Source organism: Sus scrofa, chromosome 14 (assembly GCF_054392235.1).
Source record: "Sus scrofa isolate SSC_HxYL_T2T_F1_AM1 chromosome 14, Sscrofa_HxYL_maternal_Yorkshire_Landrace_v2.0, whole genome shotgun sequence".
NCBI classification, from domain to species: Eukaryota; Metazoa; Chordata; class Mammalia; order Artiodactyla; family Suidae; genus Sus; species Sus scrofa.
Window position 1 is genome coordinate 70,320,801 of NC_139396.1, and position 280,753 is coordinate 70,601,553.

The 280,753-nt window shown below is 52.1% G+C and overlaps 5 protein-coding genes and 3 long non-coding RNA genes across 48 annotated transcripts in view; 5 read left to right on the forward strand and 3 right to left on the reverse strand.

Moving 5' to 3' along the window:
- The first annotated feature begins 4,840 nt into the window (after positions 1-4,840).
- Positions 4,841-16,652, forward strand: LOC110256698 (uncharacterized). Of its 2 annotated transcripts, XR_014825983.1 has the most exons (4): positions 4,856-5,026; positions 6,983-7,124; positions 12,408-12,552; positions 14,081-16,652. It is a non-coding gene; the product is annotated as an uncharacterized LOC110256698 (long non-coding RNA). The 2 variants fall into 2 exon arrangements; XR_002338580.2 differs by lacking the exon at positions 6,983-7,124 and having other exon boundaries at positions 4,841-5,026.
- A 2,782-nt stretch (positions 16,653-19,434) lies between these two features.
- Positions 19,435-89,007, forward strand: LOC102159834 (sodium/glucose cotransporter 1). 22 transcript variants are annotated; one of them, XM_084993870.1, is made up of 16 exons: positions 19,435-19,640; positions 24,484-24,555; positions 28,639-28,743; positions 34,307-34,366; positions 42,060-42,164; positions 43,935-44,040; positions 45,804-45,884; positions 51,439-51,659; positions 63,535-63,670; positions 66,228-66,335; positions 67,512-67,662; positions 79,483-79,651; positions 80,799-80,945; positions 81,949-82,164; positions 84,899-84,998; positions 87,069-89,007. In XM_084993870.1, the coding sequence occupies exons 1-16, from the start codon at positions 19,524-19,526 to the stop codon at positions 87,362-87,364; spliced, it is 2,190 nt and encodes a 729-aa protein (XP_084849996.1). In that variant the 5' UTR covers positions 19,435-19,523; the 3' UTR covers positions 87,365-89,007. The 22 variants fall into 22 exon arrangements, 20 of the variants coding, with proteins under 20 accessions (XP_084849996.1, XP_020927949.1, XP_084850012.1 ...); XR_014825987.1 differs by lacking the exons at positions 80,799-80,945; positions 81,949-82,164 and having other exon boundaries at positions 87,069-88,360; positions 88,626-89,007; XM_021072290.2 differs by lacking the exon at positions 80,799-80,945.
- A 1,677-nt stretch (positions 89,008-90,684) lies between these two features.
- On the reverse strand, positions 90,685-151,535 carry RSPH14 (radial spoke head 14 homolog). Of its 4 annotated transcripts, none has more exons than XM_021072295.2 (7): positions 151,496-151,535; positions 149,871-150,131; positions 148,613-148,715; positions 146,159-146,277; positions 93,245-93,470; positions 92,505-92,641; positions 90,685-90,982 (listed from the first exon to the last, which is right to left on the reverse strand). In XM_021072295.2, exons 2-7 carry the CDS (start codon positions 150,067-150,069, stop codon positions 90,744-90,746), a joined length of 1,023 nt encoding a protein of 340 aa, XP_020927954.1. In that variant the 5' UTR covers positions 150,070-150,131; positions 151,496-151,535; the 3' UTR covers positions 90,685-90,743. The 4 variants fall into 4 exon arrangements, with proteins under 4 accessions (XP_020927954.1, XP_084850014.1, XP_020927955.1 ...); XM_084993888.1 differs by having other exon boundaries at positions 92,505-92,812; XM_021072296.2 differs by having other exon boundaries at positions 151,487-151,535.
- Positions 98,693-140,913, forward strand: GNAZ (G protein subunit alpha z). Of its 2 annotated transcripts, none has more exons than XM_021072293.2 (3): positions 98,693-98,981; positions 116,688-117,833; positions 139,286-140,913. In XM_021072293.2, the coding sequence occupies exons 2-3, from the start codon at positions 117,111-117,113 to the stop codon at positions 139,628-139,630; spliced, it is 1,068 nt and encodes a 355-aa protein (XP_020927952.1). In that variant the 5' UTR covers positions 98,693-98,981; positions 116,688-117,110; the 3' UTR covers positions 139,631-140,913. The 2 variants fall into 2 exon arrangements, with proteins under 2 accessions (XP_020927952.1, XP_020927953.1); XM_021072294.2 differs by having other exon boundaries at positions 140,327-140,913.
- Positions 151,536-155,081: 3,546 nt separating the features above from the next.
- RAB36 (RAB36, member RAS oncogene family) lies at positions 155,082-169,063 on the forward strand. 13 transcript variants are annotated; one of them, XR_014825989.1, is made up of 11 exons: positions 155,082-155,220; positions 156,059-156,141; positions 158,875-158,966; positions 160,766-160,831; positions 161,265-161,366; positions 163,295-163,359; positions 164,300-164,449; positions 164,723-164,804; positions 165,051-165,141; positions 166,826-166,945; positions 167,146-169,063. XR_014825989.1 is itself a non-coding variant. In XM_084993890.1 (11 exons), the coding sequence occupies exons 2-11, from the start codon at positions 156,073-156,075 to the stop codon at positions 167,208-167,210; spliced, it is 804 nt and encodes a 267-aa protein (XP_084850016.1). In that variant the 5' UTR covers positions 155,082-155,220; positions 156,059-156,072; the 3' UTR covers positions 167,211-169,063. The 13 variants fall into 13 exon arrangements, 8 of the variants coding, with proteins under 8 accessions (XP_084850016.1, XP_020927956.1, XP_084850020.1 ...); XM_084993890.1 differs by having other exon boundaries at positions 164,300-164,355; positions 164,727-164,804; XM_021072297.2 differs by having other exon boundaries at positions 164,300-164,351.
- Positions 169,064-175,108: 6,045 nt separating this feature from the next.
- Positions 175,109-280,753, forward strand: part of BCR (BCR activator of RhoGEF and GTPase) — a 113,894-nt gene continuing 8,249 nt past the window's right edge. For 2 of the 3 annotated variants that reach the window (XM_021074056.2, XM_084993868.1), the window contains exons 1-16: positions 175,109-176,865; positions 229,468-229,631; positions 235,426-235,530; positions 235,992-236,177; positions 241,434-241,541; positions 245,125-245,185; positions 246,303-246,355; positions 248,843-248,983; positions 254,537-254,658; positions 255,956-256,124; positions 257,240-257,359; positions 257,891-257,966; positions 259,097-259,201; positions 259,786-259,860; positions 269,684-269,781; positions 271,483-271,614. In XM_021074056.2, coding sequence (XP_020929715.1) covers positions 175,560-176,865; positions 229,468-229,631; positions 235,426-235,530; positions 235,992-236,177; positions 241,434-241,541; positions 245,125-245,185; positions 246,303-246,355; positions 248,843-248,983; positions 254,537-254,658; positions 255,956-256,124; positions 257,240-257,359; positions 257,891-257,966; positions 259,097-259,201; positions 259,786-259,860; positions 269,684-269,781; positions 271,483-271,614 — 3,021 coding nt within the window. In that variant the 5' untranslated portion in view covers positions 175,109-175,559. Of the gene's footprint in view, positions 176,866-229,467; positions 229,632-235,425; positions 235,531-235,991; positions 236,178-241,433; positions 241,542-242,238; positions 242,568-244,158; positions 245,186-246,302; positions 246,356-248,842; positions 248,984-254,536; positions 254,659-255,955; positions 256,125-257,239; positions 257,360-257,890; positions 257,967-259,096; positions 259,202-259,785; positions 259,861-269,683; positions 269,782-271,482; positions 271,615-280,753 lie in introns of those variants that run through there. The other variant, XM_084993869.1, reaches the window with a different exon arrangement.
- LOC146396669 (uncharacterized) lies at positions 189,754-201,347 on the reverse strand. The gene is made up of 2 exons (XR_014825997.1): positions 199,534-201,347; positions 189,754-192,181 (listed from the first exon to the last, which is right to left on the reverse strand). It is a non-coding gene; the product is annotated as an uncharacterized LOC146396669 (long non-coding RNA).
- On the reverse strand, positions 217,717-226,569 carry LOC146396670 (uncharacterized). The gene is made up of 3 exons (XR_014825996.1): positions 225,329-226,569; positions 220,596-223,378; positions 217,717-220,436 (listed from the first exon to the last, which is right to left on the reverse strand). It is a non-coding gene; the product is annotated as an uncharacterized LOC146396670 (long non-coding RNA).

Genomic DNA, 280,753 nt, shown 5'->3' on the forward strand with positions numbered 1-280,753 from the left:
TAAAGTCGAGGGAGAAAGAGGTAGTGGCTGGTGGCAAAACATCTCCCCCACACTCCCAAGGGACCTGTAGTTCATGAGCCTGTGCTAAAAACAATCAACCCAAGGAGAGGCCCAAAGAGGGGAAGAAAGTTAATCAAACACGAGTATGACTGGATGGGATAATCCAGGGAGGGAACTGCAGGGCCTGGGACAGATCTGTGTTCCATCTCAGAGCTATCTTAGCAGAGAGGTGCAGGGGCCTCCAGGGCCACCAAAGTCCAGGCTCAGCCAGAGGCAATGGGGTGTCGATGAGCTACAGGACACAGGCGTCAGCCCAGTGTCAGGGAGAATCACCTTGTTTGTTTTCTGAGTTCCTCTTAAAATAGAGTTAATTGGTCTTGGCCTTACGGTTTACAATAACAACTGCACCCTGTAAACAACGTGAAGAGTACAGAACAACAAATGGGGGAAAACATATTTCACCTGAAAGAGCCACCGCTCATATTTTGATGGATTTCCTTCTAGTTTAATCCTGTTTTAATTGTAAACTGTTAAAACAAACATAAATAAAGAAAATGCATCTGTAAAGTTTAAAAGTCATATCTATGGTGATGGTTGCAAAACACTGTGAATGTTCACTTTGAAATCGTGAACTCTACGTGATATGCATGTCCCGTTAATTAACCTCACAGGCTCAGAATGTGGTTCATTATTTCTTTAATTTTCCTTTAGTTTTATGTCCTCTGTGTGTGCCCTTAAACCAACTACTTTTCAGCTCTGCCTGTTTTTGACCTTCACATAGATGACATTTGTGAGTGTTTTCTTTCTCAACACTGGGTCTGATACCCACCCACGCTGTCTGCTGTCACTGCGGACGTGGAGGGCCACCACCCAGCTATGGCCCCAGCCAGGCCAACACTGGATGAATCTGCCCCCAGAGCAGGGCCACCAACACTGGAGGTGCAGAGAGGGTTTCTTCAGGGCCATCATTATCCAAGGCATTGTTTCTACTGGTTAAGCTTTCAAAAATGCTTCCCCTGATTATTAAAAGAAATAATAAGATGGGGGGAAAAGTACAAAGAAGGGAAGTTTCCAGCACAGCCTGAAGATCGTGCTGGTTGTATCTGGAGTCTGTCCTTCCAGACAGGCCTCATATTTCACAGAGATAACAGAGAGATGACAGACAGATGACAGAGAGATGATTGATAGATAGATAGATAGGAGATAGATATCTTCCTTTTGTCACTGAACAGCACACCATGCAGGTGTGGTGACCTGGGCATGCATCACACTTGTGAACCTGTGGCTCTCACGACACCCAGTGTGTCCTGCCAGGCATCACTGTTCCACACAGGACGCAGCTCACGCTCTGGCCTCCTTCCCAACCCCACACTGACTTGGGGTTGACCCTACCCCAGGGATCAGAGGTCATGCCTGTTCAAGGCTTTGAGAGCATGTTTTAGACTGACTTCCGGAAAGGCAGGGCACACTGCCCCCACCGCTGAGAGCCCCCTGGATCCTAGGGAAGGGAGGGCGGGGGCCTGGACAAAGGGGGCCTAAAGGACATTCTCACCTATCCCACTGGACCCCTGCTGTGCTCTGAGGGAGGGAGCAGAGAGGGGGTCTGAGGCCTTTTCCCAGCTCCTCTGAGTCCCTCCTCCGAGCACCTGGCCGGAAGCCCCTCCTCAGGGAGTCCTCAGACCCCTCCCCTCCAGCCAGGTTGGCCTGTGTGGAGTCCCCAGTAAGAATAGAATGCTCAGGGCTTCGAGCTGAGCCCTGGCTACTTGGGGGGGTGCTGGGGATTGGGGGTGCTGGGCGGGGAGCTGGGGTGTCACTAGATGCCAGTAGGCTGTGGGCTCGGGTCTGGGGGGTCTGCACATGTGCAGCTGTGGGCTTGGGTCTGGGGGGTCTGAACATGTGCAGCTGTGGGAAGGCCCTATTGGTGGTCCCCTCAGACACATATGGCCCCTCAATTTCTGAGGCCAGAGACCCCAGTCTGGCCTTCCCAGAGCAGCTGCCCCTGGTGGGGGAGATGTAGGGGGGCCTTCAGCCCAGGACCCCCAACGGCAGGGCCTGAGGCCCCCATCCCCTTGTCCTGGGCCCAGAGCCTCAGCTATCAGGCCTATCAGAGATCCTGGCTGCCCAGCTCAGGTTCCCCAGGAGCCAGAGGGAGGCCAGGGGTTACTAGGAAATCCGGAAAGGGTCTTTGAGGCTGGGCCCCACCCTCTCAGCTTTCACAGGAGAAACAGAGGCCCACAGGGGGCAAAGGACTTGCCAGACTCACAATGAGCCCAGCAGCTGGACTCAAGGCCCAGTGTTCTCCCCACAACAGCACTCACGTGCCCTTGATCGTGAGGGGCCCCCTCTCAGCCAGGCATCAGACCTGTGACCTGCATCTAAGACTCAGCATCAGCCATTCTGAGCTGAAGAGCCCTCAGGGTCTGCAGTCAAGGCCACAGGGCCAGACCTCCAACGGCCAGACATCCCAGCCAGATTCCTTTCTGGTCAATGGGCCCCAGTCTGGCTTGGCTCCTGCAGGCCCAGTGCCGCCTTCTTCCCCTGGGCCTGTGGAGTCCAGCCTTTCAGTTTCCCACCCACATCCTCAGCCACAATCCAGGCTCAGAGGCAATGTCCGTGGGCAGCCCCTGTGTGACCCCTCTGTGGGTGATCCTCAGTCCTACCCTTAGCAGACAGCGCATGAGGGGCCCTCTTGAACCTGAGGGATACTCCATGTCGGAGGGGAGAAGCTGGCCTTCCCCACCCCCACTTCCAGGCCTTGGGGAGCAGAGAAAGACCCCAGACCTGGGTCCCTTCTAACAGGCCAGGCCCCAGCCCAGCTCTCCACCAGCCCCAGGGGCCTCGGGTCCACGCCTGGGGACTGGAGGGTGGGCCTGTCAGGCGCTGACCCAGAGGCAGGACAGCCAAGTTCAGGATCCCAGCCAGGTGGTCCCCGTGCACCATGCAGGGGTGTCACCCACACAGGGGTGTTGCCACCCTCACCTGACTGTCCTCATGGGCCACATGGAGGTATCCTGGGTTCATTACTGGTCAACATACCCGTGTCCCTGCAGTGCCCCCTCTGGCGCACGCGTGCACGCGCACACACACACACTCATACAGAGGCTCCAGCCAACAGTGCCCTCTAGTAGCCACTGCTGTCACTTCTCTAAAAGGTCGCAATCATACTTGTGAAGACCCAAGATTGTTCAGAAATCCCAGATGGATAAGTCTGGAAAGATCTTTTTCTCCTTTCACGGGCTGGGGAAATGTGACCTGGCCAAGGTCACACAGCAAGTGGTGGAACCCTGGCCCCTGATTCCAGCTCATTCCAGTTCCCAAGGCCCTGCCAGAGCCCAGAGGCTGGGCCCTCTGGGGCAGAGGAGCTGGGGTCCTCCCCCCTACACAGAGCACACAGCCCCGCAAGAGAGAAGAGACACCTTGGGGAGAGGAATCTCCAGACCAGAGATCCCAGTATGGGTCTCCTCTATGCTGACGGGATGGGATGTCAAGAGGGGAGGGGGCTGGGCTTTAGGGAAACACACAAAAATCGCTGAGAACACTGACAGGTGCGACACACCCACCCCTAATGCTAACCTGTGGCCCATTACTCAGATCTTCTCCTAAGAGAAGGAAAACTGGTCATACCAGGTCCACTTGTCCCCTGTGGCCATTGTCCCTCCTTCCCCAGAAGAAACAAGCACTTTCCACTCCACAAGTAGCTCCTGATCAGCTTGGAAGCCCGGTGCTGCTCTGGGCCCTGGGGACACGGCAGGGGCATCAGAGACCAAATCCTGGAACAAAGTTCCAGTGGGTGAGGCAGGCCGGACAAGCAACACGTTATACCATAATATGAGGCAAAATATAATGTGAGTTCTTTATGAAAGGAAGGGGTTGCAGGTGCCACTGTTGGCTTAGGTGGATGGTCACCCCTGAATGGAGGAAGGGGTTCCCAGGGCATGTGCCTGGGGAGAAGGGCTCCTGGCAGGAGGGACAGCAAGTGCAAGGGCCCTGTGATCAAATGTGCCTGGCAAGTTGCAGGAACAGCTAGAAGGCCAGCAAGGTTGGAACCAAGGAAGGGGTCAGGGGAGGGGCAGGCCCTCAGGGCCTTGCCCAGCAGCCTGAGCATCTGGAGATTTGTCCAAAGTTTCAAATGTACCTGGGCAACCTCATGCCCATATACCATTCCTAACTTCTGCACTTAACATCTCTAGGACTGGGACCCAGCCAGTCAAGCGGGGGGACCCAGAGAGCTCCGGTGTGAACACCGAGGTGCTGGTGGGTCTGCGTGTGTGGACATAGGGCAGTCCCGGTCCTTCCTTCACTAACACGGCCCGGGAAGCCCTGTGCCTCCCCGGTGCGCGGGTCGGCGCTTCCGGAGGGTACAGGCCCACCTGGAGCCCGGGCACAGTGCATGCAAGTCGGGTTCACGGCAACCTGCAGCTGGCTCTGCAGGGCAGTGGGACTCACAGCCAGGGGTACAGGGCAGACCGGTCCTGCCTCTGCGCCCCTCCCTGGCCTGTGGCCCCTGGACGTGATCCCCAACAGTTAGCATGCCCCGCCGGTGCTGAGAACCTGGACGAGGTCCGCAGGTGTCACTGGGCGGTCACTGAGCCCGCCCCAGGCCCCCTCTGCCCCTTCCTGGGGTGACCGTGGACTCCTGGATGACCCTGGACCCTAGACTTCCCAGGGTGTCTCGCGGAGGTTCCTCAGCCAGGATCTCTGCGTCTCCTCCTTCCATAGAGGGGACGGCGCCCCCTTGTGGCCAAGGAGGGGACGGTGGGTCCCGGAGCTGGGGCGGAGAACACAGGGAGCCCCTCCCAGACCCCGCTCTGGGCAGAACCTGGGAAGGGATGTGGCCATCGGGGGATCCCTCCAGGCCATCTCCTCAGATGGGGGCTGGTCGACTAGCTTCTGAGTCCTCCAAGGAACCGGGTCCTTCTAGTCATGACTCTGCCCAGATGAAGAAGGAGAGCACTTCTCTCCATCAGGAGGATCTGAGCTTCTCTTAATTAGAATCAGCTCCTTGGCTTCTACCCCTTAAAAAAAGGTACAGAAACTTTGCACCTTGAACCAGTTATCAGGGGAATTTATCAATCAATGTGGGAGAAATTGGCATCTTTACCACACTGAATCTTTCAATCCATGAATATCCTCTCTCTCTTCCATGCATAGGTTTTAATAATTCTCAATGGAGTTTAATGTAAGTTTTCCTCATAGACAATTGCCTTTGGACATCTCTTTAGACTCATCTCTAGTAAACTGATATTCTTAATGCAATTATAAAATGTATCCTGCTTAATGTTATTTTCTATTCATTTGCTGTTATATAGAGATACAATGAGTTTCCACATTTGAAACTGGATCTGGTAAATTGGCTACCCTTTTTTTATAGATTCTATTAATTTTTATACATTCTGTGGGACTTGCTACATACTTAATCATGTCACCTGTGAAGAATGACAATTTGGTTGCTACCCTCCCAATTCTTATATGTCTCATTTCTTTCCCTCTGCTGGTACTCTGGCAGCAGCAGGGAAGATAATGGGCCTCCTTATCTTGTCACAAAAGGATGTTTTTAAAGATTTCATTATAAAACATAACGCTTTCTGGTTTTCTTTAAAGATTCTCTCACCAGCTTAAGAAAATTTTCTTATACTCTGTATGATAAATGGGTTTTTGACAATCATTTGTTGCATTTTACCTAGTGTTTTCTCTGCATCTTTATATGCTTTTTCTCCTTTAATCCTGAAAATTGTTTCGATTTTTCTAACATTGAACCAATCTTACATTCCTGGAATGGATGGACCAGACTAGTCCACATGTTTATTCTGCCCAATGGCTAGATTTTGTGTTCAATATTTTGTTCAGAATGTTTGCATCTATATTCTTGAGTGAGACAGAGCTGCCCTTGTTAGGTTTCACAACCGAGGTTGTGTTAGCTTCATAAAATGAGACGTTTATTCTCTAAAAGAATTGTTTCCTTCTCTGGATGAATTTGTGTAAGGTTAGAATTGCTTACCAGTGAAGATCTCGGGGCCAGTTTTCTTTAGGGGAAGATTTTCAACAATTAAGCTCAATGCCTTTAGAAGAACTGAGAGTTTCTATTATTTCTTGAGTTAAATATATGTATTTAATTAGACTTTCTAGGAATAGTCTCATTTCATCTCAAATAATTGACATATGCTATTAAAGCAGATTCTCATGAACCATTGTAGGTATTCCAGGTCTAGAAAAATGTTCCCCTTTGCATCCCTAATGTGTTTAATTTTCACCTTCTTTCTTTTGTTCTTGAGAAATTCACCAAATCATTTTCAATTTCAGTCATATCCTAAAGCAACCAACTCTCTACCTTCTTGTTTTATCATCCCTGCTGGATTTTTGTTATCTACTTCTTCAGTATTTGTTCTTCCCTTTCTTCTATTCCTCATTCCATTTTTCCCTTGTTTTCTAACTTTCTGAGATATATGCTTAGTTCCTTCATTTGAAGCCTTTTTATTTTCTTTTTTTTTTTTGGTCTTTTTGTCTTTGTTGTTGTTGTTGTTGCTATTTCTTGGGCCGCTCCTGCGGCATATGGAGGTTCCCAGGCTAGGAGTCGAATCGGAGCTGTAGCCACCGGCCTACGCCAGAGCCACAGCAATGCGGGATCCGAGCCGCGTCTGCAACCTACACCACAGCTCATGGCAACGCCGGATCGTTAACCCACTGAGCAAGGGCAGGGACCGAACCCGCAACCTCATGGTTCCTAGTCGGATTCGTTAACCACTGTGCCACAACAGGAACTCCGCCTTTTTATTTTCTATAAAAATTTCTATGTACATTTTAAGGTTATAGGTTTCCTTCTATGTACCCCATTGGCTGTATCCTCAGGGTTCTGTGGAGTGATTTCATTATTGTTCAAGTTCAGTATGTCTTCTGATTTTCCAATTTGAATACCTCTCTAAATCAGTAGGTGAATATTTCTTTTTCTTTTTCTTTTCTTTTCTTCTTTTTTTTTTTCTTTCAGCCAGGTCCATGGCATGCAGAAATTCCCAGGCCAGGAATCAAACTCTCACCATGGCAGTGACAATGTCAGATCCTTTACCCACTAGGCCACCAGGGAACTCTGGGAGCATATGTTTTTATTTCCCGACATCTGAGGATGCCTAGTATGTCTTCATTATTGATTTCTAGTTTGCCACTGATTTCTAGTATTTTGCTCATAGAGTGTATGCTCAATGGTTTTGGTCATTTGAAATGTATTTAGTCCTGCTTTATGACCCAGTATGTGGTCAGTTTTGTCAATGTTCCTTTTCTGCTTGAAGAGAACCTACATGCTGTAACTCTGGGTGCATGTTCTGTATATAAGTCTATAGGCTGAGCCGGGGGAGCCTTCTAATCTGCCGTTATCTTCTTCGAGTTATTCTAGGTACTATTTCTTAGCCATAAACCTTTAAATTCTGATATCAATATAATGACCCCAGCCCTCTTAGGGTCGGCACTTCATGTTATCTTTTTCCATCCATTTAATCCCTCCCCCTTTTTGGCCACACCCGTGGGATATGGGAGTTCCTGGGCCAAGGATCAGATCTGAGCCGCAGCTGCCACCTATGCCACAGCAGCAGCAACGATGGATCTTTAACCCACTGCACCACACTGGGGATTGAACCCAAGCCTCAGCAGCAACCCAAGCTACTGCAGAGACAACACCAGATCCTTAACCTGCTGTGCCATAGCGGGAATTTCCATCCATTTACTTTCAAGCCAGCTGAATAACCTAGCCCACCATGCCTGGACATGGGTGCTCTGCTTCAAATGATTTTGTTCAGTCAGTATCCATCTCTGAAATGTGTGCCAAGCATTTATATGCATGCAAGAGTCATGTTGGCACTTCTATCATTTCCAACAGTTCAGTAGCCTTTGTATCATGACATTTCTTGGCCTTTTCTCTACAATATTTGAGGCTGAGCAGACTGGCCGTGCCCCTGTCCATGCTTCCAGAGCCTGTGTGCAGACTTCTGCTCTAGACAGAGACAGCTAACCATCCTGCAGTGCCCAGAAAACCCAACTCAAAGACCCTCAAGTAAGGAAGGATTTATTGGCTCACGTAATCTGGAATCCAGGCATGGGGTATTCAGGGCCACCTGAACCAGAGGCCCTGGCCCTGTTCTCTAAGCTTCTTCCTGCCCTGCCCTCGTTCTGGAAGTGACCCTGAAGGACAGCAATGAAGGGCAGCTCCCCCAGGGACAGATGACTGAGAGGTCCATTTCAAGTCCAACTTGGCCTAGATTGAGAGGCAGCAAGAAATATGGACCTACAGTGAGTCACAGGATTTACCAGTGGTTTGGCTGGGTTGTCAGTGTTACAGGCTAAACATTTGGGTCCCTCCAAAATTAACATGTTGCCACTCTAACCACCAAAATCATGGTATTTGGGGGTGGGGCCCTTGGAGGTAATTAGGTTTAGAAAAGATGAAGAGGGGGCCCTTGTGATGGGACTAGTGCCTTTATAAGAAGGGAAAGGGAGGGGGTGCCCCCCCTTTCCCCATGCAGGTCCTAGGAAAGGCCATGGAGGAGCACACTGAGAAGGCAGGAGTCTGCAAGCCAGAGGGTCCACAGCAGGAACCCAGTCTGCCGGCACCCTGATCGCAGGCTTCCCAGCTTCAGAATTGTGAGAAACAAAGGTCTGTTGTTTAAGCCACCCTGTCCACAGTGCCTCAGAAGGATCAAGGGCCATTATCGGGAAATTAATGACAAGGACCATGGGAAGAGGCTTAGGGACAGGGTCCTTGGAATGGATTGCATGTGATGTTCCCATCCTGTATCCCCACAGGGCTTGAATGCTCCCAGGAGAAGCAGGCTCAAAAATCCGCTGGACAGAACATCACACCCCACAATGTCAGCCCACCTCATCCCCAACCACCTGGCTGGTGGCAAGTGGCAGGCTGAGAGGCTGCATATGAGCTCATCAAGAGGGTCCCCACCCCACAGAGGCTGACCCAGCTGCCACTGCCACCTAGTGGCTGATCGGCCAAGAGCAGGAGCCCCAGGGGCAGCTCCATTCCCTGGGGCGGCCAGGGAACCACCTGGTGGTAGGACAATTCCATTGCACCTCATCCATCAGGGAAAAGGTTTGCCTTCCCTGGCAGTAATGCATCTTCCCATAACATGGTCCCTGGCCTCTTGGAATGGCTTGGCCACCGTCATGGCCTCACCCACAAAGCCTTGTGTCTCAGCAAGGAACTTATTCCACAGCAAAGGACGTGCAGCCTGGAATGAACTGGTCTGACTACATACCCCATTGCCCAGAAGTAGGTGGTCTATTGCAAAGTGGAGTGGCTTACCCAAGACTCAGTTGTGCCCAAGTTGAGAGATAGCATCCTAAAATATGGGCTTATGTCTCACTGGCTGAGGTTTATTCTTTGAATCAAAGACAATTATATGGTGTGGTCCCCCCAGAGATAGAATACATGAGTCTGGGAATCAAGGGATAGAAGTAAGAAGAGATTTTGTCACCATTAATCCCAATAACTCGCCCAAAGAATATTTGCTTTCTGTCCTGGCAGCTCTGCTGCTTTGGCAATAACTTCCTAGAATATAATGTCTCCACCAGGGGACTCCACAACGGTTCCATTGATTTGAAGCCAATGGGCAGAGGAGGGGCTGCCTTACTGGTCGGACTGGTCAGCCCTGATTACTAAGGAGAAATCAGGCAACTTCAACAAAACTAAGGCAGGGGGGACTTTGTCTAGAACCCAAAGCACTAAGCATCTTAGTACTTTTTAGTTCTCAGAGCCTCCAAGAACAAAGATTTAGCCCCTCAGCACCACCAGGTAAAGAACAGGTAAATCCAGCTGAGGACAAGAGAAATATTGAATGGATAGAGGAAGAAAGAAATTATAGATATGAACTATGGCCTCATGACTAGAGTCTCCAGATTTAGCAAATAAAAATACAGATGATTAGATCTGAACATCAGGTAAACAACGAACAACAGTTTAAGTGCGACCTAGGCAATATTTGGGACATACTTATACTAAAATTTTTTCGCTATTTGAGCATCCTGTATTTTATCTGGCAACTTTATTCATCCCTAGCGAAAAAGGAACTGTGGTAACTTAGTGTATTTTTACTTTGCTCATTATTGTGTATATACCTACTTGTATTTATCAATCATATTTACTCTGTTCTCAGTATTACTTTATATAGCAGTTGGTGGTGATGGTTAGCAACATATTCAGTGGAACTGTGACTGAATTTGAGGAGAAATTAACAGAGTTGGCTGTGGCTACAATAACCCTTCGGGACATGTGTCCCCTCATTTTGGGGAGATGGTTAGATCTCTGGGTAAATGTTAGGGCATCTGAGCCAGAAACCAAGATTTTGCCAGCTGGTGCAATGTCAGATTTTACCAGCAGAGGGTGCCAGAGGAATGCGGCAAAACCCGAGTGCCAGAAAGCACCTCCCTGTTTTCCAGCTTTTCTTCCTTTTTATTGGGCCCAGGAGTCCGTAATAGCGCTGAGGATGGCCCAGGCTCTTCTCAGCAGCCCTGACTGACTAGTTCAGCAATGCGCTCAGGCCCCATCTGGCCACCGGGCAGCCTCTTCTGTGGTAGCTCCAGCCTCAGCCAGTGCAAAAGGCTACCCTACACTGGCGCCACTTCTACAATCAGCACTGGCCACACCCTCCACGCCATCCGGCACGGAGCCAGGTGATCTGCCGGCCAGATTGCAGTTCGTGCTGCCTGAGTCCAGGTGATTACACTGGCTGCATCTTTTCTTTCTGGACCATTCATTCATTTTTTTTTAAGCTTTTATTTTTATTTATTTATTTTTGCTTTTTAGGGCCTCACCCGTGGCATATGGATGTTCCCAGGCCAGGGGGTGGAATCAGAGCTACAGCCGTGAGCCTACACCACAGGTCACAGCAGTGCCAGATCTCTGACCCACTGAGTGAGGCCAAGGAATCAAACCTGCAACTTCATGATTCCTAGTCGGATTTGTTAACCACTGAGCCACGACGGGAACTCCCCCAATTTTTTTCAACTACTACTAAGGCAGCCGTTAGCAAACAATGCCATTAATAATACCCAGAAGAGAGGATGTCGGGTCTAAAGGAAAGCACTTTTTTTTCTGCGCCCTCTTGTGGCTACCGTGCTAAATCACACCAGGTCCTGTCTTTCTAAGTCTTTTCAACACTGGAGAGCCTCGGGCTTTTCCTTTTCCGCCCAGATGCTCCTACTACAGTCCTTCCTCACCGCTGTCAGTACTGCCAGACAAACTCCACGTCTATGCCAGGCGCCAGGAAGGGTAGAGTCTCCTTCTTTGTCCTGAGCAGGGGAGAGGGGCTTTCTGGGCACCTAGCGCAGTGCTTCGTGCACAGTGTTCCTTCCCAGCTCTGCCGCTATTTCAATAAACTCTGGAGCCTCAGTTTCCCAGTCGGTGTCCCTGAATGGTCCCCAAGCCCAGTGGTGTGTGACTAAAAGATGAACAGCCAACGCGGAGTTGGAGCGTCAGGGGGAGACCCTTATGTGTAGCGTAGCGTTTGCCAGTTTCCGTGACCTACTCCACCGCGCCGCTTCCAGGCTGATGAGGTACATCGCTGAACACAGAGCTGGGAGGAGACGCGTTCCATCCACAGTTCCTGGGAGCGGGGCCACCCGCCCAGCACCAGCTCACGCCTGGCAGCCGCCCTCTTCCTAGTCCTGCTGGCTGGAGAGGCAGGAGCCCTGCCCTGGGCTTCTGTACAAGTAGATGGTGGCCCCTAGTGGCAAAGCCAAGCCAATCCCAGACCAGGTGCGGAAGGGCCTAGAACTCAAGAAAAGGAGCAGGAATCCCTCCCCACCAACCCACCAGGCAGTTTCTCTCCTCTTACTCAGCGCTGAGGGCCTGTCATCTCTAGGAAAGACTCCACACCTGGGGTACGCAAGGGGGACCCCTGAGAGTCTTCCTCTGTGTTGGGGCTGGAATGGGGTGTCTGGCTTTCAAGCCTGGGTGGGGGACAAGGGGAAGAAGTGACCCCATGGGCAGTAAATTCCCACATCCAGTGGGCAGGTCACTGTTGCAGACCGTCAGCACACCCCCTGATGCAGAATTACCAGAGGAGCACACCCACCCCAAGCAGCCCCCACAGCTTCCCTAGAACAAGTCCCTAGGCTGGCACTCCCAAAGCATTTGCTCCTGAGGACTCTTTCTTGGGGCCCTGGACCCCAGAGCTTCTATCTGGCCCAAGACGCCTCTCTAATTTTCTGGGTCATCCCCAGATCTCAGCGCCCTGTGCCCCTGCCCCCATGGTAAGCTAGGATTGGGGGAAGGAGGGTAGTCCCTGTGATGGTGAAACTGTGGATAATGCTGAGTCAAACCCACTCCACCTGCCTTCATTAATCAAGCTCATTTTAAGACCTGCCTGTCCTTCAAGCTGCACGTAGCCTAATCAATACAAACATTTGCCCAGGTTATTTTCCAGAATCTTGGAATCAGCTGGGTCTGGTTTGAGCGGCGCCTAAGACTGACTCTCCGTCTGGGCATGTGCCGGCATCTACCCTGTGAAAACTCCACCTCCAGGTCGGTGCTGTGGACCTGCAGAAGCCAGCAGGCAGGTTGGTTACACCAGCACAGAACCACAGGGCCTGCACCTTTTCCCTGTCACCTTTCCCTGTGTTCCCCATGCCCCAGACCGCCCTGTTGCTTTATTACTCATCCAAAATATCCCTGCCCCTTGCTTTCCAGGAGGCATATTCAAGAGTTCTCCTGTCCCCTCGCTTTGCTACCTTCAGATAACCCTCTCCTTGCTGCAAGAACTGCCTCCGCTGCATCCCACTGGGGAGCTGCCCCTGAACACCTGCCCAGCCCCCCACGCCTTCAGCAGTGGTGGCCCAGCTCTGGTCACTCCCAGTGGCACGTGTCTTTGCCTCTGGTTGGCTGTACATCCCTGCAAATATTCGCCCTCTTGACCCAGAAATCCAATCCAGGCTCAAGGGGCTGCATACCAAAAGTGTCCACCAGGCGGCGCGAGAGCTGGAGGAGGGCCGGTGCCTCTAGGTTCTCCTTGTGCTGTGATGGGGCAGAGAGGGATGCAAGCCCAAGAGGACGGTCTTAGGACCCAGCCAAGTTACCAGTGCTCTTTACCCCCAAAGGCTCAGAAAACTAAAATTCAGGGCAACAAGTGTTTTAGTCCATGAATTAGCGTATGAGCAGAAAAAAAAATTATTTTAGAGAAGGTAGAAGAGGAGTTCCTGTCATGGTGCAGCGGAAACGAATCCAACTAGGAACCATGAGGTTTCGGGTTCGATCCCTGGACTCACTCAGTGGGTTAAGGATCTGGCGTTGCCATGAGTTGTGGTGTAGGTCGCAGAGGTGGCTCGGATCTAGCATTGCTGTGGCTGTGGCGTAGGCTGGCAGCTACAGCTCTGATTAGACCACTAGCCTGGGAATCTCCACATGCCGCGCGGATGTGGCCCTAAAAAGACAAAAGACCAAAAAAAAAAAAAAAGGTAGAAGATTTTTAGGACCTTCCAGTGGGTGTCCACTTTCGAGTTTCAGAAACCAGTTGGGGAGGGGAAGCGTTCCACCTCTGGCTTGGCAACGAAGCGTCCACAGACCCACTTGTCAGCAAAAGTGGAGGAAATTACTTTTTAATTTATATTTAAATATACCTAGTCATGTATTTATATATATAGTATATTTGATAAGCATGTTCTTATAAAAATACATGAATATATTTGTTTAAATTGTATACTCAATAATGTTATATATTCATATTTATCATTTATTTATGTTTATGAATGTGTATTTATAGTAATATATATGTATAAATTTTAACAAACATCTTTATATATAAATATTTAAAGTTCCTGATAACTGACCTAAGGGCTTACAAAAATGAAATATTTATTCAAGAAAATCTACTTCTTAGCAAGAGCAGTGAGAATGTGTGTAGCACTTTAACCATGACCTGTTTTCTTCCTCTTTCTGAGTCCAGGTAGGGTCACCTCCCCACCCAGCTCCAAGTCAGGGTGTCAGCTTCCTCACATTATCCCCGGGGAAACTGGATGCCTGTTTACACGCATGCAGACTGATTGCTCTGGCCCCTCCGCTAACGAGCTCCTCATCTGCTTCCTTGTGAAGGATGATCATGGTCACCTGGCCACACAGCAGCACACAGAAAATGCCGCTCAACTATCCCGAGAGTGAGGTTGCGACATTTCAACACTGGAGAGCGCCAGAGACCGCGAAATCCAATCCAGGCTCGAAGGGCTGCAGCACCAAATGTGTCCACCAGGCGGCGCGAGAGCTGGAGGAGGGCCGGCACCTCTAGGTTCTCCCTGTGCTGTGATGGGGCAGAGAGGGATGCAAGCCCAAGAGGACGGTCTTAGGACCCAGCCAGGTTACCAGTGCTCTTTACCCCAAACGGTTGGGGAAACTAAAGCTTTAGTCTATGAGCTAATATGTGACCAGAAAAAAAATTTTTTTTTGTTTTTTTTTGTCTTTTTGCTATTTCTTGGGCTGATCCCGCGGCATATGGAGGTTCCCAGGCTAGGGGTCCAATAAGAGCTGTAGCCACCGGCCTACTCCAGAGCCGCAGCAACGCGGGATCCGAGCCGCGTCTGCAACCTACACCACAGCTCACAGCTGTGGATCCTTAACCCACTGAGCAAGGGCAGGGACCGAACCCGCAACCTCATGGTTCACTAGTCGGATTCGTGAACCACTGCGCCACGACGGGAACTCCAAAAAAAATTTTTTTAACAAGAAAGTAGGTTTGACCCACTAGGAGCATCTATTCTCGTCTTCCTGCAGTGAGTTCCTCAAACCACATGCAAAAATTGATTCAAAATAGGTCTAAGGAGTTCCCCTAGTGGCTCAGCAGAAGTGAATCCTACTAGGACATGAGGTTGAGGGTTCGATCCCTGCCTCGCTCAGTGGGTTAATGATCTGGCGTTGCCGTGAGCTGTGGTGTAGGCTTACAGATACAGCTCTGATTAGACCCCTAGCCTGGGAATCTCCACATGTTGTGGGTGCAGCAGTCAAAAGACAAAAGAAAAATAGATCAAAGATCTAGATGTAAGATCTAACTCTACAACACTCTTTTTTTTTTTTTTTTTTTTTTTTTGTCTTTTTGCCATTTCTTGGGCCGCTCCCACGGCGTATGGAGGTTCCCAGACTAGGGGTTGAATCGGAGCTGTAGCCACAGCAATGCAGGATTCGAGCCATGTCTGCTACCTACACCACAGCTCACAGCAACGCCGGATCCTCAACCCACTGAGCAAGGCCAGGGGTCAAACTCACAACCTCATGGTTCCTAGTCGGATTCTCTAACCACTGAGCCACGATGGGAACTCCTCTACAACACTCTTAAAAGAAAACATACAAATAATCTTCATCATCTTGGATTAAGCAATGATATTTTAGGACACCAAAAGTACAAATAACAGAAGAAAAAATACATAATCTGAACTTCATCAAAACCAAAACCTAATAAGCCGGTGAAGAAGATGAAATGAAATCACACACACACAGGCACACACATCAATTAATGCAAAAAAACAGGAAGAGAATATGGGACAAGCAGAAAACAAATAGCATGATGGTATATTTAAACACCACCACATCAATACTCACATTAAATGTAAGTGGTCTAGATATGCCAATTAAAGGTAGAGATTATCTGATTAAATGAAACGCAAGACTCAACTATACACTTGCTACAAGAAATCAACTTTTTTATGGCCACACCTACAGCATATGAAAGTTCCCAGGCCAGGGATCCAACCCACACCTCCTCAGCAGCGACCTAAGCTTCTGCAGTCAGATCCTTAACCCGCTGCACCATAGCAGTAACTTTCAAGAAATCTACTTTTTATTTTATTTTATTTTATTTTATTTTATTTTTAAATTAAATTAAAAATTTTTTAGTGCCGCACCTGTGGCGTATGGAGGTTCCCAGGCTAGGGGTCCAATCGGAGCTACAACTGCCAGCCACAGCCACAGCAAAGCAGGATTTGAGCGACATCTCTGACCTACACCACAGCTCACGGCAACACCAGATCTTTAACCCACTGAGCAAGGCCAGGGATCGAACCTTCGACCTCATGGATACTTGTCGGGTTCATTAACCACTGAGTCACAATAGTAACTCCCCAGGAAATCTACTTTAAATAAAGAGGTACTAACAGGTTAAAAATAAAAGGATAGAAAAAGACATACCACACTAACACTAAATGAAAGCTGAACTGGCTATATTAACATAAAAATTGGAGTTCCCGTCGTGGTGCAGCGGAAACAAATCCAACCAGGAACCATGGGGCTGTGGGTTCAATCCCTGGCCTTGCTCAGCGGGTTAAGGATCCGGTGTTGCCATGAGCTGTGGTGTAGGTCACAAATGCGGCTCGGATCTGGTGTTGCTGTGGCTGTGGTGTAGCCCGGCAGCTACAGCTCCAATTGAACCCTTAGCCTGGGAACCTCCATATGCCAAGGGTGCAGCCCTAAAAGGACAAAAGACAAAAAAAAAAAAACCATAAAAATTGATTTCAGAGCCAAAAATATTGCCAGATACAAAAGGGATCATTTCATAACAACAAAGGAATCAGTTCATCTAAAAGAAATAATATTTATGATACATGGTATGGCAGAGCTATCTGCTAGTGTATAAAAATATTAAAGATAATAAAGAGTGAATAAATTGAGACATTTTCAACAACTATGCAGTGAATCTAATTTCAAAAATGTTTTTTCCAAGTGGTTAAAAAAATTACAAAATTAGTTCCCTGAAAGTAGAAATAAATGTCCAAAACAAATTACGGTGATTTTTAACAGAATTTGAGTTTTGCAGCTTCAGCCCCCTTTAAAACAGCTTGGCTTCTTGAACTAAAAAGAAAAACAGTTTAGATGGAAAGATGACAAGAGGAATTATTTCAGTTACAGAAATTTGTTAGAAAATTATGAGGAAAATGCTATAAAAAGATATTTACAAAAAGTGAAAGAATTTTCACTTAAGCCTCAAAACAATTGCCGATAGAATTCAAGGTCTTTGCAATAATACCAAAAATGAATGGATTTGAAATTTGAAAATTTGCTCTTTACTTGAAATTTGAGACCTGCCCTGTTGCCAACTTGTGACCTAAAAGAGCAAACTGTGGCATAGATCTTTTAAATGTTTTACCTATATCAAAGAAGAATTTCAGCTAAATATGAAATAAAAAGTTTTTATCATGATGGATGCCATTCCATTCATATTAGGTCAAAACTCCAGACGTAATGGAATTATAAGGGAGAAGAGATGGATGTTTCTTTTATTGATTTATTCAACTCTGATACATATTTTTAAATTTTGTACTTAGTTTTTATTTTTTTTATTGCCACACCCATGGCGTATGGAAGTGTCCAGGTTAGGTGTCTAATCAGAGCTGCAGCTGCTGGCCTACGCCACAGCCACAGCAATACAGGATTTGGGCTGCATCTGTGACCTACACCACAGCTTGTGGCAATGCCAGATCTTTAGCCCACTGAGGGAGGCCATGGTGGAACCCACATCCTCAGGGATACTGGTCAGGTTCTGAACCCACTGAGACACTGCAGGAACTCCTATGCTAAGTTTTTATAGCAGACTTTATGAATAGCATCATGGACAGGTACAATTGCTAAAATCATTCAGTGTCCGTGTGCAAATAATACAAATCATCACCATTTTATGGAATTGTTGAAAGAAATAGAAGGCAATGAATTTAATGATGCTGTGTTTTTGCCAGTGCTCATGGATTGAATCTTGGAGATTTTACAATGAATTACTGTTGTTGCGGAAACCGCAAAAACCGTGGCAACGGAAGGAGACAACCAGCACTCGGAGATATGGAAAAGCAAGGTTTATTCAGCACCGGTGTGGGCTCAGAGGAGTCACCTCCAGAGTCTGAGCACCAGGTCTTTGTTCTCAGTAAATTTTATACACTACAAGGTCTTGATTTTCCCACGTAAGCATCCCAGACCTCCCCCATCCCCAAGCAGACAGTGTTCCTCCCTAAGAAACTGAGCAAGCAAGGTTACAGAAGCAGAACTGATAAGCAATGCTGGGTACCTGTTTAGCAGAGCTGCTGGCTTGGACAGAGGGCACACAGTTGTTACATTATTAGAAGAAGTGTGGTGTAGTGATGAGCACAGCTGGAAAGGCTTGCAGCTGCCTTCTTAGCTAAGGGGGGGTTGTTCTTTAGTTAAAACTCCATTTCACTGTAACATCAATTGTAATTCAAGATTTTCTTGCAACAAAAGGAATATTTGTTGAATTCTGAATAATCGAAGACCCAAAAATGGCAGTCTGCACTTATTTTTCTCACTAATATGTTCTGTATATGAATTCTTTCCTTTTTTGGCCGCAGTCGCAGCATAAAAATTCCTGGGCTGGGGGTTGAAGCTGTGCCACAGCAGTGACAATGCTGGATACTTACCTAGCTGAGCCATGAGGGACTCTAATACATTATGTATATGAATGAGCTAAATTTGAATGACTTGGTCAAAAGAGAAAAAAAGCTTATTTGTAACCTAGATACCCACGTATTAAGATTTATGTTGAAACCAAAACTTCATAATACAAATCAACATAAACCAGACACAGAAAAACAAATATTGCCTGATCGCACTTATATGTGAAATCTAACAGCAACAACAAAACTGCTCCAGTAACAGAGAGTTGAAGGGTAGTTACCAGAAGCCAAGAGGTGAAAGAAAAGGAGAGATCAAAGGGTACAAACTTTCAATTATAAGATGAATAAGCTCTAGGGACCTAATTACAGCATAGTGATGATAGTTTTTTGGGTTTTTTTTTTTTTTTTTTTTTTGGCTTTTGTCCTTTTAGGGCCACACCCACGGCATATGGAAGTTCCCAGGCTAGGTAGCTATTATTATCATTTTTAGTACTATTGACCAAGATTCCTAAAAATACAACTCAGCAGAAAAGCGCAAATAGGAGAGTAATGCTCAGCCTGGATTGGAATATTTTTTAAAATTCTTTTTTTTAATTATTATTAAATGATTTTTATTTGTTCCATTATAACTGGTTTACTTTTTTTTTTAGCAATTTTTATTTGGATTGAAAATTCACAGATCACCGTAAAAGATCAAACCGCAAAAAGGTGAAGACACTCTGTGACCAGCTGGTCCAATAAGGACCATGACTAGGGTGAGGCGAGTGAGGCATTCGTCTTCGTGCAAAATGTAAGGAGGGCACCAAAAAAAATTCAGGACTCAAGATACATAATATTTGAATACAATATTTTATTAAACCCGAATCAGTGTCCCAAGCCCGCAATGAACAGAATAGCGAAATGGTAAAAACAGGAAGGGTGTAGCTGGTTTCTCCTGCCCCAGACTCCCCTTGGTTCTGCCTCAGTGGCCTCGAGCCAGCCCCACCTGTGACAGCGGCCAGAGAACACGGGAACTGCGCCTCGCCGGGCCGCCGGAAACTCCCAGGCTGCCCCGCGGCCCTTCCCAGCATGCCCTGCAGCCCAGCCTCCGGCGCCTCTGCAGAGGCCGTTGCTGCCGCGCTGCAGGTCCCGCTGCAGGCCGCTGTGGTCGCGCCAGCATGGGCTTCCCCTGGTATAGCACCCCCTGGAATGCTCACCTCTCCACCACCAATACTAACCTGGACATCCTGGTGGTGGTTTTCTACTTCCTGTTGGTCCTGGGCATCGGACTGTGGGTACGTGGGGCCCAAGGTGGGGGCGGGGCCCTGGACACCAGTTGGCTTTGACCCCCCCCTGCCTGTCACCTGGTCCCCACCTCGCACGCCTTTCATCCCTACCCCTGCATGTGCACAGCCCTCAGCTGGGATTGCTCCACCCTCACTGTGCCTGCTACTCCCCACCTTACTTCCCCACCCCCCAAGTAAACAGGTCAGGTCGCCTGGAGTCCAAGGCCTGGAACCCAAGCTGTGTGTAAATGGAGTCATTCTGCTTGTCGTGATAGTGGTGGCAATAGTGACAGCTACCTGCGCCTGTTCTGTACTGAGCACTTTAAGTGTGACAGGGACTCACAACCAGGCTGTGGATCATAGATGAGGAAACAGGTTCAAGGAGGTTAAGTCACCACCAGGGACTAGAGCTGCCAATCTAGAGCTGCCTGATCTGACACATAAGCTTAACCACTCTGCCTTGCTAGCAAGACCTCAAAGGTCACATGCAATTTAGGGCCCTAAATGTTCCCTTTGAACTTGAATTGAGAGCTTATATATTCTTCTCTAGTTAAGGTTCTCTTAACAGAGTGGAGACCAAGTCTCCTTTACTGCCATCTACCTGCTGGAGCTAAACATGTAAGCACTCACAACAGTGTTGCATTGCCTTATTCCCCAGGGCCAGACCCTGCCCAGGAGGAGCCTGCCTGTGTTGCAGTGGGCAGGTAGGAAGGCTTTGGCTGGTGTCGTGGTATTGCCCCTTTGCTAATTTGCTAAATCAGAAGCCTCTCCCTGGCCTACTTCACCAAGCAGGAATATTTGGTGACAATGCCACCATTCACTAACCAGTGGGAGAGTTCATTCTTGGTGGCCCCCACCCAACTGAAGCTTTCATGCCCATGTGACCTTTACTTTGGGGTGCTTCACCAGATCAGGAGCAGGATCTTAGGGTGCAGAATCTGGCCCTTCAAAGAAAGATCACTGGACAGTCTTTTGAGGGCTTACCATGCTGTGACTGGGCAGAGAAAATAGAGGTATGGTCTCCATCCTCTTAATTTTGTGTTAGAAGAGTGGGATGGAGGAATCAGATATTTATCCAGCTATTCAAATGCTTTCTTTTTTTTTTTTTTCCAAATTGGCCTCAATTATGAGAAATATCTTTCTAGGTGGCCCAGGCAGGGCTCTGGGTAGTGGAAACTTGTTTTGGAATCCTTCCCCTAGTTGTTTTTATTGAAATAGGAAGCCCCAACCCAGCTTTTTTCCAGGCCCACTTGGGGCCTGGGTCTGGCCAAGGTCAGAGGACCAGTAAGCCATCTGGACACTTCCAAAGGAAGCCTGCTGTTCCTTCTGTTCTTCTTGGAGCCATAAAACATGCATTGTTATCCAGAATGCCCTGATCTTTCCTCTTCTCTGTATCGTTATTTTTCCTTTGGTTGTTTTTTTAAAAATCATATATGGTTTTTAAGCACATGTTCATTGTAAGAAGTAAAGAGATGCATCATGGTCTGAGGAGTTACTGTTCTTCCCCCATCCATTCCCATCTCTCTGAATGCTGTGTGTCCCCCCTCCCCTTTCTCAGTGTTTACACAGACACGTATGTAGGGGGTTTGCATTTTATCTTCACAAGATACCTGATTGCAGCTTGCTTTTGTAAACTTACTATGTGATGTAGAGTCCTACAGGTCGATGGAGAGAGATCTAGCTCATGTTCTTAGTTGCCCAACAATCGCACACGTGTATGATTCGGCTCTCCCCTGCTCATCGACACTTAGGTGGTTGCCAGGTGCTTGTTTTTAATGTGATGGTGCTTTCAATCTGTGCAGCTTAGATTCCCACAATTGGAGTTGCTGGGTTAGAAGGGTGTGTTTACTTGAAATTTTACCAGATATTACTAAATGGCAATTTCCAAAGGTTGTTGAGATTGGCATTTCTCACAAGCAGCATATGAGCACACTCCTCCCCAGGCCCTCACCAGCCTTGTTCACTACTTCGAATTAAAAAAATTTTTTTGGCCAGGCTGATGAGTGAATACTAGTATATCATTGTAGCTTTGATTTGCACTCTCTAGACTCAACCTCCTCCAAGGTTGAACATCTTGAGCTTGTCGTCCCTTGATTTTCCTCTTCTCTGAATAGTTAATTTGCCCATGTTGGACTTTGCTTTTATCGAGTTATCTGTCAAGTTGCTCATATGTTTTCCCCAAACCATCCTTGTCCAGACCAGTAGTTCTCAGCATCAGCACTACTGATATTTGGACCAGTTAATTCCTTGTTGTGGGAGCCTGTCCAGTGTATTATAGGATGTTAGAAGCATCCCGAAACCCTACCCCGTCACAACCAAAAATGTCTCCAAACATCGCCAAATGTCCCCTGGAAGAATGGAGCAAACTCACCTCTGGTTGAGAACTACTGGTCTAGACTCTGTTGATGGTATCTTTCTATCATTTGAAGTTTTTCTTTATTTTGAAGAGGTCTATCTTTTCTTTTAACCTAGATTTCCTGGCTTGCTTAGGAAAGTTTTTCTCCTTCTGGTTGTACAGATATCCTTCTAAATATTTTCCAATATTTCTAATATTTTATAGGTTTTTAAATATTTAAATCTCTAGAACATCTGGAATTTCCTTTAGTATGCAATGTGATGGGGGACTCTAGCTTTATTTTATTCCTGTTCTTTTTTTTTTTATTTTTATTTTATTTTATTTTATTTTATTTTTTTTTTTTTTTTTTTTTTTGTCTTTTTGGCATTTCTTGGGCCACTCCCGAGGCATATGGAGGTTCCCAGGCTAGGGGTCTAATCGGAGCTGTAGCTGCCAGTCTACGCCACAGCCACAGCAATGTGGGATCCGAGCTGCATCTGCAACCTGCACCACAGCTCACAGCAACGCCGGATCGTTAACCCACTGAGCAAGGGCAGGGATCGAACCCGCAACCTCATGGTTCCTAGTCGGATTCGTTAACCACTGCGCCATGACAGGAACTCCTTATTCCTGTTCTTAAGCAAACAACCCTTTTCTCACTGAACAGCATTGCCCATGTCTGCACAGACGGGGCTCCTTTCTTAAAGCATTCATCAGCTTCTGTCCTTTGAGCCCCCACAGGGGAATCTTGGTCTTTGTTGGTGGTGCCTTGGCTCCTACAGAATGTTAAAGTGGAAGGAACTTCTCCTTGTTTGTTTGTTTGTTTTTTCTGTTATCAGTCTCAGCCCAGAGATCTTTGAGAAAGTGGTGGATGCATCTTCCAGCCCAGCAGCCTGGCTGCTGTGGTTGGTGGATTGCTCCAGAAGGAGAGCAGGAGGAAGAAGGAGGCAGGGATACATGCTCAGCCACCTTCTTCCGGGACCTCCTCTCCTTGTCTCCTCGTGGAAAGAGAGGATGATTTTATTCATCTTAGAATATTTTATAAATTCCTCTTTAGAGTTCTAATGTATCTATCCCTACATACTGCTGATTCTCTCCTTAGGAAAGGTCAGCTCTGTACATAATAGGCTCTTAATAAATATTTAGTAAATGGATGAAAGAACACTAACTTAATGTGTCTGATTTAGAGAGTTGTTCTTTGGTTGAAGGCTTTAGGAATTCCCTGGTGGCATAGCTAGTGCTGTGGCTCTGGTTACAGCTGTGGTGAGGGTTTGATTCCTGGCCTGGGCACTTCCACATGCCAAAGGCGTGGCCAAAAAAAAAAAAAAAAGAAAAGAAAAGAAACTTTTTCAAATAAGTCTTTTTTGGAGTTCCTGTCGTGGCTCAGTGGTTAACAAATCCGACTGAGAACCATAAGGTTGCCGATTCAATCCCTGGCCTCTCTCAGTGGGTTAAGGATCCGGCATTGCCATGAGCTGTGGTGTAGGTCGCAGACATGGCTCAGATTTGGCATTGCTGTGGCTGTGGTGCAGGCTGGCGGCTACAGCTCCGATTGGACCCCTAGCCTGGGAAGCTCCATGTGCCATGGATGCAGCCCTAGAAAAGACAATAAATAAATAAATAAAGCTTTTTAAAATATATATATATTTTTATAGCCACACCTGTGGCATATGGAAGTTCCCTGGCTAGGGGTGGAATCAGAGCTCTAGCTGCCACCCTACACCTCAACCATGACAATGCTGCTATGAGCCACATCTGCAACCTGCACCGCAGCTTATGGCAATGCTGGAAGCTTAACCCACTGACCAATGCCAGGAATGGAACCTGCATCCTCATGGATACTAGTCAGGTTCTTAACCGGTTGAGCCACAACAGGAACTGCAAAAAAAAATTAGGCTTTATGATGTGAAGGGACTGCATTGTATGGTAGATACCCCAGATGGCGGAAATGAGTTCATGCCTCCCACAGAAAGACATTTCTGTCAACTAGCGGTCATCCTTGGGTCATGCCAGTCCCAGGCCTTCTAGGAAACCCCCAGGATTGTCTTGTCTTTTGACCATACCAGGGTATGGGAATCAGAGCTGAGAACTGAGTCATGAGCCCTGGGGTGCATTGGGTGGACACCATAATAATGGCAGCGTGACTGCTGCCCTGGGAGAAGCCAGGCTGGTGTTCAGCTTTGCCATTCCCGATCAGTTGATCACTAAACCATTCATCTCCCAGAGTCTACAGGGAAACATGGCACTGGCTTACTATTTGGGGGGGGGGGGAATTGAGCAATATTACTCTCACAAGAGTGTAGAGAAATGGATGTGTCTGTGCAGTCTTGTAGCTGGGCGAGACCGTGGGCTCTCCTCCAACTCAGCAGAAGGAGGCTTCTATTTCTAAAAAAGGAAGGGGACAATAGGTTTTGGGGTCTCTGTAAAGGACACTTGCCCATATGTGAAAGTCATCTGTTTATGAGACCTGTGTCTTTTGAAGCAGCTTCGTTTCCCCCCACCCTACCCCTTTTCAAGGCTATACTGTCAAGCAGTCGTGGGACAGTAGAAGACTTCTTCCTGGCTGGCCGAAATCTAGCATGGTGGCAGGTGAGTCCGCCTCACGTGTGCAGTCCACTCTGGGGGCTGCATTTTATGTGTGCATTTGTTTATTACTTTAATTTGGATATCTTATATCCCAAATAACTTGAACTTGCTAAATCAGGAAAGTCTTAGGGAGTTTCTTACCTAAATGTCTCCATTCAGTTCAGTTTAGTTCAGTAACCATTACCAGGTGCCTAGTATGTACACGGTGTGTGCATTGTTCTAGGTTCCAGGACCCAGATAAGACATGGTGAGTCGTGTCCTCTGAAGCCCACAGGGTGGAATGGGAGTTGGAAGTGACTTCTTCTTTCATTACTGGATTATTGCTGAGTAAACAAACTCTATTATGGTATTATTGAAGGAAATTGAAATAAAAGAGTAATTTTGCCACTCCACCTTTCTTTCTTTTATACTTTACTCAGTCAGCAGATGTCTTTTGGGTGAGTTGCTCTTGTCTGGGCCCTCCACGTAGCTTTTTCCTGTGGTCAGTGCACAGGCCTCCTCTTACCTGGCTGGGTGGTGGGGAAACTCTGGGACTCAGTCCTCCTTCCCACCCCATTCCATCGCCTGGCTCTCTTCCTTTCTGCTGCTGCACCAGCCACTCAGTTGCTGTCCTCCTGGATGATGATTCTCCAACATTTCCCTGGCTTTTTTTTTTTTTTTTAGCTGCACCTGCAGCATGGGGAAGTTCCTAAGCCAAGGGTTGAACCCACACCACAGCTGTAAATAGAGCCATAACAGTGACGTGCTGGATCCTTAACCTGCTGAGCTACCAGGGAACTCCCTCCCTGGCTTCTTTATGCTGGAGTTCTCCAGGGCCCGATTCTGGCCTCTCCTCTCCAGTTACACTCGTGCCTTCGGTAACCTCCTCTAGTCTCATGGTGTCAAAGACCAGTCACATGCTAGCAAGTCCCAGCTCTCTCTCTTGAACTCCGGTCTTGCATGTCCTGCTGCCCAGTTGACACCTGACTTGAGAGGTCTTTCAGGCTTCCACATGGAAGGTATCCTCTGCAGATCTTCTCCCACCGTCCTCCCCATCCCTGAATGGCAAATTCCTCCTTGTTGCTCAGGTTACAGACATGGAGTCCTGTTAGACTCTTTTTCCTCTCTCACCCCAACATCCAGTCCATTAGGAAATCCAGTGACTCAATTTAAAAAAACACTTTTTTTTTTTTTTTTTTTTTTTGCTGTTTAGAGCCACACCCGTAGCATATGGAAGTTCCCAGGCCAGGGGCGAATTGGAGCTACAGCTGCCAGCCACAGCCACAGCCAGCTGTGTCTGCAACCCTCACCACAGCTCACAGCAGTGCTGGATTCCTGACCCACTAAGTGAGGCCAGGGATCAAACCTGCATCCTAATGGATACTAGTCGGATTCGTTTCCACTGCACCACAACAGGAACTCCAAAAAACATTTGAAGTCTGACACCTTCTCATCAACTCTGCCTCCAGGTCATGCTGCCATCACCCCTCACCTGGATGGATTGTAACAGCCTCTTCTCTTGGGGACTGTGCTTCTCCATATCCAACCTCAGCAAAGCAACTAAAGGGTCAGCCCATGTCACCTTACTGCTTAAAACCCTCTGGAGGCTCCCCTGTCACGCAGAATGAAAGCCCAGCCTATATTAGGCCACAGGTGATCTGCACCCCCTTACCTCTGTGACCTCAGACACTTCAGCCCAGCTCCTGCCTCAGGGCCTTTGCCGCTGCTGCTCCCTCTGCCTGGAAGTGCTCTCCACTCTATGCAGATCCCCTGGCCTGCCTCTCCCCTTTCCTCACTCAGGGACCATCAGCACCCCACCACCCTACTGCTCACACTTCCTGTCTGCTTTCTTACCTTCTTTCTCTATAGAACTTTAGTACTTATCACTGTCTATTGTAATATAAAATCATCCCCGATTTATTTTATTTACCCTCTACTTCCTGAAAGAATGTTAGCTTCATAAGGGGAGAGGTTTTATCTGTTTTACTCACTAATGTATCCCTGGTACCTACAACACTGGCATAGTAGTTAGCAATGGACATTTATTAATAGTTACTGAATTAACGGTGACTTTTTAACCTACCTTTTCATTTAATAATGTACTAATATCTTCCTAGGTCTATGTAAAGATAGGTGGATATGGATATTTTATATTCAGTTGTATAATATTATATTGTACAGACAGTCCACCATTTCTGTACCATATTATTGGGCAACTTAGACTGTATATAACTTTTATTATTATGATAAAGGTAGTGAATGTTCCTAAGGTAAAAATAATTACTTGAGTACTTATTATGTGCCTCTTCTAAGACTTTTTTTGCCTTATATTTGTTGCTGCTAAGATGTTTGGTGCCTGTATGTTCTCAATTGTGTCTTTACTAGTCCATTTTACATTTCATGGTTTTTAAAAAAAAAAAATCTGTCTTATTTAATGTTTTTGGCCTTGAGTGCTACTTTTATTATCAATGCGGGGGGGGGGGGTGTTTTTTATTGTTTTTACCTAAAAGCCCTTGTTATTTTCAAACTCTCTTAATAATTTGGTTTTAAGTGTATCTTTTTTTTGGCCACACTTGTGGTATGTAGAAGTTCCCTGGCCAGGGGTCAAATCTGAGCCACAGCCATGACCTACACCATAGCTGCAGCAGTGCTGGATCCTTAACCCACTGCACTAGGCCATGGATCAAACCCATGCCTCATCAGCATCCTGAGTTGCCACAGAGACAAGGATGGATCCTTAACATACTGCACCATGATGGAAACTCCTCCTTAAGTGTATCTTATGTCAGTAGCACATTATTCGGATTTGGATTTTTGGATGGAGTAGCTATCTCTACTCAATTAGAAAGCTTTTATTGCTTTAGGAGGGGTTTTGTTCTTTTTTTTTTTTTTTTTTTTTTTGCCTTCTCAGGGCTGCACTTGCAGCATACAGAAGTTCCCAGGCTAGTGGTCAAATCAGAGCTGCACAGCTGCCAGCCTTTGCCACAGCCACAGCAATGCAAGATCCCAGACACGTCTGCAGCCTACACCACATCTCATAGCAGCACCGTGTCCTTAACCCACTGAGCAAGTCCAGGGATCAAACCAGCATCCTCATGGATACTAGTCAGGTTCATTAACAATGAGCTGCAGCGGGAACTCCAGTTTTGTTCATTTTAAATGGATCTGGGATTTTTTATTTTGAAAGTAACAGATGTAAAAAAAAATTAAAAAAAAACCAAAAAGTTACAATCCAAGTATAGAACTTGAAATTTTCTCCCCATTCCATTTATATAACCATGATTCTAGTCCCCAGAAGCATTGTGTGTGTATATATATATATATATATATATATATATATATATATATATATATACACTGCTAGAATCAATCCCATCTATATATAAGCATATATGTGCATGTGTAATGTACACACCCAAAACTTTAATGAGATTATATTATAAATACTGTTTACCTTATTTTATAACTTAACAGAACTCCTTTATTCTTTCTGTTTGCTATGTTTTATTTCATCATATTCATGTACCTTAGTATTTTAACCAGTCTCTGATAATCAATTAGATTGTTAATATTTTTAAATTGTTTCAAATAATGATGAAATTACCCTCCTGGTAATATTTCTGCAGTCACAAGTAAGTTGGTAGGGCATGTGGAGGGTGGCTGCTTAAGACTAGCAATAATAGGGGGTTCCCATTGAGATTCAGTGGGTTACAAACCTGACTAGTATCCATGAGAATGTGGGTTTGATCCCTGGCCTTGCTCATTGGGTTAAGGATCCGCATTGCTGTGGCTGTGGTGTATGCCAGCAGCTGCAGCTTTGATTCAACCCCTAGCCTGGGAACTTCCATGTGTTGCAGGTTCGGCTGTAAAAAGCAAAAAAAAAAGTTTAGCAATAATAAATACTTTTTTCACTTTATCCCTTTTTACTTGGCTTCTGACTTATGGTTAGGGTTTGTATAGAAGAAATACAAATGGGAATTCTTCCCAGCATATAATCCCTTTTGAGAAAATATAAAATTCAAATGTAAATTTGAGTTTACATTTGTGGAAATTAGTTTTTGGAGTTGGACTAAGAGTTCTGATCTGAAATTGTCTTTTAATTTTCAGATAGGTGCTTTTCTTTTTGCCTCGAATATTGGCACTGGCCACTTTATGGGCCTGGCTGGAAAAGGAGCATCTTCAGGGATTGCTGTTGGGGCCTTTGAGTGGAATGTGAGTCATACCTTTTGTAGCAACCAACCCTCACCTTTACTGCTGTCCAAGTAAATTCATAAAAACTTGCTTTCAACCTTGAATAAATATTAAAGACTCCTTGAGAAGTCACGGAAGAAAAGAACCGAGTCTTAGATTTCTTTTTTTTTTTTTTTCCTCAGTCTTTTTCTAGGGCCACACCCGAGCACATGGAGGTTCCCAGGCTAGGGGTCTAATCGGAGCTGTAGCTGCTGGCCTACACCACAGCCACAGCAACGTGGGATCCAAGCCGGGTCTGCCGCTTACACCACAGCTCACAGCAACACCGGATCCTTAACCCACTGAGTGAGGCCAGGGATCGAACCCGCAGCCTCATGGTTCCTAGTCAGATTCGTTAACCACTGAGCCACGACGGGAACTCCAAGTCTTATATTTCTCAAAAAGGTTGTGCTAGTTTTCATTCTTCTTAGTAAATTAATGAAGAGATAGAGAATGTTCACATTCCAAGGACCATAGGAATACAGTTAGGAGACTAGTCAGGTAGGGAAAAGATCATACTAACACTTAAATACATACATATATAAATATTTGTGTATATGCATGTACAGATACATGTATGTGTAAATGTGTGTATATAGACATATATATACATACATACGTGTGTGTGTACTCTTCATCTGTAAGTATACATTTGCAGAATACAGTTAACCTTTGAACAACATGGGTTTAAACTGCACAGGTCCACTTACGGCAGATTTTTTTCAATACATATAGTACCTGTATTTTTATTTCACAGACCTTTAAATTCTCTTAAGTGTAAGGAAAATTTGTCTTTGATTCGAGGTCACAATATGTGGAATCAAAAGAACTAGAGTTTGAGTCCTGATTCTGTCCAGACTATTTCAACTTCCTGCCCTTGGGTGAATCATTTATCAGTTCCTTTGTTTTTGAGACAAATGCAGCATTACAGAGATCTCAACTATGTGGAGTCAGTGCCCAACCCCCACATTGTTCAAGGATAGACTTTATATTAAGAATGGGCTCAAGTGAGCTCTTTGAGGTGTTCAGCTAGTTACTACAACCTCCTAATTGACTCCCTGTGAATACCACATTTCAATTATAAAACTTATAATATGGGTTATTTAATCGTGGAATGTATTTGTTGTAGGAGGTAAAATTTGTTCACCTAAATTATAAGTGGATTTATTTATAATCTTGGATTAATTAACCTATCTCTACATAAAACACTTGGGTTTGATTTGGTTTGGTTTTTGATCAATCAGAAAGCTACTTTCTGGATTTCATTTTTTTTCTGGTAGATTACAAAGATAAAGAATACTTCTGTCAACATCTTGTAATACCTATAATGGAAAAGAATCTGAAACAGAATGTATATGTGTAACTGAATCACTTTGCTGTGCACTTGAAACTTGCACAACACTATACATTTACTCTACTTCAATTTTTAAAAAATGTTTAACTTGGGGAAAAAAAAAGAATGCTTCTAACAGAGTCAATTTCAAACCTAGTAAGAAGCCTTGGTCTTTACCATCATTTACCTCGCAGAATTTACTAGCATTTCCTTCTTTTATTCAGTTTACTTACCTCATCTTTGTAAAGAAAGCCAGAGCCAAATGTATTTCTTAATTTCAGTAACTTATATAAATTTTGGTATAGTTTCTCTATCCTTTCTCTGAATGGTTTCTGATTTTTTAAACTATCTCTTTTTTTTAATTTTTCTAAATTAAAGTATAGTTGATTTACAGGGAGTTCCCATTGTGTCAGCGGTTCCTCACAGAACCCAACTAGTGTCCATGAGGATGAAAGTTCGATTCCTGGCCTCCCTCAGTGGGTTAGGGATCTGGTGTTGCTGTGAGCTACGGCGTAGGTCTTGAGGACATGGCTTGGATCCTTTGTTGCTATGACTGTGTTGTAAGCTGGCAGCTGCAGCTCTGATTCAACCCCTAGCCTGGGAACTTCCATGTGCCACACCTGCAGCCCTAAAAGAAAGTATAGTTAATGGTTGATCTACATTGTTGTGCCAATTTCTGCTCTATAGCAAAGTGACTCAGTCATACATATATATACATTCTTTTTTTCATATCATCCCCCATCATGTTCTGTCCCAAGGGATTGGTCACTGTTCCCTGTGCTATAGGATCTCATCACTCATCCATTCTAAATGTAATAGTTTGCATCTACTGATCCCAGACTCTCAGTCTATCCCACTCCCTCCCCCAACCCCTTGGCAATGCATGTTTGTTCTCCATGTCTGTGAGTTTGATTGTGTTCTTTAGATAGGTTCGTCTGTGCCATATTTTAGATTCCACATATAAGTGATATCGTATGGTATTTGTCTTTCTCTTTCTGACTTCTTTCACTTAGTATGAGAATCTTTAGTTGCATATATGTTGCTGCAGATGGTATTATTTTGTTCTTTTTATGGCTGAATAGTATTCCATTGTGTATACGTATCTTCTTAAACTATTCATCTATTGTTGGACATTTAGGTTGTTTCCATGTCTTGGCTGTTGTGAATAGTGCTGCAATGAACATAGGGAGTGCATGTATCTTTTTGAACTGTAGTTTCGTTCAGATATATGCCCAGGAGTGGGATTGCTGGATCACATGATAGTTCTGTATTTAGTTTTCTGAGGTACCTCCATACTGTTTTCCACAGTGGCTGTACCAATTTACATTACCCCAACAGTGTAGGAGGGTTCCCTTTTTTCCACACCCTCTCCATAATTGGTGATTTGTAAACTTTTTAATAATGGCCATTACGACTGGTATAAGGTGGTAATCCATTGTAATTTGGTTTTTGTTGTTGTTGCTTTTTTAGGGCCATACCCTAAAAAAACTTCCATACCCATATAGAAGTTCCCAGGCTAGGGGTCTAATCAGAGCTGCAGTGCCAGCCTGTGCCACAGCCACAGCAACACCAGTTCCAAGCCGTGTCTGAGACCTACACCACAGCTCATGGCAACCTGGATCCTTAACCCACTGAGCAGAGCCAGGGATCAAACCCACATCCTCATGGATACTAGTCAGGTTGATTACCTCTGAGCCATAATGGGAACTACCCTCATTGTAATTTTGATTTGCATTTTTCTAATAATTAGTGGTGTTGAGCATTTTTCATGTGCCTGCTGGGCATCTGTATTCTTCGGAGAAATGTCTGTTTAGGTCTTCTGCCCCCCTGCTTTTTTTTTTCGGGCCATACCCAGAGCCTATGGAAGTTCCCAAGCTAGGGGTCAAATTGGAGCTGTAGCTGCCAGCCTACAGCATAGCCACAGCAACACGAGATCTGAGCCACATCTGTGACCTATACCACAGCTCATGGCAGTGCTGGATCCTTGACCTGCTGAGCAGTCCTCATGGATACTAGTCAGGTTCACTACCACTGAACCATGACAGGTACTCCTTCTGCCCACTTTTTGTTGGATTGTTTGTTTGTTTTTGTTATTGAGTTATATGAGGTGTTTGTATATTTTGGAGATTAAGCCCTTGCGGTTAAATCATTTGCAACTATTTTCTCCCATTCAGTAGATTGTCTTTTTTTTTTTTTTATAGTTTCCTTTGCTGTGCTAAAGCTTGTAAGTTTGATTAGGTCCCACTGGTTTATTTTATTTTATTTTGTTTTATTTTATTTTATCTTATTGTCTTTTGTCTTTTGGGGGCTGCACCCATGGCATATGAGATTCCCATGCTAGGGGTCTAATCGGAGCTGTTGTTGCTGCCAGAGCCACAGCAATGCCAGATCTGAGCCACATCTGCATCCGACACCACAGCTCACAGTAACACCAGATCCTTAACCCACTGAGCAAGGCCAGGGATTGAGTCCGCAACCTCGTGGTTCCTAGTCGGATTTGTTTCCACTGCGCCATCATGGGAACTCCTTTTTTGTTTTTTTTCCCCATTGGTTTATTTTTGTTTTTATTTCTGTTTTTGTTTTTGTTTGTTTGTTTGTTGTCTTTTTAGGGCTGAAGAGGCAGCATACGGAGGTTCACAGGCTAGGGGTCTAATCAGAGCTGTAGCTGCCAGCCTACGCCACAGCCACAGCAGTGCCAGATCTGAGCTGCATCTGTGACTTACACCACATCTCACAGCAACGCCAGATCCTTAGCCACTGAGAGAGGCCAGGGATGGAACCCGCAACCTCATCGTTCCTAGTTGGATTTGTTTCTGCTGCACCATGATGGGAATTCCTATTTTTGTTTCTATTTCTATTGCCTTGGGAGACTGATCTAAAAAAACATCTGTATGGCTTATGTCAGAGAATGTATTGCCTATTCTCTTCTAGGAATTTAATGGTAATTTGTCTTATGTTTAAGTCTTTAAGCTGTTTTGAGTTTATTTTTGTGCATGGTGTGAGGGTGTGTTCTAGTTTCACTGATTTACATGCAACTGTCCAGTTATTCCTGCACCACTTGATGAAGAGACTGTCTTTTTCCCATTTTGTACTCTTGCCTCCTTTGTTGAAGATTAATTGACCATAGGTGTCTGGGTTTATTTCTAGACAAAACTATCTTTTATATTTATTTATAAGCTACCTTCATGTCTAGAAGTAGACAAATAATGAATTAAAAATAAATACCTTAATGTTGTTGAAAGTTGAGTATATTTCAAACATCTTGCCCCTAATTTAAGTAGAAGGGTTTTGGACAGTTCTGATGTCTGAGGTTCTCTTTTTCTCCCTCTTTCTGTTTCACTCCCTCTCTCCTTTCATGTCTTCTCTCAGTTCTTTTGCTCTTGATTTTGCTGGACTGATCCTGCTTTTGTCCTTCCCTGATGAAGTAAGTATCCCTGAGAGATCAACCATTTCTTTACATCATCAACACTTAAAAATTATTTGGCTGTGAAATATAACGAATCTTTACAAAAGTATATAAAATCTACAATCATTCTATATTTTGATGTAAAAATAAATAAATACCTTGAGGAGTTGTGGTACAGCAGAAATGAATCTGACTAGTATCCACGGGAACCTGGAATCAATTCTTGGCCTTGATCAGTGAGTTGGGGACCTGGAATTTCTGTGAGCTGTGGTGTAGGTCATAGTCATGGCTTGGATCTTGCATTTTCTGCAGCTGTGATGTAGGCCAGCAGCTGTAGCTCTGGTTTGACCTGTAGCCTGGAAACTTCCATATGCTGCAGATACGGCCCTAAAAGGCAAAACACATACATATATACATAAATACCTTGAAAATCAACTTAGTTATTCCTCCCCAAATTAAGAATGTACCCTTTTATAGGCAAAGATCAAATACCTATAGGTTAAGTTTGTTGTACCGGTTGTTGTACTGGTTTGTTGTACTGGGTTGTACTCAGTGCCTGGCTGAGAGGGGAGAATGAAGAAGAGACCATCAAGGCCCAATGTCCACAGTGGGGAGGGGGATACTTGGCGTGATGTCACCAACGTAGCAGAATAAGAGCTTTCTGTCTTCCCCTCAACAGCTTGCGATGCCCCCAGTAGTGATATGTTTATTGGGCTTAAAACAGACAGTAACTGAGCTTGCATCTCATTTAGGAACTCAGCTTAGATGTGACCCTGATGTAATTGCTCTTCTTTTTTTGTTTTCAGGCTCCATTTATACTCTGCATTCTTGGTTGGGTATTTTCTCCTATTTACATTAAGGCTGGGGTGAGTATTCATTATCAGTTACTCTATTGACTACAATTTTTTTTTACAAATATTGTATATGTACATAAAAACATCCTAGAGGCAAGTTAAGCTCAGCCTTTTGATCCTTGTACTGACTTCCATAAATCTTAAGAAATGCCTGAAATAACATCACTCTGACTTAGACAGACAGGAGTCAGTAACTGCCTGCTGTTTCACTCTGAACTTTACTGAAGAGTTCACCACCTAAAGCTTGTATAGAAAACATTTTAAAACTTTGTTAAAAAATAAGAATAAATGAAGAGAACAGTGCTGTTAATGACTGGAACACAATAGCTTAAACATGTTAGTTCTCCCCAAATCCAAAAGGGGATTTTTTTAGGAAATTGACAAAATGACTAAAATGTATATAGACTGTAAGGGGAAAAAAACCCATCAGTGCCTGGCTGAGAGAGGAGAACAAAGAAGAGACCCCCCCAGGCCCAATGTCTATGGGGACACTTGGAGTGATGTCACCAACATGGCAGAATAAGAGCTTTCTGTCTTCCCCCCAAAGAAGATCAGTTTAAACAGTCATCCACAGGAGTTCCCTGGGGGTTCAGCAGGTTAAGGATCCAGCATTGTCACTGTTATGGCTTGGGTCATTGCTATGGTGCAGGTTTGATCCCTGGCCTAGGAACTTTTACTTGCCATGGGCTTGGCCAAAAACAAAAAAATAAAAACAGTCATTCACAGTTGAAAGTATATTAGTCATGCTCTTGGAGACTGGACACATTGAAGAGGGTAAGAGGGACAGTTTCACTTTAACCACGTCACCCCTCCAGTACCAAGAGAGATCTTCTTAGCCTGAGATTTCTCCCATGAAGAGTGACAGCCTGTAAGTGCCCAGATGCTCTGGCTTTGCAGGATGCTGCCAAAAAGATCTGCTTCTTCCTCACCCTATCTAGAATACTGAGATGTGCTGTATGGTGTGTGGGGGTGGAGGGGGGTGGAGGGTGGGAATGGCTGAGAAAACAGCACCCTGGGCTCTCAGGTGACATCAAAGGAGTACAAACCCTTTTAACTCCTTTGCAGACTCTATCAGGAAGCCTGCCAGTGAGCTGCCGGGGGTTTCTTCACCTACCTATCTCCCCAGCTGGCCCACAGACACCCCATCATTCCACATACCCTGCCCACATACACCTCCCCTATGCCAGCCCCTTTTGCTTACCCCCAATAGTGGCAGTGTTGAGCTCTAGAAGAGAGCTAGTGAGCACACACAGAAAGACAGCCTGACCCTGTGAAGTTAGGAAGATAGCACAGACTTGAGCATTCAGGCAGGCACATTGGAGGCTGTCAGCATCCAGTCTGGCTTTGTAGAATCAAGGAAAACATATGATTTTAAAAACTCCTCTACAAGAGAACAAGAATTGTGAAACAGATGTCTCCATAGAAAATATCTGAGAAAGCCTCAGATCCCCTGGCAGGACTGATGTAAGGTGTTTCTGTCCAAAAGCCAGCCATTGAAAACTAGAGAAGGTGACTGCTTCATCAAATGCAAAGATACCAACACAAGACTTCAAAGAAACATGACCACTCAAGAACACAGTAATTTTCTAGTAACCAACCCCAAGGAAATGGATATTTGAGATTTGCCTGATAAAGAGTTCAGAATAGTTATTTGAAGGCTGTTCAGTGAGGTGTAGGAAAACACAGAAACACGGTTCAATAAAATCAGGAAAACAGTATGCAAACAAAATGAGAAGTTTGACCAAGAGTTAGAAATTAAAAAAGAGGCGTTCCCATTGTGATGCAGCAGAACCAGTCTGACCAATATCCATGAGGATGCGGGTTTGATCTTGCATCTGGCCTCACTCAGTGGGTTAAGGATCTGGCATAGTAATGAGCTGTGGTGTAGGTCACAGACACAGCTTTGATCCCGTATTGCTGTGGCTATGGTTTTGGCCGGCAGCTGCAGCTCTAATTCAATCCCTAGCCTGGAAACTTCCATATGCTGCAGGTGTGACCAAAAAGAAAAAAAAAAAAAAAGAATAAAAAAAGAAACCAATTCTGGAGCTGCAGATTACAGTGAATGAAATGAAAAGTGAAATAGAGAGCATCAACAACAGACTTGGTAAAGCAAAATAAATATCCTATGAAGTAGAAAACAGTTCATTTGAAATTATCTAGTCAGAGGAGAACAAAGGAAAAAGAATGATAAAGAGTGAAGAAATCCTGTGTGAACTATGGGACACTACTAGGAGAAACAGTCTACACATTACTGGAGTCCCAGAAGGAGAAGAGAGGGAGAAGGGGGCAGAAAATTTATTTAAAGATTGAGAACTTCCCAAATCTGGGGATATCCAAGATCATGAAGCTCATAGCTCTCCCCCAGATTTTAACCCCAAACTGTCTTCTCCAATATATAATAAAACTGTCTAAAAGCAAAAACAAAGAGGAAATAAAATAAATTCCTCACATATAAAGGAATCCCCATAAGGCTGTCAGTGGACTTCTCAACAGAGGGCTTGAAGGCCAGGAGAGAGTGGTATGATTTTAAAAGTGAAAAAATTGCCAACTAAGGATACTTTATCTGGCAAAGTTGTCCTTCAGAAATGAAGGAGAAATAGAGACATTCTCAGACTAACCAAAGCTAATTGGCAGCATGAAAACATAGTAAGTAGATAGTCAAATTCAGAATATGTAAATATGGTAATATGATGGTACACTAATCACTTTGTCTAGTTTAAAGGTTGAAGGACAAAAGTTGTTTTTAAAAACTATAGCTACAATTTTTTGTCAATGGATACATAGTGTAAGTGGGTAAATTGCGACATCAAGAACGTAAAAAGTCAGGGGAGAAGTAAAAGAGTAGAGTTTGCATATGTGTTCCCAGTTATCACCTTGAAATAGACTGTTATATCTATAAGATGTTTTAAGGAAGCCTCATGATAATCACAAAACAAAAAGCAGTGGTAGGTACACAGAAGAGAAAGAGGAGGAAATCAAAGCATACCACTATGGCAAGTCATGTATTCACAAAGGAAGCCAGCGAGAGGAAGACAGTAAAAAGGAGACTACAAAACAGAAAACAACTCACAAGATGGCATCAGTAAGTTCTTACCTATCAACAATTACTTTAAATGTGAATGAATTAAGTTCTCCAATCAAAAGTCATAAAGTGGCTGAATGGATTAAAAATTAGAGTGTGACTATCATTAACAATACTGTATTATACACTTAAAAATTGCTGAGAGAGGAATTGCCGTCGTGGCTCAGTGGTTGACGAACCCAACTAGTATCTGTGGGGATGCAGGTTCAGTCCCTGGCCTTAGTGGGTTGGGGATCCAGTGTTGCCGTGAGCTGTGGTGTAGGTCACAGACACAGCTCAGATTCTGCATTGTTGTGGCTGTGGTGTAGGCCGGCAGCTAGAGCTCCAATTCGATCCCTAGCCTGGGAACCTCCATGTGCCACAGTTACATCCCTAAAAAGACAAAAAAAAAAAAAAAAAAAAATTGCTGAAGGAGTAAATCTTAAATGTTCTCACCACAAAAAAAAAAAAAAAAAAAAAAAAAAAAGAAAGAGCCAGGGATTTGGTTCTGTGTCTTATTTAAAAATCCTTCTATATTTCAAGGACATAAAGAAGATATTCTTTACTTTTTAGAAAAGTTTAAAAAAATGTTTGCCTTTCCTGCTTAAGTTGGAAAGACTTAAGTCTTTCTTTCCTCCCTCCCTTCTCCCTTCCTTCTTTCCCTTCTTACTGCTGAGGCATGTAACAATTTAATGTGGGATCTCAGTTCCCAGACCAGGGACTGAACCCTGGCCACAGTGGTGAAAGCATCAAGTCCTAACCACTAGATCACCAGAGAAGTCCCAGAAAGACTTAAATCTTAAGTTTCCATGTGCTTATCCATAGTAAATTGTCTTAAATACTACAGCTTTATATTAAGTTGTGCTGTTTGGTACAAGTCTTTCTTATTTTTCTTTGATAGGAGTATCTTTGCTATTCTTACACTTTTTCTCTTATACGTACATTTTATTTACTTTTTCCTAGATTTATTGAGCTATAACATATAACATTGTGTAAGTTTAAGGTGTATTATGTGATCTAATACATGTATATATTGCAAAATGATATTAACTTGAATCATAGTAAGATTCAAGTTAATATCTCCATCACCTCATGTAATTGGCACTTTATTGTGTTGAGAACATTTAAGATTTACTTTCTCAGTAACTTTTAAGTCTGTAATACATTATATTATCTATCATTGCCAGTCTTCAACCAAGAATTATTAGATATACAAAGAAATGGGAAAATAAATATGACCCACACTCGGGAAGAAAAAAGCAATAAATAGAAGCTGACTCTGAGCAGGCCAAGATGTTGATTTAACCAAGACTTCAAAGCTGATATTATAAATATGTTCCAGAAAGTAAAGGAAAATGAGATATTAATGAATGAACAAATAGGGCCTCTCAACAGAGAAAATTAAACTGTAAAAAATAACCAGATTTCCAAATGGAAATTATGAAGCTGAAAAGCACAGTAGCCGAAATGAAAACTTTGGGGAACAAAAGCATATTTAAAATGATGAAAGAGAGAATCAGTGAACTTGAAGATAATGAAAATTATCAAGGATAATTTTCCTTGATAATTAGTACAGTGAAAAAATTGAAGAAAAAGGAATGAAGCCCCAGAGACCTGTGATAGAATACCACACACTTGGTCGTACATGTAATTGGAGTTCCAGCAAGAAGAGCAAGAGAAAGAGATAGAAAAAATTTTTTAAGAAAAAACAACTGAAAACATCTCCTTTGGTGGAAAATGTTAACTTATAGATCTAAAAAGCTTAGCAAATACCGAATAGCATAAACACAAAGAAAACTGCATATAGGTTTACATCATAGTCAAACTGCTAAAAAGCAAAGATAAGGAAATTTTGAGGGTGATAAAAGTAATGCACTATATGCAGGGGAGCAGTGATACAGTTAATGGATGACTTTTCATCAGATACAGTGGAGGCCAGAAAACTTCAGAATGACATAGTTAAGTGCTATAAGAAAGAAAAAGCTGTTAACCAAGAATTCTATACCCAGCAAAGGATTATTCAAAAGTGAAGGTGAGGAGTTCCCATCGTGGCTCAGTGGTTAACAAATCCAACTAGGAACCACGAGGTTGCCAGTTCCATCCCTGCCCTTGCTCAGTGGGTTAAGGATCTGGCGTTGCCGTGAGCTGTGGTGTAGGTTGCAGATGTGGCCTGGATCCTGAGTTGCTGTGGCTCTGGTGTAGGCCAGTGGCTACAGCTCCGATTAGACCCCTAGCCTGGGAACCTCCATATGCTGTGGGAGCGGCCCAAGAAAATGGCAAAAAGACAAAAAAAAAAAAAAATGAAGGTGAAATATATACAAATATTAAACACCTGAAATGTTGTATACCTGAAACCAATATATGGTTATATGTCAGTTATACTTCACTTTTTAAAAAAACTTATTGCAAAGAAAAATGAAGGTGATTGGCTAGGTAGAGATTTCTTAGGGTATAGACAGCATAAACCATAAAGGAAGAAATTGGCATACTGAATTTCAAAGTGAAATTTTAAACTTTATGGAGTTCCCGTCATGGCTCAGTGGTTAATGAATCCGACTAGGAACCATGAGGTTGCAGGTTTGATCCCTAGCCTTGCTCAGTGGGTTAGGGATCCGGTGTTGCCGTGAGCTGTGGTGTATTTTGCAGACGCAGCTCAGATCCCGCATCGCTGTGGCTGTGGTGTAGGCCGGCAGCTACAGGTCTGATTAGACCTTTAGCCTGGGAATCTCCATATGCCGTTGGTGCTGCCCTAGGAAAGACAAAAAGACAAAAAGAAATTTTTTTAAACTTTAACTCTTGAAAAAATATTTTTAAGATCATGAAAAGTCAAGCTAGAGATTGAAAAGGAGTATTTGTAAAACATATTTACAATAAAAGACTCATTGAATATACATTTTTAAAAACACTTATAACTTAAGACTATGTTTTCAGAGATCTATAGTTTGTGACTAAAAACTCTTATAACAAGAAGACGATGTTTCACCAAAGAAAATATACAAATGGCAAATAATCACATAAAGGATGTTCACTATCAGTGACTGTTAGGAAAACGCTACCTAGTGGAAGATCCACACACTCACTGGATTGGCAAGATTGAAAGGATTGACACCACAAAGAGCTGGAGAGCTTGTGGGGCAGCTGGCTGCACCTTTGCAGGGACTTTGGAAAACAGGTTGGCAGTTCCCTTCCTAACTATGGCACTTGACCCCCACCCTCAGAGAAATGAAAACACATATCCACACACAAACTGTATAGGAAGCCTTAGTCATAACAGCTGAATCTAGAAATAATCTGAATTGTGCAGAAGATGGACCAGGGGCTTTGAGGGGCATTGGAAATGCCTTATAGTGGTGGTGATCACACACAACTATATACATCTTCCCAAACTCATCAAACTTTACACTTAAAATTGGATAATTTTACTGTGTGTAAACCATGCATTGTACAACTATTAAAAGTTTAAAATATATCTGGAGAGTGTATTAAAATTGTGAAAGGTTTGTTTGCCATGCAGTCTTAACGCTTGTAATTGTGAAGCCATAATCCCAGGAAAATCACCTCAGATTATTATGTATTTTGAGATAAGGTCTTTAAAGAAGTAATTAAGTTAAAATGAGGTCATTAGGGTGAGTCCTAATCCAGTATGACTCCATGAGAAGAGCATATCAGACACAGACATGTACCAAGGGGAGGATGAGCAGATGCAGGGAGAAGACGGCGTCAGCCAGCCAAGGAGAGAGGTTTCCCCCACAGCCCTGGAGGGAACCCACCTTCTGACATTGACACCTTGACTTCCAGCCCCCAGAGCTGCAAGGCAGTTGTTTCAGTTGTGTGAGCTCCTTGGTCAGACTGTCGTACTTTGTGATGGCAGCCCTGCCAAACTAATTCAAGTTGTTGGTGTGAAACAGCTTAGAGCCTGACTGAGAAAGTCAGCCGTGGATGGCAGTGTATGACTAAACCAGCCAAAGTAGAAACCAAAGCCATGAGTGTTTGGGAGCGGGTGTGTGGTCCCCATGCAGCCCCCACTAAAGCTTGCTAGAGCAGAGGACTTTGCATGTGTGAGGTGGTGGGACAGCACAGGAGGCTACTGGGACGGGAGGTGGGATGGAATTCAGTTAACAGTGGTTTATTCACCTCCACGAACTGGTGCTGTGCTGACGGCCAGGCATCTTAGTGAGCAGGAGGGGTGCTCCTGTCCCCAGATGTACCCAGCCTGAGATGGGGGTAAAAATGAACACACAGGGGCATGGGCATCTAGACAAGTGGCATTGGCCACAGAGGACTGGGTTGAGAGCTGTGGAGTCGAGTAATGCTCCCTTGAGCCCTTGGTGTGTTTGTAGTAGGTGATAAAACTTTTGCTTTTGCTCTGCGATTATTTCATGAAAGTGATTTGTCATCATTAGATTTATTCGATTAGCTGGGTTTCCTTCTGCATTCTGAAGACCAAACAGGAAGCTAGATTCCAAGCTTCTTGAAGACAGCGGTATTGCTTCTCCTTTCCTATTTCTCCCATCTTAACAGGTGTCCACGTAATACAAAGCTGGAGTGGGTGACTCTACCACCCACACTGGTAATGTGTCTCCACGGCAGCTTGTGCATTGTGAGCACTCTGTCTGATGATAACTTCTCTTATTGTTCCTGCAGGTAGTGACGACGCCCAGATATTTGAGGAAGAGGTTTGGTGGCTGCCGGATCCAATTCCTCCTTGCTATTCTGTACCTATTCCTCTATATTGTCAGTAAGATTGCGGTGAGTTGTGTGAAAGCCAGCCCAAGGAAGGAAAACAAAAAAATCAGGAGTTCCCATTGTAGCTCAGCGGTAACAAACCCGACTGGTATCCATGAGGATGTGGGTTCAATCCCTGGCCTCACTCAGTGGGTTGGGAATCCAGCGTTACCTTGAGCTGTGGTGTAGGTCGCCGACATTGTTTGGATCTGGCATTGCTATGGCTGTGGCTGTGGTGTAGGCCAGCAGCTGCAGCTCTGATTTGACCTCTAGCCTGGGAACTTCTGTATTCTGTGGGTGTGGCCCTAAAAAAATTAATAAATACAGTTTTAAAAATCCATAGGCAGGACTATGCTAGATTCGTCCCAGCATTTCACTCTGGGGCCCTGTAAGTTACTTGTTGGCCTCTACTGTCTAAGCTAAAGGAGAGAAAAAATAGCTTAATAACACACTAAATAAAAGGCAGAGCCATCTTCTTTGCCTCCCAAGCCTGTGTTACAGGCCCTCCCCTGTATTCCCGGAGAACCTTGGCCTTGTTCTCATTATGTCATTCCCCTGCCTAAAACAATTCAGGTGGCCCCACCACCCTTAGGAGAGAATGGAACCCCTTGTTATGACCTGTGAGGCCTCCCTGTCATGGCCCTGCCTCTGGTCTCGCCTCCTTGTCTCCTCCCACTGCTCTCCCTATTGTTTCTCCAATCCAGCAAGATAAATCCCACTTGAAGCCTTTGATACTTGCTCTCTTCTGAAATGTTCTTCCTCCAGATTTTTCCAAATGTCACCTCCTGGGAGAGGCCTTCTTCAGTGTGCCCAGTCAATCTCCACTCTGTTGCTATTCCTGGTTCCTTTATAATAGGTGCCGCCATGTGAGAGAATTTGTTTCCTTGCTTACCAGCTGTCTTCTCCACTCCGGTGAGCTTCTTGAGCCCTGGGGCCTTGCCTGGCTTGCTCCCTGCATCCCCCTGTGCTGAGAACATGTTCAGCACATAAGGCACTTGAGAAGTGGTTTTTGGTTTTTTTGTTGTTTTTTTTTTTAATTGAGTGAGTGTCACTTGTCTTACTGCATGGAAATTGTCTGGTGGTCTGTCTCCTTTGTTAACACCTTCACCACTTGAGGATGGTGATTGAGTTTTGGCAACCCCTGTGTCTTCTGAACACAGCCAAGTGTCTACTGCATGGCTGGTACTCAGGAGACATTCGGTTTGCAAATGGTTTTGTGGGAGACTGTACCTGTCGTATCCCAGGCTGTGGAAGCCAGGATAATGAAGCGCAAGGTTAGCCAGTAATTGATGTGCAGGTGCCTCCGGATCGTTGGCAGCCAGGCCTAGGATTAATAAAGCCAGCCTGAGAGCTTGCCGGCATAGTGGTCTGCTTTGTACAGTCCTTGAGCGAAGCATGGTTTTTACAGTTTTAAAGGGTCGTAAAAACCAAAAACGATCTGTGTCTCACAAAGCTTACAGCACTCACCATCTGTCCCTTTACAGAAGAAGCTTGTCGGCCCCTGAGAAGCTGTCCCTTCTGCCTTTCCCACTGAGAGCTGCAGGAGTAGCTCACTCTCTGAGCACACACCCCATTCCAAGGCCCCAAGGAGGAAGAGGCTGAGTTGCATTGGCTGGATTAATTGGGAAAACCCAGGCCTTAAAAGTGCTGACCTTGGCTGAACTCTGGGACACCAGCGTGTAGTCCTCACCCAGTGCTCACTGCAAATGACCTTCTCTGAGCTCAGCATCTTCATGAGATTGCAGTTGCACCGGAAGTGAAAATGCAAGCCTGCTGCCTTTGTTCTCATTTCAGGTGGAGATCTGCACGGGTGCCATGTTCATGAAGCTGGTTTTGGGGCTGGATGTTTACCTGGCCACTGTAGTCTTGCTGACTGTTACTGGCATTTATGCCATCACAGGTAAGGTTACTCTAACCACACAGATAGGATTTGTGTTGACACAAAAGCTCTCCTTTTTAGTGGAGTCCTGGAGGACATTGAGAACTCCACAATGAGACAGTCAGGGGTTTCCAGCTTTTGCATTTTCTCTGAGTCTGTAAGTCACATGGCTGAGGCCTAAGAGAGCTGAATATTGAAAATAATTGAGGCAGGGTACCCAAGGGGTGCACTGGGCAGGCAGGGACTTCCAAGAGGACTGCAGAGCCAGCAGTGATGGTGTTTGGGGTGGGGCCTCCAAGGGAAGGAAGGAGTGGGAGCACAGAAAGAAAGTGAAAGGAGGCAGCAGCTTCAGGTCATCCTGGTTACCTGGTAACCAGGTCTGGCCATCACATGGGACCTTTTATGTAGACAGTTCTGTCCTGGACAGCCTCTGCCTAGGTTTAGAGCTAGAGTCGGGGCTCTTGTCCCTGATTTTCCAGCCACAGTGCACATCCTGGGTGCTGGCGGGTGTCCCTGGCAGTTCATCCCAGCGCATGTGTAGAGTCATGGTGGGGAATGGAATGCACTCAGTGCTTCTCAAGACAGGGGAGTGGAGATGGGGTTTTCTGCCAGGGGACATTTTGTAACTTCCACAAACATTTTTTTGGTTGTCACAACTTGGAGGCAGTACTGGCATCTCTCAGTTAAAGCCCAGGTCAGCTGCTGACTGTTACTTGCAAGCTGAGAATTTATGATTAGAGAAATGCATGTTCCCTGATTTACAGTGGTTCAATTTAGGACTTTTCAACTTTATGGTGGCTCAAAAGCCTTCTGTGGAAACCATGCTTGGAATTTTGAATGTTGAGCCTGTCTTGGGCTAACGATACATGGCTTGAAAGTCTTATCATCCTGGGCAGCTGCAGTTCCGCCAGCCACGCAATCACAAGGGTGAACAGCATCTATACCCAGACAGCCATTCTGTTTGTCACTCTCAGTATAGTATTCAGTAAATTACATGAGACGTTCCTGTCATAACTCAGTAGTTAATGAACCCGACTAGCATCCATGAGGACTCAGGTTTGATCCCTCGCCTCATTCAGTGGGTTAAGGATTTGGCATTGCCTTGAGCTGTGGTGTAGGTTACAGACGGGCCTTGCATCTGGCATTGCTGTGGCTCTGGTGTAGGCTGGTGGCTACAGCTCTGATTAGACCCCTAGCCTGGGAACCTCCATATACTGTAGGTACGGCCCTAAAGAGACAAAAAGACATAAAATAAAATAAAAAATAAATTACATGAGATATTCTGCATTATATTATGAAATAGACTTTGCATTAATGATTTTGCTCAACTGTGGGCTCTTGTGAGTGTTCTCAGCATGTGTAAGGTGGGCCAGGCTAAGCTGTATGTTTGGTAGGTGAAGAGTAGTGAACATATTTTTGACTTAATGGTATTTTCAACTAACAATGGGTTTAGCAGGATGTGACCCCTTCCTAAGTCAAGGAAGATCTGTATACTTTTCTGCTTCAGGAAACTACCAAATTTTCATTTTATCAAAAAAAATGGGAAATAAAAGGAAATTGGGATATAGAGGGCAAGATAAGGATCCAATAACAGATTGTGAAGGCTTAAAGAGAGAAAACAAGGTGCACCTCTACCAAGCACAAGCAGTTGTAAGGCCCACTGAATTCAGGACAGAGGTGCGGGTGTGGAATTGGGGCAGACATGTGTGTTTGGAACAGGCATGCAGAGTAACTTCCTGCAGCATTGGGCATGGCTTTGCTTTCTCTTTCTCTTGCCTCTTCAGGTGGTTTTGCAGCTGTGGTTTATACTGATATCTTACATGCCAGCGTTATGGTTCTGGGCTCAGTCTTGTTAACGGCCTGCAGTAAGTAAATCCGAGCACACTGGGCACCGTGGGTGGAATCTTTGAATCTGAGAGCTTCCTAGGGCCATATCAACACCTTTGTCTCTCAGATGAGGAGACACAGGCCCTCAGAACCCGTGAGGGTTTCAGTCTCAGGTCATGATAAAAACTGGGAGGAAATGTCTGCTCATGTCAGGAGAGGAGTTAAGGAGCAGGAGGGGTGACAGCAAGCTCCAGTGCTTTGGAGCAACAGCCAGGAATGGCCTGTCATCCTCACTCTGGCCTCTGTCCACGCTCTTCCTCTCCAGTCAGAAGGCCCCCCTCCCTTTTGCCCACTTAGTTAAATCTATCTGTCAGGGTCAACAGAAGATGCACCCCCAAAGGTGTTATCCCGTGATCGTTCAACCTCTGCATCTTTGTTCTCTGGGCTTTCATCACTGCCACACAACGTGACTCTTCTGATGGCACACACCTTGATTGTTCATTGTGTCACATAAGTCACACCCAACAAGTCCAAAACTTCTAAGAACCATTGTGCGCTTCTAAGAACCATGATGCACATAGCCAGCACCTGGTGAGTAATACGGATGAAGATAATAACTGATATGAATTGAAAATCAGGTACCACGTAGGCTTTTATCTGTATTGCCTTGTTCAGTCATCACAGTCACAGTGAGGAATAACTACCTTTATTATCCCAGTTTTACTGATGAGGAAGCTGAGTTAAGTAACTTGCCCTTAAAACACACCAAGAATTGGAGTTCCCTTGTGGCTCAGTGAGTTAAGAGCCTGACTAGTATCCATGAGGATGTGGGTTCGATCCATGGCCTCACTCAGCGGGTTAAGGATCCAGCATTGCCACAAGCTGGAGCTCAGATCTGGTGATGCTATAGCTGTGGTGTAGGCCTGCAGCTGCAACTCCAATTTGACCCCTGGCCCAGGAACTTCTATATACCACAGTACAGCCATTAAAAGAGGGGGAAAAGAACCTGAAGACCACCCCAATACTTGAGAGTCACATCTAGTTAAATTTTAGGGGCAAGTGGAATATTCCATTCAATGTTAGCAATTATAAATCTCTAAATAATTATTTATTATTTACTCTTACAGACTGAATGTTTGTATTCCCCCACAATTTATAAGTTGAAATCCTAACTTCCAGTGTGATGATATTAGGAGGTGGGGCCTTTAGGAGGTGGTTAGGTCATGAGTGAAGAACCTTCATGAATGGCAATAGTACCCTTATAAACAAGACCTCAGAGAGCTCCCTCACCGCTTCTGCCATGTGAGGAGACAGTGAGAATATAGCCAATCCAGTGGGCCAACACCTTGATCTCGGATTTCCCAGCCTTCAGAACTGTGGGAAGTAAACCACCCAACATGTGATATTTCATTAGAGCAGCTTGAACAGACTAAGACATTTTCTGAGAAATATAATGGGACTTTTAAAATTGATTTGGAGTTCCCATTGTGGTGCAGTGGAAGCAAATCCAGCTGGTATCCATGAGGATGCAGGTTTGATCCCTGGCCTCACTCAGCGGGTTGAGGATCCAGTTCTGCTGTGAGCTGTGGTGTAGCTTGCAGACACAGCTAGGATCCCACATTGCTGGGGCTGTGGTGTAGGCCAGCAGCTGTAGCTCTTATTTGCCCCCTGCCTGGGAACTTACATATGCTGTCGGTATGGCCCTAAAAAGCAAAAATAAAATAAAATTGAGGTATTCATGCTACTTTTGATAAGTAAAGTGTTTGGGGGGAGTCTTTTTTTCTTTTTTTTTCTTTTTTTTTTTTTTTTTGGCTGCACTCATAGCAGAGGTCAAACTTGCATCACAGCAGTGACCCAAGCAGCTGTAGTGACAAAGCCAGATCCTTAACCCACTGCACCAAACAATTCCAAGGGTTGTTTTCTTTTAAAAATGTGTGGGAACCGATACATCCAAATTAGTGTTGTCTTCAAACTAGTCATTGTGGGAACCCATGCATGTATAATTTTTTCTCTCTAATTTTTTGGTAATATATACACAAGGTTAAAGCAAAAGGGCACACAGTAAAATATCACCCTTAGTTTCTCAGGTCAACTCCCCAGAGCCAACGACTGTCATTAAGTTTTATGTATACCTTTTCAGAAACATTCTTCACATGTACAGGCAGACCTTGGAGATATTGTGGGTTTGGTTCCAGAGTACAGCAATGAAGCAAATTTCACACTAAAGCAGGTCACATGGGAGTTCCTGTTACGGTGCAGCGGAAACGAATCCGACTAGGAACCATGAGGTTGCAGGTTCAATCCCTGGCCTCACTCAGTGGGTTAAGGATCTGGTGTTGCCATGAGCTGTGGTGTAGGATGCAGACGTGGCTTGGATCTAGCATTGCTGTGGCTGTGGTGTAGGCAGGCAGCTGTAGCTCCGATTAGACCCCTAGCCTGGGAACCTCCATATGCCATGGTTGTGGCCCTAAAAAGACAAAAGACAGAAAAAAAGGAAAAAAAAAAAAAGCAGGTCACATGAATTTTTTTATTTCTCAGTGCATATAAAAGTTATGTTTGGAGTTCCCTTCATGGCTCAGAGGTTAATGAACCCGACTGGTATCCATGAAGACTCGGGTTCAATCCCTGGCCTCACTCAGTGTGTTAAGGATCCAACATTGCCATGAGCTGTGGTGTAGGTCGCAAACACAGCTTAGATCTGGCATTGCTGTAGCTATGGTATATGCTGGCAGCTGTAGACCCCTAACCTGGGAATCTCCATATGCTGCAGGTGAGTCCCAAAAAAGCAAAATACATAAATAAATATAAACAAGGTATAGACCCTAATTTATTTTTTTTAATTTATCTTTACATTTTGTTATGGCAATGTATGTGATCTATGAAAATTTCTGGGGCATGGATTGAATTCCAGTTGTAGCTACAGCAATGCTGTATCCTTAACCCACTGCACCAGGCCAGGAATTGAAACCACACATCTGTAGTGACCCAAGCTGCTTACATTCGAATTCTTATCCCACTGCGCCACAGCAGGAACTCCCATACTTTGATTTTAAAATCTTGCTTTTAGAAAAATGGCATTGAACGACTTGCTCATTGCACGGTTGCCACAAGACTTCAATTTGTTTTTTCTTTTTTTTTTTTTTTTTTCATTACCCAAATGAACTTATCACATCTGTAGTTGTATAATGATCATAACAATCTGATTTCACAGGATTTCCATACCACAACCCCAGCGCATCCCCCCACCCCCCAAACTGTCTCCTCCGGAGACCGTAAGTTTTTCAAAGTCTGTGAGTCAGCATCTGTTCTGCAAACAAGTTCAGAATGTCCTTTTTTCAGATTCCACGTGTCAGTGAAAGCATTTGATGTTGGTGTCTCATTGTATGGCTGACTTCACTTAGCATGATAGTTTCTAGGTCCATCCGTGTTGCTAAAAATGCTGGTATTTTGATCATTTTAATCCCGTCTCTACAAACCTTAAATTTGTGAGAAAAAACAAAACAAAAACAAAAACCCCACAGTATCTGCAAAGTGCAATAAAGCAAAACACAGTAACTTGAAGTATGCCTGTACAAATATGAAGATAAGTATCTTAATAGAATCAAAACAGAACATTTTGCAGCCTGTTTTTCCACCACTGGACCTATGTCTTAGGCAAATGTCTGTATCAGCAAGCAGAGATCTACTTCATATTTCCTGTTTTTGTATTTGTAATAAACTTTTTCTTGAAAAGTGCACAAGTCAGAGTTCCTGTCATGGTGCAGCAAAAACGAATCCAACTAGGAACCATGAGATTGTGGGTTCACTCCCTGGCCTCGCTCAGTGGGTAAGGATCTGGTGTTGCCGTGAGCTGTGGTATAGGTTGCAGACTCCTCTCAGATTCTGAGTTGCTATGGGCATGGTTTAGGCAGGCAGCTGTAGCTCCGATTAGACCCCTAGCTTGGGAACCTCCATATGCCGCAGCAGCAGCCCTAAAACGAAAAAGAAAAAGAAAGAAAGAAAGAAAAGTGCACACATCAAAATAGGTAGTTAGATGGAGTATCCCAAAGACACTCTGGTAACGAGCACCCAGGGGAAGTTGTTTTTTTGTTTGCTTCCTTTCCAAAGTTTATGCCTCTTGTTTCTTTCTCTTACCTTAGTATACTAAAGGCCAGGGCCAGGGCCTTTAGTATACTATCGAAGATAAGAAGATGCATCAGGCTGCTTTGTCTCATTCTGAATGTACAAGGAAACCTTTGAATATTTCACCAGAACATAAAATATTTGCTGTCAATTTTTTGTAGATACGTTTTGTCATACTATTAGAGTTCCCTTCTGTTCTTAGTTTGTTAAGATGGTTTATCATGAGCAGGTTTTGAATTGTGTCAAATGTTTCTTTTGCATCTATTGAGATGACTATTTTTCTCCTTTTTCTGTTAACACTGTGAATTACATGAACTTGGTTTTGAATGTTAACCTTGCATTCCTGGATTTGTCAAGAAATACCTCAAATTCCTCTCCAAAGTGGCAGTTTTAGTTTAAATTCTCAGAAATGTATGGAATTAACATGATGTTTTAAGACTTTTTAAAAAATATGCCCAATAGGTGAATGGAAAAAAAATTGTCTCATTTTTGTTTTAATTTGAAGTTTCCAGATGCTGGTTGGACCCCTGGCCTGGGAACTTCTGCATGCCATAGGTGCAGCCCTAGAAAAAATTAAATTAAAAAAATAAAGACCTTATGGAATTCATTTTTAGAAGTGTCATGAGGTGTCTTCTTCATTTCATAGTCACTCAGTATCTTTTCATTGACTAGTATTAACTCCAAATGATTCCAAACCCAATTTAAAAATCAAGTCTAGAAGTTCCCATTGTGGTTTAGTATGTTAAGAACCTGACATAGTGTCTGTGAGGATGCAGGTTGGATCCCTGGCCTTGCTCAGTAGGTTAGGATCTAGCATTGCTGCAAACTACAGCATAGGTCACAGATGTGGCTTGGATCTGATATTGCTGTGGCTGCAGCTGCACCTCTGATTTGATCCCTAGCCTGGGAACTTCCATATGCTCAGGTGAGGCTGTAAAAAGAAAAATAAATAAATAAAATTTTTTTAAAAAAAAGATCTTCAAACTGCCACACTCACTTAGAACTCCAAGGTGTGGGAGCAGACATTTTTGGTGCCTTAAGCAGAAGAATCCTGGGACAAGTTGTGATTATCCGAGCTCGGGTCTGAAGTCCTTTCCTAATATATCAGTTCCCCAGGGGACAGGGAACATTGGCCCACCTGGGTCACGTGCCAGATGGGAGTGAGTAGCATATGGTTTGACAAGGCCCACCTAAGCCCTATGGGGTGAAATACAGCTGGAAAGAGGGGTTCTGTCACCAGAAGCAGGAGGAAGGGGTGCTGGGCACGTGAACCACCAGTGTCACTCTACTTTACTTTGGGGGAGATGGTGTCTTTTTCTAAGGCACAGACAGTCTTGGTTGTCTGCCAGTCCCTTGTGCATTATATGTTAGACACAGTCAATCAGACAAGGCCTTACTTTGCAGTCCTCGTTCTTCAGATGAGTGTTATTTACAGTTTAAGGTACTGACCATCCGTGCGGTGTTTTTAAGCCTTTTTGAAGGTAGGAGGATACCACCAGCTACAGAATCAGTACATGGTTGCTGAGCCATCCCTCATCCGGGAAGGAAACTGGACTGCCCAATCGAAATGCTACATCCCTCGCCCAGATTCTTTCCATATCTTCCGAGACCCTATCACTGGAGACCTCCCCTGGCCTGGGATCATCTTTGGCATCTCCACCATCTCCTTGTACTACTGGTGCACCGACCAGGTAATCAGACGCACTGCACTGACAGGCCCAACCTGTGGGTTAGGGGTCCCCACAAACTCTGCAGCCCCAGACAGGCTTCCCTTCCAGTCTCAAATGGGGCACAAGTAACATGGGACTACATTCTGTCTAAAAGGAGTCGCTCCCACAGTCCCGTCTAGAACTTGGCAACTGCTTTCATTTCTTCTTCCCTTTATCTACAAAGCACAATTTCTTGCACATGAAAAATATGTTATTTCTCCCATAATGAGCCTAGAAATTAAATGCCACGAATCAGTATTTTTTTGGTCTTTTTGGGGCCACACCCATGGCATATGCAGGTTCCCGAACTAAGGGTCAAATCAGAGCTGCAGCTGCCAGCCTATACCATGGCCACAGCAGTATGGGATCTGAGCCTCATCTGTGACCTACACCACAGCTCATGTCAATGCTGGATCCTTAACCCACTGAGCAAAGCCAGGAATCGAATCCACACCCCCATGGGTACTAGTCAGGTTTGTTACCCCTGAGCCACAACACGAACTCCTCAGTTGGATTTTTTAAGGAGTCAAGCTTATTCTAAAAATTATATGGCTCTCTTATCAATGGTTGGTCATTAAGTAAACTGAAATATTCATACAGTGGAAAGGCAATATAGAAATAAAAAGGAAGTAGAGCTACTCACCCTATCATGGGTGAATCTACAAAGCATGATGCCAAATAAAAGAAGCTAAACACAGAGGGCTAGGTACTACATGATTACCTTTATATAAAGCTTAACACAGGTAGTGCTGACTTATGTTGTTTAGCTATACACCGTCAAGAGCAAAAATTGTATAGGAAAACAAGAATAGTCATCAAAGTGGTCATTTATTGGATTTCCCTTTGTGGCATCTCTGTTCTGTTTTGGAATAGAATGAAGAGCTCAGAGACATACTCACGTATTTATACAAATTTAATATATACCCAAGGAGGCTCTACAAATCAACAGAGGAGATACTAACTCTTTGATATTATTAGAAAAACCAGCTTGCTATTTGTTTTTTGTTTTTTTTTTCTTTTTTTTTTCATTACGCAAATGAACTTATCACATCTGTAGTTGTATAATGATCATAACAATCTGATTTCACAGGATTTCCATACCACAACCCCAGTGCATCCCCCCACCCCCCAAACTGTCTCCTCCGGAGACCGTAAGTTTTTCAAAGTCTGTGAGTCAGCATCTGTTCTGCAAACAAGTTCAGATTCCACGTGTCAGTGAAAGCATTTGATGTTGGTGTCTCATTGTATGGCTGACTTCACTTAGCATGATAGTTTCTGGGTCCATCCGTGTTGCTAAAAATGCTGGTATTTTGATCATTTTAATGGCTGAGTAATATTCCATTGTGTATACGTACCATATCTTCTTGATCCACTCCTCCATCAATGGACATTTAGGTTGTTTCCATGTCTTAGCTATTGAAAACAGTGCTGCAATGAACATCAGAGTACATGTGTCTTTGCGAGTGGTGGTTTTCTCTGGGTAGATGCCCAGGAGTGGAATTGCTGGATCAAATGGTAGTTCTATCTTTAGTTTTCTGAGGAATCTCCATACTGTTTTCCACAGTGGTTGTACCAACTTACATTCCCACCAACAGTGTACTAGGGTTCCTTTTTCTCCACACCCTCTCTAGCACTTATTGTTTGTAGACTTTTGGATGATGGCCATTCTGGCTGGTGTAAGGTAGTACCTCGTGGTGGTTTTGATTTGCATCTCTCTAATAATGCGTGATGTTGAACATCTTTTCATGTTTTCATTTTTTGGCCATCTGTTGGAGAATTGTCTGTTTAGATCTTCCCATTTTTTGATGGGGTTGTTTGTTTTTTTGGTATGGAGCTGCAGAAGGTGTTTATAAATTTTGGAGATGAATCCCTTGTCAGTCGATTCACTTGCAAAGATTTTCTCCCATTCTGTGGGTTGTCTTTTTGTGTTGTTTAGGGTTTCCTTTGCTGTGCAGAAACTTTGAAGTTTGAGTAGGTCCCATTTGTTTATTCTTGTTTTTGTTGTCAATACTGTAAGAGGTGGATCTGAGAAGATGTTGCTGTGGTTTATGTCAGAGAGTGTTTGGCCTATGTTTTCCTCTAGGAGTTTGATAGTGTCTGGTCTTATATCTAGGTCTTTAATCCATTTTGAGTTTATTTTTGTGTATGGTGTTAGGGGGTGTTCTAATTTCATTCTTTTCCGTGGGGCTGTCCAGTTTTCCCAGCACGACTTATTGAACAAGCTGTCCTTTCTCCATTGTATATTCTTGCCTCCTTTGTCATAGATGAGTTGGCTGTAGGTGCGTGGGTTCAATTCTGGGCTTTCTATCCTGTTCCACTGACCTGTATTTCTGTCTTCGTGCCAGTAGCATGCGGTTTTGATGACTGTTGCTTTGTAGTATAGTCTGAAGTCTGGGAGCCTGATTCCTCCAGCTCCATTTTTCTTTTTCAGGATGTCTTTGGCTAGTCTGGGTCTTTTGTGCTTCCAAACAAACTTGAAAATACTTCGTTCTGTGAGTTCTGTGAAAAATGTCCTTGGTAATTTGATAGGGATTGCATTGAATCTGTAGATTGCCTTAGGTAGTATAGTCATTTTGATAATATTAACTCTTCCAATCCATGAGCATGGTATATCTTTCCATCTATTTGTGTCATCTTTGATTTTTTTCATCATCATCTTATAGTTTTCAGAGTACAGGTCTTTTGTCTCTTTAGGTAGGTTTACTCCTAGATATTTTATTCTTTTGGATGTGATGGTAAACAGGATTGCTTCCCTAATTTCTCTTTCTGCTCTTTCATTGTTAGTATGTAGAAATGCTGTTGATTTCTGTGTATTAATTTTGTATCCTGTGACATTGCCAAATTCATGGATGAGCTCTAACAGTTTTCTGGTAGAATCTTTAGGATTCTCTAGGTATAGTATCATGTCATCTGCAAATAGGGATAGTTTTACTTCTTCCTTTCCGATTTGGATTCCTTTTATTTCTTTTACTTCTCTGATTGCCACGGCTAGGACTTCAAAAACTATGTTGAAGAGTAGTGGTGAGAGCGGACATCCTTGTCTTGTTCCTGCTCTCAGTGGGAATTCTTTCAGCTTTTCACTGTTGAGAATGATGTTTGCTGTGGGTTTGTCATATATGGCCTTTGTCATGTTGAGGTAGGTTCCCGCTATGCCCACTTTCTGAAGGGTTTTTATCAGAAATGGGTGTTTGATTTTGTCAAAGGCTTTTTCCGCGTCTATTGAGAGGATCATGTGGTTTTTATTCTTCAGTTTGTTAATGCAGTGTATCACACTGAATGATTTGCGGATATTGAAGAACCCTTGCATCCCTGGGATAAATCCCACTTGATCATGATGTACAATCCTTTTAATATATTGTTGAATGCGGTTTGCTAGTATTTGGTTGAGGATTTTTGCATCGATGTTCATCAGTGAAATTGACCTGTAGTTTTCTTTTTTGTGTGTGGAATCTTTGTCTGGTTTTGGTACCAGGGTGATGGTGGCCTCATAGAATGAGTTTGGGAGTATCCCTTCCTCTGAAATGTTTTGAAATAGTTTCAGAAGGAGAGGTGTTAGCTCTTCTCTAACTGTTTGATAGAATTCGCTTGTGAAGCCATCTGGTCCTGGACTTTTGTTTGTTGGAAGTTTTTTAATCACAGTTTCAATTTCAGTTCTCGTGATTGGTCCATTCATCTTTTCTATTTCACCTTGGTTTAGTCTTGGAAGATTGTACCTTTCTAATAAGCATTTGTCCATTTCTTCTAGGTTTTCTGTTTTATTGGCGTATAGTTGCATATAGTAGTCTCTTATGAGCCTTTGTATTTCTGTGATGTCTGTTATTTCTCCTTTTTCATTTCTGATTTTATTGATTTGTCTTCTCTCTCTCTCTCTCTCTCTCTTTTTTTTTTTTTTTAATAAGTCTGGCTAAGGGTTTATCAATTTTGTTGATCTTTTCAAGATCCAGCTTTTTGTTTCCTTGATCTTTTCTATGGTTTTCTTTGTTTCTATTTCATTGATTTCTGCTCTGATCTTTATGATTTCTTTCCTTCTACTAACTTTATGTCTTGTCTGTTCTTCTCTCTCGAGCTGCTTTAGATGTAAAGTTAGGTTGTTTATTTGAGCTTTTTCTTGTTTCCTGAGGTGGGCTTGTATTGCTATAAACTTTCCTCTTAGAACGGCTTTTGCTGCATCCCATAGGTTTTGGAGTGTCGTATCTTTGCTGTCATTTGCTTCTAGGTATTTTTTTATTTCCTCTTTGCTGTCTTCAGTGGTCCATTTGTTGTTTAGTAGCATGTTGTTTAGTCTCCACGTGTTTGTGTTTTTTACAGTTTTTTTTCTTGTTGTTGATTTCCAGTCATATAGCCTTGTGGTCAGAAAAGACGCTTGGTATGATTTCAATTTTCTTAAAGTTACTGAGGTTGGATTTGTAGCCCAGGATGTGATCCATCTTAGAGAATGTTCCATGTGCACTAAGGAGAATGTGTATTCTGTTGCTTTTGGGTGGAATGTCCTATAAATATCTATTAAGTCCATCTGGTTTAATGCTTCATTCAGGGCCTGTGTTTCCTTATTGATTTTCTGTCTGGTTGATCTGTCCATTGCTGTAAGTGGGGTGTTAAAGTCCCCCACTATGATTGTGTTATTGTTGGTTTGTCCCTTTAAGGTTGTTAGCAGTTGCCTTATATATTGTGGTGAACCTGTGTTGGGTGCGTTGATATTTAAAATTATTATGTCTTCTTCTTGGATTGATCCTTTGATCATTATGTAATGATCTTCTTTGTCCCTTAAAATATTCTTCATTTTAAAGTCTATTTTGTCCGATATGAGTATTGCTACTCCAGCTTTCTTTTGATCCCCGTTTGCATGAAATGTTTTCTTCCATCCTCTCACTTTCAATTTGTATGTGTCCCTAGAAGTGAAGTGGGTCTCCTGAAGACAGCTTATGTATGGGTCTTGTTTTTGTATCCATTCAGCCAGTCTATGTCTTTTGGTTGGGGCGTTTAGTCCATTAACATTTAAGGTAATTATTGATATGTATGTTCTTATTGCCATATTATTAATTGCTTTGGATTTGTTTTTGTTGCTCTTTTTTCTTCCCTTCCTCTCTTGCTCTCTCCTCTTGTTGTTTGATGACTATCTTTAGTGTATTTGAGTTTATTTTTCTTAGTTGTTTGTCTATAAGTTGTAGATTTTTGGTTTGATTTATTCTGAAGTTTTGATATGAGTCTGTATGTATATGAGATTGTTTTAAGTTGCTGTTCTCTTAATTGCAAATTTATCTCCAGTGTCCTGCATTTGTATCCACCTCTTCTCATGATTTCTGATTTTGGTGGTATAATTGTGCATGGATGATTTCGTGTCTTTACTGGTGAGCCTTGTCATTTGCGGTATTTTTGTTTCCTGTTGCTGTATTTTCTTCTTTTCTGCCTAGAGAAGTTCCTTTAGTATTTGTTGTAAGGCTGGTTGAGTGTTGCTGAATTCTCTCAGCTTTTGCTTATCTGTGAAGGTTTTGATTTCTCCTTCAAATCTGAATGAGAGCCTTGCTGGGTAGAGTAATCTTTGTTGGAGGTTTTTTCCTTTCATCACGTTAAGTATATCATGCCACTCCCTTCTGGCCTGCAGAGTTTCTGCTGAAAAATCTGCCGATAACCTTATTGGGGTTCCCTTGTATGTTATTTGTTTCTTTTCCCTAGCTGCTTTCAAGATTTTCTCTTTGCCTTTAATTTTGGTCAGTTTGATTAGTATGTGTCTCGGGGTGTTCCTCCTTGGGTTTATTTTATGTGGTACTCGTTGCGCTTCCTGGATTTGAGTGAGTGGTTCCTTTCCCATGTTAGGGAAGTTTTTGGCTATTATCTCTTGGAATATTTTTTCTGTCCCCTTCTCTCTCTCTTCTCCTTCTGGCACCCCTATAATACGGATGTTGGTGCGTTTAACATTGTCCCAGAGTTCTCTGAGACTCTCTTCATTTGTTTTCAATCTTTTTTCTCTTTTCCGTTCTGCATCCTTAATTTCCACTAATCTGTCCTCCACCTTGCTTATTCATTCTCCTGCCTCCTGTATTCTGCTGTTAGCTGCTTCTAGTGAATTTTTTTTTTCAGTTATTGTATTTTGCATCTCTTCTTGTTGAACTTTTATATCTTGTATCTCTTTGCTCAGTGTTTCCTGTAAGTTATCCATCTTTGCCTCCAGGTTATTTCCAATGTCTTGCATCATCTTCAGCATCAACAGTCTAAAGTCTTTTTCCTGGAGGCTGAGAATCTCCTCCTCGCTTAGCTGTTTTTCTGGGGTTTTTCCTTTCTCCCTCATCTGAGTTATAGTTCTTGTCTTTTCATTTTTATAAGTTTTTTGGTGTGGTGACTTTTTTACAGATAATAAAAATGTAGCCTCTCTTACTTCTGGTGTCTGCCCCCCTTGTGGCTGATGTCAGTATGGGGGCTTGCTGTAGGCTTCCTGATGAGAGGGGCTGATGCCTGCCCCCTGGTAGGTGGAACCGATTCTAATCCCTCTGGTGGGTTGAGCTTTGTCTTTCGGTGGGATTAGAGGCAGGTGTATGCCTGAGGGGTCTTTAGGTAGCCTGTTTACTGAGGGGCGGGGCTGTGATCCCACCTGGGTTGTTGTTTGCCCTGGGGCTTCTCAGCAGCTGACTGACGGGTGGGGCCAGATTTTCCCAAAATGGCCCCCTCCAGAGAAGGGCACAGCTGTGCTGCTGAATATTCCCGAGAGCTTTGCTTTCAATGCCCTTCCCTCACAACAAGCCACATTCACCCCTGTTTTCCCGGGATGTCCTCCAAGAACTGCGGTCAGGTTTGACCCTGATTCCCTTGGAGACTCTGCTTTGCCCTGGGACTCAGTGCACATGAAAGTCTGTGTGCGCCTTTTAAGAATGGGGTCTCCGTTTCCCCCAGTCCCGTGGAGCTCCTGCGCACAAGCCCCACTGGCCTTCAGTGCCAGATGCTCCGGGGCTCTTTCTCCCCATGCCAGATCCCCACATGTGAGGGTTTGGTGTGTGGCTCAGAACTCTCACTCCTGTAGGTGAGTCTCTGTGAACCAGTTAGTTTTCAGTCTGTGGAGCTTCCCACCCAGGAGGTGTGGGGTTGTTATATATCATGAAATCACCCCTCCTACCTCTTGATGTGGCCTCCTCTTTTTCTTCTGGAGTAGGGTATCCGGTCTATTTGGGTGAAGATTGCTCAGCCTTTAGTTGTGAATTTTGTTGTTTTTAGGAGAGAAGTTGAGCTCCAGTCCTTCTATTCTGTCATCTTAATCCCATCTCTGTCTTCCCAGCTTGGTATTTGGAATAACAAAACTTCAGGCCCACCTAACAGTTACACAGAGGTGGACTTCAGATGAATTAGATTTAAATGTGAAAAGTAAACCTAATCAATTAAGAGAGGGCACCATTGGAGAGTACTTTTTGAATTGGAGGGATTGTAATTGTATTGATTTGATCACATTATGCATAAAGCCTTTTTAAGAACACTGTAGGCAAAGTTGACTGATGACTGGCTAGAGAAGACTTTAGTAATGTTTATAATGAGGGTGTTCCCATTGTGTCTCAGTGGTTAGAAACCCAACTAGTATCCATGAGAATGCAGGTTTTTTCCCTGGCCTTGCTCAATGGGTTAAAGGATCTGGCATTTCCAGGAGCTATGTTGTAGGTTGTAGAAGTGGCTCGGATCCAGTGTGGTTGTGGTGTAGGCCAGCAGCTCAGTTCCCATTCAACCCCTAGCCTGGGAAGTTCCATATACATCGTGTGCAGCCCTAAAAAAAAAAGAAGAAACGAAAGAAAGAAATGTTTATAATGAACAGGAGACTGATAGCAAATCCACAAGAAAAAGGAGCTCCTGGAGCCATGTAGGCAAAAGATAATGACAGGCAACTTATAGAGAAGGAAGTGCAGAGAAACATAAATAACCCAGTTTTATCAGGGAAGTGCAATTTAAAACCACAGTGAGACTGGCAAAAATACGAAAGCTTGATGATGCTAAGTGTTGGAGAGGACGTGGATGCTTCGGAATCCTTGAGCACTTCTAGAGAGAGTGCAGACTGTGCAGTCTGTTCTGGAGGGTGCTCTGGTAATAATGTTTTGATATAGCCAGGTACATCGTGCTCTGTGACCAAGCAGTGATGTTCCTCAGAATCTGTCCAGAAATCTGTATCCTGGTTCATAGGGGACCGTGTATGAGACCTTGATCACAGTGCTGATTGTGCCGGTTACTATGAGGTGGGAAGATGAGTTGGGGGAGGTTAACACTGAGGACTGCTGTACAGCCATGAGAAGCAGAGGAATGGCTATACACAGAGCAGCACTGCTGGAACTTTAAAACCTGCTGAGTGGGGTCATAGGAAACATTTGGGCGTTCTCTGTAACATAGCCACAGGATTCTTATTTGTAGTTCAGTTTCTTCTATAACCGTAACTTTAAACCTTCTCCTGGACTTCCACTTCCAACAGTGGGTAAACTAGGTTTCCTGAACTACCTCCCAACACAGGACTCCTAGGAGTTCTGGATAAAACATAACCTAACTCCTAGGTTCTTTTATAGTCAGAGAGGAGCTCATAAGAAAGGAAGAAAATCTCCAGATGCCAAAAACAAAGCAAAAATTGTAGTCAAGAAGGCTGAGCAGACCCTGACACTGACAGTGCCCTGACAGCATTTACCAAGGCTGGGCTTTCCTGGCCAGGTGAGGACAAGAGAAAGGCCTTGAGTTTATATGTGATGAAGAGTGAACCCTCCCTGTGGAAGCTGGGTTCTGAAAGGTTGTAGCCTCAGTGGAAAGCAGCCTATGGAGAATCTTCCCAGCAGCAAGGAGAAACAGCAGGGAAAAAAGCACCTCAGCCTGGGTTCCAGGAGGAGGAAATAGCCTCCTCTGAGAATTCACAGCAGCAGACCTGCCTTCCTGTAGGGAAGTTTTGGGGGGTTTTAATTTACCTGAACCCCCAGGGGAAGAAATGAACATAAACTCATCTAAGATGTGTTTCCTCAGCCAAGGTTTTGCAGGATTCCCATAAAGACGAGCCTGCTCAGTGTGAGCCCCTACCCAAGATTAGAAAATGGGAGAATCAAACCACCACCAGCGAGAAACCTCCACACTTCAGAAAACTGAGGTATTAGGTACCAAATACAAAATACACATTTAAGGAAGTAAAAGTAGAACTGAAGACACTTAACACAACTCCGTCAAAAATGGTCAGATTTAAAACTCAAACTTTTGGAAATGAAAAATACCCTTACTGGAATGTAAAACTCAGTAACCGTGAAAATAGCAGGTTAAACATAGCTGAAGAAAAAAATTAGTAACCTAGAAGAACTGAAGAAATTGCCCTCAAGGCACAAAAATGGAAAGTGTGAAAGAGAAGTGATTAGAGAAGATAGAGGATGAAAATACATCCTATTGGATTCCAGGAGGAAAGGGGAGAAGCAAGTTATGAGGAGAAAGTGACTGAGGATTTTTACGGCCATTGAAAGAGCAGGACTCATTGGATTTGGGAATCCCGGTGACTCCCAAGCAGACCTATGTAGAGTCACCTCCGGGTGAAGCTTCAGGACATGAAAGACAAGGAGAAGGCCCAGAGCCACCTGAGGAAAGATCCCCTGTGGGAGAGGACAGTCACATCGCAGTGGACCTCCCAGCAGCAGTACAGCCCAAAGGGGGTGGAGCAGACCTTTCGAAGGACTGGGGGAATGTCCAGTTCCACATCCAGCCAAGCGTTACGTAGAAGCAAGGGCAAAAATAAAGCCATAACCTTAGAGACCCAACGAGGTATGTAAAGAAGAAGGAGGTCCTAGAGAGCAGGGGGAACAGTTAGATTCTGACCCCCAAGTCCACAAATATGAAGCACTGGCCAAAAAATCACCATCATTCTGAATACAGGCAGTAAAACATAGGGCAGAACTAAAATACTAGAGCACAGCTGGCGTTCAGAAGGGTGGGGATGCTAGTTTACTTTAGACCTGAAGTTGTATCCATGTTAAACTTTTAAGAGTAATTTTTAAAAGCATAAGTCGAATCTCTAACATCTTAACTAGTGAAGAAAATGACTTAAGAAAAAAATTTAATTAAAAATGAGGCAAATAGGAGTTCCCGTCGTGGCGCAGTGGTTAGCGAATCCGACTAGGAACCATGAGGTTGCGGGTTCGATCCCTGCCCTTGCTCAGTGGGTTAACGATCCGGCGTTGCCGTGAGCTGTGGTGTAGGTTGCAGACGCGGCTCGGATCCCGCGTTGCTGTGGCTCTGGCGTAGGCCGGTGGCTACAGCTCCGATTGGACCCCTAGCCTGGGAACCTCCATATGCCGCGGGAGCGGCCCAAGAAATAGCAACAACAACAACAACAACAACAAAAGACAAAAGACAAAAAAAAAAAAAAAAAAAATGAGGCAAATAAACTGAGGGAAAGAAAATTGGTTTCCTTTGGCCTGTCACCGTTTTTAAACAAGAACTCATTCCTTGCCACACTTTGTAATTTGTGACAACCTACAAAAGTGCTTAAGACTTTGTACATGGAATGATTTCATGCCCCTATCACTGTCCTATCCTTAGAATAAGAGTTGGCTTCTGCCCTGGCCCTGCTCCTTCATCCCCTCCCTTAGAGACCATCTCCTCTGCACAGGGCTGAGCAAAGGCCAGGAAATGCAGCCTAGCCACCCATCTGCCCAGCAGAGGATCCAACACATTGAAAGGCCAGCAGCAGGGTGCCCGCAGGCTGCCGAAGAGCAACGCCTATTCATGAGGCAGGACCACTTTGGGGTTCTTCATCCTATTGTTAAAATAATGAATCTGGGGGAGTTCCCGTTATGGCACAGTGGAAACAAACCCAGGTAGTATCCATGAGGATGGGGGATCGATCCCTGACCTCACTCAGTGGGTCAAGGATCCAGCATTGCCATGAGCTGTGGTGTGGATCGCAGAAATGGCTTGGATCTCACATGGCTGTGGCCTAGGCCGGCAGCTGTAGCTCCAATTCAGCTCCTAGCCTGGGAACTTCCCTATGCTGCTGGTATGGCCCCAAAAAGTACACACACACAAAAAGAAAAATTTTTTAAAGGATGCATTTGGAAAATAAAGCATAAAGAAGAACATAAAAATCCTACTTGTCACTCCTCCTCCCCCAGGATTGACCTATCGTCACATCAGTTTTTTCCTGTGGACTTTTTCTAGGTGGAGAGTCGTGTGTGTGTGTTCTTGCTGTATCCCATGCCTTTTAGTTACCATCACACTGGGAACACTTTTCACATTAAGTGTTCTGGGAGAACGTGGCTTTAGTGTATGTAGATACAGTGTTGTCTTGCTGCACTGAACCATGTCTTCATGTTTTTTCCTAAGTGCTTCTCCATCTGCCGGCTCTACCATTCTCCTCGGGCTGAGGGCACACTGCCTCTTACAGCAGGAGCACCAGAAAACCTGTTGTGAAGCATCTTCCAGGAGACTTCGCATTTTAAGGGCTTCATTAGCTCATTTCCACTTAGATGAGTGGAGTTGGTCCCAGTTCTAAGTGCTCATTTGTTACCAGGGACCCACCTATGCTTGGATTATGTCACAAGGCCAGAGACGATCTGTGGCCTCTAGGAGGGAGGGGACAGCTTGCAAGCACTGCACTGTTCTGATTGTTGTGCAGTGACAGCAATGAGGCCAAGGTCGTGCCCATCCCCTCTGGCAGCTGTGAACTGAGCTGAATGTGCTCATCAGTCACACGTGTCTTCCCTGGCCCTGGGTGCCCCAGAGATGCCTGGGTGATGGGGATGAGCCATCGGCAACCCCCCAGAGGGCTCATCATGCTGCTGCAGGTTGTAGTCATCCTGTCTGTACGAGGCAGCCCAGGCTCCACATGCTCTGAGAAAGCCACCTGCCTCCCTACCAACCTGTGTTTCCTCTGCAGATTTTTGTCCAGGGCTGCCTGGCAGGGAAGAACTTGTCCCACGTGAAAGGTGGCTGCCTCTTGTGTGGATACCTGAAGCTACTGCCTATGTTCAGCATCGTGATGCCAGGGATGATCAGTCGAGTTCTGTACACAGGTGATTCCTCCTCTGACAAGTCAGTGCTGATGGACCCCTTTTTCAGTGTCTAGAGGCCAGGGGGTCATCAGGTCTCCCACCCCCTACTGGGGTTGAGGTGACCAGCATGCTGTCTTGGGAGCTGAAGGGTCCAGATCAGGAGTGGAGCTGAGCATTGGTCTGGCAGGGACCATGGGTATGGGTGGCAAGAGAAGAATTGCAGAGACAAGTTCAAGTGGGAGGAGCTGGCTGCCGCTCCCTGTGACACAGTGTGTGGAAGGGCAGCTGCTGACCCTGCACCCCAGGCATCATCGTGCAGGCATCCTGGTGCCAGACACTGTGCTGAGAAGTGACTGATACTGTCACTGCTGTCATCGCCCAGATGGGGCTCATTGATGAAACCCCCAGAATGGGTCTGGCCCTGAGGCCCATGTTCCTTCCCTTACGTGCTATTAAGACATCCTTGCCTCCCTTAATGAGCTATCGTAATTTCATGGATGTCCCTCATCCCCATTTCAGCCTAGTTTTACTAGCTGTACTGCCTCTCAGTACCGTTTGTTTCTTCTTTAAACCTTCATGTTCTGAGTACTCTGGTGGTGCAGCCAGTGGGGAAACATGGGCAATTTCCATGGCATCTTCTGCCACAGGGCTTGATAAGGCCAAGCAGGGTGTAAAGCCTCTTTCATTAAGAAGTAACATGTCTAGGAGTTCCCGTCGTGGCTCAGTGGTTAACAAGCCCAACTAGTATCCACGAGGACTTGGATTTGATCCCTGGCCTTGCTCAGCAGAATAAGGATCCAGCATTGCCACGAGCTGTGGTGTAGGTCACACACATGGCTCGAATCCTGAGTTCCCATGGCTGTGGTATAGGCTGGCAACTATAGCTCTGATTTGTCCCCTAGCCTGGGACCCTCCATATGCCACAGGTGAGGCCTTAAAAAGACAAAAAAACAAAAAAAGAAGAAGAAGAAGAAGAAGAAGTAACATGTCCAGAAGACATCTCTACCTTAATTCATCCTTCAGTCTTCCCCTGAGACATGCCTCTTTTTTTAATCCTAATTCCTTCTCAGTTTCAACAGAGAAGAGTGAGTGCTCCATTTCAACATCCCACATCTGGTCTTTGACCATCAGGTGGCACTTTTTGGGGTCTCATAGGTGGCTCCTCATAGGTTAGAAAAAAGGCCACTGTGCTCCCTAGGACCCCACAATCCCTGGGCTTGGCAGCCCTGCCTCCCCATCCCCACTTCACAGCACAGCCCGCCCACCCACTGAGGAGGAAGACTAGGCAAAATCATGTATGATTGTCTCTTGGGCTATAGAAGTGGCCAAGGGAGGGGGAAGAAGAGGGGGCCTCAGGAGGCTGCACCCCATTCTCTGATCACCAGGTGAATATAGTTGGTGGACTGCCTTGGGGAGGGCCAGGGGGTGGCATGGGCCTGGAACCACTTGTCTCCAGGCCTCAGGAAAGGCCAGATTCACAGACTGTTTACACATGCCTGTGTATAAAGCCAGAGAGCCATTAGCACAGGAGCTTGGTGCCTGCCCACGTTCCTGGGAGAATATGCCTTTCCAATGACCTGAATGCTTCTAGGCCTTGATGCTGCATCTCTTCCCTGGCCACCCCCAAGGAGTGATTCCATTAGTTTGGTTCTGTGCAGGCCACTGTATGAGTTGGGGCTGTTAACTGAAAATGATGTGCTCTTTGAGCTCCTCTTTCCTCTGAACTGGTGTCCTCGCCATCTGTCCGATGGCAGAATGGCGACCAGCAGCATCAGGCTTCCACTCACCAGCCCAACAGCCCCCAGAAAGAGAGTTTCCTTTTTGCAATCCCAGCAAAAAATCCCAGGGAAGTCTTACTGAGCTCCCTGAGTGACAGGGACCAATCATTATGGCCAAGAAGAGGGAGTTTCCAGAATGGCCAGGCTGGTCCCTGGGCCCCTCCCAAACCACACAAGGGAGACTGAGGTCCTCCTCGTGGGACAGGGAGGGGGAGTGGGTGGAGGACAGGCCACCCCTTAGTTTCCACAATCTTCCTCTGATGTCTCCACAAAACATACTTGCTCTCAGCATAAACCCAAGCAGTACCCTGCCTCTTCCTAGTTTAAGTTAATTCATTGTTGTTGTTGTTGTTGTTGTTTTCTCAGGTGGTAATTTTATATCCCTTGTTTAAGCTCTTGAAGGGTATATCACATTCCCTCCCTTTACTTCCCTTTGTGAGAATTTCATCCCAAGTGGTCTGAAATAACACCCCTGCTAGGGCTAAGGGAGTAAGGCCATGAGTTGCTCACTCATCAGCATGTGGAAGAATAATTGTTTGCTTTCCTGACACCTGACTGGTATCAAGAGGCTTGTGGAGGTCATGGGACTTGCTTTGGGTCAGAAGCACTGACCTACCTGATTCCTGGCTTGACCCCCAGCCTTGACCTCCACCCCAAGCCTGACCCATGTGCATGCGGGGTCACAAAGTGGAGTCCAGGAATCTTGCAGTCACACATTGTTCCTAATTTGCTTCCCTTTCCCTGAGCTCAGATAGCACTCAAGGGCCTTGTGCTGGTGTGACTGCTGTCTCTCTTTGCAGATAAAGTGGCATGTGTCGTGCCTTCAGAGTGTGAAAAGTACTGTGGTGCTAGAACTGGCTGCAGTCCCATTGCCTACCCTGTGCTGGTGGTGGAGCTGCTGCCCATTGGTAAGAACTGGGGCAGTCTGTGCTCCGCGGAAGTGCAGGTCGTGGGAGGGAAGGCCCATCCAAGACCCTTGCAGGCCCCTCCTGTTCTCCCTCACTCCATGCATGTGCTCTCAGGCACTGTCTCTGCTCACTGCTAGCTCTCTTCCCTCCCTGTCAGCCCACATTTCTGCTTCTGGCTTCAGCAGATCATCACTGCACCTCGTTCAAGTCCTCCAAGTCTGTGGAAATACAGCAGTGAGTGAGTCCGAGTCCTGCTGTCAAGTTCAATCCAGTGGGACAGGCAGGGAGACGGCTCCCTTCTCACCTACTTCCCCACATCCACAGAAATGGCCAAATGAATAGTACAGCTTTTTAAAATCCTGCATTAGCTCTGTGGCTCAGTAAGCTAGCAGTGTTGAGACAGTTCCAGCTGAGGGAAACACCAGCCACCCCACAGTTCAGGAAGGAGGTTGTCCAGGTCGCCAGCTGAGCCTGTCTTCAAACACCTGAGACTGCAGCCCCGGGCCCCAGACACTTGAAGCAAGGCCAATTCAAGTACTCTAATAGGCTGATAGGCTGAGTACAGTGGAGCCTTGCCGCAGCGCCTCCAGTGCAGCCCCGTTACCCTCACCTCTCCTACTACACAGGAAAATCTCTCCTCAGAGCAGGGTCCATGCCACTCAGAGGCCTTTCAGGTCAAAACCCTAGACCATTAGGTTTATAGGTAACATTTGTTGTTTGGCTTTGTATTAACCTGTCTTCTTACTATATCTTAATCTTAACAGCAGCCCTATGTAGTAGGTACTTTTATACCCACTTTGCAAATGGGACACTAAGGTACAAGGAGCCACATCACTTGTCTACAGTCTGAACCTTCTCTGAGCCTCTGCTTCTCATCTATAAAAGGGGCGACAATGGTGTCCATCTCACAGAGCTGTAGGGGGATCGTCAGCCTGGTTCCTAAAGAGAGGTTTTAGCCCAAAGTAATCACTCTCGTTGCTAAATAAAGACAGCAGAAAACTAGTAAGGCTCATGACAAAGCAAGGATAGATGGAATACACTGATCAGTCTTAGGTGGACTTCCACCCCGAACAAAATTTAGTATGTGGTAATGTTCCTCAGAAGGCCTAAGGCACCCCCTGGTGTGGCCAGAGAGCTGAAGGCCCAGGAAGTACCTTCTCCTCCTGTCTCTTCCAGGTTTTCGAGGCTTGATGGTGTCTGCACTCTGGGCTGCTCTCATATCCTCCCTGACGTCTGTTTTCAATGGTGCCAGTGCCGTGTTCACAATGGACATCTACACCCAGCTACGGCCTATGGCCACTGAAAAGGAGCTCATGCTAACAGGAAGGTGAAAGATTCCTCTAATCACATGAGTTACGTAAAACAGGCTCTTAAGGATATATGTAGAGTTATCCTGCTTGTGTATAGTATGGTATTATCTTATTTCTGTTTGTTGCAGTTTTGCAATGAAGATGTATTGCTTTTATAATCACAAAGTTGTTTCCATTTGGGAAAAATTAAATAATAATCACAATGATAAAAATAGGCATAATTTATTCATATGCCCCCCAAACTACTCCTTGTGAGGAAGTGTTTATACATTATCTTATAACTTCATTTAGTCCTCATGACAACCTCTAAAGGTAATTTTTAGTTCTTACTCTTACTGTAAAAATGGGGCAAAGTGGCTCAGAGAAGGGAATTGCTCTTCCTGAAGCCACATAGTTAGCATAACCTGTCTATTTCAGGGCCTTGCCATTAACCCGGAGGCCACACATGCTAGGCATAAGATGGGAGATATAAACATGGGCCCTGTCATCATTACATAGGGTTTCACACTGGCTGCCAGTGGACCACTTCCAGGCCAAACATTTTGAACTTGGCCTACCTTATGCCTAAAATGCTTCCTTCATGCAAGGTTCATGTTGCTTATCTGTTTTATCTGTCTAGCCCCTGCAAACTGAGTTTACTGATACAATTTGGTTAGCATTCCATTGTTTAATAAGCACTTTTCTGAGAAACTTTAAGAAACATATACCAGAATATAGGAGGGGAAGGGAAGACTCAAATTCATTTTATAAAGCTCAAGATATTGATGCCCAATCATAACAAATATAGTACAGGGAAAAAAAACCCTAAAGACTGGGAGTTGCTGTCGTGGCTCAGCGAAAACGAATCTAACTAGCATCCGTGAGGACGCAGGTTTGATCCTTGGCCTCGCTTAGTGGGTTAAGGATCCAGTATTGCTGTGAGCTGTGGTATAGGTCGCAGATGCAGCTCTGATCCCAGGTTGCTGTGGCCTTGGTGTAGGCCAGTGGCTACAGCTCTGATTTGACTCCTAGCCTGGGAACCTCCATATGCCGTGTATGGCCCTAAAAATAAATAAATAAATAAAAGCTAAAGACTGCTCTCACTTTTTTTTCTCTTTATGGCTGAACCTACAGCATATGGAAGTTCCCAGGCCAGGGGTCGAATCAGAACTGCAGCTGGGGTCTACACCATAGCCACAGCAACACCAGATCCAAGTGTCATCTGTGACCTATGCTGCAGCTTATGACAACACTGGATCCTTACTCCAATGAGCCAGGTCAGGGATCAGATCCACATCCTCACAGAGACAACATGGGGTCCTTAACCTGCTGAGCCACAACAGGAACTCCAGAACTAACCTCACATACATACATTCATTCATTCATTCATTCATTCATTCATTTATTTATTTTGCTTTTTAGAGCCACACCTGTGACATATGGAAGTTCCCAGGCGAGGGGTCGAATTGGAGCTACACTGCCAGTCTATGCCACAGCCACAGCAATGCAGGCTCCAAGCCATGTCTGTGACCTGGCTCTGATCCCACGTGGATGTGGCTATGGTATAGGCTGGCAGCTATAGCTCCAATTTGACTGATCAGGCAACACCAGATCCCCCACCCGCTGAGCAAGGCCAGAGATCAAACCTGCATCCTCATGGATATTTGTTGGATTCATTTCCACTGCACCACAACAGGAACTCCCCTAATCTCACTTTTAAATATCAATACAAAAATTGTAAATAAAATACCAGACTCAGATCCATGAGTATACTAAAAAATGTTAAAAGAATAACATCTTACTACCAACTGTGATTGTTTTTCAGAAATACAAGGATGGTTCAATATCAGGAAATATAGTAATGTAACTCACCATATTAATAGATCAAAAGATAAAAATCATATATATCTATTCAGATGATGAAAAAGTATTTGGTAAAGTGAGTACCCTTCAGCATGATACAGCATATATGTATCACCCTAAAAGCCAAAATCATCCTAATGGAACTAGAAAGGAACAAAGCAAGAGTTCCCCCCTTCACTGTATTTATACTAATATATATGTAAGATAAAATATATCACATAAGGCTGGCGGCTACAGCTCTGATTAGACCCCTAGCCTGGGAACCTCCATATGCCACAGGAATGGCCCTAGAAAAGGCAAAAAGACAAAAAAAAAAAAATATATATATATATATATACACACACATATACACACATATATATATCTCGTGTGTGTGTGTGTGTGTGTGTGTGTGTGTGTAGACCCATATATACACACACACCCCCACAGGTGAAGTTAGCAAATAAGGACTTTGAAATAACCATTGCTAATATGTATAAGAAAATAGGTGTATAAGATAGATGAAAAGAGGAGTTTCCTAGTTAAAAATCTGGCATTGTCAGAATGGCTCAGTGGTTAACGAATCTGACTAGGAACCATGAGGTTTCAGGTTCAATCCCTGGCCTCGCTCAGTGGTTTAAGGATCTGGCGTTGCCGTGAGCTGTGTTGTAGGTTACAGATGTGGCTTGGATCCCCACGTTGCGGTGGCTACAGCTCCTATTAGACCCCTGGCCTGGGAACCTCCATATGCCATGGGCGTGGCCCTAGAAAAGACCAAAAAAAAAAAAATCTGGCATTGTCACTGCTGTGATGTGGGCTTGTTCCCTGGCCCAGGAACTTCTGCATGCTGTGGGACACAGCCAAAAAAAAAAAAAAAAATCAAAAACTTTAAATAAAATAGATGAAAAGAATTGGGGATTTCTCCAGAGAATTATATTTTATAAAAATGAGATGGTTTGGGAGTTCCCGTCGTGGCTCAGTGGTTAACGAATCTGCCTAGGAACCATGAGGTTGTGGGTTCGATCCCTGGCCTTACTCAGTGGGTTAAGGATCCAGTGTTGCCATGAGATGTGTTGTAGGTCGCAGATGCGGCTTGGATCACATGTTGCTGTGGCTCTGGCGTAGGCTGGTGGCTATAGCTCTGATTCAATCCCTAGCCTGGGAACCTCCATATGCCGTGGGAGTGGCCCAAGAAATGGCAAAAAGACAAAAAAAAAGAGATGGTTTGGGAGCTCTCATCATGGCTTAGTGGTAATGAACCTGACTAGTATCCATGAGGGTGCAGATTCTATCCCTGGCCCTGCTCAGTGGGTTAAGGATCCGGCATTGCTGTGACCTGTGGGGTAGGTCACAGATGTGGCTTGGATCTGGCTTTGCTGTGGCTGTGGCATAGGCCAGCAGCTATAGCTCTGATTGGACCCCTAGCCTGGGAACTTTCATATTCTAGAATTGAAAAATACACATCTGAAATTAAGAACTCATTGGCTGGGAGTTCCTGTTGTGGCATAGCAGAAATGAATCCAACTAGTATCCCTGAGGCTGCAAGTTCGATGAGGATAGCCTTACTCAGTGGGTCAAGGATCTGGTCAGAGTAGGCCGCAGAGGCTGCTCTGATCCCACGTTGCTCTGGATGTGGCCTAGACTGGCAGCTGTAACTCCAGTTTGACTCCTAGCCTGGGAACTTCCATATGCCTGGGGTGTAGCCCTGAAAAGAAACTCATTGGCTAGATTAACAGCTGCTCGGCTATAGCAGAAGATAGAGTTAGTAGCTTGGAAATGAATCTGTCAACAATATACAAACTGAAGCATGCAGGAAAAAAGGAAGATACACAGTCAAAAGAATAGTGTATATGTAGTTGGGGTTATATGTATGTAATTGTAGGAGCAATTTTTTAAAAAGATGAAGGTCAAGAATGTTCCAGATATCTGGACGACTATCCAGAGATTTAAGAAATTTCACTAATTGCAAGCAAGATAAATACAAAGACCACATGATAGTGAAACTGCTGAAGATTGATGATAAAGTGAAGACCCTTAGAGTAGCCAGAAGAAGATAAATCACATTACCTTCAAAAGATCAACAAAGAGACTGACAGCAGAATTTTCAGCAGAAACTGTAAAAGTCAGAAGACAATGGAATGACATCTTCAAGTGCTAGAGAAAAAAGAAAACTGCCCACCTGTAAGTCAATTCCCATCAGAATATCCTCCAAATTAAAGGTGAAACAGATATATTTTCAGATAAATGCAAGTTGATAGCATTTAGTACATTAGAATTTCATGGTAAAAATACTACAAGGCATTCTTTAGGCTGCAGGAAACTAACCCAAATGGTAGAATTGACCTTCACAGGATGAAGAGCACCAGAAAGGGTAAGTATGTGGGAATTAGAAATAAATGAGTGATGACATCAGTAAGAAAAAATGTCGATGGGATTTGCAACATAGGGAAGCAAAATATATGACAATAATCCCAGAGAGAATGAGAAAGGGCCAGATGGAGCTTAAAATATTCTCAGGTTCTGTTGCAATTTGGGACATGGTAAAAGTCAAAATTTGTACCAGACTCTGATATGTCAAGTGTGCATGTAATCTCTAGACTAAACAAAAGAACAGCTTAAGAATGTATAACAAGTTCATAAGAGTAAAATATGGAATAACTAGTAAAATAGCTCATTAGTCCAAAGGAAGTCAAAAGAATAAAAAGAACATGAAAGGTATGTTAAATAGAAAACAAATAAAAGGATGGCACCTAAATGTATCTGTAATTTCATGAAACAGAGGTAGACTAAACAGCTGTGTTAAAAGATTAAAACTATCAGGAGTTCCCATTGTGGTGCAGCGGAAACAAATCCGACTAGGAACCATGAGGTTGTGAGTCCGATCCCTCGCCTCGCTCAGTGGGTTAAGCATCCGGCATTGCTGTGAGCTGTGATGTAGGTCCCAGATGAGGCTTGGATTCTGCGTTGCTGTGGCTGTGGTACAGGCTGACAACTGTTGCTCTGATTCTACCCCTAGCCTGGGAATCTCCATATGCCAAGGGTGCAGCCCTAAAAAGAAAAAAAAAATAAAAGGTTAAGATTATCAGAGATTTTATTTTTAAGCAACTTAATGCTGCACAGAAGAAACTTTCTTTTCCAGTTTCATGGGGATAACAATGACATATAACTTTAGATAAGTTTTGAATGTACAGAATGATTCATTATATGTATATATTGTGAATGTAGCACAATGTTTGACATCTGTCATCTCACATAGTTTTTTTTGTGAAAAGAACTTTTAAGATTTACTCTCTTAGCAACTTTCAAATATACAAAATGCAGAAGCCAATCACCATGCTGTGCATTATATCCCCAGAACTTATTTATCTAATGACTGGAAGCTTATGTTTTTTTGTCCATCTTCACTCAATTCCCCCACACCCATCCCCCACCTCTGGTAGCCACCAATCTGCTCTGTTTCTATAAATCCAAGTGTTTTTTTAGATTCTACATATAAGTGAGACCATGTGGTGTTTACCTTTTTCTGTCAGACTTATTTCACTTGGAATAATGTCCTAAAGATTCATCCATGTTGTCACAAATGGAGCATTTCCTTCTTTACTGTGGCTGAATAATATTCCTTTGTGCATATATACCACATCTTTTTTTTTCTCCTTTTTTGGCTACCCTGTAACATATATAGAGTTCCTGGGCCAGGGTTCAGATCTTAGCCACAGTTGCTACTTATGCCATGGCTGCAGCAATGCTGGATCCTTAACCTACTGTGCCAGGCCAGGGATCAAACCTGCATCCCAGTGCTCCAGTGAGGCCACTGATTCCATTGTGCCACATCAGGAACTCCATATACCACATCTTTATTCGTTCATCTGTTAATGAACAATTAGGTTATTTCTATATCTTTTTTTCATATTTTCAAACTTTAATTTCTTTTTATTTTTATAGTGTACTGTGGCATGTGGAAGTTCCTGGGCTAGGAGTTGAATCAGAGCAGCAACTGGGGCCTAGACCACAGCCACAGCAACACCGGATCTGAACTTCATCTGCAACCTGTGCTGCTGCTTGCAGCAGCATTGGAGTCTTAACCAACTGAGTGAGGCCAGGAATTGAACCTCTTTGTTTTCCTCACAGAGACAACATCAGGTCCTTAACCTGCTAAACCACAACAGTAACTTCTCAAGTTATTTTTTTGAGTGGTGTAGGATAGGGGTCTGGTTTAATTCTTTTGCCTATGGATAGTCTATTTTCCTAACACTATTTTTTAAGAGACTGTCTTTTCTTCATTGAGTATTCTTGGCTCCTTTGTCAAATATTAGTTGACTGTGTATGTGTGGGTTTGTTGCCATTGATTTATGTGTCTGTTTTTATGCCAGTGCTGTGCTGTTTTGATTACTGTAGTTTTGTGATATAGTTTGAAATCAGGATGTGTGATGCTCCCGTTTTGTTCTTTTTTCTCAGGATTGCTTTGGCAATTCAAGGTCTTTTGTGGTTCTAGATGAATTTTCGGATTTTTTTCTAATTCTATAAAAGATTCCTCATTGGAATCTTTTCATAAGTGTTGCCTTGAATCTATAAATGGCTTTGGGTAATGTGGACAATTTAACAATTTTAGTTCATCTAATCCATGAACACAAGATATCTTTCTGTTTATTTATGTCTTCTTCAATATTATATCAATGTCTTATAGTTTTTGGTGTAGTGATTTTTTGTCTCTTTGGTTACGGTTAAATGTATTCCTAAGTATTTTGTTGTTTTTGATACTATTGTGAATGGGATTATTTTCTTTATTTATTTTGCAGGTAATTCATTGTTAGTATATAGAAACATTACTGATTTTTATATGTTAGTTTTGTATCCTGAAACTTTATCAGAGACATCTTCTTTAAGATTGAGAAGGGCTTAAAGAAAACATGGGAAAATGCATGCCATGCAAATATGAACATAGACACAGAAAATTTTAACCAAATATTAGCAGATTAGTGCAGCAGTACATAAAAAGAATAGCACAACATGGCCACCTGGGGTTTATTCCAGAAATACAAGAATAGTTTTTTGTTCAAAAATTAATCACTGTATTTGACCACATTAAATGAAAACAGGAGCAGGAGGAAATGATATAGTCTTCACAGTACGTAAAAAAAAAAAATCATTTAAATTTTTAATATCTATTTTTAATCTTAACAAATTAGAGAATTCAAAGGAACTTCTTTAATCTGACTTTTAAACCTATGTGTTTTTAAAAACCTATTTTGCATTTATCAAAATTCATGTTTGTATGTGAAACTCTTTTCCTCTGAGATTGGGAACTAGACACATAGGTCCAATAGAGCCACTTTTCTTCAATATTCTACTGGAGTTGCTAATGTGCAGAAAGGTGAGAAAAGGAAACAAAAGACATAGGGAAAGAAAGGGAAGAGGTGAAATTGTCATAACAGACTTCATAGATGAAACTTAAATTTTAAAGTGAATTTAACAAAATGGATACAAAATCAAATATAAGAATTAATCAAGGCGTTCCCATCGTGGTGCAGTGGTTAACAAATCCGACTAGGAACCATGAGGTTGCGGGTTCGGTCCCTGCCCTTACTCAGTGGGTTAATGATCCAGTGTTGCCTTGAGCTGTGGTGTAGGTTGCAGATGTGGCTTGGATCCTGCATTGCTGTGGCTCTGGCATAGGCCGGTAGCTATAGCTCTGATTCAACCCCTAGCCTGGAACCTCCATATGCCATGGGAGCGGCCCAAGAAATGGCAAAAAGACAAAAAATAAAATAAAAAGAAAGAAAAAGAAATTAAGTTTTACACATTTTACACATTACCATTTACAGTGTAATTAAACCATATCAGCTACCTAGGAATAAATCTTATAAAAGGCATCAGAAATAAAAGGCATGAGAAAATTACAAAGCATTGTTAAGAGAAAATACTGAGACCTAAGGATAATAGGAACATGCTATATCCATGAATTAGAAGATACAGTATTGACCATCTTTGTTCTCCCCATATTGTTCTGTATATTCAGTAAAATCCCAATCAAAATGCAGTAACTTTCTTGTGTACATGTTAAAAATGACAAACCAGTTCTAAAATTAATACAGAAATGCAAAGTGCTAAGAATATTCAAAGCAGTTACTAAAAATGAACAAAGCTAAAAGATTTATGCTAACAGATACCAATATCTATTGTGAAGTTATACTGATAAGACTGTATAGTTTTAGTGCAAGAGTAGACAAATCAATGGGACAAAATATAGAATACAGAAAAAGACCCACAGGAATATAATCACCTGATTCATGACAAGGATTACAGTACATGGTATGAGGGTGTCGTGGTATATGATCTTTTTTATATGTTGTCAGATTCGGTTGGCTACAATTTTGTTGAGAATTTTTGCATCTATATTCAGCAAAGATATTGGCCTATAATTTTCTTTTTTGGTAGTATCTTTGGCTTTGGTATTAGGGTGTTGGTGGCATCACAGAAAGTCTTTAGGAGTGTTCCTTTTTCTTCAACCTTTTGGGAAAGTTTAAGGAAGATGGATATAAGTTCCTCTTTGTGTGTTTGGCAGAATTCACCTGTGAAGCCATCTGGTCCTGCACTGGAGTGTGTATTTGAATGTGAAACGTAAAACAATAAAACTGTCATAAAAAATGATCACTGTGACTCTGGCTTGCCAATCATGTATCCTCTGAGTCAATAGTGGCTCTCTACATATTTTAAATAAATTTTTGCATCATCTAGAACTGTGTTCACACATCAGAATGTAGATTCCAACCTCTGATTTATAACTTCTGGCTCAAGTTCTGTAAGCCTCATATCCATCAGGATTTGTGCCATCATCTATGCATCTCTTGGCACACTCTTGGGAGACGCCATCTTGCCAGGCTCCATGATAACTGGTAATCAGACTCCTCAAGCTAAATCACCCAATTAATGTATTCCACCTAGCATTAGATGTTAATAACCTATCTTAATCTATTTAGAGTTAATATTGTATCATTTTGTGTAAAATGTAACTAACTTACAACAGTATATGTCCTTTTCTCCTTTCATCTTTCATGTTACAGTTGTCATATATTTTACATCTACATCCATTATTAACCCCAGAATACAGTGATAATGATAACAGTTTTTTGCATTAAGCAGTCAATTGCCTTTTAAAGAAATTAAATAAGGAAAATATATGTAGCAGCTTATATTTACCCATACATTTTACTTTTTTGGTGCTCATCATTTCTTCTTTTAGGTTCAGGTTTCCACCTGTGTGATTTCACTTCATCCTAAAGAACTTTAGTATGTCTTGTACTATAGTCTGCTTGTTACAGTTTCTCTCAGTTTTTGTTTATTGAAAAATCTTTTAATATCATCTTTATTTTTGAAGGATATTTTGTCTGATACAGAATTTTGGGTTGACAGTATGTTTCTTTTACTGCTTTAAAGTATGCTCTTCCATTCTCTTCTGTCCTTTTGTTTCCAATAAGAAATCATCCATAATTCATAGTACTGCTCTCTCTGTGTAATGTATCTTTTTTCCTGGGCTTTTAAGATTTTTCTCTTCATTTTTGGTTTCCAGCAGCTTTGCTATGGTGTGCCAAAGAGTGTGTGTTCAGTAAAACTCCTGATTGAGTTTTGCTGAATTTCTAATTTTTAAGTTAATGGTTTTTATCAAATTTGAGAAATTTTTGACCATTATTTCTCTGCGTATTTTTCTGCTTCATCCCTCATCTCTTTTTTTGTGACTCTACTTACGTATTAGCTCTTTTGATATTGTCCCACAGATGATGGCGGTTCTATTTATTTAAAAAAAATTTTTTTTGGAGTTCCCATCGTGGTGCAGAGGAAACAAATCCAACTAGGAACCATGAGGTTGTGAGTTCGATCCCTGGCCCCGCTCAGTGGGTTAAGGATCTGGCGTTGCCATGAGCTGTGGTGTAGGTCGCAGATGTGGCTTGGATCCTGCATTGCTGTGGCTGTGGTGTAGGCTGGCAGCTACAGCTCTGATTTGACCCCTAGCCTGGGAACCTCCATATGCCGTGGGTGCGGCCCTAAAAGGACAAAAAGACCAAAAAAAATTTTTTTTCTCTGTTTTCTTCAGTTTAGATTTCTAACAATCTCCCTTTAGATTTATTGGCCCTTTCTTCTGCTATTTCCAATCTATTGTTAAGGCCAGCCCATGAATTTTCCTTTTCGCATATTGAACTGGAACTTCAGTTCTGGAATTTCTGTTTGGTTCCTTTTTTGTTTTTTGTTTTTTCCCTTTTTTAGGGCTGAACTTGCAGCATATAGAAATTCCCAGGCCAGGGATTGAATTGGAGCTGCAACTGGAGCCTATGCCACAGCCACAGCAATGCCAGATCCAAGCTGCATCCGTAACCCATGCCACATCTTATGGCATCACCAGATCCTTAACCCACAGAGTGAAGCCAGGGATTGAACCCTATCCTCATGGACTCTAGCTGCATTCTTTTTTTTTTTTTTTGCTATTTCTTGGGCCGCTCCCTCGGCATATGGAGGTTCCCAGGCTAGGGGTCGAATCGGAGCTGCAGCCACCGGCCTACGCCAGAGCCACAGCAACGCTGGATCCGAGCCGCGTCTGCAACCTACACCACAGCTCACGGCAACGCCGGATCGTTAACCCACTGAGCAAGGGCAGGGACCGAACCCGCAACCTCATGGTTCCTAGTCGGATTCGTTAACCACTGCGCCACAACGGGAACTCCCTCTAGCTGCATTCTTAACCTGCTGAGCCACAATGGGAACTCTCATTTGGTTTCTTTTAAAAATTTTTTATAGTATCCAGTTTTTTATCATTATTTCCCATCTGTTCACTCATAACTGTCATTTCCTTTAAGTCCTTTAAGATAACTATAGTAAGTGCTTTGAAGTGCTTGTCTGATGATTTTTTTTTTGTCTTTTTTTTTTTTTTTTTTTTTTTTTGGTATTTCTTGGGCCGCTCCCACGGCATATGGAGGTTCCCAGGCTAGGGGTCGAATTGGAGCTGTGCCACCAGCCTATGCCAGAGGCATAGCAACACAGGATCCGAGCCGTGTCTGCAACCTACACCACAGCTCATGGCAATGCCAGATCCTTAACCCACTGAGCAAGGGCAGGGATCGAACCCGCCACCTCATGGTTCCTAGTCAGATTCGTTAACCACTGCGCCACGACAGGAACTCCTGTCTGATGATTTTAATATCTGCGCTATCTTGGGTTCAGTTTCTGTTGATTGCTTTTTTTAAATTATGGGTTACATTTTCTTACTTTTACACATGCGTAGAAAATTTTATTATATACTGAACATTGTAGATAATACATTAAAAAAATTCTAGATCATATTCCTCTGAAGAATATTGGTTTTTGTTCAAACATACAGGTAAATTACTAATTTATCCCCTTAAACTTGTGGAGGCCTGGTTTTTGTACTTTGCTAGGGTGGCTCTGTTTCAGTTTTGTTCTAGTCTTATAGCAAATTCTTAGCCCTGGGATATAGTCTCTGCTTCTAAGACATGGCCATTCAGAGGTTTTGGTAAAAAATCTGAGGTTGTTACTTAGCTCCTCTAATGTGATGAGATTCACACTCCAAATTCTGTCTCCCCTGCTACAGGCAGGTAATGAAATCTTTGCTCAGCTTTTTCTGTCTTCCAACAGTTGCTAGTTGGTAGACTGTTTGGCAGTTCTTTCCCACTTGCACAGCCAAGGTTTAAGGGGAGTTTATACAAACCTTTAAAATCAAGTGCCTTACTAATCCATCCAAAATTTTTAGAAATGTGTTACCCCTCAAGAAAATAATGTTTCCCATGTATTTTCCATATTTTAAGCATGACTGCCCCAAACACACCCTCCAAATGTGGGGAAAATCTACCCATGATCCAGGAACAGGCAAATGGAACCTCAGATTTATTTGTCCAGAAGTTAAAGGGATTTTAAAACTAGCTAATAGTTTATGGTTTGTAAGTATTTTATCAGCAGATTTAAAAAAAAGAATTCATCAAATTGCCATTGACTTTTGGTTTAACTTACAGGTTTTTTGTTATAATATTACTCGCTATCTCCATCGCCTGGGCCCCTGCTATACACATGGCACACAGGGAACAAATGTTTGAATACATGCAAGCTATCATCAGTTACCTGACACCGCCTGTTGCTGCCATATTCCTGCTTGCCATATTTTGCAAGAGAGTCACTGAGCAGGTAGGTGGGAGTTGGTGTGGCTATGGCATGGCCCACTGCGAGGGCTCACCTTCACACCAAGCCATCTTTGCAAGTGTTGCCTCTAGGGGGTCTCCTGTGCTTCAAGAGTTCACACCATTGCATCATTTGCTTCCTAAGAGATGATTCCTACTGGGCAGCTTTGGTCTGAGCTCCCTTGAGCATGCAGGGGAAAGGCAAGCTCTGATTTGTTTTCCTCCCTTCGCAATGTAATCTACCTGCAGCCATACCATAGATGGTGCAAAGTGTATGGGATCCTCCTGCTCTCTTCCCCAAATATAGGAAAGTAGTCTGCTGCTGCCTCTGGGCATAGAGGTATCCTGCTCAGAGATTTCAGACTGGAGGGTGATATTCAGTCATAGGCTCCTACCACCCTCCCTGCATGAAGACCATCTCTTCCAGCACACTTAAAACAACTAAATATAGATCCCAGTGAATGATTGGATCATTTCATCAGTAAGACTTTGAAAGCACAGTTTGCAAGAGAATTTTTATTTATTGAGTTACAACTTGTTTCCCCTATCAGCACTGTGCAGCTGGGCTTTGCAGGAATTCCTGAAGGGCTCTGTGGTCTGCCTGCATCTTGGCTTGGGCTCTTTCCGTGCAGCCGCTGGGCCCTAGCCTCTCCTAACTACTTGCAGTACTGATTGCCTGTCTTCTTCCTTCTTTGGCCTCTCTTCATTCCCATGGACTGTTTGCTTTGCCATGAATGTCTTTGTCCTCCTCCATCTGGCCGATGCTTCCTCCAGACTCGTGTCAGGTGTTCAGTCCTCCAGACCAACCTGCTAGTGCTTCTTGCTCTGCCCAGCTCACCAGGACTGAATTTAGCACCAAGGATGTGGGGGCAGGGCGACTGGCCTCTGGGGATGCCAGAGCTGCTTCTCTCTGCTCTCTTGGGACAGGCATGAGAATAGGGGTAGCCCATCAGGAGAACCTGCCTCTAACCTGTGGCACCAACCACGAGGTATTGGGGCCTATCACTGAGAAGTACTGGGAATCTTGTCAGTAGCTCTCCCACTACCTCTGGTCCAAGGTTACAGCATATTGTGGGTACCTTCTTTGACCTTGAGAACCTCTCCAGGCCCCCTCCACCACCCTCATCTGGCTACTGCCACCCATTTGTTTCTAGACCCTCCTTTTCTGCATGTCTCCTGCAACCGTGGGTCCTGTGGATTGCTCACCTGGCCTTTGGTTTCAGCTCTTTCTCCAAGATGCTTCCCAAATACTGTATCCTCTACCTCCTCCAACATCCAGCTGCACCCAAGTCTGGCTTCAGGTATGGCACCAGCACCAAGATGATAATGATGTCCTTACTCTTAAAGAGTAGACTGTCTAGTTGGAGGAGACAGTTGATGCCCAGTGAGCGGTAAGAGAAAAAGGGGATCATGGAGGTTGGCGAGGCAGGTGCTGGGGGCAGGGACACACAAGGACATTAGGAAGGTGGTGGAAGATTTCTCCTAAAAAGGTGACCTTGAATCTGAATCCTGGAGCATGAGCCAGAAATACCAAGATCTAGGGAGAGACCAAAGCAGAAAGAGGGCAAGTGAGAAGGCCTGGCCAGGAGCATGGTGGGCAGGCCCCACACACAGGAGGAAGGTGCATGTCGTGGCTGGAGTGGATTGACTGGGGAGAGGGTGGAGCCAGATGAGGTCAACTGGAGCAGGTGAGACCTGCTTCTGAGGGTGGCCATGAGGAGCCACAGAGGGCTTCAGGGGAGGCAGGGTACCCCCTAATCCATGCTTTGAAGAGACTGCTCTGGCTTCTGGGGAGCAGGACACCAGGTAGGCAATCCACCTATGAGAGAAGATGCCAGTTCAAGATTGGGATGGTCACCGTGGAGATGATTGGTATGGTTTGCTCTCGTGGACCAGTGGTAGAGCAGGTTGGGAAGAAAGGAGTCAGGATTGCCACCTGGGGTTTCGGCCTGAGCAATGAGAAATAGACCAATCAGAGGTGGAGATGCCACGTGCAGCAATAGGCAAGACTGAGGTCTTTTTGGACAATTACGTTTGATAGGCCTGTTCATCATCTAACTTAAAAGTATTTCCAATATTCCCTGAGTTCTCTGATTGACCCAAGAGAGTGTGCACACCTCTCAGGTCTTCTTCAGCCCAAGAGGGTGTCATCTCCCTCAGTGCTCCACTCTGCTTCTGCAAGGCATGTGAAGCTGTATCATGGCAAGTATCACTTCAGAACTGGACTGGTCAAGAGGCGAGGCTGAGGTGTTGCTCACCCCCCTGTCTTCCTCCTGGATGACTCTCCGGCTCCTCCTTTGACAGGGTGCCTTCTGGGGGCTGACTGGTGGACTTCTGATTGGCTTCTGTCGAATGGTGTCTGAGTTTGCCTATGGGTCCTGGAGCTGCTCAGCGAACAGCAGCTGCCCTGTGATCATCTGCGGTGTGCATTACCTCTATTTTGCTGTAATCCTCTTCACCATCAGTCTTTTCTTCATTCTGGGGATCTCCTTGTTCACAGACCCGATTCCGGATAAACATGTAAGTGCTGCCGTGTGGGTACACTGAGTCAGCCTGCAGTCCCAGCATCCCTGTGAGAGTGAGTTAGCTCTGACAACTTTGGGGGAAAGTGACTGAATTCCTGCATTCTCTTTGAAAGCAGTAGGGCCAGGGGCTGGGGTGACAAATGGGTCAGAAATAGGCAAATAACACAGAAGGGGCCTCCTTGCCTTAAAAACTAAACTAAACTAACAAGCTTTCCAGGAGTTCCTGTGTGGCCCAGCAGGTTAAGGGTCCAGCATTGTCACTGCTGTGGCTCTGGTTGCAGCTGTGGCACAGGTTCAATCCCTGGCCCGAAACTTCCACATGCCACGAATGCAGCCCAAAAATTAAAATAAAAAGCTTTCCAGGAGTTCCTGTTGTGGCGCAGTGGTTAACAAATCTGACCAGGAACCGGGAGGTTGCGGGTTCGGTCCCTGGCCTTGCTCAGTGGGTTAAGGATCCGGTGTTGCCTTGAGCTGTGGTGTAGGTTGCAGACGTGGCTCGGATCCCAAGTTGCTGTTGCTCTGGCGAAGGCCAGCAGCTACAGCTCCAATTCGACCCCTAGCCTAGGAACCTCCATATGCTGTGGGAGCAGCCCAAGAAATGGTAAAAAGAGGACAAAAAAAAAAAAAAAAAAAAAAAAGGCTTTCTAGTAATCCTCCAATTAAGTATTTACTGAGAATGAGAAGTTTGGCTTTTAAAATGCAAATTTTTCTTGAAGTGTTCAGTTTGCTAACCTCAGTAAGAGTTAAGGTAATCAGGACAGTCCCACCTGCTATCCACCCAGAGGGAATTAAGCCAGCAGGAGCAGGGATAATAATGCTGGCAGTGCTGTGGCTGGCAGCCAGGCGGTCTCATTCTGCTTGCCCTTGCCCGGCTACTTGTCCCCTCCCAAGAAACAGATGTCTATTACCCAAGTTGGAATTTTAAAGCTTGGGCTCAGAGAAGTCAAGGCACTTGTCTGTGATGCCAGAACTAGCCAGTGGCAGGGCTGGGCTCCACCACATCACCTGCTTGGGTGTGGCCAGTAGGCTTAGCAGGACAGGGGTTTGGCTGAGCCAGAAAGCAGCAGGGAGGGTCCTGGGCGTCTGCAGGAGGGAGGAAGGAGCTCAGAAGGGGGGCAGGTCTGTGAGATCTGTGTGCCCTGGGATCTGGGTGAAAGCCGAGAACATGGAAGACACCTTTCTGCTCAGTAGTTCCCACTTGATTCATTCCTCTCCTGCACACAAAGAGGGGTGGAGCAAGTGGGGAGGATGGTCGGGAAGGTCTGGGACAGCTCGCCCACTGTGCATCCCTGACCCTGCTCCCATCTTGGAGCCCCCAGGCTTGGCAGGCCCACCCTTCTCTCACTCAGGGTCTTAATCAGTCAGCTTGTATGACTTCTGCTGCTCTCTTACTCTCAACTTCCAGGCAGCCACGTGCTCGAGTGTTTTTCCTGTCCAGCACATGTTGGTGCTCTGTGGAGGAGGGGAGGGAGGCAAAGGGGGAAAACACACAACCCAGGTTCCTCCTGCCCAGTCTGGTCCATGGGGCCCACAGTGGAATTGGAAAGGCAAGTGTGGACTTCCAGTGTCATCGGGAAGCAACTCAAGGCTAAACCCACTCTATCATTAACACGATTGAGTATTCATTTGTTATATCTTAGAGAGGCAGGGCTGGGAGGGACCCAGCCCCCCTCAGTCACATCCCTTTCATGTTTGGGGGACTTGGGCAGGGGTTACAGAGATTCAGATATACTGAGGCCAGTATAATAGAGGAAAACCTATTCCAGGAGTGACTTGGTGGGAATGTTTACTTAGTTGTGCTTCTGCTGACCCCAACCCTTTAAAAAAAAAAAAAAAAAGCAACAATTGGCTGGATTTTGTTATTTCACAAAGTTTCCATATAGTTCTTGGGAAGAGATAAAAAATAACAGAGCAGGAGTTCCCGTTGTGGCTCAGTGGTTAACAAAGCTGACTAGTATCCATGAGGACGTGGGTTTGATCCCTGGTCTTGCTCAGCAGGTTAAGGATCTGGCACTGTCACGAGCTGTGATGTAGGTCTCAGATACAGCTCAGATGCCACGTTGCTGTGGCTGTGGTGTAGGCCAGCAGCTAGAGCTCCAATTTGATCCCTGGCCTGGGAACCTCAGTATGCCATGGGGTGTGGCCCTAAAAACACAAAAGACAAAAAAAAAAAAAAAAAAAAGCAGAAGGGAAGGGAGGCTCCCTTTCTGCACTTGCAGATGCCCTGTTAAGCCTGGGCGGCTGAACTTGGCCAGGGGCCAGGTAATCCATGTACCCAGTGAACTAGGTAAAGCTTTTCCTGGGCTGCATGAATGCATACCTTGGATGGCCAGGAGGGGATTCTGGAAGGAAAGCAGGTCCTGGGTCTGCCATATGGGCTTACCCACCAGAAGCAGCAGACCAGGGGTGATGGGCAGCTTTGCTCACCCTGAAGGGCACAGGTTCCCAAACCCTCAGCACCAAAAGGAGCCTGAGGGCATTGCCCCCTACCCCTCCCAAACCTACCCAGGACACCAAGGTCACACTTTGAGAGGCCACACAATCACATGGGATCAGAGGTAGAGCCGAAATCCATACTCACCACGCATTCCCTCCATTCCCTCAGTCTCTCGTTAAGAGCCTAACAACCACATCTCTTTTCAGTCCCTTGAGACCCAGCTGCTGGCCATGGCACCGTAAGGCCTGTGTGGCAGGGCCCTCATAGTCACAAGCCCCTGCTCTCTCCCCAGCTGCACCGCCTCTGTTGGAGTTTACGAAACAGCCAAGAGGAGAGGGTAGATCTGGATGAAGAAATACAAGGAAGGAATCCAGAACCCCAGGCACAGCCAGGTGAGAGGGAACATCCAAATCCCGGTGGCATCCACGCTGCCACCTCTCACCCACCCTGCACCCGCCCAGCTGTCTCCACTTCCAGAGTGCTTCCAGGCAACAGCCCCATCTTCCATTTTTCCAAAGATGCCTTGGGGGTGTTTGTCAAGGTTGAGATGCCTCTCAGAGGACATCTGTGTGGCGGTCTGGGCTGGAGAGATCCAGGTGGGGACAGGGAGGGAAGTGTCAGATATGATCTAGAAGCTTTTCAGGTGGGGTGGGAGGGGTCCACTGAGCCACACAGAGATCATATTGTGCCTCAGCAGGAGTGACCTGGTGGCGGGGATGGAGGAGGGAGCAGTGGGTCATACAGCCTCACACATGGGTTCAAACCCAGAGGGCTACTGGGCAGCAGCCCCCTAAGAGGGCTCCAGGGAACCCGCCAAGGACAGTGGGATTTCAGTCTGAGCAAGAACAGAGAATGTTCTGGGAGAGGCTCAGGTCTGGGGGCTCCAGAAGGCCTATAGAAAAACTTTCAGCAGACAGGGTTAGAGAAGGAGCGTGGGGGCCATGGGGAGGGTGACCTGCGCCTGTTGAGGCTCTGACGCAAACAGGGATAAAGGCCTAACAAGATTAGTGCTGAGCCTGGGGCAGAGGGAGCTGAGGAGGCTGTGAGTTTGGGGGGGTGGGGAGGCCTGCCTGGGGAGGAGGCAGCAGTCTGGGGTCCTTCTCCACTCCTGCCATGGACATGCAGGTCCCAGAGGGGCCTGGAACCCTCTCCTGACACCTGCAGGGCAGGGGCAGGGCCTCTCCTGCCAAACCAGGCCACCCCAGCCCATGGAGCATTCAGGGCTCCTGGCATGGGAGGAACTGCCCACTGGGGCCCACAGTGTGTCAGGTGCTTGTTCCTGGGGCAGCTTCTAGCTCCTCCCTCGACCGCCGTTGGGGTGGATGACCATAATGACAGTGGCTAGCATTTACTGTGCATTTGGAATGTGTCAAACACTGTGGAAATTATAGCTGTGTGCAATAGGTACAATTATTATCCCCATTTTAGAGATGGGGAGACTGAGGCACCAAACAGTTTAGTGATCTGCCCCAGGCTCCATAGGTAACCAGGCAGTGGTGGAGCTGGGACTTCAACACAGGCAGTCTGACTCCAAAGCATAGCTCTTGGCCACTGGCCTGTCCCACTCCCTTTCCCATAGCCCTGTGGTCACACAGGCCAGGGTGTGCTGCTCAGGACCTCTCAGCACAGAGAGCAAGTGTCTGTGTCTCTGGGGTCTTCTGGCTGCAGCACCTTCCCCTGGAAGAGAGGCCTCTCTGTCACTGGCTGCCTCAGCCTCAGAACACAGCTGGCATGGTGGCTGCCCAACAGGAATAGACACAGAACAGGGCACAGCACACACCATTCAGAGGAGATGAGCCTGTCTTGTCATCAAGGAGGAAACCGGTCCCAGGCTGGCTGGGCCACATGTGTGTGGAGCTGACCGTGGTGCTGACCCAGTAGCAGCCAGCCTGGGCTGCACTGCCAGACACCAGAGAGACTTTTAAGCCCCAGAGCAAGGTGTTTCACTAATTTGGCCCAGAGAAATGAATGGAAACTTGCCTGTAACTCCTAGACTTACCCTCTTTCCTGGGGAAAACACCAGTTTATCCCCTTTCAAGGGCCTAGAGGGCCTTATTTTGGGCCAGGCAGTGAGACTGGAACCTGCCTGGGGAAGACACTCCTTGAGGTTGCTGAGGAGAGCTGAGCAGTTGGGGCTTCTTCTATCCTCGTAGGAGCAGCCACCTGCCCTATACCTATAGAGCTGTGCTCAGCGTGTCCCTGAGACAGGACAGTGGGGACCTGGGCCAGCTGAAGGCTCTGCCAGTACAAGGCAAGCATGGCCCCAGAAACCCCAAGCATCACTCTCCCTGCCTCTGAGGATGGTGGACAGTGTTCTGCAGCAGGGCTGAGGGTGGTTCTTCATGAGAGGAGCCAGTCTCTTGGTCTTCCTGCTGGACTCACCTCTAAGAATGGAACCCCTAGGAAGAGCTTCTGTGCACTGGCCTGCGCCTCCTGACCTGTACCCATTCCCTCTGTTCCAGATGTATTCCAGAAGGCCAAGAGCTGCCTCTGGAGGGCCTGGGATGTGTTCTGTGGCCTGGAGCCACTGCAGAGCTCCAAACTGGCCCCAGGAGATGTGATGGTGCAGAAGATGGAGTGTGGTGACATGGAAGGGACACAGCACGGTGACACGTTGGAAGGGACAGAGCAGAGGGACACAGTGGAAGGGACAGAGCCCCAAGACATGCCAGAGAAGCCCTGCTGGAGAAAAGTGGCCAACATCTGCGGGTTTCTCTTGGTGTCGCTCACAGTCTTCTGCCACATCTACTTCGGCTAGGCAGCTGACAGAGGCGTCTGGGAGCAGGCAGGCCACTGCCTCTTTCAGATGCCCTCATCATCAAGGGGAAGATGCTACTCCTACTGGGAGGGCCACAGTTGTGGGACCAAGGACCCTCAGCATCACGCAGCACGTGCCACCAGTAGCAGGGCGTGCAGGCTGTCAGGGCAGCAAAGCCCACTAGTGAGAGCAGAGACAGCAGCTGAGCACATCTGTCTCTGTGAGATGAGTCATTCTCTCCAGATGGCTCCACTGTGCAAACCCTGACTTCCACTGACTTCTAGATATATTCAGGGGTTTTGTTTACCCTTTCCTTCCTATACCCACCTCCATTTGCTGTGTTCTCTCCTCCTTTGTAAAGGAACAGCTGCTGGCAAAGATGCCCCACCCCACACCAGTGGTCCCACCCACAGGGGCTGTGCTCCCTGCTGATGACCACACAAGGCCAGCTGGCACCAGGACTGCTTTGGGTGGAAATGTTGACTTCTGCCTGGACTGGTGGTGGGGCTGAGGCAGTTTCTGCCCAAGGACCAGGCATTCCTACAGCTCAGCACTGTCTGGCTACACCCTGGAGGGCGGGTGGAGAGGAAACTCACCAAGCTCTTCCCAGTTCCTTCCAGTCTGCCTGCATCACTGAGTTGGGCCCAGGGGCTGGATTATCTTCAGCTGGCAAGTGTAGGCCACTCCACTTGATCTGTGTTTCTGTAGGGACTCCTTCAGCCACCCCTACTTCCTCCTCCTTCTCAGGCCAAAATAAATGATTTGGGTCTTTAGAAAAAGTTGCAGATGCTGGAAAGTGATTTGGGGGAGGCCCACTCAGCATTGCAGAAATCATGCTCTGAAGGTACAATCAAGGACCAGCCCCTCATCCCTCATTTAGGCCCTCAGCTGACAGTTTTCATGTATAAAATCATGTGATCTGCAGGTAGAGATAGCTTACCTTTTTCTTTCCAGTCTGGATGTCTTTAATTTCATTTTCTTGCCTAAATTGCCCTAGCTAGAACCTCCAATACAATGTCAAGTAGAAGCAGTGAGAGCAGATGTCCTTGTCTTATCCTGATCTTAGGGGGAAAGTATCCAGTCTTTCACTGTTGAGTATGATGTTAGCGGTGAGTTTTTACAGATGTTAACACGTAAAGGAAATATCTCTCTAGTCCTGTCTTACTGAGAGTTTTTTTGTTGTTGTTGTTTTGGTTTGGTTTTGTCTTTTTTTTTTTTTTTTTTTTTCAGGGCTGCACCCATGGCATATGGAAGTTCCCAGGCTAGGGGTCTAATCAGAGCTGCAGCTGCTGGCCTATGCCACAGCCACAGCAAAGGCGGATCTGAGTCTTGCCTGTCACCTACACCACAGCTCGCACAACACCGGATCCTTAACCCACTGAGCTAGGCCAGGGATCGAACCAGGGTCCTCATGGATACTAGTTGGATTTGTTGCTGCTGAGCCACAATGGGAACTCCTGTTTTTATTTTTGTTTTTGTTTTATGAATGGGTGTTGGATTTCATCAAATGCTTTTTCTGCGTCTAATAAGATGATCATGTGGTTTCTGTTCTTTATTCTATTTATATGTTACCTTGATTCATTTTCATATGTTAAACCTACCTTGCATTCCTGGGATAAACTCCAGTTGATCATGGTGTATAATACTTTTTTCATGTGGCTGGATTTGGTTTGCTAATGTCTGGTTGAGTTCTTCTGTCTATAATCAGAAAGTATGTTGGTCTGTAGTTTTCTTTTCTCGTGAGGCCTTTGTCTGGTTTGGGTATCAGGATAACATTAGCCCTCGTGGAGTGAGTTGGGAAGTGTCCCCTCTTGTTTTTTAAAATTAGTTTGCAAAGGATTGGTATTAATTCTTACCTGGAGACATTTAAGCATAGATGTTAAGTCTGATGGAAGGGTCCAGAACACAGCAAAGACTCAGATTGTGGGGAGAGAAGACGGTGGACAGGGCTAGCTAAGAAGGGAACCTGGTAGAGAGTGCCCAAGTCTGGCAGATGAGACGTGCATCAGGTTTAAGAAAGAGGGTTCTTTCTACAAAAGAGACCAAAAGGGCACAGCGAGGGCCCTGGGAAGGGACAAGCCACGGAGGGAGCACTGGCACCTAGGCCACTCCATGAGCCAATCACAAAGAGCATGGGGTCTTGACAGCAAGGAGGCTCCCAAGGGGCAGAGCCAGTGGGCTGTGGGTGAGACAGGATGGGGACACAAGAAAGTGGAGCCCCACAAACACCCGTTTTCCTAAAAAATGAAAGGCTTCCTCTTATGAGGCCTTTATTGAGAATGAGATTCAACCTGAAACCCCACCTGGGCCCAGGAGCCAGTCCCTCCAGGAACAAGAGGGCCTGAGGGGGCTAATCCTGGAACCACAGGAATGCAGATGTCTCCGCGTTTCTTCTAGGAGGGCAAAGGCCCCAGTCCCTGGAAGGACTGCAGGAAGGCACTCACCTCAGGACTTGAGTTCTGCAGAGGTTCTATCCCGCAGGAAGTCTGGCTGCTGGTTGGTGATGGAATGAGGGAAACCTCGTGGGAGGCAAGGAGCTTGGGAAAGCTCACAGGGAAAGAATAAGGTGTGAGTCCAGCCCTAAAGCTGAGCAACGGCTCCTGCAGCTTCTCCAGCAAAGGTCAGAACCCTGCCCGACCACCAGACTGGATGGGTCAGGGAGATCAAGGGGTCCCATGCCTCCTCCTCCCCAGACTCTCCAGTTTCACTGTGGGAGAAGCAAGGTGGAAGGTTCCCCAGAGGGCCACTCTGGGGCCCCGGCAGACATGGGAGGGAGGACTGGGGCGTGGTTGGCCTCAGACCAGCCTGGAGCTCCCTCAGAGGACCTGGCTCTGCGGAGTGCAGCTACTGGGGGGAAGATCTTAAGGAGCTACCCTGTTCCAAGCACTCATCCCTGGGGCAGGGGGAGAGGTCCTCTTATAACTTACCTTCCCCACATGGGGTGGCACCTGTGACCGACCTTCCTTCCTGTCACCCATGAGGGAGGGGGGCAGCACTGGAAGCAAGGCTGCACCCTGCCACACCTCAGGGGCCTGGTCACTCGAGAGTCCAGGTTGGGTGGTGCCTAGTCCAGCTGTATTGCTTCCCCAGCCCAACTCCTGCCCCCTGCCCCCCACTGCCACCTTCTCCCTAGAGGCTTGGTCCTGCTGTCTGCCTTCCCAGGGGACTTGACTGCAGCAGAGAGCAGGGATGCCTCCTGCCTGGCCTGGACCCTGGGATCAGCCTGTGACCCGGTCCTCCTGGGCCGAGCCTTTCCCCTCTGGCAGCAGAGAGAAGGCGTGGCCATGGTCTAGGAACATCAGGTGCCATTCAGACCAAGATAAAGAGATTCACTGCATTTATTCAGGTGTGGGGTCAGCAGGTTGGCCAGAAAAGAGGCTCAGGGTTTCCACTCAATGACTTTGATGGCAATCTGGGCTGCCTGCTTCACGGCTGCACTGGTATCCTTCTCAAGGGCCCGGAAGGTGGGCACGTGGGCCTGCAGGAGCTTGCGGCCCTCAGGGGCCTCGGCCAGCATGGTCAGGGCCTTGATGGCATTCAGGCGCGCCTTGCTCAAGGACGAGCACAGCAGCTGCAGCAGTGGATGAATGGCTTCTGCATTGAGGGCTGCATACTTCCCTGTAGGTCACCAACACCAGGTGTTCTTGGGGGCCCATGCCCATCTCCCTGGCCCCTCAGCCCTCCTCACACAGGCCTCATACCCTCCCTGTCCCCAGCCTGGGCCCTTCCAGCCCCAAACTGGCTTCTCTCCAACCACCCAGGTGCCTGTCCCATAACCCTCACAAGGTAACACAAATGGCCTTTTATAAATTAAAATCAAATTGTTTTTTTATGTGGCAAATATTTCTTGAGCACCTGTGCTGTGCCAGGCACAAAAACACAACATTCTAACCCTGCTGGTGCTTACAGTCTAGTGGGGGACACAAAAGTGAACGGACAAGGAGATACCCCTCCTTAATCCTTGGCTACCGATCCCCTTGCCTGCTGAAAGGCCACATGCCTGTCCCCCATCCCCAATCCCCCTGCTCCAAGCACACTCTTCTCTTTGCTGCTGGACCATCTAGCCTCCTTGGCCCCACCAACTCCCATCCTCCTTTGGGTCAACACTACACCCCTCCCAGAGGATGCTTGGCCGCTGCGCTATGCCCACTCTTCAGGTCTGTCTGCCCCAGGTCACTCTTCACTCTGACACTCCTGCCAAACCACAGACAGCAGAGGCTGAGATGTCTGAGTTCCCTACCCCCACCCCGTGTGCACAGGGCCTGGCACATGGCAAGGGCTCAGGGACCCTCTGCTGGAGTGCCAGCTCAGGGAAAAGTGGCCTCGCATCCCCAGACTCCCGCATTGCCTGACCCCTGCAAGCCTTCTGGCCCTGCAAGTGCTCCCACAGGAAGCCCAGGTAAGACACTGGTGCTGAGGACACCACCAAGGTCACCACTCGGGAGCCCTACCCTGGTGATCAGCATCCTAACCACACAATCAAAAGAGGCTGTGGGCTCTGGGCAGGCCCCAACCTCTCAGATTCCACCCTCAGGGTGAACTAGGACCTGGCTGGGGAGTCCCTAGCTCTGGGGGCGCTTTGCAGCCTGCTGAGAATCAGAGCCCCAGACAGACTCTAGGGTACAGCTCCAGGCACAGGGCTGGTGCAGGCGAGGGAAGGCCAGACAGCTTTCAGAGGTCCTGCAGGAAGGGATGGCCCAGCCCAGCCTCTGGGTAGGAGAACTGGCCCGTCCCTTCCAGTGACCCAGATCGAGTGACTGAGCACAGAGGCCTGGTTGCTGGCTGTCCGGGTGGAGGGGAGGGTAGCCTTCTGTCATATTCAGCCCTCCACATGGAAAACAGTAACGTTGATCAAAAAGCACCACAGAAGCCAGGACTCCAGTGATAGACCTCAGGATAACTGACTAATGGGTGGCAAATGAATCCAGCCCAGAATTTCGGCTCACACAGGGCCTGGGTCAGAGGCAGGAACTCCAAAACCAGGGAACAGAGGGAATGAGTGGGGAGGAGCCCAGGCGGTAGGCCCACTGTGGCTGGAAGAATAGGGAAGGGCAGTACCCAACCTGCTGAGGGCTGCGGTGACCCCATCCCGTGACCCCCTGTACCAGAGGGGGATGCCCCTGCCAGCAGACCACCTCACCCTCTGTAGTCACTGTGGCATTCATGAGGGCCCCCGCCACGTTGGCCTGCACCTCCGCCACCTTGTCTCTCAGCAGGTGCACCAGGATGGGGATGACGTCATGCTTCCACACCTGGTTCTTGCCCTCCAGAGGGATGCTGGACCAGAGAGAAGACAGCTGGGTGGCTTCCCTCAGAGGGAGAGGGGGACAGGACCACCCCAGGAGGATGCCAAGGCACGAGGGTGCAGGGGAGCGCTGGTGTGAGGTCTGGGTCCCACTCCCATGCCCAGATGGCCTGGGTTCACAGAAGGCCAGGCCACTCAGGAACCTGGGGATGGCAGAATGAAGACAGTTGGCCAAAGCTGAAGCACAGCCCCAGGGGCCACAACCCCCTCTGCTGAGAAAGTATCTGTCTGGGATGGCACCCTCCCCACCTCCCTTGCAGCTCTGAGGAACGTTAAGCCTCAGGCTCCATGCCAGGATCTAGACTGTGATCAGGGTGACCCTAGGTTACCAGTGGCTGGACCCCCACAGCTTCATTTCCTGACCTGTAAAGGGAGCCAGTCACCTTCCTTGAGGGGTTGTCTAAAAGTGTGTGAAGATCATGGCACCACTTGCTCTCCTGTGTTTTCCTTCCTCGAGGGAGAAGATGACCAACCCTCTCATTTTGCCAGGAGACGGGGCTTCCTGGGATGCAGGACTGTCAGGGCACGATCAGGCAAGGGGAAGCAGGGCTGCTCCACCCCCAGCTGGGCCTCACCTGATGGCGATGAGTGTGCCGGCGGCCTTGCTGCGGATGTTGCTGTTGGCGCTCAGGAGTTTCTCCTTCAGGAAGGGCACTGCGCGGCTGGCCAGCGCCTCAGTGGCATCCTCCATCAGGCAGGCAGCCAGTGTGTCCAGAAGGAGCTCCTGCACCCCTTCCTCTTCCCGCTGCAGCTTCCACACAAGTGAGGGGATCAGGCCGCTGCTGACAATGCCCTGGGCCCCTGTGGGACAGAAATGGGTACTGAAGAATAGGCAGCTAGCCAACCCCCAACCTGTGCTGGGAGCCAGAGGGATGGGGTTTATCTGACAAGATAAATTGCAAATGCTCCCAACCCCCACTGCTGGGGGTTGGGACAAGCTAGGGTGGGAACCACAAGGCCCTAGAGGACCCCAAAAGGTCCAGCCTTTCTTGGTCACCTGTGGTTGAAATAGTGGCCTTGAGAAGCAGCAGCCACCCCTGCGGGGCCCAGGCACTGGGGGATTCTCCCTGCCCCCACCTCGGTGCATTCAGAGGGGAAGTCTGGGGTGCACAGGGGTCCAGCCAATCCCTTCCTGACCTGCACATCTCTCTGATGCTAGAGCCCCAGGCCAGCCTGGCCAGCCGTGGGGACGGGAAGAGAGCTTTCAGTGGGGTCTGAGGTGGAGGATTTAGTGAACAGGTCAGCATCCTATACAAAGACAGCTGTGCCCCCAGCCACAGTTGGTTGGTAATCCACAGATTCTGGCAGGGTCTAAAGGCACCTGGTGCCCTGCAGGGAGGGGGCTCCACAGGGCATGGCTGGGAGAAAACAACGCAGGGAGTGGCCCTTGCCTTCATTCCTTATGGCCTTTCCTCTCCCCCCAGACAGGACACCGTGAGGGTGCTCGAGAGCTCCCAGAACTGCTGGCAGAGCAGCACCCTGGGAAAGCAAACCTGCACCAGGAAAGGCGTCCCTTCCCCACAGCTCCCAGGTGTCATGACTGCCCCACAGCCCACCCTCTCCTAGCCTCCCCAGCAGCCCCGGCTGCCCACTGCAAAACCATCCACAGCCCCCACGGAGGTGCCACCAGCAGACACCTCTGTCTTCCGCCTCCCCAGCTCAACCCTCTAATTTACTCTTGGGAGACAAATAAACAGGTTAATTAGCCTAAAGGTCTCTGAGTGCCAATTAGCACCAGGGATTTCCTCTTTGAAGACATCACCCAACCTTCCGTCCTCACTCCCTGAGGACATCAAATGGCAGATGCCTGGGGCGAGGGGGTGGAGAGGCAGGGCAGCATGTCTAGTGGCTCCCGGCGCCCCCATCCAACTTCTCCCTGGGGTGTCAGGTGCAGCCACGAGCTCTGTCCATTTGTTCTCAGGGCACTCACAACACGGAAAGGGCAGTTTCTTGCCGTTTCAAGGGTACAGGGCTTTTTAAGATTTAATACACACAGATTTCAAAAAAAGGCTAGGTTGGACTCCTTAATGTCTCCAGCTGTGTGACCTCAGACAAGTTACCCTCTCTGAGCCTGGTTTCCTTATTATGAACACAAGCCCACCTGGCAGGGGGTTGTGCTGTATCAGTGGAGTAGGGATGGAAAAGTGCTCTGTGTAAGGGACTGGCACTGTGCGCCCAGACACACTGGCCTGGCTGGCAAGAGCCTCCCAAATTCCACCAGCACTGAGTCCCAGCTGCAGAGTAAGGGGTGGGATACAGAGACAAAAACTGCCCTGCAGGAACCCCTGTCAGGAGTCCCCAAGCTGCCTCTCCTGAGGGCCTGAGCCTCTCTCCCCCTGGTGCCCTCTGCCCAGACCACCATATGGCCTCCTGCTGTGCTTCTGGCTCAGGCACCCGCCCACAGGCTCACCTGCTTGGCCACAGCCCCTCCCCAGTTCACAGTGCAGAAGTGATGATTTGAACTTCTGAGGATTGTGCTGACTGATGGAGGGACTGGGGGCCACCTGAGCAAAGGAATTTGTGGTCAATTCAGGGTGTATTTTGGCCTCACTTGCATCCTGGTCTGGGCTTCCAGAAGCACAGGGAGCGGTGCAGCTGGAGCAACAGGATGCACGGGCTCGGGGTTGGGCAGAGGGAGGGGTCAAGGCAGGAAGTTGGAGGCGATCATCTCCACTGCCCGTCCCATGAGGAAACTGCAGCCCAGAGAGGCAACTCAAGGGGGCAAGGTTGCACAGCAGATGGGAAGAGACCAGGCCCTCAGCTGCCCTCATTTTGTTCCCTAGGCATTCATCCTGGGCTTCTGCTCCTAGAAATGCTGAGCGCTGGGACCCGGTTCATTTTGAGACAGAGGGAGATTAAAAATAAAACGCGTGCCGGGTGTGCCTCTCTGCTCGTTCACTTTGCTTCTTTTCAGCTAAAAGGAGAGTCGCAGGCCTGGCTATTTATAACTAACCCAAATCTGCAAAGGCTTGTTCTAGTTGGGGGGTGGGTACACAGACCCCAAAAAAACAAATCAGAGAAACCCACCAGGCCCCAAACAGCCTAAGACCTGGGTGGCAGGGTTGGGGTGAGCAATACAGGTGGGGTGCAGAGAAGAGCTGGCCTGGAGGGGTCACCCTTGGGCAGTGGGGAGACCAGTAGGAGAGTCACTGGACATTGCTGCCCAGGTTGACATGTGTAGATAAGGAATTCCAGGATCTCTGGGTGTGCAGGAAGGAAGGCCCAGGGGAGCTGGGCCTCATGGGCAGAAGGGCAAAGAAATGGGACTCAGGTGTTTTGGGAGGCAGCCCAGGTCCAGCATGGCTGCCATGCCAGGATGGGTTGGTTGATGGGCCATAAGGCTCGGCTGGGATGGAGGATCATGTTGCCCATGGCATGGAACCTCTGTGACTGAGGTTTGGCTATTTCCCAGGGGGCCATCTGGAGGGGCTGTCCTTAGCCAGCTGTCCCTGCTGGTTGGTGAGATGCTGGGTGGGCTCATTCACCAGGGCCCCCTTCCTCTTCCTTCCAAAGAGCCCAAGCTCTGGTCTCTGGTTTCTGTTCTCTTGACTCAGCCCTGGGGACCAAGGATCTGTGCCTGGTGCCCTGGCCCCACCAAGCCTCATTTCGACCTGCCTGCCCAGCTTTAGCCATGTGTGGTCCCCACTGACCCCACCCCACCTCAAGGCCTGCCTTCTCTGTCCTCAGCTTACTCGGCCCCTCAATGGCACATGACTCGCTGACCATATCTTCCTCCCAAGATATTCTCTGCAGCTCTGGGACCTCAGCTCCTGTGTCCCCCTCTTCAACTGTTCCTCCACATGCTTAGCATGTGCCACCTCTTCCTCCAGCATCCCCTCTCATGTGGACCCCCTTGGTCCCCACCATGCCCACCTTCCCCCTCTGCCAGGGCCAGCTCCTCTCAGGCTGCAGCCATCACATAGCCATCCCCTGATACACAAGGTCATCGGGCGACCCTTCACTGAACTCCGTCCCACGGGCTAATTTCTCTGCTTTCTTATTTTCTCTGGGCTGACTGGCTGACATTTTTATTTGATTCTGCATATGAGACGAATGCACACTGTGGGACCAGGCGTACTGTAAATCAATGTGAAACAAAACCTTGCCATTTTCATTCTCAAATTTAGAAAGCTAATCCTGAAACTCTCCAGCAGTTCTTAGGCCAATGTCCCCAATCCTACACAAGGGCCACCAACCCACTGCGACTATCCCCAGTCCCACCCCAGCCTGGCTTTGAGGCGTCCTAACCCTCCTGTTAGCTCCAGCCCCACTGGTCCTCTGGGTTCAACTAGGCCTGACGCTCCTTCAGGCCCAGTGTCTGTCTCACCTCCAAGTGTGCTTCCCTCCCACCCTAGGCAGCAGCCGGCCCAGTCAGACCCCTCCACAGGTTGGCTCCTCATCTTATACCTGGACCACCGTGTGGAGTCACCCAACACTTGTGTTTAGCTTTGACCCTGCACACAGGTCACCCAGCATCAGCTGCCCTCACCCATCTCTGAACAGGTGACAACGTGCTTCTCCTCCTAGAATCACCTTCTAGGGCCCATCCAGGTGAAAGAACATTCAAGGATATACAGGTAGAGGCAGCAGACCTGGGCCTGTGCATTACCCCCAGGCTCCTCTGATCCACCCCAGGGCAGGGTCTGTGCCTGTTACCTTCTTGCTATCATGGCCATTGGCAAGGGCCCAGCCTGACCCAGCCTGGTGGTGTGGAGCCCTGTAGTGTCAGCCACTTTCCACCGGTTCTCAGTGGCCCCCTCTAGCAAGCATGTGCCAGGTCTAATGTAGATCCACCTCAGAACACCCACCACCACCATCTGTCCTGTCTATGACCATTTAAGCAGAACCTTCACAGGTGGGCCACATCACTGGGGTATGTAGTGTGATGGGCTCCATTTCACAGCAGAGGAAACACCCCCAGAAAGGTCAGGGGATGACATTGAGATGCCACAGCACCCAGCTGGCAGAGCTGATCCCTCTGTCCCTGACTTCTGACCACAGATCTGGGCTGGGGTCACCACCCCATCTACCTCTAACAACAGCCAGTTCCAGTCCTTCTGCCCAAGTGTGGGCTCCTTGTAATGCCACCATGGAGGTGCAAGGTGATGAGAAGTATTAGCTGAGAGTATCTACATTTTCCTGGATGCTCTGGGAGGCACAGAGCTTCTGCTTACATTGGTGGGCAGGATAGAGAGTGGCACTGTCTTGGTTCTGGCCTGAGCCTTTTAAGCACAGGAGTGAGGGTCTCCTGGACCTGAGACCCAGAGATGGGCTCCCCAGCTGAAAGCAGAAGTTGATAGACCGCACTGGAGTGCATTTTGCTGAGCACCAGTGCCTTCTGTGAACTTCCCAAAGGCGCCCATGGGTCCCTGATCTCATTGAGCTGGCTCCCTCCTACCTCTCTGGTCTGGGGGACCACTCCTGGGCTCCTCTCCCGCCCCCACCCTCCCTTGCAAGGCAACTTTCCATGTCCAGGATTGCCAGGAACCCTGAAGAGCCCCTACACGCTATGTGAGCGAGAAGCAAAGATGACTATTGCCTCCTCTCATCGCTGCAAAACGTCACCACCTTTAGGTCTGCACAACTCTTTCACTAGTCCTAGCCGATTGTCGTGGAAACTCAGGGTAGTAAGGTGCCACCAGCCCCACTTTGCAAACAGGCTCAGAGGGGCCAGTCGGTTGTCTGAGGTCCAGGAGCTCGGAAAAGTCAAACTGGATTCGAATTTGGGCCGCAGAAGGCGGGCAGGGGTGGGGGCTCCACTGCTCTCCCACCAGGTGGGCGCCGGGCCTCGGAAGAGCGGAGTCGCGGATACCAAGGCGCTGGTGTGTGCGGGATTGCGGCGCGCTCAGAGCCGTGGTCCCGCCCCTGCACGTCGCTATTGGGCTGCAGGTGCGTCTTTCACCCGCTCAGGTCCAATGGGCGGCGGGCCGGCGCTCGTGGCGGGGCGGTGGCACCCGGCGCGTGGACTCAGGCGGGTGCGCGGCTCCCCGCCCGCGGTTGGCCCGGCAACGCACTGCGCTCCCGGCTCCGCCCCCTGCCGGCGGCGCGGGGCGGGCGGACCCGCGGGCGGCGGCGCGGGCGGCGGCGCGGGCGGCGGCGCGGGCGGCGGCGCGGGCGGCGCGGGAGAGCGGGCGGAGGGAGCCTGGCCGGCGGAGAGCGTGTGCGCCGCCCGCGGCCCGGTCACGTCCCCGCGCGGGCGCCGCCGCCCGCCTCGTGCGGTACAAGGGCGCCGCGGCCCGCGCTCACCGCCCCGCCCCATCCCGTGCTGCGCCGCTGGAGCAGCTCGGCCACGCACCACGTCGCGGCCCGGAGGTGAGTGAGCGACACCGCGGCCGAGGCGCGCGGCGGACCTAGGGACCAGGAGTGCGGCCGGGGGCCCACCCGCCCGCACCGGGCCCCGCCCAGACGGGGGACGCCGGGCGCGGCGACAGGGATGCGGGCCGGGTGGGGGCGGCGTGGCGGGGGTGCCTGCGCTGTGGGCAGGGGCGCCGCAGGCCAGAAGGTGCTGGGAGGGGCGCCGGGGCCGGGGACGGTGGGCAGGGTCCCCGGGCAGACCCAGCTGCGGGGCCGGGCGACCTGCGAGAGCGGCGCGCGGCGAGGTCTCGCTCCAGGGGGTGAGGGGGAGGCGGGAGCGCCGGCGCGTGGCCTGGGCTGAAACCGAGGCGAGGGCCCCCGAGGCCTGGTCCCGGGGACTGACGGCTTGCAGTTTTCGGTCATCGCGCTTGCAGCGAGCAGGTTCCTTGGAGGCATTTCGAGCGAGAGGCGAGTGTCGACCCACTGCGATTGTGATTTGTTCCCGGCTCGATGTTTTTTCCCTTAAAAGGCGGTGGGGGTTTGGGGGAGGGGTGTCACGGTCCTCTGGCCGGGGATCAGTGTCCTATGGGCTACTAGAGGGGCTTTGCCCTCGGGGCGACGCTGAGCATCCCTGGGCAACAGTGGCAGCCATCCGCCTAGGCCGAGAATTGGGGTTCTCTGTGACAAGAGAAGAGCATGGGAAGGCGGCTCTGAGACTGGGAGTCCGGGTCTGGGATGAAGGGACCCGCCTGGTAGGGAGGTCTGACGGCCAGTGGAGGCATCGGGGCCCCTTACTGGCTCCTTTTTGCCTAAGGATCTCCCTGCCCAGGGGATCTCATCCCTCTGCCTTCTGCTTCATCTGGAGGAGGCTCCTTGGCCAATTCAATTAAGCAAATGTTTACTGAGCATTTGCTCCCCCAGGGCCTGGTGCAGGGGTGGGAGTGGACTGGCCCTGCCCTCCCAGGACTGACTCACCGCCCCACCGGGAGAAGCCTCTCTGCTTAGAGAACCCAGCCCTGAGGGTGGGTGCAGGGCCTCCCCGGGAGGGGCCCAGGTCAGATGGGCCTGTGGGCAAAGTGACATTTGAACTGGAGCTTGAAGGACATGGGCACAGTTGGGGTGGGCATTGCAGGCAGAGGGGAGAACATGGACAGAGGCACAGAGAGGGTTGGGTCTACAGGAGCACAGGAGGCAAGGGGGAAAGAGGATGGATGGGGGCTGCCTGGGGCAGGCGACGCTGGAGGAAGTGGAAGACCTCAGCACCTGTCAGCTGTGGCTGCTTCCGTGGAGGCTGTGGTCTCCTCCCCTGAACAAGGAGCAGCTTCGTAACCCAGCACCTGGTGGGCCTGTAGAAGGGTTGGGAAGACCCCAAGAGCTGCCTGGAACCAACCCCTGGTCATTGTGGAGGAGACTGTTGAGCTGCTGGCTCTATCCCCTTGGGGCGTGGACATCCGTGAGCAGTAACCATGGAGCTATGGGAGTCTCTGTGGTGGGGCTGCTGGCACAGGAGGGCCTGGCCATGCGGGTGCAGTGTGTGTCTTCAGCGTTCCTCCTGCTCCAGAGACACTGGCATTTGGTTTAAAACTCTTGTGTGTTCTTCTACCAGACGCTGACTTTCTGAGACAGGAGGTGAATGAGACATGGTCCCTCTCCTTTGGAAGGCTGGTGTCACCTTCGGCACCAGGTCTGCTTGCTTACCCACTCCCGGGGCTGTTTGTCACTGGCCTGTGTATCCTGCCCCACCCCCAGACGCACACCCGCATTTGGCTTTTGGCTGGGGTGCAGGTTGCTGCAGGGAGGGCAGGGCTGTCTGCCGGCCCCCAGAGAGGTGCGGCCTGTGCTTGAGGGACAGAGCTGCCTTGCTCTGTGCTGTCACCTGGCCCCTTTCCGGGGGCCTGCCCCAAGACTCCAGATTTGGGGCACAGGGAATGAATTCCTGCCCTGTCTGCAGCTTCTCAGCTCTTCTGTCTCCTGGAGTCCCAGGAGGAAAAGCACTCTGTCTGTATCTAGGAGCTTCTAGGGCAATTTCAGGAACTTCTGGGTAACCAGGCCAACTTGGCAAGGCTGCCAGTGGGATGGAGGTCTGGATTGGGGGGAAGGCTGGCCTCGACCCAGCCATGTGGTTGTCTCGAGTGCACTTGCAATGACTGTGTGCCGCGCCTTCCTCCCTGGACATGAGGACCAGGCAGCCTTGACCGCCCCTGTGGTAACCCGCAGAAGACCCAAAATTCTGTGCGGCTATAGGGTGTTGGAACTGCTGCAACTGCGGCTGGACTTGGAGGAACTCTGGAGGAGGCAGATTAGCAGGCTGCAGCCCCCAGGAAGGAAACACGGGTAACTGAGCTCCGGGGCAGTCCCTATGCGCCCTGTGGTTGGCAGGAAGGAGAGCACAGGGAAGTGGACAGCGGGGTCAGGGCAGATGCTCGGGATCAGCCCAGGTGGGAGTCCTGAGTAGTGACCTGACAGCTGTCCAGACTTGGGAGCCCCAGTGAAGGCGGCAGAGCTGGGTCAGGCCTGGCCCCACACCCCTGGCCCAGCCCCATCCTCTCTGAGCCTCCTTGTCCTTACAGAGGCTAAGCAGAGCTGGGAATACCCACATGCCCTTCCAGTCCTCCCCACATCCATGCTGCCAGGGGAGGCACTTTCTGGGAGGGAATTGACAGGCTAACTCACAGGGACCGTCTGACAGATCCTTGGGCTCCAGGGAGGAGCTGAGGAAGCAGAAGCTCTCACACGTTCGTTCATTTGTTTGTTCCTTCAGCTGCTATCTACCAGCACCTGTGAGCACTAGGGCTGTGCCTGGCACAGGGACCTGGCCAGGAGCAGGACACACAGTGTCTGCTCAAGTAGTACTCACATCAGACTGGGAGGACTAGCACAGCACCCGGGTAACTGAATGTCAGGCAGGACAGGTCATGAAGAGAACTAAAGCAGCGGGTCGGGGGGGTGCCTCTGTGTGGAGGGGCCATTGGCACAGCGCCATGGGGAGGCAGTGGGGGGTGAGGTGTGTGACCGACACAGAAAAGCATGTGGGACAGGCGCAAAGACCCTGAGGCCAACACACTTCTACTACTGGAGACCGCCCCCTCCCCAGAAGGCCAAGTGGCTGGAGCCCAGGATGGGGGTGTTGTGGAACAGGTCATGTAGGATCACATTTTTTAAATGACCCATCTGGCAGATGAGCAGGGTGCAAGACCAGAAAGCTGTCAGGGGCCACTGCAGCATTGGGGGTGAAGGGCTGCCAACCCAGTGGAGTAGCAGCAGGGGCAGTAGTGAGAAGTGGTCAGTTATGGCATTTAGTTTGAAGAGGACAAGCTGATGGAGAAGAGGACAGGACAGCTCTGGAAGGATGGAGTTGGCCTTGCTGAGAAGGGAGACTCAGACTGGTGAGAGGCATGGAATTGATGGGTGGGTTAGACCCAGGGGAATGTGGTCACATGTGGCGGTCAGAGGGCAGAGCCAGGCTGGAGCTGCAAACCTGGACTCCTAGGGACCAGTGAGGTCATCCAGGGATCGAAGGCAGGTGGGACCCAAAGAGGCTGGGCTCAGAGCTGAGACACGAGGGGCCACACAGGAGGGTGTTCCTGGGAGGGTGGGTTCCCTTCGGTGGGCCTGGGGAGCATGGGGACCAAGCAGCACGGGGAAGACTGTCCATGCAATATGTGGGGCCCTTGATAAAAATCGTTAAACATTTCAGGACAGCACCCTAGGCTGGCGCCCACTCTGCCCTTCACCTGCTTCCTGTAGACAGGTGGGCTGTGTTGGGCCCTTGGGGTCACTGGGTTCAGTCAGGCCAGCTGCGGGTCTCATCCTGGCCTCCCGTGAGTGGTGCTTCCCCCCGTTCGTCTGTGGCCCCCTGGCAGCAGGATGGTGGAGGGTGGGCAGCCTGTTGGCAGGAGCCAGTGTGCATGCCTCACACACAGTGGCTTCCTTGAGTTCATCTCTGTTCCAAAGGAATCTGCTACATCACAGAGTTGAATTATTTGCTTCTAAATTAAGGTATAACTCTCTTGTAGAGATGTCCCTGGAGAATCCATCCCCAAGCACTAAGAAGTGACTGTTAAAATCCGCGGTGCAGGGAGGGACCCGGTGTTCCTTCTAGCCTCTGCCCTGGAACACGCCCTTTGGTGGGCAGTGCTCAAATCCCAGCTTTAGGAGGAGACCCCTACCCTTCTCCCACCCCCAGCGCCCTGCACCAAGCCCCCTGCTCCGGGGATGGAGGTGGTCAGGTCATGGCATTGGGTGGAGGGGAGCAGACACGTGTGTGGTGTCCCTGAGCCCACACGGACAGTGGGGAGGGCAGTGACCTCTGGATTGCAGCACCAGAAGCTCACTCTCTCTTCCCACAACCAGTTTCACCAAGAAGGGGCCTATTTTTACCTTAGTTTTCTCTCTGTGGAGACAGGGACCCAGGGAGGTAGGGTAGCTTCCAAGTGGGGGCCTGGGCCCCAGGTGGGTATCCAGGAATGCTGAGGGCCTCTCAGCATCCCTCCTTCCTGTAAGCAGCCTGCCTCACTATGCCCATGTGGGTACCTAGGAAGGGGGTCCGGGACGTCTGGCTGGCTGGGCTGCTGTCCTCGGGCCAGTTCCAAGGTTCTGGCCACTGCCCTGTCCTGTCTTATCCTCACGGTTGCTCTTTATTCTCACCAGTAGCTCTTGGGCAGGGTCCACACACACCCTGGTAGGTCAGGAGAAGGCTCTTCATCCTCCTCATTCTGCTGTCACATCAGGGTCCTCTGTCCAGGATAGCGCCTGTGTCCACAGCTGCACAGATTGTGCTCTCCTTCGTGCACGCATTCCCAGGTGACTGCTCCCTGTTCATCGTCTCTCTCCTGGACCCAGTGTAAGCTCTGCGAGGTCAAGGCCTCCATCTGCTGTTTGCCACTGAGAATCTGGCCCCTGGGCCTCAGCAGGGGCCCGGGAAACAGCTGTTGAAGCAGGGTGTGAATGCAGCAGGCAGGCCAACCTCCTGGTGGCTGCAGCCCAGCCCCTGCCTCTGAGAGGTATGCCTTTGGGTTGATAAACACAAACCACCCACAGGTGGACACCACTGGCCAGGCACCTGTCACACCCGACTGGCTCACTCACGAGCCAGAGGCAGGTGGGCTGCCTACCTTCTCACACGGCCATTAAGGCCCTGGGGGTCCCCCCATGGTGGAAGCTCAGGCATGACACAGGCCCCTCAGTGACGCCGTGTGACCTGGTGAGGCCTTCGTCAGACTGGGAGCTTCACGGTCATGATGTTTAGAGGCGCATCCACAGGAAGCCATCCTAGGAAGGTGAGGTGAGTTCCTGGTGGTAAGAAAGGAATGTAGTGCCCGTGGTGATCACATGATGACCAAGTGGCCTTTCCAGACCCTCATGCCCCAAGCTGAGATCAGCAGGGAGCTCAGTGCAGGGAAAAGAGCACTGAACAGGAAGCTGGGAGACCTGGGGCCCAGCCCCAGCTCCACCTGCTGTGCAGACACTGGTGAACCCTCCTCACTCTCTGGACCTCTGTGTCCTCGCCTTCTAATTGGGCTGGGTCGAGGGTGCCAATAGTTTTTGTCTCTCATGCCAGCTCTCAAGGGGCTGCCCCAGCAGTGTTGAAAAGGATTCTGAGGCCGTGCAGGTTCAGGAAAGTGACTGACTGAGCCAACCACCGCACGCTCCCTCATGCCTCGCAGCCTCAGCTCCCCTCCTTCCCGGTGGCCTCTCTGGCCCTGAATAAGTGAAAGCAGGTATTGAGCCTCATGCTCAGCTCTGCTCCCTGCAGCCGGGAAACCAGGTGACCACAGTAGTGTGCTCGCCGGTGTGGTTCCTGCTCTAGGTGTCATAGGAGTGAAGACGGTGCAGGAGGAGGGCCCGGGACGGGGATGGCCATGGTGTGTGAGTCCCAGGCTCTGACCTTGGCCAAGCACAGGTCAGCAGATAACCAGGTACAAAGATGGGAAAAGGCTCCAAGCTGCCAGGAGGGGCCCCTGAAGACTCTCCTTAAGTGAAGGTGGGAGGACTTGATGCCTGCAGCCCTCACCCTAGCTCCAGCAGGCCCTGGTGTCCAAGCTGGTGTCACCCTACCCCCACTTCCCCCGGCCACTATGCCATCATGGCTGTGGGCAGGGAGCAGTCCCCATGTGAGAACCTTTCTAAGGCGTCCACTTCTGTGTTGACCAAGGGCCTGCACTCAAGCCTCTGCCCTCCCCCCTCCCCTGCATGGCACATCCTCTGTGACCCCAGCTGTCCCCGCTGTGTGTGGCCTCTGGCCTGTCCCCTCTGCTTCCCGTGGCCCCATGGAGTGACCCTCAGAACCCAGCCAGCTATCTAGCCCTTGTCGGTGCATCTGGGTGTGGTGGCTCTGTCCCCGAGCTGGGCTTTTCTCTAGCATAGTCACCCCCCTCACCCACTCTGTTACCTCTGATATGCTGTGCAAACACATTTCTCGATAAAATGCTGGGAAGAAAAATAATTAGAGTGTTGCCTCCATTATCCAATTTCTGATTAATCAAACTCTCTTTGTCCTCGGCCAAAATCTGTTCATTTCCCTTAAACACTGGGCCAGTGCCAGGCATTGATTTCCTCTGTGATAACACCATGCACGGATGCACATCCCCAGCCCTGCCCCTGCCCAAGGCAGGAAGGAGGGCATGGAGGCACTGACAGGGCCACCCTGGTGCCCCCAGCACCACCTGCTGCTCCAGGAAGCTCCACCACCTCACTGCACCCACCACCCCTGCTCTGGCTCCCTGGCCAGGCTCTGCCCATGTGCAGCCCCCATTTCCAGGTGCATTGGTGTAGCTGGCTGTTCTGGGCTCTCCTGGGGCAAGAGATGGCGGGGTGGAGGGCCGGTGCTGAATGGGTAGAGGGGTGTGGAAGATGTGGTTGCTGGGAGCTGGGCAGAAGGGTAAGCTGCAGCCCCAGACTCCAGGTAGGCCAGGACTTTGGGAACTATCCCTGTCATTGGGGCAGGAAGGCTGGGGCTTGGCGAAGAGGCTGAGGATGAAGCCCAAGGCTTGTGAGGGGCCTCAGGGTGGTGGTGAGGGCATGCTTTCAGCAGCAGCAGAAACCATCACAGTTAGGTGGATGGACGCCCTGAGCTGGGAGCTCAAAGGCAGGGCAGTGTTAGGGTCGGTCCAGGCCAGGCAGGAGGCAGCTGCGCATCTACCATGTCCAGCTGGGGGAAGGCTGAGGCCTGGCTAGAAGACTTCCAGAAGTCCCCACTGGCCCCTCCTTCACTCAGTACAAAGGGCTGGGACGGTTTATTAGCACCTGCTTCCTGCCAGGTACTTCTGGGCCTTGGGACACTTTAGTGACAGACAGACCACAGCCCTTGCCCTGTGGAGCCAGTGTACTGTAAGCATGATGGGGCGGGAAACATGCTAAACGGGCACGCAGCTGGTTGAAAAGCAACAGTGCTGTGTGTGTTCGGGGCATTGTAAATAGGACAGGCAGGGTCCTCCAAAGAGGGGCCCCCAAGCCACTGGAGGGGATAGAGTGGCTCTCTGGACAAAGGGCATTCCAGGTGGTGGGAACAGACAGTGCAAAGCTCCTGAGCTGAATGGTCTCCCAGGACAGCACAGCAAGAGGGCGGGAGGAGTGGAGGGAGCATGCATGCAGTCAGAGAGTCAGGGCCAGTCACAGTCTTAGGCCAAGAAGAACTTGGACACCAGCTGGCACCCTGTGGGAAGGTTTTACCTTGTGTTTTTACCAGGCTCCCCCGCTGCAGGGTGGACCAGAGCAGAGGGCTAGGCTGGTCACTGTGGCAGAAAGGGGAGGAGCTGGGGACTGAATGGTTGGACTCCGGACACTGGGCTCCCTGAGGCTGGCCAGGCCCAGCCCTGGGCTCTGTTGGAAAGGAAGGGGGAAGGGCAGAGGGAGGTGTGCAGGGCCCATGCTGGCACCACACCCCCAGCCCCCTCCCAGCACCTGCCCCTGGCTCACACTGCACCCCTGGCCAGAGAACTACCTTGTCCTGGAAAGGCCCAGAGTCCCTGCCCCTCCCTCCAGGTGGGACGGCACTGATTTCATTCACTCTCCAGAGCTCCCCACGGGGTCAGACCTAGGCCAGTCGTGGTGGCTGAATCTGCCTTTGCCTGTTTCTCGCCCTGGCCCTGTCCTGTAGTCCCCTTCCTCATCCTGCGCCCTCAACCAGCTATGTGTCCAAGAATCCCCATCTCAGCCTCTGCTTCTCAAGAACCCTGTCCAGACCATCCAGGTTGCCACAGTCCCAGACACTCTGGGGATGGCCCATCTGAGCCACCGGTGTCAGGCACCGAGAGTGACCTGGGGGAGCTTCCAGCGCAAGGACCCCAGGCTGCTGGCCTCAGGAGGACCCACAGTGCCTGACCACATTCAGGTCTGGGGCTGGCCTGGGCATCTGTACTGTTTTGGAGCCCTGCTGCCTGAAGCCCCAGATCCTGCAGCCTGTAGACCTGTGTGTGTTTAGAAGGCTGGGGAAGCAGAGCGTGAGAAGGGCCAAGATGGGAACAGGGCAGACAGGAGGTGGTGCTCACCTTCCAGGTAGGGAAAAACAGGACGGGGGCGGGGGGTGTACCAAGTCCACACCAGAGAGGGTCCTGCCTGGGGGTAGTAGCCAGGGTGGGGGATGGGATCGTGGGATGCCACGCATAGAGGCAGGGGACAGGAGAATCAGTCTCCACCCTGCCTCGGAGCCTGAGGGAAAGTCAGCGGTTACTTTGGCTGTGGAGGCCTGGAGCCAAGCTCTCGGGGGTGCACCTCCTTCCTGCACGTCACCGCCTCCTTCCCCTCCAGTGTGGAACCTTCCGGGTTTATTTATTTCCTCCCGGCCTGGAGAAATCTCTGGCCTGGTTTCCTCCTGAGTCAGTGTTCCTCAGGCGATGCTATCACATCTCGTCTGATCAGCCGTGGTGGCTGGGGGCCGGAAGGCTAGACACGTGGCTAGGGGCACCCAGAGCCACAGGGCAGCGCGGGCCTAGCTAGAGAACGCCATCTTTAGCAGTCCCGAGGCCGAGAGGCTGCCTGGCCAGGGCAGAGCCATCTGCAGCTGGGGGCACTGCTCACCAACCCTGGCCCTTCTCCCGTCCACTTGGACTCTGGCTCCAGAGGAACCAGGGAGCAAAGGAGTAGGCAAAGAAAGAGAGCTGCTTGGAGCGGAGACCCGCCCTAGGCCTGGCACGCGGGCTGGGAGATGGGCAGTGGCTACAGAAACACACACGCATGACTCTGGTGGCCCCAAGCCCCTAGCCAGCCATGTCACATGCATGTGCTATCATCTCCCCCACTGATAAAGGAAATGTACAAGCCTTACAGACTCTTCCCACCCCATCTCAGGCACTCGCTGCACAGGATCCGTCTCCGGCTGTATGTGCTAATGGAGAGTTGGTGGTGCTCTGGGAAGTCTCAGGAAAAGCTACGGTCAGCATGGGGGCAAGACCACTCTGAGGTTGGGGTTGGAGGGCCAGGCAACCTGAGATTCAGTCTGGATCCTTCCACCGCCTCCGCCAGGTAGAGAGTCCCCTGGATATTCCCCCCCACCCACTGCATCTGCACGGCATCTCTGTGAGGGAGCCGTGCTCCTCGAGGGGGTCTTGGCCCACCCCCAGTGTTGGCAGGCGAATGTGCCTGTCTGTTTAAGGTCACTTTCAGTCACTTTCAGGATGACAGCCAGTGGGCGGTCCCCACATGGAGGCAACTCTGGGTCATTGATGGATCCTAGAAATGCATCTATAGTGATGGCAGGATCTGCAAGGTTGGGTTTTGTTGGCTTTTTAGCATTAAAACAAGGAGGGGTAGGGGAGAAGCCCCTTCCTCAGGAACGCCCAGGGAGAGTCAGGGGCAACATGCGGGAGGTGGGGGTGGTGGCATGAGAGCACAGGGAGGCCGGCCAGACTTGGATGGGCGTCAGCCCGGGGTGCACTGGCACTGTAGAATCCACACTGCCCGCCCCCAGGCCCCTGTTTTACATTCAGCTGGATGGGAAGTAGCCAAGATGGGTTTTGGATGGGCAAGGCTGGCTGAGGTGGGGGGCGGGGGGAGGGGGGACTCAGAAGGACACGTGCCACTCAGTGGGGGTGGGAGATAGGCGGTGACGAAGCAGTTTGCCTGCTTAGCTTGGTGTCTTGGGGGCTCAGCCTGCTGTTCCGGGTGGGGTCCAAAGAGGGTGAGATGCCCCCAAGCCTTCAGGGGAGGAGAGGCACAGTCAGAGGCCCCAGAGTCCCAGAGGTGAGCCCATCAGTCAGTGGAGAGGCCCAGCATGAAGCACAGTGGACCCTGCCGCAGGTTCCTGGTCAAGGTTATGTGAGACACACTCAGAAATGGGTGCTGGAAGCTTGGGAGCCTCTCACACTGGACCATCCCTCTGCTCTCACGTCCTCATGCACCTGCTCAGGGGAAGTGCAGCTGGCACTCAGGGGAGGGGGCACGGGAACTGGGCATGGCCAGGGCAAGAGAAGCCAGCGGCCAAGGAAGGCCCACTGTGTGTGAGGTAATCCCACTGCCCAGCAGGGGCACCAGTCACACAGCTCACGGTCACGGGCAGGTGTTAGGTCTAGACACTGCAGTGGTGGGGGCCTCTTGGGGAGGGCAGCTCTCGCCTGGTCTCCAAGGAACAGGTGGGCCGGGAAGGGCACTGTGGGTGGGGATGGGAGGCTGGGACCTGGTTCCTGGGGGCTTAGAAGTCAACTTTCCTCAGAGGGCAGCTCCTGGGGAGTGGCCTGTCCCTGTCCCCCTTCAGTGTTACTGGCATCAAGACAAGCAAGAGTTATCTCCTTGGAGGGGAAGATGTGGCTTTTGAGTTCAAAAGTATATGTTGTATCAAAAACCATCAGAGTGTTTGGGATGCACAGTGGTGCGCCAGGTTCTGCTGTATGTGATGGCCAGGCCCACGCGCCGTAGAGTATGGGGAAGGTATGGCCTACACTTGCTTTGCTGATCCCTCTAAGGAAGCCCATGTCTAGCTTCCCACCTGGGAGGACCAGCAGGCTGCCCTGATGCCTGGATCCAAGTTGGATGATGCACACCCCCCCTACACACACACCCACCACCACCACCAACAGCATCTCCCTGGGATGGTTGCCGGAGGAGGGGCGGGGGCAGTTCCTGCCCTCCAGCCCCTGAGAGTCCCCGCCAGGACAGCCATGACTGAGCTCCCCTGGGAACCAGGAGGGATGCTGCTAGGGTAGACCTGCTCTGAGCTGGACCCAGGCCAGGCAGGCTCCCCCACTGCCCAGCCAAGCCCTTGAGGCAGCATCCCCCCAGCTGTCCCCGCCTTGGCCCCTTCCCCCCACCCCTGCATGACTGGCCATTTCTTGTCATCTGTCTCCTCCCATGTCAACTCCCTCATCTCTCTAATCAGCTCCCCAACACACACCCCTGCTCCCCCTCCATAGCACTGCCCATCAGTAGTCTCCCCATCAGAACACGAGCCCCCTGAAGACTCACCCCCGTGACACAGGCTCAGTTCACAGATGGCACTGTGGTGATCAGAGCCAGCCCAGGGGATTGCCCTTGGCTCTGAGGGTGGGGGCCTCAGGCTGATGGAACAGAGTGGGTGGGAAGGTGGAGATGGTTCTGAGATGAGAGGGCCTGTGGACTGAGTGAGGCTAAGGGGTGCAGCAGTGGCACCACAGCCTAGGGGTCCCAGGGGGGAGGAGCACAGGTCTGGTCACACCCTTTTATATCCCTGGGGTGGGGGGCAGCTGGACGGCCACAGCTGTGGGCAGCACCAACCCTCCCTTGAGGGAGGTTTCCTTTCTTATTTCTCTCTCAGTCCCTTTCCTTCAAGAAGAAAACCCTGGTTTGGAGCCAGTGTGACCAGTGTGGCTTCCCTCCACGGCCCTCACTAATCCTGCTGTTTAACAGGAGTGGGGCCACAGCCTCCCCAGCAGCTGTTTGAACTGTGACTCCGGCTATCCACTCAGAGCAAGAGCACGAGGCTGTTGGTGAAGCACAGTGTCTAAGGGAAAGCGCGAGTCAGTGTAAGGACGACTGCAGAACAAATAATAGCAGGCGACCAGGTCATGCTGTGGGTGAGGTGCCAGGGGTTCTAGGGGTCAGGGGGCCCCTTGGAACCCTGCAAGCAGCCCTAAGAACATAGCTCCCTCTCCCCAAGCCTTAGATTCACATCTGAAAGGCCATGCGCAGCTCTGGGCACCCCAAGAGGGTAAAGGAGGGAGCCACAAGTGGATGGTGGTGGAGCCCCCGAGGGCTCCTGTGGCCAAGGAGGCAGCTATGGACTTGGAAGCTGTAGCCAGGCCCTCTCCCTGACCCACCGTGTCCAGCTCCCCTGATGTCCAAGGACACGTGCAAGCAGCCTCACCAGAGTCTGTGGGCGCAGGCTGGTCAGCAAGGGCCTGTTGAGCCCGGAGGCCGAAGCACCATCCTGGGGCTGCAGCACATGTTCTGGCAGCTGGAGGCGGGGAGTGAAAGGGGAGGAAAGTCGGAACCACAGCCGAAGAATGTGGGTCTGTTGCCACAGACGGGTCCAGGCCTGGCACGGGAAGACAAGCGTTCAGACAGGAGGGAGCATGAAGTGTGCAGAAATGTCCACCCAGAGCAGGACGCTGCACTCTAGCTCGCCAGGTGCACAAGGACCATGGGAAAGGGGTCCTTCTTAAGAGGGGAGGAGACGGGCCAGTGGTGACAGCCGCAGCCACAGGCTTTTCTGGAGGGAGCTGACGCAGGGCTGGTGGTTCCAGGGATACGTGCAGAGGGACCCACTAGTCAGAAGATGGAAACTTGGGTGGGCTCAAGCCCAGGAGGTCAGTGGCAGAGTCATGCAGACAGGACTTGGGTCCTGGGACTCAGGCAGGGGCCCCCCCAGGTCCCCACAGAGGGCTGAAGAGGCCCAGGTGTGGCTGCAGGTGGAAGATGTCTGCACAAGCCAGCTGGAGGGGGCAGTGGGGGAGGACAGCAGTGCTGAGTCACAGCCCCACCCAGCTCCACGGGTCAAGGGGCGGGCACTGGGGGTGGAAAAGCCCAGGACTCAGACATCCCTGGTTCCCGCCCTGGGGCTGGGGGCCCACTGGTGTGTGGTCTCACTGGGCCTTACTGGTCCTGTGACCTGGGCTGTCCTCTGCCTGTAGGTCTCCCCGTTCCCCACAGGGCTGGCCAGCTGAGTGACCTCTGCCTGGGCCTCAAACACCCCCTCCCTAGCTCTCTCCTATCCAGCAGCCCAGGGCTCAACATTGAGGGGACTTTCCTTAGGGTGCAGAGGGGGTTCTGGAGAGTGAAGGCCTGACCTTGTCCCATCTCTTTCTCCCTCCCAGGAGGTAAGGGCCTGTGAGGAGGGCACCCCGCCCGCCGGGTCCAGGCCTTCTCAGCACAGTAAGCCGATAAGCTGTCTTCTGTCCTTGGAGACCCTCTGGCTTAGCCTGGCTTGGGTGTGACACCTTAGGGTGACCTTGGCCCTGGGCTCCCTTCTATGTCAGGGTAGGGAGGCAGAAGGGGCTGTTTAGAGTGATGTGGGAGCTGGAGTTCCACGCCTTTGCTTTGCCCCCTCTCCTGCTTGGCTTTGAGGAGGGTGACAGCGGACCTCCGTGTTATGTGACTAGAGCTCTGGGCCAGGCAGTGGGGGGCATCCAGGGTGCACTGTGTCAGGTGTGCAAAGGCTCTAGGGAGGTGGCAGCAGCATGTCCCTACCCCTGGCTCAGGGTTGTCACCAGATGTTCACAACCTGAGACTTGGGGGAGGGGAAGTATGACATGAGGGCAGATGAGGCCTGCCAGGCGGTGAGCCAGGGACCAGGGTTGGGGGGTCAGGGACAGGGCTTTTGAAGGGAAGTGTCTGCCTTGAGGCCACAGGAAGGAGAGCAGCTTTCAGCTCTGAATGGGCCCTGGGTTTGGGCTCCTGCCCTAGCAGCCTTTGGGCCCACAGTCCCACTCTCCTCACTTCCCGCTCACACTCATCTGTCACCTCAAAGGAGGCCGGCACCCCCACCTTTACAGCCCTATGGCCTTCACCCCAGCACTCCCACCCCTCACCCCACTGTCTGGAGCTGGGTGCCTCCCTTATCATGGTTCTCTTGCTGCCTTTTGGTCTGACACCCACCCTCCCCACAGAAGGGTCTTTGTCTGCTTCATTCGGCAATGTCCCCTAGCTGGCCCAGTAAGTGACTGGTTGACAGAGGGCCCTGACTTCTCCCCTTGTCCTCTCGCACCCTCACACTGTAGACCATGCCTCCTCCCCACATGCCCCTCTGCATCCTGCACACCACGCACAGCTGCACACAGGTGTGCAGGAACCCTACATACACACATACACAGACCTGCACACAGGTGCATGCCTAGACTGTTGCCTGCACATGTGTGCAGTCCTGCACACAGACATAGGCACAGATGTGCATACGTGTGACCACAGTGCAGCACATGTGCACGTATGCAGCCACACAGTCACAGACCTGCACCCACAGGCTCCTCATGGTCGGCCTGCCTCCTCTGTGTCCGGCTGCCCTGCCTCTAGACCCTGAGTCACAGCTGGCACCTCTCCCCTCCCTGCCTCCCCCTCCTTCAGCCGCTCCTCAGTCATTTCCAACCAGACCCATCACACTGTGGCAAGGGGTCCTAGATGTCAGACCCTGGGAACCTGTGAGCAGTTACTGGCCAGGGAATGAAGGGGTTGTCCTGCCCTAGGCCCTGTGCCTCTGGGCTTTCCTTGGGTATCCAGAAAAGCCCAGTCAGACCCAAAGAGGTCAGATTGACAGAAGCCTCAGAGTGGATGGGGCCTCCTGAGGTCCCTATGCTCACAGACAGCCCCCTTACCGCATTCGTGCAGAGCCCCGGCTTCCTGCGCCAAGTCCATGGCATTGAGCACGCACCCCCTGCCCCTGGGGTGGCTGAGCCCCACAGAGCTGCAGGGGGAATTCTGAGTGGGGCCTTCTGCTTGGCTCCAGTGACCTGCAAGAGGGACCCCCCTCAGGTGTCCCTGTCGGTGGCTTCCCCATGCAGGTGGCAGTCAGCTCCAGACTTGGCCCTATGCACACAGTTGCCCCCAGCCACCTTCCCCCTTTATTCTGTGCTTTTCTGTGGCCGTATTGGTCAAGGACTGTGAGGCCAGCCCCAGTTTTTTCAGGAGTGTGGTAAAATACAAATAACAAAATTTACCATTTTAACCACTTTTAAATGGCATTCAGTGGCATTAAGTATATTCATGGTGTTGGGCGGCCATCGCCGCCATCATCCCCAGAGCTCTTTGTGTCCCCAGACTGCCACTCTGTCCCTGTTAAACAGCAGCTCTCCATCCCCCCCCACCTGCACACCACCCTTCTACTTTCTGTCTCTGAATTTGACTCCTTAGGACCTCATATAATTAGAGTCATACAGTATTTGTCCTTTTGTGACAGGCTAACATAATGTCCTCTAGGTTCATCCATGTTGTGGCAGGTATCAGAATTTACTTCCTTTTTTTTTTTTTTTTTTTTTTTTTGGTCTTTTTAGGGCCACACCTGCAGCATATGGAGGTTCCCAGGCGAGGGGTCAAATCAAGGCTGTAGCCACTGGCCTATGCCGCAGCCACAGATACAGCAACACCAGATCTGATCCGGTCTGACCTACACCACAGCTCATGGCAATGCCAGATCCTTAACCCACTGAGCAAGGCCATGGATTGAACCTGCATCCTCATGGATGCTAGTCAGATTCATTTCCGCTAAGCCACCACAGGAACTCCAGAATTTCCTTCCTTTTTAAGGCTGAATAACACTCGTATGTATTTATCCCATTTTTTCCATTCATCTTTCAGTGGACACTTGGATTGCTTCTGCCTCTTGGCTGTTGTGACTATGCTATTAGGAACATGGGTCTACCAAAATCTCTTAGAGACTCTGCTTTCAGTTCTTTGGAGTGTATACCCAGAAGTGGATTTGCTGGAGTGTATGGTAATTCTGTTTGTAATTTTTGAGGAATCTCCATACTGTTTTGCACAGCAGTGGCCACATTTTACTTTCCCACCAACAGTGTACAGGAGGCTCCAGTTTCTTCAGATCTTATCAGTGTTCACTCTTTTCTGGGGTTTTTTCACTAGCTGTCCTTTTAGCTATAAGGTAGTATTTTGTGTGGTTTTGATTTGCATTTCTCAGTTCATGGAGGGAGTATAAGGAACATGGTGAAATTATCAAATCCCTTGTCATCTCACAACCTAGAATTCCCTGATGCTTGGAGAGTAACTTGGCAGACCTCTGCTCACACATGCATGCATGTGTGTGCACACACACGTGTGGGTGCGTGTGCTGCCTGTGTCACATCCACATCATTCTACAATGCACGCTCTGAGAGCGCCCACCCCCTGCCGGGCTGGGGTTATTGCAGGACCTCCATTCTAAGCATGATCGCCAGCCTCACTAAGGCCGTGCTAGCTGGCCGGCCATTTAATCACTGCTCCCAGCAGAGCCGTCTCTGGGGCGTTTCCTGGTCCACTGCTCACCAAAGGCTGTGGGGCTGTGGAGAAGCGGGAGAGACAATCGACGTCCCTCTGTGCTGATGGGGCGCCCGCTGTGTGTCGGGCACTGTGCTGGCCATACCTGGACACACTTTACCAAGTGCTGCCGCAGAAGGCAGGGCGGGGGTAAAGGCTGAGGCATGGAATGGGGGGCCTGGTTGGGTACCAGGCTCAGCCTGGACTCGTTATTTGTCGCAGAGCAGCTCCGGACTGTGACCAGCTCCAGGTGAGCTGTGACCAGGGAGGGACAAGCTCTGGGACGGGGAGTCACATGCCCTGCCACTCAGCCAGGGTGAGACTCACCACCTGAGAGGTCTCTGCAGGGAGAGGGTGCTGGGGGAGGTGGGCCTCTCAGCCCAGGGACAGCTTCAGGGCAGGATGGCTGGGACTGGCAGGCGTGGAGGTGGGGGACACAGACAAGACTCAGGGTCTGTTGGCCTCAGGTCCTTCCTGCCCAGGGCCTGCCGTATGGGGAAGGGGGTGTTAGAGGGGTGAACAATGGCCATGGCAGGTCAAGGGGGCTTCAGGGGGCAGCCCGGCAGGGACAGAGGCTTGTGCGAGCAGGGGCAGATGCTGTCCTGGGGTCCTGGGCTCTCAGTTGGGGCAGAGCCAGAGCTTTGGGGCTGCCCCATGGGAAGGGCCCCTGTGGGCAGGGCCCCTGTAGCTGCTGCAGGTGGTCAGGGGCGGGTCGAGCCCTGGGAAGAGCATGCTGGGTCAACAGGCTGGGCGGGCAGATCCAGGCGGAGGCCGCATGCCAGGTATGAGCACAGCTGCTCCTTATTGACCAGCGGTGGGGGCGGGGATGTGAAAGGCTCCGTCTGGGACTGAGAGCCTCTGGCCTCACTGATTGCTGCTGCCCTTGCACATGCTCTGGCCTAGCCTGCTGCCTGGCCCAGTGGAGAGGGGAATGCCTCCCTCCCAGGAGGCAGTAACAACTGGGAGCACCCTGACCTGGGGACAGCGCAGCAGCTGCAGGAATAGGCACAGAACCTCGTGTGAGGTCCCAAGCATCGCCAGACAAGGGACTGAGGCTCAGGGAGGGTGAGGGCGCCAGGTCCAGGGGGCAGGACAGAGGGGTGGAAGCCCAGGCTCTCTCCCTCTGAAGACCCTCAGGCCTGGTCCTGTCACCATTCTGGGCACTCTTTCCTCAAGCACCAGCTCCAAGCCAGCTGGCCAGCAGGAGGGGTAAGGGTGGCAGCCAGGGGTGTTTTGCTGGGGTTTGAGCTCCATGGGGCTCTGACTTGTTCCCCCGGCCTCTTCCTGCCCACCGTCCAGGGCTCCCTTGCCCACCCAGCCTCGGTTGGGAGAAGGCTCATGCTCTTTTCTTGTTGGCAGGTGAAGGGCGGATGCCCGAGGCAGGGGGACCACAGAGAAAGCCTGAGACATCGTTACTGGTGGCCAGCCATCCAGGAGCACTTGGCAGCATCACCACAGCAACCGGCAACGAGCTGGCTTCCCACCATCAGAAGGACTGGGAATGACTGTGGTGCGCTGGGACCCGTGGTGGCCCTGGGAGGTGGGGTGTTACTGAGGGAGGGCTCAGCTGCCTCCCGCAGTGTGAGCGCCATGCCAGCTGGAGAGGGGGCACTGGGGCAGGGGCTGCAGCAGGGCACGGCCTCATCCCCCTACCCGTGCTGAGTGCGCCAGGGCTCCTGTCCACCGGGCGCACCTGCCCCACGTTTCAGCGTCCCCGCTCAGCAGTGACCGGGAGAGGCGCCCTGTCCTGTGCTCTGCGTCTGGGCCTGCCGCTGTCGGACCATGGGATGTCGGCAAAGCTCAGAAGAGAAAGAGGCGGCGCGGCGGTCCCGGCGAATTGACCGCCACCTGCGCTCGGAGAGCCAGCGGCAGCGCCGTGAAATCAAGCTGCTCCTGCTGGGCACCAGCAACTCAGGCAAGAGCACCATCGTAAAGCAGATGAAGATCATCCACAGCGGTGGCTTCAACCTGGAGGCCTGCAAGGAGTACAAGCCACTCATCATCTACAACGCCATCGACTCGCTGACTCGCATCATCCGCGCCCTGGCCGCGCTCAAGATCGACTTCCACAACCCTGATCGCGCCTATGATGCCGTGCAGCTGTTCGCGCTGACGGGCCCCGCCGAGAGCAAGGGTGAGATCACGCCTGAGCTGCTGGGTGTCATGCGGCGGCTGTGGGCTGACCCTGGGGCGCAGGCCTGCTTCGGCCGCTCCAGCGAGTACCACCTGGAGGACAACGCGGCCTATTACCTGAACGACCTAGAGCGCATCGCCGCGCCCGACTATGTGCCCACCGTGGAGGACATCCTGCGCTCCCGGGACATGACCACGGGCATCGTGGAGAACAAGTTCACCTTCAAGGAGCTCACCTTCAAGATGGTGGACGTGGGCGGGCAGAGGTCAGAGCGCAAAAAGTGGATCCACTGCTTCGAGGGCGTCACCGCCATCATCTTCTGCGTGGAGCTTAGCGGCTACGACCTGAAGCTCTATGAGGACAACCAGACGGTGAGTGGGCCGGGCATTTCTTCTGCTTGGTCCTGCGTGCGGGCTCCTGGGTGTGTCACAGGGCAGGTGGGAGCGGCTATCGTTCATCCAAAAGGGAAATGGCAGGTCCAGCAAGGACCTCAGGGTAGTGCCTACTGTCAGGACGTCTGCCTGGAGGTCAGCTTTCAGTGGCCACCCCAGCCTGGGGTGCCCACTCTGGTTCCATGGAGCACAGATACCCTTGGCCACAGCTGTCCTCTCTGGCTGCAGACAGCACTGCCCACCTGGTGCTTGAAGGCCCCAGTGCCCGGGCAACCAGCACCCCGGTGCCGTGAGCCAGCTGCACACCCCAGTGTGATGCTTTTGGGCGCTGGAACTTGTTGGCCACCTCGGGGTGGGGAGGGCTGGCTGGGGAAGAGGGGAAGCTGGCACCACAAGGGACTTCGCTGCAGGTGAAGTCAGGTTCAGCCAGGTACATGGGGAGTAACTCCTGAGGCAAGAAAGCGGTTGGTTGCTCTGCAGGACCATGGAGGACACGGCTGAGACCAGGTGTCCAGTTGTTGGTCTGTGTAGCAGTTCAGGAAATGCAGTAGCTCCTACCAGTTGGGCACTGCCCTGTGTCCAGGGAACCTTGGCCTCAGCCCCACAACCAGATCCAGGTCCTGAGAGTCTGTTGGCCACGGGGTTAAGAACCAGTTCTGAGGTTGAATCCCCAAAGGTGGGATGTGGGTAGGAGTTCTTTCAGGCCTTCTGCCCAGGCTGAGAACCACCTTGTGGGCTGGGCACTCAGAGTCACATGGCAGGGAGACCCCAGGGGTTGATGCGATGGAGGAGGTGCCGAGGGGCACCCTGAGCCCAGTACTGAGCCAGTGGGGGCTTGAAGAGAGCTGATGGGAGCCATGCCCCTGGCAAGGAGAGAGTGGGCACTGCACCACAGGCCAGCTGAGGCCCAGACACAAGGTGCTGCAGCTTCCCAGGGTGCCCAGGAGTGGTGGTCATGGTGGAGGCCACCGAACAGGGCAGGGATGTGCATGGCTGGAGCTGCCCCACAGCAGAGAGTCTATGCTAGACAGGATAACCAGGCAGAGACCAGGAATCAGCCCTCAAGAAGTCTTTGATCCTTGGGGTCTGGGGCATGGGGGCAAACAGGGCATCTGCAAGGAGCTGTAAGTGGTGTTGGGCTGGGTGCCAGGGCTTGGGAGGTGGTGAGCTGGCCAGAACCTAGAGGAGGGGTGATGATTCCCCTGAGGGGACCTTTCATGCTGGGAAATGGGGCACTAGCCTCTGGGGTCCAGAGGATGGGTCAGTGACAAGGAAGGGGCTTGCTTCCTTGCCTGGTCTCTTTAGGCAGGTGGTGGCTTTATTCTTTGGGTGCAGCTGGGGGTCCTCATTGGGTATGCAGCCCCAGGAAGTCCCTAGGTGCATGAGTGGTTTTCTGGCTAGAGGAGGAGATCTGAAGCTCTCATCAGGTTTACACAGAGGCCTAGCCTGGTGGAGAGGAAGTAGCTGCAGGAGTCCATGGAGAAAGGAGGCAGGTCTCTCTCCTCGCCACCCCTCCTTGTGTCTGGGGGTCTCCCCTGAGCTGTGCTGAGGTGGTGCCAGTGTCTCCAGGGTGGGGCCTTGCCAAAGACTCTGTGTCCCCAGGCAGGGAAGGTTTGTGTCTCCCTGTGGGCCGCCTGCCTTGCTTCCAGCCCTGTGTCCCCTCAAGGCTTCACCCCTCATCCACCTGTCCTCACTGCAGTGGTTCTCGGCGACGGAGGAGTGAGCCAGGCTCCTTGATGAGGCATTGCCATGAGCAGAGGGCTTGGGGCTGACCAGTGAGGAATGAGGCAAAAGAGAGTGCCCAAGCTGGTCTGCGGCCACACACGCAGCTCAGGCGGTTGGCTCTGTGGTCCTTGCAGTTCTGCTGTGTCCAGAGGCTGGTGATGGCCTGTGCTCTGAGGCTGTCCATGGGTCCGGGTCTCTGGGTTGTCTGGTCTGTCATTCCCAGGACAGATTTGATGGATTCCCTTGGCACCTGGCCGGCTCCCAAACTGTCTGTCGGCACGCCCTGCCTGCCAGGCCTGCACCACAGTGTGCCAGGAGGCAGGAGGACACCAGGGCCTGAGTGTGTCCTGTGTTCCATGGAGGGATTTGGCTACATCACTGCTCTGAACCTGTCAACCAAGTGGTGGCCCAAATGTCTTCAAAGATGGGCCCAAAGCCAGAACTTCTGCCTTAGGCCTCCCCAGCTCTGTCCCGCCTCCCCCTTCCCGCTGCCTCTCTCATCTCTGCTCTGGCCTTGCGGGCTCATCTCCCATGAGCCCCATGCTCTCCAGCCTTCAGCACGTAACCACCTTGTCCCCTGCCCCTCATCCCTTGCCCACCTGCCACGTCCTCTAGGTCTCATCTCTGGTGTCAGCTCCTTGAGGCCACCCCTGGCCCCAGCCCAGGACCAACACCCCGCCATCACTGTCATGCATTATAGGTGGGTCTCCGTCGTATTTGAGCAAGTGGCCACCCAACTGGGCTAAGTGGCTGACTGGGTGGGGTGGACAGGTGGCCCCCACAGGGCCTTGTATCCCTGGCCTTCCCCCAGCTCTGGCCCTGTGTGTTTCTCTGTGAGGCCTGCATAAGCCTCCTAGAGGTGGCCAGGCTCTGGAGCCATCACCAAGTTTCCTAAAGGGAGAGGCCAGTAGCCAGGCCTGCACCTCCCCCCTCCGCCACCTGCCTACCGCCTGGTCCCTGCAGGCCTGGGAAGATGGTTGTTCACTAGAAAGGAGATTCTTAAGGATAAACTCAAGTGAGACTGGAAATTGACTGGATTCCAAGTGGTTCTGACCTTTCATGCTCTACCAGTGGTATCTTGGGTGGAAAACAAAGTGCTCAGCAGAGACTGTGCTGCCGTGAGTCCTGCAGCCACGGCCGTGGCGGGCCAGCCCCCCCCAAGGAGAGCCCGCCTTTCTGTACCTGTGCCTCCTGCCTGGCCCGGGCAAGTTCCTCCAAGGGCCTGGGACAGGGCTGCCACCCCTGCCTTCTTTTGAAGGGCCCTGGCTGAGGCCAGGCCACCAAGAGAAACCAGAGCAGCCCAGGGCCTGATGCCAGGCTCCAGACATGTCTCCTTAGAGCTCCTCTCCCCACTGGGAACCCAAAGGCTCATCTTCCCTGTGATGGAGGGCTGGCCAAGCCCCTGCCCCACTCCCACTCTCCCGCTGGCTCCTGTATCAACACATTGCCAAGGGTGATGTCAGGAAGGCTGGGCCTCTGAGCACAGAGGGCTGCAGCACATGCACGGCAGCACCTGGGCGGGGGCAGATTCGGAGCGTCTGTGGACTGTGGCAGCAGGCAAACACCAGGAACCATCCCCAGTCCTGGCGATGATTCTGGGTCCTCGGCCTGCCTCCCTCACCCTATGCAATCCTGTATGTAGGTGCCAGGGGCTCTAAAGTTGGGTGGGCCTTGATCATCCCCACCTGGGCTGCCCCAGACAGCACAGGAGACCAGAGCACAGCCCAGGCATGTATCACCTGATGGATCCTGTGTTTCAGCAGCTGTGCCTGGTGTCCCTGTCACAGGGGGGCAGACAGGTCACAGGCCGAGCCCACACAACTATGGGCCCTCCCCAAGTCACACCTGCTGCTGGAGGTGAAGCCAGGCCTCCCTATCCTGCACTACCACCTTCTGGTGATTGGCCTCTTCCAGGGGTAAAGAGACAGGGAGCTCAACTGTGGCCCTTGCAGGCACAGATAGCTCTGCCAGGCCATACCCGAGGGCCCATATGGACTCCTCATTCAGCTGGACCTCCTTCTGTGCACCCTGCTGGGAATCTGCGCTGAGCCTTGGGCCTGTGGACCTGCTGACAGACCTGTGGCCTCTGCGTGGTGATGATGGGGAGGTCTACAGAGGGACAAACAAGGCTGGCTGTGAGGTTGACACCTCAGCATTCTCATGGTAACACCCACAGCGGCTCACTCACTGCTGTTTCCTGGTGGAGCAGTCAGCAGGCCTGCTGTGTGCCTGCTGTGTACCTGCTGTGGGCCTGTTATGTCCCTGCTATGTGCCTGCTATGTAGCTGCTGTATACCTGTTGTGCATCTGCTGTGTACCTGCTGTGCGCCTGCTCTGGGTACAGGGCCAGGCTGGGGCCAGATGCCAAGGTGAGCAAGTTTCCTGGGGCACAAGGAGCTGGGGGTGAAGTGCTCATGGAGCATGGCTGAGTATCATGACTAGAAACCCTCATGCTGCTTGGGGCTCATGCTCTTCCTTTATGACCTGGCAGGCGGAGCTCCCAGGGATGTGCCCCCTCTGCTTGCTTGCAGGGCTCACTATGCAAGGCCTGCCATTCCCACTGCTTGTCCAACAGCAGCTGGTCAGCTAAGTGGACTGTGTCAAGGAGGGTCTCTCAGGGGCAGGTGGGACACAGGATACGCCCTTTGGGAGTCAGTTTCTGGCCAGCGGCCCTCCTGGTCCTGGGGAGCCCCTTCCCACCTCCAGAGGGCTACGGGGCCTGGCACACAGTAGCATTCAGCAGATACAGCGAACTGGGTGGGAAGTGGACAGGGTTGGAAAGAGCCGGCGTTTGGCGCCTTGGCTTCTGGGTGTGCAGCTGCAGGGACACTCAGCCCTTCCTGGGGAGCCCCAGCAGGTTCCTAACAAGAATATGCAGTGTACCCTGAGGAGCGGGCTGCTCCAGGCTGTCCTACAAGTAGTGTGTACCCACCTCCCTGCCGCTGTGCTTTGTTAGCCTAAAAGGGAGCATGTTTCGGTGCTTTAAGAATGGCATTGTGTCATAGAATGGTGCTGCTTGGGACTGCAACAAGACAGGTCGTCACCTGCTGGTGACAAAGCGGGTGGCATTTGTTCAAAAGACACAGTTACAAGTGAGAGACTCCACACGTGGATGAGAACCCAGCTTAGATTAGGAAGGGACCTGACATACCCTTTCATGTCCTTAAGCCACTTTTGCACGTGAGGAAACTGAGGCCCAGAGGTCACCCGCCATGTTGTCCCAGGGCTGGGAGCTAGGATGGGGGCAGTGAGCTGGGCTCGGGAAACTTGAGTAGCCATCATCGGCACTGCCCCCACCACACTGGAGCACAAGGAGCCCAAGCAGAACACGTCCCCACTCTGCCTCCTGCTCCTGACCTGGTCGAGGACATAGTTCCAGGAACCGTGCCATAGGGACTTGAGACGGAGCCAGAGGCATGTCGTTGACCTGCTTGTAGGCCACTAGCCTCCCGCAACCAGGTGCTGGTCTCCCTGAGCCACTCCCTTCTGGTCTTGTGATGTGCCAGGGCCACATACAATGTGACCTCTGCAAACCTGGGATTCCAGAGGCCTCCTGCACCAGAGCCAGAAGGCTGGTCCTGGCTGGCAGAGGGGCCTGGGTTGCCTGAGGTTGGGCACCCAGAGGGCCAGGCTCCTGCTGGGCCATGGTGGCACGTCCCACACCAGGTATAGCAGGCACAGGGCTCAGCTGGCCACATGCTCTCCCCAGCTGGCGTCTCCCTGGAAGCTTGGCCCAGCATGTTATCTCTGTGGCCTATTACCCCTCACAGGCTTTAGAGACGTGTGGCCAGCTGTGAGGTGGCCCAGCCTCTGCCAGCCCTTGTGAAGCCCTTCCATGAAGGCTTCCTGGGTTCTTGCACCATCAAGATGCCCCTCAGTTTCCTCCCCTTGTCTCAGCCCTAAGGGGACTGAGGCTGTCTGGTCCTCACCTCAGTGGGCCCTGGGTCTAAGCCCGTGGCCCCACCTTGGTGAGTGGCCAGTGGCCACAGGTGTCTTCTCCCTGGGCCCTGGGGGAAGAGAGAGCGTGGAGGAGGAGGGAGAGTGGGGCTATGTGCAGCCCTTGGTTGGCACACACCACCTGACATTTCAGCTCCTCGGGCTGCTCCCTCCCTCCCCCATTCCCAGGGAAGCCACAGCTCAAGGCCACTCTCAATGGCAGCCTCCTCCGTTCTCTCTCTCTCTGGCATCCACACTGCCAAGGGCTCCTGCTTCATGTCTCCCCTTCATGCTCAGCTCATGCCCCGAGTAGAACTCCACCAGACAGGACAGGCCCTGGTCAGGCCCCCCTTACTGCTCAGTGTGGCCTCCCTGCAACCACACTCCACACTTTGGGATACTAATAGGGCCTTTTCTTCCCCTGGCTCCTCATCCTTGGGGCCTTGCACCTCCAGGGTGGCTGCCTCCTGCTGTGTTACTAAGCGCCGCTCCCCACCCCCAAGGTGCAGCCTGGCTGTCCCACACACAGACCTTGCCTTGACAGAGGCTGCATGGGTATCCATGTGCTCCCCAGACCTCTGAGACTGGGGCGGGGCCTCCCTCATAAGCAGGTTGGGATCAGCCTCTTGTTCATGGTGAACAAGCCCTGGGGGAGGGATAAGGCCAGTGCTGCCAGACTGAGCTGGCAGGGCTGGGCCCACACCTGCAGAGCAGGAGACCAGGCTTAGTGGTGGCAAAGCCTCCCATGTTGCACGCCATCCCCTGGAGGGCCGCAGCTGTTAGTACCAGCTCACAAGAACCAATTTTTCAACTTTTAGGAAGTTTGAGTTGTTTGACATCATGTTGGTAGCTTAAAATCAGCCAAGTAAAAGCAATTACACCACAGAAAGCGGCCAACACTGTGCTCAGCCCCATTCCAGCCAAATGTGAAATGTTCACCTGCCTCCTATGCCAGTGACCCCCAAACCCCTGCTGGAAGGGCCTGCCCATCAAGCTCACTCAGCATGAATTACCACATTCACCAGCTACAACCCTTTTAAGACCTGGACAGCATTTGCTTTCCAGCCTTCTCTGTGACTCCTCAGGGCATCCGCTCTGGCCCTGGAACCCTGTTCACATTTGTCCCGTTTGAGAATGGTAATTTGCCAGATTGGCTCCATGCTCTGCCCAGGCAGATTTATGAAGACTCCTCTGTGCAGAGAAGCAACCTGGGAGCTGGGTGGCTCTGCCTTCTCTCTGTCAGCCCATTAAAGACCAACATAAGAATCTGCTCCAGCCAGGCCTTCCTTGTCCCCCACCTAAGGATCAGCCCTGGCGACCATGCCTTTCCTCCCCTGAGGTCACATGGAGGCCTTGTCCAGCAGCCCCTTGAGGCCCAGAGTGGCTCCCCCAAGGCCCCCATATATTGGCCCCTTGAGCAGAGCTGTCTGCTTTTAGAAAACCAGGAGACCTCTGCCCTGAGACCACCTTGCAAGGGAGAGGAGCAAACATCAGGAGCAGGGCCTGGAGGACTGGGGTGAAGGTGGGTTGGTAATCCAGCCTGGGCCACAGGGGCCATGGGAGTCCATGGAGAACAGGGCCGCCTGGTGAGGTCCCCGGTGCCAAATCCAGTCACTAGCATGATCAGGGGTGGATGGTGCTGCTGGGGCTCACGAGGCCTCTGCACCCCATGCATCTGTGCAGGCCCCTCTGCCACGTTATCTGCTCTCCTCACTGCCCCTCCAGTGGCAGATGGACGTTTGCATTCCGCACTTCCCAGGGGCTTCAGCGCAGAGGAGGCTCCCAGCCTCCATCCCGCCCAGCACCCAGGCCAGTGGGGTAATTAATTTCCTGAGCGCATTAGCCCTGTTCCTTAGGCACACATCAGAACTGCTGTGGGTTTTAAGATGCAGATTATTATTGTTTCAAGGGATTTCTATAATCTGAGAACTGAAAAACAACTTTTCTGCTGATCTAGAACAGACTCTAGGGAAGAGGCTGAGAGCACTGGGGGCTGGGCTGATTTTGGGACCCTTGGTGGCCAGCATAGGCATGGGGTGAGGTGACTCCCCCACCCCCCACCCCCCACCCCTCCACCCCCAGGGAGTCCAGGACTGGCCCTGAACAACACTGAGAAAGGCTGCTGTGCTGTCGGGTCTCAGGGGGGTAGGAGGAGGCCCCACTGGCTCTGACAGTCTGGAGTTTGGTAGATCTGAATACAGTCAGCTGGGGCGAGGGAACCTGGTCCCCTGAGGGTGGTGCCCAGGCTGGAGCAGGAGGTGCCCTGTCCCCTGCATGTGCCCCCTGCCCCCGCCCCAACTCATGTCCTCAGATCCAGAGAGCAAGCTCAGGCTGGCCTGCAAGCCTGACTGTCTTCCTCACCCCCTGCTTGGCGTCTCCTCGGCTCACATACTTTCTCTAATTTCATGAATAAACCACAGTAACCCAGAGGCCCTGGGCGTCATATCCCGAGGTTTCCGCTGAGGCAGCCTCTGGCCACACCCCTATGCACCTCTTCTGGACTTCAGTGACCCTGGGAAGGCCAACAGCATCCTGACTGAGGAGGCACCCAGCCTCCAGGCCGCGTGGCCCAGCCCCACAGTCCCCAGAAGCCACAGTCTCTGGGCCCATGTCTCAGGCTCCAGGAAACCAGTCTGCAGCCAGTTACCAGCTGCTGGGGAAAGAGAACTGTCTGGAATAGCCAACTAGGGCAACCTGTGGTTCTTGGGCTGCTTCCTACCTGGGCCCTTGGTTCACCACCTGCTGGCTACCAGGCCCATCCCCTCTGGCTCCTCTTTTCAAACCCATCCGCCCAAGGACAGGACCTGGGGAATGAAAGGGAGCATTACCTGGCCACATGTGGCTGCCAGCCCTGCGTGGCTCAGCTGGATGAGTGGATCCAGTCTAGGCTTCCTTGTCTGTAAAGCAGGACGACAGACCCGCGGCTCAAGGACAGGACATGGTTCTGGTGACATTTGCCATTACCTGTACCTGCGCTTGGCACTTGCAGGGTCTGGACTCTGATGGAGGAGGACACCCGGTACCCTGCCTGGTCCGGGTGGCTGGGAAGGCTGTGGGAACCCCACAGGCTTGCAGAGAACACAGTGCCCTCCTGCCGTTTTGTTCTCCTCTCAGGAGAGACAGCCACAGGCACCCCCTGGACCAACAAATGGGCTGAGCCTGCACGAAGCCCCAAGGCCGAGGCTAGCCCACCGTGGCAAGATAGAGCTGTGCATGGCTGAGCTGAGCCCAGTTCCCCGGGGTTCTGTCGGTGCCATCCTGCCCACCCCGGTCCTGCTTAGGCCTCCAAGAGCCAGGCTGTAAGTGCCTCTGAGGGTGTGGCAGCACCAAGGCCAGAGACCACACTGAATTGGGATGGGGAGGTGCTGGGCAGATCTGCCACCATGCCTTCCTCTGATGTCCAGACCTAGCACACTGGCCTTTTGTGACTCACCTGACCAAGGGACCTTACACTGGGGTCTCAGAGCAAAGATGCTGTGGTACCACTGGGCCCGGCTTAGTACCTGTGCCTCCTGGGGCATCCCAGCAACACCGCACCCCTGCCCACAGTGGTACAGGGTCCAGTACAGGGTCTGGTAAGGGTGGGAGGTCTCTTCTGGGCAGCAAGGAGGCCAGGGGGACTGGAGACCTGTCACCAAGAGGTATGAAGGACATGGATGGAACACTGTGTGACTCCAGCCTGGCTTCTGGTACTAACTTTGTCCCTGCTCCTGCCCAGTGTTCTGTCCCGTGGCACAGCTACTGCGACCCCGTGGCTCAGCATGGGGTCCTGCCACACTGCCAGTCTGGAGGATGGGCTGGCACAGTCCTGGGGGTGGTGTGGGTGGTCACAGCTGGGGGGGTGAGGTTTTGGGGACCCTGAGGAGGCAGTGACACCTGAGCTGAACATCGTGTCTCCCTCATCAAGATGAGGGCTTGGGGACCAGAATCAGGGTCCTGCCTGGCTTCCTTCCCTCCCTGCCTCACTTGAAAGGGGGCTGAGGGGCCTGGACACTGCTGGCCAGGGTGAGCGCCACAAGAACGCTGTCAGCCACTAAGCACTAACAGGGTGGGAGGTATGTCAATCACAGTGACAGCATCCCCAGGCCAGGTAAAGTACCAGCTCCCACTGCAGGGACAGACCTGTGCAGTGACAGACCAGGAGCAGCACTCCTGGGCTCAAGGGCCCTGCGGTGGTCCCCGGGTCCTGTGGAAGTCCTTAAACCATGTTAAGCAGTTTCTCAACAGAACTGAGACCCTGGAAGAAGGCCCTGGCCCAGCCCCCAGCCCCTCCTGAAGAAGAAGCCAGGGTTAGGGCAGTAATGAGTCAAATACTTCCTAAGGATGAAATGCCCCCACACCAGCTTCTCATGTCCCTACAGGAGCCAGCCACCGGCTGCCCATGGCTCTCCAGCCTTTGCACCAGAATCACCACCTTGCTGAACAGTGTCAGGCAAGGGCATTAGGGCTCAAGGGGTCCTCCATCTGGTCCCAGGAGGGGCTGTTTGCACTGCCATTCCCTCCCACAGTGGCCGTGATGCTCTGCAAGCTGGGCCAGGCAGCTTCCAGTCTGCATGCACCTGCATCCTGCTGTTTGCTAATTTCCTGTCAGTGACTGACAGCGGGGGTGAGGGGGGGATCCAGTGACTTGGATCAAGGCGGCAAGATTTAACACAAAAACAAATAAGAAGCAGTTCTCCTTTCAGTGCAGTAGAAAAGGACTGGGGTTTTGAGAGCAGTGTTCTCCCTGCAGGGCAGATGGGGGGTGGAGGGGGCCGGGTGAGAGCAGGCAGAACCCAGACCCAGAGCCTGGACCTTATCCTAGGCCACCATCCTCCCTCTCTGCCTGGGCATGAGATGGGGACTAGGGAGCAGATGCAGGAGCTGTGTCACCCTAGGAATCCAGGAGTCACCTGCTGAAGTTAAGAGGTGCCCACTGCTCCCCAGGCATTTGCCTGGGGCTCTGCCAGATACTTGTGGGATTGGGAATGATCCTTTCTGACTCTTAAGATCCTGCCGGTCATTGATACTGAGGTTTAGTGGGAGCAGAGAGCAAAAGAGTGATACGTGTGTTTGGGGGGAGGGGGGCCAGCTACACTGACTCCTGGGGGACAGCCCAGTCACGTGGGCAAATCTCCCACCCAGAACCTGAGAGTTCTGGGTGCATGGCTGCCTCCACCTCATGCTGGGGTCCTGGGGTGAGGCACTGACCTGCCTGTGTGGCCCCAGGGTCATTATATGGCCACTTGGTCCCTTGCCCAGCTCCCGAAGAATCAGGGCACCCAGAAGGCCAGTGTGAACTCAGGGTGGCTGTGTGTTGTTGTCATCCACAGGGTCAGTTAAAGGGAGATGGGACCCAGGCCACGGTCGCTTCTCTCCAGGGGCCGGTGTCCAGGTGGGAGGGCAGGGCAGAGGCAGGAGGCTGGGCCCCACCAGCCACAGCCGGACCCTCTGCCACCTGGACCTTCGGCCCCTGGGAGGAGCCTGGTTGTCCCCCGCCAGGGGTCTGGGGCTGCTGGGAGGCTGCCACACTTACTGCCACTCTGGGTCCCCCAGCTTCCTCTGAGCTGTACTCCTGGGGAAACCAGGAACCAGCACAAGCCTCCTGGGGAGGGTGGGCATGAATGAGGCGGAAGCATCAAGCCAGGTGGCTTTAGGCTGAATCACATGAGCTTCCACTGTTTCTGGCAGCTTCAGGATAGGTTTCAGGCCATTATGGGCTGAGTGAAGCAGGCTGTTATCTTGTTTAAACAGCCCTTGATGTTTGAAGTGGCAGGCCTGGCCAGTACTGTTACTATGAGCATCACAATTGTCACCGGATAGGGGGGCAGGGGACAGTCTTGACGTCTGGACCCGTGAGAACACAGCCCCACCCCAGAGGAGCCCCATCTGTCACGGGCCCAAGGCCTGCAGGGCTGGGCACACTGAGATGGGCAGCCCTCATCCGCCTGCAGCGAGCAGCACCCTCCACCTAGAGAGGAAGTGATGAGGGAGGGCAGAGGCGGCAGGCCTTGGCCGAGCCCCCTCCCCATCCCGGGGGCAAGCTGCAGGCCCGTGAACACCTGGTACTATGAGGGTGCGAGGTGTGCTGCCTGCGTTGCTAATCTCTCTGTGCTGCTCTGTAATCTCCACTCAGGCCAGGGGACTGCTGTCTGCAGGTGGCACAGAGGCTGGGTTGGGGGGCAGGAGCCTAGGTGCCTGGGAACACACAGTGGACTGGGGTCCTGGGGACAATGCTCCAACCCCAGGTTTGAAGTAGGCAAATAAACTCCGAGGCCTCATGCACCAATGGGATCAGGGTTGAGCCTGATCATTTAAAGCCAGAAAAGCACCTGCTTATAAATCCTCTTTTCCTTGTTTTGCCACATTGTTCTGCTGAACAACAGAGATGAGGTGAGAAGGGCTGGGCTACACCGGGCTGCAAGGCAGGAGGCCCAGCCCACTATGCTGACAGCCATGTGTCAGGGTCTGGCTGGGGCCCTCTGCACCAGCCAGGTCAGACTTCCGGTGAGTCAGCCCAGGGCAGGTGCACCCCGTGTCCTCAACACAGCCCCCACATACGGCTGCTTCACCCTCGCATCCACCTACAGCCCTCGCATTTGGCCCTGCCTGCCATGACGTGGAGACCAGCAGGCCACCTGCCCCACTGGGCACTATGCTATGGCTGGTGGTGAGAACAGGGCCATGATGCCCAGAGCTGCAGCATGTTAGCAGGGGTTGCTGTGGTGACTGGGGTACTTCATGGAGGCTCGGCGACCACCTCAGGAGCCATTCCCTCTCCCGGAAGCAGGAGAAGGACAACCCTGCGAAGGCCCTGGGCAGGGATGAGTCAGGGCCAGGCAGAAGGTGCAGGGCCACCCACTGAGACTGGAGCTGCTGGAGGGCCATGTGCAGGGCAGTCATGGAGCAGAGGCAGGGGCCTCCATGTGTGTCTGGAGGTGCGTCAACAGGGTGGATACCGTGGCCCATTGTGTGCCCCCTGCATGTCACGCCTAGCCCCTAGCCTCTGTGGGGCGTTGTGCCCAGGCCCACAGTGCTGCCCCTTCTGGTAGAAGGAACCAGACGGCACCCTCTCTCCATGCCACCTGCCCTCTGTGGGCTGGTATGCTACTGGGTCACTGGCGTAGGTGCGTCCCACCCCAGGGATAAAGTTCTCTTCTGCCAGGACTGCCCCTTTCTCCTCCCTGCGTATCTGAGAGTGGCTGCGTGGAGTCCAGGGAAAGTGCTGGGAGGGGCAGGGGGCCAGGTTTGGATCTCAGATGCCGGTACTCAGTGGTGGGGACACAGGGCTTCCAGCCTCCTGTTCCTATCTATCGACCACATCTCTATTGTGACTCACTTTACAACAGCCCAGAATAACTGCCGTCTCCTGGCTGGCAGGATCTGAAACTCCTGGGTAAGGTAAAGTCCAAGGCCAGCTGAGGCAACCACGTGGGCCTGGTGGTGGAGCAGACAGGGCCTGGGGTGGAGCTGCCTCAGGGCCCCTTCTAGGGCTATTTCTGCCCCTTTTGGCATGTCCCACTTATATCACCCAGGGGGCCCTAAAGCTGAAGTGAGCCAGGGAGGAAGGCAGTCATGTGGGAGACAGGTGGGGCTGGGCTGGGTATGCATCTGACAAGGGTCAAAGTGGGAGTTTGGGGCTGGGCTGGGTATGCATCTGACAAGGGTCAAAGTGGGAGTTCAGGGCTGGTGCTGGGAGGGCTGGGGACATGAGGGGCTGGAAGTGGGAGGGGTGCCAAGGAGCCCTGAGGCTGGGCCTGGTGGAGGGGAAGTGGTAGGAGGGGTGTGGGGTGTGAGCCACTGTCCCTGTATAGCAAGGCTGGTTATCCCATGGCTCACACAGGAACAGGGCAGTGCAGCTCTGTGGGCTCCAGGGCACAAGCTCGGGGAGCGGGTGCACTGACCCTGGGCAGCCCACTGCCAGTTCCCCCGGGGTCGTTGTTGGCTGTGGCACACACCCCGCACCCCAACCCACTGTGTGGTCCCATTAGCCTCATTAATACAGTTCTCCAGTCCAGTACAGCCAGCACTTAGGTCTGAAGAAGTGGAGGGCACTAACCGGTTGGTCTGGAAGTGACGGGGTCATCTAGTTCTGTCCCCAAGCACCTCCCCATGTTCTGATGCCAGGAGTGGGATGGGGACAGCGAGCACCGAGGGGCTCTGGCAGTCGGAAGCTCCTGGGGCAGAGGCCAGCCCTCGCAGCCACTCCTCTGAGATGGGCAGAGAGCTGGACATCTGGGCATCATGGAAGCATCCATACCAAGGAAGAGCAAGTCCCAAAGCCCTCTGTGGAGGGCTGCCTAGCCCAGCTCAAGGATGAAGCGTCTCCTACCATCCATGTTGCTATGTGAGGCTGAGGGTGGAGGCTTCCTCCCAGTTGCCATGGAAACAGCATGCTGAGCGTCTGAGTACTAACCTAAGCTCAGTGGAGGGAGGGGAGCAGCTGCCCTGGGTGGTAGCTGCTGTCACACTCTTGGTGTTGGGAACTGCCCAAGGGGCTGCATGCTTCTGAGCCCGGCAAGCAGAGGGCAACTCTGAGGCCTTCTGGCCCGCACGTCCCCAGACCACGACCACATCTGTGTTTTGTATGTACGACGCTGTAACGACTCCATCCAGGCCTGGGAGAGCTGAGCACACAGGCCCTGCCCACCTGCAAACACTCCCAACAAGGGACCCAATATCGGGGGTGAGGGTGGAGAAACACAGATTTTGGTGACAGCAGGGAGCTGGGGCTGCCTGGGGAGGACTGAGCACCCCATCCCCATCCCTGCGGGTGTGAGCAGAGGTCTGAGTCATCTGCACCGGCTCAGCACTGGGCCTCTGCCAGGAAGGCAGAGCCTTACTGCCTGGCTGCCTGCTATTTGTCTGCCCATCTCTGTCTCCTACTGTTGCCTCCATACGCATCAAGAGCTCCTTGAGGACCCACAAGTGCGCCATGGCCTCCCCGCTCAGGCCCAAGAGAGAGACTGCCCTGCGGCACAGCCAGCCGGCCACTGATCAGGGGCTATGGTCGCAAGTCTCCAGGCCTGGCCAGGCCAGGAGGCCAGCATGAGACAATCCAGCAGCAGAGTGAGACCCAAGGAGGTCTCAGGTGCTGGGAGCCAAACCCAGTTGCTGCCGCAATGTCTGTGTGGGGTGTGGTGGAGCCCGGAGGTGGGAGGGGGCTGTTGAGGGGGGCTGTTGAGAGAGGCTTCTCAGAGGAAGTGAAGGGCCAACGACCAGGAAGGCCCAGATTGGACAGTTCTGAGCCAGAGTTCCCCACTGCGGCAGTAACGCCTCTGGAAGGAAAGCTCAGCATCCTCACACTGACTGGACAGCATCTTTGTGACAGCAGCATATAAGGCTCTGCTGGCCTCAGCATCCTCCAACCCCCAGACTCCACACTTTCCCCTGCTCTCAACAGCGCCTGCCCTCCTCACTGCCTCCCTAGGTCCGCCCCCACCCTGCCCCCCGGCGAATCCTCCCTTCCATCCTCCCCTGCGGGCAGCCTCCAACCCAGTCTGCAGCTCTGGCTCTGCTTCTTGCCACCTCCTCCCTCTTCCCAGGGAGCCCTCCTGCCCACACCCCTCTGCCTGAGGGCAGACACAGACCAGGGCCTTTTACCTCTGAGCCCCGCCCCAACCCGGGACAAGCTGGAACCCAAAAGGGAAGTGAGCTCCAGAAGGACGAGGACCCCCGTGGATGGGCGGGGAGCATAGGACTTCAAGCCACCTGGAAGCCAGCATGCTGGGCCTTGCCCAGGAGCCTTCCCACAGAGCCTGGGGCCAGAGGCCCCCCAAGTACAGCCCTCACCTGCTTTCTGCAGCCACTCCCAGAGTCCCCCAAATACCCCCAGTCCTCACTAGATTTATATGCAGCTTTGCATGAAGAAAAAGGCATACACCCCCCCTTCACTCTGAAGACTGGTCCCCATGTCTTTGGAGACAAAGAATAAGCTGTTTCCCTGAGTGACTAGGGCCAGCCTTGGAATGGTCTTATTCTGGAGGCACAAGCCTGTCTTCACACCTTTCCACCTCTGCAGGTGCATCTGATGCAGGTTCCCACCCCTCTCCCCACTGAAGAAGTTTGGGTATGTCAGCCCAGACTTCTCATGGCAGGGAGGTCTTGGGGGCCCCTCCTGCCCCCCTGGCCAGGAGCACAGGACTCCAGGCAGTGGAGGGGGAGGGTGGGCAGCGCCACACTGAGGATGGACCCCAAACTGCCCCCTGGGATATGCCACTCACTGAATCAGCAGCACCCCCGTGCCGTGCAAGCTGCACCACTCCAGAGGGACCGAAGGCTTGGCTGTGAAGATGCCAGTTTGATGTCCAGCCCCAACTGGACCCTCCCCCTCGGCCCATCCAGCCGGGGTGCTACCAGGCAGCTTTGCTGCCCAGTCCTGCCCTCTGTGCCCTCAGAGCCTGGCACTGTTGCCTGGGCCAGGCCTGGTGGCTGGGCTGCAGGATGGGCAGCCCTGGGGCTGGCACCATTGTGGAGAATGGAGGGCATTCATGCCCATAGCCCAACCCCCTAGCTCTGCTTCCAGCATGAAGAGCTAAATTCACAGTTCCCAAGAACAAACACTCCAGGCTCTACAACAGGCAGACCTGGGTTTCCCAGACTGAAATAGAACTGAGAACTCAGCTTAAAGATGAGGAAACTGAGTCCCAGTCCCCACCCTCCCTCCCCCATTCCACCCTCAAGTAGCCAACTGATCCCAAGTCCTTAACCTCACTGCATCCTCTCTGCCCACTGGCCTGCCTCTTTTGGCTCCAGGCCTCTGGCCTCCCCCCACTCCAGGAAGCCTCCCCTTTTATCTCCAAGGGACAACGTGATGGCTGCTGTGGTCACTGGTACCCAGTATAGGGGCTCAGACATCACCTGCACTTTATGAGGACTCAGGCTGGAGGCTCTGGGGACCCCTGGGTGGGCCAACTGGCCTTACCCTGTGCTATGCCCACAGCGAGCCCTGCGTGGGGCTCTCTGGAGTGAGGCCTGGTGGGGAAAGTGGTCAGGGAGACAGGGCATTCCCAGCCATATACTGCACTGTGCTGTCACCACCTCTTCTGGTGTATCCACGAGAGACACGGGTGCACTGAACAGTGTCCTGGGAGGTCTGTCTAGGAGAGCTGCAATGGAAACCAAGGCAACTGGAGGGGCTCTCGGAATGGGAGGAGGTGCTGGGGTCCCCACAGGCAGGTGGGTGCATCCTGCATGATGACAGCAAGGCACGAGGTTGGCAAGGGCCTGTATCCAGCCAGGTGCACCTGGACAGATGCTGCAGTGTACTTGTGGCTCCACCCACCCTGCAGCCAGGGGCCCTGGACTCATGAAAAATCAGAGGGCCACTCCTCATGCGTTTTTTCCAGTAAAAGCCACACCCCTTGTAAGGCTGGTATTGGGGCCAAGGCACCAAGAAACAAGCATCTTGCCCGGAGTAGCACGGGTGGGGTGAGGTCCCCAGTCGTTCAGGGCTGGCAGGCTCCCCCTCAAGGGTAGATTTTGTCCACAGAGCTCAGCCAAGAGATGTGGGAAGAAAGAGAGGGTGCATGTCTCCCTCCCACCTGGGCTTGGTCCCCAGGGAGTCTGCTCACCAGGATCTGTGACCTAACAACACCTGTGGGAGAGGATGGGAAGGAAGCTGCCCTCTGGGCACCTGGCACCTGGGGCTCTGAGGCCTGAGCTCCATTTCCCATCCATCAGCCCCATGCGGTGGCTAGGGCTTGTCAAACTGCAAACATGCCACACAGGAGGCCATCACCAAGGAGGAGGGAAGGCTGGAGGCTGAGATGGGCCTCAGGCAGCTGGCAGCCTAGGGGGCGGTACCCAGCTCCCTTACCCTGATCCCCTGCCACCCCCTCCCCAGAAACCACAGAATTCACTGAGAGGGACCCCCTCCCTCAGGCCTGTGTGCTCTTGAGCCACCAGGGGACAGAGACACTGGGAGGGGTCGGGCAGGCAGTGTTTGGATGACCCCCTCTGCCTGTTAGAAGGCCCTGCTCCTTGTCTGTAAAGGGCAGGGCTGAACTTGGGTGTCCACAGTCAGGTCCAGCTCTGGAAACCAGCCGTTCCCTCCCCCACCCCCCAGATGGCACACAAGGAAACCAAAGACAGCCCACCTGGCCTGTGAGATCAGGGAATTGGATGCTCGCCTAGCACTTATGGCCATCCTGTGCCCCTGCAGCGGTAAGTGGGAGGGGCCAAACATTAGGTCTGCAGGCCGAGCAGTTACGGAGACCCCAGAGGAAAGGAAGCAGGCCAAGCTGGCAGCCAGCAGGGAGGTGCTGCTGGCTGGGAGCCTGGGATGCGGCTGAGCTGGGTCCCCAGGGTCCAGCCCCCCACCTCTGTGTTGCACCCCACAAAGGTCCTTCACGGGGCAGGGGGGTGGTGGAGGAAGACAGGTCTTGGACAAGAGGTCCAAGGCATGGGCAGTGAGCAGAGCACAGGGTCTCACTGGGGTATCAGTTGCAGGACAAGGCCCTAAAGACCTGGTTCCTCTCGCCCCAGTACCTGCGCTGCTCCCATAGCTGTCCTGGTGCCAAGGACCATGACTGCCTGTTTTAGAGACCAGGACTCTGGGGCCGAGAGAGACATGACTGTCCGAGGCATGGTGAGGCCAGCTGGTGAGAGTGGACCCCAGGCCCCGAGGCCGTGCCCTTAACAGGGGCTCCAGGAGAGCCTCCATGGAGGATCAGGACTGAGGGGCCAAGGCTCCCCTTCCTGCCCCTGTTCCCCAAGTCCCCCGCCTCCTCGGGATGTTCCAAGAGCTAGTCTGGTCCAGGCCACCATGGGTGCCATGGCAAGGCAGTTGCACACGGTGTGGAGGCCTCTGTCTCTGGCCTGCAAGTTAGAAGCCCTGAGGGATAGGTCACCAGCTCCAGCGCCCCCAGGAGAAAGTCCACCCATTTGGTGGTGGTGAAAGTATTTGGACCTGTCCAAGCAGGAGCTTTCTCTTTGCAAGTGGCTGAGAAATGACTTCTACACCACCCTGGGGACCACACCCATCCAGCTGCCTCCCAGGGTCTGATGTGTGCTATTACAAGTCACTGGTCCCTGCCTCCTCCCCACCACTGCACCACTGGCGGCAGTCCACGTACAAGAGTATGTCGCTGTGAGCAGCCCTGAGGGAGAGATCTGTTGCGGGGGGTTGGGGGGTCGGGACAGGGCTCTGGGTTGGCATCATAGTAGGCACAGGTGAGGCGTTTCCTCCCGGGAGAAGCGCTCCTGAGCTGGGGGTAGGAGGACATCCTGCCAGAAAAGCGCTGCAGTTGGTGTAGACGTGGGCCCTCCCCAGGCCCCATGTGAGGTGGGCAGCCTCCCTCCTGCAGGGAGAGGATGTTTGTGTGGGCTGATGGAAGTTGTGGCAGGACAAGATGTGCTGGCCACAAGCAGAGTCCGATGGCTGCAGTACTGCCCCAGCTTCATTCACCCCAGGGCCCACAAGGGTGGTGTCTGGCTCTGTGTGCCAGGTGGGTAGAGGCAGGAGAACTAGATGCCAGGGAGGGGTCGGGGAGAATGCAGCCACAGCTGGCCCCCAGGCCATATACCTGCCTCATCTTGGCACCAGGGTGCACCAGATGACTGAGGCCAGGAAGGAGCAGAACAGGGAGAGGGGCTGCCCAGCGTCTTCCCCCTAGCCCCATACTCACACTCGTGTGTGTTTCACAAGGTTTGCAGTTATAGCCCAGAATAGCACACTCCTCTCAGTGATTTGTGACTTGGGTGTCAGGATGCTACTTGGCCCACCTGGCAGTGCTAGCCTGCGGGAGCACACACAGCGGTGGTGGCACGGGCTCCCCCCACCCACCTAGTTCCTCCTGGGCTGGCTCCTCTCCTCTACAGTGGGTCCCCAGGGTGCAGCACCCCCTGTGCCCACACACCAGTGGGTATTGAGAGAGAGCTCTCAAGGTCCTGTGTTTGTCAGTGCCTCCCATGGGCTCCCTGAACCCTGCCTGCCTAAGTGGTGGCCCATGTAGTTCCCTAAGGTTTGTCCTAAGGAACGGGGAGGGGGTCAGGAAACCTGAGCCCTGACTGCCTGCAAAGGAAGAGGAGCCACGGGCAAGGGCCAGACACAAGGGACACCTGTCTGTCCTGACCAGGCCATACAGCACTGCCTGTCCTGCTGGCCTCATCTGCCCTCCACTGCCTGGTAAAGGGAGGGGTGCCCGTAGTGCAGAGGAGCTGGCCCCTGGTGTCTGAAATCAGCCTGGGGTACGATGGGCCATGGGGCCTTCTCCAAGCAGGTCAGGGCAGCTGAGCTTTTCCATACACACACACACCCTGGGGGACCAACCAGCAGAGCCCTGTGTGCACCATTATAGCAGAAGCCACCCAGCTCTCACCCCCAGTGACCCAGCAGGGCTCTGATAGCCAGGCCCAGTGCCTGCCCAGATGCCCACCCCAGGACGCTTTGCTTAGCCCCACTCCATGTTTGCCTACCCACCCTTGCTCCCCTCTCCACAACCAGGGCCCAGCCCAGCCACTGGCCTCTGTTCCCACAGCCCCAGACCTCCCGTCTCTGGGGCTCCATCACCTGCCGGAGAGCTAGGCCCTGCCGGTGGCCTCAGAGCCTGCCCAGCAAGTGCCCAGCGGATTAATGAATATGTGCTAATGGCCACATATTTATCGGATGTGAAATTTGGGGTCAGAAGCACAGCCTTCGATTATGACACCATTCCCGTGAGATGTGACAGCTGCTAGCCCTTATCAGGTGGCTTCCAGGAATCCCCGGAGCTAATTACTCCCCAGTAGAGGGCAGCATTCCTGGGCCACCACTGATGGCATTTGGAACAGGCTCCTCCCCGCATTCTGTTTCTCTCAGCAGAAAGCCCCCTGCCCCAGACCTGTGATCTGAGACTACCCACTGTTCAGAGCTTGTGTTATTCTGGAGCTCATTCCAAAGAAGGCACGAGACAGGTTTGGGAAACGTGACCTCCCAGGTGGAACGCAGGACCCCAGGGCAGTTTCTCTGCTGGTGGGGTGGGGATGGGATTCAACAGGTGCCTCTGGACATTTGTTCCCTTCTCAGCACTGATGCTGTCAGATGTGGACCTCAGAAAAGGCGGGGGCTCTGGGGAGAGCAGGGCTTCAGCTCTCCCCACGCTGGGGCCAGCAGCACTGCCTGTCTACCTGGAGTTCCAGGCCATGGGACCTGGAGTATATTTCTTGTCCCTCCAAGCCTTGGTTTATTCACCTGCACAATGAGGGCAGGAGGGTGTGAGGATCGAGCAGGCCACTGTCCCATGTCTATCCCATCAGCCCCAGCCAGTGTCCCTGCTGTTACCATCCCCAGCGATCCAGTCAGGAAGGCCCCCAGTCCAATCCCTTAGATCTAACTGGTCCCACACTTGGGATGCTCGATTGTTCGCTTTTTCTTAAAACATGGGACAGCTTTCACCAGAAGCAGGAGTCCCTTTAGAAATAGGATGGTCAGGCGTTGCCGTGAGCTGTGGTGTAGGTTGCAGACGCGGCTCTGATCCCGCGTTGCTGTGGCTCTGGCGTAGGCTGGTGGCTACAGCTCTGATTCAACCCCTAGCCTGGGAACCTCCATATGCTGCGGGAGCGGCCCAAGAAATAGCAACAATAACAACAACAAAAAAAAAAAGAGAGAAAGAAATAGGATGGTCAGATGTGTGTGGGGGTCAGACGCAGGCCCCAGGTTCCTTAAAATTAAACCCCCAGGCTCCACAGCACATTTAGGATGCTCAAAGGGAGGTGGAGGGGGCAGGGGGCTCAGGGGGGAGGGTGCTCTCGGGCCTCCCCCGCCCCGCAGGGCCTGACCCGCCTTGCTCACCCCCCACCCCACCCCTGCAGAGCCGGATGGCTGAGAGCCTGCGCCTCTTTGACTCCATCTGCAACAACAACTGGTTTGTCAGCACCTCACTCATCCTCTTCCTCAACAAGAAGGACCTGCTGGCACAGAAGATCCGGCGCATCCCGCTCACCGTGTGCTTCCCTGAGTACGGCGGCCAGAACACCTACGAGGAGGCTGCCGTCTACATCCAGCGGCAGTTCGAAGACCTGAACCGCAACAAGGAGACCAAGGAGATTTACTCCCACTTCACCTGCGCCACCGACACCAGTAACATCCAGTTCGTGTTCGACGCCGTGACCGACGTCATCATCCAGAACAACCTCAAGTACATCGGCCTCTGCTGAGGTGCCGGCCCTCAGCTGTGGCGAAACCGGGGTGACACACCCCCACCCGCACTCGGGAGACCAGCCCAGCCCAGGGGCAGAAAAAGGGGCCTGGAGAGGGTCCCCCTGCCCCGCCTCCTCGGCCCCCGCGTTTCCGCAAACATGAGTATACATGGGTAGATTGTAGGTAGGTAGACACGCACACACACAAACACACACTCTGAGGCCCCCTGAAGACTTGAGGAGCCGTCACCAAGTCCACTCCAAGCCCTCCTGCCCTGTCCCCTTGCCTTCCCGAGGTGGCCCTGCTCTGCATGGGGGTTCACGAGGGACCATGGGGAGGGGCAGCCGGCTCCCCGGGAGAAGAACCAGAGCAAGGGCCGCTCAGCCCCCATGCACGCTGGGATGGGGAGGCCAGCCGGCCACGGCATTGACCAGCCCTGCAGCCACTCACAGCTCTTTTTAAACCGCTTCGGAATATGCAGCCAAACCCCACACGGTGACGCGAGTGGCACGACTTGTCTCAGACCAGGCCAGCTGGGTGCCAGCTTTTCTTCTATGAGTCGGACGTTTTATAAACCGAAATCTGGTTTTTCTCTTCTCACGTCCTTTTTTTTGGCCAAATCTCGTGGTGTTTCGCAGAAATACAGAAAATTTCAAATGCAGTTGAGTATTCTTTTTTAAAGGCAGATTTTCAAAACATATTTTTTTTTTCAGGTGGTCCTTTTTGTGTCTGGCTTGCTGAGTGTAAAAGTTGTTAACCTGGACGCGTCTGTCCCCCTGCGCCCGGTGGCAGCCTTGGGGGCAGTGTTGTATATAAGCTCGTGCAGCGTCCTCTTGTTACTGGTGAGGTTTCCGCTTCGTTTTTATTTTGGAAAACAAACATGACGTATTTAAAGAAGGCCCTTCACCCAGGAGCGGATGGACAGTAGCTCAACGTCTTGGTATTTAAAGAGTGAATTATCGGGGGCTTTTCTGCAAGTGGAGGAAAGGGAGGTGAGAGACGGCCTGCCGGCCTGCCCCCCAAGAGCAGCTGAGACTCCTGTGAAGGCTCGGCTGCCTCGTAGCCTGAGGGAGGCCCTTCCTGCCCAGGACCTTGGCCGAACCGTATGTAAATACAAAGGCACCACCAGAGCCCTGACCAGATCTCCTTTCTGCCTGCGTTCGGTACGGTGAGCCTGAGGTCAGTGCGGAGTCACAGCCAAGGACTTTAAAAAAGTGTTGAGAGGGACAGAGGAGCTGGCGATTGTCCGAAAGTCTGAGATTGTCTACTTTAAGAAAATAAAATACCCTGAATGAGCCAAGCCTGGTTGAGTGCTCTGTGCCATCTGATGGGGCGGTGGAGACAGTGGGGGCACCTTCCACACTCAGGTTCCTTTCTGTCTCCCACCTCCACACATTTAGGAAAAACCATTTGGAAGTGAACGTCAAGAATAAAACAACCCCAAGAGAGAAAAGAAGCTGCAAGGCCCATGCCCCCGAGGGGCTCAGGTGTGTGGGGGTAGGTGGTGCTGACCCAGGCTGCACCATCACCTGAACCCCTCACACCCTACAGACGCCTCCGCCAGGGTCAGAGTCATCCCCACAGAGCTGAGGGGGTGCCAGGAGAGCCCAGAGGTGCCGACTCCCCCTACCAGTAAGTCACCACTGGCTGACTTGTGTGGTTAGAGGCATCTCCAAGAGAGCGGGGGTAGGGGACACCAAGTAGCAGTCAGGGAAGTTTGTTCATACTGCATGAGGCTCCTTACCAATTATCTTATTTCACCCTCACCGCTGCAGCAGGGTGTCAGTGATGACCCATTTTAAAGATGAGAAAAGATGCCCAAGGTCAGGGAACAGTGGCACCATCCTCCCCAGGAGTAACACAGGGGACCAGTGCCTCCTGGGACCTGGGTCCTCACCCAGCTCTGCACCCGGATGGCCAGGAAGGAGACCACGGGGGTGGGGGCACAGAGCCACTCCCACATCACCTACTCAAACCCAGGACCAGGCACAGAGCTCTGAGGGAGGAATGCAGACAGGCACACCTGTGCAGGTAGGAAGCACTCAGATACACAGGCTTGGCTCTCGCTCCCCCAGCCCTTGAGGCCATCCCCTTCAGGCCTTTCCAAATAGCAAAAACCCAAAGGGGCTTTTGATAAGAAGAAAGAGCCTGTGACTTAAAACCCCAAGACTTATTTTGCACTTAAATGCCAACTGAAAAGAGCAGTAACCTCTCCCTGAGCATCTGGAACTTCAGAATATACATGAGAGGGAAATACAAGGACCCTGTCCTTGCCCTGATGTGTTCAAGGAGGAGAGAGGGCCTCCCGGGATGCCCCTCCACCCTGTTCTTCCTCTGACCAGCTGATCTCTCTGCTGACCTGACAGTCCGCCTGATCCCTCAGGGCCCAGCTCCCTGGGCCTTGGAAGTCCCCTCCCTCTGGGACACAAGGCTAGGGCGAGGAAAGGGGTGTTTGCACCGTCTGACCCACCTCCCTCTGCTGCCTGATGACCAGGAGAGGTCCACGGACTATGCGAGTTAGCTGTGAGCTGGGAGAAATTAGCTGGACGGCAAAAGGAGAGGGTGCTGGAGTTGGTGGAGGGCAGCCCTTCGGGGAGGGGATCTGTACAGATGGGGGCTTTGCTAAGTCTGGGAGGGGGGCTACTGCTAGTAGCTTTGAAGCTGAGGACGCACAACCCTTCACCCTGTGGCATCGCGCAGGGGGAGCAGGGGCCCCTCTGGGCCACCAGCCAGGTGGTACAGAGGGGAAAGGGCACAGTGTGGGCCTGGTGGAGGCTGGGGCAGGGCAGTGGATGCCTGGCTTCTCTGCAGCAGCTCCACCAGGACTGCACCCATGTTGAGCTCCCCTGGACACAATCATCCAGCTCGGACTCTAGGAGCACCCCTCTGCCACACCCTGTCCCATCCATCCTGGCTCTCTCATCTGGGCAGGCAGGGCACCTGCCTCCACCCCACAGCCCCACCCAACACCCAGCCCCAGCCACACACAGCATGTTGGGGACAGCGGTCTCTGCATGGTGCCACTCTAAAGCTGGGCCAGCGGCTGTCAGCACCCAGCCCTGTGTGCGCCAGGCGGACTGGGGCACGGTCAGAGGACCCAGAGTAAGGGGGCACTTCCGGGGGCCTCCTAGTCCATTTACAAATCCTCTGTGTCAGCCTGGAGCCCTCTCCTCCAGGATGCTGTGTCCACAGGGTCAGCAGAAACAGGAAGGAGACAGGTTCCTCCAGCGTCCCTGACGGCCAGACACCCAGGGCCTGGCTGCAGCTCTGCCTGGCATTTCCCCATCCCAGTTTCTCCTGGCCTGACACCCAGCCCAGGCCTGAGAGGCACTGCAGCCCTGCCCAGCAGTTGGCGGCGCTGTGGCACCCCCTGCTGGCCATCCTGGGGACCAGGCGAGACCTCTGTCCCTGCAGACACCCTAACACGTGCATCCGAGGAGTGAGAGAGGTGCAGCAGGAGAGCTAACAGCCCTCCCCTGCTGCATGTGCCCCCCTCTCCCTCCAGCCAACCACCCACTGCCACACAGCCCTCCCCAGGGTGTCCCAGGCCTCCCTCTGGACATGTCACAGATGAGCAGCCCAGGATATCCTGTGATAAAGGGCCAAGGCTTCCCACCATTGCCCTGATGAGGTTTGTCAGAACCGCAGCTCCCACTCCTCCCGGTCACCCAGTGCCTGTGGATTCCAGGGGAATGTGCAGGGAGGAGGGGGGAGGCCTGTCCATCAGAACCCGGAAGACCATAGAGCTTTCGTGATTAAGACGGTCTGGCATGGGCTGGACAAGAAGGCTTCCAAACAAACAGAAACCCACCCCAGGTACCTTCCTGAGCCGAGTATGAAAAGCAAAACTTTCATTTTCTGAAGAAAATGCGGCAGAATATCCCCATGAGCTCATGGCACCAAATTCTCTTAAACGGCACCCCCCCCAAAAAAAAAAGCTACAAAGGAAAAGATTGTTGAAACTCACTTCTATTCAAATGAAAACTGCTGGACCAATGACTAAACAAACAGTAAAAAGCCACTCAAACAGCCCAGGAAATGGTATTTGCAGCGTATGTGACCAAGGAGGGGTTGGAATCTCAGACAATGAAATATTCGGTCAAATAGTGGGAAATGGAGAAACAGGTCAACAGAATGGGCTCAGGCTCCCAGGAGGCACCGGGCAGAGAGGACACCTCCTCCCAGTCTCAGGGGACCAATGGCACAACAGTGGCCAGGCTGCGGCGAGGGTACACGGCAGCTCTGCCCAGCTGGGAGGGTAGCAGCTGTGACCTCCAGCCCAGCTGAAGGCCTGCCCCTCCACAGCTCCATGACACCACCCGGGGGGCTCCACATGCTGGTCTCTGGGCAAGGGTAAGTTCCTGAATGTGAGTATACGCTCCAACAAGGGATGGGCAGGCAGGCCGGGGTCATAATCACTGAGGAGAGCCTGGGAGACCACATAGGTACATCTCCAAATAATAGCATTAGGTCCTTTGTTTTGTGTTTTCTTTTTTGGCTGCCCTGCGGCACATGGAGTTCCCGGCCCAGGGATCAGATCTGAGCCGTTGCTAAAAACCTAAGCTGCAGCTGTGCTGCACTGGGGATCAAATCTGCTGTCCCAGCACTCCCAAGACGCCCCGATTCTGTTGCGCCACGGCGGGAACTCCTCGTAGCATTAGGTTTTTTAAGCACCAGAGGGATACATACAGCAAGACCCACTTACAGAGGGCTTTTAAAACATGCAAGGCAAGATCTATATCTCATTACATCTGCAGCGGGGATGTCATCACCAGTTACTGGAGGCTCCAGGGAGGGCAGGAGAGAGGGTGCTGGGTAAGGGAGAGCCATCAGGGGCGGGGCAGGGACTGTATTTTATTAAGCAAACATCTCAAGCACATATGAAACACAGTTGAATGTTAAGATTCAGGTGGTGGTGCCTGATGTTCGTAACTGCCATCTATTTCGCTGAATGCTTGCACAGGTCACAGTCATGTTAAGAACCCCGGGTGAGAAACAGCAAGTCCCCTCTCTCCACACCCCAAGAGGTGTGGAGAGGAGCAAAGACATTCGTGGGGTTCAACCCCTGAACTGGTCCTTCAAGGGCCCTCAGCCATGGTCACCCAGGAGAACTGGCCCAGGTACATTTAAGGAAGATGTGGGCAGGGCCCACTCCAGGAGACGTGGGCTAAGGCCCAGGGTAGGGTGTCCACCTGGGTGTCCACCTCATCCAGCCTGCCCTCTCTGGAGAAAGAGCTGTCTGGGGGCACAGGGGATGAGCAGAGGGCAGAGGGTCACCCGTCTTTCAGACTCCTAGTCCGGGACACCTGTTTGTCTGCCTTCAGGCCACCCTTTAAGGCCTGATATCATGCCTCTTGGAATGAGCCACTCATATGAAAATGCTCACTGCATCATGTGACAGGACAGGTGCCAGTGTGACATGCCTGAGAGCTGTCAATCTCAACCCTGGAGCTGCAGTCTGTCAGCAGGTGGCCGTAACCCTGGACACGACACCTAGTCAGCAGGAACAGTCCACTGAAGGCGACCATGCGCTGGGGATGGGAGGGTCTTTAATCCTTGAAAATGGGCTGTGGCACTTCTCTTAAGAGGATATTCACAGGGCTGCAGTCACCAGGGAAATACAAATGAAAACCAAAATGAGACGCCACCCCGCGGACCAAAGCAATGAAAAGCCCAAGTGTGGGTGAGGACGCAGAACAGGTGGGTCTCTCATACACCACCCGTGGGCACGTAAATCTGCCTAACCATCTTAGGAAACCATTCGTCATATGTTCTAAAGCTGGACATAACGTTACCCTGTGCCCAGGACGCCTCTCCTCAGCATGTCTCAAAGGAAAGACCTACACATGTCCATCAAAAGACATTTGTAAGAACGTTCATGGCCATGTTTTTCTCGACAGCCTTATGCAAGCAACAATTCACGTGTCCCTCAGCCGCGGAGAGGACAAGTAAAACTAGTGTGCCTACCACACTCCAGTGCAAATTGGCAAAAAAACAGCACAGGGGGGCTCAGAGGCAAAGAAGCTAGAAACAAAATATGACAGACTGTGTTTCCTCTTGTGTCAAATTTAAGGAGGCATGAACTAACCTATGGTCTTAAAAACTGAAGACAAATTGAACTGTATACCTTTGGGTGAGGGGTAGTGACTGGTGGGAGCAGGTGCTGGCAATACCCTCCCCCCAACCTGTACACTTTTTTTTTTTTTTTTTGCCACACTCAAGGCATGTGGAAGTTCTGGGCCAGGACTCGAACCCACACCACACCAGTGACCTGAGCTGCTGTAGTGACAACACCAGATCCTTAGCCCTCTGCGCCACAAGGGAACTCGTACACATTCCTTGATCTGGGTGGTGGCTCCATGGCACGTTCACTTAGTACAGTGTAATCAAGTGGTCACGTATGATGTGTGCCTTTGTAACGTGTGTGTTGTATCCTGATAAAAGCATAACTTCTTTAAAAATGTGCTCCAGACTGCAATCAGCATGGCAGGTACCAGACCAGGAAAGGAGACCAAGGGCAGCCTGAGCGCCCATGGTGAGCCTACCTGTGGGCAGCTGGGCCAGGTGCTTGAATGCCAGGTGCAGGTTCTCTCGGCAGAGCGACTGGGGGTCGTTCAGCAGGAAGGAAAGGGCACGGATGACGTCATGCTCTAGAAAGCCGACTCTGGGGAGGAGAAGTCAGATTCAGACACAATGAAGACCATGCCTGGAGAGGACCCAGAAAGATCCTAAAATCGACTGCCCACCCTCACCTCCACCCAGAGCCTGAGCCCTTGCTGGCTGAGGTGGACCACACCCCTGTGGCTCCCCATAGTGTGAGAGCAGTGTGGCCGCTGTGGGGGTGGAGGACTCTGGGCTCTTTGTACCTCCAGATCTTTCTTTCCCTCTTCTGAGCCCCAGTCCTGCTGTCTGTAACAGGGGGTGGGGCAACAGAAGCCTGTGACCAGCCTCCCCGAGCTGCTGCGCTGTGCTGACTGCCAGGCACACTCCCGCTGATGGTCAAGGGCAGTCGTGTGCTTCCAAGCCCACGTAGTCCTGTTATGCAGACTGTCACTATGATGTGCATTAATTAAGTGTCAGGTAAGTCAGTGAGATGAGAGAAGAGTTGTTGGGTTTTGCTTTTTAAATTTCCTTATGAAAACAAAGTTGAATGCTTTGGGAAGACTCAAAAGTGAGCATCTTGGAGTTCCCATCATGGCTCAGCAGAAACAAATCTGACTAGTATCCATGAGGATGTGGGTTTGATCCCTAGCCTCACTCAGTGGGTCAGGAATCTGGCATTGCCGTGAGCTGTGGTGTAGGTCATGGACGCAGCTCAGATTCTAAGTTGCCGTGGCTGTGGTGTAGGCTGGTAGCTAGAGCTCTGATTCAACCCCCAGCCTGGGAACTTCCAAATGCCGCAGGTGTGTCCCCAAAACACACACAGACACACACACACACACACACACTAGAACATCTAAAAAAAAAAATAGTGATATGATTGTCAAGATTTTAGAAAGCTTTTGCATGCAGATTACTTAATCTGAGTTCTTGCTCTGCTTTAAAGAATCAAAGCTGCATGACGTTACAGGTGTGGCTTAAGCAAAAAAGATGATGGGAAATGCCACCAGTGGGCCCCTGGCCCAGGATGGGTATCTGCCTCATCGATTACAGGCTTGGTGTTAAGATGAATTGTTTGAAGAGAATATATAGTTTCTTCGGTTCCTGGCTTTGTAAACATTTCATTTCTTTGCTTTACTTTTTAGGCCCGCACTCGAAGCATATGGAGGTTCCCAGGCTAGGGGTCTAATCAGAGCTGCAGCTGCCGGCCTACACCACAGCCACAGCATCGGCAGGATCCTCGCCATGTCTATGACCTACACCAAAGCTCACAGCAACGCTGGATCCTTAACCCACTGAGCAAGACCAGGGATCCAACCCGCATCCTCATGGATTCTAGTTGGATTTGTTTCCTCTGCGCCAGGAAGGGAACTCCCTGTAAACATTTCTTTTGATTAACCAAGTAACTGCTGGGCCCAGTCATATCTGGTGAGGTCTTCAAGGCTGCATCTTGAGGTTGGGGTCAGCACCAAGTGAGAATTCAGTGCGAGGCCTGGTCTGGAGCCTGCACACAGGACATCCCCAGGTATGCTCTGCCATGAGGTCCGAATCGTTCTGGGAGGAGAAGATCACAGTGGGACCCCCAATTCCAGGATTTTCCATGAGGGATGGGGGAGGACAGTGTGCCGGTCACACCAGGTCCTCTGTCAGTGATGGTTTTTCCACTGAGTCCCCTCTACTAACGTGGCCCCAGCCAGGAACCACCCCCCAGGCCTTCCATGCTGATAAAGAGACCTATAGTCACCCTCACTGGGCTTGTGCTTGCCTGTGATCCCCCCCTCCTGGCTTCTGTCACCCTCATTAGCATTACCCTAACGTCCAACTCAGGTCCAGAAAGAGGGAAAAGGAGCATGAAGAATGAGAGAAAGCTCTCAGAGAACAGAGAGACTTGATCAAGAGTCCAGGTCAGAGCAGGAAAGGGTGGGCCCCTCAGGAGCCAGACTCGTGCCCCGGCCACTGCTCTGTCCCCAACACCCATTTGCCCTCCTTGGGGTGAGCCTGTGAATTGGGGTGCTCGCTGTGGCACCATCGCCCCCCATGCCCCCCATTCAAAGTGACCCATCGGGCCAGGGCTTCAGGGGGAATCAGACCAGCCAGTCCCCTCCCAGGGACCTGACATTGGAACCCAGAGAGGAGATGGGGAGCTGGGAGGTCAAGGGGACCAATGGCCCTGAGCAAGCGGGTGTGCGGACCGTCTGTGGGGAGAGAGAGGAGGCAGCCCCCAGTGACAGCGGCGCCCAGGGCCACCAAGCTAACACGCTGCTGAGCACCTCACATGCACTAACTCATTTAAATCACTGCCCATTGAGCAGGTCATTCAATGTCGTTCAAGGACTTGCCACCCAGAGGAAGGGTAAGGCTCTAAAGTGTGACATCGGTGTCCAGAGACAGCTGCTCACCTGCCCACGTTGTGGGTGGCCATGATGTAGAGCACCTCAGTAGTCTTGATCCGCACCATGTCATTGGTATCCTTCAGCAAAGCTTTCAGGTTCTCCAGGCAGCCTGCAAGGCAGAAAAATCTGAGTGTTCCCCAGGCTCAGAAATCAGCTGACCTAGAAGTTGCCAGGTGAGCCAGTGTTGCGGACAAGAGTTCCAGGTCTCTGCTGTTTGAGAGCATGGGTGCATCGTGTGGGTGGCGGAGTGTTGCAGAATCACCGGCAGGAGCTAGAAAGGCTCACTCCCGGGGGCACCCAGTCACCTAGCCCCCGCGTGAATCTCCCTGCACACCTCGTCCTGGTGCCTCCCCTCTCAGTCCTTCTTGGGGTTCAAAACATGCCCTTGGCATTTAGAGAGACCAGAGGTCAAATTCCAGCCTTGTCACCATTGAGCCATGTACCCTTGAAAGGGTTACACTTGGAGTAGCCAGAACGAGTACATAAAAATCCTGCTTTAATTTATTCATGGGGTGACCCAAGCCTCATCCTTCTCACTGAACCTCCGTTTTCTCATCTGTGGAATAAGGCTGCTCCTTCCCTCCCAGGGCCAGTGCTAACATGGACATGGCAGGTGCTGCGAGGGTGCTGGCCAGGGTTGGGCTCATGAAATAGCAACCTTTATTATCGCAGCTGCACCTGATGTCTGAAGCCATGCCAGGACCACCGCTGCCGCCTCTGGAATTAAACTAGCTCTCAAGGAGTTCCTTGTAGCACAGACCGTTGAGGATCTGGTATCACTGCAGCAGCTCAGGTCGCTGCTATGGTGTGGGTTTGATCCCTGGCCTGGCCGCTTCCACATGCCGTGGGTGTGGCCAAAAAAAAACCCCAACTAGCCTTTCCGATAAGGCTAGCAGGAGCAACGGCAGTTCACTCCAGTTCACTCACGGCAGCCCTGATCTGGGAAAGGCGTGGCTATACCACTGAAATCAACTCTACTCTTACTTGGATGATTAGAGTAGGAGACAGTGGACATAGGTCCCCATGTATGTGAGGTTCCAGTAGGGCGAGTGCCTATCTTTTGTGACAGCCTTCTGGATGAGACAGATAAACCGACCTCTTTGATGGATTTGTGGTCACCTGGCCAAGTCACAGCAGAGGGGGCTGACCACCAGTGGTGTCCGGACCAGAATTAAGCAACCAGCTGGGAGGGAAGGTGTGAAGGGGCCAGGTCAGATTGCCCCACCCCATATCGAATTGCTCACCTGGGCTATGACCCACTCACCTATGTGGATGGCCATGTAGACATGCTCGGGGTCATGCATGAGGCCACACAAAGCCATGAGAGCTTTCTGCCTTGTCACCAGGTCCTCTGACTGCAGCTCCTCGTTCAGCTTGGGCAGCGCCCGGCAGCCATAGGCAATGGCAGCCTGGGTGGGGTTGATGTCGGGGGGCAGGTACATGGAGATCCGGGCGTCCGCCATCTTCCCACGCCTGTGCGGGTGACCCCGTGGCTTTCGAAATGAAGCTCTGCGGAAACCACTGACTAAAAGAACCCAAAAGCTGTCATTATTGCTGGTGGGATTTACAAAGCTACTTCTCATTTGATCCTCAGAACAGCAAGGGCAGTTGGGTGGATATTTTTACTTCCATTTTTCAGATAAGCAAACTGAGACTGAGAGCAATGAAAGAATTTGTTCAAGGTCACAGTGAAGGTAAGTGGCAGCCCAAAATGCAAACTGCAGAGTTCTCCCTAGACTTTATAGGTTGAGCCTTGGGACAAAGGCACTGAAAAGACAAATGAAACCAAACAAGCAAACGCTGATAGGAAGCTACATTTAGTGCTTATCTTGTGCCAGTAAGACTAAAATCCAACTAGCAAGCCCAGGAGGAGGGGACTTCTACCACCCACATATTATGAAGGAGAAAATTGAGGTTTAGGGACAAGGAGCTGTGGAGGTCACATACTAGGCTAGGAGTTGTTCAAATCAGGTCTAGCACATTCCCCCATGGGGGCCCATGGTCAGCTGCCTCCACACATCCACAAAAAAGGAATTAAGGTTAAAGTGTGATTTATTTTTACTATACACACATACAAACATACACACACTTTGAGCAACTGTAGGCACTGTGGCTTAGTAGTTAAGAACAGGCACCAGGAGTTCCCATCGTGGCACAGTGGTTAACGAATCTGACTAGGAACCATGAGGTTGCAGGTTCAATCCCTGGCCTTGCTTAGTGGGTTAAGGATCTGGCGTTGCCATGAGCTGTGGTGTAGGCTGCAGACGCGGCTTGGATCACATGTTGCTGTGGCTCTGGTGTAGGCTGGCTGCTGCAGCTCTGATTACACCCCTAGCCTGGGAACCTCCATATGCCGAAGGAGCAGCCCTAGAAAAAGCAAAAAGACAAAAAAAAGAACAGGCACCAGACCTAAGCCAATGGATGGCCCTTCACATGGTACTTCCTCCATCTTCCTGCAGCTCGAAAGGGAGATGATAATAGCACCTCTCTCCTAGAGCTGACCTGTTAGCTGATACCCATGAACCTTGCACACTAGGGCTCCAGATAATGTTGGCTGTGTTATTATGCTGGTGGTGGCTGTCACTGCTTTCAGTGGCAGTGACGAGCCTCAGGCCTGTAGGAAGTTACTCCACTAAAAGAGGTGAGCCGGACTCTGATTCCGGGCACCAGTTGACTAGGGAAGGACGAGAGAGGGGCAGGCTGGAAGGGAAGTGGCCGTTTACGATCTGGGCTCCCCTGGCAGGGAACCGTGGGTGCTAGAGATAGGGGCCTGCCCTCTTCTAAGGGGCACGGGCTGCCTTGGGGTGGGAAGGTGCGGCCCTATTTGTCGGGACTTCATGGGTCTGGGGGCCCCTACCGGCCGCGGGCTGCGGGGCTCACCTGCCTCACCTGCCTCGGTGCTCTGCTCTGCTCGGTGCCTTGGTGTAGTGCCGGCCCGTTGCCAGGCGACGTTGCCAGGCGACCCCAGGCGGCGTCCGCCTCAGCGGTCCGCTTACTCTGCACTGCGCAGGCGCAAACAGCCCTGAGCCAGGACCGGCTGTAAGGTGGGAAGTGGTGATTCTTTACAGGGTTACTGTGAGCAGCAAAGGCAGCTGGGCTTTGCCCATAGTACCGAAGGTAAGGGCAGTGACTCTGTGCGCCTTTCTCTGTACTGGACACGTGGCATGTCCTTCCCCCTCAGAGTAAACCTCTGAAGTGTTAGCATTCTCCATTGTACAGGCGAGAACTTAAAAGAGGTTCAGTAGCTTCCCAGGAATCACACAGGCCTGATCTCGCGGCTTTTTGGCCCTGGCCCGGGCTCTTTCCTTGGCAGGCCGACTGACTGGTAACGACACAGGTCAGTCCCTACAGTGGACACCCGGCAGTACTGGCCTGAGAAGTTGTTGTTGAAAGCAAGCCAGACCCAGCCACTTGCCTACATAACACCCTCCCAGGGCTCCCCACTGGTCTCAGGACAGAGTCCAGACCCCTGGCCCAGCACTCGAGGCCCTGGGCGGTGGCTGGGTTCTCTCTAAATTCCTCCAGTGGCCCACTCTTTCCTGCAGCTGGGCTACCTCTAACACTTCCTGTCCTCAGCGTCTTCTTCCTCCCTGAAGTCCATCTTCCCAACTCCAAAGCAGTGAGTGACCCCATAGTTTAACTGCCCCGTTGACACACTTTCCTCTTCTAATACTCTGTTTCCCCCAGCAGACTTTCCTCAGGGTGGAGGTCATGTCAGTCCTGGTTACTTGCCCCTCCAGTGCCAGGAGTCTACCAGGAGGCTTTCAGTAAGTGTAGAAGTGAATGGTTAATGGATTTGAATCAAGCTTCATAATCAAAGCACTTTCACCATGTCGTGTGAGCACCAGAGCAAACTCTTGAAGTACATAGTCCATTTTATAGCAGAGTAAACTGAGGTACAGGAGGAAGTTGAGCAACTCAGTTGGAAGTTCACACTGAAGGCCTGAGCCCTAAGCAGTGCAGCTCACTAACAGAGACACCAGCCCTCAGGTCTGAAATGAAGGTCATTAACTTTGATCTGTGTGGGGTGCGTCCCATGTGTGGCACAGAAATCTGCCCCTGCTGCTATCCTTCAAAGGACCAAGTCAGTAAGGGTCTCTCTAACCCGGAACATCCTAGCTTTTTTACAGAGGTAATGTGGAGTGCACTGGCCTGGGAATCAGGAAATCCAGGTTCCAATTCTAGTTCTGATTTGCTAGGCAAATCCTTTGGAATGTGAGAGCCTTCGTTTCCTTGCCTGGGAAATCATGGAGCTGAATCAAGTGTATTCTCACAGCTGGAACCCCCAGTCCCCTCAAGACTTGGTTACAGTCTTTAAAAAAAAAAAAAATTTGTCTTGGAATTCCCACTGTGGCTCAGAAGGTTAAGAACCCAACTAGTATCCATGAGGATGCAGGTTCGCTCTCTGGCCTCACTCAGTGGGTTAAGGATCCAGCATTGCCACAAGCTGTGGCGTATGTAAGCTGGCAGCTACAGCTTCAGTTCAACACCTAGCCCAGGAACTTCCATATGCCACAGATGCAGCCCTAATAGGAAAAAATAAAATTGTCCTTCAGTTTTACTATCTTCAATCTCCTTTTTCTTATCTTTAAAAACATACACATAACATTGTACACAGCATCTATGTTAATTTATGAAACATAAACATAATGAGCGCTTGTGAATTCACCATGAGAACATTATTAGTGCCTACATCCCCTTCCCCTGTCCCATGCTCGGTCCTCCACTCCGAAGCTACTGTCTCATCTTTGTTGTTACTGTCTTACAAATGCCTCTGGAGGCCATCTAGCCCCACAAGCCTCTCTGTGCAAACAGACACTAGCTCACAGAAGCTCAGTGACTCAGATGAGCCTTTAAACAGCCACTAATTATGGAAATTAATTTTGTAGCATGAGCCCTAAAACCTAGGCATATGATATTCAGGCATGATTAGGTTCAGAACTATGCAGATTAAGGTCAGGAAATGGTAGGCATGTCCATCCCTGTCCCTGCAGGCCATTCAAATGCCAGCGCTCCTACGAGAGCTCTTTATTATGCCTTGAAAGACTGGGGGCATGAAGCACACCAAAATACATCAGGGCTGACCTTGGAGAGCCAAGATGGGGGATGTCAATGTATTCTTTTTGTTCCAAATTTTTTATTTTAATTTCAGTTGTTTATTGAATAGGTAATACATACACATAGAGGAAATCCAGAAAGTATGAAAGGATTTCTCCCTCCCTCCTTGGTCCCCAGCCAACTGGTTTTCTACATCCGTGGCAACTAGTAGAATCTTTACAGAAAAAACTAAATTTATATGAATAAATACAATTCATTTATTTTTTAAGGTAATAGCAGCGTACTTCAAACAATGTTCTCCACCTTCTTTTTAAAAATGCAACATCCGTTCACTCATTTAACATTCACTACATGCTTGCTTACTGCAGCAGTGTCTGGCTGATGCAATAAATCAATGGACTAAACACAAGAAACCCTGCTCTCATTGAGCTCGGTGGAGGGACACAGACAATCAACATAAACAAGTTATGTAATATGTTAGAAAATAGTAAGTGCCTGGGAGAAATAGAGCAGAATAAGGGGTTGGAAGGGTGTAGCAATTTTAGGATGCCTCATCTAGAGGTGACATCTGAGCAATGTGGATATCTGAGGACAGAGTATTCCAAGCCTAGGAAACAGCCAGTGCAAGCACCGCGGTTCCTGGCCTGTTGAAGGAACAGCAAGGAGGCGAGTGGAACATGTGCGGGATGGGGGATGAGGGTGGGGAAGCAGTAGGAGAAATGAGAAGAAATGGGGCAAATCAAATGGGACTTCTTGGGCTACTGGAAAGACTTGATTAATCTGAGAGCGATGAGGAGGCATTGGAGGGTTTGGAGCCGAGGATTGACATCATCTGATCTGTGTTTTAACAAGGGGTCCCTGGGAGCTACTGAACTGAGAATAGAAAAGGAGCAAGGGTGGAAGTGAGGAGACTAGTTAAGGGGAGAGAAGATGATAATGGTTTGTACGGTGCTGAGATGAGTGGGAGAGAGAAGATACTGGACAAATTTCCAGGGTAGAATCTGCAGGATTCACTGATATGGGATGTGACAGAAAGGAGTCAAGGGATCTTGGCTATCCTTCCAATACCAGATATAAAGAAAAACACGGAATATTTAGATAACCAGAAAAAATCATATTTGATATGTTACGAAAATAAATACTTCACATAATCCCTACATGTTTGAGCCACCACCCCTCCCCAGCCACCGTGAAGTCAGGGCGGTCAGGTGCACAATTCTCTCCGAGGTCAGCCCGGTCCAGTCCCCGCCCTTGGAGCCCAGGCTCCACCCTCAGCCTCCAATCCCCTGTTTCTTCGGCCCCGCCTTATTGCCATGGTGATCCCAGCGCGCCCGCAGGTCCCGGAGTCTCCCGCGAGGCTCTGGTTGCTATGGTGATCTCGGCCAGAAGGCTTGCGGGACTTTTCGCCATGAGCCCCGCCCCCGACGTCCGGGATTTGTTAGAAGCCCACAGGTTCCGCGTGGTGCTCGTTGCTATGGTGATCGCCAGCGGTGGAGGCGCGGGGTCGGGAGGCCCTTACGACTAGGCCCAGCCAGGATCCTCCGCAGCCGCTGTAGGTGAGTCCACCAATCCCCTCGGTCCCACCCTCACCGGACTGCGCGATCCCCTGCCCACCTCCCATAGCGTAACCTGAACGTGGCCTGGGTCCCGGGCTCCTCATTTCCAGACCGCCTACCCCGAACCCCCAGTGCCGGCCCTGGTGACGGGAGAGCCAAATCCGATGAGGAGGACTACAGGCCTCGGTCAAAGCCAATGGGGAGGGGGGCGGCGGGAGGAGACCTGGGACTGTGGAATAAGCAGGAGGGGCCCCCGTACCCGGTAGGGTGGTTCCGGGAAAGGTCTGTGGGCTGAACCCTGAGGCCCGGCCCACCCAGAGCCTTCATCCCTCAGGGGACCCTTCCCACTCTACTTCTCTGCTCAGGCCGCCTGAACTGCCTGGTGTCTGTGCCACGCCTCACTCAGGGAGGGGCAGCTTCTGACTGGACACCTGGCAGGAGGCCCAGGTCTCCTCCACTTCCAGGCAGGGTGGCAGGCCTGGTCCCACCTGTCCCCAACCACACTGCCTGCAGATTGAAGAGAGGATCCTTGGCCTTCTTTTTTTTTTTTTTTTTTTTTTTTTTTTTTTTTTTTTTTTAGGCTGCACCGGAGGCAAATGGAAGTTCCCAGACTAGGGAGTCAGAGCTGCAGCTGCTAGACTACACCACAGCCACAGCAACACCAGATCTGGGCTGAGTCTGCGACCTACACAACAGCTCTTGGCAACATGTTGCCCATATTCTTGACCAGAGAGGGCTTGGATCTGTTATTAAAGCTACTGCAATGTTAGGCATAAACTCTGGGTGAGTCCCCAGGGATGTGTGCATCTCCTAACTCTTTCTCCTTTTGGGTCCTCAGGACTTTCTGGAAGGATGAGGTCCTCTCTGCCACCATTGGGACCTCCTGTGAGCCGGGACCGTGTCATCACCAGCTTCCCTAAGGTAGAAAGGGGAGGCCAGCCCTTTCTGTGTGCACTGCTGTCTTGCCACCATGCCACACCCAGCTCTCCCCATTTCATTCACCACCGGAAACAAGGCAGGTGAATTAGGGAGGTCAGTTCCTCGCTGGCAGCCCCAGGCACTCAGCAGACTTCTTCAGAAGTGGGAGACTTGGCACTGACCTGCCCAAGGGTAGCCCAGGAAGTTAAAGAAGACACCAGAAGGCAGTGTGGCATGGAGGTTAAGGGCCCAGACTTTGCAGTCAGACAGTCCTGGGTATGAATCCTGAGGCTGTGTGACCCCGGGCAAGTCACTCAACCTCTCAGAGCTGCTGTAACATGAGGATAATTCCTTTCACGTTGTGTGCCTGGTTTATGGTGAATGGGAGTTCCCTTGCCCAAGTTTCAGTTGCTGGTTTTCTCATTATAATTACTGTATTTTTTTTTTTTTTGGTCTTTTTTTGTCTTTGTTGTTGTTGTTGCTATTTCTTGGGCCGCTCCCGCGGCATATGGAGGTTCCCAGGCTAGGGGTCGAATCGGCCACCGGCCTACGCCAGAGCCACAGCAATGCGGGATCCGAGCAGCGTCTGCAACCTACACCACAGCTCACGGCAACGCCGGATCATTAACCCACTGAGCAAGGGCAGGGATCGAACCCGCAACCTCATGGTTCCTAGTTGGATTCGTTAACCACTGCGCCACAGCAGGAACTCCTATAATTACTGTATTATTAAATAGCCCTCCAATTTTCTGACACCAAATCCAGGGTTCTTACCACTTACCACTCTGCCTTCTGTGCCTGCTGAAAACTCACAGCTCTCTTCCATCAGTATTAAAATTCATTATTACTCACAGCAGGAACTGCAAATCCATACACCCTTCACAGGGGGCAGTGGGACAGTATCTCCCAGGGCCACAGAGGCTCCTCTCTACCCTCTGCTCCAGCAGTTCAGGGCCAGGCACTACAGCAGCTTGTAAAGCAGGAGGTCAGACACAACGTAATGTCCTCAGAGTGGGGGCTGTTTAGAAAGCAACATGCTGGGAGTTCTCTGATGGCCTAGCGGGTTGAGGCTCCTGCGTTCTCACCGCTGTGGCTCTGGTTGCTGCTGTGCGGCGTAGGTTCAATCCCTGGCCCAGGAATTCCCACATACTGCCTGTGTGGCAAAAAAGAAAAAAAAAATACAAAAAAAAAAAAACCAAGAGAGAACCTGAAATAAACGTTGCAACTCTCATTTAAAAAAAAAAGAAAGCAACATGCTGCTTCCCAATGCAGACATGCGGAGGGTTGAGCACCTCTCCGGTGCTGACATGCAGTGAGAGCCAAAGTAAGGCGTTGAGCCTCACATGTGAAAAGAACAGGGGAATGGAAATGTATGTGTGTGCTTATACGTACAGAAACTCTCCCTGGAAGGATAATTGAGATCCTTTTATTATTGGTTGCTGCTGTGGTGGGGAGAGGGAGGAAGGCTCTGGGTCTTTGGGGTCTGCAGTCATGCCTTCCCCCTCTCCTGCCTTCCCCCTGAGTTCTGTCTACACACACACACACACACACACACACACCCTGGCTGCAGTCATGCCTTCCCCCTCTCCTGCCTTCCCCCTGAGTTCTGTCTACACACACACACACACACACCCTGGCTGCCTCAGACCCGTGGACAGTCCAGAATTTTCCATCTCATCAGAGGCCCAGGCAAATGCTTCCCCTACAGAGCAAGCTTGACGGTGGTGACTGGGGATGACGGAGACTGGTGTCAAAGAGCCAAAGGAATGATGGGCACAAAACAGTCCAGGTCTCATGGGATGAAGGACAGAGCAGGGAAGTGCTCTGAGAGAGCAGGTGGGCCGGGCAGAGCCACAGGAGCCCTGAAGGACAGAGCAGTGGCCCAGGGACCACTACAGAGCACAGCACCTGTCTCCAGCATGACTCCTCCCACGTCCTGGCCACACTCCGCACTTCGCTTTGGCCAATCTGATGGCAAAACACAATGGTCACCTTTATTTGTTATCATTTTTTCTAATTATTGAACAAACATGAGCTCAGCAAGTGTCATGGCATCTTTGCTTAGCAGTTCGTATGTGCCAGGTGCCCTGCACTGGTGGCCTTACAAACCATGCCCCCAAGTCTCTGAGGTTTTGCAGATGTGGAAATTGAAGTTTGGAGACATGAGGTGACTGCCTAGGGTCACAGTAGCAAAGGGTGGACACAGATCCTCCTGTTCCTGAGGCCCTGCTCTTAGACCACTACCCGGTTTTGCCTTCCAAAAAATGTGGAAGACAGAAGTGCCTTCTGGATGTTTTCCATGCATGGATATACATATTTTTTATACATATTAAAAAAAATGGCATCAGAAATGCACGGAGGGCATAGGAGGATCTTGGGGCAAAAGGACTTACAGTCCCCCCTCATCTCATCTGGGGAGGCCCAGAGGGGACAGAGGCTGCAGCATGCTCACAGCCAGGGCATAGTTGACCCTGGTGAGACCCAGCTCGATCCTGGGGCTCCCTGGTCTGTCCTGGCCCCTGCTGCTCCTCCTTGGGGCTCCAAGACCCTGGAATCCCATAAGGCACTGACAGGATAGAGGATGGGTGGGACAGAGGGACATGGAGAGCAAGCGAGGCTCAAGAGGGAGGGGACACTAGGAAGTATGTCACCACCTGCTGCCCTGCTGGGGAAGGGAGCCGCAGTCTCACAGGGTGATGTGCCCAGCTGTCTGTCTGTCGGTCGGTCTCTTTCTAGTGGTACACGCCCGCCGCCTGCCTGCAGCTCCGGGAACATTTCCATGGGCAGGTCAGTGCTGCCTGCCAGCGTGGGAACACGGGGACAGTCGGGTGAGTGCTGCCAGAGGTGGGCGGGAATGTGTGCACACACATGTGTGAATACAGCTACGCAGGAGCTACCCAGTGCCAGACCAAAGACCCTGGGGACGTCCTCCCGTCTTTATCTGTAGCCCTCTGCTGTAGAAACCGCTGTCCCCTCCGTGAGGCAGGCACCTGAGGTCTGGAATCCATTCCTTCCGTTCAGGTCTCTACACAAATGTCAGTCCCCGGGGCCTTGCCCCAGTCCCCACAGTGCCTGCCTCAGCCTGGGCAGAGCTGGTGCCCACAGGCGGGAGGGCGAGGCTGCACAGGGATCCTGCCACTGCCCTCCTTCATAGCAAGTGGGCGGGGCCGCTTTCTCCCTTCATCCCTAGGGGCTCATAGGTCATACGGTGCAGCGAGGCCGCAGTGGAGGCCCAGGTGGCAGAGTGAAGTGGGGCTCTGGCCAGAATGGCTGGGGTGGCCATGGTCATGGGCTGAACATGGTGGCCCCGAGAGCACTGGTTCCACACAAGGTGCTTCTCACAGACCAGCTCCCTGACCCCCCTGGGCAGAGCTGGGGTGCAGGGAAAGCTGGGGTGCAAGGGAGCTCCGAAGCACCGGGCAGTGCCTTTATTTCTGAGAAGCAGAATTATAGCTGCCCGAGAGCGGAGTGGACCCAGCTGCTCCCTCAGACGGGCCAGGTGAGGCACATCAGGGTGACACAAGGCTGCCCTCTTGCTGTTGCAGGCAGAGGAGGTTGGTAGTTTGGAAATGAGCTGCAGAAACTTTTTGTGGGGGCTATACCTACGGCATATGGAAGTTCCTGGGCCAGGAATCAAACTCGTGCCACAACATTGACTTACCAGAGCTGTTGCAGTGACAACGCTGGATCCCTAACCTGCTGAGCCACAAGGGAGCTTCCCAGAATTTTTTTTTTTTTTTTTGGTCTTTTTGCCTTTTCTAGGGCTGCACCCACGGCATATAGAGATTCCCAGGCTAGGGGCCTAATCGGAGCTGTAGCTGCTGGCCTACGCCAGAGCCACAGCAACACCAGATCCAAGCCGTATCTGCGACCTACACCACACACAGCTCATGGCAATGCCAGATCCTTAACCCACTGAGCGAGGCCAGGGGCAGAACCCACAACCTCATAGTTCCTAGTCAGATTCATTAACTACTGAGCCATGACTGGAACTCCCAGAAATTCTTAAAGTATGGCTCACAGGTCCAGGATTGCTACTACTGGGAGTGCAGGACATGCAGAGGGAGGGACGAACTGCTCTTGGCCAGCAGGGTCCCCCCTCCCCAGAGAGCCTGAGAACTTCGGAGCTGCAGCCCAGGAGAACAGACTTGAGTCCTGTCCACACCAAGCAGGCCCTGGCAGACTCCTCCAGAGGAGCGGGCGATGGACGGTGGTGTCCGGGGCAGGGGGTCCGGTGGGAGCCCCTGCAGGCACCCCAGGCCCTGCCCCCATGCCTGTGTCCCCTGCCCCTTGGCGTTATGTCCATGCCGTTAGCTTGCTGCAGCTTCCTGCCTATGACCCCAGCTCGGACGCAGCCCCACCTGGGCTCCTCCCTCTGCATGTCCTGCACTCCCAATTCTCAGGGACCATTTCTGACTCTCACAGTGGGGACAGGGGCCCAGTGAGTCAGGGGTGCAAAGTCCCCAGAACAAATACAAGCCCTCCTGCTCTCCCTTCTGAGGCCAGCGAAGGGGACAGACATCCCAGGGTGTCTCACAAGCGGCTGTCCCTGTCCACATCCGGGACTGGAGTGGAGGAATGTGCTCTGGTGACCACGCTTGAGAGCCACATGCTGTATTTCTCACAGGCTCAAGCTCTCCAAGGTAGTTGTGGTTGGCGATCTCTACGTGGGCAAGACCAGCCTCATCCACAGGTGAGGGGGCACCCCACGCCTGCCCGGGAGGCCCAGATTTCATGTCACTTTGGAGTCTGTGTGGCTGCTGTAAGGAATTGGGCAATGGGCTGGCCTGGTGGAGCATGTACATCCCAAGAGCCTGGCACTGGTCACACTGTCCAGGGGCCTCTGGCTCACCCCCCTGCCCTCCCTGCCCTCCCTGCCCATGGGCTCCCCCCCCACCGCCTGCCCTGCCCGTGGGTACTGTGTCTCTCACTGCCCTGCAGCCGGCTGCCACAGCCTCTCTCTCCACATAGTTCTCGCTGGTGGCTCACGCCTACACCCACTGTCCATCTCTGGAGCTATCACTGCCTGTTCCTCCCCACAGTGGGCTTCCGTCACCTCCAGACCTTCACTGTCAGGGGTGCAGTCTCTGCACACGGCCTCTGTCAACATCCTTGGCCCCCCACAGGTTCTGCAAGAATGTTTTCAACCGTGACTACAAGGCCACCATTGGGGTGGACTTTGAGATCGAACGCTTCGAGGTCGCTGGGATTCCATTCAGCCTCCAGATGTGAGTCACCCTGGCCTTGTGCATTCCTGCAGGGTCGTGGGTCAGCTTCACAGAGCTCCCCAGGGAGGGCCTTAGCGGGCACCCAGGGGGATGCGGGCACTCCGGGGGACACGTCCACTTCCCCAGGCCCCATGCGCTCCCTCTGTCCTGACTACTGCCCCTGCCTCCCCTGATGCTCCACCTGATGCTCCGCCTGTGATGTAGCGTGGCTGCTGAGCCTCTGTTATCACCTGGAAAACGGAGCCTAAATCAGTCCACTAGGTTCTGGTGGAGGCCACACAGTTCACAGGCCTTCCTCCGACCTGCTGCTCCCCCGACTGCCCTCGCCCTGCTCCCCCGCCTCTGTCTGTCTGTCTCTTCTCTGCCAGACCCCAAGCCTCAGCCTCTCAGTGCCCCCTGGCTTCAGCCCCTCCCCTCTAGTTTCCCTCAGAACATCCCAGAGTCCTCTCCCAGCCTCATGTTTTTTAACCACCAGAGCTGACCACACCTGCCTTCCCTCTTCTCTGGCCCCTGCCCAGTCTCCAGCCCTGCCCTATCCTTCATGGTGGCCCCTGCTGGCATTCCCCAGGCCTCTTTCTGCCCCTTCTTCCTCCTCTCTCCCTGGCATTCATCCCACCCCCTGGATTCCCTCCTCAGTCCTTCATGTGCTGCCTGTGCTGGGCCTGGGTCATGGACCTCAGTTCCTAATCTGTCGAGGCAGGGCCCGTTCCTCTGAGACCAGCCCTGTGCCGTCGTGGAGCAAGTGCCCGAGGGAGAGTCCAGGGTCAGACCAGGGAGAAGAGGCTGTGAAGCCACAGGGCTACAGGACAGGGGTGGGGGTGCGGGGGGATGAGGACCCAGGGAAACAGAGAGATAGGCACTGACCAGGCAGCCTGGATGGAACCGTGGTGAGCTCACCATTGTGCCCAAAGACCATATCTGATTAGAAGGCCCAGGACCAGGCAGGGTGGTTGTCCTGGCTCAGCCTCTCCTTGTCCTACACCGAGGCCATTGCCAGCCACCCTAGTGGCCCCACCTCTAGGCCACCCTCCCAGCTCCCACCAGAGTCATCTTCAGAAATGAAAGAAAATATAGATGAGTTAATGAAAGAATTGAAGCCACCCCCCCCAAAAAAAAGTTTTCATCATTCTAGATCGCTTGGAAAAGTTTCAGACCATTGGTGTCTTGTTCATGGCTTGTCTACTTGTCAGTTTACTGAGAAAAGTTAGCTTTTGATGAGTTAATTTTTAAAAGGGGTGCATTTTCAGATTCAACCTCCTACCTGGTTCTAAACCAGGGCAAGTAGATCTCAGCGTGCGCTCCCTTTCCTCTTTCCTATACGTGCCCATTAGCAGACATCAGTAATTTATTGTTGCCTTCTTTCCCACAGAGCCAGGGTTCAGCTCCTCCAGAGAGAGCTAACTGATCAGAGATGCAGACTTTGTCCATATTAGAGACCCCACCCCTACCCGGGGAGTTGAGCATCTCCCTACCTTGCAGGATGGAAGGTAGAGCCAAACCCCATCACACATGAGCAAGTGGCAGGGCCCCAGCTGGCAGCCCAGCCTGGAGCCCCAGTCCCAGTCACGGGGCCTCCTCTACCGGTGAACTTCCACATCTTCAGAGTGAGCCACATCAGGGAGCATGATGGCTGATTGATGGCACAGTCGGAAGGGGGAAAGCCACAAACTCCATTCATCCTGGCAGCAGAACTGCTAAGGCCCTGTCCCTCCCTCCCCCATGAGCACAGGGCATCCAGTGATGGGGTTCCCGACGTGGCACCCTAGGAAGGGCTCATAAGGAGTTGGGGTGGGGACGGCCGGCTGGTGGCAGGCACGTCCTGAAGGCCATGCATCAGGCCCCACGATCCTGCTGGCTCAGGCCACTGCTATTGATCACTGAATCTGCCACCTCCCTGTCTCCCTTTCTCTCTCTCGGCCTCCGCACAGCTGGGACACAGCAGGGCAGGAGAAGTTCAAGTGCATCGCATCCGCCTACTACCGGGGTGCCCAGGGTGAGCAGCTGGGTGATGATGCTGAGTGATGGCCACCGTGGGGCCTCAACCATTGTATGGCAGGGGACCCCCATTGGGCTCACAGCATGAAGTCCAGGTCTTCCGTGTGGGTGCCAGATCTGTCCCCGGAGAACTGTTGAGGAAATGTGGGGGCCTGTCCCTGCCTCCCAGCTGGGTCTAGGCTGGCCCCAGCAGTCACATGCTTTAGGGACACTGTGGGAGTGGGTACTCCCTGAGAGTCTCAGTGCCAGAGTCCACTCAGAAAGATGATCAGAGTGGGGATTGTCTGTGTGGAGACCCCAGAAAGAAGAGCAGCGTCAACTCAGTAGCCAGGGACGGGGCTAGGCCAGAGGGGAGGAGTGGGGGTGGGCATGTGGGGGGCTCCTCACCCACTACCCCCATGCACTGGGCAGGCCTCCCAGGCAGCGGGTGGCCATGGTGGCAGCGTAAGCTCCCTACTCTGACCAGGAAGGAGAGGGGTTGCTGTGGAATGGGAGTGGGCAGTTGGAGATACCCAAAACCAGACTCGGTGATCTCACGACCAGAGCTGCCACTGGTCAAAAGTCTGCCCTGCATCAGCTCCAGACCAGAAGCTTTGGAATGGATGCTCTGGATTTGTCCTCAGAGCCACCCTGAGAGCTCGAGGTAGCTGCTGTCCTTAGCATTTCACAGATGGGGAGGCTGAGGTTCTCAGTGGAAGTGGCAGAGGGGAGGTTTGAAGCAGGAGTTTATCTTGCCTCCCTGGATCCCCTTGTGGCTGGTCTGCTGTGTGTGGATCAGAGAGGAGGCGCTGGGTCCCCAGGGTCTCCCTCCCAGCCTCCACCGTGGGATCCAGGGCTGAGCACCTGAGGGGCCATCCAGCAGTTCGTGGGAGTTCCCTTGTCACTCCTGTTTGCTTGGCCTTTTGCTGACTGGCTCTTGGCTTTTCCTCTGTGTGCAGTGATCATCACGGCCTTTGACCTCACTGATGTACAGACTCTGGCGCACACCAGGCAAGTCTGGGACCCTGCAGCCCCTGTGGTCCTGGGGCTCAGGAAGCTGCCTGGACGGCTCCCCATACCTGGGCCACAGCTGGGCCTTCCAGTGGCAGGTGTGTGAGTGACCAGGCTCCAGGGTCAGAGCCAGCTGCCCACAGGCCAATGCTGTCACTTTTGTCTGGGTTTTCACATCCTTATCTCCAATCCCATGAGGGAGGCCGGGCTGGTCACCAGTTGATGAAAGTACAGGGCTCACCAAGGGTGGGGGCAGAGTCACGGCTGAGATGGGAACTTCAGCTCCCTGACAGTGACCCCGCGTCCCCACCTGCCTGAGGCCCAGCATGGCTCAAGGTTCCCTCCCCATCAGCCTGTCCCCTATGTTCCAGGCAGTGGCTGGAGGATGCACTGAGGGAGAATGAGCCGGGCGCCTGCTTCCTGTTTCTTGTGGGGACCAAGAAGGACCTTCTGGTGAGCAGAACGGACGGAACAGGGCCTGGGGCAGCATCCCCTTCAGACTGGGCTGGAGGGACAGAGGGTGACACCAAGGGGCCTAAGTGGGGACTTGCAGACGCAAGCTGGGGCCGAAAGGCGGGGCGCTGGGTTCCCTTGCTCCTCCTTCAGGGCTGCTGGGTCTCACCTCTGGCCAGGTGTGCACCCTAGGTGCGTCCACACAGGAAGTCTGGGAGTTTGGGTCAGCAGGGCCACTTCTCCCAGTCAGGGGCTGTCATGGAGCAGGTGGAAGCGGAGGCCGTGCGCCTGGCCAACGAGATGCAGGCTGAATACTGGTCCGTGTCAGCCAAGACTGGTGAGCAGGGGTGGGGCCCTGCTCGTGGATGGGAGGACTAGCACCCCTGTGTTCTCCAGTGAGACCCACACATCCCCCTGGGGTCTGTCCTGGCCCTGCAAGGTCACCTAGAGGGCTCAGGGAGGCAGCACTCGGGCTGGGACTGGGACACAGCTCACATGTAACCACAGTATCATCCTGCCTCCCACCTAATGGGGATGTAGAAGGGCCCAGTAACTGGGGGCTCTCTCCCTTCCCCAGGTGTCATCATGGAGGGCACGGTGCTCATGACCCCCAGCCCTTACCCACACCCACCTGCTCTGCCCCAGCCTCACTGGGCCCCCAGCCCCTGAGCCAACCTCACCCATGGGCCCTGCTTATTCCAATTCCCAACATCTCTGAGCCTCAATGTCCTCATCTGGGAAACTGGGCAATGCTGTCCATTTCATGTTATTTATTTATTTATTTTTGCCCGCACCAGTGGCATGTGGAAGTTCTCAGGCCAGGGATTGAACCTGTGACCCAAGTTGCTGCAGTGGCAACACTAGATCCTTAACCCACTGCACCACAGAACTCTCATCTCAGTTTAGTTTTGTTTAGCTTTGTTTTCAGGGCCATACCTGCAGCAGACAGAAATTTCCAGTCTAGGGGTCAAATCAGAGCTGTAGCCGCCAGCCTATGCCACAGTCACAACACCAGATCCAAGCCGCATCTGCGACCTACACCACAGCTCACGGCAACGCCGGATCCTTAACCCATTGAGCGAGGCCAGGGATCAAACCCGCATCCTCATGGCTACTAGTCAGGTTTGTTACCACTGAACCACAATGGGAACTCTTCGTCTCTCTCTCTTTTTTTTTTTTTTTTGTCTTTCTGCCTTTTCCAGGGCCGCTCCCGCAGCACATTGAGGTTCCCAGGCTAGGGGTCGAATCAGAGCTGTAGCCACCGGCCTACGCCAGAGCCATAGCAACACCAGATCTGAGCCACGTCTGCGACCTACACCACAGCTCATGGCAACGCCGGATCCTTAACCCACTGAGCGAGGCCAGGGATCAAACCCTCAACCTCATGGTTCCTAGTTGGATTCATTAACCACTGCGCCACAATGGGAACTCCTCCCATCTCATAAAAATATTTTATGTTTTAAGAGCCATGTGATTCACTGAGGAAAAAGTGAGAAAATGCAGAGTAGAGAACAAACTTTGAAAACAAGTTGTTGGGGCATGAAATGAAATAACTTGGAGCACCTGGTGCACAGGAGGCCCCCGAGGGAGGCCCTGGGGACTCAGGAATCACACCTAGGAGTCCTTACCCCAGCAAGGGACCACCGTAGACACCTGCCCAGGAATTGGGTGAGGCACCACCTCCAGCCTAACACAAGCTAAAGGTGGCAGAGCCTGTGCCCTGTTCCCTCTGCCCTTCCTGCTGGCATCCCCCAAGCCCTGTGAGAACCCGCCTTCTTATTGGGATAACAGCACGTTCCCTCAGAGCTCTCTCTGGGCCAAGCAAGACTGCTCTGTGCAGTTATATAAGTTGTTAGCTGAGCCAGGACAGTGAGCATGTCCTGGGCTTGACCCAGCCCTGTGCCCAAATGAGTGGCATTGTCCTCCTGGAGGAGGATGGCCAGTGGTTCTAATCCTATGGCTGCCAGCCTGACGTGCACGGGGGCAGAAGTGGCAGGGGTAACAGCTGTCTGTGCCCGCAGGGGAGAACGTGAAGGCATTCTTCAGCCGAGTGGCTGCCCTGACCTTCGAGCGGGCAGTGCTGCAGGACCTGGAGCAGAGGAGCAATGCCTGGCTGCAGGTCGGCGACGGGGACCTTATCCGTACGTGCAGGTGACGGGCCAGGCTGGGGAGAGGCTAGCGGCCTGAAATTCTTGTCCACCGCCCTCCCACTGTCCCCTTGGCCTATGGCCCTCTCTCCTCTCCTGGCCGCCCCTCCCCCACCCCTCTGACCCCTGGCCCGCAGCCTCCCCACCAGTGCAGGTGCTTGGCTGATGCCAAGTGACTTCTCCCCTTGTTGCAGGGATGGAGAGTCGTCTACCCGATACCCAGGACAACACGAGGCCCTCCAGCCTGGGCTGCTGTTAGCTGAGCCTTCATCAGAGGCCCCCACTCACCACACGTGTGAGCACCCACCATGCGGAGCCCTAGGGTCTACCTCTCGTCAGTGCATGGGGAGCCAGGGTAGGCCCCCACCAGCTGCCCAGATGGTGAGGACACTGAGGGGATCACCTGGGGGCCTGTCGCTCCTACAGAGTCACCCAACAGCACCCCTTCCATCCTTGGGAGGCCTCAGGACCACAGACATGGACACGTGGCCCATGGCCCTCACCCTAGGCACACATTTGAGGTCCTTTCAGGCACTCTCCCCAGCTGTCCTGGGTCAGCCTCAGAATCTTCGTCATCTCCATGGTCCAGGCGAGGAGGATTTGTGGAAGCCAGTGCATGAGACCCAGCTGCCGTCCCTGTTTGGGCCTCTCAGTTACCAGCAGGACTGGCAGCTCTGGGCCTCGGAGCCCCAGGCCTCGCCATCCACTGTCACCCTGCCACAGACTTGCAGGGTCCCTGGGCAGCACTGCTCCTCTCTGGCCAAAGGGCCATCTCTGGCTCCTGCATGATCCATGTTGTCCTGTCCTCCCGCTCAGGGTGAGGACCGGCAGAACAGGCCACTCTGGCCCCTGGCCCAACCCCCACCAGATGATGAGTTTCCCCAGTTGTGCTGCAGGAAGAAGGCTGCCCAGCTGCCCCCAGTGGCTTACCGCTTCATCCCTTGAGCATGGCACTGCCGCCAAAAGCTGTCACCCAGACTCTGCTGGGCTAGTCTCCCCCAGCCTGCATAGGAAGGGCCTGGGGACAGGAAAGTACTGGGCGCCTGCCTCTCAGGGCCGTTGTGATGGTGTCCAGGCATCCTTGTAAGCCATCGGGCCGTCTGGCACCTGGTAAGTAGGTTCCCATCTCCACCAACCCTCCAGACACCCGGACGGGCAGGAGCAGCCCAGGCCTGCCCTCCCCAGCCCCCACCCAGCATGCCCAGCCCTCTCCCTGCTCTCATATTGCTCCTCCACGGGGCCTGTCAACACCCCCACCTGCCCTCCATGGCCACAGGTGGATGGCACATCTGGCATCCTGCCTGCTTCTCGTAGGTGGTCAGCATTCCTCAGGCAGCCATATGCTCAGGGCCATCCCCCAGTGCCCCTAACAGGCATGCTGCAGGTGATCACCAGACTGTGGCCAGGGACTTATTCATCTCCATTCCCTTTCACATTTTTAGCTCTCTCTCTTCTATAGACGGAAGAGTCTTCTTCATATAAATTACCCTTGGATTTTCATGGTGGCACAGTGGGTGAAGGGTCCAACAGGGGTTCAACCCCCAGCCCAGGAATGTCTGCATGCAGCAGGCATGGCCAAAAGTTAATCACTCTTAAAGGAATTACACATGTGCTTGTTGTAGAACAAGATGGCACAGAGCTTTGTGTCCACAGTGACCGTCCTGCGGTCCCAGACATAAGCCTTGTTCTGTTCGCAGAATGACCTCACCCTGTGGCCACAGGGCGGCCTGCAGTCTGAGGACCTGCCAAGGCGAGCCTCACCTCCCTGCAGATGGGCCAGAGTCCATTCACCCTGCCCATCCATGGGACAGTTGTGCCCAGCTTTTAGCTTTTACTGGTGACCACCCTCATAGGGCTTTGCACTCAGGGTCATCCACAGTCCCCTTGCTGGGCCTTCTGTGGACCGGCCCACTAGGCTCCATCTGAGGGGGCAGGCTGCCTTGGGGTGCCCGAAAATCAGGTTTGGGGCACACGACAGAAAGCCTCAGGTTGGGTGAGACTGTGGGAGGCTGGTGCTCTCCTGGCTCCCTCCCCGCCCCTTGAGGCCCCAAGACTGGGGGCAGCGATGGCCCTGCTGTGTGCACCCACCCCGGTAAATGACCCTTTGTTAGACTCCTGTCCTGTTGTCCTCTGTGTGCGCCTGGTTGTTCAGAAATATCAGAATCATTTCACTGTGGTTCCACTGACACCTCATCTACACAGACTTTTTCTTCAAGCTCTTAAACTTCTGCACTGGGCATGCAGGGCCACTTGCAAGTGCTTCAGAAGCATCTTGTCCCCCTGCCCCATTTCCCAGGCCCCTTTCCCTCCTTCCCTGCTCTCGCCCTGGCATCTGAGGTGCCGCCCTGCACCACCTCCCCCAGGCCCCCGTGCTCCAGCCTTCATCTGCATCCCATTAGCCTCAGGCCGTGGCGTGGGCTTTAGTCTTTGCAGGTGCCAGGCCCTTTCCTGCTTGGGCTCACGGAGCCCCTCCACAACCCCTATAGCACTTGTTACCGCTGGGTATGGTTGTCCATGTCTGGGCTTCTCCCCCTTCTGTGGGCCACTCAGAGCCAGGGCAGTGATCTTGTGACCTTGTCACCCCTAGGAGTGGCAGGGAAGCAGGGAGCCTGCTGGCCACTCCCAACAGACATAGTCACTCTGACCCAAGACACCCTTGCTTGAGCTGCAGGCCTGCCTGGGGGATGGTCCTTTGCTTGGCTCACCTCAGTGGCAGAGAGGTGTGCCCTGTCACTCACTCAGAGATCCCTGAAGTCCTGTCCAGCAGCAGCCAGTGAGGGCTGGTAGGGGCTCAGGTGTAAGTTGTGTTCCTGGGAGGAGCTTGGTGGGAGCCAGCCACAGACGATTCCAGGGGAAAGCTGTGCAGCATGGGGGGGACCTGCAGGCAGACATTACCACTGTCTTCAACCCACTTGCCATGGGAATTATGGCCCCATACAGGGGCCAGCTGGGGGCGGGGGGGCGTCCCGCCTCTTGGAGTAGCAGGAACCCCCACTTGCTGAGTACTCTGCATGGGGAAGAAGCTGGTTTCATCACAATGACGCTATGGGCTGGGTGTCCTGACCTCCTGTCCCTGTCTAACGAGGGAGGAGCCAGAGCACAGAACCCAGGTGATGGGACACAGCTGAGCATCTTCTGTCCCTGCCTCCTGCACCAGCTTGAGTCTGACCCCAAGGTAAGGCCACTCCAGGCCACACCTGGTCCTCCTGAGGGTCCGCAGCAGAGGCAGGAAGTGAGTAATCAACCCCTCCCTGTCATACCTGCTCCCTGAGCCCCATGGTTTTAGCCTGTCCCCCAGCCCTGCAGTGAGACCAGTCTCCACAGCGACATGGAGCAGGGTGGGGGCTCAGCCTCCTTGACCTTGGCCCTGGGCGCCTGCTCGCCTCCTCCTTTCCCTGCCCTGTTGCAGTCCCTGGAGAGAATGGGGCTTCAGGTCCATCCAGCAGCCACTTCAGCCTGGAGATGGGATGTGAGTCACTCCCAGAAGGCCTGGGCAGCTAAAGCAGGGAAACCTGAGGTCACTTGAGATGGAGGTAACCAGAAGGCAGCGACGGACAGGGGATCCTTTCCATTCACACATTCATACCTGGGAGAGGTCAGGGTGACAGGAGTTCCTAGCGTAGGGACTGCAGAGGGGACTCCGGGACCCAGGAGGCCCAGGGCAGGGACGAGATGGCATAGGGTGGGGGAGCTTCTCAGAAGCAGCTCACAGCTCACAGAGGACCCTTGCCTTCTGTGCTGGGGGTGGGGGGTGGGGGTGGCTGGGCACATGTCACCCAAGGCGAGACTCCACCAGAGCCCCAGGCTCCTCTGCCATCTGCTGCCACCTCCCAAGTCACCTCCCATATGTCAGGCAGACAGGGACTGTGGCTGTCCCACAGCCTCTTCCAGGCCTCCTCCCCCTCATCCAGATGTCTTCCAGCCTTCAGGGCCACCGGCCACCTGTCTGAGCCTGTGCCGCAGGAAGGAGCAGGGCAGGGCCTTCTGTCCCTGGGCTGAATATGAGCCTTCCGTCTGCTTCAGGGATACACAGTGAGTGGTCCCCCTGGCCTGAGGGCGCTCTGAGCCTCAGACCATGGGAAGCCACAGCCTGGACCACCTCACTGTCTGTGCCTTCAAGAACGAGGCTGTCTTGTCCCGGTCCCTTCGCTCTCCGTGAAGCTGGAAACGGCAGTGAGAACACGGGGCCAGGATTCTCCCGGCTGCAAGGCTTCATCAATAATTGATTCTGCAGAAGGTAGTGGAGTTACAGCCCAGGGAGCCTGGGAGGAAAGGCCCACAGCTCGCTCACTCGGAGCCCTTGGCCAAGGAAGTCCCACAGAGACCCCTGCTCCCCACTGGGCTGGGGTTGCACAGAGCACAGCACCAGGAGGAGTAGAGAACAGCTAGATCAATTGCCCCATTTTCTGATCTAGTGTGCAGCTCCCTGGGGCTGATAGATGACAACCTATTTCCATTTCTATAGGTTTAGACCTATGCTGGACATTTAATGTAAATGGAATCAGACAATATATGGCCTCTTATGACTGGCTTCTTTCCGTTAGCATAATGTTTTCAAGGCATTGGTACTGCGTTTTCTCTTACAGCCAAATAATATTCCATTGTAATACTCTACTGAGGGACTTCTGAGGTTGTTTCCATCCCCAGGGTTCTGAGGCATCGGAAATTCTGTGTTCTGTCCAGCAGAGGGGGCTGTTGGGCCCCACCCCTCCTGTCAGCAAAGGGACTGGATAGCTTGGGGCAAGGGGAGGGGGTTGGCAGAAACCTGGTCTGGATTTAAGGACCACTAGGGCTGCTGCTGAGGGCACATGAGGGTGTGTCTGTGTGTGTGATTTTGAAAAGAATTACAGAGCCACAAACCACATCCCAAGAAAAGGAAGGAAGTTGAGGGGAGACATCACCAACAATCCCACTTCCCTGGCCCATTTTAGTTTTTCGATGAAAAAACAAAACCACACAGCTATTGGGAGAGATGGAAACGTCTGTTATCTGATTGTGGTGATGGTTTTGGGGGTATGTACAGAGGACAACACTCATCAAATCACACTCTTCAAATATACCCAGTTTATTGCCTATCAATTATACCCCCAAGAAAGCGGTAAAAAAAAAAATCCCAACCCCAATAATACCTTTTTCTTTTCTTTTTTGTCTTTTTGTCTTTTGAGGGCCACACTCGCAGCATATGGAGGTTCCCAGGCTAGGGGTCTAATCAGAGCTGTTGCTGCTGGCCTACACCAGAGCCACAGCAATGCCAGACCTGAGCCGCGTCTGAGACCTACATCTCGCAATGCCAGATCCTTAACCCACTGAGTGAGTCTGGGGATCAAACCTGCAACCTCATGGTTCCTAGTCAGATTCATTTCCACTGTGCAAAGCCAGGAACTCCCTAAACCTTTTTTAACTGCAAAAGGTAGACATTTTGGGAGTTCCCTAGTGGCCTAGCAGTTAAGGATCCAGTGTCATCACTGCTGTGGCTCCAGTCACTGCATTGGCATGGGTTTGATCTCTGGCCCCTGGAACTTCTGCATGCCACAGGCATGGCCAAAAAAACCCTAAAACTCTTACAACCCTGCACAGCCCCATCTCACCTCTGGTGTCACCTCCTGTAGCCCACACCAGCCTCACCTCCTAACCCAAACACACTGAGAACTCTGAACTCTCCAAGTCTTTGCCTTCTGTTCCCCATCCTTAGGACCAACTCAGATGTCAACCTTGCCAGCCAGCCTTCTGCAAACCTCTGCCTCCTCCTGGATGCTCCTGTTGTGGCCTGCCTCACCCTCCCCCCACCCCCAACATATGCCTCTCTTCCTGGGCTGTGCAGTTCCCAGGGCCAGCAGTGCTGAATACCTACTATGTGGTGAACACAGGGGTTCACTGGGGAAGAAAACAGACTGATCTCTGTCTTTGGAAGTTTAGATCTAGCTGGGGACAGATACCACATGGGGGATGAGAGGGCATTATGCCTGGGTCTCACTTTCCTCCTCATCCCTCCCTTCCCCAGGAGGGACAGATGATAAGAAAGCTCTTCCAGAGTTTCCATCATGGTGCAGCAGAAACGAATCCGACAAGGAACTGTGAGGTTGCAGACTCCATCCTTGGCCTCACCCAGTGGGTTAAGGATCTGGCGTTGCCGTGAGCTGAGGTGTAGGTCTCAGACGTGGCTCGGATCTGGTGTTGCTGTGGCTGCAGCATAGGCCCGCAACTGTAGCTCCAATTCGAACTCTAGCCTGGGAAACTCCATATGCTGCAAGTGTGGCCCTAAAAAGCAAAAAAACAAAACAAAACAAAAACAAAAAACAAAAAAACCTCCTCTTCAGGAAAGGAACAGAGAAACCCAGGGTGGGAGTGCTTTCAGGGACAGCTCTGAGGATGAGAGGAATGACCTTGGAGCCAGAAGAAACTGTCCCATGGGGAGATAGCCACTATCTTACTGTGTCCTTCTGCCTAACAAGGCACTTGCTCTGCTGAAGAGAGTTTGCAAACTCAACCCAACAGTGTCAGAGTTCCTGATGTGAGCTTGTTGTGCGTACACTATTTAAGGTGGGCTGAGACAGAGCCTGCAAATCAGAGAAGGGACAGCTCACTGATAGAGGAAGGCCCCCCTCCCCACAAAGTATCCTTTTTTCCCTAGGTGCTTAATGATAATGTCCCTGATGAGCCCACAATTACCCCTGGAAACTGAAGGACCCTGTCAACAAGGGGAAAAAAGCAGTTTGTGCTTTGGGATTCTCCCTGCTGATGGCCAGGGAATGGGGTCCCAGAGTCCTGGGTTCTAGTCTGCCAGTAAGGTAGCTGATACCAATGGTGAGCTGCTGTGTGTTATGCCTTGTGAGGTCAGGGTTTTTTTACAGCTGTTTTAAAGAAATGGTCCTCAGAATATGGACACTGCTGGGATTCCAGCCTGGCTTTGCTGGCCCCAGAGTCAGGGCATCAGCTCCCATTTCCTCCCCTGCAGAAATGCTTTACAAGGGCCTTGTCAGCCTTGCAGAGGAGTGGGGGTGGGGGGGGGGGGTACAGCAGGAGAGTGGAGAGCCTGCAGGGGGCTGCTGTGAGCTGAGCCTAGGGTCGTCAGCAAGTCCTGCCCCAGGGCTTTTCCTGCCACTCTCCCAGGGCATCAACATTAAAGAGCCATGAAAGGAACAGAGAGTGTTATCTGTTTGTCCCATCTGGCTGCTTTACATGCAGTGCTTATGACATGTAAGAGGGGCCCTCTCTTACATATGAGGACAGAACTTCAGCTCAGAGAGGGAAAGGGAATTGCCAAGGTCACAAAGCCTGGAGTGGGAGAGAGCTGAATCCCAGCCAGGCTGGCCTGGCTGCTGGCCCTGGGCTCTGTTCCTCTAGATTAGATGTCAGGGCATCCGTTCTGGGTGGCACTGAAACCTGGGGGAGGGTAAGATAACCTCTCACATCCATGCAGTGACAATAGTCCCCCACGGACTCCAACAGGGGGCTCCTGGCAACGCCCAGGAAACAGAGACGTGGGGTGGGAGGAGGGGCAGGACTCAAGCCTGGTTCTCTGGTTGACAAATCAAATCCTATTTCCTTTTCCCCTCACCCTGCCAGCTGATAGGGGTATTTTCATTTTGCACCCCCCAAATTCCCTCCAGTGACCCTTCTTGCTTTGTGTCTAGGATCGCTGGGCTTCCCTGGGGGATGAGAAAAGATTTTGTTTCACTACCCACTTGGGGTATCCAATCTTTCGCCCAGCCCCTTTCGACCCCCTTAGAGGCAGATTACACAGATAAATTCTAAGTCAGGCATCCCTGGGAGGAACTCCCAGCTTAGGCCCGCAGGAAGGGAGACCTGGGTGTTAGGTGGCCTCAGGGAGAAATCCCTATTGATTATCTCTGTGACAATCCTGTGTGGCAGATGTTGCTTCATCAACCAACCCGTTGGCACCGCTGGCTCCGCACTGGGCAGGGCCCCGCTGGGGGCGCGCTCAGCCCTGACGCCAGCGAGGGGTCGGCGGGCTGGGTAGCAATGAAGACCCGGGATTCCTGTCCCAGGAAGGCAGAACTCGCTGTCCAGGCCTCAGTTTCCCCAAGCGCGGGAACGCCGGCAGTGCCGCAACTGGGTGGGGGAGCGGCCCCTTTAAGAGGCCCTCCCGCTCCGTCCGCCGCGCCGCGGCCACCGCCCCCCGGCCCTCCCCTTCCTGCGGCGGCGAGTGCGGGCCGGGCGCGAGTGCGGCGAGAGCCGGCGGGCAGAGCGCAACGCGGGGAGGGGGTGGCCGGGCGCGGCGCGGGAACCCGAGGAGCAGCGCGCGAGCAGCGGCCATGGGCTAGCGGCCCCGGCGGAGCGGAGGCAGTGCCCGCCCCGCGCGCTGGGAGCCCCGCACACAATAGCAGCGCGCGCAGCCCCGCGCCCTTCCCCCGCCCGCGCGCGCGCGCGCCCGCCCCGCGCCCCGCCCCACGCCGGGGGAGCCGGGCCGCAGCTTCACCTGCCGCCCCGGAGGGGGCGGGCATTGTTCACCCCCCGCTGCTGCCGCCGCCCCGCCGGGGGAATGGGGGCCACCCGGCTCTCCGGGCCGGGCCTGGCGAGGCCGCCGCGTCGCCGCTAAGCCGGGCCCCGCGCGCAGCCGGCTAGCGCAGGTGAGGCCGGCAGCGCCATGGTGGACCCGGTGGGCTTCGCCGAGGCGTGGAAGGCGCAGTTCCCGGACTCGGAGCCGCCGCGCATGGAGCTGCGCTCAGTGGGAGACATCGAGCAGGAGCTGGAGCGCTGCAAGGCCTCCATCCGGCGCCTGGAGCAGGAGGTGAACCAGGAGCGCTTCCGCATGATCTACCTGCAGACGCTGTTGGCCAAGGAGAAGAAGAGCTATGACCGACAGCGCTGGGGCTTCCGGCGCGCCGCGCAGCCCCCCGACGGCGCCGCGGAGCCCCGCGCGCCGCGCCTCCCGCCTGCGCCCGCCGACGGCGCCGACCCTCCTCCAGTGGATGAGCCCGAGGCGCGGCCCGACGGGGAGGGCTCCCCGGGCAAGGCCAGGCCGGCGGCTACGCGCAGGCCTGGGGCCGCCGCTCCCGCGGACCGCGACGACCGCGGGCCCCCCACCAGCGTGGCGGCGCTGCGCTCCAACTTCGAGAGGATCCGCAAGGGCCCCAGCCAGCCTACTGCGGCAGACACCGAGAAACCCTTCTACGTGAACGTCGAGTTCCACCACGAGCGCGGCCTGGTGAAGGTCAACGACAAAGACGTGTCGGACCATATCAGCTCCCTGGGCAGCCAGGCCATGCAAATGGAGCGCAAGAAGTCCCAGCAGAGCGCCGGGTCCGGCCCAGTGGACGTGTCCAGGCCCTCCTACCGTGGACGCACCTCTGAGAGCGGTTGCGGCCTCGATGGCGACTACGAGGACGCTGAGTTGAACCCACGCTTCCTAAAGGACAACCTGATCAATGCCAATGGCGGCGGCAGGCCCCCCTGGCCGCCCCTGGAGTACCAGCCCTACCAGAGCATCTACGTCGGGGGCATGATGGTGGAAGGGGAGGGCAAGGGCCCGCTCCAGCGCAGCCAGAGCACCTCGGAGCAGGAGAAGCGCCTTACCTGGCCCCGCAGATCCTACTCCCCTCGGAGCTTTGAGGACAGCGGAGGCGGCTACACCCCAGACTGCAGCTCCAACGAGAACCTTACCTCCAGCGAGGAGGACTTCTCCTCCGGCCAGTCCAGCCGCGTGTCCCCGAGCCCCACCACCTACCGCATGTTCCGGGACAAGAGCCGCTCGCCCTCGCAGAACTCTCAACAATCCTTTGACAGCAGCAGCCCCCCTACGCCCCAGTGCCAGAAGCGGCACCGGCAGGGCCAGGTGGTTGTGTCGGAGGCCACCATTGTAGGTGTCCGCAAGACGGGACAGATCTGGCCCAGCGATGGGGACAACTTGTCCGGCAGGCTGCCTCAGGACAGCGCCTTCCACGGAGACGCAGGTGGGTACCTCCACCACCTTGGTGGACACACCTGCCCCTGGCTGGAAATCATTGAGTGCTTGGGAATCCGGGGAGGAACAGGTAGATACTTGGGGGAGTGATTTTCAGATGCTGTTGTGGACTGGAAGCATTCACACTGATCCTGTGCCTGAACAAACTCCATCCCACCCTCTTCCTGATTGCAGATTCCCAGTGTGGGAGGAGTGGTGCTGGGGATGGTAGATGGCTCCTGTCTTTGGTTCTGGAGCCCTGTGCTTCTCACGACCATACTCTCTGTGGGTCAGGACCAGGATGCTCTGGGCCGTCACCTCCTTGTCCTCTGATCCCACCACTGGCGCACAGAGATGGTATACAGAGAGGGTCATCTCTGCCGCCTGGATGGATGCTTTTAGCTGGGATTGAGCTGTGTCTTGGGCAGTCCCTGCCACCTGTCCTGGGAGAGTTAGTTATGTGACACGTTTGGGGAACCAAAGATGTTCCAGTTGCTCCCAGGCCATAGGAGTGTCGGTTCGCAGCTTCTGCACAAGTCAGTGCAGGTGAAAATATGCATTAGGAGGAAGTGAGGCGACAGGCAGTTCTGACTCAGTGGGCCACTGAGGATCCACGGGGTGAAGATTTTATCCGGGGCTGGAGCAGAGCCACACCCGTCCTGATCACCCATCATTACTCACCCCTGTATGTCTCACCCCAGCTCCATTTTCGGATCCTTGCTTTCTAGTCTTCCCAAGGACTTCTGCTTACTGGCACTTATTTTGGGCTCCCAGTCCATGGTCTGATTCCTGGCTCTAAGATTCAACCTATGGGATCGTGTGTATAACATCTGTGTACAAATACTCTGAGGCTTGGGGGCAATGGGACTGGGTTTTGAGATCCAGGTCCAGTTTGTGGTTGAAGTAAAGAGGGGGATGGGGGCGTGGGTGAGGCCAGCGGGAATCTCTGGAGTCTTGGTCCCTGTTGGGCTGATCTGGTTCTCTGCTCCATTGATTTTTCTTTTTTTGCTGATGGTGGTGTATATGCTTCCTTCACCAGAATCCTCTTGAAACCCAGCGAGACTATTTTTGGCTCTGTGGAGCGGCCTCTTTGCGATGGGCCTTGCGTCCTGTTTGTTTTAGGCACATCTAAGTTGCCCATTCCATCTGCAGCTGGAGTGGTAGCGGTGTGTTGCTGGGACCTGTGGCCTGGCCCAGCCGCATCCCAAGTCCCTCATGGGAGGCGTAAGGCTGTAGTATTTAGAAACCTGCTTTGCAGGCACTTCAACCTGTCTGGGGTCTGGAGTATTGCCCTGTGGTCTATGGGCACCAGCCTGCTCTGGCCAGCTGTCGGCCGAGTGAGCCAGCTTGAACTGGCCCTCAGCACCATGGTGTGGGAGAGCGTTGTTAACAAAGCAGAAAATGAGAGGTTTTCATGGTGACCTAGAATCTGCAACAATGTTCTCTTGCTGGGGGAATTCTGAATTTCCCGAAAGCTGGGCCCCCTGCAGGCCCTATCCTCACACTCTCAGTTCCTCGCCTGCCTCTCGGTCCCTGCAGCTGAGAGAACCCAGCTCAGTGGGTAACACAGGGTTGGTTCTCAGCTGAGCTAATTTTATAACTTGGACTCCACTCTTAGTGCTTTCTGGACCCTTCTCTGACTGTCCTCAGGGTTTCAGGTGCTCTCTCCTGGTGGTTTTAGCTGCAAGGCTATAAAATCGGTACCCAGCACCCTCCTGAGGGTTGCAGCTGGCGGGGAAGGAAGGACCCGCGCTGGCCCTGCCATCTGTCTATGTCCTGACTATTTACCTGTGTTCTTTAGACGGGTGTGGGGCGTGCAAGCCATGGCTGCCCCTCTGAAAAGGGACTGTGAGAAAAGTTCCAGTGTGGGGAGGCAGTGGAAATCACCTTGTTTTCTGTGGTGGCAGCAGCAGTCGCTGGGGGACTGGATCTAATAGCTTCAGAGTCCCTTTGGATGAACAGGTTCTTGTACCTATGAGTTGAAGGGAGGCTGTGTGCAGGCACAGGGATGGTGGGCTTCACATAGGGCCCCTTTTTGTCTCTACATCCCCTGGGGTGGGGCTGCCTGTGTTCAGGTCAGGATACAGCCAGGAAGTGGCAGAGCTGGGCTTCCAGGGCCTTGGAGCCGGGTTGGTCCAGGGGTCCTTCCAGCTCCACACAGCCAGGGCCCACCGGCTGTGAGCCATGCTGTGTGCAAACCCATCCCTGGTTCCACGCAGGGTGCAAAGAAGAAGAGATTAGGTCCTTGCCATCTGGGAGCCTGCAGGTTAATGGGAGGCAGGAACACATGCATCACTTAGGTGTTCAGTGATCAGGGAAGCTTCCGGAAGCAGCAGCACTGGAGAGCAGCCTTGTCTAGTGGCAGAGGGTGGGGGGTGCCATCTGCCCTGAGGAGCAGTGGGAGCAAAGGCCTCTGTGAGTCTGGTAGGGTTTTTTTTGCGGGGGGGGGCGGGTGTTGGGGACAATATATATGACATAAAATTTACTATCTTAATCCACTTTTTTAGCCATTTTTAAGTGCACAGGTCGGTGGCATCAAGTACATTCACATTGTTGTGAGACCATCACCACCATCCATCTCTGGAACTTTCCATCTGTACCTCTGTCCCCATCAAACAGCACCCCCTCCCCCAGCCCCTGGGACCCTTCCACTTTCTGTCTCTATGCTTTGACAGCTCTTGGGGCCTTATGTGGAATCACACATTGTATGTGTCCCTCTGTGTCTGGCCTACTTCACTTTTGCATCCTGTCCCCAAGTGTCATCCACATGGGGGCACATGCCCTTGTGTGTTTTGAAGGCGGGATCCCTGGTTAATCCTTGGGCCTCCGGTGGAGCCCTTCTCAGAGCGCATCCCAGAGACCCCCCCCCTCTCCTTTCTGGGGGTGCAGGGGGTGCGGGGGGTGAGTTGGGAAGCTGGATGTTCATTTGGAAATGTCCTGGCAGCTGTGCTCATCCCTGTCCCTTAAACCCCTTTGGAGGACTTTGGGACCCTTTCCTCAGAGCATACAATCAAGGGTCTTTCCTATTTTAGGTCTGAGGCACCCCCAGCCCCGTGTGTCCCTCATGAGGTGGAACCCCAGATCTTATGTTTCTTTGTGGGCACTGGTGCCAGTCACTGCCCTGTTTTTCCACATTTCTGTGAAGCGGCTTAATTTGCCTTTGCATTCTGGTGATGTGTTATCATCAAAATGATCGAGCCTTTGTTTTTCCCTTGGGTGGTTGAATGGACCGGCGACCAATGTGAGTGAGTAATTGTGGGGCTGCAAAAGGTCACTCAGGCCTGGCGTTGGCTCCAGCGGTGTCCCTGGCCCAGAGCCTGTGGTCACCTCCAAGTTGAATGCAGGCTCCTCCCTGGAGACAGAGGCTGGGTGGACAGAACCAGCCGAGTCTGAGACCCTTAAGTCATCAACAGGGTGGCAACGGAATCTTGATGGAGTTTTACAAGGGTTTTCCGGCTCGGGAAGGTTGACATTCTTGTTTGGGGAACAGAAGGAAGGATTCTGGACCTTTTGCTAAAGCTGGGCTTCAGAGCACTGGTTTGTGTGGGTCCCAGGGGATGTGGCTCGCTTTTGCCTCATTTGTTTCTTCTGGCTTCCATAGACACCTCCCCTTCCTGGCTGGGAGTCCTGTGGCCCAGAGGGCTCCCTTATGTGACAGCCACCTTCACTAGGACAGAGTCCAGGTGAGCCAGGTGCCCAGGAGAGGACGCAGTAGAGTATGAGCCAGAGGGTTCCACATTCAGGGGGAGGTGGTGGATATAATTAACTATGAGCCCCGTGGGGGTCAGTACCCCAACTGGAATTACAATCCCTGTGGCTCCTGTAGGATTTCTTTCCCTTCCTTTTAAAAAAAAGTAACATTAGTTAATTAAGTTCTTTATGTAACTTAATTAAGACTTTATTGTATGTGACACAGTGTGGCATTTTAATTTTTATTCAGGGTACTGGCAGTCAGTACCTTCACAGGGTTGTGTAACCATCGCTATCTCTAGAACTTTTCATCATTCCGACAAGAAACTCTGTATCCATTATGTGATAACTCATCTCCCCTCCACCTCCACCTCTGGCCCCTGGCGAGCGCTTTCTGTCCCTGTGAATTTATTCATCCTCTGTACCTCATGTCAGTGGGATCATGAAACGTGTTTAGCTTACGTCACTCAAGCAGAGCTTTGAAGTTTCTGGGGACACATTCTCATCCTTGGTGCCCCACCTCTGGTCCTTAATGAGAGTATCCTCTTTAGAAAGACACCTGTTAGTGTTGTGATATTTCCTTGGCTTTCATACCCACATGTTTGAAACAATCCACTGTGTTAGTGTTCTGGGCCACAGTGCCACAGACTGGGGGGCTTCAACAACAAAAGCCTATTTTCCTTTCAATTTTGGAGACTGGAAGTCCAAGATCAAGGTAAGGAGGGTTGGTTTCCTTGGAGGCCTCTCTCCTAGGCTTCCACATGCCCCACATCCCATTCTCCCTCTGTGCCCGGATGCCTTGTGACTCTGTGTCGGTTTTTTTTTTTTTTTTTTTTTTTTTTTTGGTCTTTTTAAGACCATACCTGTGGCATATGGAGGTTCCCAGGCTAGGGGTGTAATTGGAGCTGTAGCTGCCGGCCTATGCCACAGCCACAGCAACATGGGATCCAAGCCGCATCTGCGACCTACACCACAGCTCACGGCAACACCGCTGAGCAAGGCCAGGGATTGAATCTGTGTTCTCATGGATACTAGTCAGATTTGTTTCCCTGCTGTGCCATGATGGGAACTCCCTGTATGTCTTGTAAAGACACAGGTCAGATTGGATTAGGACCCACCCTGACAGCCCATTTTAACTTAATCACCTCTTTAAAAATTCACCTCTTTAAAAATCCACCTCCTGGAGTTCCCTGGTGGCCTAGTAGTTAAGGATCTAGTGTTGCCATCCCTGGCCCCAGGAATTTTTACATGCCATGGGCATGGCCAAACAATGAAACAAAGCCTGTCTCCAAGTACTGTCAGGTTCTGAGGTGCTGGAGGCTGGGACTTCAACATATGAACTTGTGGGGACACGAGATAGCCCACGACACTCAGTGAGTCCCTGTGTGCTGGCCTCAGCAGCCAGGTTTTAGGAGGAAATGAGGTGCTGTGGGGGGGTCACCAGGTGGGGCTGAGGTGACACACAGCTCACAGCAACTCTGGATCTCCAACCCACTGAGCGCGGCCAGGGATCGAACCTATGTCATAATGGATACTTGTCAGGTTCATTACCGCAGAGCCACAATGGGAACTCTTTCCACATCTTCTTTGTCCTAGTTTATACCTACATTTCCTTTACCAAGACAACTACCTCTTCCCATTTGATCACTCATAATATTTGTTGAGCATCTACTAAGTACCAGGTACTGTCTGCTGGAAATTCTCTCTTGCTTTTATCCATGAGCTCATGAAAAGGCTTTTCTCCAATGGCCTTGTCTTTTAAAAACCAGCACAGACAAACAGAACCTTTATAATGTCCCAGCACTTTCCCTGACTGTGTACCTTTCTTTAACTGTGTGTTTGCAGCTACTTCCATTAATCCTGTGTCTGTCCAGCTTCCTCCTTCGGGGTGGTGAGCTCCTTAAGACAAGGACCTACCTTGGTGTCTGAGTCTCAGGTACCATGGGTGCTTGTGGATCACCAATGGAATCAGACCCCGTCTCTGAGGTTTCTGTCTGCTCAGCCCTTCCGTGTTCTGGCCCCACCCCACTTACCCCTATCTAGTAAGTGGCCTTGGGTTTGGAGTGGGGGGTGGAGCTGATGATGATTGTCAGGGATGACCTAGAGGCTATTTTTCTTCCTGGCCAAGGCTTGGGCTCCCACTCAGCCCTAAAAGCCACCCAGATCGCACTGAGGCCTCCTAACCAGCTGTCTTGGGCTCTGGCACTCACCACTGTAACCTTGCAAAGGACTGAGATAGGGCAGTGGCTGGTGCCTGTGGCAGAGGTCTGGGGTGGAGGGAGACAGCAATGCCTGACCTGGGTCGTTAATGTGACTTTGGCGGAGGCTGTTTCATGTGCCCTTGGAACATTCTTGTGAAGTGGCTAGAGGGAGATTATTATCATAATCATACACTGTTGGCAGATTGAGTCTGGGGGCGGTGTGAGACACGCACCTGCCCAAGGTCAGGCAGGCCGGCTATGGCCTCTTTCCTAGGCTGGGGGCTGAGGCCCATCTCATGGGAGTGGGCATAGAACGACATCCCCCCAGGGGTGGAGGGGACCTGATCAGTCATGCAGCAAACAAAAGAAAATCTCCCAGGATTTCCCATTGTGGCCCAGCAGGTTAAGAACCAGACATAGTGTCAGTGAGGATGCAGGTTCGATCCCTGGCCTCACTCAGTATATTAAGGATCCCATGTTGCTGTGAGCCAAGATGTAGATCACATTTGTGGCTTGGATCTGGCATTGCTGTGGCTGGGGTGTAGGCCAGCAGCTGTGGCTCAGATTTGACCCCTATCCTGGGAACTTCCATATGCCATGGGTGTAGCCATTTAAAAAAAAAAAAAAAAAAAAAAAAGAACTCCTAGAAAATGTCCTAACTTCCTACATTCTCCTGGGGCACTTTGCTCAGATTCCTCCAACAGGTCTGGTGGCAAAGGGCCTAAGAGGACACACATGTTGGAAGGACAGTGCTGTCCATCTGCCTTTTCCATCCAGCAGTCAAGGGCCCTGGGGAGGGTCGCAATGCTGTCAGCTCTGCTGCGGGCCCTCCTGGGAGGGGTGGGAGCTGGCTGGGAAGGGGTGACAGAGGTGACAGGAAGCTCTGGGAAGGAGCTGGCTCTAGCTGGCTGGGGGACCGCGTGGGGACACTGGCCGGAGGGCGAGAGCCCTGCTGCCTCAGCCCCTGTGGGCTGCAGAGCCTGGGAGGAGCAGCCCTAGGGGGTCCTCCATTCAGAAGCCTCTGTTGGCTGAAGAAGGACCTTTGAAGCTTCACTTCGTTTTACAGGCCTGACCTGCTCCCTTAAAAAATGCTGAGGTCAGTTGGTTTGCTGAGGGAGCAGGAAGAGATTTCTGCAGGCAACGTACGGGCACATACCCTTGCATGAAACAAGGTCAGCCTTCTGGAACCTATGTCCACTTAGTCTGGGGAAGGAGCACAGACCTTGAAGTTACCCAAACTGGTCCGAGATCCAGTGTGGCCTTGTTCAGGGCCTTGGTTCTGTTGGCTGGCAAGGACGCCCCCTCTATGCGGGCTTTGTGGGGATGGGAGTGCCCAGGACCATGGCTCCCAGGGGTCTGGCCCTCTCTGTGGTCTCATAGAGTCCTTTGGGACACCTAGTGTCACTTGATTGAATGCCACTTAGTGCAGAGTTTAAAGGAGACAGGTGTAATATCTGGCAGGTGCAGGCCTTTTCTCCCACTGGGCTCAGCAGGACCCCAGGATGCACTCCAGAGGAACCCAGGGGCCTGATGGGGTCTTCATCCCCCTCTGTTCCCTCTCGTGATATGTCCTCAGGGGCTGAATGGAGTTCTAATATCTTTTTTTTTTTTTTTTTTTTGCTTTTCAGGGCCTCATGTGTGGCATATGGAAGTTCCCAAGCCAGGGGTCGAATTGGAGCTACAGCTGTCGGCCTACACCACACCTGGCAGAAAAGCTGGATCCTTAACCCACTGAGCGAGGCCAGGGATCGAACCCGCATCCTCATGGATCCTAGTTGGGGTTGTTAACCGCTGAGCCGTGAAGTGAACTCCCTGGAGTTCTTACATCTTAAGGCACGATACGGTGTATTTTTCTGCATTATGGCTTCAGGAAAAGCTGGCTGCTTCGTCTGGAGGGCTGTTCCCTCTGCCCAGGGCACCTGGGACCTCACACCCATGTCACCTGCACACAGCCCTGTGGGTGGGATGGGGTTTTCTTGCAGTGTTTCTGGACTGCTTGGCCTTGTACTTCTGGGGGCCTGGGACGCTAGGGGTTGCAGGGAGAGAGAGGCCACTTGATTTTTCTCACAGAGTCCTCCCCCTACTCCCCCCCCACCCAGTTTCTAGAAGGAAAGCTTATAACCACTGACTTCTCATTTTTAGTGGTTGTGAGGCCCTAAGGGAGGAAGTGAAAACCACAGACTTTCTTCAATCAGTAGGAAACAAAGGAGGAAGCCAGGAAGCGGTGAGAAGAGCTGCGTCTAGGCTCCTGTGCAGGTGGCTAGGGCTCCGCAAAGCGGAGGGCGCTGCCCTGTATTGTGTAGGGAGGACTCTGGATAGCGGGGCCCGATGTCCATCTTAACCATTTTATGTGCCCAGCTCAGTGGCCTTAAGTATATTCACCTTGTTGTGCAACTATCACCACCATCCATCTCCAGAAACTTTTCATTTCCCCAGACTGACACTCTGTCCCCATTAAACAGTAACCCTCAGCCCCCAGCACCAACACCGTCCTGGCCACCTCTGTGACTGCCCCAGGGCCTCTCCTAAGTGGACTTATACAGCACTTGTCTTCTTGCATCTGGCTCGTCTCACCAGCTTGATGTCACCATTTCTTCCTCAGGCCTTGCATTGTCGGACCTGGGTGGTGACTGGATGGCAGGATTGTGGAGAGGCTGAGCTGACTGAGGCCTCTGCTCTAGAGGAGGCGGAGGGTGCCTGGGGAGTGGGCTGCATTTTGCACTCTGACCCCCCAGAGCTGAGCTGCCTGAGGCTTTAGGTGAGAGACTGGCTCGTAGTTGAACAGATAGAGTGATCTTAGTCCCTGGCCCTCCCTGATGTCGTGGGCAGGGAGGCACAGGCTGAGTCAGCCACACCCGCATCTACCTCTCCTGTACTCTCTGAGGTGCAGGGTCCCTGGGCTGGGCTCAGAGCAGTCATCCTATTGGCTGGAGGTCCCAGCGACCGGACCTGTGAATTACCTTAGGAGATGCCCAACCCTCTGGGTGTGTCCACAGATTTTGGTTTTGCTCAAATCTTAGACGTTAGGCTGAAAAATGTGACTCCCTTATCAATGGTGGCTTCTGAAAGCTTTCTACCCTTTCCTTTAGGAACGTAGGTGAAAATATCTGCCTTGGGGCCCCGCAGGGTGGTGGTGACAATCTGGCACCGAGACCTGGGTGCCCACTGGGCAGCCACCATCAGAATTCAGCTCTAAAAGTCCAGGTTGTGATTATTAACATAAGTCTGGGTTCCCCTCCTGTGGCATTTTGTCAGTAACCAGATGGTGTAAGTGACTGTAACAGACTCTTCTCTGGGAAGGAGCGTGTAGGACTCCACAAAGGGGGGGTGTGGGGAAGCGTCAAAGACCTGATCCCTCACTCCTTGTCCCCTTAGCTTCCCGAGCCATGGGCCCTGTGCTTGCCTTTAGTCCTGCCAAGTCTGCAGTCTTGGGGTCCAAAAACCCTGGCAGGGAGGCTGAGGAAGAGTAAAGAGCTGTGACTAGGAGTTCCCGTTGTGGCTCAGTGGGTTAAGAACCTGATTAGTATCCATGAAGATGTGGGTTTGATCCCTGGCTTCACTCAGTGGGTTAAGGATCTGGCATTGCCACCAGCTGTGGTATAGGTCACAGATGCGGCTTGGATCTAGTGTTCTATGGCTGTAGCGTAGGCCAGCAGCTGTAGCTCTGATTTGACCCCTGGCCTGGGAACTTCCGTATGCCATGGGTACAGCCCTAAAAAATCAAAAAAGGTGGGGGGAGCTGTGACTGGCCCACTGGCCGCCCGGAGAGGCACTTTGTTCCAGCTGTTGTTCTGAGAAGCTGATTCCACAGGGGCAAGTGGGAAACCATCAGGTCGGCTGTTGGGGTGCAGCAGGTAAGGGGGTGACTGCCAGAACCAGAGTTCGGGGGCACCACGGGAGGGGAACGGGATGTGCCTGTCTGTCTATCTCGTGTGTGCTCTATCTCTCCCTGTCTTTTCTCTCTGGCCCCAAAGCACTGGGCTCCCTCAAGTATGTGAATTAATTGGAGCCATTCCTAAGGAAGGAGGGTCACTTTATGTTTATTGACTCTGAGCTGGGCATGAAGGGGCATGACTGTGAATAAGACCTTGGACATCAAAAGGCCAGGTGGGACGTTCTCTCAGGGAGCTCCAGCCGTCAGCAGGGTGTGTGCTAATGCCCACACCTGCCCCACTTGGGTGTGCAGACCCGTCAGGAGCAGTGGGTCAGGACCCAGCTGGGTCAGTGGGGCTTTTTAAAACTGTGATTCAGGTGTTCCCGTTGTGGCGCAGTGGTTAACGAATCCGACTAGGAACCATGAGGTTGCGGGTTCGGTCCCTGCCCTTGCTCAGTGGGTTAACGATCTGGCGTTGCCGTGAGCTGTGGTGTAGGTTGCAGTCGCGGCTCGGATCCCGCATTGCTGTGGCTCTGGCATAGGCCAGTGGCTACAGCTCCGATTCGACCCCTAGCCTGGGAACCTCCATATGCCGCAAGAGCGGCCCAAAGAAATAGCAAAAAAAAAAGACGAAAAAAAAAAAATACTTTAAAACTGTGATTCATTTGGGAAAAGTCTGGGGGGCTTCATTTGACTGGAGCTTCCTGTAGTCAGCAGGACTGTATGTGACATCTAGGAGCCCAAGTCCTGCCTGGTGTCCAGGGATGTCTCAAGCTGTGGTTTTACTCTGCTCAGTGCTTCCAAGCCCAAAGACTCAGCAGGGTGGTAATGGGAACTGGGGGCCTTTGACCTGGCAGAGATTGAAGGCAGCATCTCTGTTCTGCTGCCCATGTGGACTGCTTCTGCTATAGTTAGAAGAATCACACACATCCTCACGGCTGGTCGACAGTCCCAGCACAACCCAGCTGGGTCTTCTGCTCAGGGTCTCCCAGGGCTGCAGAGTGTCAGCGAGGGTTATGTTCCCATCTGGGGCTCCAGGTCCCTTCCAAGCGCAGGTTGTTGGCAGAATCAGTTCCTGGAGGAGTTCCCATCGTGGCTCAGTGGTTAACAAATCCAACTAGGAATCATGAGGTTGTGGGTTTGATCCCTGGCCTTGCTCAGTGGGTTAAGGATCTGGCATTGCCATGAGCTGTGGTGTAGTTTGCAAACGCAGCTCCGATCTGGTGTTGCTGTGGCTTTGGCCTAGGCCGGCGGCTACAGCTCCAATTAGACCCCTAGCCTGGGAACCTCCATATGCTGCAGGCGCGGCCCTAGAAAAGGCAAAAAGACCAAAAAAAATCAGTTCCTGGTGGTTGTAGGACTGAGATTGCTGTTTTCTTGCTTGCCTGTTGGCTGCTCCTGGCTCCCAAAGGCCTCCCTTCTTCATAAGCACTTCCCACATGAATACCTGATTTCCTCTCCGAGCCAGCTGGGTTTCTCTTTGGGTGATCTCTGTAGCCAGGCTTGAGAACCTTGCCCCTCTGGGAATCCGAGAGCATTTGCTATGTGTTTTAAATGGTTGTCATGTGGATGAGGGAATGGATTTCTTTTCTGGAAGGCTGATATGTTATTCACGGTTAAAAGCTTCAAGGAAACAGGTTTCTGCTCAGTGTTAAGAGAGACTTTCTTTTCTTCCCAACTTTACACAAAATCAGATCTATGCCTATATTATGTAACTGAGATCCTGCTGCATACTTGGGTGTCCTGCTTTGGTCAATTAAAGTGAGCATTTTCTTGTTTTACTGAATATCTTCTTGACATTTTTTTGTTAAGGGCTACATTATTACTTTGTAATATAGTTCAGTTGACCTAATTTTAATGAATTTTGTTGGCTACTTAAAGTTTCCTGAATGTAGCTGGTTATTATAATGTTTCAATAAGCAGCTTTTTCTAAAAGCTTTATTGAAATACAATTCACATACCATACAGTTTGCTCATTTAAAATATACAATTTTGTCTAGATACTCATGTTGCAACAGAACAAAGGGTGGGGGAAAAAATGTAATTGTAACGTACACATGTAAGGATAACTTGATCCCCTTGCTGTACAGTGGGAAAATAAAAAAAATTTTTTTTGAATAAAAAAATATATATACAATTTGATGGGTTTTGGTGTATTGCATTGTTAACTTTTTTATATTACGGTTATATATATAAAATAATAATTCATATATATACATTATATGTAAACAAAACTTACCATTTTTTTTTAGTGTGTAGGTTGATGGTAGTAAGTATATTATGTTGTTTGTGCAACCATCACCACCATCCATCTCCAGAACTTTTTTCATCTTGCACAACTGGAATCTGTACCCTTTAAGCAGTAACTTCCCCTCCCTCCCCAGCCCCTGGCACCCACCTCTCTACTTTCTGTTTCTGTCAGTTTGGCTGCTCTAGCGACCTCATGTAAGTGGACTCATATAGAGTATTACTGTCTTGTTTCACTAAGCATACTGTCTTCAAGTTTCATCTGTGTCGTAGCCTGTGTCAGAATTTCCTTCTTTTTTGAGGCTAATTAATAATCACATTGTTTGTTTAGACAGCATTTCATCTTAAGTGTACATTTCTGTGGCATTCATTATATTCAGTGAACACGTCATCTTTTTTTTTTCTTTCTAGGGCCGCACCCGCAGCATATGGAGATTCCCAGGCTAGGGGTCAAATCAGAGCTACACCTGCCAGCCTACACCACAGCTACAGCAACTTGGGATCCGAGCCGCATCTGCGACCTACACCACAGCCCACAGCAATACTGGATCTTTAACCCACTGAGTGAGACCAGGGATCGAACCTGGAACTTCATGGTTCCTAGTCGGATTTGTTTCCGCTGCGCCACAATGGAAACTCTGAATGTGTCATTTTTTTATATGGGTTCCCATTCACATTTCTGCTCCCTGCTTGAGCTTCTGTCAGTGGATTTATCAAGTCAGGGGTGTGGATGGTTTGAAGACTCTTGATACCTGCCACCAAATTACCTTCCAGAAACGTTGTTCTGATTTACCCTTGGTTTTACAGTCAGTCCCCCTCTGTCCTTTGACTTCTTATTTTATTTAATTTTTTTGTCTTTTTGCCTTTTCTAGGGCCGCTCCTTCGGCATATGGAGGTTCCCAGACTAGGGGTCTAATCAGAGCTGTGGTCACCAGCCTATGCCAGAGCCACAGCAACGCGGGATCTGAGCAGCGTGTGCAACCTACACCACAGCTCACGGCAACGCTGGATCCTTAACCCACTGAGCAAGGCCAGGGATCGAACCCACAACCTCATGGTTTCTAGTCGGATTCGTTAACCACTGTGCCACCACGGGAATTCCTCCTTTGACTTCTTGCCAGGCGGGGTCTCACTGTAACTCTTGACTCCTTGGTGCTCCCCATAGACCTTAGATAAGGAGAGGCATGAGCTGGGGCCATGTCAGTCCACCTCTCATTTGGAAAGATCCCTGGGACTACCAGCTGTGTAACAGTCCTTTGTCCACTCCGTGGCCTTTGACAGGGAAGGAACTCACTGTCCCCTTGTTTATCATGGAACTTGCTGCTCTGGACTGCTTGTAATCTAAACTGAGAAGCATTCTGTCCTCCCTCCTTTGCGTCCTGGCCATGGATTCAGTCAGCTGGACAGTGTTGTCCAGGGAATTCTGGCCCCTGGAATTCCTGCCTGGTTTAAGGGAAGCTCCAAGGAAGATGAATGCAGTGGTGGAAAAGGGATTTGAGGGGAGGTAGAACATGGCTGCAATCAGGTCTCAGAAGCTGGAAGAAGCTGGCCAGGGCAGCAGGATGCTATTGAGCTTGTCAGCTCAAACACCTCCCTGTGCCTGAGGACTTGGAGCATGTAGGCTTAGTGGTTGTGCAGGCTGTGTGAGTGTGAGGTTGTGTGGAGGGGGTGGGAAAAGCAGATACATACAGCAAGGCCGCCCGGGGCGGGGGCAGGCAGGTGTGATGGGCTTGGAAAGGAGAGGAATGGACACCTCTCTATGCTGGCGAGTCGTCTCGCACTGCGGCGGACCCATCCTACTGTTCTAGGGTGCCTTGCAGTGGGAAGCCAGCACTTCCCGACTTGTGGATTACAGAGCTGGGGCTCTCACCTACTCCCTCTGCTCCGTGTTGACCATCTTGACTGTGCCATTGGTTGCTGTTCTGATTCTGGTAAATCACTTAAACCCTGGGGGCCTCTGAATCACCCCACTCCCATCCCATAAGTGAGGAAGCTGCACAGTAGCGTCTTTAAGATCTCTTTAGTTTTGTGATTCCATATAAAGTGAAGTCATGTTGCACTGGGTTGCCAGCCCATCACTTGGAGAACCTTGTTGGCAGATGTCCCAAAGCAGTCTTCCCGAGAGACCCTTGAAGACTCTGGCTGCCTGCAGGGATGGGGTCCTGGGAGCCCATGGTGGGTCAGAGGGTGGATTTGCTCTGCGAGTTCAAGAACAGGAACCAGGTTAATTTGTCATCTTCTCTCCCAGCCCACTGGCCAGCCTTCCGGCCGTCCCCCAGGGCAAGTGCAGATGCTCAGGCTATGCAGGTGTCGCCTGGGCAGGACGCTGAAAGGCTCTCAGCAGGAGTTTGGGCCGTCAGTGTGGGAAGGCGTAAGGACAGCGTGGAGGGTGTCTGCCAGGGCAGAGGTGGTGGTGTCCAGGCAGGTGGTTGGCGGTGGGAGGCCTGGAAGTGCCAGCTGGCACCTTGCCAGCTGGAGAACAACCTCACGAGGTTGGGAGCGTTGGTGCGGAGGCTGGCCCTGAGACAGGCGGGGCTTGTATGCTGTGGGGTGGGGCACGTTTGGTACCTTGGGGCCATGGTCCTCCTTCCACACAGATGACTGGTCCTCCAGTGGTCTGTTGCCTTGCCAGGGCCCACTGGGACCCATGCTGCAGGCAGGCGTTTGGTCTGGCCCCTGTTACTTTCTGAGCATTCTCAGTGCCAGCTGGGGCAGGACTCTCTGGGGCCCAGGCTGGCCCTGGGGATGGGTCGGTCAGTCTGGAAGGCCCGAGGACAGACAGGAGACTATGCCAGTTCTCTGCACACCTGTGGGGCGAGGATGCCTCTGCCAAAGTCCGTGCTTTCCTTCAGAGCTTTCTGTTAGTGAGCTCAGCTTGGGCTCCCCAGGGACCCGCGAAGTTGTCGGCATTCCCTCTCTGGCAGTCTTGCAGGGGAGAGGACCCTTCCCTTTACTGGAACTTTGCACTTGGGGTTTGGGTTTGGCTTTGGCTTTGTGCCTTGTCACGGAACCTGTGTGCCTTCTGGGATCTGAGCCCCACTCCAGCTGGGATCTAGCTGGGTGGTGCCTGCCTTGCCGATGCTCAGACGGCGGGGGCCTAGACAGGGCAGAAACTTCCAGGGCAGAGCCTGGATCAGAAGGAAGCAGGGGTGGTTGTGCGAGCCTCTGCCTCCCTCCACAGTGCTGGGGTGGCCGACCCTTCCTTAAAAGGCCAGAGAGAGAGTAGCCAGCTTAGGCTTTGTGGCTGAGAGGTGAAATGGAAGCAGGTTAGGTAGGTACTTCTATAACCATTCAAAATGCAATTGTTTAAAAATCTTCGTAAGGGAGTTCCCGTCGTGGCGCAGTGGTTAACGAATCCGACTAGGAACCATGAGGTTGCGGGTTCGATCCCTGCCCTTGCTCAGTGGGTTAACGATCCGGCGTTGCCGTGAGCTGTGGTGTAGGTCGCAGACGCGGCTCGGATCCCGCGTTACTGTGGCTCTGGCGTAGGCTGGTGTCAACAGCTCCGATTAGACCCCTAGTCTGGGAACCTCCACATGCCGCAGGAGCGGCCCAACAAATGGCAAAAGACAAAAAAAAAAAAAAAAAAAATAAGATACATCCAAATAAGAAAAAAAATTAAAAAAAAAATCTTCGTAAGATCTGTTCTCAGATCCTGGGTCACACAAACGGGCAGTGACAGGGTGGGTTTGGCCCACGGACCACTGTTTGCTGAGCACTGTCCTGAAGTGCACTGCCTCCTGATTCCTGGTAATTGTGAAACAGGATGATGGAGCCGCATGCTGGTGCATCTCCTCTGTGCTCAGGAGCCCTTGAGAGCCTTCCCCTGGAACCATGAGGCAGGTAGGGCTGGTCTTCCTTGGCCCGGGAAGTCACTGGCGGTAGCAGAGCTGGGGTGGGAAATAGTCACCTGGTTAACAGCACCCTGTCTCTTGCCGCATCCTGCTGCAACCCAGTGTTGAGTGTTCACTCCCTGAAACAAGGCTGCCTGTGGGTTCACCATCTTGGCAGTTGGGTGGTGGGAGTGGCATTCGTGATGCTGGGCTCTCAATTTTGTATGTGCTTGAAATTTTCTGTAATAAAAAGCTAAGAAAATAGGAGTTCCCATCATGGCTCAGTGGTTAACGAACCCGACTAGGAACCATGAGGTTGTGGGTTCGATCCCTGGCCTCGCTCAGTAGGTTAAGGATCCGGCGTTGCTGTGAGCTGTGGTGTAGGTTGCAGATGCTGCTCTGATCTGGCATTGCTGTGGCTCTGGCATAGGCTGGCGGCTACAGCTCCGATTCGACCCCTAGCCTGGGAACCTCCATGTGCCGTGGGTGCAGCCCTAGAAAAGACAAAAAAAGACAAAAAAAAAGTTAAGAAAATAATAATTTATTGATCCAAGCTATTAAAAAAAAAAGCCCTCCACTTTGAGAGAATAGGGTATTGGAATCCTGAATCTTTTTCAAGCCACAAGTCTGTGAGTAAATATACCCCTCTGTTCCTCATAGCAGATGTTCCTGAGAAAGCTATAGCTGAGCTTAAGCCACTCCATCCATCATCCAACTATTATCCATCCGTCAGCCCATCCATCTGTCCATGTATCTGCCTTAGGCCATTTGGGCTGCTGGACCAGAGAACCGTAGCCTGGGTGGTTTGTGAACAACAGAAATTTATTTCTCCAGGTTCTGGAGGCTTGAAGTCCAAGATGAAGGTGTTGGCAGATTCAGCATCTGGCGAGGGTCCACTTCCTGGTTCATAAACTGCCATCTCCTCACTGTGTCCTCACATGTCTGAAGAGCTTGAGGGAACCCTCTGGGGTCTCTTTCGTGAGGGGTCTAATCCCATTCATGATGGTTCCACCCTCATGACTGAATCACCTCCAGAAGCTCGCCCCTCCTAACACCATCGCATTTGGGGATTAGTTTCCAACATGTGGTCTTTTAGGGGGACACAAGCGTTTAATCAACACCAGTCATCATCCACCATCCAAACATCCATCCATCCATCTGTCCTCCAATCAGAGGTCTATCTGTTCATCTGAAGTGTGTGTAGCACCTGCTGCGGTCCAAGCCCTGTGCTTAGGCCTCAACACTATCCCTGACCCCAAGGAGCCCATAGAGACATCTGATAAATGGGAGCTACGATGTAGGTCAGTACCAGGTGGGCACTGAGGAGGGACTAACTGCTGGGTTACTCAAGGAAGGCATCTTGAAGGAGGTGGCCCATAGGTGGTCTTGAGCAGACCCCACTGATAAGGAGTGTGCTGGGCCATGGTGAAGGGGGAGGGGAGGGGATATTCCAGGCAGAGGCAGGCCTGTGAACAGAGGTCTTGAAGAGCAGGATGCCGTGGCTTGCCACAGAGTTCTTCGAGGGTTGGGACAGCTGGAGCATGGCTTTGGGATGAGGGACTGGTTGGCGATGAGGTGGTGTGCCCACCCCTCCCCGGGCTGAGAAGTGGCACCTGCATATAGGTTGGGGTGAGTGTGGGTGGGAGAGCCACCCTGGCAGCCACAGGCCCTGCTCGGTACTCCCCACAGGCTGCTGTGGGTTCCTGGACACCTTTAGCATAGACCTCCTCCCCAGCTGGGCAGCTGACGGCCTTGCTCTGGCTGAGCAGGTGGCCTACCTGCCCTCATCTTTGTTTTGGCTTCTTGGCTCACAGACTCCTGTTGGCAAGCACTGGTCCAGACAGCATGGTATTTTGTGTCTGTCTGCAAAATAAACAGATGTGCTGGAGTGTTGGTGTTCTGGAACTTTGTGCTTCGCTTGGCTTCCCTGGGGCCAATGTGGGGTGGCTGTCCACACACCTGCGGCCGACCCTCCGCCACAAAACCTTGGGGCTGGAGCCCATGGCTGGAAGGGCAGAGACAAGTAGCCCTTGCTCCTCTGGGGTCCTCTTTGCACCTGGGCATGTATCCTTGTGATGTGGCAACTCTGTGGCTGTGTGGAGGCTGTGGACGCAGCTGCGCTGTGGAGGACTCACCAGTCCCAGAGCGCATACTGTCACTTAGGACTGTGGGAAAGAGTCATTGGGATTTGTTTGTTTAATTGTGGGTAAAATACACATAAAACTGACCATCTTGACCATTTCCAAATGCTCAGCTCAGTGGCATTGAGTACATTCACACTCTTGTGCAGCCACCGCCACCACCTGCCCCCAGCACTCTTTATCTTCCCAAACTGAAGCTCTGAACCCATTAAACATACCCTCCCCCAAACTTCCTCCCCCAGCCCCTGACAACCACCCTTCTACTTTCAGTTTCTATGAATGTGACTCCACTAGGGACCTCCCGTCAGTGGAATCATACAGTATCTGTCCTTTTGTTTCACTGAATGTCCTCAAGGCTCATCCCTGTCACAGTGTGTGTCAGAATTACCTTCCTTTTTAAGGCTGAATGATGTTCCACTGTATGAATGGACCACATTTTGTTTATGCGTTCATCTGTGGATGGATTCTGGGTTAGCTCCACTTCTGGCTGTTGTGAATAATGCTGCCATGAACATGCGTCTCCAAATCCAGTAGATTTTCTTTTTTTTTTTTTCTTTTTAGCTGCATCCATGTCATGCAGAAGTTCCCAGGCCAGGATCGAACCTGTGCCACAGCAATGACCGAACCAGGTTAAGGATCCAGTTCTTAACCTACTGAGCCTCAAGGGAGCTTCTCAGTGGTTTTTTTAAACATCAGAATTTTACATTGGAGTTTTTGCTGTGGCACAGCAGAAGCCGTGGTATCTCTGCAGCACCAGGACATGAGTTTGATCCCAACCCAGCACAGTGGGTTACACGATCTGGTGTTGCCGCATCTGTGGAGTAGGTTGCAACCTTGGCTTGGATCTGATCCCTAGCCCGGGAACTCCATATGCCTTGGGGTAGCCAAAATAATAAAATAAAATTACATTTGCATGTCTCCTTCTTCAGCTGTTTGGTTTGCTTATTCATTTTCATTGAGATATATTGACATTTAATTTTGTATTTGTCATACAACATAACACTTTGATATATGTGTATATTGCAAAGTGATTATTACAATAAGTTGAGTTAACATCCATTGCCACACAGTTACAAATTTTTCTGTTCACCTATTTCTTTTTCAGCCAGTTCACTTTCCTCTTTTATTTATTTATTTTTATTTTTGTATTGTATTATATTTTTGTCTTTTGTCTTTTTAGGGCTGCTCCTGCAGCATGTGGGGGCTCCCAGGCTGGGGTCAAATTGGAGCTGTAGCTACTGGCCTACGCCACAGCCACAGCAACACCAGATCTGAGCCTCGTCTGCGACCTATACCACAGCTCACAGCAACGCTGGATCCTTAACCCACTGAGCAAGGCCAGAGATCGAACCCGAGTCCTCATGGATACTAGTTGGGTTCATTAACCACTGAGCCATAACAGGAACTCCTATTTATTTATTTATTTTTTGTCTTTTTTATTTTTAGGGCCACACCCCGTGGTATATTGAAGTTTCTAGATCAGAGGTCGAATTGGATCTATAGCTACCAGCCTACGCCATAGCCACAGCAATGCCAGATCTAAGCCATGTCTGTGAGCTACCCTGCAGCTCATGGCTGTGCCAGATTTGATTGACCCACCAAGTGGGGCCAGGGCTTGAATCCTCAACCTCATGGATACTAGTCAGGTTTGTTACAGCTCAGCCGCCATGGGAACTCCTCCCTTTCCTCTTTTAACGGATTTACAATTAGAGGAATTTTTGTTTATGTTAGGAAAATGAAATTTTGGGTGAGGGTTAAAAAAAATACATTTCAGAGAGTTCCTGTTATGGCTTAATTGTAACGAACTCAACTATTATCCATGAGGATGCAGGTTTGATCCCTGGCCTCGCTCAGTGGGTTAAGGATCCGGCACTGCCAAGAGCTGTGGTGTAGGTCGCAGACACAGCTCGGATCCCTCATTGCAGTTGGCTGTGGCACAGTCCAGTAGCCGTAGCTCCAATTCAACCCCTAGCCTGGAAACTTCCATATGCCACAAGTATGGCCCTAAAAAGCAAAAAAAAATAATATATATATATGTGTGTGTATGTATATATAAACATTTGTTCTTTTATAAAATTGTTAAAGATACTTTATTTCCTTTTGTTACTGAGTCGTGTTTCATCACCTGGGCTGGAGTTGGTCCTTATCCTTTCTGTTCTAACAGCTTTCCTGATATATACCTTAAACCCCATCTACTTCCCCCATTTTATGTGTACCACTCAAGTGGGCTTTGTAGATTCAGAGATGGAGTGATGTAGCTGCTACCACTCTAATCCCAGAACTTCCCATCAGCTCCAGAGTAATCCCACACCCGTCAGCCGTCAGCCGTCTCTCCCAGTCCTTCTGCCTTTAGCCCAGACCCGCTAATTTGCTTTCTCTCTGTGTGGATTTGCTTTTTCTGGGCATTTCATACAAATGTCTATGGTATGTGGCTCTTGGACACTGTCCTTTTTTATGGGTTCTTTTGGAAGGCTTGTCTTCGTGCCACCCTACATCCTGAGGGGTGAGGAGTTGCTTCCCTCAGTGTCTCCAGCTCCTCCCCAAGCCCAGCCTTTCTCTCTAGGTTTGGAGCTGCTCCCCACCGGGTACCAGAAAGCAAACCCCTTTCTCCCCTTTCTCTCCTGCCTGTCCCGTTCTCGGCCTCCCCAAGGGTTTGGATCCCAGAGGTGGCTGGTGGATGGGAGTTTGGACTCTTCAACCTTGGGAGGGGCCTGCAGCATCTGGGGCGCCTCTCCTCCCCATGAGTCCAACTGCTGAGCCCCCTTTGTTGTTTCTGCTGCCATGCTGGCCCAGCCCCAGGCAAGGGGCTGGAGGCAGGAGAAAAGCAGCCTGCCGGCCCATGGCTAAAACTGTAGCTGGGATCTAGGCTGTGCAGGAGGACTGACACCCCACCCCCCACACACACACACAATGCCTTGGGTTTGGCAGGTGTACTGGCTCTGCAGGGGGAGGACTACAGGGTGAGCTGGGATCACGGTTGTATCCCTCTGTTGCCCATTGTCCTTGTCCCTGGGAATGGCTGTGGCACTTGGCATCTCCAGGGCCCTGGAGCTCAGTGGGGAGTACACCGGCCTCTCGTGAGAGCTGTGGTTGCAAGTGCGCAAGACCCACCGGGCTGCAGGCCTAGAACAAGCCCTGCCGAGCTGTGGGTGGCCAGGGCCAGTGCCCTCTCCGGAGGGACACAACTCTGCTCTAGGAATGCAGGGGCTTCCAGAGCTGGATGGCACCAGAGGCTCATGCCCACGCATTGTGTCCTCCCGTGAGTCTTGCCTCCCCCCTCCCCTCCCCTGTCCCCTGATTTGACCCCCCCACAGGCTCTTATTCTGACAGACAGGGCGATTATGACTCTGTGCTTTGGTTTATTCTCCTTTGGAGGACAAAGACGAATGCATCTGCTCTCTGGCCAAGCGAGGTGGCAGCTGCAAGCTGTATGCCTAGTGCCGAGTCTTTCCCGGATGACGGGATGAATTACTTGGTCATAAATCAGTGTCTCGTCTATAGCAGACCCAGTGATGTGAAGGCCTGTGGGCTTTCCATCATTTGGAGGAAGGGGACCACAGAAGGGACAAGATAGGACAGCACTCTCTCTTGGGGGCTTCCGGGTTTCCCCTGGAGGTTCCCCTGTGGGACCCTCACATGTGGGCTCCTCTGCCCTCTGTCCCCTTGCTTGAACTGACTGTCTTGGGGCAACGTCCCAGAGGAGATGCACTGGCCCTGCAGCCCTCTGTGGATACTCATGGCCCCAAGCTCAGCAGAAGGGGCCCTGGGCCAGGGGGACACTGGCCAGGCCGCAGCGGGGAGCACTGCTGACTCAGCTTCTGAGACCTGGCGGTCCCCAGCGAGGCAGGGGCTGGGCTGCAGGGTGTGGAGAGCCCCTCCTCAGAGGGACCCAGAGCTGGGAACGTCCCTGGTCATTTCATTCACTGGACACCCTGTCGGTGGTGGGGCGCACCATTAGCTGATGTGCCTAAGAAGGGGGGGCCATGACGCCGCTTACCGTCATAAGAGGCAGAGAGGAGCATAAGGTCCCACTCACAGTTTCGTTGAAATTTGTGGAACATGCATGTGTGAAAATCAGGACGGTTAAGTTTCCTCATCTGTAAATTGAAGTTCCTGCTCAGGAACTTGTATGAAGATTCAGCGAGACAGTGCACGCAGGGAAAAGCCCTCAGCCCAGCCCTGGTGTGTCTCGGGTGCTTCATAGCACTTGTTATTCTCATTTCACAGTTGTTATGACAGATAGCAAGGAGGATGTTGGCTGCTCCATCTGCTGGCTGGAGGTATGGGTTTATTATTTTTTTAAGGGGCTGCAGTGGAAGATGAGAAACTGCCTTTTTCCATTAGAGTTGGTAACGCCCAGAGTCCATTTCCAAGTGGTGATTTTTCAGATGGTTTGATTTTGTTCTCAAAGCACAGCGCTTTTTTTCAAATGACATTTTATTTTATTTATTTTTTATTTTTTTGTCTTTTTGCCTTTTCTAGGGCTGCCCCCGTGGCATATGGAGGCTCCCAAGCTAGGGATCTAATAGGAGCTGTAGCCGTCAGCCTACGCCAGAGCCACAGAAACGCCAGATCCGAGCTGCGTCTGTGACCTACACCACAGCTCACGGCAACGCCGGATCCTCAACCCACTGAGCAGGGCCAGGGATCGAACCTGCAACCTCGTGGTTCCTAGTCGGATTTGTTAACCACTGCGCCACGATGGGAACTCCTCAAATGACATTTTAGAGGATACCTCAGTATGTGAAACAGAAGATGGGGGTCCCTGCAGGCCGAGCCCAACCTGGCAGCCACCATGTGGCTCTGAGGATCCAAGTTTGTAGCCAGTTCTCTTGTTCTCCTTGGGCTGTCCCCAGAGGTCGTGGCCAGTGATCTGGGGGGAAGTGCTTCCTGGAGACCCCTGTCCTGTGTCTCCAAGGTGGAGTCGGCTGGGCAGGGAGTCTGGCACAACTTCCTTCTCAGAGCCGAGAAACAGACTCAGTCCTGGCAATGACCAGCTTTTTGTCAACAAGTGTTGGGGGAGGTGAGGGGACTGGCCCCGAGCCTGGGTTTGCTGGTGTGCTGGCCAAACCTGCATTTGGAAGGGGTTGAAGGCAAGACTTTCAGAGGTCATAGAACTTTACTTTTGCTTTTTGCTTTTTTTTCCTTTTTCTTTCTCTTCTTCTTTTTTTTAAATCTTATTGGAGTATCACTAACTTACCATGTTGTGTTAGTTTCACGTGTACAGCAAAGTGAGTCAGTTCTGCATAGACACATATCCCTTCTTTTTTCAGATTCCTTTCCCATGTAGGTTATTATAGAGGATTGAGTAGATTTCCCTGTGTTTCACAGTAGGTACTTGTTCCTTATCAGTGTTATATATAGCAGTGTATACATACTAATGACAACCTCCTAACTTATCCCTGCTCCCTGTTCTTTTGAAATTGTGATACAAATGTTAAGTGACAGCTCAGTGGCATTGTGTACCTTCAGATGGTGGTGCAGCCATCACTATCATCCACCTCCAGAACTTGTCATCTTCCTCCAGAAGCCTTGTCCCCCATTCAACACTAACTCCTCATTCCCCCTCCCCCAGCCCTTGCCCCCACCCCCTTCCTGAGCTCTGGATTTGACTGTTCCAGGCACCTCACATAAGTGAATCCTAGCGTATTTGTCCTTTTGTGTCTGGCTTATTTCACTGAGCATCGTGTCTTCAAGGTCTGTCCACATTGTGTGTAGCAAGTGTCAGAATGCCCTTCCTTTGTAAGGCTGAATAATGTTCCCTTGTGTGGATGGACCATATTTTCTGGCCCACTCATTGGGCAGTGACACTCGGGCTGTCTCTCGGCTGCTGTGCATGTTGCTGCCGTGAATGTGGATGCAGTGCTTTTACTCCTGATCCCTTGCAACCAGGCCCCCCTGCAAGATGGCCCAGGGTACCACTTGGTGGTGGAGATGGGAGAGGGCACCCTTCTACATTCGCTGTGTGAGCACAGCCCTCTGGAATGTAGCAGGTGGCTGATGAGCAGGGCGGGAGTTCTTGGAAAGGGGTGTTGCTCGTGCTGAGGCCCGCCTCCGTTTCCAACCGCCTTCTCTGCCAAGGAAACTTGAGTCAGCCACTCCTGGGAAGTGGTGAACCTCCGATCAGGTTCCTGGGAGCTGATGGAGTGTTTTTCCGGCACCTTCCCCTGGGCAAGTCCTTGACGAAGCCAGTGTAGAGGCGGGACAGGGACCTCACTTGGTTTTGACCCTTTGCTTCCCAAGAAAAAGAGGAAGGCAGAGCAGGGGTTTCCCTCCGGGCAGCACCCACAGTGTTGGGCCCGGCCCTGGGGTGGGACCAAGGTCCTGCCTCTCCATCAGCAATTCAGGAATCAGGCACAGGGAAGTGTATCTAGAGTCTAGATGTGAGAGAGAGAACGTATATATAAATGCATGACTGGGTCACTTTGCTATACGGTAGAAATTGACAGAACACTGTAAATCAAATATAACTGAAAAAATAAAAATCATTAAAAAAAAAAGAAGTAATCAGGATGGGAGCCTGCCTTCAGGGGACGGGGACATGGGGTGAGGGGGAGCCAGGGAGGCAAGGAGTTAGACAGTGACTGACTCCAGGTTTTGGCCCTTTCCTGGAAACCTGGGTCATTTTCCAAAATAACCAGATTCCCTTGGATTTTGCCAGCTTCAGGAAATCTGGCTGAGCTGGCTTTAGAACACGGATGCCTGATTTCTGCAAAGCTGGGTTGACTCCCAGCCCTTTCTCATCACAATTCACGGGCATCTCTCTGTGAATTTTTAGTGCCTACGTGGTTCAAGAGCCATTAACATGTTTATAAGCTCAGACCCAGGAATCCCACCCTAGATTTTCCTAAGGAAATAGGACATTTTTTCCCTTTTCCTTTTGGTGTTATGATATGAGGCAATTCATTGTATTCATAACAGTGGGAAGCTGGAAACAAACTAGACTACTCCTGCAATAGAAAAGGGGTTATGTTAGCTGGTAGACTGTGACGTAACCAGCACATGGTAATGATGTTGATTATGCAGCCACGTTATGCAAGCTCCAAAGTAGAGTGACACAGAGCTTTTAGGATCTGTATCTGTCATCTCTGGCTGTGTAACAAACCACCCCCACACTGAGTGACTTAGAGCAAGACGATTTAATCTCTTGAGACTCTGTATTGGTGGGCGGTTGTTCTGTGGCTGTCCCCTGGTAGGGATACTGAAAAGCTGGGACCCCACTCTCCATGTGACCAGCCATCCCTCCAAGGTCTAGCCTGAGCACCTTCACAAGGAAGCTGGGCTCCCAGGACAAAGGCTGAAGCTGCAAGCCTCTTGAGATGGGGGTCATGGAACTCATACCCCATCATCTCCGCCATATTGGTCAGAGCAGGTCGCAGCACTGGCCCTGGTCTGAGGGTGCAGAGAACCAGGATTCAATTCTGCCTCTTGATGGGGGTTGGGCAGCAGCATCATGTGGCCTCAGGGTGTGGGCATAGAGGTTGTGGTTCCTGGTGCCCTGGTTATGCTGCTTTCTTCAGGATTTCAGTTTTGTGGTCCCAGGAGAGGGGCTTGTGGGAAAACAAACCTAGATAATTGATCAAGGAAGTGAGGGTTTGGGTGCGTTCTCCCCTCACAGTTTTGCTGCTGCCTGGTTTGTGTAATTGGTTTAAAATAAAAATTCTCTACATGCCAACCATTGGGCACCTAGCTTGAGAATGATGGGAACCCAGCTGGTAGGTCCCCGAGACTTGTGGGTGTGGCTGGTGAAGGACATTGCAGCTAGGACTCTGGGAAGAAGATGGTAAGTGGGGGCCTTCCAGCTTTATATGCCTCGTCACCTGGACAGACACCTAGTGAATGGGCCTTGGGCAGTGTGAATGGACCCAGGCCAGTGGAGGTGTTGGTGGACCACCTCTGAGCGGCAGACTGGGCATCTTTATATCACATGAGGGGGCATCATGGAGATCTTTGTGTCCAAGGGTGGTGCTGTCTTGTCGATTCCAGTTGGGGGCGGGAGGGCATATTCATCTGCCCCTCCCCCAGCTTCCTTTTTTTAGATCATTGCTGTCCCAAACAAGTGGTTCTTTGTACTCTCCTTGCAAGTATTCTACGAGTTTGAAAGTGTTTCAAAATAAAAAGTTAAGTAAATACATACACGGGAAACCACACTCTGCCTACGCCTGGGATGGTTGTGAGGACCAGAGGGAGGAAGGGCGTTCCCACGAAGGCTGAGCTCCAGGGGGTGCTGGTCAGTGGGTGGGGGGCTTGGGTGGGGGTGTGAGGGGCCACAACATCCAGCTGCTGGAGGGAGAGCCATGGCCCAGGTTCCTGAGTCCGCCTCACAGAGGAAAGTTGAGTCTTACACAGCTGTGGCCCGGGTGCAGGGAAGGGGTTTGGACCTGCCTGGAGCTCATGGGCCTTGCTCCAGGGGAAACTCAGGCTGTGGATGAAACTCAGGCTCCTCTGATCAGAGAAATTCCTCCCCTGGTGTGTGAGGACCTGCCCCCCTCTCAGTGTCCCTGTGCTCATGATTCTCTTCCATCTGGGGTCCCACACCTTCAGGATACCATTGGCTATCCCCGCTGGCCCTGCCAGTGCCCTGGCCCCCAAGGCAGGTCAGGGACAGCAGGGAGCCCTCAGAGCTGGGTGAGCATCCGGGTCCGCTCCTGCTACTGGTCAGCCTTGGAGCTTCTGTTGTGTGCCCCCCCTAGCCGCCCGCCCCCCCCACCCCAAGAACCTTGTGAGGATTCCAGGAGGTGACCTGAGACCACACCTGGTACCCAGCTTGGAGGAATTGCCCAAAAATTGAATTTCTTTGCCAGACCCATTGGGTTTCAACTTTTTCTTTAACAGCTGCAGAACTCTTAGCCAGAATTTGTGAGACCCCCCACCCCAGGATATAAGGCAGATGGAGCTAGTTGACAATCCCTGCCTCCCCATGTTCTCCCCACTTGGCCCCCACCATGGAGGCTGCTGTGGGGTCCGGACAGCAGGTCTCAGGGATGACAAGGAAGGGTCTTGTCTTCTTGGTGACGTGGTGGGCCTGGTCATCAGCCTTGTGACTTGTCTGGGGACAGTGGTGGCCGGGGACCAGCCTGACAGTGTGCCAGCAGTTCAGGCCACAAGGGACTGGACAGGCATGGTGGACTCTGGTCCTGATAGTTGGGACCCCTTGTTGTTGTTTTGGCCGCACCCCTGGCATGACGAAGGTCCCAGGGCAGGGATAGAACCCTCCCCACAGCAGTGACCACACCAGATCCTTAACCCTCAGGCCACTGGGGAACTCCAGAATCCTTTGTTTCCAGCCCAGGGCACCTAGGCCATGGTCTAGGCCCCACTGCTGTGGGAGGGGAGGTGGAAAGGGCTGCCAAAGAAGGCTGTTTTTTCTGTCCTGAAATGAGCCTGCTCCAAGGGTAAGTGGCTGTCAGCAGCTAGGATGAATCGCCTATTTACTTGTTCCATTAAGAGGCCCCTTGCCCGTGGGAGAGGTCGCCGCCTGGCCCTGCTCCAGAGGAAGCAGTGTTTACAGAGCCCAGCTGGTGCAGGGCGAGGAGGGGGCTCATCGGGAGGGCCTGCCGTGTGCTAGCCTGCCCCTGCCCAGCTGCTGCCCCTATGGCCCTGACATCCAGCGGATGGATGGATGGAGGACTTGGCCAGCCTGACAGTGAAAACAGGAAATGTAATTTTTAAAAAATAATCCAGGGGGAAGGGAGAAAGTGGAGGAACAGAGAGCATAAGCCAACAGTTGCCCCTTGGTCTTCCAGTGGCTCTGATTTCTCAAGGCTGGAGATCCTGCAAAACCTTGAAGAAGCTCAGTGGGCGGGGCCATCTTTCAGGTCTGTCCCTGGCCTTAGATGCTATCTGAGGAGGAAGCCTCCTGCCCAGCCTCATCCCACTGTGCCTCCAAACCAGTCCTGTGTGGCGCCCAGCAGGTAGGACTGACCCTCAGCCCGACTGTGACCCGTGCTGCCCTTGGGCTTGCCCCAGGCCGCCAGTGTACACGCTGGATTGTCTGCCCAGAGCCCCATGCTATGCACATCCCAGGGAGGCAGGCCTGCAGGACACCCACACACTGCTTCCCTCACCCTTGTGGGAGCAGAACTCCCTCTCACCAGTTCTGAGATCCTGCTCCCTTGTGCCTCGCACTGTCTCTTTTGCCTTTGCCAGCAGTGACCCCCACATGTCTCCACCTATCCTCCGGAACCGGATCCAATGCTGCCTTCTTTTTTTTTTTTTTGGCTTTTTAGGGCTGCACTCGTGGCATATGGAAGTTCCCCAGCTAGGGGTTGAATCAGAGCTACAGCTGCTGGCCTACGCCACAGCCTCAGCACCATGGGATCCGAGCCACATCTTCGACCTACATCACAGCTCATGGCAATGCCAGATCCTTAACCCATTGAGTGAGGCCAGGGATTGAACCCACAACCTCGCGGATACTCATCGGGTTCATTACTCCTGAACCACAACAGGAACTCCCTGATGCTGCCTTCTTCCTGAGCCTCCTTTGTCCCACTCCACGTCCCCCTCTGCCTCCTCTCACCTGTCTCAACCCCTCATTCACACCTCCTTCATGCCATGTCCAGGCCCCTTGATAACTTACCCATGCGCCTCTCACCTTCTGGAGCTGGAGTCCTCCTGTTACAACCGTTGACGTCAACTGTGTGTTGACAGTGGGGTCCGTCTGTTGCTGGTGGGGCGGGGTCTGCACAGATGAGCCTCCTTGGGTTGAGCTTCTCACTCTCACGGGCTCACATCACCTTATCATTATCTCTCGGTTCCAGCCCCTTGACAGGGAAGCAGAATAGCTTTGGCTGCAGTCCTTCATTCTTCCCAGGGCACGAGGATTACGTATCCATAATTTCTTACAAATCAGAGAATCAAGCATGGATGCGAAATGACCTGTGGGGCCCCCCGGGGGGAGGGGAGACAGGCCTCTGTGCTCTCATCTAAGGATGACTCTCCCCCGGGGGGAGTGGAGGCACCTTTGCTTCACAGAGGAGCCATGGGAGACCATTTTCCCACTCCCCTGGAGGATCTGTACCCTGCCCAGTCCTCCCATTGCTTCCCTCCCCTCACCTTTACCCCAGTTTCCTCGGCAGTGGTGTAGATGGTGGTTCTGTTTCTGCGCTGCCCCCTCTCCCCCTGGACTAGGTTGGATGGGAGATTGATGCGTTATGATCAAGGGGTCTGGGGGATTCTGTAGGACCTGGAGGGAGGGGAGCAGGGAGCCCCTGTCGCCCACCTGCACATGGAGGCAGGGGCCAGAGAAGGGCACCCAAGTTGCTAAATGCTTCTCAAGGAAATTCCCAGTTCCAATCAAATATTTAGGGCTCTCACTTCCAGATTGAAGGAAACTATTTTGTAAGACTCAGGATGGATCCCCAATTGGTGACGAATGTAATTTTTGTCTTCCCAGTTGGGTTTACTGGCTTTTCTGCCTTCCCCCTATTTCTTCAGCAGGCAGCTTTAGGGACGGGGGAGTCCTCTTGGTTATGAAGAGTGACATTCATAGAATGTTCCCGTGCCTATCCCTCCTTTGGTCCCTCCTGTCAGTCTCCCTCCAGAGCAAGGCCTGCAGTCACTGCCTGCTGGCTCACTCCCACATCCTCATCACCCGATGCAGCGCGGGGCTTGCAGTGGATGCTCAGTTCATGCTGCAGAGGGAAGAGATGACACACTTGCCTGTCTCATCTCCGGCCCCCTCCAAGGCCCAGTGAGGCACAAACAAGTTTGATCCTTTGAGTAATAAAAAACAAACAAACAAACAAAACCAAGTTTGATACTGGCGGTTTCCAGCCTGAATGGGAGAGTGGAACACAAATATTTGAGAATTAAAACAAAAGGTAAAGTGATGGTTCACAGCATATGGCGGACAAAGTTCTATGACCGTCAGTAACGTGCACAGGTGCTGAGGGCTGTGAAAGTTCAGAGCAGGGGATTGTTCCACTGCGGCCTGGAGGGTGAGATCTCGTGGGGAAGGATAAGGAGGGTGGAATTTGGCAAAGGGCAGAGGGCGCATACAGACGGGGCCTGGGCGGAAGAGGGTGGCTGAAGGCCCTGATCAACAGCGTGTGTGAACAGAACAAAGCCCGCAGCCACATCATCAGGCAGAGGTAAGCAGGGTTCTTGCCCCCCACCTCGGTCCTCTGGCCTCTGGGTGGCATCTCTGCATAGAGCAGGGCAAAGGGGTCAACTAGCTTGGTGGGTGATGAGGGCCCACCAAGGGTGGCTGAGTGTATGCACGGGGGTGGGGGTGTGCATGTGTACTCACAGCTGAGTGCACACGTGAGCGAGTTTGTGTGCGTGTGTCTGCATGTGTCTGCGCCCACGGGGAGAGGAGCAGCTGCTCCAGGGCTTGGCTCTGAGCTTATCTCACAGATGAAGATGCCGACTCCTTCATGTGCCTCTGAGAACAGAAAAGGATATAATGTGCAGTCTCAGGAGTGGTGGTGCATCCTTCGGCCCTGGTGTGCATTGTGTGTACAGATGCAGAGCCCCCCACCCCCAGCGCCCCCCTTCTGACCTGCTGGGCTCCGGGCGAGGCCAGGTAGGCAGATCAGTGCCCTCCCATTGCACAGGCTGCAGCACCACCCTTGAGATTCCGAGTTTTGTTTCTCAGCCCCAATTGCATGTGGTTTCCACCCACCTCCCCGCGCAGAGAGGACCAGGGGTTCTGACCCTCTGCTCCTGCAGCAAGAAGTCCTAGGATCACCTCCTCTTCCCTCCCTGTCCCCCGAGCGGGGCCTGTCCCTGCCTTTCCTACAGGCAGAGGCCCTGGTGCCCAGCCCCACAGCAGCTCAGAGGGAATGACAGGAGGGCTTTTATCTTGGTCACCAGTGGAGGGTCCATTTATCTCTCCTTTCCACAAGGTCAAAGAAAGCGGGAACTGAAACGGCACATGCAGGCCCTGACTCCGCAGCAGGGAGATGGGCATGGGTGCAGGTCCCTTGGCCCCTCACAGTGGTGACTCCTTCCCAGGACCACAGCCCTCTGATCCCCAGGGCTCTCCTGCCTGGAGGGCTGCTGTAGAGGTGGCATTTGGTCTGTTGACTCAGTCCAGCTGTTCTTAGAGCTCTTTGTAGACTGTGCATGGGGTCGTTCAGGGTGACCCTCCTACAGCACCAGAGCCAAGGTGAAAGTGGCTGCTGGCAGCACTAGGCAGGCAGGGTAGATGTCCAGCTTCCGTCCCTGCTTCCAGGAGCATCTAATGACGCTCATTCTGAGCCACCTCGTTAATAGGGGGAGCCCATTTGCACCATGTCCCCTTGGTACTGTGTCTGCCCAAAGGCCCTTTGCTTATCAGGGCAGGAGGACCTCCTGGACCGGGCAGAGCGGGCACCAATGGGCCCAGAGCAGGAGGTGGGGTGGGGGGCCAGCCTGAGCTCTCGAGCTGTCTCCCGTCCTCTGGGCAACAAAGCATGGGGATAGCCTCAAAGGCAGAGCTGGCAGTGGGGGCAGCTGGCCCAGCCTGGAGCTGAACTGAGACCAGCTCCCCTGAGGCATGTGTGTCCTGTACAGTGAAAGCCACATTTTGGCGCTGTGCTTTTTCCTGTGTTCTGGTTCCCCTTTTCCACTAACATCCAGGGACTCCCAACTTGGGGGGCAATGGGGCACGGACCAAAGATGTCATCTGAGCCCAGAACAGCACTCATGGTAGTTATTTGGGGACTTGCTCTCTGTGCACCTCTGGGCCCACCCACTCAGGGCACCCCATCCTACTTCTGGCCAGGCCAGGTGGGCTCTGTCAAAGCCAAGACCCTAGCCAGAAACCAAACTGGGGGTCCCTGCACCAGCCTCTCATGCCCCAGGGACTCAGAAGTCATGGCCTGAGACATTGTTTTTGTCACTTGCGCTGATGGGTTCAAGACAGAGATGAAGGAAGAGGTTCCCAAGCTGCTTGACAAATGTCTAGGTCTTTGGTGATGGCAAGAAACAGCCAGTTTCTGAGGGCCTTCCTGCCCAGTCTGTGCCAGCCACTGTTAGAACTTTTGATTTTAAGGAAATCCTTGTGGATCTGGGTGAGACCAAGGTGACCCAGGGCTTGTTCCTCATTTTCTACGTCCAGCATCACCTGCTCCAGCCTAAGGAGTCCACAGTGAGTGACTGCCAGGCCCCTGTCATCCTGCATCTCGGCTCCACTCTCACCCCCACAGCAGCCCTTTTCCCACTCATCGACCTTTCCGGCCCTTGCCCTCAGGAAGCTTGGAGGCCAGATTCAGTATTCAGCTGGCAGGGTTCATGGACCCCAGGGACCGCCAACACCCGTTGGGCCTTCATTTTTGTTTTTTTCCCAGTAGTCTTATTTCACACTGTTGAATTTCTGAAGGCTACCTCAGATCCTTTTGGAAACTGGCAGATAAAACCTACACAGACACACCGTCTGCCCAGCCTGGTAGGCTCCCCGGTGCACGTCCTCTCCTTCTTCGGAACCCGGAGGCTCTGGTGCAGCGGGAACCCTTCTTCTGGGCAAGGCAGGGTGGGGCGTCTCCCGAGAAACCCTACAGACCTCCTCCTTGGACTCCGTAAATGATTCATTTCCTTCAAGTGTCCTGTACTGTTTTCCAGCACAATCTCTGTTACGTGTGAATCAAGATGCTGGCTCATATTTTCTGCCATGACTGATGTGCATTTCCCTTTAGAAATAAATGTTCTTCCCACAGGACCCAACGTCCTTCTTCTGTGAGAGTGTTAGTGTGTGCACGTGTGTGCACATGTGTGTATCTTACCAGTGTTGCATGTGAAGGAAGCTAAGAAGAATGTTCTTTTTGTCTTACGGCTTGTTGCCTGTGCTCTTGGGTTTTTGGCAGAGATAAAGAAAGATGTTCCCAGGCTGCATAACAGATTTCTAGGTCTATGGTGGTGGCAAGATATAGCCAATTTCTGAAACAGAGAAGAGGAAGGTGGTGGGGACCTCTCCTCGTGATTGAGGCCGGGACTAGCAAACTAGGGCTCAGTCTGGTCCACTGTTTGCTTTTGTAAATAAAGTTTTATTGGAACACGGCACACTCATGGGTCTCTGCAAGATATACAGCCACTTTCACTCTATGATGGCAAGGTTGAGTTGTTGCGACAGATAGCACATGGCTTGCAGAGCTGAAAATGTATACTAGCTGGCTCTTTGTAGAAGCGAGGTAGCTGACCCCTGGTTGAGGATAAAATGCAGCAGTGGAGAGGCCCCAGAAGAGCGGTTTTATGCAGAGGGATTCTCATCTTTGGTGATTTATCTTTCAAATTAGGTTTACTGTGAAAATGCAAGCCACCCCAATTTCACCTAAAAGGGGCCAGAAGGACCAGGTCCTGAGGTTTAGGTCTGGGGGAAGCCTGACCTTAGTCTCAGCTTGGAGACCAAGCCCAGGATCAAGCTGGTGGTGATCTGGAGGCGGCTGGCCATGTATGTTCTGTGACAGGATCCTTGTGAATAGGGAGCTGCCTGCTGTGAACACAATTTCACCTTGAATTTTAAAAAGTCTCCTCAAAGCCAGAAGCCACTCAATCCCTGTGCTGCCCAAACACAGTAGTAGAAGGGGTAGAAAATAGAGCTTTGGAAGTTCCTGTAGTGGCGCAGCGGAAATGAATCCAACTAGGAACCATGAGGTTGCAGGTTTGATCCCTGGCCCTGCTCAGTGGCTTAAGGATCCTGTGTTGCCATGAGCTGGGGTGTAGGTCACAGACTTGGCTCAAATCTGCCGTTACTGTGGCTGTGGTGTAGGCTGGCAGCTGGTTAGACCCCTAGTCTGGGAATCTCCATATGCCGCAGGTGCAGCCCTAAAAAAAAGACAAAAAGACCAAAAAAAGACAAAAAGTCCAAAAAAAGAAAATAGAGCTTTGTAGAAAGTAGTTGAAGATGTGAATTTTGATAGCCTGGGATCTTGGACTAATAGTGCTGCTTGCTGTTGGCATCTCTTGCTTTGGGCACCTACTGTGTGCCAGACCCTGGAGTGGACGCTGTCAACATGCTTAGTCTCAAAACAGCCTTCTGGGTAACTTCCCTGCCCACAGGGGCACCAAACATGGGTCACTCAGCCCAAAAACTGGAGGGAGCCACCAGGGGTGTGTTGCCCCTGTGGTCCAGTCTTGCAGCAAGAACGGGAGCTGGCCAGCATCTGAGCTGCCCTGCAGGACAGAAGAAGGATCATCTTGTGTGCAAGCATGGTTACACACGGAGAAGCTGTCAGAGGAGTGTGAGAAATTCCCATCTGGGGAGAGCAGGGAGGGAAAAATAAACTATGTTTCACGGGTGTAGTGCTTGGGTTTTCAGCTGCCCAGTGACTGGCAGTGGCCTCCTCTGCCCCAGACAACCTCCCCACCTTTCTGACTGGGCCTCCCTCTCCCCGCCAAGCTCCTCTGGTCCCAGCAGCACAGAGCCCCGAGCAGTTGGAGGTTTGGGACAGTTCTGGAGCTGAAGATATCTGGGAGGCGGGACCGTGGTGTGAGGTCCTTTTGCCTCTGTGCCGAGCCTCCATCAGCCTCGGGGTGCCCTTGTCAGCCCTGTGAGTGGTTAGGGACATGCGATGGGGGGAGGGGCGGGGGTCCCCGGCAGGTTCCATTGACAGGAAACCAGACTCCGCATTCATCAGATGTAACAGACATCCCGCTCTGGTGGGGGCATCGATGGGGGGGTGGCCGTGTCAGTGTGGGGCAGGGGTGTGTGCAAAATTTCCCAGCCTTTCTCTCAATGTGCCACAAACCTGAGACTGCTGCAGAAGAAATAGTTTAAAAACAAGTGAGCAGACAACCCCAAGTCACTGCCAGGACCTCCCCTGAGACATCGTGAGGCCCCTGGCCTGATCCTGGCCATGTCTGCCTTTCAGAGCCTCACCCTCAACAGCCCTTCCAAGTGGTCTGTCCAGGAGCTTAGTTGTGGCCAGTGGGGTGGGGTGTGCGTCCTCCACCTGGCCTGGGACAGGAATCTGTGCCTTTGCTTTTGAATGTGTGGAGTTGCTGCCTGGATTGACTGCCCCCATCCCTGGACACTGTTCTGAGGGTGCTGAGAACCCCGTTTCCCCCACGGATTCTCCTGCAGCCCCTCCTGAAACCCCTGAGCCTCGCCCATCCAACACTCCCTCTACAGGGTCAGGCTGGTCCTCGGGGTCTCCAGTCACATCCCCAACCGGCTTGTGACTTGGGAAGCTCCTCTCTGCCTCCCCAGTTTACTGAGCTGCCTGCCCTGCTTTGCCCAGTTGCTGCCCTGCTCAGGCCCCGCTTTTGATCTCCATGGCCTGACGCCGAGGGCCTTGCCAGGTGGCCACACCTGTCTGCATGTTAAAGTTGCCGCCTGCATTTCTAGGAGGAGAAAGGCTTTGGGCCGCCAAGGCACGGAGACCTTGGCCAGCATAGGGATTCCTGAGCCGGGAGGATCCCAGAAATTGTCCTGCGTGCCAGGCCTGCCTTCCAGGCAGCCCACTCCCCAGCCCCACATCCAGCTGTCACCCACCCTGGCAGTTGTCCTGGACTCACTGCGTTCCTCCGTGGCATGTGCCCCTGGTGGTATGGGGTTCCTCCTTCTCCACGGTGGGGGCTGTGGGTGAGCCGTGAGTGCAGTGGCCAGGACCATCTGATGGGGCGTGTGGCATCAGGCAGGTGGCCATTCCTCTCTGTCTGTTTTCCCACTTGTCAGATGAGAGTGATTCTAGGAATGTGTAGGGCTGTGCTGGGATGAGCAGTGAAGTCTGTAACAGCCAGAACATTGTAGGTGCCTCAGGAGGGAGGGGCTTTGCACCTGAGGTGACCTCCCTGCTCCCATGGGGGGACCAGTGTGCATGCTGGATGGAGCTGTGCTGTTGGGGGCCCTGTGTGCCAGGCTGCCTTTGAAGGCTGAGCCAGCTGTGCTGCCTCCACCCCTCCCACTGCCTGCAAGCCTGGAATCCAGCAGGAATGCAAATTGCGTTCCTCCCTGGATGCTCAGGCCACCTGCACCATCTGGCCAGCCTCGTGGAGCACATGGCCCTGAGAGTTATGTCCCCACCCATGCCTTCTCCTGCTTATGCCCTGTTTTTACAGGGAGTATCTGAGGCCAGGCAGGAGCTGCAGGTGTGTTTGTGGGGGTGGGGGTGGGGTGTCCCAGACAAGTAAGTTTTGGGGTCTTCCCACCCTCTTTCTCAGCCCTGCCATGCCTGCCTGCTCCCTGAGTGTCCTTAGCCCTTTTGAAGGCCATTTGTCCCCTACAGGCCACTGTCTGTCTTCTCCAGTCTCCTCTTCCAGGGATGTACACTCAGTGTCTTAGCTCAGCAAAATCCCCTAGTTTTCATGCTGCTCTCTAGCAGTTGGGAGCCTTGAGATCCAGTGCTCAGCCAAGGAGAGTGCCTGCTGATCACAAGGTCCTGGTCAGCTGGGCTGTGGACTGGGCCCTGAGGGCCCCCAGGCAGGCATCTTCCCAGATGCCACCTTGCCAAGTGCAGTGCCCGCCACCTCCTCCTCAGGACATGCAGCAAGCGGACCAGCTGAGTCCTTTTTTTGTGGTTGAGAAGCATGGGACCCAGAGAGACAAAGTAACTTGCCAAGGTCACCTAGCTGGGCAGTGGTGAGGCTGGGTTGGAGCCAAGTTCTGCCCTGCCCAGCACGATGAGTTCTGCCCCGGGCCAGCCACTCAGGTGTGGCCATCCCGCCACCCAGAGAGGCTGGTGCCTGGAGCAGACGGGGTTTGACCATGATGGAGGTTACAGCCTGGCGCGGCCACTCGCCAGCCCTGGGTCCCTGTGGCTGATCAAGGAGCCCACCCAGTGTGCCTATGGTCTTGAGGGGAGATGGCTGATGAGAGGGAACAGTGCTGTCAGACTGTGGGAATGCAGGACCCCACATGGTGGTGCCAGGCCAAGGGACCTCTGTCCTGTGTTAGTTTGGTGACTGCAAGCGGGAACTGCCAGCCTGAGAAGCTGGCTCCCTTTGTAGGGTGCACACTCAGGCACACACATGCCCATGTGCACAGTCACACAGACACACAGACAATTCTCTGCAAGGCGGGGGAGAGCATCAAGGGATGGAGTCCAGCTCAGAGGGTTTCAGCCTGGACTCAGGTCCAGAGCCTCAGAGAATCTTTCCTGACTCTTGGGATCTGGTGGGAAATCTCCCCTCTGGGGCTCCTCTGCACTTGCTGTCATCTCCTGGGACCCTGATGTTCCTGAGCAGAGCATCTGCATTGGGCCTTCTGGCTCCCCGGCTCCCACTTAGGTGCTCGGTTCTTGAACTGTGCCCGGACCAGCCTGGGTGGGCGTCTCCATGCCACCCACTGGCCCTTCTGATGCAGGCAGCTCTCTGCCCTGTGGTGACAGGCTGTTCTTGTTTGAAAACAGAAAAGACACCATCGCTGCTTTTTTTCCCCTTTCCTAAAACATGAGGCTGAGTTCAGGGCCACTGTGAATGCACCGTGGTGGGTGGCCCACCCCCTCCTCCATCAGCTTGTCCCCTCCTGGTCCTAGAGAAGCAGTGACCCTGCCTGTTGCACTAGAGTCCCTGAGTAGACACTGGAGGCTCTCTTGTTGTCGCTGACCCAAAAGTCACTGTTGGTTTTTGTGACTCAGAAGTGAGCCCACAGGAGGTCCCTGGTGGTGTAGCGGGTTGGGGATCTGGTGTTATCACGGCTGCAACTCGCATTACTGCTATGGTGCGGGTTCATTTCCTGGCCCTGGAACTTCCATATACCATAGGCGCAGCCAAAACAAGAAAGAAGTGAGCCCAGCCCACACACCCCTCAGATGTCTTGAAACTTAGCCAAGTCCTCCAGTGGCCCCAGGCTGCAATGTGGCTGAAGAGCTGGAAAGCTAGGAGATGCTTGTCTGCACTGTCGCTGTGGTGCTGATGCACTCAGCCTCTCTGTAAGGGGTGAGAGAGAGCTGCTGGCTTGGGTCCAGCCATCCAGCTAGACCAGTTCCACTGTGTGATTGCCCTGGGTGACATTCCCTACCCCCAGGCCGGAGCAGGTACACCTCAGGCTGGGATAAGGCGAGACAGGGAGACGCCCACCTGCACAGCTGGGACTGACTTTGAGTCTCAGAAATGCTTTAGAAAGCATGTCATGTGGGAAGGAGCCTTGTGGGCAGAGCCCTGGGGTAAGCGGTTGGGTTCCTTCATGAGGACGGAAAGGGGGCCAACACCTATTAGATGCCTGCTGTGTGCCAGGAACTGCCTGGGTGTGACTGTGACTGGTTTCCACCACCCTCCAAGCAGAGGATGGAGGTCCTGGTCTGGAGGGACAGAAACACAGGGTCAGCGACCTGAGGCAGTGGACGGGCTCCCAGGAATCGAGCTTGCTTTCTCCAGGGCTGTCCAAGAAGTTCAAGCTCAGTTTCTGGTACCTGTGCACATTGCCAGCCTATGGCGTGTGTGATGGGCAGGGCAATCTGTGAAGCTGGCTCTTATTCTCCTACTTGGGGTGTTTCTGGGAAGTGCCAGGTGCAGAGCTACTGTCAGGTACCTCTGGGAGCCCCCCCTGGATGCCTGGTCTTTGCTGGATCCCATGATTCTGGAGGAAGGACCTCTTCTAGTCCATCTGTACCTGATGGGCCCAGTGGGCCACACTGCCCCATCATGGATGGAGGCGCTCTCTCATTTTTTTAAAAATCTTTTTAGGGCCGCACCCTCAGCATATGGAGGTTCCCAGACTAGGGGTTGAATCAGAGCTGTAGGTGCTGGCCTACACCACAGCCACAGCCACACCAGATCCGAACCACATCTGCAACCTACTCCACAGCTCACTGCAATGCTGGATCCACTGAACGAGGCCAGGGATCGAACCTACATCCTCATGGGTGCTAGTCAGATTTGTTTCTGCTGAGCCACGATGGGAACTCCCCCACACACACCCTTTTTTTTTTTTTTTTTTTTTTTGAGGATCTCTTGAAAGTTTGTTTTTCCCAGATGGTGCTTTCAAAAACCAATATCCTGGACCCCATGGGGACCTGCTCTCTGGTTTGCCTGGCAGGGTCAGGTTGGAGCCCCGAGTGGGGGTCTGGCAGCTATTCCTGCCAGAGGTAGCCTGTCTAAGTGAGTCCCCTCCTCCCACAGGCTGGAGAAGCGGGATAGGAGCTGGTTGACTGGAAAGTAAGCCATGGAGCTGGACCAAGCTGTCACAGTATGATGACAACTGGGATTATCACCAGAGGTGGTAATTCCCACATGACAGTTTCAAGTTTCAGGTCCAGGGCTGAGGCCAGTCCTCCATCTCCTCTTCATCTGAAGGGAGATCCTTGCTTGCTAGTTCCCTGCATGGTTTCTCAGCTATTTGCCAGACCCTGTGCTCCAGAGACCCTGAGGCCTGGGGGTATGTGGGGGGTAGTACCTTTCCTTCCTCTGATCGGGGTGGAGTGAACTGGCTCTTGGGTGGACCAGAGGGACAGGGTCACCCCTGACCCACAGCAGCCCCAACAGGTGTCATGGGCCTTACTGACACATGGCTCCCGGCTGCCACAGGCGCATGGGCCCTGCCTCATTTCCCACAGTGGAGCCTGCAGCCTGACGTGGCTGTGGAGAGCAGAGCCAAGCGTGCCAAGCGAAGTCGGCAGGAGGATATGGGATGGTTTTCTGGGACACAGCACTGGCAGCTGTCACAGGCTGGGCCGCATGAATAGCCGAGGCTTCCGGTAATTATGATAAATGATGCTTATGCTTCTTGACGCTTTCCCACTCTGGCTGGGGCGCCCCCGGTGGCCTGCTTGTCACCCACAGGGTGTGTGGGTAGAGTGTCATTATCCCCATTTCACTGGTGGGAATGTGGAGAGATGAAAGCAACCTGCTGGACCCGGGATCCCGGCTTGTCTGTCATCTCTTTCCCGCAGGCATGATTGGAGGAGGCCCCAGAGGTCAGGCAGGGAGAGGCTGGGAACTGAGGGTATTGTGTTTCCTTTTCTGAATCCGTAGGTTCAGGACAGGTAAGTTCCTGGCCCTTGTGAGATGCCTGTGCCCAGAAGCTTTAGAAGTGGGAACATTGTGTCCTGAGCCCCAGGGTTGAGCCTTGAGTTGCAAGGCGAAGTCCCCACAGGCTGGTCTGCCCAGCCGGGCCACCTCCTGGAGTGTTACAGGTTTAGCCACACCTGAGCTGGACCCCCAATTTCATGTACCCTGGGTCTGAACTCAGAGTGGCTGGGGCAAGGGGGTCATATCTGGTATTTTGCACCAGAATTTGAGATGTCAGAGGTCAAGGAACAAACCAGGAAGTGCAGGATCTCAAAGTCCAAGATCAAGGTGCAGGCCGGTTTGGTTCCTGGTGAGGACTCTCTTCCTGGCCTGCAGTTGTTTGTCATCTCACTGTGTCCTTATGTGGCAGAGAGCACGTGAAGCCTGGTTGTCCTCCTCATGTAAGGACACTAATCCCATTGTGGGGGCCCCACTCTTATGACCTTGCCTACACGTAGTTAACCTGAAGGCCCCACCTCCAATACCATCTCCTTGGCCCTTAGGGCTGCAGCGTATGAATAGGGGTGGGACACAGACTTTCAGCCCATAGTGGGCTCACAGGCTGCCTGTACAGAGCACGGGTCAGAATGGGCCTCATGGGAGTTCCTGTCGTGGCTCAGCAGAAACGAATCTGACTAGCATCCATGGGGACGCAGCTTTGATCCCTGGCCTTGCACAGTGGGTCAGCGATCTGGTGTTGCCGTGAGCTGTGGTGTAGATTGCAGATGCAGCTTGGATCAGGCATTGCTGTGACTATGGCATAGGCCAGTGGCTACAGCTCTGATTCGACCCCTAGCGTGGGAACCTCTATGCCGCCGGTGCGGCCCTAAAAAGCAAAAATAAAAAAAAGAAGAATGGGCCTCATAACTTGTATAGTCACATGATTCAAGGTGGTTCCAGCCTGTTCTTTTTTTTTTTTTTTTAAGTTAAAGTTTAGTTGATTTACAATGTGTCAGTTTCTGCTATACAGCAAAGTGACCCGGTCATACATATGTACACACATTCTTTTTCTAATATTTATTTTCCATGATGTTGCATCACAAGAGATTGGACGTAGTTCCCCATGCTGGCCAGTTCCTAAGTAGGAGCATCTGGGGCATGTCTGCAGGTACTTAGCTTCCAAGTGACATTGGGTGAGGGAGGGCCTGGGGGGCACCGATGTGTTGAGTGGCTGTTGGGTGGCCATGGCAAGGACACAGGAGAACACAGTTATGGGTGAGAGGCTAGGGCTGGGCGTTGCCCTCTGACTGCATGGGGTTCAGTGGCCACTCTCTTCTTCCTTTCAGGCCATCTGAGCAAGGGTGGCACCCAGAAGCCAGGGTCCCACCTCCTTGATTGTCCATGTGGGTTGAGAAGCGGCTCCTCGGTGCTGGTGTCTGGTCTGCACTCGCTGTGTGTGCGAGTTTACTAGGGCAGTGGGACAACCACAGACGGGGTGGTTCACACAACAGATGTCTGTCATCTACTAGCTCCGTCCACAGGCTGGCTTCCTTCTCAGGCTACAAGGGGGTCTATTCAGGCCTCTCCCCATGTTTGTAGATGGCTGTCTTCATGTTCATGGGACATTCTCACTATGTGCCAGTCTGTCTGCAAATTTCCCTTTTCCAAGCACAGTCATGCTGGATTATGGCCCAGCCCAACGGCCTCATTTTAACTTGGTAAAGACCCTATCTCCAAAGAAGACTGCATTCTGATTACTGCGGGTTAGGACCTCAGCATATGAATCTGGGGGATATAGTGCAACCCATAACACTGCACTTCTTTTGTTCTTTAAATTTCCAAACTTAATGCTATGTATGTGTTAAAATATACATAGCATGAAAATTACCACCTTAACCATTTTTTAGTGTATGGTTCAGTGTTAACATTAATTACATTCACACTGTTGTGCGGTCAGCACCACTGTCCATCTCCAGATCTTTTTCATCTTCCCAAACAGAAATTCCGTTCTTACTAAACAATCACTCCCTGCTCCCTCCCTGGAGCCCCTGGCCCCACCCCCTATCTTCTGTCTCTGACTTTGCCCGCCCTGGCTACCATATATGTCGTGGACCGAATGTCTGTGTTCCCCTAAAGTTAATTTGTGGATGCCCTTAACTCCCAGTGTGATATTTGTGGATGGGAGCTGAGTAGGGTAAGATGGGGTCATGAGGGTCAAGACCTCAAGCTGGGGTCAGTGCCCTTATCCAGAGACAGCAAAGAATACACTCTCCATCTCCTAATAGGCACCCAGATAGGGCCAGGAGGGAACACGGTAAGGACACACAGGAGGACACAGGCTCTACTCACAGGAGGAAGGCTCGCTCCAGAGCTTCTAGAACCATGAAGCTTGTTTCTGTTGTTTAAGGCACTCAGTCTGTGGGGTTTTGTAGTGACAGCCCGAGCAACCTGACGTCTTCACATAACCTGGTGGATCTTACAGCATCTGTCCTTGGTGACTGGCTGATCTCACTTACATAATGTCTTCAAGTCTCATCCACGTCTTACATAGAGCAGAACCTCCTTTTTCAAGGCTGAGTGATGGTCTGTTTTATGGCTGGACCACGCTTGGCTCATCCATTCCTCTGCTGATAGACTGTGGGTGGCCCCTACCTTTCGGCCATTGGAAATGTGTGGCTGTGAACTGGTGTACATGTGCCTCCCTCCCGCCCCTCCCAGGGCTTCCTTCAGGAGGGGCAGTGCTGAGGCCCGAGTGGAGGGGGTATAGTGGGTCATCTGCCTTCCAGTCTTGCTGATGAATGCCCTTCTGTGGCTGGGCCTGGCCTGGGCTGCATAAGATGAGCACCAGATTGGGAGCCCTTCCTTCCTGCCATCTTTCTCTCTTATGTTCTGTGTTTCCTCTCTGGGGTGGGGGTGGACCGGGAGGGGGAACCCGCAGCAGTACAGTGACCGTGTCCCAGCTCCTGGCCAAGCACCTTGGGAGCCCAGAGGGACCATGATGCAGGCTCCCCTGCCACGCTTCCCCTCTGCCCACAGACCCTACTGCTGCCCCGTCTGTCGCCTTCACCACCTCCCAGTGGGTCTGCTGGCCAGTGCCCTGCAGCCAAGTCTCAGCCTCGGGTGCTGGGAGCCCAGCATCCACTTTGCTGTCCACCCAAGCCCCTTGGCCTGGCCCCGTGCATTGTTTGTCCATTCTTACTGAAACCAACCTCTACCCATTCACCTGGAGTGACCATCACAGAAGCCTCTGGCAGCACCTACCTCCAGCACCACTCTCAGACGTGCCACCAGCGTTGCCTGTCTAGGGGCTCACTCTTATTCCAGACTTTTGCAGCCCCGATCCCTCCCAGCTGAAGCCCTGAGTCCCTGTCCTACAGCCCACGGCTCCTACAGAAGGGCTCCTGCCCCCTTCATTGTCTTCCCATCATATCACCCTCCCAGTCTTCCCAAGCAGGTGCCCTTGGAGCCCCCCCCCCCCCAAGGGGGATCTCTGCCGGGTCAAGGCTCAGTTGCTCTCCTGTCTTGCATAGACCTCGCCTCTGTCAAGCCCCTCTTGGATCTCCTGGACCAGTGTGTCTTCTCTGACTCCATGGCACCACATCCAGGCCACGGGCTGTGTCCGTGTCAGTCTCCTGGAGCTGCCGTAACAAATGACTGCAAACTCAGAGTCTTTAACAGCGCATGTGCGTCCTCACCAGTGCTAGGGGCAGAAGTCCAGCGTCAGGTTGCAATAGGGCCGTGCCCTCTCTGGAGGCTCCAGGGAAACCCTTCCTTGCTGTTTCACTCTTGGTGACCCCGTGCCTTCTCCGACTTGTGGCCGTGTCATTGCAGTCTCTGCCTGCATCCTCACATGGCCTTTTCCTCTTCTCTCTTTCCCACCTCGTGTTCTGGGGGGAGCCAGCGCCTGCCCCTCTCATCCTGTCAAGTCTTGGCTCTGTGGTCACTTCCTTGGGGAGACAGTCTCTGCATCCCTCGTTGGTGGCCTTGCTGTGGTGCATGTGTCACATGGCTCCTGGGATCCTGCTGGCTCCCGGGGTGGAGCAGTGTCTGCATTGCTCACCATCTTGCACCTGGCTCGGGGCCCAGTGTGAACGAGTGGTGCTGTACATCTTGGATGAATGTTGGACACTCCAGAAATGTACCGGTTTGATTGTCTGAAGCCAAATTGCCTCAGAGAAACCTTCCCGAGCCCTGTGGTCGCAGTTGTGCTGGTGCTGAGTAATAATCTCCTCCCAGCCTGGGAGTCTGTGGTACTTCCCAGCTGGTGCTCCAGCCTCCACCTGTCCGCCCTGGCACAAGCCTGCTCCGGCCCTAGCCCCAGGGCACGTGACCTTTCCCTTCCCGAGGATATCGGAGCCGTCAGTACAAGTGGGTCCTTGGAAACAGAAGAAAGTCCTTTGATAGTGCTGACTGGGGAGGGGTCTCATCTGCCCGTGCAGGGGGCATGCAGGCTTTAATGCCCAAAGTCCCCAGCAAAGTTGACTTCATGGTGATTGGGTCTCCAACCACCTGGCACCCAAAGCCTGGTGGGAGGGGCTGTGAGAGCCACCGTGTTGGTTGGCCTATCTCCCCAGGAGAGCTTGGCCTGGGTCAGGGCATCTGGGGGTGCTCACAGAGCCAGGCTGGCTTGCGCCCTCTCTGACTGCATTTTCCTTGCCCATTGGGGACTTGACCAACCTCAGGGCCTTCCATGTGGCACATGCTTGTCTGAACTGTAACTTCCCCCTGCCCGGGCATCTGGGACTTGCCATGCTGGCCTGGTGATGTCATTGTCGGGGTCCGGGATCCTGGGGCACCCTCCCTGCCCCTTCTTCTCCCCCAGACCCACAGGCTCAGATGACAGGCCTCTCACCAGTGTGCAGCGGCTGACTAGGTGGAAGGCCGTCTAGACATAAAGGTTTTGGATCCCCCTGGTGCAAGAGGGGACAGCTGCCAGACTGACGGCAGAAGAGGAAACAGAAAAACCACCCACATTCCCCCAAGAGCTCAGAAAGCACACTAGCCTCTCCTCACCCGTGCAGGGCTTGGAATTATGGTGCCAGGTTGCACTGACTTTGGTCCAGAGTGATGCTCTGGGTCCTCAGGAAACAGCTGGATTTTGTTCCAAGTTCCCTGTTTAAGAGGGGAAATTGGGTCTGTTTCATTCTGTTTTGTATTGTGATGAAATTATAGAACAGAAAACAAAGCATTTTAAAGTGACCAATTCAGGAGTTTCCATTGTGGCTCAGAGGGTTAAGAACCTGACTAGTATCCATGAGGAAGCAAGTTCAATCCCTGGCCTCACTCAGTGGTGTTCCTGAGAGCTGCAGTCACAGATGTGGTTCCGATCTGGGATTGCTGTGGCTGGCAGCTACAGCTCCAAATTGACCCCTAGCCTGGGAATTTCCATATGCTTCAGGTGTGGCCCTAAAAAGTGCAGAGGGGGGGGGAGTGAACAACCCAGTGTCACACAGGGTTGTGTAACCCCTGCCTCTGTTCCCAGACATTTTCATCTCAAAAGGAAATCTACTCACTGAGGACCTCCAGTCTATACACAGCATCAGACAGTATGCAGTCTTGGGGGACCACCTTCTGGACATGGTGTTCAGGGGTTTATCCATGTTGTAGCCTTTGTTAGCACTTCCTTCCTTCCTAAGGCCGAATAATATTCCCCTGTATGGACAGACCCCTTTGCTTTATCAGTTTGTTTATCCATTCATCAGCTGATGGACATTTGAGTTATTTTACCTTTTGGCTATTGTGAACTGTTGTGAAAGAGACTGCTCTTTGAAACATTCTGGTGCATGTTTTGGTTTGAACACCTGTTTTCATCTTCTGAAGTTACGTACCTAGGAGGGGAACTGCTGGGTCATATGGTTATCAGCTCGGCTTTTTTTTTCTTTTCTTTTTTCTGTCTTTTTGCCTTTTCTAGGGCCGCTCCCGCGACATATGGAGATTCCCAGGCTAGGGGTCTAATAGGAGCCGTAGCCGCCGGCCTATGCCAGAGCCACAGCAACTCAGGATCCGAACCACTCTGCAACCTACACCACAGGTCACGGCAACGCCAGATCCTTAACCTACTGAGCAAGGCCAGGGATTGAACCTGCAACCTCATGGTTCCTAGTTGGATTTGTTAACCACTGCGCCATGATGGGAACTCCCCCAGCTCAGCTTTTTAAAAATATCTTTTCTTTGAAATGTGTTTGGAAAGTCACCAGTTTAGGCAGGTCACACAAGCGGACCTGGGCGTGGTTCCTCTCTTGGAGACTCAGTTACCCTGTCTGAAAAATAGGCATCCGGGAGTTCCCGCCCCCTAAGGGGAGAAGGGGAATCAATGAGATGGTGTGGGTGGATGGCCAGCCCTGTGCCTGGCCCGGAGGCACTGCTGGCCAAAGATTGGCAGGTGTTTTGCCTCAAAATGTGCATCAAAGCTTTGAGGCTTTTCCACTATTTGGGAAACTAAATTCACCGAAGCACTACAGACATTCCCCACCAGTAGCTGAAGTTCTGCTACAAACAAAGGAGCCAGCCTCTTGGACACTGAGCCGCAGGATCAGTGGCCCATCCTGTGGATAGACTCCGTTCTCAGCACACAGGGCATTGGGGGGTGGGCTCAAAGCTGAGGATAGTGTGGTGTCTGGAGCTGGCTCTGTCCCACAGAGCCTGTAGGCTCTTCGGTGAGACTTGAACCTCCCCCTCAGCTTGGTGTTCTGAGCCTCTCCCAGAGGGCAGTGCCTCTCTGGCTGGACTACCCACCCTTACCCCACGATGTGACCTACTGTCTGTAAAAGATCCAGCCCTGCACCACCACCACCACTGACCAGGAGGGCTGCAGGGCTGAGAGAGGAAGTCGGGGAGCCCAGGAAGAGGAAGAGGTTTCTACAGATACAGTGCAGTGGGGGCTCCCTGCCAGCGTCCCGCTGCAGCTGGCTGAGCCACCAGAAGGAAGGTGGTGTTTGATCTGCTTTTGCCTTTGTAAATAAATACAGCCCAGCCCTTTGCTGGTGGTGTAAATAGGGAGGGGAGACCACACTGCTGCCTGGGTCCTTCTGCGAGATTGAACTGCTCTCCTGGCCTCTCTACTGTCCCTTGTCGTTCTGGGTGGGGAGGGCTGAGAGCATAACCTTTGTTCCTCCTGAGGGCCTGCTTTGGACTTCGCCTGGGGCACGCTGGCCAGAGGATGGGACAGGAGCTGGATGTGGGGGCAGCAAGGCAACCGAAGACAAGAACTGCTCCCCCTACCGCCCCCGCTCCCGGCATTTGGTCCAGGAGGGCCACCCTGCTTGGCTGCTCCCAGGAGACAAGCAGCCAGTGGTCCCAGCTCCGTTCTGCCCATGTTTCCTGGGAGCCCTGCAATGGGTCCCAGACAGAGGCCTCAGAGGGGCTCTCACTCCCTGCTCTGCAGCAGTGGAAATCGAGAAGGGAGGGGGGAGGGTCGAGGTTCCTGGAGGCCCCCTGAGGAGCTGAGGGACTGAGGCTGGTCGGGGGGCACTGGTGCTTTCCTGGCAGGTGTGGTTGGTGTGGCTCTCCGCGGGCAAGGAGGACGGCGACTGGGGCTGCAGGCACATATCATGTGGTTCCCTGGGTATGATCTGTGGTAGACCAGATTCTGTGCCCTCAGGAACCCAGCTGGCATGGGTCCCATCCAGCCTGGGTCAGGAGGGTGCAAGTGGACAGGAAGAGGCCCAGGAAGGGGTGTGTGAACTCAAAGAGCAGAGGGTGGCTGGGAACCAGCATGCGGCTGTGCCAAGTCAGCTAGTCAGGCGGCGTGATGCCAGGGGCTCCTCCAGGGATTATGTAGGGAGAACACCAGGCTCTCTTTATTGCCGTTATTGTTAAACAAGTGCCCAGGTGGAAGATGGAGGGAAGCCAGGGTACCTATCACCCAGTGCTCTCTCAACACCTCAAGGAACACATCTGAGGAAGTTTCGAGTCTGTGCTTCTGTGCTTAATTTCAGATGTGATGGCCGCTCCCCCCAGCACAGCCACCCCAGCATTGCCACGTGGGGGAGGGGCCTCAGGAATGAGTGTGTGTTGGCTGAAACCTACCAAACATAAAGTGAGCCAGTCTAATCACTACCAGTACAGCTCGGTGGCTTTCAGGATGTTGACCAAGTTGTGCAACCATCCCCGCAATCCATCTCTAGAACTTTTTTCTGCTTCCTGAACCCAAACTCTGCCCTCATCAATCAGTAAGTTCATTCCCTTCTACCCTCAGCTCCTGGTAACCTGTGTTTTGCTTTCTGTGTCTATGAATTGGACTGTTTAGGGACCTCATATGTGTGCAGTCGGAGTAAATTTGTCCTGTGACAGGCCCGTTTCTCTGAGCATAATGTCCTTGGGCCCATCTTGTTGCAGCCTGTACTGGAATGACCTTTGTTTCTAAGGCTGAGTGACATTCCGTTGTATGGATAGGCCACGTTTTGTTTATCCATCAGCTGATGGACAGGTGGGTTGCTTCCGCCATTTGGCCGCTGTGAATACACTGCTGTGAATATCTGTTCTAGTTCCTGCTTTCAATTCCTTTGAGTATATACCCAGGAGTGGGACTGCTGGATCATCAAGTAATTCTGTTTTATGCTTTGAAGGATTTTTTTTAACCAGTGTTGTCTTTGAGGTGTAAGGAAAGGAGGTGACCTGGGCATTGTCTGGACACACACACACACACACACACACACACTCACACACATACACACACCTACACCCCTCCCCCCTCCCGCCCCCCGGACTTATTCCTCCTACCTTTTTGGAGGGAGTGGGTGCTATGGGCTTCCTTTTTTTCCTTGCCTCAGAGAGTAAATTTTAGATTGGCAGAGTGCTGGTCTGGGAGCTGCCAGCTGAGTTGCCTGGAGAAGAGGTTTCAGATTTCACTGTGCAATCCCTTTTCCACACTAAGCCTGGAGCTGTGACTCAGCCTCCCTCTCCCCTCCCCTTCCTCCCCCTCCCTCTCCTGCTGGTGAGCTGTTCAGTTGATCTGCCTTCATCTCCCTGAGGCTCTGGGAGCTGAGGGATCCCAGGCTCACACCCGCTGATTTCCTGTATTTAGCTTCAGCTTTGGGTAGAGCTTTGCAGGAAGTACCCGGCTGCTGAAGCTACCTGGGCCCCCGATGGTGCCCTAGGTGGCACTGGGCATTCCTGGCAGAGGAAAGGGGAGCAAGGCCTCTTTGCTGCTTTGCTTTTGTTCTGGGGAGACTTTCAAAATCCCCAAATAATGTTCCTTGTGCTCAGGAGGAAGGGGACCTGTATGAGGTAGGGACCTGGGGTGTGAAAACTTTCCCCCCACCCCCTCAGTATGAGAGAAAGGCAGGTGCCCATGTGCTGGTTGGAAGGGGATGAGGAAGTTGAGACTTTCCTCCCGCCCATCACACTTGCATTGGAGCAGCCTGGCTCAATTGGCCAAGTGAGGGGTGACAGGTCCAGGTTTGCAAGACAGCAGAGTGAGCCCTTGGGCCTAATGTGGGAGGGGTGGCTGGCTGCCAAGTACCCAGATTTAAAAGCATCAGTTCCTCAGATGTCAGTTTGGGGAAATGTGTGCAAAGTGGGAAGCCGGCTGGATTTTCACTTGCCAGGGAGCCTCACGTGATCGCAAGGAGCCGGGCTGCAGACCTGGCCCCTTGTCTCACCTGGTCCGGGTGAGGCATCCATGTTGAAGCCGATGGTCCCACATCACACTGGCCACCGACCGCTTGGTTTTGCACAGGTTTTAGCCTAGATGTCCTTGAATCAGCATGTGGTTTCTGAATGTGGTTTCCCCTTCTAGGGGTGAGCCCTGGAGCCCTGAGCCTGCCCCAAGGTTCTCACAGGGACTTCCTCAGTCTTGATTTGACCTTGGACATGAGCTCAGTGTCATCAAGGCCTGGAAATCAGGGGTTCTTCCAGGTGATAAGGAACATGTTGACTTTTTAAATATCGTTATTAAAAAAAAAAAAAAAAAGAAAAGTTTATCAGACAAGATACGTGGACGCTGGTGATTCCCAAGCTAACGTAAAAGTTGGGTCGGGGTTGAGGGGGCAGAGAATGGGAACTGTTGAAGGAGGTGGAGAGGGCACAGCCCACCGCCCCAAAGATTTAGAGCTAAGAAAGCCTCAACCCACAATCTAGTTCACAGCCCAATTTTAAGTCAGGAAAGCTGAGTCAAGGATGGCTGAGGTGACCTGCACTACCTCAGGTGCGCAGCCACACAGGCAGGACCAGAACCTCTCGCTTCTAAGAAATTCCCACCACAGCTTAGAGCTGGCTCACCTGTCCCACCAGAAGGACGAATCCTGGGTGCAGGACCAGTGGAAAGAGCCCTGGGCCCAGGAGGACCATTCAGGGTCACCAGGAGCGAAGCCTTGATAGAAGAAGCCTTCTGCCTGCGCCTCCCCACCTTGGGAAGCAGCTCCACAGTTGGCAAGTTTCGAGTAGGGGCTGCTATGATTTAGGATGAGAGGGATTCGTATTTATTTTACTTAAAAAGAAAAATCTGGTTCTCCAAAAGGAAGTGGAAGCTGGAGTCAGGCCCATTTTGGGGGTAGGGTATAGAGTTAAGACTCTGCATGAACAGGGTTTTGTGCTTTTTAGCACAATTGACACTCCCCAGCCATCCTCAGGGAGGTGGAGTGAGAACTAGTTAAGCCCCTTTGCTAATTCTTGGGAGGAGGAGGCAGAACCTGGCCGTAGCCTGTCCTGCAAAGACAATACAAAACCGAAAGTCCAGGGGCTCTGAGCAGTGATAACCCTATACAGTGATCTTGGTACCTAAAGCCTCCGTGATGGTTCATTAAGGGTCCACAAGACTAAGAGGTACCAGGTGGCTCTGTGCAGCTCTCGGGGTCCTCCACCTGTCCGCTCTTCTCAACCTAGAACTAGCCTCTGCCAGGACCCTCCCATGGGACACACACCGGCTGAACCCAACCTGTCCTTAGCATCTGGCACCTGTGTGCAGACACCAGGGATGTGGGTGGGCGGGCATGGCAGCCAACACAGAGCCAGCCAGATGGGGGAGTACAGCCGGTCTCTGCCCTGGCTGCTTGCTGGAGCCCCCGGGAACCCCCTGTAAGCCACCTGGGCCTAGGCCACCCCAGGCATCTGATTCAGTTGGTCTGTCTTGGGCCCGCCTATGTTATGTTTTCGAAGCTCCCCAGGTGATGCTGACGTGTAGCCTGGGCTAAGGACACCTGTTAAAAGACACGTGACATGCTGGGACCGGAGGTGGAGGAACAGGGTGAGGCAGAGGCGTGGGAGGGACTTTGGCCACACAGGCACCTGCAGCTTGGTGGGCGGTCTTAGCCTTCAGTGAGCACCTGACCACTCCAGCCACAGCTCCTCCCAGCTGCCCAGTGGAAGGAACTGAGAACAGTTCTGTTTCAGGCTCCAGAAGCCCGAGAGTGGCCCTGTGCCTACCTGGCCTCAGCGAGCAGGCCGGGTGTCCACCAGCACCTGGAGCCTGAGCCCCAGAGTGGGCGTGTTTGGTGGCAGAAATTGTAAACCCTTGTGGCTGACTGCCCTGGGGCCTCCTGTGCTATAACCTTGGGCTGCCTGCCAGTGAGTCATGGTGAAGTGACTTAACCCAGTCGGGATTGACCTCTCAGAAATCCCAGGGCAGAGGGTACTCTTGGGAAGGAATCCAGAGGTCCTCACGTGAGGTTTGGAATGGGCTGGGCCCATAGGTTGACGTCCCAACACGGTGTTCCCTTGGTTAGAACAATCCTGGGAAGAGCGCTATAGAGGGGCCAAGGACTTAGAAGCATGTGCGGGTTTTGTGATGCAGCCCGGAGGAGGGTGACTAGAGTCAGGTGCCCGGAGGAGGAGGTGTTAGATCTGGAGCTAGAGAGTCCTGAGTAGCAGGGGGCCTGGTGTGGGATAAGCCACGGTCTGTGCTCACTGGGACACTTGGCGGGAGGTGGGCTGCGGCCTGTTCCCTGGCCTTGCACCTGGGATGGTAGGATCAGGTCTGATCCCACAGATGTCAAAGCTTGTCCCTGACAGCAGGACCTTAGCATTCGCTTTTATTTAAAAATTTTTTTTTTTTTTTTGTCTTTTTTGTTGTTGTTGTTGTTACTGTTGCTATTTCTTGGGCCGCTCCCACGGCATATGGAGGTTCCCAGGCTAGGGGTTGAATCGGAGCTGTAGCCACCGGCCTACGCCAGAGCCACAGCAACGCGGGATCCGAGCCGCGTCTGCAACCTACATCACAGCTCACGGCAACGCCGGATCGTTAACCCACTGAGCAAGGGCAGGGACCGAACCCGCAACCTCATGGTTCCTAGTCGGATTCGTTAACCACTGCGCCACTACGGGAACTCCTAAAAAAAATCTTTTTTGTTCTTTTTTGTTTTAGGGCCACACCTGCAGCATATGGAAGTTCCCAGGCTAGGGGTTGAATCAGAGCTGCAGCTGCTGGCCTACACCACAGCCACAGCAACACTGTGGTAATCTGAGCCGCATCTGTGACCTACACCACAGCTCATCACAAGACCAGATCATTAACCCACTGAGCAAGGCCAGGGATCGAACCTGCATCCTCATGGATTTGTTACTGCTGAGCCACAGTGGGAGCTCCAGGACACTAGCCTTTGGAGTCCACCTTTCAGAGCCCCTTCCCACTGCTCATGGCACTTGAAAGCCCAGTCTCATGTCACCTGGGGAGCGGGCTACTGCTTTGTCCTCTCCTTGCCCTCCTCATTCCTGACTTGCCATTCGGTGTGAAGGTGAGGTCAGCCTTCGTGAGGTTCCTGTTTGACACCCGTAGGTGACACAGGTGGGGCGTGGACCTCCCCCCAACCCCCAACCCGGGCAGATGGCCCTGCACCCCCCCCCGCCCCGTCTCTGACACAACTGCTTCTCTGCACACAGATGCATCATTTGGAACGCCAGCAGGGTTCAGCTGTGCTGCCGACCGGGAGGAGCAGCGCCGGCAGCAGGATGGGCTGCCTTATATCGACGACTCACCCTCGTCCTCGCCCCACCTTGGCAGCAAGGGCAGGGCCGGCCGGGACACCCTGGAGTCCACCAAATCTGTGAGTTCCAGGGCGGGAGGCCAGGCAAGCACAGGGCTGGGCCGGGCTGGGCTTGAACCTACCGTCCTCACCGGAAGGTAACTCTTGATGGGGTGGCCAGTGGTCCCAATCAGTCGCTAAAGGGCTGCCCGCTGGGTGAGTGAGCAGCGAGGTCAGGGAGCCAAGGGGAGGCTGAGACCAAGAAGGTGGCCGCGGTCTAAATCAGCGTGCCCGGGGGTGGTGGCCCCAGCAAGGTGCTGAGCAGGGTGGTGCCCAGGCTCCAGTCCCTGAGCTCCACCAGCGCACTTGCCCCCTTCTCCCAGAGGAGCTGCTGAGATGCATCCATCCCCACGGTCTTTCTCCTGAGGTCTCATTGTCATCAGTGATCCCACTATCACTTCCATGAATAGGGAACTGAGACCCCGAGGTCCCTGGAAAGTATAGGCTGGCACATCCCACAGGTGCCCTCTCTTGTGGGCACACAGCCAAGGTGGTCACAGAGCAGGAATGGCGGCCCAGCCTGGCTCAATGTCCTCACACTGCCAGCAGGCACTCCAAGGTGCATTGGGGCCCAGCTTGAAGGGGTCCTTCCTTTGGGGCCCAGGTCGGGTTGCACCTCTCTTTCAGGTCCTTCTGCCCCTGAGGACAGGCACATTCCCCCTGTGTCTTAGCTTGTTTCTGGCTGATCGCCACCCGAGGTTAAAAAATGAAAGAGGACTCTGCTTTTCCCTGTGGCCGAGAGGAGGCATAGGAAGTGTATTTTTTTTTTGCTGTGGTAGCCTCTGTGCTGGGCTCGTGCCTTAGCTGCAGGACTGCTTCTCATGCTCATTTTGTGATTTCTGAAGACCCCAGTGCTGGGTGGGTTTCTCATCCTGAAATGGGAGGGTGCGAAGAGAGCCCTAATGTACACACACCTGCCTCATGCAGATTCTTACCCAGGCAGCCATTTTCACCATTTTACCGATGAGAAGACTGAGGTTCAGAGAGGCAAAGTGACTTGCTTGAGTCCACACAGCCTCTGAAGCCTTCTCAACCCTTTGGCTAACACCAACCACCTTGCCTTTCTTTTTTTAATTTTTTAAATTTTTTGGCTTTTTTAATAAGGCTGCACCTGTGGCACATGGAAGTTCCCAGGCTAGGGGTCGAATCGGAGCTACACAGCTGCCAGCCTACACCACATCCACAACCATGCAGGATCTGAGCCACATCTATGATGTACATACACCACAGCTCATGGCAATGCTGGATCCTTGACCCACTGAGTAAGGCCAGGGATTGAACCCACATCATCATGGATACTAGTTGGATTCGTTTCCATTGTGCCACAGTGGGAACTCCTAATTTTTTTTATTAAAGTTTGATTTACTATGTTCTGTCAATTTCTGTTATACGGCAAAGTGAGCCAGTCATACACATTCTTTTTCTCACATTATCTTCCATCACGTTCCATCACAAGTGATTGGATGTACTTCCCTGTGCCATACAGTAGGACTTCATTGCTTATCCATCCAGATACAATAGTTTGCATTTATTAACCCCAAACTTTCAGTCCATCTCACTTCTTCCCCCTCCCTCTTGGCAGCCACAAGTCTGTTCTCTATGTCTGTGAGTCTGTCTCTGTTCCATAGATCAATTCATTTGTGCCGTATTTTAGATTCCACATATTGGTGATATCATATGATATTTGTCTTTCTCTTTCTGACTTATGAGACTCTCTAGTTCCATCCATGTTGCTGCAAATGGCATTATTTAGTTCTTTTTTATGGCTGAGTAGTGTTTCATTGTGTATATGTACCACATCTTAATTCATTCATCTGTTGATGGACATTTAGGTTGTTTCCATGTCTTGGCTATTTGTAAATAGTGCTTCAGTGAACACAGGGGTGCATATATCTTCTTGAATTATATTTTTTTCTGGATATATGCCCAAGAGTGGGATTGCTAGATCATATGGTAGTTCTGTATTTAGCTTTCTGAGGAACCTCCATACTGTTTTCCATAGTGGCTATACCAATTTACATTCCCCCCAATAGTGCAGGAGGGTTCCCTTTTCTCCACATCCTCTCCAGCATTTGTTATTTGTAGACGTATAAAATGATGACCATTCTGATCGCTGTGAGGTGATACCTCATTGTAGTTTTGATTTGCGTTTCTCTAATAATTAGTGATGTTGAGCATTTTTTCATGCCGCCTTGCCTTTTTGATGCGTCCCCCTCTTTTCCTGCTTCATGAGTTTATTCAGTACAGATAGGCTTCCTTATGGCCGAGTCCTGAGCTTGGGACAGTCATCCCTGTCCATTGTCTGTGAGGACTGGATTCCCCCTGGCATGACCCCACTCCACTTCAGGCCCCAGGTCCCATGCAGCCTGGACACACACCCCCTCCCCCAAGGCCCTGCCCTCAGACACCTGCTACACTGACGGGGGGGTTCTTTCCCCACCTTTCAGCCCCAGCTGAGGTGCTATCTGCTGTGCTGCCCATCCGGGACCAGGGCCTCCCTCCCGCCCCAGTGAAGGCTGCATTATGTGCATAGCAAGAGGCTGCACCTGCTTGCAGGGTTGAGGGCTCCGGTCCAGCAGACCACCTGGCCCAGAGAGGTGTCAGGAGGCGCCTGACTGAGATGGCGACTTGATCAGAGGCGGGCTGTGCACCTTTGTTCCAGAAGGCCTGTGGTTAGGTGCTTGGAGCCCCAGGGCAGGTGCCCTCTGTTGCTCTGGAGATGGGTGCAGCCCGACTTCTGGTTTCCCCACCAGGGGCATAGTAAGACCCCCCCCCCATTTTGTTTTTGATTGTGGGTTTGAGGAAGATACAGATGTCGCTTTCTAGCAACCACAGTGGTGGTCTTGAGGTCAGAGATACCTGATCCCAACCAACCAGGGGAGGGGTCCCAGCCTACCCTGCTCCATCCTGACCTGGGTTGGGAGGGGCTCATCCCAGCTGCGAAGCTTGGGCCCTTTGGGTAGTGGGCCATCAGGAGAACCTTCCTAAAGTCTCCACGGTAATTCAGGGGTTCAGTGGCTCATGTCTGATCCATAAATACCCACCTCTGTGGTTAGGTGGAATCAGCAGAGGCCAGGCCCCCTTACCCAGAGCACTGTGGAAAGGACCCAGGGGGCCATGTAGGCTGGATCCTGGTGATGGAGGCTTTCCCAGCCCTGAGGTTAGTGATGGTCTCCATCCCTGGACAGTCTCAGAGGCTTGGTGCCCAGGGATCGTCCTGCCTGCCCTGAAGGCGGGGGTCTTTATATGGAGGATCCAGGCTGAAGGAGCCCCCAGCACATGGTGCTGCCCCTGCCCCAGACAGGGGTCCTCTGTTCAGCAGCTGTGTTGGCCACCACCTCCCAGCCAGGAACAGGCTAGGTCTCTTGGGGGTGAGGTGGGGTAGGGGTGCCTCTGCAAAGCTCCCCCCGACCCCTGCTCTTGGTGCCCTGTGGGCTTGACAGCTAGCAGGTGGCAATTCACCCGGTCCCTCCCTCAGTCCATCGTCACACCCAGTTTGTCTCAGCCTCAGGATTTCTGTTGCTCCCCCACCTTCCTGACTGCAGGGGCAGGAAGCCTTTTTCCTTCTTTTTCCACTTGCCCTTTTCCTCCGGCTTCCTCCCGTCATGGACGGAATGGATTCATGGGTCCTTTCCAGAGCTGGCTCGTGTGCCAGGCGGAGCCAACAACACTGCTGGTCCCCACCCTGCCCTTTGCTCTCTCCTCCATGCTTTTCCTCCCATCCTCTCTCCTGTGGATGGGGCTGCCAGCTGGTGTCCAAGCTGCCCTGTCTGCTACCACTGGCCCGTTTGGGACTCAGGAGAAGGTTCTAGCCTGAGTTCGGGCGCCCTGGCCGCTGCCCAGATGTTGCCTTGAGCAGGCCACGCCCTTCAGAAGGGAGAGCTGGACTGGGCGCCATCCTGCCTGCGCATTTTCCTCCCTGCTTCCCAGACCGTGCCCGTGATGGAGGCGGGAGAAGGGAGCAGACAGCATCTTGTGCCAGGCGGGTCCACCGGCAGAGCACAGTAGTGGGATTGTTCCGAGCGCACAGGCTTTCACCCTGTCCCAGACACGGTGGGAGGCATGTGCAGGGCCAGCTGAGAGCTGCTTCCCCGAGGCGTCTTCATTTGTGATGTGGCCTCTGTGGCCTGAGATGAGAGGAGGTAATAAGGTCCCCCACCCTGCCCATCTGTGCTGATGGTGGTGGCACTGAGGGTCCAGCACAGTCCTGGACCCAGAGACCTGCTTGTCTTCCAGCCAAGGGCTCCCTGGGCCATGATGGTGCAGCCAGGCCTGGGCCCGGTCAGGAGTTCTGGCTCCTCTCATTGGTTTGTTTATTCTGTACATCTTCATGTAGCATCTGTCTGTTCCAGGCACCATGCTGGGCATAGGGAACCTCAAGATCGGGCCCAGCGCCCCAGAGGCTCTGCTCATGGAGCTGCTGCCTGTCGTGGCCTAGATGGGGGCCATGGTGTGGGATGTGGGGTCCTTTCCTTGGAGTGCCTCTAAGCCAAGAATCTGACAGCTGCCCCCTGTGCGTGTGCACACATGTGCACACGGGATAGACCCACCTGCATGTACCTTGTGTGTGCAAATTCAGATTCCTGGAGCAGAGTGGTCTAGAAAGCCTTTTCGATGGTCCCAGTGCATCCAGGATGGGCCCTAGAGGCGCAAAAGGCAGAGACAGGGGAACATGGGGTGGGGCCCCCATTCCCATTTACAGTGAAGTCTCCTCAGGGCAGGAGGCAGTTGCTTGAGCCAGTGTGGCTGGCTGGGCGGGCCTGGCGTGGTGGCCTCAGATGCCGACTCTTGGCCCTGGGCACTTCCCTTCTGGCTTGCTGTCTATAGAAGCTCCTACGTTCAGGCCGGGGAGGTAGAAAGGGCCAGCAGGGTCAAGGGCCCAGAGGGGCTGCATGGGAAGGTCCAGTTCCAGGAACTGGTAGCGCCATGACATCCGAGCCAGCCTCAGTCATTTTCTCACTGGGAGTACTTCAGCCCCCACGGGATGACACATGGCCCCATCTACAGATATTTGCATCCAGAGGTGGGGGTCTTGCTGCTGGAATGTGGTGAGCAGAGGCTATAAGGACGCTCACCTCCCACAAAACACAGGGTGGCCCCCAGCCCTCAGAGACTCCTCTAGCCCCAGTTGCTGGTGTGTGAGGGCCCAGAGCCTGGCCCCATTAGCAGTTTGGGAAAATGAGTAACACTTTTAATAGTGGGGAGGGGGCACCTGGCCATAGCCCACCCGGAACAAGGTCCTTGCCAACTAAGTAAGTCTGCATAGCAGACTCAGAAGAGCAGGTTTGAAGGACAGAGGCCCAAAGCCCAGGGCGAGGGGGTCCTCCTGGCAGGTGGCAGCACCCCCAGCCCCACCCCTGTGGCCGGGAGGGAGGCGGTGCTGCCCCGGCTTGGTCGGTCCAAGGGTCAGATGTAACAGCGCCGACGCCAGCGAGGCAAGTACCAGGCAAGGGGTGGAGCGCCACAGAGGGAGTCAGGGTGGCCGTGCAGTGGGCCCGACTTTCCCCCAGCTCATCCTCTTCCAGGACAGCTACGCCTCAGTCACGGGCAGAAGGTGTGGAGAGGGGCCTCGCCCCCCTGCTCAGCTCCAAACTGCCCATTTCCCGGTGTCAAGACTGAGGGTGACCCTCGGCTCTGCTGGATGACCGTACAGAATTTGCAGTGACCACGAGCAAGGGGCTGACGTGCCTCTCTTTAATCCTCCCTGGAACCTTCCGGGAGGCTTGTCCTCAGGTGAACAAGCCGACTTCCTGTCTGAGAGGGGCCCCCTACCCACACCCACCCCCAGGCTGACTTTTTACTGTTTCTCCTCCAGAGTGAGCTGGACTTGGAAAAGGGCTTGGAGATGAGAAAATGGGTCCTGTCTGGAATCCTGGCTAGCGAGGAGACTTACCTGAGCCACCTGGAGGCACTGCTGCTGGTGAGGAGCGGGGTAGGGGCTGAGTCGGGGGGCCAGGGAGTTCTGCTGACATGTCCCAGGCTGCAGGTCCTGGGGCCTGGGGCAGCCCACCCTCCCAGGAGGCCTCGACTTACCTAGGGAGAGGCAGTCAGGACATTTTTGTCTCTGTGGGAGCTGGACCCCCCCAGGGGGCAGTGGATGCCAGTGTAATAAGACTCAGGTGTCAAACCAGGCTGGCTTTAAATTTTTATTGTTAATGGAATTTGAAAATAGGAGTTCCCTGTCCACTCCACGAGTTAAAGATCTGGCATTTTCACTGCCATGGTGCGAGTTCCATCCCTGACCCAGGAACTTATACGTGCTGCAGGCGCAACCAAAAATAAATAAGTAAATAAATTAAATAAAAATAAATGTTTGTGTCACGTGACTTCAATGCACATGACAAGCGGCAAGCGCTATCCCTGGTACCTCTTCTCCTCCAGCCCATGAAGCCTTTGAAGGCTGCTGCCACCACCTCCCAACCAGTGCTGACAAGCCAGCAGATCGAGACCATCTTCTTCAAAGTGCCTGAACTCTATGAGATCCACAAGGAGTTCTACGACGGGCTCTTCCCCCGTGTGCAGCAGTGGAGCCACCAGCAGCGTGTGGGCGACCTCTTCCAGAAGCTGGTGAGTGACTTAGGGAGGGGCCGCAGCAGCCTGGCAGGGGGTGACGGGGCGGGGTGCTGTCTGCTCCCTGAGCCTGAGACAACCTGTGGGCCTGTGCTGCCTGGGCTCTGTCAGGGGAGGGGAGGAGGGAAGGAGGGGATGGGAGCCCAGGCCTCTTGCTGCCTTGGATGCCCCAGGCGGCTGCCGGGGGAAGGTGGCTCTGCAGCACCCATGTTGCCCCCCACCGCCACCGCCGCCTCCTGCACGAGACCAGGGTCCCCTTTGGTCAGAATGAAACTGCTCACCAGGGAGCAGGACTCAGAGCTAGGGCAGGGGGACTAGGAGCACAGAGTCTGGAGAGGCAGGCACAGAAGGGAACAGTGGGGGGTTATTGTACTTTATTTCATGTTTGCAGTTCTCTGAATTAAAGGCTCTGGAATCAACCAAGAATTTTTTCGAAAGAGAACAGTGGTTTGGGGAGGGAAGACTGGTCAATAAAAGGGTGGTAGGAGAGGAGGAGCCCTTGGGTCCCCAGGGGTTCCCTGCTGAAGAGGTAGTGAGAGCAGGCCTTATGTGTGGCCCCAGCTCCTGCGGCAGCTATTTTGGGAACCTACAGGCATATTTAATGCTGGCAACTTTGACAGCAGCGCCTTCCAGTCTGGCAGGAACCAGAGCTCGTCCTATGGATGGGCTGGAGAAATGCAGGAGGGTTAGTTTGTTCCCAGGGATGGCCACACCAGGGTGTGGGCTGAGGGACAGCTTCATGCTGTGAGGCCGTCTGGTCCCAGTAGAGGGTTCGACTCCATTTGGGCTCCAGATGGCCTGCAGGGTCCCCATCCCAGCTGAACCAAGGCAGCCCTACCAGGCGCATCCCATCTTTACCCTGTGTCGGTGAGGAGGCTCAGGAATGGCAGGGCGCCTGCCCAGACTGTAATGCTGGTTTCTGTGTCCCCAGGAAGAGTGGTTTGCTTCCCAAGGGGACTCAAAACTAGAAGGCAGGTGGTGCCAGGTGACAGAACAAGGATTTCAGAAAGGTCTCAGGCTGGCCAGGAATCCATTCAGCAGAGGTGGTTTTGGGTCCCAGAGGCAGAAGACCCCTCATAGTAGGGAGAGAGCAGGTCAGGGGCCTTCTCTGGCCCTTTTGCTGACCTCAGGCCCAGGAGGAGCCCAGCGTGCAAGATCGGGAAGATCTATCGATCCAATGAAGGGAGTTGGTGGGCCCCTTGGCGCCGGCCAGGCCATACCCAGAAGGGACTGGGCTCAGGCACACACTTAAATGAGCGTGGGTACAGTAGAACTTGTCCAGAAGAGGTGGTTCAGGGACCTGAGTCTGGGGGAGAAGACTCTCAGATAGGAGCTGCCAGATCAGCGTTTGTCTTCTAGTGTGTGAGGGTCATGTGTGAGGGGCCCCCCCACATTTGTAGGTCTAAAAAGATAGCCAGGAGTTCCCTTCGTGGCTCAGTGGTTAACGAATCTGACTAGGAACCATGAGATTGAGGGTTCGATCCCTGGCCTTGCTCAGTGGATTAAGGATCTGGCGTTGCTGCGGCTCTGGCATAGGCCGGCGACTACAGTTCTGATTAGACCCCTAGCCTGGGAACCTCCATATGCCGTGGGTGTGGCCCTGAAAAAGACATAAAAAAGAAAAAATATAAATGAATAAAATAAAAAATAAAAAGGGAGCCAGCCTCTTTAGGTGGAAGCTTGGTATATGGGGGCGGCATATGGATGTCAGAGCCCAGCCACCCTGGGGGCCCAGCAGAGAGGCCCCTCCCAGCACCTAGAACCCCATTTTGGGTCTCCCTCAAAGGCAGGTGCATGGGGCAGGCCCGTATGACCAGGACTCCCCCTCTGAAGACCCCTAATCCTGGTATCAGGGTTGTCTGGGCCCCCTGTGACATGCACTCTGCCTGGAGCAGTCTCCCTCCCAAGGTGAACTGGCTGAGGTCACCAGGCTCCCTCTATGTGCCCAGAGCACGTGGTCACTGATGGCCAGCACCCAGCCCTCCTGGGCCACCAGACGCCCAGCTGGCCCACCGCTGGCCTGTCTTGGCCAACGCTGGGCTCTGGCGTTCCGCTCTGAGGTGTGGCTTTCCTGTTGGCGGTCCCCTCTATCCACCGCCCTGAGCAACAGACACAATGGAGCAAGGATTTGAGGTGGCGTGAAGTACCTCTTTTGTTCAGATTCTCCCTCTGGGACCCCTTTCCCTCAACCAGAGAGCGGGAAGCTGTATTTTGAGGCAGGTGCTCCCCATCCTTGAAGCCCCCCCACCTTTGAAGAATTGTGTGGGGGCCAGAAACCACAACCACAGACTTCTCCAAATAACACTCTGAAGTCTGAAGTCGCTTGGAAAGTTATAAAAAATGTGAATAGTCCGATGAACACTGGAATTTGGAAAGTTTTCTCTGGTTTCCCTGAACTACCTTCATGTAGGGGATGTTGTAGCAGGAAGACGGGGTGTGGCGGGGGGGGTTGCCGTTGGAGGTCGAACCCAGGAAGCAGCATGCTGAGTGTTCACGTGTGTGTCCCAGGGCCAGACAGACAGCCGTAGTCCCTGCCCACATCCCTTCCAGATCAGCACAGCTGGGTCCAGCTCCCTGCTGGGAGGGTCTTAGGACCACAGAGGAGCCCGTGGTGTCCCGGCCCCTGTGCCTCCACCACTCGGGAACTTGTGAACCACCCCCCATACCTGGGAAGCCGGGTCCTGACAGTGCCTGAACTCCCCTACCTGCACAGGTTAACTGCCACCTATCTAACCCCCACTGCCACCTATCTGAGCTTTGTTTCTGGCTGAATTTTTATCAGCTCTGGGTTTTTTTGTTTCAAACTTCCTCAGTTGTTGCAAGAATAGCACAAAGAACTCCATGTGCCAGACGTACTGATTGTAACCTATTGCCACATTTGCTTTATCTTTTTTACTCTCCCTTGTATACACTCACCCACCGCCCCCCACACACACACACACATACACATACACATACACATACGTGTGGGTGCCCTTACATAGTTTGAGAACAAAGTGTAGATGCCTGCCCTTATACCCCTAAATACTTTCATCATGTATTTGCTAAGGATAAGGACACGCTCTCCCATAACCCACAGTACAGCCCTCTCTCGGAGGACATTTCACACTGATGTGATACTATTATTTAATATGAGTTCCATGTACAGATTTCTTCCAAGTCAGCCATTGTGTTCTTTGTGGCCATTTTCCTCCTGCGTCAGGCACAGGTCCCGGCCACAAGATGTACCTGGTAGTCACATCTCTTTAGTTTCCTCCCACCCCACCAGTTCCTCAGCCTTTGATGGTCTTCCACGACCTTGTCCTTTTTTTCAAGGGTGCAGGCTGGTTTGGGCCTGATGTTCCTTCAGGAATATATTCAGGTTCTGTGTTTCTGGCAGAAAGAAACCAACCATCGCTGTGACGCTGTGTCCTTTGGGGCCTCACATCAGCGGAAACGTGATCTGCATCTGTCCTGCTGTCGGTTTTAAGTAAAAGCTACATGGGTGCTGTGAGCTCCTGGATGGGGGGCCAGGGAAGTAATGAAAGGGCTTCTCCTCCCTGAGACCCTGTGCCATTGCCCGGGCAGCCTAAACAACAGAGATCTGTTTTCTCCCACTTCTAGAGGCCGGTGGTCTGAGATCCAGGTGCCGGCAGGGCTGGTTTCTCCAGAGGCCTCTCTCCTTGGTGTGTGGGCAGCTGGCATCTCCCTGAGTCCTCACGTGACCGTCCCTCTGTGTCTGGGTCCCAGTCTCCTTTTCTTATAAGGACACCAGTCAGACTGGATTAGGGCCTCCTCAGGTGGCGTCATTTTTACCTAATCACCTCATTAGGCGCAACTCCAGATACAGTTGCATTCTGAGGTGCCGGGGGTTAGGGCTTTAACATGGATTTCGAGGAGACACAATTCAGGAGTGATACCCCCTCAGGACTCAGCAGAGCTGCCGTCTTCAGAGAGGCAGCCCTGACCACATTATTGAAAGCTGCTGCCCCACATTCTCATCCCCAGCTCTGCTTTCAGCCATCTGCCGTGTTACGTGTTTCCTTACTTATTTATCATGTGTCTGCTGCCAGCCAGCCGCACTGTGTCTGAATGATTCTCAGTGCCAGTGCCTAAAGCAGGGCTTCTGTGTTGGCAGGAGACGCTCAGTAGCAGGGGAGGCGGAGGGGAGGGTGGTGGTGAGAAAGGACTCTGGGTCTGACCGTGTATTGGAGAACCTGGCATCTGGGGTACAGTGACCTGTCCGGGTGATCATTGCAGACGGGGCCAGCTGGGCCTCCTCCAGCTGCTACTTTTTCTTCTGTGCCCCAGGCCTTTCATGCAGCCCCACAGGGAGAAAACCAGACAGTGCCAAGGGCATCTGGGATTGCCATCTGAAGAAACATAAAATTCAATATAAATGCAAATACATGTAGAAATAAAATTTAGGTTCAACACAGAACAAACACCAGGATCAGCAGAAGCCTTAGGCCTCCCACTCCCGATCAGCCGCAGTGGGAGGCCTGGCTCTGACCTCCCCAGGCCTGGGTTTACAGCTGCAAGATGAGGGGTGGGTACCCCCGCTTCCCCTGGAGGGGACCTGTGGCCAGTAATGGTGGTGGCTCTACACAGACCTCCCCCCCAAGGAAGTCTGTACTCAACCACTTGTCAGAGCAGGAGGCTGTGTGAGGAAACCCTCTGTTAACACCTTTGGTTGAACAAAGGACAGACAAATCCCTCCTGCCCTGCAGCTGGCAGCAGAGCTCTCCCACTTGCCAGGTGTGCAATGGGCCCCATCGCCAGGTTGGGGCTGCAGGAGCCCCTCTTCTCCAAGGGCAGCTAAACCGCATGTTCCTAAAGAGTGTGTCTGAAGGGGTGGGATAGGAGCTGAGTCCCCCAGGCCAGGGATGGGCGGACCTCCTGGTCCACCAGAAGAGGCTGCTCCGTCCCACCTGCTGGAGATGCTCATCCACTTTCACTAACATCCTAGAACTTCAGCGGCTGCTGGTGGCCCTGTTTAAACAAGTGGGGTGAGGGGATGAAGCAGCGGAGGAAGGGAACTGCCGCCTGCCTGGGGCTGAGTCACTCCTCAGTGTATTGCTTCGGGAGGAAGCGTGTTCAGTGCGTGGGGAGGGAAGCAGGTAGGAGGCAGCAGCTGCGCAGAGGTGCTCAGATTCCTGCAGCCCCACACTGTGGTGGCTTCAGGGCTGTGCGTGCAAGCCCATTATTCAGAAAGATGGAAACCTGTGGCCCCTGCCCCACACCTGTCCCACACTCTTTTGCTTCTTCTCACAGGCCAGCCAGCTGGGTGTGTACCGGGCCTTTGTGGACAACTACGGAGTTGCCATGGAAACAGCCGAGAAGTGCTGTCAGGCCAACGCTCAGTTTGCAGAAATCTCTGAGGTACGTGTGACACTGTTCAGACAGGTGCACCCCTCCACCTCCTGCAGGTGGGCTGTGGGCTGGTTGTGGGCACACCAGGACATGGGAGAACAGGGTGCAGCACACTGAGGTCTGGTCGTGAACCTCGGCTCTGTTTCTGGGTGCCTGTGGGTTGCCTCCATCAACCCCAGGCGGGGGACACCTTCATGAGCAGGCGAATGGAGCAGTCTCCCCAGGGGCCAGGGCCCAGTTCTGGGGTTCGGCACAGTATCCTGGGCAGATAGAGGCTCTCTTGCACTGTCTCTGTGCAGTTCAGGGTGTCCATAGTTCTGCCCTGATGACAGAGGTCTCCACACACGAGTCCTGAGGCCAGCTACACCTTGTGGGTGGGGAACAGGGGAGAAATGTCATACCCCGCTCCTCTGGGCCTGCAGCCAGCACAGGGGCTGGGGCTGGTGGTGTGCGCTCCATAGTCACACATGGAGAAAGCTACACAGGCTCCCCGGAACTGAAACCTCAGGCCCTGGAGTCTTAGCCCCTCAGATGCAGAAGATGGACAGCCTTCAGGGGCTGGTGGCCATGCCAGGTCCTCCCCGCCCTGCTCCATCCTGCTTCTGCCCAAGACTGTTGGGTGATGCTGCCCTCCTTCTAGGCCTGAAGTCCTTGGAGCCATAACTTGCCTTCCTCACCAAACTAGGATTCTGTGTGGGAAAACCTCTTTTTTTTTTTTTTTTTTTTAGTCTTTTCGGGGCTGCACCCACAGCACATGGAGCTTCCCTGGCCAGGAGTCGAATTGGAGCTGCAACTGCCAGCCTACACCACAGCAGCACGGGATTCAAGCTGCATCTGCAACCTACACCACAGCTCACAGCAACACCAGATCCTTAACCCACTGAGCGAGGCCAGGGATCGAACCCATGTCCTTGTGGATACTAGTCGGGTTTGTTAACTGCTGAGCCACAACGGGTACTCCTGGGAGGGAAAACCTTTTTTTTTTGTCTTTCTGCCTTTTCTAGGGCCACTCCCATGGCATATGGAGGTTCCCAGGCTAGGGGTCGAATCGGAGCTATAGCCACCGGCCTACGCCAGAGCCACAGCAACACGGGATCCGAGCAGCATCTGCAACCTACACCACAGCTCACAGCAACGCCGGATCCTTAACCCACTGAGCAAGGCCAGGGATCGAACCTGCAACCTCTTGGTTCCTAGTTGGATTTGTTAACCACTGAGCCACAATGGGAACTCCGGGAAAACCTCTTGAATGAGAAATCAGCTTTAGGAAGAAAAACAGAAACTAGAAATAGGGAAGAGAGGGTCTCTTGCTGGGAGACAATCATAGCCCACCTGTCACACCTGGGCTTTGTTCTGGGGGATTTGTGCTGTTTTATAGTTTATCATGGGAGGTGGCCCTTGTGGGTCCGGGGTGATAATGTGTTGTGACATCTCCCCAGAGCCCAGGGCTGCCCCACTCCCCAGCTGATAATGGGCTATGTGCTGTAGGATGACGCCACGCTTCCCTCCGCAGCTGCCCTGCTTTGCCTGGAGCATTTGGTCTGTTCCTCTCCTTTAGCTCATTAAACCATCAACCTTCACTCCCCAACAGCTGGAATGCTGGTACAGAGTGCCGCATGACCTTGACAAATTAGGGATCTAATCCTTTAAGATCAGGCCAAGTTCACATCCACCTGGACAGGTTTCCACAGAGAAGGGAGGAAGTACTGGTGAGATGCCCCCCTCCCCCACCGACTCACGTGGTCCCACCAACCATGGGCAGTGGGTGCTCTAAGCCAAAACCCGGGCACAGGCAGCAGGACTGCATGTGGGGCAGCCAGAAGCTGGCCCTCCCTGACACTTGCACCATCGGCGCTGTCCACTTTGGTTCCCCATCTGTGTTTCAAAAAAGACCCTGAGAAATTGGAGCCATACCGACAGTGAAATGAACCAAAAGGAAACAGAAGCAGCGGTCCATGTAGAGGTGTTAGGGGTCGCACCCTGGGGGGTCAGAGCTCGGCCATGGGGATGGATGTCCGCCTCCAAGGCATGGGTGGAGGAGTGGTCCTTCATGTCCTGCGGGACCAGGCCTGAGAAATGGTTGTGCACCAGTGTCGGGTCAGGCGGAAGAAGCCCAAGCTGGGTTCCAGAAGCTCAAGCTTCCAGACAGGAGGTCTCAGGAATCGTGTGAAAAGGGCTCCTGGCATCTAGGAAATTTGGGAGATTCAGGGTTAAACTGAACTCGTAAGTTTCCCTAAGGTAGGCCTCCCAGAGCCCACGTGCATCACGCCTTCTGGGACACTCAGCCCGTGGGCTCCTGCCCAGCTCACGTGAGCAGCACCTGATGTTTGCAGATTTGAGCTTGCCCGCCCCCATCCCCTCTGAGAGCTGTTGAGACAGGCAGGTGGAGGAGGCGTCCCAAGGGGCAGGGGCACTAAACTTGGCAGAGGCACCAAGTGCATTTTGAGTGTGGCCCCTGTGAGCTTGAAACACTGTGTTTTCTAGTCTGTTTTCTGGTCCCAGGTTTCCTATAGCCTGTCAGGTGGGGAAAGCCGTGTCAGCCCTTTCTGGTCCCTGGCTTTTTTTTTTTTTTTTTTTTTTTTTTGCATTTTCTAGAGCCGCTCCCTTGGCATATGGAGGTTCCCAGGCTAGGGGTCAAATCGGAGCTGTAGCCACCGGCGTATGCCAGAGCCACAGCAACGTGGGATCTGAACCGCGTCTGCAGCCTACACCACGGCTCACAACAATGCTGGATCCTTAACCCACTGAGCAAGGCCAGGGGTTGAACATGCAACCTCATGGTTTCTAGTCGGGTTCATTAACTATTGAGCCACGATGGGAACTCTATCTGGCTATTTTTTTTTATTGTTGTTCAGACGCTTAGCACTGAGATTAACCACAGCTTTCCAGAGACTCTTTCAGGCACACAGGGACTTTTTATCCATAATTCTTCTGGTACCTTGGACCAAATCAGCAACACCTTTGATGCGGTTGTGTGGAGACATCACCCACCCAGTAAAAGACTCTACTCCCTTCCCCAGAGTCTCATGCCTCGTCTGTTAGTAAGGACATTGGCAAAGCAGGGAGAAGGTAGGATGGAAGCAGAATCCTTGGTGGCGGCCTGCCTTGGTCGGCCCTGAAGCTGTCTTCGGACCCACCAGCTCCTACACTCGGGTAAACTACTCCAAGAAAGGCATTCAGCGCATTCAGGAAGGGGTGCTGCTGTTTGCCTCAGTTTGCAGGATCCTCTGAGTCAGAGGTTCTCAACCAGGGCTGATTTTGTCTCCTGGAGACACTTAGCAATGCCTGGGCACATTTTAGATTGTCACAGCAGAAGGAGAGGGTATTGCTTTTCAGCATCCCAGGGTGTGTAGGACAGCCTCTCACAAAAGAGTATTTCTGCTTCCGAGGTCAGCAGCACCGAGGCCACCCCACGTGAACCACAGCATCCAGGGCCCCGTTCTTCACGCTGTGGCCCAGACACACCCCTGAGCTTTGCCACAGCAGTGAGAGGAGAGTGAGATTTCTGCTAAAGCTTCTTGATTGTGAACTTGCTTCCATGTCAATACTGATTCCTTTGCCCCCAAGTGAAAATGTCTTTTTCTCTTTGCAGAACCTGAGAGCAAGAAGCAATAAGGATGCCAAGGACCAGACCACCAAGAACTCTTTGGAAAGTAAGTTCTCCAGGCCGAGACCCTGCATGCCCCTGGGGCATGGCCACTGCAGGCAGGTGTGGCACCCATCTGGGTCACCCTCTGCCGCTCCGCACATCCAATAGTGAGAGTGAGGACCAGGAGGGGGCAGTGCTGGGCATGGTGGGTGGGGAGGGACATCGTCAAGACCACCCTGTTGTCACCAACAGAGACAACCAAGAAGAATGGGAGTTAGGGAGCATCCACAAGGCAGGCCCTGCCAGGTGCTTACAGCATCACCATGTTGTCCCAAAGGCCCTGCAGGAGGACTTATCTTCCTCCTTTTGGATGATAAAGCAGGCCTAGAATGGAAGGAACTGTGTAGAGTGCAGGTCCTGAGTGACCGGACAGGGACAGAGCCAAGTGGTCAGGCTCCCAGGCCTATGTCCACCCTCCTCCTTCTCGGCATGGAGTGGGGTTAGGGACAGCAAGGCACTTCTCACTTCTGGGCATTAGGGCCTCATGAATAGTCATGCTCACAGACAGCAGTAGACATGTTCCATTGGCCACAGCTTCACCACGCTCTGAGCCGGCTTTCCCTTCTGTAAAGTGGGAACAACGGCGCACGTCCTGCACTGGTCACAGGAGTCTTGGGTGTAGATGCACCTGACAGGTCAGAGCACATTACACTCCTGAGCCTGAGATGGGCTGTGCCCACCGTGGAGAGGCAGAGACAGCCAAAGCCAGTGGGGCTCCGTGCTGCTGGCGTCCAGGAGTCTGAAAACACCTGTAAATCCAAGAGCCATGTCTCAGCATTGGGCTCGGGTCCATGTGGAGGGCAGCATGCTGACCTGCTCACCAGCCCATCGTCATCCCCCTGTGGGAGGGCAGTCGATAGAGGCCTTGTAGAGCTTGCTACTGAGTCAGCCACACAAGCTTGGGTTCTGGTCAGCAGCCCTGGACCCAGCACTGGTGTCACAGCCATGTCCCCACCCTTCCAACACTTTGGGTCCAGCCTTGACACTGACCAGAGGAGAGGTGGGATTCCCAGGGGTGTGGAGGATGGGGGCACCCCCTCCCCTGCCCATGCAGTGAGAGTGGGCAGGCGGTGGTCCGCTTTCTCCACAGGCGGCATCTCACGCTGCCCATCTCTCCTCAGCCCTGCTCTACAAGCCTGTGGACCGGGTGACGCGGAGCACGCTGGTTCTGCACGTGAGTCCCTCAGCCGGGGAGCCACTCCTGCCCTGGGTTCCCGGCTTCTGCTGTCCTGGGGCTGATGCTGGTATCTGTTACTTTGGCCCACCTGCCACCTTTTCTTGCTGCACACCTTTACTGAGGATGCAAAAATGAGGCACCTCTGCCATCCCTGGGCTACCTGCGGCCAGGGAGAGCCAAGCAGGCTCTCCCGTTGTCCCAGGTGCCTCATCTGAGCAGGTACAGGTAGGGAGCATCCTGTCCCTCATGGGCAGGGGGTCGCAGATGGAGAAGCTTCCTGGAAGGGGGGTGGGCAGCACGAGCGAGGGTGTGGATGGCAGGTTCACCAGGGGCTGTGGTCAGACCATAATCTCCCAGCTGGGAAAGGGTGTGCAGCCGGCCCTGAAGGCAGTGGGGAGTCACACATTATTTTTTTTTTTAATGATTTTTATTTTTTTCCATTATGCTGGTTTACCCATATTAAGTGCTCGTGTTAATACTAACCAGAAGCAGAAAGAAATGGCCCCCATTCCCACTGCCCGGTGACCCTATTCACATGTATTAAGAACAAGTCTTTCGGAGTTCCCGTCGTGGCGCAGTGGTTAACGAATCCGACTAGGAACCATGAGGTTGCAGGTTCGGTCCCTGCCCTTGCTCAGTGGGTTAACGATCCGGCGTTGCCGTGAGCTGTGGTGTAGGTCGCAGACGCGGCTCGGGTCCCGCGTTGCTGTGGCTCTGGCGTAGGCTGGCGGCTACAGCTCCGATTTGACCTCTAGCCTGGGAACCTCCATATGCTGCGGGAGCGGCCCAAAGAAATAGCAAAAAGACAAAAAAAAAAAGTCTTTCATGTGCATTAAAAAACGTGCACAGCAACCAAGTGACAGAAGTGTATGAAATGTCTGTTTCCCTTCCTGTTCCTCCCTACAAAGGAGCCTGCACTGAGAGAATCTTTATACCAACACATGTGACATCTTTTTTGATCACTCAAAGTGTATCATGCTGCTCATGCCATTCCACACTTTTTTTTTTTTTTTTGGTATTTTTAGGGCCGCACCGGCAGCACATGGAGGTTCCCAGGCTAGGGGGTCAAATCGGAGCTATAGCTGCTGGCCTACACCACAGCCACAGCAACGCCAGATCCAAGCTGCGACTGCAACCTTCACCACGGCTCATGGCAATGCTGGATCCTTAACCCACTGAGCGATGTCAGGAATCGAACCTGCGTCCTTATAGATGCTAGTCAGATTCTTTTCCGCTGAGCCATGATGGGAACTCCCCATTCCATACATTTTACTCCTTAATATTATGTTGTGGTAGTTGTCCCATTTGAGTCCAGACAGCTCTGCCTCATGCTTTTTTTTTTTTTCTTTTTGGCTTTTGTGGGTTTTTTTTTTTTTAACGGCCGCACCTGCAGCATATGGAGGTTCCCAGGCTAGGGGTCTAATCGGAGCTAAAGCTGCCGGCCTGCACCACAGCTCACGGCAACGCCAGATCCTTAACCCACTGAGTGAGGCCAGGGATCAAACCCACAACCTCGTGGTTCCTAGTCAGATTCGATTCCATTGCGCCATGATGGGAACTCCCTCATTCCTTTTTAAGCTGTGTGGTTTTCCATCCACTTTCTTACCATCCTCTAAGAGTTCCTGGATGGAAGAGAATGAACTGAGATTTGCAGTTTAGGAAACTCTGGCAAATGGCCCATGAGAGACCTAGAGACCCTTGCTGTGATGAGCCCTGGCCTGGCAAGGGGAAGCCAAAGTCGAGGGGTTGGGGGGTGTTGGGTCTGGGGTCCCTGACACCAGAGCATCCCCGAGTTACTTCATCACCCCAGGTTCTCCTGGTGGTAGGACTTGGGAGCTAAGGTAGTTTTGTTTCTCTGACCCAGAGAGCCATTGACTTTCAACAGAGATTATGTGCACTCTCTGCCGAGGAGGATTGTCAGGCTCTTGTCTAAAAGAGGGAGAGGAGCTCCCTGATGACTCAATGGGTTAAGGATCCGATGTTGTCACTGCTGTGGCATGGGTTTGATGGCTGGCCCAGGAGTTTCTGCATGGTGTAGCCACAGCTAAATAAATAAAAAATAAAAAGGAAGAGTTGGGAAGGTTGAGGGCTTTCTCCTGACCTTTCACCAGGATTGGTTCTGCCCAAGGGGACATGTGACAATGTCTAGAGGCATTTCTACTTGTCATAACCACAAATGAGGGGGTGCTACTGGCCTGGAGTGGTCAAGGGCCAGGGACGGTGCCAGCATCCTACAGTGCATGGGACAGCCCCCACCAGTTATCCAGCCCTGCAGGTCCTGTAGGTCCTGCAGGTGCAGAAACCTGCCCTCAACCCATAGCACAGAGCTCCCTCAGCAGCATGCAGATAGCACAGGTTCATGGGGTGCCATTCAGGACCTGTTCCTGGAACAGTGCTCCCATGAGCACAGGGGCCACCCTGCGCATCCAGGGCTTGCACGGCAGGGGTGCTGGGCCCGTGCTAATTCCATCCTTCTCTGATCAGGACTTGCTGAAGCATACCCCCTCCAGCCACCCTGACCATCCTTTGCTGCAGGACGCCTTGCGCATCTCGCAGAACTTCCTGTCCAGCATCAACGAGGAGATCACGCCCCGCCGGCAGTCCATGACCGTGAAGAAGGGAGAGGTGAGCCTGGTGGCCGAGCTGAGGGGGGCATAAAGCCCACTGTGTCTGCACAGCTCAGCCGAACACAGAAATGCCTAGCTTTGGAGGCCCTTAAGCCTGACTGGGTGAACCCAGGCCGGTGTGCGGGCTTCAGGGAAGGGTTGCGGACCTCGCTTGGGGGTTATGTCCTATGCACCTGTCCTCCTCTTGCTGCATCCAAGTCCCCAGCTGAGGAGGTGAGGAGAAAGGGAGGACAGCACTTGTCTGCCTGGGATCCACTCGGTTCCTCCTGAGTGTTCTTCCATTAAAATACAATTAACAGCGGGTTTAAGGGTCTCAAAGGGGAAGAAAGGGAGGGGTGTGTGGTTTTGTGTTTGTGGCATGAGAATGGATGGAGAAGGCGCCTGACATCCTGGGCTAGGGAGGTTCCCCTTCCCCTCCTCCCTCCCCCTCCCAGCATCTCCAGAGGTGGTGGTGGTGGGGGTTTTCCTTTCCAGCACGTGTAAGATGGGAGGATGTGGAACAGAGGAGCTCAGATGCCGCCCTGCCACCTCTGCCCCTTCCCGGGAGGGGCCCAGCCTGCTGCAGGCGGGCACGTCCGACTGGGCAGCACGTGGTGAGCTAGGAGGGGATGCCTGTCTGGAGTTAGTGTCCAGCGGGAGCACCTTTGTTGGAAGCAGCACTGGGACTGGGGGACCTGATCCACGGCCTCGGAGGGGCTCATGTGGGGCCAGGAGCTGTGTGGCTTAGCAGCAAATGGGCTGGCAGTGAACCTGATGCTGACTCATGGCCGCTCAGAGTCCATTCCTCCTCTTTCTCCAGCTCGTGTGCCAGGGGCTCAGCACCAAGGTTGACCCACCAGGTCGCCGGCCGGGAGAGAATCTGCAGGCCCTTCCCCAGAGTCGGGGAGCGAGGCTGCTCTTTCAGAGTCTAGCTGGGAAGGGCCTGAGCTTGGGAAATACCTTGTGCCAGCCTCTTAAATTTGGCATGTGGTGTTGGCTGTCACATTTCCAAAGGGAGAGGGGAGCTATGCTTCAGACTCTGAGGTCAGAGGTGTTCTCCCAGTTTGCAGGTGAGGAAACTGACTCAGAGAGGTTGGATCGCTTGTCCATGGCCACACGGCCACTAAGCAGCTAAACCAGGATGCGGGGCCGGGTGTCCCCTGGCAACGGTGTGCACCCCAGGTGTGTTGTGACTTCGCCCTCCCCCCTCCCCTGAACTGACGGGATTGTCTCAGCCTTCTCCTGTGTGTTCACAAGGAGGATGTGCTCCTCTCTGCTCCGTTTCAGCCAGGCCACCTGTGCTTGGCTGGGTGCTGGCCTCCTCCAGGGCGCAGAACATGCTGAATCCAGCCCCTTCTTGGAGCCAAGCAAGGGCCCACCCTGGTCCTGCGTCGACCATCTCTTTCCCGTCCTCTCAGCCCCCACCTGAACTATCCTTGGTCCCTCCTCCTGGTCCCACCTGGCAAAGCTAGTTTGTTTATAATCAAACTTCCCAGTGCCTCCATGGAACCCCCTGGTTTCCGATTCCCTTGCATGTGTGTCTCAGTCGGCTCAGGCTGCTGTAACAAAATGCCGTCAACCAGCTAGGGAGCTTAAACTCCAGGCACTTGTTTCTCACTCTTCTAGAGGCTGAAAGATGGGGATCAGATGTGGAGTGCTCAGGGTCTTGTGGGGCTTGCCTCCTGCTCACACATAGCCATCTTTCCACCATGTCCTTACATGGTAGAGGGAGATCTGTCTTCCTCTTCTTGTCATAGGGGCACCAATCCCATCATGGGCCCCACCCCCATGACCTCCTCTTACCTCATCACCCCCAGCAGCCCTGCCTCCAGATACCATCACATTAGGAGTTGGGGCTTCACCATAGGAGTAGGGGGCGGGGGCACAAACATTCAGCCCATAATAGTGTGCCTCATCCAGGTGCGTCTGCCCAGGAGGCTTGGGGGCCATGTTGCCCTGGTAACACGTGGAGGAGGCTGGCCAGCCTAGGGGAGACTTTGCCCCCTCTGGAGATGCGACCTAGGATGCAGCCTCCCTGTTTGTGGAAATGGGGGTGATGGTGTCCCCCCGACAGGATTATCATAAGGAACCAGGACATGAGGACAGGGAAACTCTGGACATGGGGCCTGCACCCACAGAGGACTGGGCAAAGGGTTCCCAATAGCTGGGTGAGACTCTAAAAGATATCTCTGGGAAGGGCTTTTTCATCCCCATCTTTAAGGAAACTGAGGCTCAGAGAAGCAAAGCAGCAGAACCAGTGTTACCGCCACATGGAGAGGAGAGGAGGGCAGGCAGGAGGCCTGGGGGCCTGGTGGGTAGTGTTATCTGTTTGAGCAGAGAGTGGTCTCCTTTCTGGTTGGTGTCCCTACCCAGATGTGGGGGGGCTTCCAAGGGGGAGTGTCGAGAAGGCAGTGGTGTTCGTTTCAGCTGGTGTGTCAACTCACCACCTGATGCCTTCCCTCCCACCACCGCTGCTCAGCTCCATGACACACACAGACACAGATACACATGAGGGGCATATCAAGGTACGCAGGGACACATAGAGAGACACAGCAACACACTCTTTTGCACACACACACTGCTGTGGTCCCTGTGAGCCCACTCTTCCGTCACTACTCCTCAGACTCTGTAGGTGCAGTGCTGTCCTGTCCTGGGGTCCAGCAGGGTCCAGGTCTCTCTCCCACCACTCCACCCCTGGGCCATTTGCTCTGAGTGAGACCCTAAATCAAAGGGATAGTTGCTCCAACCCCAGGACCTTACACCAGCTTTAGAGCAGAGCCCAGGTGCAGCGTGAGCCCTGCTCTGGCCTGCAACCCCAGAGGACCTGCCAGGCCGGGAGTCAGTGCTGGTTCTGAGAGCCAGGCAGGGCTGGTGGCCGGGTCACGGCCTCCTTCCTGGCTCTGGTCCTGTGGCCCCGGGCCAGAGCAGAAGCACAGGACACTGCAGGGGAGGCCTAGGTGATGTCCTCTCCATCCAGCAGCCTCTTTGGACCCCTCACTCAGAGACCATAGCGGCCACTCTCAGGGCCTCACACAGACCCACTGTTGACCTCTATCCCCTGCTGTCTCTCTGAACGAGAAGGAGGCATCTTACCAAGGGTTGGAGCCCCGGACTGCTACTCAGGTGGGACCACCAGCCTAGAGAGAGTGGCGCAGGCCTGGGAGGTCCTCGGCTGCTGGAGGGCCATGGATAGAGACAGTGTGACGCCAGCCCCTCTGCCAGGGTCCATGCTCCCTTCCTGGATTTGCCAGCATTGTGGCTGGGGACCCTGTTTTCCCAGAGCTGGGAGACCCTTCCTGCACGTCGCCTGTCTGTGGGGCATTTTCTATTTGAGTCACTGCAGGACCCTGGCGTGAGCTGGGATTCAGAACCGAAGCCTGGGGCCTCCCTGGGATGGGGGGGCGCTCATGACATGACAGGGAAGCTGGCGGTGAGGGTCCTGCTGTGCTCGGAGGACAGCCATGCCGTCCACCCTCATGCTGTGCTCCATGCACAGCCCTCAGAGATGGGGTGCTGCACAGAGTAGGATCAAAACTTTGTGGGCCGGGAGTTTCTCCTGGAAAGACTAGGATTTGCACAGGCAAGGATGTGTGGGTTGGGGCCCAGCAACTGAGTCCACAGGGCTGCCGTCTGAGCACGAGGGGCTCTATGTCCACTAACAGGGAGGGGTAGGCCTACAGACCACCACAAGTGCCAGGGTGACCCTGGTGGTCTCTGGAGGATGAAGGTGGTGCCCAAGGTGGGGCTAAGGTCAAATATGTGAGTGGCAGGACCTAGTAAGGGGAAGGGGAGGGCCCACTGGGGGCTCCGTTGTGGCTGGGACCCCAGCAGATTCTGACCTGCCAGAAGGGGGATGAGTCCATGTCTGAGCTGGACATAGGGCGCCCTCTGCTGGCAGCAGGCAGAAGCTCAGCCCCTTTGTGTAGGGAAAAGGCCTGCAATTTCCCCTAACGGAGGTCCTTGGGTCCTGCCTCCTGGTCTGGAAGACCCTCTGCCACGTCCCTGCTGAGGAGGCATTTGCCCATTCATCCCTCGAGGACCTCAGTGTCCCGGGACCTTTCCCAGACCTGCCCCCCCACCAGTGCAGACCCCTCAGTCAGGCTGCCTGGGTACCCACCACTGCCTGGCAGTATCTCCAGGGGTACACACTTCTGTGTTTCCCATGGGTGCAGATGTAGGCCGGGCCTCTGCCCACAGCAGGCAGGCGAGGACAGTGACGATGAGTCATGGCCTTGGCACGCGGGCAGCCCTCCTGCCCTTCCACTTACAGTCTGGTAGGCACCGGCAGCTCCTGCATAAATCATCTGCTCTCTGAGCCAGGGGCTGGCGGCCGCCGTGAGCTGAGCTTCAGGTGACAGTGACGTGGGAGTATTAGTGGAGGGCCTCAGCCCAGGCTGCAGTGTATCTGGGGGACTCCTGCAGAGAGCGTGGGGGAGTTCAGGGAGGCACAGTCTCCCTGAAAAGAATCTCCGGCTGCATGTGAGAGTGGAGCCAGGGGCCCAGACTTGGCAGGGGTGCAGTGAGGGGCTGTGAGTCTTGGCCTACTGTGGTGTGCATGTCTGACCCTCCGGATGCGTGAGGGCCTGGGAGTTGCCCTCTCTGGGGTTCCTTCCCTGAGGGGCCCCTAGTCTCGCCTCCTGGGCTGTGGGGTCCCAAGGGTAGTGACCACTGAGTGTCCCCACTCACTGTCTGGTGTTGCTCCCTGAGGCTCAGGCTTCTCGTCTGCAGAATGGCACAAGGACCCACCCACGGGGTGTTATGGGGTCACATCATTGACCAGGCACAGCATCCCCCAAGGCGGTAGGGCAGCCTCTCATCCTGTCTCCGTGTCCTCAGCCCTGTTTGTTGGCTGAATTGCCTGCTAATGTCCATGTGCCCTGGAGCTCTGCAAGCCAGTGGGACTGTCCCTTGGTCTTTCAGGTGAAGCCTCCAGGGACAGGGAGGAGCAGCACTTGCTGGGGGTTTGTGCCTCCAGTTCCCGGCTCATCTGAGGCCACCTCAAGGTCCGGCTGCAGTGTTGGATGGGCATCAGAGGTGTAACCTCTGTGTGAGCCCCTGCCCATCAGTGGGCACTGACCCCAGGCAGCCTAGAAAGCCCTCAGCTCCAGGCCCAGCCCTTAGCATGACCTCCAGGCCTGCCCCCCTCAGAGTTCTTCCGGTCTGTCTCCTTCCCACTCACCCAGCTGCCCATCTGTGCCTGGAGCACCAAGTTCTTCTCACCTGTGCCCTGACAGTCCCTGTACCAGAATGTTCCCTCTTCATGTGGCCAGCTTCTTGCCTGTTCTGGGTCTCTGGTGTGTGCTGGGGAGGCATGGCCCCCCACTGAGGGTCTCTTTCCCCCTACCGTCCTCACAGCAGACAATCACCTTGACTGCCACATGGCCTCCAGTCCACTGGCCATTACCCTGTCTGCTCACCCTCCTCCACCAGCCATGGACGCAGGGGCTCAGGAACTTTGTGGAACAAAGAGCAAGGGTGTAGTGTGTGTGTGTTTAAAGCGGATGAGCTAAAAGTGGGGGTGGGGGTGGAGGCCTGGCTGCCCCTGCCCTGACCAGCCCCTGCCCACCCACAGCACCGGCAGCTGCTGAAGGACAGCTTCATGGTGGAGCTGGTGGAGGGGGCCCGCAAGCTGCGGCATGTCTTCCTGTTCACCGACCTGCTCCTGTGCACCAAGCTCAAGAAGCAGAGTGGAGGGTGAGTGAGCCTGGCCCCCACCAGATGCACAGTCCCAGGGGGCTCAGGGCAGCTTCTCTAGGAGGAGACCTAGTGTTCTTTGCAGCGAGCCTGGAGAGGTTGGAACCCTGTGGCCAGGCCGTTCCCATTAAGCTACGTTCTAGGACTTCCCACCATGGCTCAGGGGTAACTAATCCAACTAGTATCCATGAGGATTCAGGTTCGATTCCTGGCCTAGTTCAGTGGGTTAAGTATCCAGTGTTGCGGTGAACTGCAATGTCAGTCTCAGACATGGCTCAGATCTGGTGTGGCTGTGGTGTAGGCTGGCAGCTACAGCTCCGATTCGACCCCTAGCTGGAACTTCCATATGCTGTGGGTATGCCCGACCCCAGGAAAAAAAAGAAAAAGAAAAAGAAAAAAAAGCTATGATCTCTTTCCAACCAGACGTGATGCCAGGCTCAAGGTCAAAGTTCATCATTAACAATCTGGAGACATTCTGGGTCAAGGTGGGTGACCAGGCTGTTGTCTTTAACAGTGAAAGGGGAATCCATGATTTCAGGTGCTGTTGGGGGGCTGTCGCATTGTGATCTGTCAGGGAGGAGTGAGTGACAGGTCAGGGTCTAGTGCAGGGGGTGCTGGACAGTGGCTGCCCCTCCCCTGCCCTCAGCAGGCATCACTAGACGATCCCTGCACTTTGTCTTCCTAAGGTCGCGGTATCTTCTAAGTGATTCTCAGTTTTGGCCTGCAGACCCCCACCACCACCCGCCCCACACCCGCAGGGATCAGACCACCCGGGTTGCAGGGTTTGGAAGGCAGGAAAGAAGATCACAGTAGGAATGACCAGAACTGAACTCAGCCCATTCAGCTGTTGCCATGCCAAGTGGACTTAATCGGAGGAAAGCCTCAGTTTCCCCATCTGTCAAGGGAAGGATTACAACTGGGTAGATTTGCAGCCCCTCAAACTCTGCAGCCCTGGGGGTGACAGCAGTCCTGTCCTGAGTGTCATTGACAGCCTTGATGCTCTGCTGCACCACGGAGCCTATGAACTCCACTGTCAGCACAGGGTTAGGGTAGGTGGGGGCTTGTTAGACCCCTGGGCTTGAGTCGCATGTGCATAGTACCCCTTCCAAGGGGTCACCAAGGCTGGGTCCCCAGTGGCTCCCTATGGTCTTATCTTAACCTATCTTAGGGACCATGAGCAGCATTTGAAGGTCGGGTAAACTTTGTGGCCATGAACTTGGGGTTCCCCAAACTCAAAAGCAGTGACTTAAGCAAAGGAAAGTGGTCAGCTTGTTAATGTGCCCCTCCCCCCACCCAGCAAAACCCAGCAGTACGACTGCAAATGGTACATCCCGCTCACGGATCTCAGCTTCCAGACAGTGGATGAGTCGGAGGCCGCGCCCAACATCCCCCTGGTGCTGGACGAGGAGCTGGATGCCATGAAGATCAAGATCTCTCAGATCAAGAGTGACATCCAGAGAGAGAAGGTGGGGCAGCCAGGGAGCCAGGCTGAGCTCTGCAGGGTGAGCGGGCAGCAGCCCCTCACGATGGCCAGTGCGTGAGTTCTGCCTGGCATCTGATGCCACGCCTGGTCTCTGGGACCTGCTGGGACCCATGCAAGCTCTCAGAGTGCAGGGCCGCCCGACGGCCTGCAGCCATCTGGGATGGGAGGATGGGGTCAGGGGAGGTGCCAGGTAGGGAGCAAGTTGGGATGTGTGGGTGGGTGAATGTGGCCCGTCCCACGGGTCTGGGCTGCAACCAGCAGGCCCCTGGTTGTTTCTGGAGAAGAACAGAATTCTGCAGTAACAGGGAGGCTAAGCCCCTCTCGCCTATCGGGTCAGCCTGGGCCAGAGCAAGTGCCATGTGGTGGCTGAAGATGAGCTGGGTCCCTGGAAGGGACGCCCAGCAGCATGACAGAGGTCTTTCTTGGCCCTCAACCCTGCCCAACCTGTTGCACCACAAACTGCGCAGGTTGAGGAAAGCACAGGAGTCTGGGAGCAGCGTGAACTCTGGGTGGTTTATTCATCTGATCAGGCCTGTGGCCCCTGGGGCAGTGTCTGGAGGCAGAGGGGAGCCAGGGCTGCGTCCTCGGGGCCATTGAGCCCTATGCCACCACCGCGCCTGTCTAGGCCATGCCTTTCACCTAGTGGCAGTAGCACAGCCTCCGCTGGGATGGGGGCTTCAGGAGGGCGGCACAGGGCACACGGCAGGGAGGGTTTTCCCAACCAGGTCCCAGGGGTACATCTCGCCCTCCACTGGGACCCTCACAGTCACTCCAGGGACACCTGATGCTGAAATGTGTTCACATCCAGGAGCAGGGAGGGGCCCTTGGGGTCACCGCAGGCCCCTTGACGTCCGAGTTTGGAGAGAGTGAAAGAAGGGTGTTTGCGAGTCTCTCCTCTCTGCCTTGGGAGAGGAAGGACTTAATTCCATCAGGAATGGTGGACTGAGCACGTCTGGCAGCCTGGGCCGCGTCTGGACACTTTGTCTGAGGCCCTGGGCTGCACTGGGCGACCAGACAGGCTTTCGTCCTCCTTGGACTGAGTGGCAGGGGCAGCGGGGCGGGCCAGGCGGGAATGTGACTGCATTTTTCTCCCCACAGAGAGCGAACAAAGGCAGCAAGGTCATCGAGCGGCTCAAGAAGAAGCTCTCGGAGCAGGAGTCACTGCTCTTGCTCATGTCACCCAGCATGGCCTTCAGGGTGCACAGCCGTAACGGCAAGGTTAGTGCCCCACCAGCCGGGTGGCTTTGTCCTGTTTCTGTGCCAAGGGGCTTGTTCAGCAGGGCACACAGACTCCTGGGTCCCCTCCCACATGGCTGGGAGGTGGCGGGGTCTCCAGGGACTCAGCAGGGCAGGGGGCTTGTAGGTTTGTGCAGACCCTGCCCTGGGCACCTTCTCTTCTGAGTGGCTCCTGCTGTGTCTGCCTTTCCCTCAGGTGGACTCTGTGGAGCCTTGCATCTGCATCATGGCGCAGGCCTATGGGCTGGACACGGATGGTCAGGGCGGCCCCAGCCAACCCCTCTGTAGATCCCACCTGGTGACCCCCTGTGGCCCTGAGCTGTGACCCGGGCACGGCAGGAGGGGCGAGGAGTGTAGGAAGGGACAAGCAGTGCTGTGCTCCCAGCAGGCCTGCTGTGTGGCCTCAGACGGGTGCACCTTGGGCCTCACCTGGTGACCAGGAACGGCACCTGGACTCTGCGGGGCGCCGGTTTAGCTGAACAGAGGTAACTGGGATGTGTTCTCCGCCCCCAGAGTTACACATTCCTGATCTCTTCTGACTATGAGCGTGCCGAGTGGAGGGAGAACATCCGAGAACAGCAGAAGAAATGTAAGTGGCCCATGCGCCGAGGACGCAGGCTTGGGAGTGTCAGAGCTGGACGGTCACCTCCCCTGGTCTCAGGCCTGGTTTCCCCAGGGGACGGTGCAGTGGACCTCTCATCCACATGAGCTATGAGCTATGCCGTGGAGCACTTATGTAGGAAATGATTGGGGAGGAGCTGTCCCAATAGGGCTCCTGCCCTCTCACCTCCCCCCATGACCCCCTCCCCTCCCTGACCTTGTATGAATTCTCCACCTGCCTCCCAGACCTGCCTGCCCCTGGGGACCCTGCTGCACCCCTGCTGCCTTCCCCCCAGGCAGATGCTGGTGCCATAGGGCCCTTGGCTGGGCCTGCCTGGGCAGCCCACTGTGCTGGCCCCACTCCCCTATGCTTGGCCACTGGTCAGGACCAGACGCCCACTCTCCTTGGGATGGCAACTCCTTTGGGCACATCCCTTGTTAGCAGTTCTTTGCTCCTGCTCAGCTTGGAGCTGCCTTGTCCTGCCTGGCAGTCTTCAGGCGGTACAACAGAACCTGCCCCATGTCCTGGGGCCTCCATTGCTTCATCCCCTCCTCCACCCCCAGCCATGTGGTTTGGGACTCCTGAGCCATCCTTGCTAAGAGGTTGCCTCGTGCACCCTGTGTGCCACTGTCCCACTTGCAAGGGGAGCTAGACTGAGCACCATACCCAGGCAGATTGCCTCTGCCCTGTCCCCGAGGCTGAGCCACTGCCTCCGGGGATGGGGCGCTCCTGGCAGCTCTGCCTGTGTCCCTGTCCCAGGTATCCTGTTATGACCGGGACCCAGGCCATTCAGAGCAGCTGTTTTCTGCTCAGAAGTGAGCCCCTTGCCCCACCTGGTGGAGAGATGGGACCGTGTTGGGAGCAGGAGACAGAGCTGTGCTGGGTGTCTGTGCAGGTCGTCATCCCCTTACCCCGAGGTAGCAGACCAGCCCGTGATTGTGAGCACTGTACCAAGATCCTTCTGCCGTCTGAGCCCAGCCTGGGTCCCTGGAGTCACACCTCGCTCTGCTGCTTTCTGTGGGCCATCTCAGAGGGTGCACTGAGGCCCAGTGGGGGCACATCTGAGAACTCACGTGTCCAGGACTCACTGGTCAGTGCACCTGTGTCTCCCACCTCAGGTTTCAAGAGCTTCTCCCTGACGTCTGTGGAGCTGCAGATGCTGACCAACTCATGCGTCAAACTACAGACTGTCCATAGCATCCCGCTGACCATCAACAAAGAAGGTGGGCAATCCTCCCCAGGCTATCATCCCTCTGCTGTTAGCACTGCCCTGGGGCCAGGCATCTCCAGTCCAAAGGATGTGTGTGCCTGTTGGCCTCTCTGCGGAGTGCACGGGGTTGGTTAGGGTGGTCACTCCGAGGTGGCGTCCTGACTTCTTCCCCAGCCCTGAGCTGCTCCTTAAACCTTCTGGGTCTGGCCCCACTCCATGTCCCCCTGGCCACCCCCACCTGTGGTCTTGCTAGATCTGCACTCACTGTTAGGCACACTGGTAGACACTCAGCCACACACACAGGTTTGCCTTGCACATTTAAGGACCCACACCCCATCCGTGTGGCATGCTCCACATCCCCTCTTCTGTCCTGAGAACCTGTCACATCTCATCTCTGTCCCTGGTTCGCCCATGTTGTGAATCCAAGTAGATAGATCCTAAGGTCCCAGAGACATAATGGATGTGCTTCTGCTCCTGACATCACCTTGTCCCCTGCTAAGCAAGTGACAATCATACAGTATCTTCATGAAGCAGAGCCTGTCACCTGCCTGGCTGTCCCAGGAGAATGGACACTCACCTCTCTGGTCTCTTGCACAGACGATGAGTCTCCTGGGCTCTACGGGTTCCTGAATGTTATTGTCCACTCTGCCACCGGCTTTAAGCAGAGTTCAAGTAAGTGGCTGGTTTTGGTGTGGGAAGTGGCAGGGCATTGAGCCAGAGGCTATGGGGACCAGGGAAGCAGCTGACCACCAGGAGGTGCAGTGTTGACTGATGCCCAGTGGGTATGGAGTTGCTTTGTGGACTCTGCCCTTGCCTGGGGCTGGCTCAGACCCTGTAAGCTGGAGAGCTGCCCCCTGCAGGTGGGTTGTGCAGTTGCAGGGGCTGAAGTTTGCTATAGCCCCTGCAGACCAGAGACAAGCTAGAGGGATGCTTGAGCTGTCAGAGCAGTAAGGGCTGCTTGCATTTCAGCCCAGATATAGCACATCACTGTCAGCCTGGCTCTCAGGGTCCCTTAGAGGAGGGCACAGGGCAGGCACCATTCCTGACCTTCCCACTGTTGCTACAAAATCAAACAAGAAATCCCTGATGAGCTATTGTAGATGATATTTGCAAACTGTGTATATACAGTGAGGGAGGTATATCCAGATTATATAGAGAACTCATACAATTCAATGCTTGAGACAAACCAGGTTTTTTTAAATGAGCAAAAGATTTAGATAGACAGTAAAAGCAAATGTACAGAAATAGATTTGTGGTTGAAAGGAAAATAACTCCAAACAGGCATATGAGATCTTTTGGAGATGAAAGAGATATACTAACATTGGATAGTGGTGATGATTGCAGAACTCTGTAAATTTACCAAAAATCATTGAATTAGACATTACGGGTAAACTTTAAGGTATGTAAATCATACCTCAGTAAAGCCACTTAAAAAAAAAAAGAGGGGAGTTCCCGTCGTGGCGCAGTGGTTAACGAATCCGACTAGGAACCATGAGGTTGCGGATTCAGTCCCTGGCTTTGCTCAGTGGGTTAAGGATCCGGCGTTGCTGTGAGCTGTGGTGTAGGTTGCAGACGCGGCTCGGATCCCGCGTTGCTGTGGCTCTGGCGTAGGCCGGTGGTATAGCTCCGATTCAACCCCTAGCCTGGGAACCTCCATGTGCCGCAGGAGCGGCCCAAACAAATAGCAAAAAGACAAATAAAATAAAATAAAATAAAAAAGAGGAGTTCCCGTTGTGGCTCAGTGGTTAATGAATCCAACTAGGAACCATGAGGTTGCAGGTTTGATCCCTGGCCTTGCAAGAGGGTTAAGGATCTGGCATTGCCGTGGCTGTGGCATAGGCCAGCAGCTACAGTTCCAATTCGACCCTTAGCCTGGGAACCTCCATATGCCGAAGGAGCAGCCCTAGAAAAGGCAAAAAAAAAAAAATAATAATAATAATAATAATAAAAAGAACACAATTTCTGTTCAATGAATTGTCTTACTACAGTTGAACAAGAAGTGAGTATGGATACAAATACATTTTCACTTTACCCTGTACTAACTTTATTAATACACTAATGACCAAAAGGATTACAACTTTCCCATTTGCTGATATAATCATGAGTCTTCTCTACATTGGGGCATTTTAAATTATTTAGTTGCTTCAAGTACTTGTGAAAGTACATTTCATAAAACAGTGGTGAGCATACAACATCAATAATGCTTTTTTTTTTTGTCTTTTGTCTTTTCAGGGCCCTACCCATGGCATATGAAGATTCCCAGGCTAGGGGTCTAATCAGAGCTATATCTGCCTGCCTACGCCACAGCCACAGCAACGCAGGATCCGAGCCGTGTCTGCGACCTACACCACAGCTCATGGCAATGCCAGATCCTTAACCCACTGAGCGAGGCCAGGACTCGAACCTGCAACCTAGTGGTTCCTAGTTGGATTCATTTCCGCTGCTCCACAACTGGAACTCCTCAATGATGCTTTTTAAATTACATCCATTGACATAAAGAGTTTAGCAACACTATTTTCATAAAGATACCTTATACTTCCACCACTGAAAATAAGAAAGTGTGTGATTGTGGTAAAGAAAAATCATCTCAAAGTTTCTTTCCTATGATAGCAGCATTTTATAAGTAATTTCTGCAAGTGTCTTATGGCTGTTTGCTTGGTGTTTGTTTGTGTTTGTGTTTTTGTTTAAGGTTTATTGAGTGTTTATTTTTTGTTTTTTTTCTCATCCTTTTTTTTAATTATTTTTATTTTTTCTGTTATAGCTGGTTTACAGTGTTGGTTTTTGGTTTTTTTTGAAAACTGGGTAGGACACCAGGCATTATTCATAGCATTAAGATTTATTTTTCTTTAAGTTACAAAACAATTTAAGTCATAGGACTGTAACATACACGGGGAGTTCCTGTCATGGCACAGTGGTTAACGAACCTGACTAGGAACCATGAGGTTGTGGGTTCGATCCCTGGCCTCGCTCAGTGGGTTAAGGATCTGGCATTGCTGTGAGCTGTGGTGTAGGTTGCAGACGTGGCTCGGATCCCTTGTTGCTGTGGCTGTGGCGTAGGCCGGCAGCTACAGCTCCGATTGGACCTCTAGCCTGGGAACCTCCATGTGTCGTGGGAGCAGCCCTAGAAAAGACAAAAAGACAAGACAAAAAAAAAAAAAAAAAGGGAATATAATGTACCACAAAGGGAATACAGTCAGTAATCTTATAATAACTTTGTACAGTAACAGGTGGTTACTGGACTTAGTAGGGTCATTTTGAAATGCATAAAAATGTCAAATTACTGTGTTACACACCTGAAACTTGAAATATTGTAAGTCAATTATGCTTCAACTAGAAAGCAAAAAGATTTGGCTAGACACTTCACCAAAGAAATACTAACAGCTAATAAGCACATGAAAAGATGCTTATCCCCATTGGGAAATATAAATTAAAACCACAGGGAGGAGTTAGTTTCCTGGTGGCCTAGGAGATTAAGGATCCAGCGTTGTCATTGCTGTGGCTCATGTCACTGCTGTGGGGCAGGTTTGATCCCCAGCCTGGGAAATTTCACATGCCATGGGCATGGCCAAAAAAGGTAAAATAAAACCACCGTGAAAGACTACTCCATACCCTCTAGGACAGCGATCATCAAAAAGATGCACAGTGATGAAGGTTGGCAGGACATAGAGAGATTGGAACCGTTGGACAGTTCAACGATTTCTTAAAAAGTTAAACATACCGCTTCTACATGACCTAGCCACCCCACTCTTGAGTATTTACTCCAGAGAAATGGAATCATACGTCCACATAAAGACTGGGCATGAATCATACGTCCACATAAAGACTGGGCAAGAAATGGAATCATACGTCCACATAAAGACTGGGCATGAATCATACGTCCACATAAAGACTGGCAAACCTTGGTCTGTTCAGGCTGTGGAGCACCACCCAGCAATAAAAAGGAAGGGTCTGCTGATGCAGGCAACACCACAGATGAACCTAGAACACAATCATGCTTGAATGAAAGACACCAGATGCAGGAGTTCCCATCGTGGCACAGTGCAAACAAATCCAACTAAGAACCATGAGGTTGCGGGTTTGATCCCTGGCCTCGCTCAGTGGGTTAAGGCGTTAGCATTGCCATGAGCTGTGGTGTAGTTTGAAGATGCGGCTTGGATCTGGCGTGGCTGTGGGCGTAGAGCCAGCAGCTATAGCTCCAATTGGACCCCTAACCTGGGAACATCCATATGCCATAGGTGCAGCTCTAAAAAGAAAAAAAGAAAATAAAAGACAGACACCAGATGCAAAACACTACATACGATGTCATTCTGTGTGTGGAATTTCTAGAAAAGGCAAAATACAGAGACAGAAAGCCTGCCCGGTTGTGTGGGACGAGGGATGGAAAGAGGATCAAGTGCAAATGGACTCAGGGGACTTGGGAGGAGAGGGCCAGGTCCTGAAACAATGACGGTGCTGTTTGTACAAGTTTACTAAGAATCCTCGCAATTATAGTAGCTGAGCAAATAGTGTGTACATAGCATCTCCTGAAGCTGTAGCAGACGTGTGTTGTTCCCCTGGACCCCCCTCTCAGTCTGGTAAAGGCTGGTATTTCTACCCAACACCTCCCTCCCCTGAAGGATACGCCTCCTCCCGGGGACCTTCATCAGCAACGCAGGAGGCAGGAGACGGCAGGAACTGCCCCTTCAGCCCCTCTACACTGTCCCACCCTCCCTCTGCTGCCTTTCCCTCTGTCTCCCTGACTTCCGACCCCAAACCGAACCTGTTGCTGTGGCCCCAGACTTGTTCGTCCTTCTGTTTTTTTAATTACTCAATGAGTTTGTTACATTTATAGTTGTACAATGATCATCGCAATCCAATTTATAGGATTTCCATACCACAACCCCAGCGCATCCCCCCACCCCCCAAACTGTCTCCTCCGGAGACCGTAAGTTTTTCAAAGTCTGTGAGTCAGCATCTGTTCTGCAAACAAGTTCAGAATGTCCTTTTTTCAGATTCCACATGTCAGTGAAAGCATTTGATGTTGGTGTCTCATTGTATGGCTGACTTCACATAGCATGATAATTTCTAGGTCCATCCATGTTGCTAAAAATGCTGGCACTTCGTTCCTTTTAATAGCTGAGTAATATTCCATTGTGTATATGTACCACAACTTCTTGATCCACTCCTCCGTCAATGGACATTTAGGTTGTTTCCATGTCTTGGCTATTGCAAATAGTACCGCAATGAACATCGGAGTACATGTGTCTTTGCGAGTGGTGGTTTTCTCTGGGTAGATGCCCAGGAGTGGAATTGCTGGATCAAATGGTAATTCTATCTTTAGTTTTCTGAGGAATCTCCATACTGTTTTCCACAGTGGTTGTACCAACTTACATTCCCACCAACAATGTAATAGGGTTCCTTTTTCTCCACACCCTCTCCAGCACTTATTGTTTGTAGACTTTTGGATGATGGCCATTCTGGCTGGTGTAAGGTGGTACCTCATGGTGGTTTTGATTTGCATCTCTCTAATAATGTGTGATGTTGAACATCTTTTCATGTTTTCATTTTTTGGCCATCTGTTGGAGAATTGTCTGTTTAGATCTTCTTCCCATTTTTTGATGGGGTTGTTTGTTTCTTTTGGTATGGAGCTGCAGAAGGTGTTTATAAATTTTGGAGATGAATCCCTTGTCAGTTGATTCATTTGCAAAGATTTTCTCCCATTCTGTGGGTTGTCTTTTTGTTTTGTTTAGGACTTCCTTTGCTGTGCAGAAACTTTTAAGTTTGATTAGGTCCCAATTGTTTATTTTTGTTTTTACTTTCATTACTCTAAGAGGTGGGAATGAGAAGATGTTGCTGTGGTTTATGTCAGAAAGTGTTTGGCCTATGTTTTCCTCTAGGAGTTGTATAGTGTCTGGTCTTATATCTAGGTCTTTAATCCATTTTGAGTTTATTTTTGTATATGGTGTTAGGGAGCGTTCTAATTTCATTCTTTTAGTTGACTGTAGGTGCATGGACTTAATTCTGGGCTTTCTATCCTGTTCCACTGATCTATATTTCTGTCTCTGTGTCAGTACCATAGGGTTTTGATGATTGTTGCTTTGTAGCATAGTCTGAAGTCCGGGAGCCTGATTCCTCCAGCTCTATTTTTCTTTTTCAGATGTCTTTGGCTAGTCTGGGTCTTTTGTGCTTCCAAACAAACTTTAACATGTTTTGTTCGAGTTCTGTGAAAAATGCCCTTGGTAATTTGATAGGGATTGCATTGAATCTGTAGATTGCCTTAGGTAGTATAGTCATTTTGATAATATTAACTCTTCCAATCCAAGAGCATGGTATGTCTTTCCATCTATATGTGTCGTCATTTTTTTTTTTTTTTTTTTTGTCTTTTTAGGACCGCACCTATGGCATATGGAGGTTCCCAGGCTAGGGGTCCAATCGGAGCTGTAGCCACTGGCCTACGCCACAGCCACAGCAACATGGGATCCGAGCCACATCTGCGACCTACATCACAGCTCACTGCAACGCTGGATCCTTAACTCACTGAGCAAGGCCAGGGATCGAACCTGCAACCTCGTGGTTCCTAGTCAGCTTCGTTAACCACTGATCCACGACGGGAACTCCTCTGTGTGTGTGTGTGAGTGTGTGAGTGATCTTTGATTTCTTTCATCAGTGTCTTTAGTTTTCAGAGTACTGGTCTTTTGTCTCTTTAGGTAGGTTTACTCCTAGGTATTTTATTCTTTTGGATGCGATGGTAAACAGGATTGCTTCCCTAATTTCCTTTTCTGCTCTTTCATTGTTAGTGTATACAAATGCCATTGATTTCTGTGTATTAATTTTGTATCCTGCAACTTTGCCAAATTCATGGATGAGCTCTAACAGTTTTCTGGTTGTCTTTAGTATTCTCTAGGTATAGTATCATGTTATCTGCAAGGAGTGATAGTTTTACTTCTTCCTTTCCAATTAGGATTCCTTTTATTTCTTTTACTTCTCTGATTGCTGTGGCTAGGACTTCCAAAACTATGTTGAAGAGTAGTGGTGAGAGTGGACATCCTTGTCTTGTTCCTGCTCTCAGCAGGAATTCTTTTAGCTTTTCATTACTGAGAATGATGTTAGCTCTGGGTTTGTCATATATAGCCTTTTATTATGGTGAGGTAGTTTCCCTCTATGCCCACTTTCTGAAGGGTTTTTATCAGAAATGGGTGTGGGGGGAGTTCCCGTTGTGGCTTAGTGGTTGGCTAATCCAACTAGGAACCATGAGGTTGCGGGTTCAATCCCTGGCCTTACTCAGTGGGTTAAGGATCCAGCATTGCGGTGAGCTGTGGTGTAGGTCACAGACGTGGCTTGGATCCCGAGTTGTTGTGGCTCTGGCATAGGCCGGAGGCTACAGCTTCCCAATTGGACCCCTAGCCTGGGAACCTCCATATGCCACAGGAGCAGCCCTAGAAATGGCAAAAAAAAAGAAAAAGAAAAAAGAAATGGGTGTTGGATTTTGTCAAAGGCTTTTTCTACATCCATTGAGAGAATCATATGATTTTTATTCTTCAGTTTGTTAATGTGGTGTATCACACTGATGGATGTGTGCATATTGAAGAACCCTTGCTTCCCTGGGATAAATCCCACTTGATCATGATGTACAATCCTTTTAATGTATTGTTGGATGCAGTTTGCTAGTATTTTGTTGAGGTTTTTTGCATAGATGTTCATCGGTGAAATTGGCCTATAGTTTTCTTTTTTTGTGGTATCTTTGTCTGGTTTTGGTATCAGGGTGATGGTGGCCTCATAGAATGAGTTTGGGAGTATCCCTTCCTCTGAAATTTTTTGAAATAGTTTCAGAAGGAGAGGTGTTAGCTCTTCTCTAACTGTGTTTGATAGAATTCGCCTGTGAAGCCATCTGGTCCTGGACTTTTTTTTGTTGGAAGTTTTTTAATCACAGTGTCCATTTCAGTTCTTGTGATTGGTCCATTCATCTTTTCTGTTTCACCTTGGTTTAGTCTTGTAAGATTGTACTTTTCTAAGAATTTGTCCATTTCTTCTAGGTTTTCTGTTTTATTGGCGTATAGTTGCATATAGTAGTCTCTTATGATGCTTTGTATTTCTGTGATGTCTGTTGTTACTTCTCCTTTTTCATTTCTGATTTTATTGATTTGAGTCCTCTCCCTTTTTCCTCGATACGTCTGGCTAAGGGTTTATCAATTTTTTGATCTTTTCATAGAACCAGCTTTTTGTTTCCTTGATCTTTTCTGTGGTTTTCTTTGCTTCTATTTCATTGATTTCTGCTCTGATCTTTATGATTTCTTTCCTTCCTAAACAGACTAACTTTAGGTCTTGTCTGTTCTTCTCTCTCGAGCTGCTTTAGATGTAAAGTTAGGTTGTTTATTTGAGCTTTTTCTTGTTGCCTGAGGTGGGCTTGTATTGCTATAAACTTTCCTCTTAGAACGGCTTTTGCTGCATCTCATAGGTTTTGGAGTGTCATATCTTTGTTGTCATTTGCTTCTAGGTATGTTTATCCATTGTATATTCTTACCTCCTTTGTCATAGATTAGTTGGCTCTAGGTGCTTGGGTTTAATTTTGGGCTTTCTATCCTTTTCCACTGATCTATATTTCTGTCTTTGTGCCAGTACCATACAGTTTTGATGATTGTCGCTTTGTAGTATAGTCTGAAGTCTGGAAGCCTGATTCCTCCAGCTTCATTTTGTTCCTCCTTTTTTATGTCCCGCCCCAGGGATGGTGCCACCCTGCACCCTGTGATCACTGGTTTGTCAGTGAGACACCAATCTCCAGCAGTGGAATTTCTTTCTTTTTTTTCTTTTTCTTTTTTTTTCTTTTTGTCTTTTTGTCTTTTGTCCTTTTAGGGCCACCCCCGCAACATATGGAGGTTCCCAGGCTAGGGGTCTAATCGGAGCTATAGCCACCAGCCTATACCAGAGCCACAGCAACACCAGATCCGTGCTACATCTGCGACCTACACCACACCTCACGGCAACACTGGATCCTCAACCCACTGAGCGAGGCCAGAGATTGAACCCACAACCTCATAGTTTGTAGTTGGCTTTGTTTCTGCTGTGCCACAATGGGAACTCCTAGCAGTGGAATTTCTTAGTCACCTCAGATACCTGCCATGCCCTTGCTCCCAGCCCTGGTCCCCAAGCCCGATCTCACCCCCTCCATTCCCTTGCACCCCATTTCTCTCCCAGCACTGATCTACTTTCAGCAACCAAGGGAGCGAATGTTCTGAGAGGTGCCAGTTCCCAGCCACACTTGTGTGAGGTTCTGGTCATCTTGCCAGCCACTCTTTCAGTGTCTTATTTTATTTTCATTTTTTTGTCTGTGGCATGCAGCAGCTTGATGTGGAATCTCAGTTTTCAGACCAGGGATTGAATCAGGCTGCAGCAGTGAAAGTTCTGAATCCTAACCACTAGACCACCAGGGAGCTCTATGGTATCTTGTTTTAAAAATGAAAACCAAGGGAGTTCCCCAGTGGCTCATCAGGTTAAGGATCTAACGTTGTCACTGCTGTGGCACGAGTTCCATCCCTGGCCCAAGAACTTTGGATGCTGTGGGTGCAGCCAAAACAAAGAAAAAAAATAAGGCCTGCTTGGAGTTCCCAATTGTGGCTCAGTGCATTAAGAACCTGACTAAGAGTCTGTGCCATGGCACAGCGGAAACGAATCCAACTAGGAACCATGAGGTTGCAGGTTTGATCCCTGGCCTCGCTCAGTGAGTTATGGATCCGGCATTGCTGTGAGCTGTGGTGTAGGTCACAGACACGGCTCGGATCTGATGTGGCTGTGGCTGTGGCTGTGGCATAGACTGGCAGCTATAACTCCGATTAGACCCCTAGCCTGGGAACCTCCATATGCTGAGGTTGCAGCCCTAAAAAGCAAAAAAAAAAAAAAAAAAAAGAAGAAGAAGAAGAAGAAAGAAAGAGAACCTGACTGGCATCCATGAGGAAGATGCAGGTTTAATCCCTGGCCTCACTCAGTGGGTTAAGGATCCAGCATAGCCATGAGCTGTGGTGTAGGTCTCAGATGCAGCTTGGATCCTGCATTGTTGTAGCTGTGACGTAGGCCAGCAGCTGCAGCTCCAGTTCAACCCCTAGCCTGGGAACTTCTATATGCTGCAGGTGCAGCCCTAAAAAGACAAAAAAAAAAAAAAAAAAAACGTAGGGGGGAGTTCCCCTCAAGGCTCTGTGGTTAACAAATCCCACTAGGAACCATGAGGTTTCGAGTTTAATCCCTGGCCTCGATCAGTGGGTGAAGGATCCGGTGTTGCTGTGAGCTGTGGTGTGGGTCACAGACGCAGCTCAGATCCTGCATTGCTGTGGCTGTGGTATAGGCCGGCAACTACAGCTCCAATTAGACCCCTAGCCTGGGAACCTCCATATGCTGCAAGTGCAGCCCAAAAAGACAAAAAAAAAAAAAAAAAAAAAATGGGGGGGTAGAAAATAAGGCCTGCTTTAACAAGAAACTGTGGGTGACGAGGGGCAGCAAGGTCATCCCCTGTGTCTCCTTCTTGCAGGTCTGTACTGCACCCTGGAGGTGGATTCCTTTGGCTACTTTGTAAATAAAGCCAAGACACGTGTCTACAGGGACACAGCTGAGCCCAACTGGAACGAGGTGAGGCCCCACTTCCGGCTGAGTGGAAGGGGTGTCGTCCACGGAGTCTGACCCAGGGTCCCCAAGGTCTTCCCCACAGGCCTCTTTCCTAGAAAGCCAGCTTTCCTGGCCGCTCCAAGAGATTTTATCTCTGTGTTCCTGAGAAGAATTCCCCCATTATTTAAAAAAAACAAAACAAAAAAAACTTGTTTTGCTGGCAGAGCATCTGGAAAAAGAACTTTTAGAAGCACTTCTTATACAGCCTTTGTCATCACTCAGTGTTTACTTGTGAGGTTTCCATAATGTTTTCCTTGGACGTAGGAAAGAGTGACGGGCTCAGTGACCCTCTTGGTGCCGGGAAGCCTGGGCTCTGCTTTTCTCAGCTGATGTTCCTGGGCTCCATAGCCATGCTGCCTAGGTGGGATTGGGACTCAGGGAGCCCACAGAACTGCCTGGTCCTTGCAGCTCTGGGCACCTAACAGAAAGGACTGATGGCTGCCGTGACACGGGGGTCATAGCCCGGGGATCCATCAAAGGAGGCGCTGCAGAGAGCGAGGGGACCAGGACCCAGCAGAGGCAACAAGGGAGGGGTTCTGGACACCGCAGAGGGGGCAAGTGCAAGCCAGCCATGGGAGCTCGAGGGGACCAAGCATGGGGGTGGGGGGTGGTCCAGAGCAGTGGGCCACCGCCAACTTCTCTGGCTGTGCTCATGGCCTACCCAAGGTCTCACATGTTCCCGCACACATGCTCCCCACCCACATTCCAGCTTAGGAATACCTGGTTTTTCTCACCCTCCTGTTTCCCCACTTACAAAAGCACTGATGCGAAATGCAGAATTTACTGAAGATGTCATACAGGTGGTGGAGGAAAAGGTAGGCACCACACCACCCACAGCAGACAACTTCAAAGCCTCTGGGAGAATTCTCTCCTCCTAGGTCCCTCTCCTTTGTCGCCTCCCTGGATCGATTTTGTGTGTGTGTGTATGCTTTTTAGGGCCGCTCCTGTGGTACATGGAGGTTCCCAGGCTAGAGGTCCAACCAGCCTACGCCACAGCCACAGCAACGTGGGATTTGAGCCATGTCTGCGACCTGCACCACAGCTCACAGCAACACCAGATCCTTAACCCACTGAGCAAGGCCAGGGATCAAACCTGAGTCCTCATGGATACTAATCGGGCTCATTAACCACTGAGCCACAATGGGAACTCCCCTGGATCGATTTTTTTCCTTTCAAATTTGCTTTATTTTTAGAGCAGCTTTAGGTCAGAGCAGAAAGGACAAGGCTGTTCCGTGTGTGTACCCCCATCCCTGTGCCCACCACACACATTACCACACCAGGATGGGCACTTGTCATAACCAGTGAACCTGCGTAGACACGTGTTATCCCCCAGAATCCACAGCATCTGTGTCTGTAGCCAGCACCCCGGAACTCCTGAGGCAGGTGATGCAGAGACCACCCCATGAGATGCTGGCTTAAGGAGCTTGGATTAGGTCCCAGAGGTGCTCAGAGCTGCCAGAAGTGCCCAGGCTGAGCCACAGTGTAATGCTCTGTATCACAGGACAAGAGTGGGGAAGGTCTCGGTGCAGGGCCTCCCTCCCGGGCCCGCACGGGTGCTGTCCTCGGAGGAGCCTGGCTTAGAGTTCCCTTCAGCCACCAGCGCTGCCTGTCGCTCACTTGGACCGGCCCATTAACTCCGGACTTTCCTTCTCTCTGATGCTACAGGAGTTTGAGATCGAGCTGGAAGGCTCCCAGACCTTGAGGATTCTGTGCTACGAAAAGTGTTACAACAAAACAAAGATGACCAAGGAGGACGGCGAGAGTGCAGACAGAATCATGGGGAAGGGCCAGGTGCAGGTGAGACCGCCGCCTCTCTATCCCTGTGTGCCCTCTGGGCCCCCAGCCCAGACGCGTCGTCATCCCTCGGCCCCACCTCTGGGTCCTGTGTTCTTTCCCCACTTGACACTTGGGGACACTGAGCTGGGACTCTAGGAGACATAGTCAGGCAGCTCAGCTCTACATTGTCCTCCAGTTGAGACCTGGTTGGCGCCCTGGCAGGTTCTGCCTGCCCCTCTGTCTGACTGTCTCTCATGCCTCCTCTGGTCCCCAAGGGAATTGCAGTTCTACCTGTTTTCCCAGTGGGGCCGCAGTGTCTCCACAGCCTCCAGTGGGCTGCACCTGGCCCACTGGCCATTAGGAGTCACCTGTTCTTGGGAAAGTACAAGTCTGAGTCTACCCGCCTGATGTCCCCTCTCTGGCTTCCAGACCTAAGTTCCAGCGGGTGCAGCTTCGTCCTTCCATGGGGTGGGCACAGGTCACCCCAGGCACTGGCATAGAAGCCTCTGATGGGCTGAGAGTGTCTGTGAAGGACCAGCAAGGGGCCCTGGGTTCTCGGGGAAAACCATCCGGGCCCTCATGTCTTCTGCAGTTTATCTTAGAGGCCCCCCTCCAGTGCTTGCCTTGCTTGGCAGTCAGGAGCTGCACCACCTGCATTGGTTTCTTGCGGCCTCACCTGCACAGCTCTGCACCCCGTGGAAGAAGCCCCTGCCCTGTCTTTCCTTGCAGGGCATCTTAACCAGACCCAGCCAATCAGGTTTCTCCCCACCCTGCCCTGGATGGGGCCTCATGAAGGGGTGTTGACTGCATGGTCCAGGTGCCGACAGGGCTCCGCAGGAAGCCCCGCCTCCCTCCCTGGGGGCAGAGGGTGAAGGTCTGGGAGAGGGTGACTCACCCCTGTGATTCATGTCTGCTGGGAGGCAGGAGCACTCACTTGGTGGGGCTCCTTACCAGCTCCTGGGGCAGCTCCAGGGTAGGGGGCAGCGCACATTGTCTGCTTCCCCACCTTGGGAGCTTATGGGGGACTCAATGGCTCAGGGTCAGTATCTTGAGACCAGGCCTCAAAACAGAAATGACCACCCTGTCCTGCTCCCCTCACCCCCCGCCAGCTGGCACCACAGGGCAGCCAGGTGCACTCCTGGAACCCCCACCCTTCCTCGGGGAGCTGGCCCCAGTCTCGTCCAACCCCACAGATGGAGCTGGGGCTCTCCTAAGGTGGGAGCTGCCTGGTGTGGGAGGGAACACCAGCTCAGGGCAGTGCTCTAGTGACCTTGCTAAGGTTGGAATACGCCGTATCAAGGAGCGGGCTGGCAGTCTTGCCCGGCACAGGGGACACAGGACTCACAGTCTTTCTCAGGTGGGAATGATCCGCAAGGGTTGGCTCCTGGTCCAAGATCTCTTGGTGATGGTCCTGGACCCGAGACCTACCCGTGGCTTCAGTTTTGGGTGAGAAGGGGGTGGTCCCTCCTTGCTCTCTGTCAGCCCCATCGGACCATCGGTAGGGACTTGGTGTAGAGCAGGGCTTCCAAGTGGAAGAAGCAGGAGGGTAGGCCAGGGTTTTTCAGTCATCCCACTTCCAGGGTCCTGAGCAGGAACTTGTGACTGGCCATGTCCCTCCCCATGTGAGTTTGGCAGACGGGGTGCTGCATGGGTACTGCCTGAAATTTACTGCCTTGCAGCTCAGGGGCATTAATTCTCTGCAGTGGTCTCGTGATGCAGCCCCGCATGTAGATCTCGTTCACCCTCGTGGCTTTACATGGAATCCCACGGATTCCAACACCAGAGATGGGCCATGCTGCTATTGAAGTGCATCCCCTACCTGTGGAGTCCTGGGGTTGTTGGGTTTGAACGGGGCCTGTGAACACTGCCTCTAGGTAACTGGGGTTTTCATAAAAGAAACAAGAAAAGAACTGAGGGAGTTCCTGTAGTGCCTCAGTGGTTAACGAATCTGACTAGGAACCGTGAAGTTGCGGGTTTAATCCCTGGCCTCACTCAGTGGGTTAAGGATCCAGCATTGCCGAGAGCTGTGGTGCAGGTTGCAGACACAGCTCGGATCTGATGTTGCTGTGGCTCTGGAGAAGGCCAGTGGCTACAGCTCTGATTAGATCCCTAGCCTGGGAACCTCCATATGCCACCGGTGCAGCCCTAGATACTCGTCTTCCTCCTTTGTTAAGTCAAGCCCTCTTTGGAAACCCTTTGCCTTGATGCATCTGGATGTAAATATTTCCTTATGCTTGAAACCTGTATTCTCTGACAGTCTGGGGGAGTAGGTGAGCAGTGAGGTCAGGGGGGCATCTCCCCGAGACTCTGTTGCTTCTGCTGTCAGATCTCAGCCTGCTCTTCCCCATCCAAGGTGCCCTGAGCATGCTCCACCTTCCAGTAGGACCCAGATGCGAGCTGGGGGCAGGAGGTGGGGGAGGGGGTGGGCTCTGTTGAAAAAAATATTCTTGGCCCTGGGAGTTCCCATTATGGCACAGTGGAAGTGAATCCTACTAGGATTCATGAGGTTGCAGGTTCGATCCCTGACCTCGCTCAGTGGATTAAGGATCCGGCATTGCTGTGAACTGCGATGTAGGTCGCAGACGCATCTCAGATCTGGCTGTGGCTGTAGCTGTGGTGTAGGCCTGCAGCTGTAGCTCCAATTAGACCCCTAACCTGGGAACCTCCATATGCCACAGATGTGGCCCTAAAAACAAAACAAAACAAAACAAAAAAATTTGGCCTTGTTAAACCAGCAAGGCTGACTTCATTCAGGGGAACTGTTGAAATAGGTGTGGGGACCACTGCACAGGAGAGAAACAGGGGTCAGCTCTGAAAAGGACAAGGAAGGGTGGGAATTTACAGCTGAGAACATCAGTAACAATAGTAGTAGTGGAACATCTGGGGGCAAGACACCGTCAGGGAACTGTGGGTCGCCAGGGGACTAAGGATGAGGAGTTTGGTCAGGTGTTGAGGTTGATTCGATATTGAGGATGGGAGATTTTTGCTAAACTGACTTAGCAGGAGTCTTGCTAAAACTGACCCCTTGAGGTAATGCTCCTGGGACAGGGCCTGCAGACGTAACTCAGAGATAGTGCACTAAAGCAAGTTGCGGGAATTTTCTGGGTTCCTAGTGCATTTAAAGAATATGTTTACCCTGTACTATAGTCTAAGTGTGCAATAGCATTATGCCTAAAGAAGCAATGTAAGTACGTCAATGGAAAAATGCTGGAGTTTCTGTTGTGGCTCAGCAGTAACAAACTGGACTAGTATCCTTGAGGATGTGGGTTGGATCCCTGGCCTCGCTCAGCTCTGGCGTTGCCGTGAGCTGTGGTGTAGGTCACAGATGCAGTTTGGATCTGGTGTTGCTGTGGCTGTGGTATAGGCCAGCAGCTGCAGCTCTGATTCGACCCCTAGCCTAGGAACTTCCATATGCTGCAGATGCAGCCCAAAAAGAAAAAAATGTTACCAACATCTGACAATGCAGGGTTGTCACACACCTCCAATTTGTAAAAATACAATTATCTGTGGAGCGCAAAAACATGAGGGCTGCCTGCAGCTGGAAAACATCTCAGAGGAGCCTGCTGGAGTCCGGTCAAGGAGAGACTATCCAGTCCTCCAGCCCCACTGCACCATTTGGGACGTGGGCTGAGTCATAGCATCGTCTCCCCAGAGCCATTTCCTTACCCATACCTGGGTGGGGGTCACAGAGCTGTGTATGGGGGCCTTCACCGTCAGCTGCTACTACTGCAGTTATTACTGTTTGCTGTCAGTGGTGTTAGTGGTGCAGGCTGGCTCCAGTTCTACCCCCCTTCTCTGCTTCAGTGAGGGACACAGGGGCGGGGGGACCGGCTGCTGAACCAGCGTCAGCTGAGAGGGAATCCCAGAGTGTCGGACGTGCATTTGTGACTCAGGCTGTTGGGCAGCCTCCGTGAGACCTTGTTTATGAATCAGGATCCTCAGGAGAAAGAAGGAAGGAAGGCAGAGGCGGGCGGTCATGCCTGCGACACCCTGGGATCCCAGCCAGGCCTCCTCCTCTGCCCCTCCCCGTTTTTCTAGAAGACTTTTTCCCTACTCCTCTGTGTGTCTCACTGGGCTCACAACTCAAATTCCAACCGGAGCATCAGAGTTGGGTTTTTTTCATGTTTTCTGTCTTACATGAGCCTCAACGGTGAGACCGGGGCCTTGGGAATCTGGTTGGACCCTCACTTTATTCAAAATTACTGCTCAGGAGTTCCCATCGTGGCGCAGTGGTTAACGAATCCGACTAGGAACCATGAGGTTGCGGGTTCGATCCCTGCCCTTGCTCAGTGGGCTAACGATCCGGCGTTGCCGTGAGCTGTGGTGTAGGTTGCAGACGCGGCTCGGATCCCGCGTTGCTGTGGCTCTGGTGTAGGCCCGGTGGCTACAGCTCCGATTCAACCCCTAGCCTGGGAACCTCCATATGCCGCGGGAGCAGCCCAAGAAAAGGCAAAAAAAACAAAACAAAACAAAAAAAAAAAAAACTTGGATTGTATGATACAAAAGGATATTGAGGGAGTGCCTATTATGACTCAGGACCTGACATAGTGTCTGTGAGGACGCAGGTTTGATCACTGGCCTCCCTCAGTGAGTTAAGGATCCAGTGTTGCCACAAGCTACAGCGTAGGTCACAGATGAAGCTTAGATCCGGTGTGGCTGTGACGTAGGCCAGCAGCTGCAGCTCTGATTCAGCCCCTAGCCCAGGAGCTTGCATATGCCACAGGTGTGGCCATTAAAAAAATAAAGATATTGAGGGGTTCCCTAGCAGTCTAGCTGTTAAAGAGTCACCATTGTCACTGCTCTGGCGCAAGTTTGATCCCTGGCCCAGGAACTTCTGCATGCCTCAGGCAAGGCCAGAAACAAACAAACAAACAAACAAACAAACAAACAAACAAAAAAAACAGAAAAATCCAAAAGGATATTGACTGCGGACACCCTGGGTTCTCTGAGGTTTTCGGTGATGTGTGCATGGCCTGCGTTGAATCAGGCCAGAGGTGGGCCAAGGCTTTGGCCCAGAGCTGTGAATCACTTTACTACTCTTTCTCTTTCTCAGAAAAATGCCTCGTGATTCAGCTTCATCTCCTGCCACTCTCTGCCTTATGCTTTCTATTTTCAAGGGAAGGGGCACCTCCTTGCTCTACTGTGCTCTGGTTTGGGACCTTATATCTTTTTTTTCTTTCACTGTCATACTCTGTCATGTCTTTCACAGTGTGTCCCTTTTCAGTATGTAAGTCAATGGCTTTAGTAATGTACAGCGTTGAACAGCTATCACCAATAATCCAGTCTGGGGATATTTCCACACACACCCCCCAAAACGGTTTCCCTCTTCCCACCCCCCAGCGGGGGTGGGACTGCTTTTTGTTGCTAGATTTATCCATTCTGCACATTTTGTATAAACGGAATTGTACCGTATTACGTGATCTTTTGTGACTGGCTTCCTCCACTTAGCAAAACATTTTTGAGGGTCATCCGCGTCAGAGCATGTTAGCTTTACTCCTTTTTTGGCTGAACCACATCCCATCCGTGTCTCCTCCGTCCACCAGTTGACGGACACTTGGGTTGTTTCTAGCTCAGGCCTATAAAGGTTACTGTTCTGTGAACCTGTGCACAGTCCGTGAGGAAAGATGTTTTCCTTGCTGCTGTGCAGAGACCTAGGAGGGGAAATGCCAGGTCGGATAGCCAGGGTTAACTTTGTGAGGAACTGCCCTGCTTTTCCAGAGAGGCCATGGCATTTCACATCCCGGCAGTGGTGTCTGGGGGCTCCTATTTCTCCACATCCTCACTGATACCTGTCACCCTCTGTCTCCTGGGTGGGAGCTGTCCTTTATTTTTCTGAGTTATGCTGTAGCCTGGTTGCAGGGAGGGGTGGAGGCGTTAATGCTATGGAGGATAGAGGTGCAGAGAACAGACTGCAGTAGGAAGAGAAGGAGACCACTCCAGGGAGTAGGTTACAGTGTAGACACGTGGGGTCCATCAGGACTCCTGGGAAGGCCCTGCTGGACCGTCCTGGGTGGTGACACTGGGCCCAGGGGAAACTCCGGGGAGGCCAGTGAGGAGAGAGCAGCATTTCCTTTTTTGGACAGTTTGGTGCTGCCTGTGCTCGGGCTGGGTGGATGAGAGACGTGCTGTGGTTGTCCATCAGTGACATCAGTGACCCATCTGGCCGTGCTACAGAGCAAGCAGGGTGGGGCCACGTCCTCAGCACCTGCCCCACCCCCATTGCCTCTCTGATGGGTCACACAAGGTGGTCCAGCAGGCTTACTGCCCCCCTTGCCAGCCCTGAGGGAGAGGAGCTGGGGCCCAGACCTTCCTTCTAGAACCTGGGTGTAAGAAGGTGCCCCCAGTTTTCCCTCGATTGCTGTTTCCCGGTCCTTGCCCCTCCGTCTCCGTTTGTTGTTCCAAACCCCGGTCCCCACTTGTTTATTTCTCTGTGCTTTAAAAAGCCCATGAGAGAGCGTGCCAGCCCTGAGTGCTCTTTGGGGCTGGATGGAGACGACCTCATCATTGTGTTATTCTCATGCTGCTTCCGCTCCACTCCACATGCTCTCTGTTGGCAATGGGCCAGCCTGGGGACTATCATTCCCTCTGGAGCCACTGAGGGGGCTGGGGGCCTGGTAAGGAGCCTCCTGGCAGCCTCTGGGGCAGGTGGAGGCAGGACTGGGCCTCAGTACAGGGGGTAGATGATGGGCCATCACCCCTTGTCATGCATCTGACTGGCGGTGCTGCAGGGCCTGCGGGGAACTCTCCCACCCAAGTCCATGCCAAGATGGGGTCACTGACTAGGGGCAGCCATGAGGCAGACTGGCCAGGCAGACACGTGTTACTCAGCATCTCCAAGCTCACCAACAGGAAACCAGCCACTTGAGAAGGAAACTTGGCTTTTCTGGGCTTTAGAGAGAACTGTGACGTGTCAGAATTCCTGTAACCAATAGGCTGCTGGTGGGGGTATTTTTTCCACACACAAACAAAGAACCTGGGGTTGGGGGGGGAGTAGGCTGCAGGGGCGGGGCTTCCTGAGAAGCCTGGTCAAAAGGCCTTGGAGGCCCGGAGCTCGACACACTGCTCTCCATCCTCACTGCCACCCATCTCACTCCTGTCCATCGCGCTCCAGTCCGGCTGCACCAGCCTCTCACACAGCAGGGCCAAGGATGCGAGAGACACCGTGTGCGGCCACCCTGCAGGGCCTCCTGCGGTACCTCCTCCCCACTGGCCGGACGGGCCAGAGCCGGGCAACCTCTGTCGAAAAGCACTTGTGTGCTCACGGTACCGCCCTGTGGACCCACATCCGGAGTCTCGTACGCAAGGGCAAGGTGGGCCTGCGGTCGGGCTGGAGATCTCTGTCCCTCTGCCTGTCATTGGGCTGCATGTGCCAAGTCTCTGTCCTGGAGAGGTGAGGGGAGGGAGCCTGGTGATTCCCGTTCTTGGAGGGCAAGAGAGGGTGCCTCTCTGCCACTGTGTCTCCCTTTTCGTTTGTTGTTGTTGTTGTAGTTATTGTTATTGTTGTTTAGAGCTGCACCCGCGGCATATGGCGGTTCCCAGGCTAAGGGTCTAATCGGAGCTATAGCTGCCGGCCTATGGCACACCAGCTCCAGGCCACGTCTGTGACCTACGCCACAGCTCACGGCAACGCCGGATCCTTAACTCACTGAGCAAGTCCAGGGATGGAACCCGAAACCTCATGGTTCCTAGTCGGATTTGTTTCCACTGCACCACAATGGGAACTCCTGTGTCTCCCTTTTTGAAGCTTCCAGTGGTGGAGGTAAACCACCCCTTCCTCAGGAGCAGGAGGAACCGCACCTGCCCCCTTCCTCCCTGGATGGCCAGGACTTGAGATTTGTGGGTGAGGGGCCAGCTGTGCGCTCCCCTTCCTCCCGCCACTCAGGTCTGGCTGAGAGGTGTGAGGGCCCTTGTGTCACCCCGTGCAGCCTCCCCTAGGGGAGGTGTTAACCCAGCTGGGAGCCCAAGGAGCAGCACGTGGGGGTGGTTTATGACTGGTCTTTGCTCAGACCTCCCCCTCAGAGTGCAGTCCCCATGGCCCAGGGCCCCTGAGAACCTCCTGGGACGGACAGAAGGAGGACCTGTGGCCACACAGCCCAGGAGGGAGACACTCTGCCTCCCTTTGTCTGTCTGTGTCATTCTGTCCATACATTTCGGATCCTTGAGAATGGTAACCAGTAGGACCTAGAAGAGGAGGTGAGGAGGGCCTGTGATGACCTCTGTGCCAAGCAGGTTCAGAGAGAGAACTCGGGTGCACCCACCTGAGAGGTCGAGGCTTCTGGGTCTCTTCCCAGCTGCCACCTGATCCCTTATAGTGGACAGATATGTGATGCCTGTCCTGAGTGCCCCTCTAGTGCTGGCACTCGGTGCAGTACTGTCTCCATGGGGGTGCTGGTGTGGGTGCATGTGTGCTGCCATTGCAGGGTATGGTCTCTGCCCTTAAGCTTCTTTCTTCTTTTTCTTTTTCTTTCCTTTTTTTTTTTTTTTTTTTTTAAGGCCGCATCCACAGCATAGGGCTTCCAGGCTAGGGGTAGAATTGGAGCTGTAGCTGCTGGGCTGTACCACAGCCACAGCAACACAGCATCTGAGCCATGTCTGCAACCTACGCCACAGTGCACAGTAGTGCCAAATCCTTAACCCAGTGAGCAAAGCCAGGGATCAAACTTTAAGCATCTTTCCAGTAGCCCATGAACCGTTCTAGTGAACTGTTGCCCAAAGCAAGCGATGAAACCACAAGGCCCTGGGTGAGGCACACCAGGTTATGTGGTGCCGACGGCAGCTCCCTGACCTGCCTTCACCCCAGAATCACCTGGGAGGTCTGGTCACACTGCCCGCGTGGCTCTTCCAGGACCTGGGGAATTGGAGGACGGCACATGGCCTGACCAGGTTGGGGCATCTTATAGCAGCACAGAAGGTCAGCTGACACTAAACAGCTTGGACCATTCTCTGTGGGGTAGAAGTGAGAGGGGCTGCAGAGGCCTCTTCCAGCCTCCAGGCCAGCGGCGTGACTTGGAGCTGGGCTCCAGGTTTCTGTGGGGCTGACTCTGAACCATGGGTCCAGCCTGGACTAGAGGCCCTGCTTGCACGGGCTCCTGAAAGCTGACCACAGGGCGCGCTAAGGGGGAAGACCAAGTCCCCAGCTCTTGGATGATGCACCCCCAGG

What these genes read in the sequence shown, in the direction of transcription:
- LOC102159834 (XM_084993870.1), top strand. Translation starts at nt 19,524, where the DNA reads ATGGGCTTCCCCTGGTATAGCACCCCCTGGAATGCTCACCTCTCCACC. An exon ending in GAAATCTAGCATGGTGGCAG is followed by an intron (nt 24,556 to 28,638) that starts GTGAGTCCGCCT and finishes TTTAATTTTCAG; the next exon opens with ATAGGTGCTTTTCTTTTTGC. An exon ending in TGGCATTTATGCCATCACAG is followed by an intron (nt 44,041 to 45,803) that starts GTAAGGTTACTC and finishes TTGCCTCTTCAG; the next exon opens with GTGGTTTTGCAGCTGTGGTT.
- RSPH14 (XM_084993888.1), bottom strand. Translation starts at nt 150,069, where the DNA reads ATGGCGGACGCCCGGATCTCCATGTACCTGCCCCCCGACATCAACCCC. An exon ending in CTACATGGCCATCCACATAG is followed by an intron (nt 148,716 to 149,870) that starts GTGAGTGGGTCA and finishes TCTGCCTTGCAG; the next exon opens with GCTGCCTGGAGAACCTGAAA. An exon ending in TGCCACAGTGACTACAGAGG is followed by an intron (nt 90,983 to 92,504) that starts GTGAGGTGGTCT and finishes GGTGACCTACAG; the next exon opens with GGAAGTATGCAGCCCTCAAT.
- GNAZ (XM_021072293.2), top strand. Translation starts at nt 117,111, where the DNA reads ATGGGATGTCGGCAAAGCTCAGAAGAGAAAGAGGCGGCGCGGCGGTCC. An exon ending in TCTATGAGGACAACCAGACG is followed by an intron (nt 117,834 to 139,285) that starts GTGAGTGGGCCG and finishes CCACCCCTGCAG; the next exon opens with AGCCGGATGGCTGAGAGCCT.
- RAB36 (XM_084993890.1), top strand. Translation starts at nt 156,073, where the DNA reads ATGAGGTCCTCTCTGCCACCATTGGGACCTCCTGTGAGCCGGGACCGT. An exon ending in TCATCACCAGCTTCCCTAAG is followed by an intron (nt 156,142 to 158,874) that starts GTAGAAAGGGGA and finishes GTCTCTTTCTAG; the next exon opens with TGGTACACGCCCGCCGCCTG. An exon ending in CTACTACCGGGGTGCCCAGG is followed by an intron (nt 163,360 to 164,299) that starts GTGAGCAGCTGG and finishes CTCTGTGTGCAG; the next exon opens with TGATCATCACGGCCTTTGAC.